The 288,358-nt window shown below is 45.8% G+C and overlaps 3 protein-coding genes across 6 annotated transcripts; 2 read left to right on the top strand and 1 right to left on the bottom strand.

Moving 5' to 3' along the window:
- Positions 1 to 5,441: 5,441 nt before the first annotated feature.
- LOC142317099 (RNA-binding protein 12B-like) lies at positions 5,442 to 32,998 on the bottom strand. The gene is made up of 3 exons (XM_075353087.1): positions 32,904 to 32,998; positions 9,467 to 9,503; positions 5,442 to 8,015 (listed from the first exon to the last, which is right to left on the bottom strand). The coding sequence occupies exon 3, from the start codon at positions 7,989 to 7,991 to the stop codon at positions 5,664 to 5,666; it is 2,328 nt and encodes a 775-aa protein (XP_075209202.1). The 5' UTR covers positions 7,992 to 8,015; positions 9,467 to 9,503; positions 32,904 to 32,998; the 3' UTR covers positions 5,442 to 5,663.
- Positions 32,999 to 33,264: 266 nt separating this feature from the next.
- Positions 33,265 to 107,320, top strand: LOC142317098 (RNA-binding protein 12B-like). 3 transcript variants are annotated; one of them, XM_075353086.1, is made up of 4 exons: positions 33,265 to 33,367; positions 35,908 to 35,959; positions 70,225 to 72,158; positions 106,906 to 107,320. In XM_075353086.1, exon 3 carries the CDS (start codon positions 70,249 to 70,251, stop codon positions 72,136 to 72,138), a length of 1,890 nt encoding a protein of 629 aa, XP_075209201.1. In that variant the 5' UTR covers positions 33,265 to 33,367; positions 35,908 to 35,959; positions 70,225 to 70,248; the 3' UTR covers positions 72,139 to 72,158; positions 106,906 to 107,320. The 3 variants fall into 3 exon arrangements, with proteins under 3 accessions (XP_075209201.1, XP_075209200.1, XP_075209199.1); XM_075353085.1 differs by lacking the exon at positions 106,906 to 107,320 and adding an exon at positions 77,160 to 77,398; XM_075353084.1 differs by lacking the exon at positions 106,906 to 107,320 and having other exon boundaries at positions 70,225 to 73,423.
- Positions 107,321 to 130,603: 23,283 nt separating this feature from the next.
- TMEM67 (transmembrane protein 67) lies at positions 130,604 to 266,228 on the top strand. 2 transcript variants are annotated; one of them, XM_075316255.1, is made up of 28 exons: positions 130,604 to 130,897; positions 143,715 to 143,800; positions 145,908 to 145,998; positions 148,393 to 148,492; positions 168,379 to 168,448; positions 175,535 to 175,609; positions 175,697 to 175,759; positions 181,064 to 181,218; positions 181,321 to 181,429; positions 189,114 to 189,206; positions 198,636 to 198,701; positions 205,183 to 205,339; positions 211,033 to 211,153; positions 225,233 to 225,338; positions 226,356 to 226,412; positions 226,491 to 226,589; positions 232,366 to 232,464; positions 235,575 to 235,661; positions 239,280 to 239,376; positions 239,964 to 240,097; positions 247,802 to 247,942; positions 248,027 to 248,107; positions 252,503 to 252,619; positions 261,315 to 261,431; positions 261,516 to 261,620; positions 264,687 to 264,789; positions 265,755 to 265,897; positions 265,974 to 266,228. In XM_075316255.1, the coding sequence occupies exons 1-28, from the start codon at positions 130,684 to 130,686 to the stop codon at positions 266,052 to 266,054; spliced, it is 2,967 nt and encodes a 988-aa protein (XP_075172370.1). In that variant the 5' UTR covers positions 130,604 to 130,683; the 3' UTR covers positions 266,055 to 266,228. The 2 variants fall into 2 exon arrangements, with proteins under 2 accessions (XP_075172370.1, XP_075172371.1); XM_075316256.1 differs by lacking the exon at positions 232,366 to 232,464.
- Positions 266,229 to 288,358: the final 22,130 nt, after the last annotated feature.

The raw sequence follows: 288,358 nt of genomic DNA, 5'->3' as shown, positions 1-288,358 counted from the left end.
CTTATACGCCAAAATAGTAGTGACAGGTTCTCTTTAAAGCTCCACTCTATGCGGATGGATTCAGTTGGACCACCATACCTGCAGTGGCGACATCATCAGCTTCATGGATTGCTTGGAAGAGGTTGCCGGCTGAGCGCCACAGCATAGTTAACTTCTCCATTTATCTAGAAGCTACTTCTTCATACTCCATGTGAAGATCTAGCACATCTGCTATATTAACAGAGTCTATATATTATATTTCTTGTACTTTTCGGATATATGCTGGACCTTAAGAGAACAAGCAAGGTCATTGCTATTTTACCTGGGATACCAATTACATATACTTATTTTAGTATAACCTATTTATGGTCATATTGTGGTTTTAAAGTAACAGTTGTAAAAGTGACTTTTTTTTTAGGTATATCCTGCTGAGGTACATCTTGCTGTTTAATGCATACTGGAACACTGCTTCCTGCTAATTTTGTTTTCTTGGTACTAGCAGAGATTTTATTCCGGTAGAGTTCTTGCAGTGAACCATTATGGAGATTGCTGGCAGTCCAGGCTGGCAAAAAGTTTTCTTCTATCATATGGAAAGAAATAACTTATACTTGGTACAACACCTTAAATAAATGGAGTGATTGGTGAAGAGAGTCTTAGGAATTATATGTGCACAGTTAAATGTTAAAAGGGAACTTGTCAGCTCCCATATGCGTTCTAACCTAGAAGCAGGGTGATGTGTGGCCTAGCAACCCCTTCCTATACATCCTTGTGTTGTGATATTGTGTAATATAAATGTGTAAAAAAAAACAAAACGTTTTATTACTTACATGTTCCCTATGTAAATGATCAGAGGCTTAAGTCCCCTGGGCGTTGCATCACGCACTGGGCGTTTGCATGCTTTCCATGGTATCACGCTCCTGTGGGCGTGATACTATGGATTTACATGAGCAACGTCACCATACGCTCCTTGAGATCCCGCGCGTGCACACTTGCCATTCCCGCAGCCTTGATATCTGGGTGCTGGCTTGTCGGCTTCAGACGGGCACTGCGCATGCTCAGAAGACCACTGCGGTTCCAACAATGCGCAGAGCGCGTCTAAAGCCGGCAAGTAAAGACCCGAACAACAAGGCTGCGGGAATAGCAAGTGCGCACGATCTCAAGGAGCTGCTGTTGACGTCTCATAAAAATCTATAGCATCACGCCCACAGGGGCGATACCCCGGCATACAAACGCCCACAGGTTGAAGCGACGCCCAGGGGGCCAGAGTCTCTGATCATTTACATAAGGAACATGTAAGTTCTAAAACTTTTTTTTTATACATTCATATTACACAATATATTACAACACAGGGATGGGTAGGAAGGGGTTTCTAAGCCACACATCACCCTGCTTGTCGGTCAGAACACATATGGGACCTGACAGGTTCCTTTTAAAAGCTACTAACATGGGCTGCTGAATGTAATGCATTCTGTTGCTATACTATGACTTAACCAAACCAGATATATTACTGGTTACACCTCCTGTTATATTCTAGGGAGAGGGAAGAAGAGACAAGCAAGAGTGAGAAAACAGGCAGAGACACACAAATTAGACTGAGCTTTCTAACAAGTCTTTTACCTCACTTCAGAGCTGGATTCACATCTACACAGCTCAGTACTGCTGTGTAATGTCCACCACGCTGTCGCTTCTGTTAAATGTTGTAAAAACTGGTAGAAGAGCAGGATTACCTGTGTGCCGTGTATGGGAAACATCAGAGCAGCTAGTGTTATTCCACCACCTCAGAAGCATTTGCAAAATAAGTGAGCTCTCGAAAAGGCATTGGTGAACATCCAGGATTTAAGTCATGTAATTGTCAGAAAGTTATTCATGTACACACCAAGCCTGTTCTGAAAATGTACTTGAAATGATTATCATCTTTTTAAGTTCTTTATTAATAAGACTAGCTCTAAATGTTCAGTCACAGATATTCTACACTTTCATCACTCATAACAGTAAAACACCCCGCATGTGAAGTAAATAGCGCTACATGTTTTGAGTGACTAAGATAATCTAGTGTGTGCTAGCTTCTTACGATAGTCAATTGTGGTCATGTCATGATCTGTTGAATTTTAAGTCATTAGAAATGTTTTCGGTGCCATGGCTTGTCTGAAAATAGATGTTCTCCTGTTCCCCCAGTATAAGGAATACCCACGGCCAGCAGTCATTTCTCCCAAACCACCATACATATCAGTGTGTGCTTGTTCACTATCGAGATTGACGAAGGCCCCTTCTAGAGAGCTTTTTCCTCCAGGCAACTGGCAGCAGAATCTTCCCAACAGAAACTTGAATGCTAAAATTCTGAACGGCCCAATGGTCTCTACCCTTAAATCAACCATCTGTGAAGAATTGGGAAAACTTTTCCACCAATCCATTAGGTTAAGTGGAAACACCAAAACTGGACGGTTTTGACGATTTTCTCTACTATGCATGGTACCCTAAATTGATAATTCTGCAACAATGGCAATTGTCAAGTGGCAGGATTAGCAAAGTATAAAGTAGCCAGACAGTTCTTGACGTAAATGTATCAGAAGGAAAAAAATGAGAAAGTGTAAGGATCTCAGCAACTCTGACAAGGGTCACGTTTTTAAAAGCTAGATGACCAAGTCAAATTACCTCCAAACCGCAGATCCAGTGAAGTGTTCCAGATATGCAATGGTTAGCACCAACCAGGAGTATTCCAAATATGAACCCCCCATAGGGTCATTTGTGGTAAAGGCTCACTGATGTCCACGGGAAAACTATGTTATGTCATCTGGTCCGATCCCACAGAAGGGCAACAGTAGACCACACTGCTGCAAAGGTTAATACTAGAGCCAAATGAAAGATGCCAAAACACACAAGGCAACACAGCTAGTTAGGTATTGAGCTGTGTAGTTCCAGATCTGCCAAATGCCCATGCAGACTCTTGTCCACAGCACTAAACTGCCTACTGTGTGCACATAAGCATAAGAACTGGACCAAGAAGGAATAGCTGGTAGCTTGGAGAATATATCACATGTATACAGCAGTGTGTCTTTTCTTCACTCATTTAGGAGACATAAGGGAACTTGGTGGAGACCGTGGAATGTTGTGGGAGATTTTCTGAGAAACTCCAGATCCTGGCATTCATGGGGATGTTCTTTTCACACCATATCACCTATATATAAATATATACACATAGCTGCAGATCTAGTAACACCCTTAATGAAAGCAGCTTTTGCTAATGACAGTGGTCTCTTTCGGCAGGATAATGCTTCCTTCAAGACTATCTTAAGACATTCCTGAAGAAGTGTTGTAATGTCTAAGCGTTTAAAGTTTTGACTTTACCTCCAGAATTCCTATATCTTAATCCAATTGAGCAACTATGGGCTACAGAGGCAAACCAATGGAAGTCCTACTTCAAGGTGTACAAGAGTGAATGAAGCTGCTGCTTACACCTTGGGTGGCAGAATCCACAGGTTTTCTTCATAAGTAATGTGGAGCCCATGGCGCTGTTGCTCAGCGTTCATCTTTTGGCAAAAGGAGACCCTACTTGACTTCTTCTTGGGAGTCACATCAATATATTCCTCTATTTGTGGCACGGAAATAGTCCAGAGATTAGCCTTTTTGCCATTAAATTTTTTTTTTTTGCCAAAACACTACCAATTAGTATCAAAATCAAAAAAAGAAAAACTGCTACCAAATTATTAGATTCTGGTAGATAAATCTTACACAGCATGTTCCATTTTGTAATGTTTACTATAATTCTGGTCATCCCCAAATCATCTGGATTTAATCACATCTTTATCCATCTGTATTTTCCAATATATTTTGCTTCGGATTGCAAAAAAAAAAAAAAAATTAAAAATCCAAAATTGGTTGCTGGTATACGTTGATGTTACATCTTCATCTACCTATTTTGCATCCAATGTCAGGTTCAGTTCTGTTACCGAACTGCATCGTTAGGACAGTGATGAAACCGGTAAAAATTTCTTAGATCATAATTCTGTGGTCGTCCACCATACTGCCATGTGCTTTACCTAAATGCAGTTACGTGTATTGGCACATCCAAGCTTTGTTAGCCGTGTTTTTCACAGAGAGGACCAAACTACCATTGATGTTATGTTAAACTTGACCATATCCTACGGTATATTCTTGCTTCAAGTTTTATTATAGCCATCTAATCTTTATTTTCCCAAGCAATCAACTTTTAATAGACATGCCTAACAAACCTGCCATTATCCATACAAGATGAATGCAACATCCTGATCCTAAGATCTCAGATCAGCAAATATTCCATCAGGAAAAGTGAATTTAGGAGTTTGTTCTAAACGCACTATTACTCTTGAATCAATAAGATTAGGATAATGATGCTCCATTCTGTGCACTTGACCACCCTAAAAAATGTATTAAAAAAAGGGGCTGCCTTGTTTTTGTGGGGAGGGGGGGAAAGGTATAGGGGGTTCACTGTGGTGCTCACTCCAGGGAGGTGATCTAAAAGGAACAAACATGGTTGAACAAATCAAATCTTTAACCAAACAAAACCCAGATTCAATAAGGGAATGCTGCAGTCTTTATATCTTCCTGAAAAATTATGCCCTGTATCTAAAATGAACGACGTCAACATTTAACGAAAATATGGACCACTATCAAACAAAAAAAAGTTACATTCCACCAGGTTCTCTCCACAATCAGCTGTCATTTCCAGTATTTATACTCTAACATTGCTGTTGATCAGGAAAGTTGGCTTGTATTTCATCTGTAAAACATGAGGCTTTTTCCCCACATACAACTGTATGACAAGCGGCAGATAAATCACAGGGTTTTCAGCAAAGCTCCGTTCTCCAATACTATAATGAGTGGCGCAGGCAGGAAGCCTTCAAACGTGCTAGATTTCACACACATCACATGAAGTTTCCATATTCCGAAATCCACAGTCAAACAATGTAGAATAACAACGAACCGATTGAAACCAAAGGCTGGTAATGTCCTAAATGTATTGAGGGATTAGCTAAAAAACAGAACACTAAGAAAAAAATTTCTGTCACCAATTTGCAATTATCCAAAAAGCACCAGTGTATCAACAAAAAGTTACACAAGTGATCCAAAACACTTAGAAATGAAAGGAAAAAAAAAGCAAGTCTTCAGAACCTGATATGCCTCAAAAAAATACCAAGAACAGTTCAGTGAGTACCCAACTCATGCCAAGTCATGAATGCTCCCGAACTACGGTATATTACAAGCTTCGTAGTATAATCTAAAAACATCAGAAAAAGTTCACGATGTGACCAATTCCTTAAACCTGCAACTGCATTTCTGAGGCGGTAGGGGGGGCCCAGATGATTTATAGATATAAAAAAAAAATCCATGTAGTTGTCTTCAGTCTAGACTATGTCCTAACTTCTAAGACTATTTTTGCATACAATAATGTACTCACTCTTTGCCAAATAAGTTTGCAGACTTGCTTGGTTATAGGACAACATTTTAATCAAAATAAACCATATAGCACAAGAGTAACTGAAGACAAAACGTGGAATGTGTTCCATAACAAAAATTACTTTTAAACGTCTCCTTGTGAGAATATTTGAACCAAACGAAAAAAAAAAAAAAAAATTTAACTACTGTTAAACTTCACATATTTGAGACCGTGGTAAAAAGGAAGTTAAAACCAAGTCCATCTGGTCCTTTCAGATCCTGTCCAAAGACAAAAGAATATTCCGTGGTCCAATGGGTTTGTCAGTTAGCTCCTTCACGGCCATCAATGCTTCTTCGTAACTCTGGGTGCAGACTGAAGCGTGCCCTGTGGTCATTCCTTTTCGATTATATTTTATATCAACAGAACTAGAAATGATGTTATAGCCATAGAAAAAGTCTAAAATTTCATTGATGGTAATCGTGTATGGTAGGTTTTGCATGCGTATTATTGCTCCTGATGGCCTGCCAAAGTTTAGGTCAGTACCCGAAAAGGAATTATCGTAGTTATTGTAATTCATATTTCCGCTGTCAAACCCGTCATAAGACTCACCTCTACCACCAATCTCCATTGGATAAGAACCATGTTGCCTTTCTGGAGAACGTCTAAACTCGTTACGGTCATGGCTTGCCCCCATGTAAGAGTTTTCCTGTACTTCTGGTAGTGGAGCCTTTGCGTAGTCATCTCTATGGCCTTGAGAATGTGACATTGGAGTATCATTGAATGCACCAAATTCTTTCACCTGTTCTGCAGAAATACGTCTTACAAACACTACTGTCCCCAAAAACCGCAAACGATTCAAGCCTTCAGCAAGCGTAGCTTGTTCGTCTGATTGAAACCTAACCACAGCTTCTCCCAAACCAACTCCTTTGTTATCAAAAAGCAAGAAGATATCATCTTCATGCAGAAAAAATCCATCAAAGAAACTTTGTACTTCAGCTTTACTCACGTCGAAGGGAAAATTCCTTAAGTATACACAGCTCTTTAAATTCGATGACTCTCCTCTTGAATATTCCTCATACGGGTTTTGTTGCTTGGGATATTCTTCATACATGTTGCATTGCATGGGGTGTTCCTCATAAGTGCCGCGTTGCTTGGGATGTTCCTCATACGTGCCGCGTTGCTTGGTAGGTTCCTCATACATGCTGCGTTGCTTGGGATGTTCCTCATACCCCCCACGTTGCTTGGGAGGTTCCTCATACATGCCGCGTTGCTTGGGAGGTTCCTCATACCCCCCGCGTGGCTTGGGATGTTCCTCATACGCGCCGCGTTGCTTGGGATGTTCCTCATACGCGCCGCGTTGCTTGGGATGTTCCTCATACGCGCCGCGTTGCTTGGGATGTTCCTCATACGCGCCGCGTGGCTTGGGATGTTCCTCATACGCGCCGCGTGGCTTGGGATGTTCCTCATACGCGCCGCGTGGCTTGGGATGTTCCTCATACGCGCCGCGTGGCTTGGGATGTCGCTCAAATGGGTCATGTAATTTTGGTGGGGTTTGCGTTTCATGAGATTCTATTAACGCCAACATTGCCTTCCTAGCAATAGGCAAAATTAACATTTGTCGACCTTTAAATTCATTTTTACTTAAAGCAAGACATTTTTCATACTGCCTCTCATTTTTCAACATGATGAAGCCTTCTCTTGTCCGATTGTTAAACTTGTCATGCAGGAACTTAATCTGAGAATCTTCCATATCAGGTGCAGAAAAAAAACGCCTAATATCTTCTTTTTGGATACCATATGATAAGTTTTTCAGATGCACATATAACTGTTGATTTTGTGGTGACCTAGATCTCGTTCGGCTCTTGGGTATGGAGTATGCTTCACCAAGATTGCGTACAGCCTTCAACCACTTTGCTTCAGTAGTTTTCGTAACCGATATAAACCTTTCACCCATATATTCATTGTTCAAAAGCACAGCTTCATCTGCATCTTTTGCACTTCTGAACTTCACAAAGGCATTTCCATTCTTAAGACCGTTTGGACGCAAGAGAAAAAGAACTTCAACAACATCTAGGCCTTTAAAAAAGTGAATGATATCTATAGCCGTTACACTGTATGGCAGCCCAATACAATATACAAAAACATTGTTGTTAAAAGAATTTGCTTCCTTTTTGTCATTCTTTTCTACATACGATTGTTTATGTTTTGATACACTGTTGCCTATATTGGAATCATGGTACTTATTCTCAAATTTGCTTTGATTTCCTCCTTTCTTTGCCGTTCGGCTCATATCACCAACAGGTGGTACAGCTGGATGCTTTGGATTTTTGTTAGCTTTGCGGCTCATTTCCAGAGTACTTTGCATTTCAGACTTGCTGCTAAGAAGAAGCTGCACATGCAAGTTCTTAATGACACCTCCAGTCCGACTCATGCCTCGTCTGGCATCTTCATCTGTTGCAAATACGATAAATGCCTCACCATCTTTTCCACCAATAATATGCACTCCTCCATCAGGAATTTGCAAACCAGTAAAGAAATGCCGAATATCAGTCGAACCAGCATTAACAGGGAGCCCCTGTAAGCGGATCACTACAGCCATTTTTAGGGTCTCAAAGATTGTCACCTGAAAACAAAAGTGCACAACAGAAATGGTAAATAAATTGTAAAATAAAATATGCGCACATATAACAGACATCTAATCTGTACAGTCTATAGAAATAGTTATCACGACTATAAGGGTCCTGTTACACGTAGCAACACACCAGCGATCCAACCTGGCAGGGATCGCTGGAATGTGGCTACATGGTCGCTGGTGAGCTGTCAATCAGGCAGATCTCCATAGCAATCAGAGATCAGCCACCAGCGACCCCAGTGTAATGACTGCTCCCTGCACACTCAGAACAGGTGCTCGTTGGTCTCCCGCCGTCAAACACGCCGATGCGCGCTGCACAGGGGGAGACCAACGAGTAAAAAATGGTCCTGATCGTTCTGTCACGATCAGCGACCTCGCAGCAGGGGCCCGCTCACTGCTGCTTTTCACACACAGCGAGATCGCTAGCGAGGTCGCCGATACGTCACAAAACCTGTGACATTTCAGCAATCTCGCTGTGTGTGACGGGGGCTTAAAGGTACCGTCACACATAACGAGATCGCTAGCGAGATCGCAGCTGGGTCATTATTTCTGTGACGCAGTAGCGATCCCGTTAGCGATCTTGTTATGTGTGACACCTACCAGCGATCAGGCCCCTGCTGTGAGATCTCTAGTCCTTGCAGAATGGTCCAGGCCATTTTCTTCAAAGGCGATGTCCTGCTGGCCAGGATACATCGCTGTGTTTGACACTGTGTGACAGAGTCACAGTGACTGCTGAGATCGCTATACAGGTCGCTACTGCGACCTGTATTGTTCCTGCATCGCTGGTAAGGTCTGACTGTGTGACATCTCACCTGCGACCTCCCAGCGACTTACCAGCGATCCCTATCAGATCGCATCGTTTTCGGGATCACTGGTAAGTCGTTGTGTGTGACTGGGCCTTAAGACTCCAGACAACAAACAAAAATGTAAAAAAAGGCAAGATAACCAAATTCAAAAACACTGCACATAATCCAATTAACCGGATTACAGAAAAGGTCAAAGAAGGTTATGGGGAATGCGAACATTAAGGCTTCTTGTTGCCCAAAGGAACCACTAGAAGTCCATTTACACAGGCCAATATGGGGCATTAAACAACCAACCTCCGACTAGCTGCCATCAGCGTTTGTCTAATGGCCTATTTACACAGGCCGACCATGCTTCAGATGCCCACTGAAGGATCTGTAATAGATTGTTCAGTGGATATAGGCTGTCAATCTCAGCATTGCAAGTTTGGTTTACACAGTATGATGCACTGCTGAGAATGATCTTTTGAGCAGCACAAAAGATCATTTCATCTGATGAACAAGTGTTTTGCTTGGACATGGGATGATTGGCTGTTTAGAATTAGGCGTTCCTAGGAATGCTAATATTGCAGTGTTAATGCATTTTAGGATTTACACAATTAGCCTTCAAGTTTGAAATCCATCTCCCAGTCTTCTTACCTGTTTAAATCTTGAGGCTCGGGCTATAGGAATTTCGCTGCAAGAATAAAAATGTAGATAAAGTTTTCAGACATTAAGAAAGAAAAGAAAAAAAAAATACATTACACACGAAAGAGAATTTAGTTGCTATGGATTCTGCATTGTAAATCCACAGCAATTAACAGCACAACCTATGTGGATAGGGTTTTTTAAAGAAAACATCCCAATAAAAAAGAAAAACCTTTGCTGTACAAATTTCCCACAGAAAGTTGGCACTTATAAACCTACCGTTTAAGCTGCATTTACAGTTAGGCCCTGTGCGCACTGGGAAATAACTTTTTCTTAAGAAAAATCCGCACCCTCTGGCAGAATACTGCAACCGCGGCAGTAACGCGGCCACGGTACACCGCGGGTTGGTACATGCGGTCTTTTACCATCATCTATGGCAAAAAACGCAGATACCTGCAGAAAAGAAGTGACATGCTCATTCTTTTTGCTGCAGAATTTCTGCAGCAAAAACCTGTAGGTAAAAAAACAAAAACAAACAAAAAACGCAGTGTGCGCACAGCGTTTTTTTTCCCATAGGGTTGGCTGGGGAAGGACTGCAGAAAGGTCAAACAATTTCTGCAAGAAAAAAAACGCGGCAAATAACGCAGTGTGCGCACAGGGCCTTAGGCCTTGGCTTCACTTGTGAATCACTTCCTATGAGAGAGCATAGGAAGCGATATGCTAAGGACCCTTGACTCAGCCTCTGCTGCAAGCGTGAGCCAAGTGTCACACGACTGATCTGATTGTGCGATCGGATCATAAGTATGGAGAAGAGGGAGAGGGTATACCTTCTCCGCTGCATGCCTAAGCATACATCGCCCTGCACGCTGATGATATCCGAGTGCAGTGCGATGTTTCACATGCACCCATAGACTTGTATGGGTGCTTGTGAGCAGAGATTCGCTGCATGCTGCAGTTCTTGTCTCATGATGATACGGCTTGAGAAAAGAATCGCAAATGGACACTGCGAGTGCCATCCGATATTTTATCAGATTACACTTGTTTGTGTAAAATGCAAGTGGAACCCTCGCTCATTCCACAATAATCTCAGTGTGCGATCACAAAATGAGCAAGAAAAAAAAACTCATTCATTTGGTGAACTTGGGTGCACAACAAACCATCGTTCTCGTTTATCTACCTTTATAAACAGGCTACAAAATAGAAGTGCAAATGGAGCCATAGGCTCTGTGCCGCGGATTTCCAGCGGATTTGCTGCATGTTTCGCTGCAGAAAATGTTCATAACCTTTCTTCAGTGATTCACCAACAAAACCTATGGGAAAAAAAAATGCTGTGCGCACTAGGCGGATTTTGACAGCTACAGGTTTTGCTGCAAGATTCCCTTAGCAAAAAGAATTGCAGGTCACTGGAAAAAACGCACCAAATCCGCACCAAAACGCATGCGGATTTCAGTGCGTTTTTTTTGCGGTTTATTTCTACGGGTGCAGAAATCTTTCAGAGCCTGCGGAATTTTAAGAAAATTCCATTTTCTAGTGCGCACAGGGCCTTATTGTTTGTTAAATGATTGTGACCCGTTTCAGAGATAAAATGCTAAAGAAAAACAATAAAAACACAAAGTATGCACCAGAACTACATGTGCTACAAAAGCACAACATTAAATAATAAAAAGCTGGCGTCAGGGGGCGCACTTTCCCCTATGTGGGCTTCAAACCCGTCATTTATCACCCCATCTCATCAGTTAGAAACAGAAAAACAGCAATGGTTATTTAACTTGGGTTATGTGGGGATTTCAGTTTGTGGACAGAACCCTCTGAGATACATTGTGTTCCAAATTATTATGCAAAAAGAGTTTAGGAGTGAAAAGGTCAGAAATTTTTTGTTTGTCATTTAAACTCATTGCTGGTGATGTGTGTCAGGGCTCTTTATATCACTGAAAGCAATTAGTTTGGCAGGTGAGTCCAAATAAAGGCAAGACTACTTAAGAATTCTGTTCCACATTATTAACCCTCCGTCACATACAATAGGCCTGACAGGCACATCTCTTTTACTTTCATTTCTCCTTCCTCACCAGATTGTGAGGAAATCCCCTCCCTCCAGGTAGTCTCCTGTCTCTAGCAGCTCTGTGAAACCTCATACCACAGTTGGATTGCAGAGCTTCAGGAGGACAGATATAACTGCGCTAATCTCTCAGGCTCATTGTATGTGAACACGTCACACTCAAGGTTGGTATTTTATGTTTTTATTCATCACATGCTCTGCAAGTGTAATTTTTCTGGGGAAACTTCAGCATCTAATTCTGATTGAATATGTGTTTAATAGTACTTAAAAAGGTACCTTAAAATTAAGTTTGTTTCCATAAATTTTCTTTGTAGTTTTTTGACAGAGTCGAACTGGGGACTATTTGGCGGGAGTTTTGAAATGTTTGTATTTCAGAGTTATTAGTTTTATGTTAAGTAAATGGGTTTTTTTTTGCACCTGATTATGTGTAGTCTCTTTTATTACATCCCTATGAAGGTCACTGACCACTTTTAGAGCACTGAAATTGCAAACATTAGATATTATAGATATTTTTCTAGCCTGCGCCTGACAGTCACATTGTATGTGAAATTGTTAGAACCAATATTGTATGTGACGGAGGGTTAAGCAGCCTATATTTTTTGCCAAAATGGGAAAGAAAAAGGATGTGTCGGCTGCTGAGAAGCAACAAATTGTGGAGTATTTAGGTCAAGGCATGACTACAATCAACATTGCCAAGACACTTCATCGCACAATCAAGAAGTATGTAGCCGATTCACAGCACACACGTGTGCGTGCTGATAAGGAAAAATTGAGGACTCTTTCCAACAAGCAATTGCGTCAGGTTAAAAGAGCAGCTGCTAAAATGCCTAGTCATAGCAGCAGACAAGTTTTTGAAGCTGCTGGTGCCTCCAATGTCCCCCGAACAACAAGATGCAGTGTCCTTCAGAGGTTTGCAGCTATGCGTAAGCCATCCTGTCGACCACATCTATCCACTCCACACAAGCAGAGACGGCTCCAGTGGGCCAAACGATACATGAAGACTGACTTCCAAACTGTTTTGTTCACCGATGAGTGCCGTGCAACGCTCGATGGTCCAGTTGGATGGAGTGGAGGATGGCTGGTTAATGGACACCCCATGAAAACACAGCTAAGGCGCCAACAAGGAGGAGGTGGAGTAATGTTTTGGGCTGGAATCATCGGGAGAGAGATTGTCAGCCGCTTTAGGATCCCTGAAGGGGTAAAGATGAACTCCATAATCTATGTGGAGTTTCTAAAAGAGCACTTCCTGCCATGGTTCAGGAGGAGGAACCGTGCATTCCACAGCAAGATCATTTTCATGCATGATAATGCACCGTCTCATGCTGCAAATAACACATCTGCATCTCTGGCTGCTATGGGCATAAAAGAGGACAAACTTATGATGTGGCCACCATCTTCACCTGACCTCAACCCCATTGAGAACCTCTGGAGCATCATCAAAAGGAGTGGTTATGATGGCGGGAGGCAGTTCACATCTAAGCAACAGCTCTGGGAGGGTATTCTGTCCACATGCAAAACAATTGAAGCACAAACCATCCAAAAACTGACAAATTCAATGGACGAGAGAGTTCAGAAGCTTCTTTCAAACAAGGGGTCCTATGTGCAAATGTAACATCACCTAGAATTACGTTTTGACTTGAAAACTGTTTGATTTAATTTTGTAATAAGCTGATAATGCTTATAACGTATTTTTCGCTTTATAAGACGCACCGGATTATAAGACGCACCCCCAAATTTGGTGAAGGAATAGAACATTTTTTTCAATAAATGGGGTCCGTCTTATAATGCCAGTGTCTGTCTAACAAATCATATAGAGTATATGTCCCTCATAGCCCCCCCATCCTAAAATTAGCCCCCTTAATCTGAATATGGCCACCTTATATTGAATATAGCCCCCTATTTGCTGGCACACGTCCCCTGTGGCTGGCACACGCGGCCCCATGCTGCTGCTTTTAGTAAAATAATCTTTCCTTACCTTATCCAGCGCTGTGCTCCCTCGTGTACCCCTCCTTGGGGTTGAGCTCCGGCCTCCTGCATTTCCTGGTTCTCCAGCACTGTGCTCCCTTGTGTACCCCTCCTTGGGGTTGAGCTCCGGCCTCCTGCATTTCCTGGTTCACGGTCCCGGTCATGTGATCGGCACAGCAGTGTGACATCTCTGCGTGCCTGATCACAGCGGCAGGAGGGAGACTGGGCAGACACGCTGGAGGAGGTGAGTAAAGAGTTTATTATTTAACTATGGGCAGCAGCATGGGGGCCACAGCTAACACAGGGGGGGCATGTGCGATCAAAGCTAAGCACAGGCAGATATAATATGCGCCGCTCCCCCAGCCCATCGCCGCGGTGCAGTTTCAGGACCATGGTGATGGACAGCGGCTGTGCATATTATATGAGCCGGTGCAGGAGATCAAACGCTGCCGCCCACAGCTTCACAAGCCTCTACCAACCTCCACCAGACCCCAGCACCGCTCCAGAGCGGCCCCCACCTCCCCTGGACCCTGCAGTATATAATCTGTATATTCGGTTTATAAGACGCAGCCCCTACTTTCCCCCAAAATTTGGGGGAACAAAAGTGCGTCTTATAAAGCGAAAAATACAGTAATTTCACAATTGACCATTTTGTTTTTCAAAATAAAAATAAAAAAGGTTGAAAACTCTGCTGTGCATAATTTGGAACATGCATTTTAAGTGTTTATTATTTTTAAAAATATATCCTTTTTTGTATTGGAAGTTTGATCAAAAACATTTCAATTATACTCAAATAGTAGATGACTGGAAAATAACAATGACTGCAATTCATAAAGTTAATTTAGGAAAATATGAAAAAATATTTTTTGCATAATAATTTGGAACACAGTGTATACTATTCAAGTTCTCTGTTCTACAATATTTTCAAGACTGAGCGCACACAGAGCGAGTAAAATGGAGTGAGTGGAATGCGGGGAAAAGGGGGGCTAAATCGCATTCTAACCGGACCCATGTTACTCAATCGGGAAGCTCCCATGAGTGGGTTTTTTTTCCCCAGCCCTAATCGGACCGAGCAAAGAAATCACAACATGCTTCGGGTGGAATCAGATTAGTTTTCACTCGCACACATACAAGTTTATGGGTGCGAGATAAACATCGCATTGCACTCGCATTACACCGGTGTAATGCGAGTGCAGTGTAAGAATTGAATCAGCTGATAATGGAGGAGATAGGGAGATTAATCCCCCCCCTCCTCTGCAGCGCCTGCCCTGTCTTCTGCGGCTGTGCTGCGATCGCAGGATCACATCACTGTCGCATGACACTTGGCTTACACTTTAGCAGAGTAGGAGCTGAGTGTCATGCGATTCACTCGCATTAATGACCGTGTGGCCCCGACCTTATACTGTTACTACTATGTACTAAGTAGGTTGTAGGGGCAGAGACCCAGATTCCAGTGATATGTCTCTTACTGGACTGCTTGGTGCAGTAATGCTAGAATCCATTTTTTATAGTGCAGATCTGGCAGTGGTCAAAACGCTGAGCCCTGAATAACCTCCCCCCTCATTTGTCAGCAAGCTGACAATCACTGGTGGAGACTGGTTATACAGACCAGTTGCACTGCTTTGTAGAACATCAATCTGCAGTGATAATCTGCTAAAAACACTGATTATATTGAAACTAGTGCAAGCTTTTTATCAAATGACATTCCTGGAATCAGGGTCTCTGCCCTTACATAATACTGCTCTCAAATTAGAAAGCAAAAATCTGCTCTCAGATTCCCTTTAGTTTGTCTGTTTTTTCTGTACTCTATCACGATGTACGTGGAGTATGAACTCCGGAAATTGATGGGGAGGCACCTTAAAGGGGTATTCCCATCTCTAAGATTCTATCCCAATATGTAGTAGGTGGAATTATTATAATAATAATAATAATAATCATAATAAATAAAAAAAAAAAATATCAGCAAATTCCTCCAATTAGAAAGGTAATATAGTTCTCATGATATAGCCATGTCTCATCTCATCTGCACGGCATTGCAGGACCTTAGGTATCCAAGGTTACGACCACTACGACTGTCACAATATGCTTGGTCATTACCATGGATAGAGATTAGCAAACCTATGGATGTTCGGTTCGCAGGCCGCAAACGAGCCAAACCTCTTTGTGACCGGACCTTGCACGATAAGGTTCGGAAACACTGACTGACAGTTTGAGTTTCCGCCCACATACAGCCAGCCATAAGCAGATCACTTCCGAGGGAGAGTGGGCAGGCTTTTTCAAAATTATTTATTTTTTTGTGGCACACTATGTGATCACCCTGTTACACCCAGTTCGAGCCGTTCAAACACTGAAAGCGGCTCGCACATGGCTGAGCACCGAGCGTTCCTGAGCACAGCGTTGCTCGTGCAAGTTAAGTTCACAAGTATAGCATCTGATCCATGAACCCGAGCTCTGTGTTTTTTTAGTTGGTGTTCGGTTCGAAAACTGAACCTCAGGTTCACTCATCTCTAACCATGGATATGTAAGGTCCTGCAATGCCCTGCACAGGAGATAAACGACAGTGAAGTAGAAGAACTATACATTTCTAATTGGAGGAATTTGCTACTATTATTGTACTACACCTACTACATATTGGGATGGGATCTTGGAGATGAGAACAACCCTTTGTGTGTTCAGTCCTCGGCATGGCATTTGTACAGGTAGCCTTCTCTCAGTCGTGTTGTAACATTTCATTCAGAAGTATACAGTACCTACAAGTAGTCTTCAACCCCCTGCAGATTTAACAGGTTTGATAAGATGCAAATAAGTTAGAGCCTGCAAACTTCAAACAAGAGCAGGATTTATTAACAGATGCATAAATCTTACAAACCAACAAGTTATGTTGCTCAGTTAGATTTTAATACATTTTCAACATAAAAGTGTGGGTCAATTATTATTCAACCCCTAGGTTTAATATTTTGTGGAATAACCCTTGTTTGCAATTACAGCTAATAATCGTCTTTTATAAGACCTGATCAGGCCGGCACAGGTCTCTGGAGTTATCTTGGCCCACTCCTCCATGCAGATCTTCTCCAAGTTATCTAGGTTCTTTGGGTGTCTCATGTGGACTTTAATCTTGAGCTCCTTCCACAAGTTTTCAATTGGGTTAAGGTCAGGAGACTGACTAGGCCACTGCAACACCTTGATTTTTTCCCTCTTGAACCAGGCCTTGGTTTTCTTGGCTCTGTGCTTTGGGTCGTCTTGTTGGAAGATGAAATGACGACCCATCTTAAGATCCTTGATGGAGGAGCGGAGGTTCTTGGCCAAAATCTCCAGGTAGGCCGTGCTATCCATCTTCCCATGGATGCGGACTAGATGGCCAAGCCCCTTGGCTGAGAAACAGCCCCACAGCATGATGCTGCCACCACCATGCTTGACTGTAGGGATGGTATTCTTGGGGTCGTATGCAGTGCCATCCAGTCTCCAAACGTCACGTGTGTGGTTGGCACCAAAGATCTTGATCTTGGTCTCATCAGACCAGAGAACCTTGAACCAGTCTGTCTCAGAGTCCTCCAAGTGATCATGAGCAAACTGTAGACGAGCCTTGACATGATGCTTTGAAAGTAAAGGTACCTTACGGGCTCGTCTGGAACGGAGACCATTGCGGTGGAGTACGTTACTTATGGTATTGACTGAAACCAATGTCCCCACTGCCATGAGATCTTCCCGGAGCTCCTTCCTTGTTGTCCTTGGGTTAGCCTTGACTCTTCGGACAAGCCTGGCCTCGGCACGGGTGGAAACTTTCAAAGGCTGTCCAGGCCGTGGAAGGCTAACAGTAGTTCCATAAGCCTTCCACTTCCGGATGATGCTCCCAACAGTGGAGACAGGTAGGTCCAACTCCTTGGAAAAAGTTTTGTAGCCCTTGCCAGCCTTGTGACCCTCCACGATCTTGTCTCTGATGGCCTTGGAATGCTCCTTTGTCTTTCCCATGTTGACCAAGTATGAGTGCTGTTCACAAGTTTGGGGAGGGTCTTAATTAGTCAGAAAAGGCTGGAAAAAGAGATAATTAATCCAAACATGTGAAGCTCATTGTTCTTTGTGCCTGAAATACTTCTTAATACTTTAGGGGAACCAAACAGAATTCTTGTGGTTTGAGGGGTTGAATAATAAATGACCCTCTGAATAAACTTTTCACAATTTAAAAAAAAAAAAAAAAAGAAATAACATTCTTTTTTGCTGCAGTGCATTTCACCCTTCCAGGCTGATCTACAGTCCAAATGTCACAATGCCAAGTTAATTCCGAATGTGTAAACCTGCTAAATCTACAGGAGGTTGAATACTACTTGTAGGCACTGTATAGCCAAAGTCTGCGGAGGTCACACAAAATGAAAGGTCACTGGAAACAACGCTAAGGCTATGTTCATACGTTGCATTTTTTCTGCAGCCAAAACCTGCTCTGTTGGCAGTAAAAAAAAAAAACTAAAAAAAAAAAAATATAAATTGATAAGCTGTTTCTTTCCCAAACCGCAGCAATTTTCCATTTCAGTCGGGAGTGGGGGGATAGTGCGCATGAGATTTCTAAAATTTCAACTTTTGATGGTACTGTAAAAAGCAACTTTTAACCCCTTCACAACCGGCAGATTTTGCGCTTTCCGCGATTCTTCCTAGAGACGTAACTGTTATTTTTCCGTCAATCTTGCCATATGAGGGGCTCGCTTTTTGTGGAACGAGCTGTACTTTTAAAGTAACCATGAGTTTTACCATATACTGGAAAACGGCAAAAAATTCCAAATGTGGAAAAATTGCAAAAAATAAATAAATAAAAAAGGGCGATTGTACTATAGTTTGTGATATTTTATTCACGGTGTTACCTATATGGTAAAACTGATGTGTTGGTGTGATGCCTGAGGTCGGTGCGAGTATAGGTTTAAAAATAAAAACCTGACGTTTGTCAGAAAAAAGCGATTTACGTTTTGCGCCATTTTCCGCGACCCATAGCGTTCTCATTTTTCGGCATCTTTGGATCAGTGATGGCTTATTTTTTGCGTCTCGAGCAGACGTTTTTAACGGTATAATTTTTGCGCAGATGCTACATTTTGGTCGCTTGTTATTGCAATTAGCGCAAAATGTGACGACCAATAAAACCTTAATTTTGGCGTTTGGAATTTTTTTCCTGCTACGCCGTTTACCGATCAGATTAATTGATTCTATATTTTTATAGATCGGGCATTTCTGAAGACGGCGATAAAAAAAAAGTGTAATTTTTTTTTTTTTTAATTTTCAATGGGGCAAAAGGGGGGTGAGTTGAACTTTTATTTATTCAAAACTTTTTTTTTTTTTTACTAGGTCCCCCTTTTTCTTTTCTCCCGATCAGAGCAGCACCACTCAGACCGGGAGAAATGATCACCTCTACAAACAATCAGCACTCGGCTGTTTCTTACAAGATCATGTGAGGACAGATGTCATAACATGACCCTGTGCTACCATGTCACGTCACGTAACTTCTGGTATCGGTCTGCGAGTACGGATCTACCGCTATCACCGTTAATATGGCACGGTCACATCTTGCCAGCGCAATTTAAGGCGTTAAAAGGCACGGTCAGACGATTCCGCTCGTGCCTAGCAGACACACGTCAGCTGTATAAATCAGCTCGCGGGGATTAACACTATGACCGCTAGGACGTAACATTACTGCCCGCAGTTGTTAAGGGGTTAATTTGCATTAAATTCATGAAAAACCACAACAAAAATACAGTGTGAACAATGCCCGAAAGTGAAAACAGCAGAAGCCAGGAATATTGTTGAAGCCCACAGGGAAATCCACACAATCTGCTGCATATTTGCCTGCAATACATACTGTACAGTCGAGGGAGGAGGCTTACATTTAACACTAGAACTACTGAGGTAGTCATTTTGACTACTTTGCACTATGTATTTCTATATAGGTGTCACGAGTCCAGTAGTTCTAGTGTTAAAGCATCACTACAGTGGTAAAACAAATGCTGTGATAGGGCGTTAAGCGAATCGGAGTACAAATCACAACACAAGAAAAAAAATTAAAAAATCAACTACTTGTACTGTGTGCATGTGGATGATCCAAGTAACGGTCAGAAACCCAAAAATAGGCTTGAAGTGACACCGGGACAATGTCTGAAGCCACGTTCCCGGGGCCCATGTGACATGGTCATGACACATGAGCCTTGTGACCAATAATTACCGGCTTCCTTCTCCCCGCCTGTGGTCATTTGAGCAGGAAGCCAGCGCAACACTCACATCTTGCTGAAAATGTCCGAAGGAGGGAAGACAGACATTGGGCGCTGATTAGTCGCGGAGCTCACGTCATAAGAATATCACGTGGGCCCCAGGAACGCGGCTTAAGACATTGCTGGAACCTCAGCCACAATGGAGTTGAGCATAGGCTTATTTTTACAGGAGTGAACAAGGGGAATGAGAGGGCGGTGTCCAAGTAGTGAAAACCCCTTTAAGGAGGATCTGGAATATTACAACAAAATCACCTTATAAAACTCAGTGTGAGCATACCCAAAGGTGCCTTGCCCTCCACTGGCAAAGTTTGCACTCACAGTGCATAGATAAATAATTCTATGAATCACATAAAATTAACAAAATAAAAGCTGAAGTTTAGTTAAGGCCACGTCACACTAAGCAACATCGCTAGCAACATCGCTGCTAAGGAACAACTTTTGTGACGTAGCAGCGATGTTGCTAGTGATGTTGCTGTGTGTGACATCCAGCAACAACCTGGCCCCTGCTGTGAGGTCGTTGGTTGTTGCTGAATGTCCTGGGCCATTTTTTAGTTGTTGCTGTCCCGCTGTGAAGCACACATCGCTGTGTGTGACAGCGACAGAGCAACAACTAAATGTGCAGGCAGCAGGAGCCGGCTTCTGCGGACGCTGGTAACCACAGTAAACATCGGGTAACCAAGAAGCTCTTACCTTGGTTACCCGATATTTACCTTCGTTACCAGCGTCCGCCGCTCTCACACTGTCAGTGCTACCTCCCTGCTCTCTGTACACATAGCCACAGTACACATCGGGTAATTAACCCGATGTGTACTGTGGCTAGGAGTGCAGGGAACAGGGAGCCGGCACTGGCAGTGTGAGAGCGGCGGACGCTGGTAACGAAGGTAAATATCGGGTAACCAAGGGAAGGGCTTCTTAGTTACCCGATGTTTACCGTGGTTACCAGCGTCCGCAGAAGCCGGCTCCTGCTGCCTGCACACGTAGCAGAGTACACATCGGGTAATTAACCCGATGTGTACTGTGGCTAGGTGTGCAGGGAGCCAGCGCTAAGCGTTGTACGCTGGTAACCAAGGTAAATATCGGGTTGGTTACCCGATATTTACCTTAGTTACCAAGCGCAACATCGCTTCCACGCGTCACTGCTGGCTGGTCACTGGTGAGATCTGCCTGTGTGAAAGCTCACCAGCAACCCGTGTAGCGACGCTCAAGCGATCCCTGCCAGGTCAGGTTGCTGGTGGGATCGCTGGAGCGTCGCTTAGTGTGACATCTCACCAGCAACCTCATAGCAACTTACCAGCGATCCCCATCAGGTTGTATCGTTGTTGAGATCTCTGGTAAGGTGTTTAGTGTGAATGGGCCGCTACTCTTTAAAAGGGAACCAGTCAAGTCAGATAGAGAATAACCTGCAGATATTGGATTAACTTCTAGGGTTAAACATTATGAAGGTGCTTGGCCTCAGTACTGAAAGCTCCGCACCTGGGAGAAAAAAAAACGTATTTCTGCCAGGAGACAGTTTTTAGTAACAGGTGTGCAGGAGCGGCTTCTGTCAGCACTCGTGAGTGGCAGTTGTAAGCATGCCCTGGCATTTTTACAGCACTCATTGCAAGGCATCAACGCAGAGCAGGGGCGATCTTAGAGCTGCCACTCAGTGACTAAAGCCTCACCTCTATAACAAACTCAGCGGCATCACGACCGGGTACCTTTATAACAATAACGAGCTTAGTTCAACTCCATATCTGCAGGTTAATAGCATTATTCAACCTCACAAATTCCCTCTAAATGAAACTACCAGGAAAAAGAAAAAGTCCATATGTATACATCAGCTGCAGAAAATCCAGAGTAACGAATCCTTGTCAAGTTATGTGGATTTTGGTACAGGTAAGGGGGTGCGGGGTATGACAAAAAAAACCCCAAACAGAATATGCAAAATAAAAGTCCCTTATGCACTGTTGAGGAATTGCCAACACGAGTATATGGGTTTGGTTTTAACAAGTACCTGCCCCGATTCAATATCAATGACTAGAGCTATTCCAAAAATAGGAAATTAGCCCATTTACAAAACAGGGGATGGCATACTGAGAACTAGGGGGTGGAGGTGGATAATGACTACTAGGGGCCTCAGCCCTGTCTTGAATGGAGCAACTCCATTCACGCACTGACGAAGGCACAAGCCGAAACGTACGTTGAGCAGGAGAAGCTCCCGGCGTACTGCTCTTGGCCAATATTTATGCATGGTATGCTATTTGGTGACAGCGTGATCGTGGGATTTCAACCTGCAGCGGGTGTTTACGATCAGGTTTAATATCCCCTGGGTTAGCCACACTGACTACTATGACTGACATGCACATGTATCCTGTATAGCAGGGTGCATTTAGTCATTGTACTGCAAAGAACAATAATTGAATTAACTCTCTGAGGTGGGGTTGTCCACACTGTGTGCCAGCATTGTGATCAGATGGTAGTCGTTTGATTTAGCGAATACAGATTTGAGTCGCTGTGGTATGTTTTTATACTATAAACAATATGATTGCTAGTTATATAAAGACTGTATATTTTGGCTATCAACAAGCAAACCATAATAGTGACAGGTAGTGCTCTTAAAAAGATGCAGCTTGCACAGGTAACCTGTGTTCACGAACTGCAGCCAAAACTGCACGTTGTCAGAGAGCCTGGAAATGTCACAAAAAATGCTTGTAATTGTAGGTGCGTTTTTGTGACAAATGTTGACAAAAACGCAGGAAGAATGAACATGCTGCATTTTAATTTGTCACAAGCTTTTGACAAAACGCTGACAAATAAAACGCTGACAAATAAACTGCAATGTGCGCACAGCAAACCTGACTTCTCATAGACTTTGCTGGGAAGTCAAATGTCAGAAAGTTCTGACAACAAAACTGCAGCAAAAAAATGCAGAAAAAAAACACAGCGTGCGCATGTAGCCTTATAATAAATTCAATATTGGTCTAGGAGTTCTACATTGGTTAACACTTAAGGAGCTATGTGATATCCCGATTTTGAGAATAACTATAGTACCATATTTTCCGGACTATAACGCGCACTTTTTTTCCCCTCCAAATGTTGGGGGTGTGTCTTATAGTCTGAATGTAGGGCATGGCTGCGGGGAATGAGGGTGGTGCGGGTCATCGGGGGGCATGAGCAGCGACAACCGTGACCACATGGGCCAGCTCATTTCATATGCACGCCCATCATACCGCCCATCATCTCTCCGGCTCTGACAGGAGGGCGGAATGATAGGCGGTGGATGCGCGGCAACTACAGCCTGGAGTGATCGTGTGTGACTATATTCCCTGCCCCCTGTGCATCATCATCAGCGCGGGGTGCAGTGAATCAGTATACTCACCGTCCACGATCCCTGCAGCATCGCTCGTCCTCCTGTCTGTGCCAGCAGCAGCGCCGCTGACCTGTGTGGAGCCGGCCACGATCCCTACAGCATTGCTCGTCCTCCTGTCTGTGCCGGCCGCGACTGTGTGTGGAGACTAGCAGTGCGCACAACGATGACGTCATCGCTGTGCACACGTGTCCACACACAGCCACGGCCGGCAGAGACAGGTGGAGGAGCGATGCTGCATGGAGCGAGGAAAGGGGAGTATAAACGTTTATTTTTTTGTGTGCCACAGGATGCGGCCATATGCCAGGATGGGGTATGTATATAGCAGGATGCCGCCATATGCCAGGATGGGGTATGTATATAGCAGGATGCCGCCATATGCCAGGATGGGGTATGTATATAGCAGGATGCCGCCATATGCCAGGATGGGGTATGTATATAGCAGGATGCCGCCATATGCCAGGATGGGGTATAAAATATATATATATACATACACACACACATATATATATACATATATACACACACATACATATACATATATATATTGTCATTCCACGTCAAGTGATCCAAATATGAATTTTTTTTTAACTGACTTCTGTCAAATTTTTTTAAGAAGTACAATGTTAATTACAAATTAAAAAAAAAGTTTTGAATTTTTATCTTCATCAGTTAATTTTTTTACAGACTTTTAAAGTTTTGAAAAAGCGCAAATTTTGCCTGGTACGGCTTTACATTTATCATCATGTTTCGGGCTAGAAGTAAGATAAAGAGGTGGGAGAGGCATGTTTCTCAGAACGATAATCGGCTTTCATTTGATATGTCACAAGATTATATGTTTCTTTATATTTTGTTTTGGAGAAATCAAATTCAAAATTTTGATGCGCAATTGTGAAAAAAACGTATGTTTTAAAATTGAGAAAAATTGCATGTGTTACTTGCTTATATTTGTACAGGGATTTAACTTGGGACCTATCAGATTTTATTTTTTATTTTTTTTTAATTCTTGAATCCTCTGATTTTATGTTTGAGTTCCTTCCTTTTTCTTTCCAAATTACAGCTTACTGAATAAAACATTTAAATGCAACAATAAAGAAACACAAAAAACAAATACTGTAAGTGCCAGAATAAATACATCTTAATTATCATAACATAACTTTGTCAACATTTTCAACCTGAAAGCATTGAACAAACCAAAAGAAAAAAAAGGTGGTGATATCCTCAAGGGGGATTTTCGAACAGTCTCATCCTAATTATATGTTAAGAACAAGATTAAAAGAACCAATATTTTTAACATCCATTTATAGATGTAACAATTTTTATTATATCACTAAACATGTCATTTATGAATTAAGAAGAATAGTACAGTAGTTACATCCTCATTCTATAATATATGAGCAAATCCAACAATTACCGTATTTTTCGTTTTATAAGGCGCACCGGATTATAAGACGCACCCCAAATTTAGACCTAAAAAAAAAGGTAAAAAAAATGGGGTCAGTCTTTTAATCCGGTGTTGTCTTAGCGGAGGGGGGTAGCAGTGGTGGTGAAGCGGGGTCACAGGAGGCAGAGGTTGAGCTGGCAGCCGCGGCGGGTTAGTAGCGCCAGCCACAGCGGGTCCATGGCGGCAGGCGTGTCAGCATTCGTGGTTGGAGCTGCGGCGGGTCCGTGGTGGGAGCCTTGGCAGGTGACAGGTGGAGCAGGCCAGTGAAGTGTCTCAGTGTGTCCGCGGTCCTGCTTCAAATGATGGTGCCTGGAGCGGCGCATGCGCAGATGGAGTGCTCATCCAAGGGCTCCATTTACGCACGCGCTGACTCCCGTCGCCATCATTTGAAACTGGGACCGCGCACACACTGGGACACCTGCCGCACAGCCGCCCGCCCGCCCTCCGCACACACGCAGAGTGACAGCGAGCAGGCCGCCCTCCGCACACACAGAGAGGCAGCCGGCACAGACGGGCACCCGGCTGCCCGCACGTACAGAGAGGCAGCCAGCACCGACAGGCACCCGGCTGCCTGCACGCAGCCACAGGCACCAGGCCGCACTCGGTCGACGCACAAACAGCACCCCGGTAAGCTGTATTCGGATTTTAAGACGCACCCGATTTTCCTCCCAAATTTTTGGGAGGAAAAGTGCGTCTTATAATGCGAAAAATACGGTACGTTTTTAAACTGCCCTTTTATCAACAATTTGTCCCTTTTAGTGGGTGAAATGTAATCTTGTCCATAAGCGATTACTAGCAATGGCCATTTTCTTTTGTGTCAAAGAGTATGTGCGGCCTGTCATGGTGCTTGGCTCCACCTAAGTTAATATCAGATTTTTGTTAACTTTTAAAAAGTCTGGTTTTCTTGGATACACAAAAGTATAGCGCTGGAACAGAAGGATGCAAAAACGTCAATTCTACTTCTTCATTTTCACAATCTTTGGAGATTACAGTAGCCAGCCACCAGCGCCGATCATATTCACAGGTCACATAACCAGTTATGTCATCCATTGTCAATCTTGTGCCACCTTCTACCACTTCATGGACTTCACTGTCATTGCTGAATGAAAACAATCCTAGTTTTTATTTCTGTTTCACTACATGGAATGAAAGAGTGGTATTGCTGAGTCCCTTTGATGGATTCGGCTTCTCGTTACCGATGTTTTAACAAACTCTCCTCCTCTTCATAGTCCTAGTTTGTACAATACATGAACTGGATGTTAAGAATATTTTTGCACTCCATTTGAAAAGTTGCATGGGTGTTAAGATTTGGTCTAAATATGCCCTCTGCAGGCTGGCTTGAGCTGCAAGGCGATTCACGGTGCGTCCTAAACCATCACATACACCATTGCCATGAGCAGTGGCAAAAAAGTGCCATTCAGCTTCCACTCCAAAATCTTTCTTGTGGTGGCATATGTTTATACGGTTTTTCCTGTTTTTATACTATGCAGAAGAGCCATCCGAGAAGTAGTAGACCTTGCACAAACTTGGTAGGATGTCCGTTTTTATCGGAACAAATGAACAGCTATCATAGTTTTTCAGATAAATAGTGATAAATGCTGTGTTTATTGCAGCAATCAAAAAGTAGTGCAAGCAGTGATTTCCTCACTCTGTTTCAAAAAACACTGTTTCACCCCATTGAAATCAATGGGGGGGTGTTTTTCTGAACGATGATCACTCAGATTAGCGCTGTGTTTGTGTGTGTATTAGCCCTTAATAAGAAAAAGCATTAAACTATTAATATAAATTTACTCAAACTTTAAACACACTGACCAATATTGTAGCACACCAACTCCTTTGATGCCTATGTAGAGAACGGTTTGTGCAAAAGTGAACATCTGGGCATGTCGTCCACATGAAAGCTCTGAAGCTCGGTCTTACTTCCTGACTCTGCGGTGGGCAGATACTTCACATGATTTGATCATGATTTGATGATCTGAATTCAAGATCTTTGAATTAAAGGGGTGGTTCACCCATATTTTTTATTGTCTAGATCGATATTATATTGAGAAACAATGTTTCTCTCAAATACCTTGTGTTGCCAATAGTGCCTGTGAGAGGCGCTATTGCAGACCGCTTCTCCCCGTCCAGTGACGTACCCGTCCAATGCTGCCTCGTCACATCCGTGCAGCCGGCTACATTCTGAGCCCATCTGCTCCCTGCTCCTCCTCCCTCACAGCACGTCTCTTGCTTGCAGCGTTCTGCGAGGAGGGAGGGGGGAGCAGGAGACGCGCTGTGCTAGGAGGGAGGAGCAAATGGGCTGTGACAGCAGTGAAACACCGCTCAGAGTCTGGAGGACTGTAGCCGGCTGCACGGATGTGATGAGGCAGCATTGGACGGGTACGTCACTGGATGGGTACGTCACTGGACGGGGAGCAGCGGTCTGCAATAGCGCCTCTCACAGGCACTATTGACAACACAAGGTATTTGAGAGAAACATTGTTTCTCAATATAATATCGATCTAGACAATAAAAAATATGGGTGAACCACCCCTTTAAACACTGTAATAGTTATATTTTTAAATATGATCCCATCGTGATCCCAACTTGAAATTTGGTACAGATGTAGCCAGGAACATAGCATGCACATGTGCATTTTTTTACATTTTTAAATTAAACGTTTTTTTTTTTTTTCGGAAGTTCGTTTTAAAATCTTGCGTTTGCATGGGTAAAATATTAGCAAAGATACTTTTGTGAAATATCTGGTTGAAAGCCTGTAACGTACTGAGTAGAATGGTGTCTATTTTGTTTCTCTATCTTTTTTCTAGCCTGAGTTATGAACAAAGATGTAAAGGCAGGCAACACCGAAATTCGCACTTTTAACAAACTTTGAAAATCAATTAAAAAAAAAAAATCTAGAATTTTTTCTTCACATTTTGCATTCTCTGACACACTATTACCAAATAAAATCTCAAAATAATTAAAAATAGAGGTAAAAATCATTGGTTCACTTGACATGGAATGAGCCATTACAGTATATGTCAGTGCGTATGTGGGTAGTATATAGTGTATGTCAGTGCGTATGTGGGTAGTATATAGTGTATGTCAATGCGTATGTGGGTAGTATATAGTGTATCTGAGTATGTGGATAGTATATAGTGTATCTGAGTACATAGGTAGCATATAGTGTATGAGTATGTAGGCAGTATATAGTGTATATCAGGATGTATGTAGGTAGTATATAGGGTGTATATGTGTCTGTAGGTAGTATATATAGTGTGTATGTGGGTAGTATATAGAAGATGGCATATAATATGTACAATACAAACTATTATATACAAGTGTGTATATGGTATACAGTAAATGTAATCGTGTATGTACAGTATACATCATGTGTTTCTCTGTAGGAGTATATGAGTGTATGTAGAAAAACTGTATCACAAGAGAACACCACACACCGGGGCAGCAAGGGGAAGGCGAGTATAATTGTAACATTTTTGTTAAAATGTGCGGTGGGGATCATATGTACCAGGATGGGGACATATATACAAGGATGGGGGACAGATTCAAGCATGGAATGGGAAATCTCGGTGAACAAGGCTCTTTCCCTCAGCATCCAGCTTGTCCATGCTTCGATATCAAGGGAAAACTGGATGCTGAGGTGGATGTATAGCAGGGCATAGGAAAGCTGCATGCTGAGGGAAAGATGTGAAGTGAAACAAAGCATGGAAAGCAGGATGCCAAGGACAAGATGGATATCAGAACATACAGTGCTGGCCAAAAGTATTGGCACCCCTGCAATTCTGTTAGATAATACTCCTTTTATTCTTGAAAATGATTGCAATCACAAATTCTTTGGTATCTTCATTTGTCTTCAATGAAAAAAAATAAAAAATAAATTGTCATAAAGCCAAATTGGATATAATTCCACACCAAACAAAAAAGGGGGTGGACAAAAGTATTGGCACTGGTTGAAAAATCATGTGATGCTTCTCTAATTTGTGTAATTAACAGCACCTGTAACTTACCTGTGGCACCTAACAGGTGTTGGCAATAACTACATCACACTTGCAGCCAGTTGACATGGATTAAAGTTGACTCAACCTCTGTCCTGTGTCCTTGTGTGTACCACATTGAGCATGGAGAAAAGAAAGAAAACCAAAGAACTGTCTGAGGACTTGAGAATCCAAATTGTGAGGAAGCATGAGCAATCTCAAGGCTACAAGTCCATCTCCAAAGACCTGAAAGTTCCTGTGTCTACGGTGCATAGTGTCATCAAGAAGTGTAAAGCCCATGGCACTGTGGCTAACCTCCCTAGATGTGGAAGGAAAAGAAAAATTGACGAGAGATTTCAACGCAATTTTGTGCGGATGGTGGATTAAGGACTAACATCCAAACAAGTTCAAGCTGCCCTGCAGTCCGAGGGTACAACAGTGTTAACCCGTACTATCCGTCCATGTCTGAATGAAAAGGGACTGTATGGTAAGATGCCCAGGAAGACCCCACTTCTTACCCAGAGACATAAAAAAGCCAGGCTGGAGTTTGCCAAAACTTACCTGAAAAAAGCCTAAAACGTTTTGGAAGAATGTTCTCTGGTCAGATGAAACAAAAGTAGAGCTTTTTGGGAAAAGCTATCAACATAGTTTACAGGGGAAAAAAAAAAAAAGAAAAAAAAAAAAGAAGAGGCATTCAAAGAAAAGAACACGGTCCCTACAGTCAAACATGGCGGAGGTTCCCTGATGTTTTGGGGTTGCTTTGCTGCCTCTGGCACTGGACTACTTGACCGTGTGCATGGCATTATGAAGTCTGAAGACTACCAACAAATTTTGCAGCATAATGTAGGGCCCAGTGTAAGAAAGCTGGGTCTCCCTCAGAGGTCATGAGTCTTCCAGCAGGACAATGACCCAAAACACACTTCAAAAAGCACTAGAAAATGATTTGAGAGAAAGCACTGGAGACTACTTAAGTGGCCAGCAATGAGTCCAGACCTGAATCCCATAGAACACCTGTGGAGAGATCTGAAAATGGCAGTTTGGAGAAGGCACCCTTCAAATCTCAGGGATCTGGAGCAGTTTGCCAAAGAAGAATGGTCTAAAATTCCAGCAGAGCATTGTAAGAAACTCATTGATGGTTACCGGAAGCGGTTGTTTGCAGTTATTTTGGCTAAAGGTTGTGCAACCAAGTATTAGGCTAAGGGTGCCAATACTTTTGTCTGGCCCATTTTTGGAGTTTTGTGTGAAATGATCAATGATTTGATTTTTGTTTCATTCTCTTTTGCGTTTTTTCATTGAAGACAAATTAAATGAAGATAATACCAAAGAATTTGTGATTGCAATCATTTTCAAGAAGAAACTGAGAAAATTCTTATAGAATTGCAGGGGTGCCAATACTTTTGGCCAGCACTGTAGGAAAGCTGGATGCTGATAGAGGGATTTCAGAGCATTGGAAAGCTTGGTGCTGAGAGAAAGAGCTGAGTGTCTGCGTCATTATCCCGTACCCAATCGATGTAATTATCCCGATCCTCGAGTGCTGGTGTATGGGGGCCCAGGTCCAAATTTTGCACCAGGGCCCACCAAACTCTAGTTATGCCACTGCCTGTATCTAGTAGCATACATAAAGAGATCTTTAGAAAAAGTATGTCTAAAGATCCTTTATGATATGCTAATGAAGCCAGCGACTAGTCTCAAGGTTGTTACTTCCATTGGCTAGTCGGCCCCCTAAAAATGTAAGCACGTCCCTGTGGGTATCCTAACATGCTAATAAACGTGCAGTATGAGAGGTACGGTCGATCTCACCTCTCTCTGCTGTCACTGCATCTGATGCTGGATTTCAGCTCAGTGCGCATGATCAGAAGTCCTGGACTTCCAGTCATGTGTACTATGAAGCCAGGTGTACGTGTCCCGGCTTCACACTAGTGTAGTGAGCATGACCGGAAGTCTGGGGACGTTCGGATTGTGTACACTGAACCTAAAACAAGCAGTGGAAGTAGAGGTGAGGAGCGACCATGCCTCTGATGCTGCACATCAGTAGCAAGTTAGCACGCTGGCAGGGGCATACTTACATGCTAAGGGGGCCAACTAGCCAAGGGAAGTAACGCCCTTGCAACTATTTGCTGGCCTCATTAGCATATTAGAAAGGATCTTTAGAAATACTTTTCTAAAGATCTCTTTATATATGCTAGTAGATACAGGGACAGTTAGTCAGGGAATAGCAACATGGACCCAGAACTGCTCGTGGTTCTGGGTGCATATTGGACCTGTCAGGTTCCCTTTAAAGAGAACCTGTTACCACTTTTTTGGCGTATAAGCTGCGGCCAGCACCACCGGGCTCTTATATACAGCATTTTTACATGCTGTATATAAGAGCCCAGGTCGCTGTGAGAACATAAGCACTTTATAATACTTACCCAACGGTCGCGCGGTAAGCCATAGGGGCGTCTTTGTTGTCCAGTGCCGGCGCCTCCTCTTTCGGCCATCTTCTTCCTCTTTCTGAAGCCTGTGTGCCTGACGCATCTACGTCATACACACTCGCCGGTCACGCGCATGCGCACTACAATACTTTGATCTGCCCTGCTCAGAGCAGATCAAAGTGCGCCTACTCAGGACCTGAATGCCGGCGAGTCTAGATGACATCGGATGCGTCATACACCGTGGCTAGAGAAGGAGAACAAAGATGGCCAAAAGAGGCTGCGCTGGCACCAGAAAACGGAGACGCCCATATGGCCAACCGCGGGAACGTTAGGTATTATAAAGTGTTTATGTACTCACAGCGGCCTGGGCTCTTATATATGTTAGAATGCTGTATCTAAGAGCCTGGTGGTGGTGGCCGCAGCTTATACGACAAAAAAGTGGTGACAGGTTCCCTTTAAATGAAAGGCTCTTGCCTTTTGTCTTATACACACCTGCCACTGTCTTCACCTTCTATGGTCACCGCTGTGGTCAATTGTATAGCGAACCCCAGCACTCAAATATAGACACAAGTGACACTGTCGCTTCACCGTTTAGGCAAAACCTTGAAAAAGGCTCCAGTAACCAAAACGTTGTCTTTTTTGCTCCCCCGTTTGGTGCACTTTTGGCAGAATATTAAAACAAAATAAAAATTTACCTCACTTGTGTCTATATTTGAATACTGGGTACTATATTTACCCCAATAGCACCTACCTATAGTGGTTGAGCCAGGCTTATCCCTTATGCACCACTGTGGACAATGTCCTGTGATTTGTGAACGGCTGGCAGCTCCACTGTTTCATGGAGTGCCAGCGGTAACATAAGTCTATGAGCGCCTCATTCTGGCTCTCATAGACTTGTATTGAGAGCTTTTGATGCAACTCCTGACCAGTTAAAAATTTTGGGCAAAAGATGGCATGATGCTTTTTGAAAAACAAAGCCACCAGTAGGCGTGTACATGACAAGGGGCATACAGTTAAAAGTGCCACTCGAGCACAGAAAAGAAACCCCAACCGCTGGAGTGCGTGCCTAAAGAAAAGCAGACATGGCAACCGCAGGATGAACAGCAGGGCGGGTAAGGCTGCTTTCATACCTCCGGTTTTAGCAGAGTCGGCCAATCCGGCTCTAAAACCTATGCAACGGATGCGGCGACAAAACCGCATCCTTTGCATAAGTTTTTTACATGCGGCCCGTCCGGCTGGATGCATTTTTTGCCGAAGAACGCCGCATGCGGCGTCCATAGGCATGCATTGCAAATTGCGCCGCATCGGCTGGATCCGGCGCGATGCGGGGTTTTTTGCCGGACAAAAAAACGTGCCAGGCAACGTTCCATCCGGCCGCCGCATCGGCTAAATCTGCCACATGCCACAAAAACTGGACGGAACACAAGCCCATGAGGCACAATACGGCACTAATGTAAGTCTATGCAAAAAAAAACACAACCGGCGGCAAAAAAAACCGGTTGGGTTTTTTCTGCAAAGAGCCGGATTGTGCCGCAGAGCAAAAACCAGATGTGTAAAAGCAGCTTTAAGTACACGCATTCATATAATAAGGGTGCGAGCATCACCATGACAACTGCACACGTAGTAGTCGCCGGCTTACGATGGTCACTTCATCAGCATCTCTTAGTGTGCAGGTTTAGGCAAAAAAAAATGAATAAAATCCTACAGAAATGGTAAAATTCGTTGTATTTGGAGCTATATAGCCAGTTCCTACGTGCAAGACAGGAAGGGAGAGAATATTTTATCACTTCCTCCTGCATGCACAACTGAGGGGGGGGTTTCCTCTCATAGTATCACTACAAGTCCCAGCACAAGTCTCCTACAACTACCACACAAGTCCTCAATCACCACAGGCCAGCGCCTCACACAGGAAACAGGCCGCGAAGCGCCCACACACCACCACCCGGGGCCTCAGAGAACCGTTCCCGCCAGTTGAGCCCGTATACACTAATAAATAGCCAGTATTTACCAAATCTCACACCCCAGCAGCGAAAAGACCGACCGCAGGAGAGAAAGTGAAGCGCCTCCAAAATGGCGTCCACACTCCGCAGCTCCGTCCTTGTGGAACGCCTAGAAAAGTGTGGGACTGACGCGCCAGTGACGTCACTCGTCAAGGATTGGCTCTGATTAATGTCGCTGATCAGGTCACAGACATGTTTTTGGTTCCTATAGTTGTTTAAAAGCAGCGGATATCTCTACTCTGCGGACTATAACGATCGTATTTCGGTTTTTTTTTTCTATTTTTTTTGTGTGTAGGGGAATGAAATAGAGACCGAGTTGATTTTTATTTTTCGGGCCTGCGAAACGAGGCAGCGCGCATGCGCAGTTATCAGAGCGCGCAGGCTGCAGCCGCCATTTTCCTCGGACCTCGTTATTAGTCGGAGTGGTTGTTGAAGAGCTGGCGGTGACCGGGCCGGGATTGCGCAGCTCACGGTGAGTGGTCATAGTGTGCGGCGTGTAGCCCTCCCCAGGCACAGCCCTCATTTTCTAGCTTGCCCAATGCCGGAGGCCCTGTGTGCGCAACATACCACAGAGAGCATGCTGAGAGGGATGGTTCACGTTTGGTGGCCTTATATCTCTTTGTGTTTATGAAACACTGTGCACCATTGTCCTGCTGCAGCTTCAGTGTAGGGCTGTATATTGCTGGCTGCGGAGTGTGGTAAAGAGGACCCAGCAGGGTATTACTATATGAGGTAGCCATACTAGCACTAGGCTGCGGAATGCAGGGATACCTTCAGTTATTAGACTGGATCTTTTATTACAGTAATATGTGCAAGTAAAGTACGGAAATGTACAGTTGGTGTGTCCGCCTCACACACCGCGCATACAGCATGGTCTGTGAGGTGATTGGTGGCACAGTAACCTGGAGTTGTCATGGTGATGACCCAGGGTTACCATGGCAGCAGTCAGGTCCCTGTGATTGCATTACAGGGACCCAATCATCAGGGAGAGGTAAGTGATCCCTCTCCCTGCCTCCTGAATGCTGCCATCACATTGATAACAGCATTCAGGGGGTTAAACTGCTGGGAGCGACGCAGGCCTGGTCCTGGCTGTAACATCAGCTGGAGATCTGGTGGCGATTGCATGGGTACAGCGCTTGAACCCTTGCAATTGCCATGACTAAAAAAAAAAAGTGAAATATGCAGATGCAATAAAAAAAACTTGTGGTGTTTCCAACCCCCCCCTCCCCTTGCCAAAACTGTTCTGTGCAGAGAATCTGCATACAAATCTGCTACATGTGTACATACCCTTATAGATGTAAGTGCAGGAAGCAGAAAGACTGTAGGGCTGAGGCCACATGGGGATTAGTGAGTGGTCTCATGACATGCGGCACATGCTCGCAGCACAGCGGGAGCCAAGTGTCATGCGACTGTTGTGCGATCAGACCACAGCTGCGGAGGGGAGGGATTTATTTTCCTATGTTCTCACGCTGCACTCGTGTTACACTGGTGTAATGCGAGAGCAGTGCGATGTTTCTCTCACCCCATAGACTTGAATGGGTGCGAGTGGAAACAGGATTGCATTTGGGCTGAAAAAAAAAAATTGCACAATGGGAGCTGCCCCATAGAGTAATATTGGTCCGAGAGGAATGCAATAATCCCCCCCCCCCCCCGCATTCCACTCGCTCCATATTACTCTCCGTGTGTGCTTACCCTAAAATGCTAAACTTTGCAGTGTTTTTAACCCGTTAAAGACCTTTGACATACCCATACGGCATGGTTGGTAATGGGTTCCCGACCTATGACTTATGGGTACGTCCTGGTGATCGAGTGGACACAGGAGGTATGCTGTGCGATTGCCACTGGGAGCCCAGCTTACATGACAGCTAAACCCAATCTCTCTCAGCCAGGAGTGGTTCCTGCTCTTCCCTAGGCTGTTTAGACCCCTAAATGCTGGGATATTAATAGCAACATTTTGGAAGCTGGGATAGGAAATGCACTCCCTCCCCCGTCTAATTCACGACCCCGCAACGTCATTGTTAGGTTCTGATCGTTGCCATGGCAACCTGAGGTCGTCATGACTACCTCTGGAACAGGCAGCTATGGCAAGCCTGTTAGACCATGCCAGAAGCAGGGTCTAAGAGACTTCTGTCACTGCATCACTAATAGGAGTAATACATTACACCATCAAAGTCCCATATACTGTGTCTTTCCAAAAGTAAAGACACTGTCTTATGTGTTTTTTTTGTTTTTTTGCCCCCCCCCTCCCAAAAAAAAAAAAAAAAGCACTAGGGCTTATTTTTGGATGAGGTCTTAACCTTGGAGAACACAGTGGGAAGGGGGGGGGGTAGATCTATCCCCCCAAAAAAGAAGAAACCCCCACCACTTCCTAGGAGACACATACTTACCAGACCCGGACGTCTGCGTGGCTCCCAGGTCCTCCTGTGATCTCCGGTGGGTGCTGCACGCCGTCCTCACCTGCTGCTGGCTGATGCACACACTGAGGCTTACACAGCAGATTGCGTGCACACACACTCGCATCACATCAGCGCTTCCGGTCGCAGGGAATGATGGGAGGAAGTCAGGTGTGTCTCTGCAGGTCCTGTTGCAGCAGGTCCTTGCGCTCCACTGCACAGCCTCTCAGGATTCTGCTGACGAGAAGAAATCGGTGTTGCTGGATGTGGTGAGTATGTGTGCGAACTGATGTGTGTGTGTGTGTGTGTGTGTGTGTGTGTGTGTGTGTGTGTGATACGACGTGTGCACTGTGTGATTAAAAAAAAAAAAAAAAAAAATCTCAGAGTTCCTGCGAGCATTGCAGAGTTATTGCATAAAGTGACTCTGGTCAGAATAGTAAAATTTGTCCTGGTCATAAAGATATGAGTGCCCCCCTCCTCCTTTTTTTTTTTTTTTTTTTTTTATGTGAAGGGGTGGGGGAATGTTGCTACTTTCTGAGATCCACTTTTTTATTTTATTCGCTTTTATTCCATTGTCTAGCAGTGTCGGTGATTTATTTGTCCTTTTTTATGTTTGCAGGTTCTTGTACAAATATTCTAACTAGCAAAGAGCTGCTGGATATATCGTACAGGTATGGGATTTGTTGACACGTAACCTCCAAAAAGAAATGACCAATTGTTTGTATGTGACATAATAGAAACCTTGATTGTCCTGATTGTGTAAGTGATATGCAGGTGCTCGAGAGAGAAACATGCACAGAACAGGTATCTGTGCTCTAACTAGTCCTTCCTTCTGTGCCTCCATCACATGACCAGGACACTTTTTTTTTTTTTTTTTTTTTTGTCCCCCTTTTATATCCAGTGGAAGTAATTTAGAGATTGTTTCTAGTAAATGACTAAAGGCAGTAAATGATTCTTATAGCAAACAGTTACTTAAAGCACCACTCCAGGCTGCGCTGTACAACGTAAAAAGCACCTTTTATAATGCTCCCCTGGAGGAGGGGGGCTTGCCCAGTCCGATGAGTGTCGCTTCTCTCGGTTTGGCACCGCCTCCATCTTGTGTGATCGGTGATCGCCGTCATTCTGCCCAGCTCCATATGCATGAGTTGTTCTGCGTCATTCACAGAGAGGCCTCCATTTGTGCTCCTGCGCATGCGCCCTTTGATCACCCATGCTGAGAGCAGATCAGTGTACTGTAGTGCACATGTGCAGGCAGTCTTTGACCTTTTCTCACTCCTGCAAGAAAATTTCAAAGGCTTTTGGGAGTGAGGTCTGGAAACAGTACATTACAGGGGGTGAAGACTTGTGCAGTGAGAGAGGGAAGGAAGTACACTGTGAGCTACACTGGGTGGGACATTGTCTTGGAAGGTTAGAGGCAGGTAGAATTAGCGGGTGCTTTAGGGGTGATCTGTATGGGATCCAACTTTCTTTGCACACCAATAGCCTGAAATAAGAGTCTCACCCAAAATGCGGCAGGATCAAGTGCAGCGCATGCTGAGAGTTTTAACGCAGACATTTGTTCTGTGAACAAGAGAAATAAAATAAAGACATCACTTGCCTCAATTAGGGTTGTGTGAAAGTTGCTGAAAAATGTTAGCGGACTATAAGGCTAGTTTCACACTTGCGTTGAACGGTATCCGTTGCATTGCGTTGTGTAACGGATGCGTTGCATATAGTGGCACAACGGATGCTGCAAAACAACGCAATTCGTTTTGATTTTTTTTTTTTTTTTTACAGTTTTACCAGCGGCAGACTATTGTGAACGATCAGCTGATCGCTCCCGGCCGCCGGGTGATCAGCTGATCGCTCCCGGCCGCCGGGTGATCAGCTGATCGCTCCCGGCCGCCGGGTGATCAGCTGATCGCTCCCGGCCGCCGGGTGATCAGCTGATCGCTCCCGGCCGCCGGGTGATCAGCTGATCGCTCCCGGCCGCCGGGTGATCAGCTGATCGCTCCCGGCCGCCGGGTGATCAGCTGATCGCTCCCGGCCGCCGGGTGATCAGCTGATCGCTCCCGGCCGCCGGGTGATCAGCTGATCGCTCCCGGCCGCCGGGTGATCAGCTGATCGCTCCCAGTAGCCGGCCGCCGGGTGATCAGCTGATCGCTCCCTGCCGCCGGCGGCCGGGCGCTCAGCTGAACGTTCGAAGCAACGGAGCGTCGCCCAGCGGAAGCAATGCAGGTCCTTTTGGTACAATCCGTCACCCATACAAGTCTATGGGAAACAGCGGAATCCGTTAACGGATTCCGCTGTTTTCCAAAAGGGCGGATTGTAACGGAAGGAAATTAAACGCAAGTGTGAAAGTACCCTAAAAAAGGGAAGTTTTCAGTATTTCATTTTAAAGGGTTTATCAGAGAAACCTCTCCATTGACGTGCTGTTCAAGTCACCGGATCACTGCAGCTACGGGAATGGCCTGCGCTGGATCCTTGGCGGTGACGGCAGGGAATTAAGGCACATGTTATTTGTATAGAATCTAACCATGGAGGTAAAGTTGTTCTAAGTCTAAAGGAGTCTTTCCTACAAAATGTGGGCTCAAATATGCCAGGGTCCCACAACCTGGATAAAGAGCAGGAACCACAACTTCTGCAGCTGCTCCCACAGTGAATAGGCTGTATTTTTCTCTGTAGTATCCCCGCGCTGCCGCTTACTGTAGTACAGCAGTTCCTGTTTTGGCAAGAACCTATCTTTAGTAATATCACCAGTCTCTTTCTTTCTGCCCACCCTTGTACAATAAGAGCAGTTCCATATTGGTGATAAGTACAGTCATGGCCAAAAGTTTTGAGAATGCTAATTTTTACAAAGTCTACTGCTTAGGTTTTTCTAATGGCAATTTGCATATACTCCAGAATGTCATAAAGAGTGATCAGCTTAACAGCAATTACTTGAAAAGTCAATATTGGCTAAGAAAATGAACTTTAACCCCCAAAACACATTTAAACATCATTGCATTCCTGCCTTAAAAGGAGCAGCTAACATTGTTTTAGTGATTGTTCCATTAACACAGGTGTGGGTGTTGATGAGGACAGGGCTGGTGATCAGTCATGATTAAGTAAGAATGACACCACTGGACACTTTAAAAGGAGGCTGGTGCTTGGTATCATTGTTTCTCATCAGTTAACCATGGTTATCTCTAAAGAAACACGAGCAGCCATCATTGCTCTGCACAAAAATGGCCTAACAGGGAAGAGTATCGCAGCTACAAAGATTGCACCTCAGTCAACAATCTATCGCATCATCAAGAACTTCAATGAGAGAGCTTCCATTGTTGCCAAAAAGGCTCCAGGGCGCCCAAGAAGGACCAGCAAACGCCAGGACCGTATCTTGAAACTGTTTCAGCTGCGGGATCGGACTACCAGCAGTGCCGAGCTAGATCAGCAATGGCAGTAGGCTGGTGTGAGTGCTTCTGCACGCACTGTGAGGCGGAGACTGCTTGAGCAAGGCCTGGTTTCAAGGAGGTTAGGAAAGAAGCCACTTCTCTCCAGAAAAACATCAGGGACCGACTGATATTCTGCAAAAGGTACAGGGAGTGGACTGCTGAGGACTGGGGTAAAGTCATTTTCTCAGATGAATCCCCTTTTCGATTGCTTGGGACATCTGGAAAACAGCTTATTAGGAGAAGAAGAGGTGAGCGCTACCACCAGTCTTGTCTCATGCCAACTGTTAAGCATCCTGAAACGATTCATGTGTGGGGTTGCTTCTCAGCCAAGGGAATCTGCTCACTCACAGTCGTGCCTAAAAACACAGCCACGAATAAAGAATGGTACCAGAATGACCTCCAAGAGCAACTTCTCACAACTGTCCAAGAGCAGTTTGGCGCCCAACAATGCCTTTTCCAGTATGATGGAGCACCTTGCCATAAAGCAAAGGTAATCACTAAATGGCTCATGGAACAAAACATTGAGATTTTGGGTCCGTGGCCTGGAAACTCCCTAGATCTTAATCCCATTGAGAACTTGTGGGCAATCATCAAGAGACGGGTGGACAAACAAAAACCAACAAATTCTGGCAAAATGCAAGCATTGCTTATGCAAGAATGGACAGCTATCCGTCAGGATTTGGTCCAGAAGTTGATTGAGAGCATGCCAGGGAGAATTGCAGAGGTCCTGAAGAAGAAGGGTCAACACTGCAAATATTGACTTGCTGCAATAACTCATTCTAACTGTAAATATAACCTTTTGGTACTCATAATATGATTGCAATTACCGGTATTTCTGTATGTGATGTAAACATCAGACAAACACAATTAAAAACCAGAGGGCAACAGATCATGTGAAAATATAATTTTGGTGTCATTCTCAAAACTTTTGGCCATGACTGTACTCTTAAGAGTTTCCAAACATCATGGTGTATTTAGCCTGTGCTGCTAGATTTGAGACCTGGTTGGGAAATTATTTAAAGGGAACCTGTCACCAGGTTTTTCCCTTACGAGCTGCAGCCACAACCTGTGAGGGTGTAACGACTGAATGCCGGTCATTATGACTATTAAGATACAATGGCACTATGGAAAACCCAGGGACACAAAGATGGTGAATGGTGAATAACAACAGTTTTATTTATAAGTCTCAAGAAAAAAAAATTGACAGAAAAAAACGTTCTCTTACAATGTATGGGCCACAACAGCCCGGAATAAACAATAATAGTTTATGCAACTTGGAGGACTTCACGTGTCGGTCTGTAGGGGAGGAACTGGACTATATTCCCCCACCCATACTGCTTCCTCCCTTATCTATTGATGGGGCTTACCCGGGTGCACTACTACAGATAATGGCATGTGATCCCTCCAAGGATATAATCTTAAAACCGCCTCCTCTTATGTTTACCATTCAATCAGGGTACCTGTCCAACTTCCCATATACAGTGAGAAACAAGTAAATATATGTACATGTACCTCTCTCTATTCAATATTCTGTACCTCACTGCCCCCAGACAGTGTGATGAAACAAAGGTAAAATTGTCAGGTAGTTTTAATCTGTTATCAGCACAACACAGCTTAACTTCTAATAAATTCTGGTTTAGAGCCAACGCCTCAGGATAAACAAGCAAGCACAGCTCCTTGTCAGTGAATAATCTTTCGACGAATAATCTTCCTTCAATGCATCTTTATGCTATCTGTCCCTAAAGCTGGGTTCACACTAAAGCTGGTGTCACACACCGCGACAACGACGTCGCTGCTACGTCACCATTTTCTGTGACGTTGCAGCGACGTCCCGTCGCTGTCTGTGTGTGACATCCAGCAACGACCTGGCCCCTGCTGTGAGGTCGCCAGTCGTTGCTGAATGTCCAGCTTCATTTTTTTGGTCGTCACTCTCCTGCTGTGACACACACATCGCTGTGTGTGACAGCGAGAGAGCGACGAAATGAAGCGAGCAGGAGCCGGCACTGGCAGCTGCGGTAAGCTGTAACCAGCGTAAACATCGGGTAACCAAGGGAAGACCTTTCCCTGGTTACCCGATATTTACCTTCGTTACCAGCCTCCGCTCTTGCTGCCAGTGCCGGCTCCTGCTCTGTACACATGTGGCTGCAGTACGCATCGGGTAATTAACCCGATGTATACTGTAGCATGGAGAGCAAGGAGCCAGCGCTAAGCAGTGTGCGCGGCTCCCTGCTCTCTGCACATGTAGCTGCAGTACACATCGGGTTAATTAACCCGATGTGTACTGTACCTAGGAGAGCAAGGAGCCAGCGCTAAGCGCGGCTCCCTGCTCTCTGCACATGTAGCACAGCGACGTTATGATCGCTGCTTCTGCTGTGTTTGACAGCTAAGCAGCGATCATAACAGCGACTTAAAGGTCTCTGTTACGTCACCGAAAATGGTGACGTAACAGCGACGTCGCTGACGCTTAGTGTGAACCCAGCTTAAGTGACAGCGACAACGACATCGCTGTTACGTCACCATTTTCTGTGACGTAACAGTGACCTTGTAAGTCCCTGTTATGATCGCTGCTTAGCTGTCAAACACAGCGACGCAGCAGCGATCATAACGTCGCTGTGCTACATGTGCAGAGAGCAGGGAGCCGCGCTTAGCGCTGGCTCCTTGCTCTCCTAGGTACAGTACACATCGGGTTAATTAACCCGATGTGTACTGCAGCTACATGTGCAGGGAGCCGCGCACACTGCTTAGCGCTGGCTCCTTGCTCTCCATGCTACAGTATACATCGGGTTAATTACCCGATGTGTACTGCAGCCACATGTGCACAGAGCAGGAGCCGGCACTGGCATCAAGGGCGGAGGCTGGTAACGAAGGTAAATATCGGGTAACCAGGGAAAGGTCTTCCCTTGGTTACCCGATGTTTACGCTGGTTACAGCTTTCCGCCGCTGCCAGACGCTGGCTCCTGCTCCATGCTCGCTTCATTTCGTCGCTCTCTCGCTGTCACACACAGCGATGTGTGTGTCACAGCGGGAGAGTGACGACCAAAAAATGAAGCTGGACATTCAGCAACGACCGGCGACCTCACAGCAGGGGCCAGGTCGTTGCTGGATGTCACACACAGCGACGGGACGTCGCTGCAACGTCACAGAAAATGGTGACTTAGCAGCGACGTCGTTGTCGCTGTGTGTGACACCAGCATAACTGACTATTAGTACACCGATCGGTCTCAGGTCAATTGTTACTCACAGAAGTCTGTCACCCAAGATTGCGTCCGTCTCCCTCAGACTGCTTCTGATTCACTCTTAAGCTGGGTTTACACACTGAGACTTTCTAGCGATCCAACCTGCGATCTCAACCTAGCCGGGATCGCTACAAAGTCTCTGGTGAGCTGTCAAACAGGCAGACCTGGCCAACGACCTAACAGTGATCCGGACCTGCAGAGCGACTAGCTGGTTGTTGGGGACGTGTCAAAAGAGCAGGTGAACTTCACCCGACTTCATTTAATGCCGCGCGGCTGTGTGCCGTGTAAATAAATAAATAATTAAAAAATCCGGCGTGCGGTCCCCCCCTATTTTAATACCAGCCAGATAAAGCCATACGGCTGCAGGCTGGTATTCTCAGGATGGGGAGCCCCACGTTATGGGGAGCCCCCGAGCCTAACAATATCAGCCAGCAGGCGCCCAGAATTGCCGCATACATTGCATGCGACAGTTCTGGGACTGTACCCGGCTCTTCCCGATTTTGCCCTGGTGCGTTGGCAAATCGGGGTAATAAGGAGTTATTGGCAGCCCATAGCTGCCAAGAAGTCCTAGATTAATCATGTCAGGCGTCTCCCCGAGATATCTTCCATGATTAATCTGTAAGTGACAGTAAATAAACACACACCCGAAAAAATCCTTTATTAGAAATAAAAAACACAAACACATTCCCTCATTACCAATTTATTACCCACAACAAAGCCCTCCTTGTCCGGCGTAATCCACGGTCCTCCAGCGTCGCATCCAGCTCTGCTGCATGCAGGTGACAGGAGCAGCAGAAGACACAGCCGCTCCTGTCACCTCCACGCAGCTAATGAAAACAGCCGCGCGATCGGCTGAGCTGTCACTGAGGTTACCTGGATCTAGCGGTGGCCGCGGGTAACCTCAGTGACAGCTCAGCTGATCGCGCTACTCACCGCCGCTCCGGTCAGCTCCACGCAGCAAATGAGGTGAGTAGCGCGATCAGCTGAGCTATCACTGAGGTTACCCGCGGCCACCGCTGGATCCACCGCTGGATCCAGGTAACCTCAGTGACAGCTCAGCCGATCACACGGCTCTCTTCATTAGCTGCGTGGAGGTGACCGGAGCGGCTGTGTCTTCTGCTGCTCCGGTCACCTCCATGCAGCAGAGCTGGATGCGACGCTGGAGGACCGTGGATTACGCCGGACAAGGAGGGCTTTGTTGTGGGTAATAAATTGGTAATGAGGGAATTTGTTAGTGTTTTTTATTTCTAATAAAGGATTTTTTCTGGTGTGTGTTTTTTAACTGTAATTTACAGATTAATCATGGAGGGTGTCTCATAGACGCCTGACATGATTAATCTAGGACTTATTGGCAGCTATGGGCTGCCAATAACTCCTTATTACCCCGATTTGCCAATGCACCAGGGTAAATCGGGAAGAGCCGGGTACAGTCCCAGAACTGTCGCATCTAATGTATGCGGCAATTCTGGGCGTCTGCTGACTGATATTGTTAGGCTGGGGGGCTCCCCATAACGTGGGGCTCCCCATCCTGAGAATACCAGCCTGCAGCCGTATGGCTTTATCTGGCTGGAATTAAAATGGGGGGGGGGGGGACCGCACGCCGGATTTTTTAATTTATTTATTTATTTATTTATTTTATTTCACTGCACAGTATAGACACGCCCACCGGCTGCTGTGATTGGTTGCAGTGACACAGCTGTCACTCAGCGTGTGGGCGTGTCTCACTGCAACCAATCATATTTGCCGGTGGGCGGGGAAAAGCGGGGAATACGAGATTGTTTAATGAGCGGCGGCTTTTTCAAAAAAGGAAAAGCCGCTGGAACAGTGTGAACGCCGTGCAGCGCCGGGGATCGGTGAGTATGAGAGAGGGGGGGACACTTCAGTCACTCGGGGGATTAGCGGTCACCGGTGAATCCTTCACAGGTGACCGCTAATCAGGACGCTACACAGAGCCGCGGAGTCGCTGTAAAGTCCCCTTTACACACTGAGACTTTGCTGCACAGCGGGAAACAAAAGGAACAAAGAATGGTCCTGAACGATTTGTAGCGATCACAACTTCACAGCAGGGGCCGGGTCGCTGATGTGTTTCACACACTGCAATGCCGCTGGGGAGGTCGCTGTAACGCCACAAAGCCGGTGACGTTACAGCGATGTCGTTTGCGATGTTGCAGTGTGTAAAGCCACCTTTTAGATTTTATCCAAGCACTTTCTGGAGAAAAATTCACTCAGATGGCAATAGGAGATCCAAAGAAAAAAAAAAAAACGAATAAGCAGTCCACAAAAGAAAAACAAAAACCAAACAGGCAATCCTATTAATCCAAACACAGGGAAACCACAACCTTCTTCCTCTTGAGCAGTCCCTCAGATCTTGATTGAACTTTTTAAAAGTCTCTCTCTCTCTCTCTACGTTACCAGGAAAACCTAATGTAACCCCTTAAATTTTACATTAACAAACAGTTTATTTTATGTACATTTTCAACCTGTTACAGGGGCACTTGTACAGCACTCCAGAATAGTGTGTGTGTGTCTCTGTAGAGGAGAATATAGTGACTTTGTGCACCTTTTTCCTGGCGGCACCACTTGTCTTCTCACAATAGGCTTTTATCCACCTTAGGTTGATGAAATATGATAGTCACTATTTTATTCTAATTTACAATACATATAATGTACACGTTTTACCAAGTTATCGTTATGTGATTGTTTGGCTTCCTGCTGATAATGCTGTGAGTGCTATCACCAAAGGGTTTCCAGTGGAAGTGGACTGTACATCCCGTGATTTTGTTTTTATGGTTCTGTTCTATCTAAGAGAGCTCAGTACAGTCTTTGTAAAGGTCCATCTACACCGCACAATTATCGTGAGCAAGCGTTCCTAGGAAAGCTTGTTTGACGATAATCCTCCATTATAAAGAGTCTGCCCGATCACCCATCGAATAAGCAAAATGCATTCTTGCGGTGATGTGACCTTTTTTTTTTGGTTTAGAAATCGTTTGTTCAGAGCGCATCCGAAGCGCAGTCTAAGGCCGGTTTCACACATCCGGCTTTTCGCCGGTTTACCGGATCCGGCGCTCTCCCATACAGTGACTACAGTACAGTGACAGCGCAACAAGCGCCGGTCACATGCTGTCATGTGACCGGCGCATGTGACCCGGAAGTTACAGCGCTGTCACTGTACTGTATTGTCTGTACGGGAGAGCGCCGGATCCGGTAAACCGGCGAAAAGCCGGATGTGTGAAACCGGCCTAACTGATCAACAAAAAAAAGTAGCTGATCGTTGGCCATTTCGTTCAGCTGGTTGTCATATGTAACACACTTTGGAGGTATATAGCAGAGGGCTGCATCATGGCTCAGTGAGCTTATCTATATGGACGGGTTCAATGTTTGCATTTATGTAGTCTGTGTTGAGAATGACTGTGTTCGAAGGCTGAGTTCACATGTCCAGTAATCATCCATTAGAACAGATCCAGCAGCAATCTGATGGCAAAAAGATCTCCGCTTAGGAAAAAAAAATATTTTTGCAAGATCCGTTTTTCTTTTTTTTTTTTTTTTTTTTTTTTTTTTTTTTACTATATTTTTATTCAAATTTTTCAATAACATAACACTGGCATAAGCGAATTCAGCATTGTAAATTCAATTCAAAAACATTACATTGTCATGTTTGATCATCCCAAATTCCATACCAGATTTTAAAATCAATAACCGTAACATGGCAAGATAAAGCAAAGGAAAGCAGCGACCCCTTAACCCGTCATTCTTATCATTCCCCCCCCATTGAACCCTTGTGAACATGGTAATGACATACAATAAAGAAGTCCCACTCAAATCGGTTATTTCCCCCTCTCTTTTTAGTCAGCTTTCGGCCTTTCCTCCCCCACCCCCAAGCCATCCAATGTATCCTTCAATTTTTCAGTATGATACCAGACTGTGTCTTTGAAAGGTGACATAATCCTGACTATCTCCTCCCGAGTACAATAGGCCAGTATGAATTTCTTCCATTTGTTAAAGTGCTGTCGTGTTCTATCCGCCCTCCTTTCTGCATCCAATCCTATTTCAAGAAGATGCATGAGCTGACCCAAGATCTCTTCAATCGTGGGGACCCTAGACTCCAACCAATTTTTTAGTATCGCTCTCTTGGCTGCCAGAAGTATCACATGTATAAGTCTGGGTGGGTTAGTCACCTTCCCTTTGGTATCGTTCCCCTCCTCCCAATGGTGAAAAATAGCAAACCCAGATGAGAGCCGAACTTCAAGACCCCACACCTTTTGTATACAACTTTTGATCTGTGACCATAATGGACTCAAATGGGGGCAGGACCACAACCCGTGAAGGAGATCAGTTCCACTACTCTTACACTTAGGGCAATACGTAAGCCTGTCTGGCTTTGTTGCTGATGGAGGGAGATTAAAACCATAAATTGCCTTGTGCATAATTCTAAATTGGGTTTCTCGCCAATTCTCATTTAAAATTGATTTACGAAGAGCATTCCACCCTCCCCTAATTTTTACCCCCATAGACGGGTCCTCAAATTGTTTTTCCCAAGATTTAAATAAACCTTCCGGGTGCTGTCCTGTTAATAGATCACGCATGGCTCCATAAAGAAACAAGATAAATGAAGTTGAGTTCTTTACCAGACAATCAAGAGTTAAATACTACCTCCTGGGTCACATCATGCAACTGAGTCGTCATACTATATCTCACTTGGTCATATTGGATTACTTGGTTAGGCCCCAGGCCATACTGCGCTATAATTTCGTCTCTACTCAACCATCTAGGCCAGGGGTCAGGAACCTTTTTGGCTAAGAGAGCCGTAAACGCCACATATTTTGAAATATAATTCCGCAAGAGCCGTACAATATGTTTAAAGGGCCATTGACAGATCAATCGCTCCAATGTTCACTTAGTACAGCAAGGAATGCTCCTCCCTGCTGTATAAAGCCACAACTGGACTGAAACAATGGTAATTAGCAGTAAAAAAAAATCAAATAAATAACTTGCATTGTGAACTTGCGATGCATGACATCAGTCCAGCAGTCTGGCTTCTTCTTTTTCCTGCGCATGACTGGAAGCTGGCATTCTTCACACCTGATGTTGAGAGAATGCCAGCTTTGAGGCATTCGCAGAAGAAAGAAGCTGGAATATTGGACATGTCACACAACGCATTGTCAGTTATGTCAATTATCTATTTTATTATTTTACAGAGAATTATTGTTTAGGTCCAACGGTGGCTTAGTGCAGCAGAGAGGAACACTCCTTTGTGTACTAAGTGACAAACACACACAACTCTGCTACATACAGACAAACACACACAACTCTGCTACATACAGACAAACACACACAACTCTGCTACAATCAGACACACACACAACTCTGCTACAATCAGACACACACACAACTCTGCTACAATCAGACACACACACAACTCTGCTACAATCAGACACACACACAACTCTGCTACAATCAGACACACACACAACTCTGCTACAATCAGACACACACACAACTCTGCTACAATCAGACACACACACAACTCTGCTACAATCAGACACACACACAACTCTGCTACAATCAGACACACACACAACTCTGCTACAATCAGACACACACACAACTCTGCTACAATCAGACACACACACAACTCTGCTACAATCAGACACACACACAACTCTGCTACAATCAGACACACACACAACTCTGCTACAATCAGACACACACACAACTCTGCTACATACAGACACACACACAACTCTGCTACATACAGACACACACACAACTCTGCTACATACAGACACACACACAACTCTGCTACATACAGACAAGCACACACACAACTCTGCTACATACAGACAAGCACACACACAACTCTGCTACATACAGACAAGCACACACACAACTCTGCTACATACAGACAAGCACACACACAACTCTGCTACATACAGACAAGCACACACACAACTCTGCTACATACAGACAAACACACACACAACTCTGCTACATACAGACAAACACACACACAACTCTGCTACATACAGACAAACACACACACAACTTTGCTACATACAGACAAACACACACACAACTCTGCTACATACAGACAAACACACACACAACTCTGCTACATACAGACAAACACACACACAACTCTGCTACATACAGACAAACACACACACAACTCTGCTACATACAGACAAACACACACACAACTCTGCTACATACAGACAAACACACACACAACTCTGCTACATACAGACAAACACACACACAACTCTGCTACATACAGACAAACACACACACAACTCTGCTACATACAGACAAACACACACACAACTCTGCTACATACAGACAAACACACACACAACTCTGCTGCTCGGCGGGGCCTGCACCCGCGGCTCGGCGAGTACAGCACCCGCGGCATCGGCGGGGCCAGCACCCGCGGCATCGGCGGGGCCAGCACCCGCGGAATCGGCGGGGGGGGGGGGATTGGCAGGGCATACATCTGGGGGGTTAGAAGCAGCTCACCGGGGCCCATAATGGGGAGGCGGGGAGGGCATTTACCCGATTAGGTCACGGTGGAGAGGGGGCCCACACAGCGCCGGACAGAAGCTCGCCTCCTTCATCTGTGGGACTGAGAAGGCGGTAGCTCCGCCCACAGATGAAATTCAAAACAGGATGTCTGCGCGCCTTAAAGTGACGGCGCCGCAGATTGCTGCCGAGGACTGCGGTCCCCGGAACTCGGCCGGGGGCAGCAGAACTATAAAGGCGAGTGGGCCCCGGCCAAGGGACAGGAGAACTGACGAGGCCGAGTGGGCCCCCCCGGCTCTCCAGGGCCCCGGCATTTGCCCGGGTTTGCCGGGTGCTGACGCCGGCCCTGGACGCAGGTGCGTGCTTGCAGACGGCGCGGCTATGCAGGGAGTTATGGGAAATGTAGTCCATGCTCCCTGCCGCTCACCACTGCCGCCAATGCTGATCAGGCCATCAAAGAACTACCAATATCAGCGTGCACCGCGGCCTGATGGAGCGCGGTGCATGCATCCTTCCCATAGACAGGTAGGAGCCCTGTCTGCGAGCCAGATACGGCCATCAAAAGAGCCATATCTGGCTCGCGAGCCATAGGTTCCCGACCCCTGATCTAGGCTCTGAGGTGTGCAAGAGATGAGCAACAGTCCTTATACCCCTCACCTTCCACTCTTCAAACAGCTTATTGCTTGTCCCCTGCACAAACTCTGGATTCCCCCATATAGGCAAGTATTTGGATATTTTATGGGGAAGTTTGTAATTTTTCCTCAACACCTTCCACGCTGCAATCGTGTCTTTAAATAAGGAAGAGTGCTTGATTTTCACTGGGAGATTAGCCTGCCTAGTATGAAGCAATGCCACCAGATCCCAAGGTTGTGCATAGTCTCTCTCAAGCTCCAACGCTGAATAATGCCTAGAGCCTTTAATCCAATCCAATATATATCTAGTCAAACAGGCTATATTGTAACCCCGAATGTTCGGTAAACTCAGACCTCCATGAACCTTAGATGCCATCAGCTTCTTAAGCCCTATACGAGGGCGTTTCCCCCTCCAAATGAAGTGTGAAAAAGCTCTATTTAGCTGGACAATATCTTTATGCTTGAGAAGCAGGGGAAGTGTTTGAAGATGATACATTAATTTTGATATCGACATCATCTTAATTAGGTGGACTCTACCAATTAGGTTCAATGGAAGGTCGTGCCATCTTTTAAGATCTTGCTCTATTTGGCTCAGAAGGGGTGGATAGTTTAGACTATAAAGGGTTGCCGGAACCTTACCTATTTTAACTCCCAAGTATGTGATATATGACTTGGCCACTGTAATTCCTTCAAAAGGGTTCTGCTCCCGTGTTTGAACATTTGTCCCTCCCAGGTATAGGAGCTCGCACTTTGACGCATTAATCTTGAAGCCTGAATACGCTCCAAATCTCGCAAAATTTGTAAAATCTCGGGGACCTGCTGAGCTGGATTCGAAAGGAAAAGCAAAATGTCATCCGCAAAAAAAGCTGACTGAATTTGTCTATTTACAGAAATACCCTGGAAGGTGCTATGTGTAGATAACAATCGTACCAATGGTTCCAGAGCCAGATTAAAAAGTAAAGGGGAAAGGGGGCAACCCTGTCTGGTTCCTTTCAGTAATGGAAAAGGGGCTGACAGATATCCTGGAATGTAAACTTGAGCCTTCGGATTTGTGTTAATTTCTCTAATGTAGGTATAAAATGACCCCGAAAAACGCATTTCATCTAGAACTCTATAAAGCCATGACCACTCAATATTGTCAAATGCTTTCTCGGCATCTATTGTAAGCAAAGCGGGAGATTCTCCTTTCAGAGGCCGAAGGTTAACCCTATCCAGGACAAGAAGAACTTTTCTAATATTTAGTGTCCCTGATCTTTTCTGAATGAAGCCGGCCTGTGCTGGGGAAATCAGTTGGGGAAGAATTATAGCTAGACGATTTGCCATAATCTTTGACATTATCTTCATATCTAGGTTGATAAGTGATATGGGCCTGTACGAACCAGGATCCTTCGGGTCCTTCCCCTGGTTAGGGATCAATCTTATATATGCCCGGTTATTATTTTGGAAAGACGCATTACCGTCTAGTATGCTATTATACAGCTCTAGTAATGTAGGTAAGATCTCTTCCTTTACTGTTTTATAGAATTCTCCCGTAAATCCGTCAGGGCTAGGGGCTTTTTAATTATGCATGGAGTTGATTGTCCCCAATACTTCTTCCCCCGTAATTTTGGCATTCAGAAAAGTGCGATGCTCTTCTGTGAGTCGAGGTAGTGTCACTTTAGATAAAAGATTATCAGGAAATTTGTCTCGCTTTTTCGACGAATAAAGGTTTCTATAATACGTGCCTAAAGTCTCAATTATTGTCTTTGGGTTTTTGTGTATCTCCCCCTTTTTGATTTTTTTATTTGCATGGGTCCCTGAGTTATAATCCTATTTTTCGCTAAGTTGGCCAGTATTTTCCCTGCTTTATTTCCAAAATGATGTAATGTAGCTTCTTGCATTGACCTAGCCATTTGTTCCCGTTTTTCCGCCCATCCATTAAAAGCCCTTTGGGCTATTACCCATCTATCTCTATGGTCCCTATCGGGAGGCTTTTGAAAAGAAGTATATGCTTCCCTCAATTTATGGGAGGTTTCAGTAAATTTAAGTTGAGCCTTTTTCTTCAAATAGGAAACATGTGCTATCGTTCTGCCCCGTAATACTGGCTTCGCCGTGTCCCATAATAACATAGGTGTGTCTTTATGTTGATCATTATGTACCATAAATTCCGTCCACCATTCCTTTAATTTCAAGGAAAAATCTTCGTTATCTTGAAGGAAGGATATCTCCACAGATAGTCCGTTCCTCTGGGATAGATGTTTGCTAGGTCTAGCACCACCGGGGCATGGTCAGAAATCACCAAATCCTGGATAGTAGCTGAGTGGAGCGCACGTACCAGGTTCCCTGAAATAAGAAAGTAGTCAATGCGAGACCAGGAGCTACTAGCATGTGAATAGTGCGTAAATTCCCTATCCTTAGGGTGCAATAGTCTCCACGCATCCCATAAGGTCGTGGCACTTAACAGAGGACGCATAACTTTATCATGGCCGCGCGGTACATTTGGGGGGCCTTTAGCATTTTTCCTGTCCTCTAGCACAGATACCACCGAGTTGAAATCCCCCCCCCAACTATTAGATTAAAATGGGCATGTTCTAAAATTTTGGGCTCAAGTCGTTGAAAGAATGATTTGTTGTTTTCGTTCGGGGCATAAATATTAAAGATATTTTATAAATTCCTCCAGGGATCTCCACTGAGACCATCTGAACCCTACCTTCCGTGTCCGCATATGTTTCCAGGACTTGATGTTGTAATCTCCTACTGACTAATGTAATAACCCCTGCTTTCCTTTTAACTGAAGATGACCCGTAGACTCCTCCAACCCACAATTTCCCCATCCTCTGCATGTCTGAACCTTCCAGATGAGTTTCCTGAAGGAGCTCAATGTCCGGTTTGAGGCGATTAAGGTGGCGTAATATCTTAATTCTTTTTTGGGGGGAACGTAACCCCTTAACATTCCAGGTGACTATTCTCATAAAGCACATGTAATAAATGGAAATCCTGCCTTTCGTTTACCATGTTTTTGCTGCCCTCCCTTGCCAAAAAGAAATTCAACCAATTAGACAATTGAACATAGTGCTCACTTGCGATAACGAGAGTAGTAGTAATAATAACTCTGTGTAAAATCTTTGCTACTTCACTTGAATCCAAAATCCCCAAACATTTCAAACATCCCCCCCCCCCAACTATACCATAATACTCAGACTTCACTTTTTTCTGATCATTTTCCAAGCTCAGTCAACCTTATACTTGTATAGCATTTAACCAATATAAAGGAGTGTCCCACCTACAAAGAAAGAAAAGGAAAAAAAAAAGGTTCTCTTTCCTTTCCTCCTCCTCAGATTTCTTGAACTTTTTCCACTGTGGCTTCTCCAACCTAAATCAAAAACAGGTGTCCCACCTTGAACTTTACACATCCGACATTTCTTTGTCTGAGATTCCCTTAAGTTCCTTGTTTTGTTGTCTCCGGTCCTTCGGGGAAGCTGTAGCGAACTTCACAGAGCTCCCTTTGGTCACTCTCTGGTCCGGTGAGTCGTTGCGCCCTTGTCCTGGAGAATTCCTGAGGTCACGAGGACTGCTGATCCGCTCAATAAAGGCCTCTGCCTCCTTTGGGCTTGAGAAAGAATTGTAGGATCCATCCTGATGTCTGATAATCAACGTTGCCGGGTACTTTAAATGGAAGCGTATATTTCTCTTAAATAAGGCTGAGCATATGTATGAGAATGCCCTCCGCTGCCGTGTGACCTCCGCAGAAAAATCCTCGAAGAGCAAGATGCGCGAGCCTTTCACCTCCAAGGGATGTTTCAATTTCTTGTACGCCTGTAATATTTCCTGTTTATCGGAGAAGTCCAAGTATTTCATTATGACTTGTCTTGGGCGTCTGTTATTTTCACTCTCATCACCTCTCCTTGGCGGACCAATGCGGTGCACCCTTTCCACTTTTCTCCTTCCTGCTACTCCCAGGGTTGTAGGAATAGTTGATTCACACAATGTATGTAGCTCACCAACTGGGTATGTTTCAGGGAGACCGACAATGCGCAAATTGCTCCTTCTGGAGCGGTTCTCCAGATCGTCCACACGGTCCCTCAGGATCAGATTCTCCCTGGCCAGACGCATGACTGTAGTATGGTCAGAGCTGAAGTCCTCCTCTAACGTCGACATTCTGGTTTCCATAGCCGCAACCTGTTCCACCGTCTCAAGTTGGTTCTGTATGGCACTGAGAGCTGTTGCTATTGATGCTTTAATTGTAGCGGAAATGTCAGGTAGCAAACTATTGGCGACTTCATCAGCCAGACGCTTATAATCCATACCCTCCATTGTTTTGAATACATCCGGGGTCCCCGGGGAATCCTCCATCTCCATCTGATGAGTAATTTCAGGTGACCGAGGGACACTTAATTCTGTATGGGAAGTCACAATCTTTTTTTCACACTGTACGCTGGATGTATGAGGATTTTGTGTTTTGGAGCTGCTGCGCAGCAGGTATCTTTCCATCAAATCGTGAATGAAGGGACGTAAGTTTTGAAACTGATTTAGTGTGGGTTGTCAGACAAATCTTGATTCTGCTCCCGCTTTTGTTTGTTCTCACTTTCACCCCTTTCTCCCCCCTGCCAGAGTTATATGAATTCTCACTGTCCTGTAACTTTGCAGGGATGTACGTTTAAACTTCCCTCCTTCAGTTCCCTCACTTTTTCAGGAGCGTCGCACTGAGTCTGTGTATGTCTAGAGATTCAGCCCCTGCTTGTTAAGCACAGGTCTGGACAAGATGGGGGAAGGGCCCAGGGATTCCCTGCTTTTTAACTCCTGCTCTTTGCAGAACTTGTCAGTAGCGTTGTTTGCTGCTGATATCTTATCAGGACTCCAGGAGATTTAGGCCTTGTGCGCACTGGGAAATGGAATTTTCTTGTGAAAATTCCGCATGCTCACAAAGATTACCGCACCCGCGGTAAAAAAACGCGGGAAACCGCACCCGAAAACCGCATGCGGTTTTACCTCGGTATTATTTGCGGTATTGCCGCGGTTTTGCCGCGTGCGGGTTGGGATGTGCTTTATTGCATTCAATGCAATAAAGCACATTGAAGAAAAAAAGTCATTTAATTCTGAGATAGTAGATAGACAGAAAGGATAGATAGAGGACAGATCGCTGCATTTCCCACGGTCGGCAGTGAGTTCACATTACCGGCCGTGGGAAATGACCGGTAATTACCTCTGCTGTCTGCTGCTTTCTTTCAGCGCTGTGTCTGTGACAGTCGCGGCTGGATGGAAGCAGCACAGGACCTGTGGATTACGCCGGAGCTTTGGTGCGGGAGGGGTTAATAAAATGGTGAACGAGGCTTGTTTGTTTTATTTAAAATAAAGGATTTTTCCGTGTGTGTGTTTTATTCACTTTACTTACGGGTTGATCATGTCAGCTGTCACATAGACGCTGCCATGATCAAGCCTGGAGTTACCGGCGGTGGTCCCCCACCATCATTAACCCCTTGTATTGCCTTGCTGCCACTGCTACACGGCGGCAAGAAGAGCCGAGGACACGCCGGTATTGCCGCATAATGCATGTGACCGTGCCGGGGCGGCTGCGGGAGGAGGAGTGAGGCAGGGGACATTATCCCTGCCCCTCTCCCTCCCCAGCCTGAGAATACTGGGCCGCCGCTGTGTGCTTACCTCGGCTGGAAGGTAAATATGCAGCGGAGCCCACGTTCTTTGTTTTCTATATTTCCGTTTTCTTTCTATGTGTGTTCGATGTGTCTGTGTCTGTGTCTGTGGTGTGTCTGTGGTGTGTCTGTGGTGTGTCTGTGGTGTGTCTGTGGTGTGTCTGTGGTGTGTCTGTGGTGTGTCTGTGGTGTGTCTGTGGTGTGTCTGTGGTGTCTGTGGTGTGTCTGTGGTGTGTGTGTGTGTGTGTTTACTCTCTGCTTTGCTTCCTCTTCCTGTAATGACATCACTTCCCTGCAAAACCGCAGACAAGCGATGCACATTACTGGAGGTAAACCGCGAAATGCCGCAGGGAATAACGCAGCAAAACGCAGTGAACCGCACAGAATTTGCTGCCTGCGTTATTCCCTGCGGGATTTCATGATTAACATTGCAGTCAATGGAGTGAAATCCCGCAGCGATGTGCGGAAAAGAAGTGACATGCACTTGTTTTTGCTGCGGGATTCCCGCAGCAAAACATGCAGCTGTCAAATTCCGCCCAGTGCGCACAGGATTTTTTTCTCCATAGGATTTGCTGGTGATTCACTGCAGAGATGTTATGAACATTTTCTGCAGCGAAACATGCAGCAAATCCGCGGCAAAATCCGGTAAGTGCGCACATAGCCTTATTATTCTGCTGCTGGTTAACTGGTTAGTGCTGGGGGAGTGAGTGATCTCTGCAAGGTAAGCCCTCAGCTGTGTCCTGCTCTCTGTGCACAGATCTGATTTTAGTGCAGGGCAGGCTCCAGCGCCATCTTTATCACGCTGCCAGATCTTGAGAGGGAGGGGGAGAGCGAAGTTCACCGCTGCTGTTTCAACTGATTATCTCCACGGCTCTCCATGAGCTTCCCTGCATGCAGCAACGTCACTCACCGGTGGTATGGAGCGCGGGAGGCTGGTGGGTTGTCCGGTATATATGTCAGAGCTGCAGGGAATGACAGAGCTCAGGCGTCCTGTGTCCTACATGATCAGCGCAGGAGCCGGAAGTCCGTTTTTTCTTTTTAACGTTGCAGTCTATGGAAAACTGATCTGGTACCTGCTGTTTTCTCTTCCATTTGAAATTGATCCTCTAAGTACAAATGGATCCTTTACAAATGAAAGAAAAACGGATGGCGAAATAGCAATCGGTTAACAAATCTGTTTTCTATAGGCCAAATTCAATCTTTATTTTTTTTTTTATAGTTTTTTGGTTGGTTGCAGAACTTTTCTTTGTCGCTCCATTGGGAGACCCAGACAATTGGGTGTATAGCTACTGCCTCCGGAGGCCACACAAAGTATTACACTTAAAAGTGTAAGGCCCCTCCCCTTCTGGCTATACACCCTCCCGTGGGATCACGGGCTCCTCAGTTTTCATGCTTTGTGCGAAGGAGGCACACATACACGCATAGCTCCACTGTTTAGTCAGCAGCAGCTGCTGACTATGTCGGATGGAAGAAAAGAGGGCCCTTACTAGGGTCCCCAGCATGCTCCCTTCTCACCCCACTCTTTGTCGGCGGTGCTTGTTAAGGTTGAGGTACCCATTGTGGGTACGGAGGCTGGAGCCCACATGCTGCATCCTTCCCCATCCCCCTTAGGGCTCTGGGTGAAGTGGGATTTTACCGGTCTCCAGGCACTGAGACCGTGCTCCATCCACAGCCCTGGAAAACCTGCTGGAATGGAGCTGAGTATCGTCAGGGACAGGCCCTGCTACGTCAAGGTACTCTGTGTCCCCGTACATATCGCGCGCACACCGCAGCGTTGCTGGGTGTGTTAGTGCGCCGGGGACAACAGCGCTGCGCGCTGGTGCCAGTCCTATCTACAGCTTGGCTGAGAAGGGACATGTATTTGAAACTGCCGCGCGGCCGCCGCTGTCATTTTCGCTGCGGCGCGGCTGGGACTTGTGGTGCGCCGGGGACTTCCGCGCTGGCCGTGCATATATCACGGCCGCGCTTATTACTCGAGTCCCCGGCTTTTGCGGCCTAGTTTCGTTTCGTTCCCGCCCCCAGGCCTGCCAGTCAGGGGAAGGGTGGGACGCTGTGCAGAATGTCAGCACAGAGGGCTGGAGTCTGCTTTGCATACTCCAGCCCTCACACTGGGCACAGTGGGACACCAGTTTCCCGCACTTTTTCTGAGGACGCCCACGGTCCGCCCCTCTTCACAGGACGCCGGCAGCCATTCCTGCGTGCAGTCTGAGCTGGAGAGAGGAGACTGGGAGACCCAGACAAGGGATTCTGGTGCCCACACACCCGCTTTTCAGCGGGCGGTAAGCTGCCCTCAAGGGCTGACCCCCACTGGTGCCGAAGTGTATACTGTATTTTATGCTTGCAGCTTTACATTGCACTGTATGGTCGCTGGAGATTCTCTGCTATATACCCTCCTAGATTACTCAGAGGACACATCAGCATGTCGACCGCAAAAAGCAAAGGTGCCAAGGCACAGGCTTTCTATGCTGCTTGTACCGCATGTGGGGCTGTTCTACCGGCAGGTTCCACTGACCCCCACTGTGTGCAGTGCTCGGCCCCTGTGGCACTTGCTCGGCCGGGGCCTCTGCTGGAGGTGACCCAGGCAGAACCTCCTGTGAATACTGTCCAGGTGACAGGGACGGAGTTTGCAGTCTTTGCTGATAGATTGTCTGTGACTATGACTAAGATTCTTGAAACGTTGCAGTCTAGACCAGTAACTCAGACCATGGGCACTGTTGAATCATTGCTCCCTGGTCCCCCTCAGTCGGAACAGCTCCGGGATCCGGGGGTGTCTCTTGCATCCCAGGGTGATGACTCTGACACGGACGCCAGTCCCAGACAGCCGAAGCGAGCTCGCTATGAGCGGCCTTCGACTTCATCACACTGGTCAGGGTCCCAGCAGGACTCTCTGTATGATGAGGCGGACATAGCTGATCAGGATTCTGATCCTGAGACCGCTCTCAATTTGGATACACCAGATGGTGACGCCATAGTGAATGATCTTATAGCGTCCATCAATAAAATGTTGGACATTTCTCCCCCTGCTCCTCAGGTAGAGGAGACAGCTTCACAGCAGGAGAAATTCCATTTCAGGTATCCCAAGCGTAAATTAAGTGTATTTCTGGACCACTCTGACTTTAGAGACGCAATCCAGAAACATCACGCTTATCCGCATAAGCGTTTTTCCAAGCGGCTCAAGGACACACGTTATCCTTTTCCCCCGGACGTGGTTAAGGGCTGGACCCAGTGTCCCAAGGTGGATCCTCCGATCTCCAGGCTTGCAGCTAGATCCTTAGTTGCAGTGGAAGATGGGGCGGCACTTAAAGATGCCACTGACAGGCAGATGGAGCTCTGGTTGAAATCCATCTATGAAGCTATCGGCGCGTCGTTTGCTCCAGCATTCGCAGCTGTATGGGCACTCCAAGCTATTTCAGCTGGTCTTGCACAGATTGACACGGTCACACGTACATCTGCTCCGCAGGTGGCACCCTTAACCTCTCAAATGTCTGCTTTTGCGTCTTACGCGATTAATGCTGTCCTGGACTCTACGAGCCGTACGGCAGTGGCATCCGCCAACTCCGTCGTTTTACGCAGAGCCTTGTGGTTAAGAGAATGGAAGGCAGATTCTGCTTCCAAAAAGTGTTTAACCAGTTTGCCATTTTCTCGTGACCGACTGTTTGGGGAGCGCTTGGATGAAATCATTAAACACTCCAAGGGTAAAGATTCATCTTTACCTCAACCCAGACAAAATAAACCCCAACAGAGGAGAGGACAGTCGGGGTTTCGGTCCTTTCGAGGCTCAGGCAGGTCCCAATTCTCCTCGTCCAAGAGGACTCAAAAGGATCAGAGGAGCTCAGATTCTTGGCGTACTCAGTCACGCCCAAAAAAGACAGCCGGAAGACCCGCTACCAAGGCGGCTTCCTCATGACTTTCGGCCTCCTCTCCGCATCCTCGGTCGGTGGCAGGCTCTCCCGCTTTGGCGACATTTGGCTGCCACAGGTCACAGACCGTTGGGTGAGAGACATTCTGTCTCACGGGTACAGGATAGAGTTCAGCTCTCGTCCTCCAACTCGCTTTTTCAGAACCACCTCCCGACCGAGCCGAGGCTCTGCGGCTAGCGGTGTCCACTCTAAAAGCGGAAGGAGTGGTGACCCCCGTTCCTCTTCAGGAACAAGGTCACGGTTTTTACTCCAACTTGTTTGTGGTGCCAAAAAAGGACGGGTCATTCCGTCCCGTTCTGGATCTAAAACTGCTCAACAAGCACGTAAAAACCAGGCGGTTCCGGATGGAATCCCTTCGCTCCGTCATCGCCTCAATGTCTCAAGGAGATTTCCTAGCATCTATAGACATCAGGGATGCTTATCTCCACGTGCCGATTGCTCCAGAGCACCAGCGTTTTCTACGCTTTGTTCTAGGAGACGAACACCTTCAGTTCGTAGCTCTGCCTTTCGGGCTGGCGACAGCTCCACGTGTCTTCACCAAAGTCATGGCAGCAGTAGTAGCAGTCCTGCACTCTCAAGGTCACTCTGTGATCCCGTATTTGGACGATCTACTTGTCAAGGCACCCTCTCAAGAGGCATGCCAACACAGCCTGAACGTTGCGCTGGAGACTCTCCAGAGTTTCGGGTGGATCATCAACTTTTCAAAGTCAAATCTGACTCCGACCCAATCGCTAACATACCTTGGCATGGAGTTTCATACTCTCTCAGCGATAGTGAAACTTCCGCTGGACAAACAGCGTTCACTACAGACAGGGGTGCAATCTCTCCTTCAAGGCCAGTCTCACCCCTTGAGATGCCTCATGCACTTCCTAGGGAAGATGGTAGCAGCAATGGAAGCAGTCCCTTTCGCACAGTTTCATCTCCGTCCACTACAATGGGACATTCTCCGCCAATGGGACGGGAAGTCGACGTCCCTCGACAGAGACGTCTCCCTTTCTCAGGCGGCCAAGGAATCTCTTCGGTGGTGGCTTCTTCCCACCGTTTTGTCGAAAGGAAAGTCCTTTCTACCCCCATCCTGGGAGGTAGTCACGACAGACGCGAGTCTATCAGGGTGGGGAGCAGTGTTTCTCCACCACAGGGCTCAAGGGACGTGGACTCAGGAAGAGTCCACCCTTCAGATCAATGTTCTAGAAATCAGAGCAGTGTATCTTGCCCTACAAGCCTTCCAGCAGTGGCTGAGAGGCAAGCAGATCCGAATTCAGTCGGACAACTCTACAGCGGTAGCGTACATCAACCACCAAGGTGGAACACGCAGTCGGCAAGCCTTCCAGGAAGTCCGACGGATTCTGGCGTGGGTGGAAGACACGGCTTCCACCATTTCCGCAGTTCACATCCCAGGCGTGGAAAACTGGGAAGCAGACTTCCTCAGTCGCCAGGGTATGGACGCAGGAGAATGGTCCCTTCACCCGGACGTGTTTCAGGAGATCTGTCGCCGCTGGGGGATGCCGGACGTCGACCTGATGGCGTCACGGCACAACAACAAGGTCCCGGCTTTCATGGCACGGTCTCACGATCACCGAGCTCTGGCGACAGACGCCTTAGTTCAAGATTGGTCGCAATTCCGGCTACCTTATGTGTTCCCACCTCTGGCCTTGTTACCCAGAGTGCTGCGCAAGATCAGGGCCGACTGCCGTCGCGCCATCCTCGTCGCTCCAGACTGGCCGAGGAGATCGTGGTACCCAGATCTGTGGCACCTCACGGTAGGCCAACCATGGGCACTACCAGAACGACCAGACTTGCTATCTCAAGGGCCGTTTTTCCACCTGAATTCTGCGGCCCTGAACCTGACTGTGTGGCAATTGAGTCCTGGATCCTAGCGTCTTCAGGATTATCTCGAAAGGTTATTACCACCATGAGACAGGCTAGAAAACCATCCTCCGCCAAGATCTACCACAGGACGTGGAAGATATTCTTATCTTGGTGCACAGCTCAGGGAGTTTCTCCCTGGCCTTTTGCATTGCCTACTTTTCTTTCCTTCCTGCAATCCGGGTTGGAAAAAGGTTTGTCGCTCAGTTCCCTTAAAGGACAAGTCTCAGCGCTATCTGTATTTTTTCAGACACGCCTAGCACGACTTACTCAGGTACGCACGTTCCTGCAAGGAGTTTGTCATATCGTCCCTCCTTACAAGCGGCCGTTAGAGCCCTGGGATCTGAACAAGGTTCTAATTGCCCTCCAGAAGCCGCCTTTCGAGCCTATGAAGGATGTTTCCCTTTCTCGTCTTTCACAGAAAGTGGCCTTTCTAGTAGCGGTCACGTCTCTTCGGAGAGTGTCCGAGCTAGCGGCGCTGTCATGCAAATCTCCCTTCCTGGTTTTTCACCAGGACAAGGTGGTTCTACGTCCGATTCCTGAGTTTCTCCCTAAGGTGGTATCCCCCTTTCATCTCAATCAGGATATCACATTACCTTCCTTGTGTCCTCATCCAGTTCATCAAGTTGAGAGAGGTTTGCATTTGTTGGATCTGGTCGGAGCACTCAGGATCTACATTTCCCGCACGGCGCCCTTACGCCGCTCGGATGCACTCTTTGTCCTTGTCGCTGGTCAGCGTAAAGGGTCGCAAGCTTCCAAATCCACCCTGGCTCGGTGGATCAAGGAACCAATTCTTGAAGCCTACCGTTCTGCGGGGCTTCCGGTTCCTTCAGGGCTGAAAGCCCATTCTACCAGAGCCGTGGGTGCGTCCTGGGCATTGCGCCACCAGGTTACGGCTCAGCAGGTGTGCCAGGCGGCTACCTGGTCGAGTCTGCACACCTTTACCAAGCATTATCAGGTACATACCTACGCTTCGGCGGACGCCAGCCTAGGTAGACAAGTCCTTCAGGCGGCGGTTGCCCACCTGTAGGACAGGGCTGTTTGACGGCCCTATCACGAGGTATTCTTTTACCCACCCAGGGACTGCTTTTGGACGTCCCAATTGTCTGGGTCTCCCAATGGAGCGACAAAGAAGAAGGGAATTTTGTTTACTTACCGTAAATTCCTTTTCTTCTAGCGCCAATTGGGAGACCCAGCACCCGCCCTGTTTTCTTAGGGATTTTTGTTTTTTTTCGGGTACACATGTTGTTCATGTTGAACGGTTTCAGTTCTCCGATGTTTCTTCGGGTTGAATTTGTCTTTAAACCTGTTATTGGCTTTCCTCCTTCTTGCTTTTGCACTAAAACTGAGGAGCCCGTGATCCCACGGGAGGGTGTATAGCCAGAAGGGGAGGGGCCTTACACTTTTAAGTGTAATACTTTGTGTGGCCTCCGGAGGCAGTAGCTATACACCCAATTGTCTGGGTCTCCCAATTGGAGCTAGAAGAAAAGGAATTTACGGTAAGTAAACAAAATTCCCTTCTTTTGCCATCTGACTGCTGCTTGATCCATTCTATCAGATGATTACTGGACATGTAAACATAGCCTTAGTAAGTACCACTCTGGGTGTGTGTGTGTGGGTGGGTGTGTATAATTAAATATATATATATATATATATATATATATATATATATATATATATATATATATATATATATATATATATATATATATATATATATATATATATATATATATATATATATATATATATATAATATATATATATATATATATATATATATTATATATATATAATCTCTATGTATGTATGTATGTAGATATACAGTTAGGTCCAGAAATATTTGGACAGTGACACAAGTTTTGTTATTTTAGCTGTTTACAAAAACATGTTCAGAAATACAATTATATATATAATATGGGCTGAAAGTGCACACTCCCAGCTGCAATATGAGTTTTCACATCCAAATCGGAGAAAGGGTTTAGGAATCATAGCTCTGTAATGCATAGCCTCCTCTTTTTCAAGGGACCAAAAGTAATTGGACAAGGGACTCTAAGGGCTGCAATTAACTCTGAAGGCGTCTCCCTCGTTAACCTGTAATCAATGAAGTAGTTAAAAGGTCTGGGGTTGATTACAGGTGTGTGGTTTTGCATTTGGAAGCTGTTGCTGTGACCAGACAACATGCGGTCTAAGGAACTCTCAATTGAGGTGAAGCAGAACATCCTGAGGCTGAAAAAAATCCATCAGAGAGATAGCAGACATACTTGGAGTAGCAAAATCAACAGTCGGGTATATTCTGAGAAAAAAGGAATTGACTGGTGAGCTTGGGAACTCAAAAAGGCCTGGGCGTCCACGGATGACAACAGTGGTGGATGATCGCCGCATACTTTCTTTGGTGAAGAAGAACCCGTTCACAACATCAACTGAAGTCCAGAACACTCTCAGTGAAGTAGGTGTATCTGTCTCTAAGTCAACAGTAAAGAGAAGACTCCATGAAAGTAAATACAAAGGGTTCACATCTAGATGCAAACCATTCATCAATTCCAAAAATAGACAGGCCAGAGTTAAATTTGCTGAAAAACACCTCATGAAGCCAGCTCAGTTCTGGAAAAGTATTCTATGGACAGATGAGACAAAGATCAACCTGTACCAGAATGATGGGAAGAAAAAAGTTTGGAGAAGAAAGGGAACGGCACATGATCCAAGGCACACCACATCCTCTGTAAAACATGGTGGAGGCAACGTGATGGCATGGGCATGCATGGCTTTCAATGGCACTGGGTCACTTGTGTTTATTGATGACATAACAGCAGACAAGAGTAGCCGGAAGAATTCTGAAGTGTACCGGGATATACTTTCAGCCCAGATTCAGCCAAATGCCGCAAAGTTGATCGGACGGCGCTTCATAGTACAGATGGCCAATGACCCCAAGCATACAGCCAAAGCTACCCAGGAGTTCATGAGTGCAAAAAAGTGGAACATTCTGCAATGGCCAAGTCAATCACCAGATCTTAACCCAATTGAGCATGCATTTCACTTGCTCAAATCCAGACTTAAGACGGAAAGACCCACAAACAAGCAAGACCTGAAGGCTGCGGCTGTAAAGGCCTGGCAAAGCATTAAGAAGGAGGAAACCCAGCGTTTGGTGATGTCCATGGGTTCCAGACTTAAGGCAGTGATTGCCTCCAAAGGATTCGCAACAAAATATTGAAAATAAAAATATTTTGTTTGGTTTATTTGTCCAATTACTTTTGACCTCCTAAAATGTGGAGTGTTTGTAAAGAAATGTGTACAATTCCTACAATTTCTATCAGATATTTTTGTTCAAACCTTCAAATTAAATGTTACAATCTGCACTTGAATTCTGTTGTAGAGGTTTCATTTCAAATCCAATGTGGTGGCATGCAGAGCCCAACTCGCGAAAATTGTGTCACTGTCCAAATATTTCTGGACCTAACTGTATGTATGTATGTATGTATGTATGTATGTAGATTATTGTGTGTATGTATAATTTTAGTACAGACCAAAAGTTTGGACACACCTTCTCATCTCTAAAACAACTGTTAAGAGGAGACTTTGTGCAGCAGGCCTTCATGGTAAAATAGCTGCTAGGAAACCACTACTAAGGACTGGCAACAAGCAGAAGAGACTTGTTTGGGCTAAAGAACACAAGGAATGGACATTAGACCAGTGGAAATCTGTGCTTTGGTCTGATGAGTCCAAATTTGAGATCTTTTGATCCAACCACAGTGTCTTTGTAGAAAAGGTGAACGGATGGACTCAACATGGCTGGTTCCCACCGTGAAGCATAGAGGAGGTGGTGTGATGGTGTGGGGGTGCTTTGCTGGTGACACTGTTAAGGATTTATTCAAAATTGAAGGCATACAGAACCCGCATGGCTACCACAGCATCTTGCAGCGGCGTGCTATTCCATCCAGTTTGCGTTTAGGTGGACCATTTTATTTTTCAACAGGACAATGACCCCAAACACACCTCCAGGCTGTGTAAGGGCTATTGCACTAAGTAGAGTGATGGGGTGCTATGCCAGATGACCTGGCCTCCACAGTCACCAGACCTGAACCCAATCGAGATGGTTTGGGGTGAGCTGGACCTCAGAGTGAAGCCAACAAGTGCTAAGCATCTCTGGGAACTCCTTCAAGACTGTTGGAAAACCATTTCCGGTGACTACCTCTTGAAGCTCATCAAGAGAATGCCAAGAGTGTGCAAAGTAGTAATGAAAGCAAAAGGTGGCTACTTTGAAGAACCTAGAATATAAGACATATCAGTTGTTTCACACTTTTTTTAAGCCTTTCATTCCACATGCTTTAATTCATAGTTTTGATGCCTTCAATGTGAATCTACAATTTTCAGAGTCCTGAAAATAAAGGAAACTCTTTGAATGAGGTGTGTCCAAACTTTTGGTGTGTGTGTCTATTACATACAGTGCTGGCCAAAAGTATTGGCACCCCTGCAATTCTGTCGGAGAATACGCAGTTTCTTCTTGAAAATGATTGCAATCACATTCTTTGGTATTACTGTTAAGGACGTGACTCAACCGGTCACTCTTTGGATCTGACTGCTGTTTCAAATTATAATGTCATGAGTGCACGCGAGACTAAATAACGGACAACGAGTCAGTTATATCTATCTCCATGACTGGCACTGAGGCAACTGAACTTTATTCTTAGACAAAGCCCCTAGACCGAGAAGTAAGGAGGTGTAAACAAAAGTTTTAGTCCAATCAAGTATCGTAGGTCGGGGCTTCATGACGTATAGAAATTGGCATAGTCTTCTTGTTGATTGGGCAGTCCATGCTTTTAGGAATTCCTTTGTTCATCCTCGGGTGTAGACAGGATGTAGCAGCCATCTTCAGATTACATATACTGATGTATACTGTGTTAGGGAGAATACACTGAATATGCAATATACCTATATACGTATTAGTAAAAAGAAACAAAGACATTCATAAACATGTGTTAGTTTACATCTACTAAACTATATACCTGAGTCTATGAAATGGCTGAATTAAGTATTTTTGGATACTCCATTCTTATCCTCAACACTATCTTCATTTAATTTGTCTTCAAGGAAAAAAATTGTCATAAAGCCAAATTGAATATAATTCCACACCAAACATAAAAAAGGGGGTGGACAAAAGTATTGACACTGTTTGAGAAATCATGTGATGCTTCTCTAATTTGTGTAATTAATAGCACCTGTAACTTACCTGTGGCACCTAACAGGTGTTGGCAATAACTAAATCACACTTGCAGCCAGTTGACATGGATTAAAGTTGACGCAACCTCTGTCCTGTGTCCCTGTGTGTACCATATTGAGCATGGAGAAAAGAAAGACCAAAGAACTGTCTGAGGACTTGAGAATCCAAATTGTGAGGAAGCATGAGCAATCTCAAGGCTACAAGTCCATCTCCAAAGACCTGAAAGTTCCTGTGTCTACGGTGCGCAGTGTCATCAAGAAGTTTAAAGCCCATGGCACCGTGGCTAACCTCCCTAGATGTGGAAGGAAAAGAAAAATTGACGAGAGATTTCAACGCAATTTTGTGCGGATGATGGATAAAGAACCTCAACTAACAACATCCAAACAAGTTCAAGCTGCCCTGCAGTCCGAGGGTACAACAGTGTCAACCCGTACTATCTGTCGGAGTCTGAATGAAAAGGGACTGTATGGTAGGATACCCAGGAAGACCCCACTTCTTACCCCGAGACATAAAAAAGGCCAGGCTGGAGTTTGCCAAAACTTATCTGAGAGAACCTAAAACGTTTTGGAAGAATGTTCTCTGGTCAGATGAGACAAAAGTAGAACTTTTTGGGAAAAGCCGTCAACATAGTTTACAGGAAAAAAGAGGCATTCAAAGAAAAGAACATGGTCCCTACAGTCAAACATGGCGGAGGTTCCCTGATGTTTTGGGGTTGCTTTGCTGCCTCTGGCACTGGACTGTTTGACCGTGTGCATGGCATTATGAAGTCTGAAGACTACCAACAAATTTTGCAGCATAATGTAGAGCTCAGTGTGAGAAAGCTGGGTCTCCCTCAGAGGTCATGGGTCTTCCAGCAGGACAATGACCCAAAACACACTTCAAAAAGCACTAGAAAATGGTTTGAGAGAAAGCACTGGAGACTACTAAAGTGGCCAGCAATGAGTCCAGTCCTGAATCCCATAGAACACCTGTGGAGAGATCTCAAAATGGCAGTTTGGAGAAGGCACCCTTCAAATCTCAGGGACCTGGAGCAGTTTGCCAAAGAAGAATGGTCTAAAATTCCAGCAGAGCATTGTAAGAAACTCATTGATCGTTACCGGAAGCGGTTGTTTGCAGTTATTTTGGCTAAAGGTTGTGTAACCAAGTATTATGCTAAGGGACGGCTTTGCACGTTGCAACATCGCACATGCAATGTCGATGGGGTCAAATCGAAAGTGACGCACATCCGGCGTCACTTTCGACATCGTTGTGTGTAAATTCTAGATGATACGATTAACGAGCGCAAAAGCGTCGTCATCGTATCATCGGTGCAGGCTCCGACTTTTCCATAATTACTCTGCCGCGACAGGTACGATGTAGTTCCTCGTTCCTGCGGCAGCACACATCTGTGTGTTAGGCCGCAGGAGCGAGGAACATCACCTTACCTGCCGCCGGCGGCTATACGGAAGGAAGAAGGTGGGCGGGATGTTTACATCCCGCTCATCGCCGCCGCTATTGGCCTCCTGCCGTGTGTTGTCGCTATGACGCCGCACGACCCGCCCACTTAGGAAGGAGGCGGTTCGCCGGCCAGAGCGACGGTCGCAGGGCAGGTGAGTGCATGTGAAGCTGGCGTAGCGATAATTTTCGCTACGCCAGCTATCACAAGATATCGTACCTGCGACGGGGGCGGGGACTATCTCGTGCGACATCGCAGCATCGGCTTGCGATGTCGCAACGTGCAAAGCCCGCCTTAGAGTGCCAATACTTTTGTCTGGCCCATTTTTGGCGTTGTGTGAAATGAGCAATGATTTGACTTTTGTTTCATTCTCTTGTTTTTTTTCATTGGAAGAAAAATAAATGAAGATAATACCAAAGAATTTGTGATTGCAATCATTTTCAAGAAGAAACGGAGTATTATCTGACAATTGCAGGGTGCCAATACTTTTGGCCAGCGCTGTATGTAAAATTTTCCCCCCTACATAACCTTTTTATTACTCTGAGGGCTTATTTGAAAGGACAAATATGGTAAAATTGCGAGGGGGAGACAAAAAAAAAACACAATTGTATTTTTTTTTTTTGTTTCCCCCCCCCCATTTACAGCTTTCATCTTACAGTAAAGACCTGGTAATATTGTCCGGGTCAGTATATATATATATATATATATATATATATATATATATATATATATATATATATATATATATATATATATATATATATATATATATATATATAAATATAATATAATATAATATAATATAATATAATATAATATAATATAATATAATATAATTTTTTTGCGTCCCAAGCCAATATCATTAAAAAATGACTTTGAGTTAGGATGTTTTAAACTTCTATTTTTAAAAAAAAATTATTTTTTTTTGTGTGTTCCAATATCCCCTAAATATTTTAAAAATACGATCCTGGCATTTTGATCTTTTCTCATTAAGTCGTTTACCATTCTAATTGATTTTATTTTGTACTTTGGACATTTATAAAAGGGAACCAACCAGCAGAGTTTTCCCATATTAGGCAGTGCCATACTGGCGCTAGTATGGTGAGTAAAATCATAACTCCAGTTTCAGATTGGATCTTTGGTTGCAGAAAAAGTTAATTCTCCGGCTCCATTTTATTGAAAACACTGTGGAGAAGGCTGAGCGGCATCAGCGCATGTGCTGATGAAAAGAATAAAAAATAATAAATCTGCCCATGCGCTTATGTCGCTCATAGTCTACACAGTGTCTCCAATTAAATGCGCCAAAGAACGCAGTACACGTATTTTCATGAAGACTTAATCACACTAGCAATGCGCACGTGTAATGACGATACAGCTCAAAATTTAAATTGTAAGAAGGGGCAAGTCAGAAGAACACCAGAGGAGAAATATACATGGAGCACCCGACCCACAAAGGCCTGCCCTGCTGGTCAATCAAAGAAGGCACAAATCTCTGGACATTTTTTTAAAAAAAGTTTTTGTTTAAAAGAACTAACACTGTACAAAGATATATTTTACCTGGACATTTTTATGAAGTTTATTCTATTTTTTTTTTTTTTTTTTTTTTATTCCCCACCATGCCACCAGTATGGTGCGGCCTTTACTTTTATATCTGAAAATCCTGCCCGTTGGTTCCCATTTATTTATTTTTTTTTTTTTTTTTTTTTTTGTTTCTCTTAATTTTTAATTGGGGGGTAATTTTGACTAAAATGTAAAATATATATAAATAAAAAATATGACTCATTATTAATACTTGTATAGTGAAATCAGTCTTCTATAAATGTCGGCCACAGGGGTGGGATTGCTGAGGCGTAGTGTGATGACACAGGGGTCTTAATAAGACCCCTTGCTGTCACAATAACCCATCGGCATCCCACGATAGTGTCATGGGCACACCGTTGAGCAGTTAGAACAGCGCGCTCCCCTGCCGGTGCACTATAAATTCTGTCACAGATTGATAGCAGCATTTACCAGGTTAATAGCTGCAGGAGGAGCTTCGCTCCACTTGCAGCTGTTGGAGGCAGATGAAGGCCAAATAACACAGCCATCAAGTGCCTGGAAAGATGCAGGCTCGGCTTGCAAACCTGCATCCGTGTCAGGGAATCGTATGTCATTAAGGCCCGTTTCACACATCCGTCACACTCCAGTACAGTACAGTGCAGTATTGTACAATGCCATTGCGACAAGCTCCAGTCACATGACGGCATGTGACCGGAGCTTGCCGTGATGCCATTGTACAGTACTGGAGTGTGACGGATCCAGCAATCCTGCAAAATGCCGGATCTGTGAAACTGGCCTAAGAGGTTGATTAACCGAGGCGCCCAAAATGCTGGATGGGGACAATGCAAATCTTTTTGCTCATCTTTGTTTACTTTTTATTGGCTTTATAGCTGGTATCTGCTGTATGCCCTAGCTATTGGTTTTTACATCATCCCTACGCATTGGCCCGTTTACTTGCGTTTTGTATTATTTTGCTTTGGCAATTTTAACACTACATTTACGTTGCAAGATAATCGTGAATGAGCATTGTTTAAAAGGGGGGAAAAAATAAAAAATCACGTTTTGCCATTAGCTTGCAGCGTAAACCATGTAAAAAGCTCATTCATCAGGTGAAATGATCTTTTGCACCGCGGAGAAAGTGGTTGTTCTAGGCGGTGCGTTGTCCTGTGTGAACAGAACTCCAACTGCCAAACTATGGCAGCCTTTGTGCACTGAGCGATCTAGCATAATTGCTCAATGCATATGGTTTGCTTTGGTCTACTGATCGTCGGTGGTTTTAATGCCTGTTTGCGCAGGCTTAGTGTACAGTTATGGTCATTCTATAGCAGAACTCACTATAAACATAGACTAGGATTTGGGAGCCCGTTAATTTTGTTCATGTCTTTCCGGCACACATGCGTGTGCTATGTATGCTACAGTCTGTCTGGGCATCACGTGAACTTTAATTTAGCTTTTATTACTGCTACATATCCATTCTTTTATTGCAGGAAAATTACAGACCTTTTTATATACTTTTTTTTTTCCCTATTTGCAGGTATAACTGCTTTTGACCTGAAAAATGTCGCTAGTCATCCGGCTGCAGGGTCTTCCTGCCGTAGCAGATTCCTTTGATGTTCGGCAGTTCTTTTTTGGATTGAATATTCCCAGAGGTGGTGTGTATATCACTGGTGGAAAATACGGTGAGGCTTATATCGTATTTGCAACGTATGAAGATTCCCGTCGCGCCTTGAGCCTGTCGGGCCATATTCTTAAGGATTCATGTGTCCTCCTAACATACAGCAATGAAGAGGAAATGAGACGTGCATTGGAGGTATTCCAGATAGGTTTAAAGCCATCAACGAGCGCTCCATATAATTCTGAGATTAACGCACGAGGTTATGGCAATGCGTATTTGCCAACGTTTTCATACATATACCTACATGGGATGCCACTCAAAGCCACAAAGGTGGACCTACGAGAGTTTTTCAAGGGGCTCCTTGTGATAGATGTTTTGTTTTTGAAATTCATAAATGGATTAAGGAATGGAAATGCCATTGTCAAGTTTGGAAGAAGCACTGATGCCAGTGAAGGGCTGAAACTTCACCATATGCCCATTTGTGGTTCAGCAGTAACACTCAAGCTTTCCAATGAGGTTGAATGGACGAAAAATGGTGGCGGACACCTTCAAACGAGGCCGCGCTCTCCTCCACGTGTGTCTAGCTATGCAAGACGACGGAGCAGATCCAGATCACCACTCAGAAGACGAAGAACTAGACAAGGATCGCCCTACGTACGTGAATACTATGTCCATCTTATTAATGTAAGCTTCAGTGCTGAGAAGCGAGATATCAAGAAGTTCTTTTATGAACTTGACATGAAAGATTCTCAGATTACCTTCCTGGTTGATAAAGAGGGCAACAGGACAAGAGAAGCTTTCGTCATGTTCACAACAGAAAAAGATTACAGACGAGCATGCAACTTGGACAAGGACGAGTTCAAGGGTCGCACTTTATCCATATTGCCAATTTCCAAGAAGGATATGTCTGTGTTAATTGATCGAATGAAAGTGAGAGTCTCCAAAGATCAGCCCGAGAAGAAGAAAGCGTCTCCAAGTCGTTCTCCTCAAGAACGAAGGTACTTGTATCTGCGAAATTTTGCATTTGATATCGTTAAAAAAGACGTTCAGAAATTTTTTGTGGAAAGTATAAAAAGCGACGACGTCGTCCTGTTAAACGACAGTAAAGGAGTTGGACTTGGTGAAGCGTTGGTAAAATTTCCAAGTGAAAAAGAGGCAGTGAAAGCTGAAAAAAATAACAGGCAAACCTATCTAGGAATTAAAGTGGTTGTAAGCCGCATCAGTGAGGAACAAATGAAGGCATTAAAGCAGGCCAATCAAGCAGATGACACCATGGTTTCTGAAGCAGACGACATCCCTGATTTTACTTCAGATTCAACATTTAATATGGTTACCAGTGTGAATACGCCTTCAGCTCCAGCTCCAACTCCAGCTCCAGCTCCAGTGCAAACCAACGGAGAACCATCCAAGCTGGACTCCACCAGTGAGGTAACTACTGTCGAGTCAGAAACTGTCCCACCTTCAACTAAAGAACTGGAGCCCAAGGAGGAATCTGAGAAAGTGCAGGAGACGGTTGTGGTTGAAAATCCTACAGAGGAGGGTCTGGACGATGCCAATGGTGGCGAAGAGGAAATGCCCTACGAAGGTGAAGAGACCAAGAACGCTGAAGTAACTGTACTGTTCGTTAGGAACCTGCCTCCTTCTGTCACTGTTGATGAGCTCATGGAGTTTTTTCATGACTACAAAGTCACAAAGGACTCTGTGATTCTGAAAAATATTGAGAGAGGCATAGCCACCGTGCGCATGCTAAGTTACTCAGAAGCGGTGTCTGCCATAAATACCCTTAACAAGAAGGAAATGGGCCCTAATAAGGTGTTCCTCAGTTTAATTTGAGTTCTGGTACAGTTCCCGTGGTAAGTGTTTGCCTTTAGTCATATTTGCTAACGATGGGGCTCTTTATCACGTGTTTCAATGTTGTTAATTTTTGTATTTTGAAAATTCCATTAGTTGTACAAAATGTTAAGTAGTAAAATGAAGGGGTCCATTTTTTTTTATTTTTCTTCACTTTTTTTTTTTTGTCATTTTGGTAGGACTTTGCATTAATATAGCTTTTGTGATTCCTAGAGAATGACATGGATAATTTTTCAGTTCCATTTTCAATGCATTGCGTTTTTTTTAATAGGTAGTTTAACGTAGCCTGTGAGCATCGCCCTATAAAACTCACGTATCGCAAGATTTAGTCTAATAAAGCAACGTTTTATGTCTATAAATGCACGTAAGTTGCCGTGTCACCTCATCTTTTATGTGCAAAGTTGTAAATGTTATCTAAAATTAAAAATGGCCTTTTTAGTTTTTTGGGGGTTTTTTTATATATAAAATTTTCCCCTCTTAAGTCATTGTTAGGTTATTAAAGGGAATCTGGCATATCTCCAAATGCTGTTAATTTGCAGATTAATATGTGCCAGGTTGTGGATACAGCCGCCGCTCATGGTCCACACAATCGGAGGCTGCTGGGGGAATAAAGTTAATTTCTTCCCTGTACCCAGGCTTTCATTAGTCACTGCATAGCTTTATAGCACGATTAACCTACAAACTGACCCTATATTTGAGGCTTAATGGAATTTAGGTACATGACAGATTCCCTTTTAACCTTTTAAAACTTGTCTTCAGCACTTTTTGGGAGTTGACAAGCTATAGTACAATGTCCATTCACAGTTGGCTGCCTGCCTTCCCGTTGTCCTGCCTTCAGTAGGACACAAAGATTAACTAAGCGTCACACCCCCCTTCCTCAGTTGTTGGTATGCATGGGGCTAGTGGGTCTTTTTTTTTTTTTTTTTTTACTTTTTAATTTTTTTATTAGACCATTTCAGAAACCTGTAGCTTGCCAAGTATCCAGGAGGTAAACTCTGTCAATCATATGCAGGTTTAGTGTTTTCTTTGGATGCATTTTATAGACTTTACACTCCTGAGCCCCTCGCAAATAATTCTCCATATGTGCAGCACATGTAAGTTTGCAGTGAAGTGATTATTATACTTGTCTGGCAGCTTTTGCTGTGCATAACTAGTATATAGATTCTCTTGTTGAAAATGTTTGAAACTTGAGAATTCTGATGCCTGAGTATTGTCTGAATATTATAGTCCAATATTAAAGCATATCTCCAGTTATCTTGAAAACCAATTTTTATAGTGCACAAGTCTACGTTCTATTTTTGCTGTACACAATGCATAGCAGATGTTGCTTATAAATGGCAGCATGGAGAAGTTTGCTATTTCAGTGCAAAATAATTGTGATTCTGCAAATGGGAGCCTAGGTAAGCCAGCAGTACGTGCAATCTCCTTGTAGCTATCCGTAATCCACAGCATGGACCACAGCAAGTCTGTGCTGCTATTTAAAGTGAAATGTATTGTATTTAGAAAATCTAGTTAGACTCCTGGACAAAAGTTAAAGGGGATATCCACTATTCCAATGGCCCCTTTTTAATCCATATGTGTCTCCCCTTTTAAAATAACACTTTGTACTCGGCTCCGTCGGTGTTGGCACTCTCTCCCAGTGCTCACATTAGTGTTGTCACATGATCCTTGCAACCAATCTGTGGCCTTTCCCCGCCTTCGGACAAATCCCTTAAATTCGAACAAAGTTCTACTATCTCACTGCGTGGATATGCGGTCACCAGAGAGCGAGTGCTGGAACAGGCTGGCAATGTAGGTGAGCAAGTGTTATTTTAAAAGGGGAAAACCTAGAGATTGAAAAGGCGGTGTCCAAGTAGTGGACAACCCTTCCTTTTTTTTTTTTTTTTTTTTTTTGGAAAATTAAATGGCTTGTTTTCTAAAAGGGGGTCAGCATCTCATTTTAGCACTTTCTGTATTGTGAAACTGCATAGCTTGTGCCATATGCTGTCTGCATGGATGGGGATAAGGGCAGAAACTCTTATTACAGTTACTGATGTTGATCGCACAGCTACTGGAACACTTTTGTAATCTGCAAATCAGTGTCCTCTCAGATAGAGACAGTTCCTACTCTAGCTGGTCATGTACTGTACTGGTGCATAATGGGAATAGCAGAAAATTTGAGGAATAAAATACAGAATGAGTGCTAGTAATCTAAATAAAGGCTGAAGGGGCGGGGGTAGACTACTGTAGGGAGAAGAATTCACCACCTATGAGAAGTGCAGTGTGGGGGGAGGGGGTGGCAGGGAGACACAGCCAACCTCCACATGGCGATATGAAAAGCAGTGATTGGCGAAGAGGATTTCTAAGGACACTCTGGATGAAAATTGTGACCTGTTGGTGAATCAGACACTGGTTGGTGCTGCGGAGAACAAGGACACTCTGGATGAAAATTGTGACCTGTTGGTGAATCAGATACTGGTTGGTGCTGCTTAGAACAAACGAGACGAAAGTGAGTTTCTCAAGGATTGTTGGGTGTGTAAGTATCTTGAAAAACTTTGCTTTAAACAATTTGCATCACATAATCGATGAATGTTGCTTTCCATTTTATTTATATGTTCACATCTATCAGCTCTTTTCATACAGCACAGAGAGTAATCGTATAAAGTCAGTGACGTAAAGTACATGGAAATGAAGACACTAGCTTTAATAGAATAGTCTTAAAGGGAATCTGTCACCAGCTTTGGGGCCTATAAGTTGCGGCCACCACCAGTGGGCTCTTATATACAGCATGTTAGAATGTAAAAAAACACTTTATAATACTTGCCTAAACGGTCGGTGCCGGCGCCTCCTCTTTCGGCCATCTTTGTCCTCCTTCTGAAGCTACGATGTCATCCACAATAGCTGGCATTGAGGTTCCACGCATGTGCACTAAATACTTTGATCTGCCCTACTCAGGACAGATCAAAGTGCGCCTGCGCAGGACCCCAGTGTTGGCTTGTGTGGATGACATTGGATGCGTCAGCCACACTATCCTCAGAAGATGGGGGGCAAAGATGGCCGAAAGAGGAGTCGCCAGTACCGGAGAACTGAGACAACCATCCAACCCATCTGCTCCAGATCAACCATTTAGGTAAGTATTATAAAGTGATTTTTACTTCTACACAGTAGCCTGGGCTCCTTTTTTTAATGTATGTGTGTGTGTGTGTGTATGTGTGTGTGTGTGTGTGTGTATGTATGTGTGTGTGTGTGTGTGTATATGTGTGTATGTGTATAATACACACAGCATGTTTAGAATGCTGTATATAAGAGCCCGGTGGTGGTGGCTGCAGCTTATAGGCCCCAAATCTGGTGACAGGTTCCCTTTTTTAAAGAGAAGGGCCACCTTTGCTGCAAAAAAAAAAAAAAAAAGGATTTCAGGATCTGCTCTGAACACTGTTTTATCTATACTCCTTTTCTCCCTCTACTTCCAAGGAGTACTGTATGTTTCCTTTAGTAATAGGCTGCAAACAGCCCTGTAGCCCTTCCTTGTTAATTGACAGCGCTCTCCAAATATTCTTTAGTTTATGGAAAAACTCAACAGCACATCCCAGAAAATTTGTGGCTGAACTTTACTATTGAAGGATTGTTTAGATGTGATAACTACACTGTAGATCCTGGTAATAAAAATCCACATCAAATTAAAGTACTAGCAAACTGTATGAGAAAGTAACCAAATCTAATCCACATGCACATTTGAGGAAGCACTTAAACGGATATTCCCATATCACCCATTTATGGCATGAGGAGCTTAACATTGCTAAACTACATTGCATGGTAGTCCAATATTCACCCCCCCCCCCCCCCTTGCTGTGATTAGCAGCTCACTGTCTATAGATATTCTATATGAAGAGTCTGGTGTGGGTGGGGGCAGCTTTCTCTGTTCTGCTGTATTGCTAAAAACTGTCAAAACCACTACACATAGTAATCTAAGTGATAGATCGTTGGATTCAAGATCTTTGCCTGCATCATTCTTCCAGATAAGACTGCAAAACTTGCTGACAAATTCCCGTTAATTATATTCGTTACTGTGTTTTGTTTTTTTTTGTTTTATTTTTTTATATATCTATATCGTATTACAGCTGAGCCACATTTGTATTAATGGAGCTTAGCTGCAATACTACATGGCTAGATGTGGTTAAAGTTTCTGGAAATTTCCTCAGTTGAAAATCTGTTGCATTAATTTTCTTGGGGATCTTTTTAAGTGAATCGTCTGATGTAAGCAAAGAGATCCAGAATCCAACAATTTATCGCTTAGATTGTGTGCAGCCATTCTAACACCATCTGAATTTTTAGATTTAGTCATGTAGCTCAGGGTTCCCCAACTCCAGTCCTCAAGGCCCACCAACAGTGCATGTTTTCAGGATTTCCTTAGCATTGCACTGCTGTTGGAACCAGCACCTGGGCAGGTAATTACATTAACACCTGTGCAATACTAAGGAAATCCCAAAAACCTGCACTGTTGGTGGGCCTTGAGGACTGGAGTTGGGGACCTCTGACATTGTAGCTGAACCAAAGGAGCTGTCCTCGCCTACACCAGGCTTTCTATAGAGATTGTATATTCCCAGTGAGGTGTCAGAGGAGGGGCCTTGCTGGACTGCACATTGCACCTAGATATAGCAATGATAATCACCAATTGATAAAGCCTTTAGTTTCAGTAAACGGCGAGCCTGATAAGAGAAGCACAGTTGATTTGTGTGTTAACCCCCTACAGCATGCTGGCTTCAGCTTCCATAGCAAAAACCTGCTGACAGATTCCCTTTAAGGCACTAGGTGCATGGGAGTAGTGTTATAGGTCATAATCCCAGCTCCTACAAATGGTGGAATAATAAGCAACATCACCCTATGATTAAACAACTGGGTAGAGATTTGCCTCATGCTAGTTTAGTTCCCAACTGATTGCATAAACTATGAAAATTACTGCCAGGTACCAAGGTCAAAATCCCTGTTACCAGCAAAACACTTCTGATGTATTGGATTTGTCGCAGGACGTCAGGTGGACTCAGAACCTGTAATGGATGTGGTGTGGACCTTGCACGTGACGCTCTACTGCCAGATGTTGCTGATCCAGGATATCAAGTGATTGGGACCATGATCCTAGGCCAACGTGGGATCTTATCCTGTAAAGACATGCAGCAGCCGATCTACTTGCAGCACCGTTTATTTCAATGATTGACTTTTTCTCTTTGAAAATCCATGTATTAAAAATGATTCTCCTTTACCATAAGCAGTTTATTTTTTAGCTTCTGTATTGCTTGTTTGATAAAACATTACTGATTGCACCGTTTTAGTTTTTCTATACACTAATGAGCAAAAGGGTAACAATGGTTTGAACTTTTGACTTTCAGGCTCCATCTCTTACCATCCGCTACAGCTTTGAGTGTGAGACTTGCCTTCATTTTATAGACAATCATCTTGGCTATCTCATACATAACATTGACTTGCAACTATTTAGCATATGATTAGTTATGCAGATTGTCATGTTACTGTTTTGTTCCTGCTGTTAGAAAAATTAATAGAGTATACTACAAATTACAACCTGTTCTCACAATCCCGAATAGCTCAGCGTGTTATTAGGTTCATTTCCAAGTGAACGGTCACTGATTCAACTTAAGGAACAGCCAAGAAAAGGCTCATCCAACTCATCGATATCTGTCTCTGAGCCAAGAAAATTGCCAAACTGCATCATGTGAGGCCATGACAGTTGGACGAATACGAAATTAAGTCCGTTCGTGTACTCAAAAGCCAAGAGGACCAAGGCCAGGCAAAATATTGCAGTCAACAAGTCAGCTCATCACAAGGTCTATCAGTTCTGGCACGACAAACACGGCAGTGGAGGTGGCTCGTATGCTTCATAATGGTGATCCAAAAAGAAGACAGTCCGGCACTAAAACCACATTCACTTTTCATCCGTTTTTAAGTAAACAGTGCAACAAATTGGTCACGACAGAGACCGAAAGAACACCTGTGGTGCAACACTCTCCATAAGAACACATGTAATAACTGGAATAGAAGAAGAAAGGAGGTGGCACTCGCCAAGTAAAAATCTTCAATGTGAAGTCTAGACCCAACAAAGTGAGCGTGAAACGGCCGTCGTCGTCTCTAACGCGCGCCCCCCCCCCCCACATCCCTCTCTTTTTGATGTCTAATTTTAAAGAATAAACGAAGATTTTTAGTTGGCGAGCGCCACCTCCTTTCTTCTTCTATTCTGGCATCATAATGAGATTACAGGCTTCTATGCAATCACCGTGTGATGTATATTACACAAGTCTGGAATGGTGGCCTGAAAAAAAGATGAAAAAGCCTTTACTTCAATATCGGCAAAAGAAGCATCTACTCAAATTTTCAAAAAAGTACTAAAAGTGGACAGATAATTGGAAACGGGTGATTTGTATCATTGAGACAAAAGTTAATAGACTAAGCTCTGATGGGTGCAAATGGGTCTGGAAGAAATAAGGGTAAAAGGGGATTAACTGATTTGAGAAATTAACGGTCAAGTTCAGTGAAGGAATCCTGATTATCTGGTTATTTCACAACCAAAGGCATTAGATACTTGACTAAAATCGATTGTGGTTTCAATGCTGCGCTATATGTGAGTATCCTACAAGTTACTCTGTACGCTTGAGTGCTATGGGTATGAAAATGACAGTGTTCCAGCAGGACAACAATCTGAAACCTACGTCAAGATTGGTGAATAAATCTTTGAATGACAATGAAGTAGAGGTGCTGGATTGGCCTCCACAGCACCCAGACCTCAACCCAATCTTACACTTGTGGGTACAGTTGAAGAAAAAGCTGTATTCATACTCAAGTGAGCCGACCAGTAGGCACCAACACTAGGAACATGTAGAAGAAACCTAGGATCAGATTTCGGTCGAGACATTCTTGAATCTGATCAAGATCATGCCCTGAAGGATTCAAGCAATGTTGAAAGCCAAAGATGGATTTATAAAATATTAACACGTTAATAAAGATGTACATTACATTTAGATTTTTAGGCGCACAGCGAACAAGGCAGTGACCTGACAATCTGCAAAACTAATATGCTAAATAGTTGCAAATCAAATTTATGGATTAGGTAGCCAAGATTCTCATTTTAGTTAGGTAGTCTCATGTTCGAAGCTGTAGTGGATGGTGAGATTTGGAGCCTGAAGGTCAAAAGTTCAAAACATTGTTACCCTTTTTTTTCGTTGGTGTATTTTAAAATTTCTCATGCCAGATTTAATGTAAAAGCCTGCTGTGTACACATGGCTCCTCATTTGTCACAATGATCCTAATTCTTCAGTGTTTTTGCCAAAAATTATCTTTTAAAAACACTTTTTGTGACTTGGCATTTTCACACCAATTTTGCCCTACTCCGCCAAAATGGGCAGAACAGGTGTATGATTCCACTGCTCATCTAATTCTTGACTACCTGCAGAATGCTTTGCCCCAGAAATCTTACCCCAGTCCCAATCTGGTGTACGATTTGTGGCAAGGGCCCAAGGAGGCACACTACTTTTCAGGCGTTCTGGATTTATTAACAGGTGTGTGCTTCTTAATAAATCCGCAGCGTCTGACTCCCATGTCCTCTCATCAAGACTGGAATGAAAATACTCTGATTTTGATGAATTGAGGCTTGAGTCCTTACTCCCTCTACAGGATGTCTGTCAATGAGCCTGGCCAGTGTTTGTGACAGACACAAATGATGCCTGACAACAATGTGGAGGGCAGATGGTACTGCTGTGGGGAACATGCGGAGTTCTAGAAGCAGATTTTGTGTCAAAATCCTGAGACTTCAACGCTGGACCATATGGTTATGCCTCTTGTCAGTTGCTGGTTCTAAGAAGTAATTCAAATGGTTTTCCCAACTTGAGGGGATGCAATACCACCCAAGACTGGAAATCTTCCTCCACCTAGTCCCACTGTGGTTTGTACATAAACTGTGTTTTATTGTGACACCTGCGGGGGATGGATGTTCGTGACTTCAGACACCCTGGTCTCCTGATCACCTGTTATCTAAAGTTGCAGCTCATCTATGAAGATAATGATAAAGATGGCAGGTAAGTGTATCATCATGCGTGGAGATGGTCTTTCTCTTGCTGTGGGTGATGAATGGATGTCTCTGCGCAGTGGAACAAAGGTAAATGTAAATCATGGACCAAATCACATCCTGAGCCAAAAGTTTTAATCCTCCATAAAGTAAGTCTATACGTGTTGTTAAAAAAACATACGAACGTCTTTTTGGTGGCTGTCGTAATAGATTAAAATAAGCGTTGCCAAGCCCAGTAATGGCTTATTTCAATCGAGATATACAGTGGAGCCTCGGTTTACGAGTAACTTGGTGTGCGAGTATTTCTCTATATGAGCAAAGCCTGCTGTAAATTTGTAACTCAGTTTACAAGCATGCTTTGCTGTATGAGCAAAACACTCACTGCACACACTTCTGGTTCCGTACTTTCACCACGCTCTGACCCGCTCTTGCAGTCCGCACAAACTCACACCCCTATATTATGCTCACCTTACCCTCTGTTCCCTCGGCAGCCTCCTGGTTCTAGTAGTCCACAAGTGTGTGTATCCAGTGACCATCGCGACGATGCAGGAGCTTCCGCTGTCAGCGCTTCTCAAAGGCAGCGCGCTGGCCAATCAGAGGCAAGCGGCTCCTGCGTATGACGTCTGCTACTGAAGCGCTGAGTGTGGATGCTCTGGCATCAGTTGGGATGGTTACCAGCTACACATGCGTGCGGACTACAAGAATCAGGAGGCTGCCAAGGAAACTGAGGGTAAGGTGAGCATAATGTGTGTGCGTGTGTAGAATGGCACAATAGGGGACCAGGATGGGACATTGCCCAAGTTGTGGAACGAATTGTCTGAGTTTCAATTATTTCCTATGGGAAACTTTGCTTTGCTAGATGAGTAAACTTGGTTTACAAGCACACTCCCAGAACGGATTGTTCTCGTAAACCAAGGTTCCACTGTATACAGTATGGTTTTTATTTTGTGGGGTTGCTTGTAGAGGGTATGATGGTGTACCAGTTTCAGAACCACTTTTAAGGAGTCACTTGTCATCACTGTCTTTTACTTCGCAATCTAGAACATCTTATTACCCCCTCCACGTAATACTAAGTTCTAAAATCTTCCTGGTATCCTGTAAATAAAAGTTAATGTAATGTCTGAATCACCCTGATCACTACTATGCACCTACACTTCAATGGTTGTGCTAGACTGTAGCTACAGAAATTGGAAAATTTTAGCTGTTTTGTAAGGAGAGCAACTATTTATAAAGCTGCCCATATTACAGTACTGATGGTGGTTGTCCCATGAACTTTGGAAAATGTACACTTATTTTAACTGTATATGAGCAAATGCCATCATTTTACAGTGTAATTCTCACCTCTTTTAGCCTCTTTACTCCTTTTCAGCTTTCACTTTGTTAGTGGACAACAGCCTGATATCTTAGTGGTAGAGATGAGCGAACCTGAAAAGTAAAGTTCAACGTTTGTACCGACCACAGACTTTACAACAAAAAAAAAATCTGTGTTCAATTTTTATTATTTTTTGTTCCTTATGTATGCAGACCACTTGAATTAGCATCGCTGTGCACTACCAAGTGTGAGCCGCTTGCACTGTGGGCAATAACAGCGTGGTCAGATGTGTAATGTGCCCCCCCCCAAAAAAAAACGCCCTCCCCCAGAAGTGATCTGTTTATGGCTAGGTGCATGTGGGCAGAGAACAGAACTGCCCAATTAATGACTTCCATTCGGGGTCTGGGTCCTAAACTGAACTTTATCTAAACAAGAAGAGAGAGTTGTGCTCTGAAATGCTAAAGCATGCAAACATTGAATGCAAGAATATACATAAGCATTACTGCTTAAGGAAATCTAGGAAAAATTAAATATTTAGCATACAAAAATGACCATTTCAATATCTGCCCAGTAGCCACGTCAAGGCATATCTCATTACTGGGAACCTACACTGAATTGAAACCTCTCTGTGGGTTACAAACCTCAATGTGTATGGGCATGTAGGAACCTTCTACTGAAGAATAAAATCACCTGTGGCTAATGGGGTAGGGGTGCACAGTCAGGGAGCATGACTCCATAAGCTAGACAAAAAGACACACTCAAAATGCAGTTCGAATGGGTGCAAAACTGAATGATCTAGAATAACAGAGCCCACACTCTGAAATTCTAAAGCATGCAAACACTGAATACAAGAATATAGATATGCAATTTTTAAGGAAGTCTAGGAAAAATTGAGATATTTAGCATAAAAAATGATTTTAATATCTGCCCAGTAGACACATCAAGGCATATCTTGTTACTGGGAACCTACACTAAACTGTAGCGAGTAATGAGATATTGCTTGACGTGGCTACTGGGCAGATATTTAGCATACAAAAATGGACATTTCAATATCTCAATTTTTCCTGGATTTCCTTAACAGTAATGCATATCTATGTTCTTGCATTCAGTGTTTGCATGTTTAAGCATTTCAGAGTGGAACTGCCTCTTGTCAGTTTTGCACCTGTTCATTTTGGGAGAGCAGTCAGTCTTTTTGTCTAGCTTATGTAGTCATGCCATGTCATGAAGTCCCAGAAATTTGGAGCTCCCCCCTGAAGTCCCGAAAGAGGGTCAAATGACCCTTAGTCCAAACTGAATAGAACTAACTAGAAACTAAATGGCTAAACTCAATGGAAAACAACAACCTCCTGTGGTGCGACAGTAATGGCCTTAATTACAGAACAAAAGACGGTCATTATAGGATGTTGGCTAAAATCCTTGAGGTCATTCGACCTGTCTCTGGGTTCCAAAGGTAGAAATGTTAAATGACCGCTCTCTGGGACTTCTAGTGTTAGTCAATCTGAACCCGCCAAACTGAGCTTCCACAGGTCCACTCATCTCTACTTAGGAGTCCATTATAGTCATCTGCTAACTTATCATTTCCGATGTACTTCAGACCTGGAGAGAAAATGGTCCCTCACACAGCATCAGTGATCCCACTAATAGATATTAGTTATTTTACACTTTTTTTTTTTTTTTTTTTTTTTTTTTTTTTTTATACCTCGTCTATATTTACAGTGGAATTAAATATTCTGCAACCCTATTTAAAATGCCAGAACTTTTTTATTTTTATTTTAAAGTTTCAATTATTCAACTATAACCCTGTATAATTAAATTTATAAAACACAGTATTTGCTTTGAACCAAACATTCCTTTCAAAATTATGGCCAAAAAGTTCAACCTTGGTCTCATCAGACTTATAACACATTTTCCCACATTCTTTTAACAATTGAAGGGAGACAAAAAGTGCAGATGATCCAAGTAAAATGGTGGATCTGAAGGGATCAGGAAGGCTCACCTGCAATAATTGTGAAAGTCCCAACTACTATATAACAGTATACCAATGACTGCTGCAGCCACCTGGAGGAAGACTATAGGTTTAGGTAAAAGAAATTGTTTAAGAACCATGCTGCCAAGGAAGTAAATATAAGTCCAAATAGAAGAATTGTTTTTTTTGGGTTTTTTTTTTTAATTCGTCTGCGTTTCGTATGCGCTTCAGAGAATGTTTTCCTTCAGGACCAATGTGGGGAGGGGTGGGGGGGCGTTGTCCTGAAGAAGGATGTGATTTCTTTGTTCTTCAGGACAAAAAAATCTGAAACGAATCGACGAATACAGATCGCGATTCTTATCTATTTGGACTTTGCGTTACTTCCATGGCAGGGCAGTTATTTAATGTTCTTTTGGGCTGCTTTCACACCTCCGGTTTCTGCAATGCGGCACAATCCGGCACTTTGCAGGAAAATCGCAACCGTTTTTTTTTTTTTTTTTTTGCTGCCGGTTGCGTTTTTTCTGCATATACTTTAATTAGTGCCGCATTGTGCCGCATGGGCTTGCGGTCCATCCGGTTTTTGTCGCATGCGGCAGATTTAGCCGATGCGGCGGCCGGATGGAACGTTGCCTGGCACGTTTTTTCATGCGGCAAAAAAAAACGCATCGCACCGCATTCGGCCGATGCGGCGCATTTTTCAATGCATGCCTATGGCGGCCGGATGTAGCAATAACCGCATCCGGCCGCCGCATGCGGTTTTTGCCACTGCGCATGCTCAGTAGCATGCCGCAAGCGGCAAAAACCGGACTGGCCGCAAAGGAAAAACTTATGCAAAGGATGCGGTGTGTTCACCGCATCCGTTGCATAGCTTGCACAGCCGGATTGAGCCGCAGAGCTCAAGCCGGATGTGTGAAAGCAGCCTTACCTGCACCTATCATCATTTCCACATGCTTTTAGCAGACTGAGGATGTGGCAAAACCATTGCCTGGCTTTGGATGTTTTTCTTTGTAAGAAAAGGCTTCCATCTTGCCACACTACTTCTTAAACCAGACAGAAAAATACAGCAGATTGTCACATGCAAAAAACAACCAGTACTTGCCACAAATTCTTGTAGGTCCTTTAATATTGCTTTAGGCTACCTTCCTGACTAATTTTCTTCTCGTCTTTTGATCAATTTTGAGTGACATCTAGCTCTACGTAATGTTGTACCCAATTTTAAGCCACTTCTTGATGACAATCTTCCATGATGTTCCATGATAGATCTACTGAATTTGGATTTTTAATTATATATATATATATATATATATATATATATATATATATATATATATATATATATATATATATATATATATATATATATATATATATATATATATATATATATATATATATATACACACAACTCTTCACTCACCTAATCACTTTTAACAAGGAGATCCCTTTGCCGTGTTGTTGACCACAGCTTTTGCTGTAAAATTCAACTAAGAAAATGGTACCTGGGAGTATTATTGTTTTGGGAGTGGTACGAGGCAGATGCCACTGTCCTGGGAGTCATACGAGACGGACACTAGGTATCACTCCCAGGACAGTGACTGGGACTGCGGAAGCTAACCCCCAGGACAGGAGACTGACTCTGGTACAGACACAGGTGCAGGCAAGTACAGGCGGGATGGCTGAGGCAGACAGGAAGGCTGGTATGGACAGGTACGGTGGGCATGGCAGGGACAGCTAGGTATGGGAAGGCGGACTCAGGAATAGGTAACTGAACAGGAGCACGGGACCTGACAACTATCTAGCAGACAGATGACTGACTAAGGACTTCGCACAGTCACCTCCTCTAGTGGGAGCCAATGGCTAAGAGGCACCTCCGGGGAATGGCACGCCAGCTCTTCAAGAGCAGGGCAGGTGTGTGCCTGAAACGCGTTCCCGTGGGACCTGGGCTTGCGTGCACAGGTTCCAGGAGGAGTAGAAAACAGGAGCACATGGGGATGACTGTGGGAGTGCGTAGGAGGACACAGCCCTGTCGTGACAGTGAGTTCGCATCCCTGCTGGGGAGAGGCAGGGTTGCGCAGGGACGCCAGCACTACAGTAAGGTTTAATTTTTGCTAGTTGGCATTGATGTATGCTAATGACCCATTAAACAACTGACCTCCTATATACAGTATACACCCATATCCTGTCCACTGCTATTAACTTGAGAATGGCGGCAGCTATAGGCATAGAAGTGGTGTCTAGGTATAGTAAAGTATCCATGCGTTATGCAATGAAACCACCTATCTCGCCACCTGGTGGAAAACAACGGAGTTAGCATTTTTATCTCGAAAACGGAACGAGATAGAGAAAAGTGAATTAAAGTTGTAGGGCATAATCAATTCAATACGAATCGACACCTTGCATACAGAAATGCTATGATTAGAACGTGTAAAACTCACAAGTCTGCGGACGTGAAGCGATTCCTCATGGAGACCTTCCTACAAGTCATTGGGTATGGTGGCTGTGTGGAGTGGCCTCCACGCTCACCTGACCTGACCCCATAGGACTTCTTTCTGTGAGGTCACATCAAACAGCAGGTGTATGCGACCCCCTCCACCAACATTGCAGGACCTACGACGTATCACAGATGTTTGTGCAAACGTGTCATCTACCATATTGCACAATGTGCAGCAAGAGGCAGTATGCTGTCCAGAGTCCAGATGTGCATTGCAGCTGACGGTGGCCACACACACACCCTTCCCATGTCCCATAGCATAAAATGGAGAGTGTCTGTACTTGCTGAAACCTGTGGATTTATGTAGAAAATCCAGATAAAGCCGCAGGTTTTCCACAGCAAAATCCGCAGGTGCGGGCTCCCATGGGCACATAGCCTAAGACTATGTGCACACGTTGTGTTTGTGGTACGGAAAATACGCAGCGTTTTATATTACAAGCAAATCTCATGTACACTTTGCTTATTTTTTTCTTAGCAGGTTCAGATCTGCAGCATGTCAATTCTTGCAGTGTTTTTGCAGCGTATTTCACCCATACTAATGGCTGGGGGAAAATACGGAACAAAAATGCATGTAAAAAACCCCGCATATTTTGTGCAGTCTTTTTGCTAACACATCGGGATTTGTAGCATAATTATCTTCTGCAAATTCTGAACATGTGCACACAGTCTTAGTCGCTGTCCTGTGTCCTCTCCCCACAATTCATTCCTGGTAACTTCATAATGAATTGGGGGTGGGAGAAAACGCTATCTAATAATAATGAATTGTGGGGAGGATGCTATGAGGGCCATATAATGAATTGTGGGGTGGGGAGGACACTGCAGACCATATAATTGAGATGGGCCCCCTGCATAAAACATCAACCCATTCCCCAACTATGTAACGTCACCTGTTCCCCATTCAGCCCCAGCGCGCAACCCCACACAAGTAACCCTAACCCCTTCACACGCAGTTCCCCATCAAGCAGCCCCACAACTGTAACATCATACCCTCCTTCCACAAGTGCGTAACATCACCCCCTTCCTGCATAGCTCCCCAGCACACCGCCCCACACATGAGATCACCCCATCCAGCTCCAAGTATGTAAAATCACTTCCTTCCCTGTACAATCCCCCAATATGCAAAGCCCTTGTAAGAATAACCACTTATCCTGTGCCCCCAAAACACCACTTTACATTAATCACCCTTAGTCCTATGTATAAAGCACCTCACTCCTTGGTGCAGCCCCTCAATCCTCTGTGTGATCTCTCCACAGCCTCGCTCTCTAACCAGCTCACTGCTTATGATGAGGGCAATCTGGCTATGGGCCCCCCAGAGCCTCGAGCTCTGGACATCTGGCGAGATTGTCCTCTTTACTAACCACTAGAGATGAGCGGACTCTCAGATGACCGCGATCGGCGGATCCCTACTAAAGAAAAATTTAAAAATCCGGTACCCATTGAAGGTTATGGGGACCAAAATCCGGTGATTAATACTGGTGGAAGGGATTGGGAGATAGGATCACGCGTGGTGTACTCACTGAGGCTCTGTCAAGGCTATATATACTCCTTCCAGGTCACGCATTTGACATGCCTGCCTCAGGGCCGGGGGGAACCAGGCCAGACTAGTCCGGTGACGTCAGCCGTGACTGGTCCGGTTCAGTGACCCTGGCAGTGTCTTTTGGAGTAACTAAATGGGGTTTTAAATGAAAGAAAATTAAAATATTTTTTGTCAACTACACCACTTGTGTGCGGCCAGGTTATTTGGGGCCGCCGCTTTAGGTTTCTGCTGGGGCTGATGGAGTGATGCAGCCTGGATGGTTAGAGCCCTCTGCAAGCAGGGAGAGGCCCCAGCACAGCACTGCATGATAGGGGTTGTAGTGGGGAAACAGTCTATGTGAGAGCACGCCCTCAGGGAAACAGTCCACATCAATATTGTAGTTTAACTTGCCTTTCTTTACTGTGCTGTGTTGGTATCTGAACCCGCGGGTGCCGGATCCAGGTGTTCTCCGTGCCAGCTGTGACCTGGGTTGGCTGTCTTCAGTGCACACTTGTTGATGGGCTCCCGTGGCCTAGAGCTACTTGGGAACCCCTCTTTCTGTCTTGGTCTTACTGCGGGCAGCCTAGACTATTTAAGGGGTTCAGTTCCCAGTCCCCTCTTTGCTGCTTGTGCTTCAGCCTTTTTGGGTTGGCTATGGACCCTGGAGATCTTCTCGCCCAACAGAGTTAACAGTTGACCATAAAGTGTCCCATTGTCCTAGGGTCTGCACCCCGCCTTGTGCTGAGTCCCGTGAGCCATGGTTCCGAACTTCCACAAGTAACCCACGGTGCCTGGAGTCCCGTTCTGTACTCCAGTTCTCCTTTTACAGCACTCCGTTGTCACTGCAGGTCTTTTCAGTACTTTCCACTTTCTACTACTTTAGGGTAAGTTCACACAGTGCGTTTTTCGCGGCGTTTTTTTGCGTTTTTTGGCCTCAAAACTGCATGACTTTGCTTCCCCAGCAAAGTCTGAGTTTTCAGTTTTGCTGTCCGCACACAATTTTTTTTTTTTTTTTTTTAAGCTGCGTTTTTGAGCTTAAAAAAAAAAAAATGGACATGTCAATTCTTTCCTGCGTTTTCTGCGTTTTCTTTCCCCCCATGCAATGCATTGGAAAAACGCAGAGATCAAAAAAACACAAAATCGCGGTAAAAACGCATACGTTTTTTGCCGTGGGTGCGTTTTTGTGCGGTTTAAGCGACCAAAACCGCACAAACGCAGCGTAAAAAAAAACGCAGCGTGTGCACATAGCCTTAGACTACTACTCCTCTCCTCCTCTCGCCTTCACTTCCTCTGATTTTCTAACAGACTCTCCTGACAGAGACTGCTTCCTTCTTTACCTCATTCTGACACACGACTGCACACCACTTCCTCCCGGGTTTTTCAACTGACCACTCGTCTCTCCCTACAGGCTGGGTTGTACTATCCAATCAGTGCCCTCCCCTTTTTTACCTGTTACTAGGCAGTCTTCCAGGTTGTGGTTGTGTGTGTGGCCTGAAGGTTCTGGTGTGTTTACTCTGGCATGGATATTCCAGGGTTTGGATTTCCACGGGTTACATTTGTGGCACCTGGTACCTCAGGGGTGCTACACATTCACTTCCGGCCTGATAATTGAATATGCACTGCTTTTCCCGACCACCGGTACCTGTGATTGGTTGCAATTAGACACGCCCCCACCCTGAGTGACAGCGTGTGTGATGCTTCCACTCACAGGCACTGTGTGCGTCCTATAGCGTACAGTAAAAATATTGATACCCAGCACAGGCTGCAGCGCCCAGCTATGCCCTTATCTCGGCTGTGTATTAAAAAAAAGCCACATGAGGTTCTTCTATTTTAACCCTAGAACGCCCAACCATAGAAATCTACCATAGAAAACAAGTGACCTAGCAGGCTGCGAGGCCCCAGGTATGCGTTCTAGGGTTAACTATTTAAATAATAACAAAAACCCTGGCGTGCCAATTTTGATACCTAGCCATGATAAAGCCCGACAGCTGGGGCTGGTATTCTTAGACTGGGGAGACCTATAGTTATTAGGCCCCCCCAGTCTAAAAATAGCAACCTGTAGCTGCCCGTGATTGTCGCATCTATTTGATGCGACAAGCTCTGCGCTTTACCCATCTCTTCCCGATTGCCCAGATGCAGTGGCAATCAGGGTAATGAGGGGTTAACTGCGCACAACTGTCATCAAGCCCAAAATAAGTGATAGGAAGCGGTCTATGAGACCACTCGATCACTAATCCTAGAAGTTCAAAAGAAATGCACAAACTCTGAAAAAATCCTTTATTTGGAATAAAATTACAAAATAGCACCCTCTTTCACAACTTTATTAACCCTCAAAACACCCCTGCAGGTCAGGCGTAATCCACACAAGATCCCACAAAAGTCCTGGCTCTGGAACATGTCCGCACACTGTAACTGCCGGTAGAGACTGAGCCGTGATGACACTCAGGTAAGTTGCAGTCACAGCAGAAAGGTTCCCATAGTCCTACTTTCGAGTGAAGTCACCACGGATTGCGGATGGCCAGCACTCCCCTACCGGCACTGTCACTGTTAAAGTGTGTCCCACTCCCTGCCAGCCCTTTAACAGTGACCCTGCCGGCTGGGAAATGCCAAGCAGTTTCTTAGAGACAGCGCACCTTTAGCAAAAATCCACAAATTGCCAAAAACAACCTTGGCATCTTATCAGGGTGTCCCAACGGAGCAGCACTACGATTTCCAGGCCCCAATTCAAAAGTTCAGTTTCTTAAAGAGACCGCACAACTTTAGCAAAAACCCCACTGTAACTGGCCAGCCCGCAACTACCGGCAGCACTGTCACTGTTAAAGTGCTGGCAGGGTGCGGGACACTGCCCTGCACCTTTTAGCAGTGACAGTGCCAGCAGGGGGCTGCGGCCTGCACTCCCCGACCCCTGGCTGGCACTGTCGGTGTTAAAGGTGTGTGGGCACGGCCTTGTACTTTAAGGCTAGGTTCACACACTGCGTTTTTTTGACGCTGCGTTTTTGTGCGTTTTTTGCGGCAAAAAACGCACCCGCGGCAAAAAACGCACGCGTTTTGCCGCGATTTGGTGCGTTTTTTTGCTGCGTTTTTGCTCACTGCGTCTTTATGCATTTTTTATCAGTGAACAAAAAAAGGTATGTCATTTCCTTCAATGTGTTCTTCATTCTCCACTAGTGTATGCAGAAGAGCAGACAGCTGCAGAACTACAAGGCTCAGCATACTCCATCTAATAGTGTATGCAGGAGAGCAGACAGCAGCTGCAGAACTACAAGGCTCAGCATGCTCCATCCAGGACTGTATGCTTGAGGGAGAGTCAGGGGGAGCAGACCTACAAGGCTCAGCATCCTCCATCCAATAGTGTATGCAGGAGAGCAGACAGCAGCTGTCGAACTACAAGGCTCAGCATCCTCCTTCCAGGACTGTATGCAGGATTTCTTTGCCCCCCCCAAACAAAAGAAATGACGTGGGCTTCGCGATATTTTTGTATGCTAGCCGGGTACAGCAGGCAGGTACGGGCTGCCCCCAACCCCCAGCTGCCTATTTGTACCTGGCTGGGAACCAAAATTATAGGGAAGCCCTTTTTTTTTTTTTTAATTATTTCATGAAATAATTGAAAAAAAAAAAACGTGAGGTTCGCCCAATTTTTGAGTCCAGCCGGGTACCACTAGGCAGCTGGGGATTGGAATCCACAGTGCAGGGTGCCCATGCTTTCTGGGCACCCCCGCTGTGAATTGCAGTCCCGCAGCCACCCCAGAAAATGGCGCTTTCATAGAAGCGCCATCTTCTGGCGCTGTATCCAACTCTTCCAGCTGCCCTGATGCCAGGTGGCTCGCTGGGTAATAATGGGGTTAGGGCTAGCTGTATAGCTGGCCCTAAACCCGAAATTCATAGTGTCACGCCAATATTAGACATGGCCACCATGAATTTCTAGTAAAGATAAAAAAAAAAAAACAACACACAGAAAAAATATTTTTATTAGAAATAAAACAACACAATTAGTGACTCCATCTTTATTGAAATAAAGAACCCCCCTCCGCAGTAATCCTGGGTCAAGGGTCCCGCGCCGTCCAATCCGGATCCAATATCATCTGATTGGTTTGCTGGAAGGCAAAGCGATCAGATGATGTGTCAGGTTCTAGGGGCTGAATCACATCACACATCAGCTGATTGTATAAAAGCCGATTATACAATCAGCTGATGCATCGGTGCAAAAAAAAATACTCACTTATGTGCTGATTACCGGCAGCTCCTGGAGCGATGGGGCGGGAGTCTGATCCTGTCCGATCGCTGCAGCAGCTGCCGGTAATCAGGGATGAAGTCTCCTGACGCATCCGCTGATAACCGGGTGGGCGCCGGCGTCAGCCCGAGACTTACGATCAGCTGATGCGTCAGGTGACTGCATCAGGTGATCCATCGCCAGGTCCTGCATCCTGCAGGCATACGTACCCGGGGAGACTGCACGCACCCGGAGCAGCGGTACCGGTAGGAGGATCTGGGAGCGGGCATGGCACCGGGAGTCTGCAGACAGGTGAGTATAACTTTTTTTTTTTTTTTTTTTCTACTGTTCACTTTTGTTTTCGCAGCCGCTTCCACCTCCCGCCCAGACATGGCACCGCACGGCAGCATACATGCCCAGGACAGGAGGTGGAAGCGGCGGTGACGGTACCGGGAGGATTCACGCTTCTGTGTTTTTAATTTACTGACAGAAGGAATCCTCTTCCTGTACACGTCACTTTACTACCCACCTCCTGCGTTTATAGCTGCGTTTTTGGTCTTAGAAACGCACCAAAACATAGCTATTTGCGTTTCTCATTGCGTCTTTCAACATCCCATTGCACTCCATGGATGAAAAGCGCAGTGAAAAACGCGGGAATAATTGACATGCTGCGTTTTTGTGGCACCACAAAAACGCAGCTGAAAAAAAAACGCTGTGTGCAGACAGCAAAAATGAAAACTCAGACTTTGCTGGGGAAGCAAAGTCATGCAGTTTTCTGAGAAAAAAACGCACCCGAAAACTGCGCAAAAACGCCGCGAAAAACGCACTGTGTGAACTTACCCTAAGCCAGAGTGCTTTAGGTCACCAGATGTCACACCGTGGGAACCCAAATATGACCTCCGGTGAACCGAGTGATGTCAGTGTTTCCCAGAGCCTGGAGAGATTAAATGTGTTATTGGTCTCTCCAGGCTCCAGGATGTAACTGAGCCAGGACCCCATGCTTTATCATGGTTGGGTATCCAAATTGGGGGGGGACTGCATGCCGTTTTTTTTTTTTTTAATTTATGTATTTAAATAGTTTAAACAAAAAAAGCATGAGGTTCCTTTTTTCTTTTGATACACCGCCTAGATAAGCAAAGGTCTTGGGTCTGCACCCTGTACGCATATGCTTGATCTGTGCTGGGTGTCATAATATATGGGGACCCAACGCTAATTGCTTCATTCTTATTTTCTTTCTTTCTTTATTTCTCTCCTTTTTTTTATTTTTTGTAATTTCTCGAGTGCTGTATCTGCATCAAACACGCAGAATCCCGGGTTCATCACCCGGGTATCTTTGAAACCACGTGGATCCGGACTTCTACAGTCCGGGTCCGCTCATCACTACTAACCACCCTACTGGGTCCCAGTGCAGTTGCACCGACGACATTTCCGCCAGTGAGCCAACCCATGAAATATGTAGCTACACCATACTTTCTATTAGGCCTCATTGAGAAATCCCATAGACGTGGTTATGGTCTCTGTAGTTCAACTCTGTTTTCTCCTAACTTCCTATGTGCCACACATTCCTAGCGGATGCTGTGACCTCGGGTGTGCACAGTGATCTACTTATGTGCCGTTACCCTGATGTCACACTACACAGCCATAGTCTGACTGGCCGAGCGCTTCCCTCTACAATGTCACCGTGCTGACCAGCGAGTTAGTGGCTCATACAGTGATCTTCTGCCTGTGTGTCACTATGTGCTGACTCAGCGCAATACACAGCAGCGCAGCACATCTGTGAGGAGCTGGGCTCCGGTTTGCATTGTGAATTTCCTGTGAGCCACTGCACTATCGTATGGTGCCGAGCTGCCACACAGGGAGAATCACAGCCCAGAGCAAAAAGGTCTCCTCACAGCAGATGTGTTGAGCTGCTCTCAACATTGGGGTTGCTTGAAATGAGCATTTAATGACAAATGCAGTGCTGTAATTACTTAAAGGGAATCTGTCACATGGGAAAATGCCCTTAATCTGCAGGTAAATAACATTCTGAACCTGCCCAGCACCTGCACATTAAACCCCACTGCTAGGAAGAAAAGGACTTTAATTCCCTCCTCTTCCAGCAGCTTCCGGGTTCAGTCAATGAGGCGGTGCCAGCGTGGGTTCAGTCACCGCTCTGTATATGGGGAGCGGCAGCTGTAACTGCGCACCCCACTGTATTGACTGACAGCCATTCATCATTAGAACCAGCTGTGCGGGGGGCTTGCCTATTGCCAACTCTCCCTCTACATAGAAGTGACAACCCGCACTGGCTCCATGACTGAAACCTGCACACTGCTGGACACTTCAGAACACTAACTTGCAAATTGACCTTATATCTACAGGTTAATAGTGTTGCTCCCTTTAATCATTCAAAATTGTGAACCAGCTGAAGTCTATGGATCCTTGAGGATCACAAGCAGCACTTGGATGGCATAATCAGTGTGCAATCTGCTCATTGCCTGTCATTAAAGGGAACCCGTCAGGTGCAATGTGCACCCAGAACCACGAGCAGTTATGGATGTATATTGCTAATCCCTGCCTAACCGTCCCTGCATCTGGTAGCATAGATAAAGAGATCTTTAGAAAAAGTATTTCTAAAGATCTTTTATTGTATGCTAATGAGCTCGGGGACTAGTCACCCGGGCGTTTCTTCCTTTGCTAGTCTGCCTACTAGCATGTAAGCACACCCTTGTGGGTGTGCTAACATGCTAATGAATGTGCAGCATCAGAGAATGATCTCACTCACCTCTCCGCTGCCATTGCCGCCCAACGCTGGATTGTGGCTCAGTGCGCATGACACCAGAGTTACGGTCATGAAGCCGTGTGTACGCGTCCCAACTTCAAACTGAAGTAGTGCAAATGACCGGAAGTCCGGGAACATGCGCTTTAAACCGAAATCCAGCGTCGGGGAGAGGTAAATGAGAGAATCCTCTGACGCCGCACATTCATTAGCATGTTAGCATGGCCACAGGGGCGTACTAAGTACATGATAATGGGGCCAACTAGCCAAGGGGAACTAAGGGTACCTTCACACTTTAGCGATGCAGCAGCGATCCGACCAGCGATCTGACCTGGTCAGGATCGCTGCTGCATCGCTACATGGTCGCTGGTGAGCTATCAAACAGGCAGATCTCACCAGCGACCAGTGAACAGCCCCCAGCCAGCAGCGACGTGCAAGCGACGCTGCGCTTGCACGGAGCCGCCGTCTGGAAGCTGCGGAGACTGGTAACTAAGGTAAACATCGGGTATGGTTACCCGATGTTTACATTAGTTACCAGTGTGAGCAGGGAGCAGGGAGCCGCGCACACTGAGCGCTGGCTCCTTGCTCTCCTAGCTGCTGTACACATCGGGTTAATTAACCCGATGTGTACAGCAGCTACATGTGCAGAGAGCCGGAGCCGGCAGCACAGGCAGCGTGAGAGCTGCGGAGGCTGGTAACTAAGGTAAATATCGGGTAACCACCTTGGTTACCCGATGTTTATCTTGGATACAGCTTACCTCAGCTGTCAGACGCCGGCTCCTGCTCCCTGCTCGCTTCATTTGTCGCTCTCTTGCTGTCACACACAGCGATCTGTGTGTCACAGCAGGAGAGCGGCTTTGAAGAAAACGAACCAGGGCTGTGTGTAACGAGCAGCGATCTCGCAGCAGGGGCCAGATCGCTGCTCATTGTCACACACAGCGAGATCGCTAATGAGGTCACTGCTGCGTCACAAAAAGCGTGACTCAGCAGCGATCTCGGCAGCGAGCTCGCTGTGTGTGAAGCACCCCTAACACCCAGGCGACTAGTCTCAGAGCTCATTAGTAAATGATAAAAGATCTTTAGAAATACTTTTTCTAAAGATCTCTTTATCTATGCTAGTGTATACAGAGACGGTTAAGCTGGGTTTACACACTGCAACATCTCAAACGACATCGCTGTAACGTCACCGGTTTTGTGACGCAATAGCGATGTTGTTTGCGATGTTGCAGTGTGTGAAACCTATCAGCGACCCGGCCCCTGCTGTGAAGTTGTAATCGTTACAAATCGTTCAGGACCATTCCTAGGTCCTTTGTTTCCCGCTGTGCAGCATGAAGTTTCAGTGTGTGAAGACTTTGCAGAGACTTTGTTAGCAACTTCCCTTTCAAAAGGCTGCTTATCAACGTCCCCAACAACCAGCTAGGTCGCTCTGCAGGTCCGGATCGCTGTTGAGTTGTTGGCCAGGTTTGCCTGTTTGACAGCTCACCAGCGACTCACCAGAGACTTAGGGAGGTCGCTATTGCGTCACCAAACCGGTGACGTTACAGCGATGTCCTTTGCGATGTTGCAGTGTGTAAACCCAGCTTTAGGCAGGGATTAGCAATATGCACTCAGAACTGCTCGTGGCTCTGGCTGCATATTGCACCTGCCAGGTTCCCTTTAACATTATGGATAGAAGAAGCTTTATTAAAAAAAAAAATCCCAATCTGTGAACAATCATTAACACTCTGATGGTAACAACTTCAGTGTTTACGCTACATGGGAACATGACCACTTCAATGAGTTGAAGTGAGGAACTTTTTTGTTTTTGTTGCATACAAGAAAAATGGACGCATTGACCAAAAATGACTGAAAATCAGATCCAGCACATTGATTGAAAAACAGTTCAGTTTTATTTCCCTAGGTGTGAATGATCCCTAACAATGAAAAACCGATCCGATTTTATTTGCACTGAATTTAGAGTTCAATTCCCAGAAATTTTCTTTGACCTGAGCAACAGAACACCATTATCTAACAGTAAAACAAAAACAACAAAGAAGCCTGACTGTCCCATGAGAAGTCAGCCAGAGTACACTCAGATCCTGTAAAAACACAACCCCTAAGGCTGCTTTCACACATCCGGTTTTAGCAGTGCGGCTCAATCCGGCTCAAAAACCTATGCAACAGATGCGGCGAAAAAAACTGATCCGTTGCATACGTTTTTCCATGCGGCCTGTTCGTTTTTCACTGATGCGGCTTGATACTGAGCATGCGCAGTGCAAAAAACCGCATTCGGCGGCCGGATGCGTTTTTTGCCGCAGGACGCCGCATCCGGCGTCCATAGGCTTGCATTGTAAATCGCGCTGGATCTGGCACGATGCGTTTTTTTTCGCCGCAGCAAAAACGTGCCAGGCAACGTTCCATCCGGCCGCCGCATGGGCTAAATATGCCGCATCCGGCAAAAACCGAACACAACGCAAGGCCATGCGACACAATACGGCGCTAATACAAGTCTATGCGGGAAAAAACGCAACCGGCGGCAAAAAAAGGTTGCGTTTTTTCTGCAGAGCGTCGTATTGTGCCGCTCAGCAAAAAAACGGATATGTGAAAGCAGCCTTATGCCAGAGGCTCAGCAGGTTATCTGGCAAGAGCTTTTCACCTCATCCCTCTAAATTATGGCAGCTGTAGAATATTGTGTAAAATAAATAAGCTGCAAGATGAACCAAAAAAATCCATCCATTAACATTTTTTAGGAAAGTGACCGTTTTTGGGTCTGTGTTTTTTGTTCTTTACTATATTTTTACTTTTTATAGCCATCACAGATTCCTAATACATGTATGAGTGATTACACACAGCAGCTAATCTGAGTGCACACAGCGGATGTCTGAAATACTAAGGGCCCGATTCATCAAAGCTTTTCCTCCAGAATTATGGCGTAAAAAGCTTTGAAAAGCCAAACCTTTTTGGTGCAACACGAGGCTGCTGTAAAGTTTTGCATCTTTTGGCGTTCTCACTCTGTTGGCGCTGGACCGCAATGGGGGGCATGGAAATCCCCGTTTGTCAAATTAATTTGCTACTTGACAAATCTCACTCCAGTCCCTGATTGGTGTAAAGATTTATGATGAGAAGCACGCCACATTTCAGAGGCTCCTGATTCATTATAAGGTGTGCACCTCCTAATGAATCAGTATCTGACTCCAGTATGCCCCTTCTGAAAAACACAAGTGTATTACAGATCATCTCAGACTCAAATAGACAGTGCAGCTAAGGTGCAGTTACTCATCATGAGGTCTACCAACATTAAAGAAGCTGTACTGTAGTGTAATTGTTTGAAAACAATTTTCATCTAAACTACAACCCCTGGCAAAAATTATGGAATCACCTGGCTCTCAGGATGTTCATTCAGTTGTTTTTACTTTTGTTTATAAAAAGCAGATCACAGACATGGCACAAAACTAAAGTCATTTCAAATGGCAACTTTCTGGCTTTAAGAAACACTGGAAAAAAAAATCATAACCTAATGTGCTAACCAGTAACTGTTACTTTTCAAAACCAAACAGAGGGGAAAAATATGTAATCGCTCAATTCTGAGGTAAAAATAATGGAATTGCCCTGTAAATTGTCATTCCCAAAACTAACACCTGCATCAAATAAGATCTGCTCGTTAGTCTGTATCTAAAAAGGAGTAATCACACATTGGAGAGCTGTTTCACCAAGTGGAATGACATGAATCATGACTCCAAGACCAGAGATGTCAATTGAAACAAAGGAGAGGATTATCATACTCTTAAAAGAGGGTAAATCACCACGCAATATTGCAAAAAATGTTGGTTCAGTCAGCTGTCTAAAATATGGACCAAATACAAACAACTTGATAAGGTTGTTAAAGGCAAACCTACTGTTAGACCAAGGAAGGCATCAAAGCATCAAGACAGGAAACTTTTAAAGCAATATGTGTCAAACAGGAAATACACAACAAAACAAACAAGGAACGAATGGGAGGAAACTGGAGTCAATGTCTGTGACCGAACTGTAAGAAACCACCTAAAGGAAATGGGATTTACATGCAGAAAAGCTAAACAAAAGCAATCATTAACACCTAAACAGAAAAAAACGAGGTTACAATGGGCTAAGGAAAAGCAATCGTGGACTGTGGATGACAGGATGAAAGTCCTGATCAGTGATGAATTGCCAATCTTCATTGGGCAAGTTGATGATGCTGGAACTTTTGCTTGTTGTTCCAATGAGATTTATAAAGATGACTGCCTGAAGAGAACATGTAAATTTCCACAGTCATTGATGACATGGGGCTGCATGTCAGGTAAAGGTACTGGGGAGATGGCTGTCATTACATCTAATATATAAAGGTGTGTGTGTGTGTGTGTGTGTGTGTGTATGTCTGGGATTGGCATCTGCACCGTTGCAGCTACAGCCATACAATTTTGCACACTCACACGTATGGACCCCGAGAGCGTCATAGGCTATGTTTTGAGGGGAAATTTTAACCCCGCGATTTAGTTATTTGCCAAAAAACCTGCCTCCATTAAAGCGAATGGAGCTGGGAGCCACAGTGCAGCCAGAACTTCAGAAGAATGCGCAGCCACGCCCTTATATGGAATGTTGGCGTGTCACAATGCAGCCAGGGAAAGAGACAGACACACAAAGAGACAGAGACAGAAACAGGGAGACAGACAGGGAAAGAGAGAGAGACAGATATATACAGAGGGGGAGACAGACAGAGAATATACAGAGGGGAAGACAGACAGAGAATGGGAGAGAAACAGACAGTTACTATCCCGGGCGTTAATACATTCAATTTATACATTCTATCCCGGGAATGTTAATACATTCTATTTTGTTAACAACAGTTATTAACCCGGGCGAAGCCGGGTAGTACAGCTAGTCTTCAATAAATGCCCAAGTTTACATTGAAATTTTGGACACTTTTCTTATTTCATCAGTTGAAAGGATGTTTGGAGATGATGAAATCCATTTATCAAGATGATAATGCATCCTGCCATAGAGCAAAAATTGTGAAATAATTCCTTGAAAGAAGACACATAAGGTCAATGACGTGGCCTGCAAATAGTCCAGATCTCAATCCAATTGAAAATCTTTGGTGGAAGTTGAAGAAAATGGTCCATGAGAAGGTTCCAAGTTGCAAAGCTGATCTGCCAACAGCAATCAGAGAAAGTTGGAGCCAGTTTGATGAAGAGTACTGTTTGTCACTCATTAAGTCCATGTCTCAGAGACTGTAAGCTGTTATAAAAGCCAGAGGTGGTGCAACAAAATACTAGTGATGTATTGGAGTGTTCTTTTGTTTGTTTTTCATGATTCCATAATTTTTACCTCGGAATTGAGTGATTCCATAATTTTTCTTCTTGTTTGGTCTTGAAAAGTAACCTGGCTAGCACATTATGTTTCCATTATTTATTTATTTATTTATTTATTTATTTTTAGTGTTTCTTAAAGCCAGAAAGTTGACATTTGAAATGACCTTAGCTTTGTGCCATGTCTGTGATCTGCTTTTTTTTTTTTTTTTAAACGTAAACTGCAGCATCCCTAGGGGTAATAGTATTCCTCAGGGCTCTTCTCCACTTGCGATTTCTATGTGCCAGTGCGATCAGATAGAAAATCGGATCGAACTCGCACCAGTGTTAATCAATGAGGCCGTGTCCTCTTGCTAAATCTTTTACGGCGCGTCTCGTGCTCTCGGTGAAATCGCAGCATGCTGCGATTTCAGAGTTTCAGCTCTCGCACCCTCATGCAATCCTATGGGAGCGAGAAAAAAAAAATCAGAATCCGGGTGACATGCGCATGTCATACAGATGGCATACGCATGTCACACGGATCCTTGACACTTCCATACCGCGTCAGACTGGCTACCGGAGGAATCTCCAGTAACACCAGTCCTGGCCGCGGTTTCATGCACTGAACTCTGGAGCTGTCACCTGAGCTCCAGAGTGCAGCCTGAACAGCGAGCGTTGAATGATTGATTCCCCGGCGATTGCTGTTCAGTTCATTACAGCTGCAGACAGACCGGGCTGATTTCTGGAGCTCAGGTGACGGATCCGGGGTTCAGTGCAGGTAACCGCGGCCAGGCCTGGTATTACTGGAGATTCCTCCGGTAGCCAGTCCTACGCTGCTTGCATAAACACTCACATAGCACTCGCATGTCATACGGATGCTATGTGAGGAAAAATACGCACACCGTACGCAGACCACACGCAGATCATAGACAGGACACTTGACTCACATTTCTAGCCGTGTGTCGCTGTGAATTTTTAAACACAAGTGGAAAAGAGCCCTCAAAGAAAGACTGTACTCCGCCTTGCGACCGTGGAAAGATCCAGACCAGATAAGATAGTGATTTTTTTTTTTTATTGTCGACACGTTTCTGAGAGCAATTTCTCCTTCAGGGCAAGAATATGATTTTTGCCCTAAAGGAAAAATTGCTCTCAGAAACACGTCGACAATAAAAATCACTATCTTATCTTGATCTTTCCACGGTCGCGCAGCGAGGTCCCGTCTGTTTCTTTAAGAAATATTAGACGTTTGAAATTAGTTTGTGACCAGAGCTCTGTAGTAATCTCAGACATTGCATGGTGAAATCTCTTCAACCTGTGGTTCACGCTAGAGACTTGGTCCATACAAACTTTTTCCTGTAAAGTAGCTACCGATTGATTCCTCTAGCACCGTTAGGGTATGTACCCACGATCTGGGTTCACGGTGCTGCGGCCTCTCTCTCTCTGTTCGCCCTGCGGAGAACGCTAGCGACAAACAATTGACATGCTGCAGCTCGCAAAGACACACAGCAGGTCAGTTTTCGCTGCAGGCCATACAAACCCATTCACTGTGCTCATACTGCACAACGCAGCGTTTTGGACACAGCTGAAGCATGCTGCGTCCATAACTCTGTGAACACTGATAATAGGCACGCACCCATTGAGATAAAGGCTTGTACAGGAAAATAGATCCAGTTGGATTTTCTTAAGGGGGGGGGGGGTTCAATGAGTGTTCACAAAAAAGGATATTTTCTTTTATTTTTTTTTTCGTTTTTTATTTGATTTTCTGATTTATAGGACAAACACACATGGATGTTATCAGTGCTGTTCATTTTACTATCTAATGGGTAGTAGAGGTTTGGAAAAATACATGTCACACTGATGGTGAAAATGAACACCCACCCCAAAACTTGACAATTGATCAGTTTATCTTGCGCGCAAATTGAGGACTGGGTAAGGATTAATGAGAACCTGTCACATGCTCAGTGTTTTAAAATTAAGTTTGAACCTCTCTGAGCGCCCCTGACTCTACAGCTGTTTTCCATTTTGCACTGTGTCGCTCCATTGCAAACATATTCGAATTTGTTCATTCTGAAGCGCAGTATGTGAAATCTCTGCTATACAGTCTAAGGGTGGCTTTGCACGTTGCAACACCGCACATGCGATGTCGGTGGGGTCAAATCGAAAGTGACGCACTTCCGGCGTCACTTTCGAGATCGTAGTGTGTAAATGCTAGATGATATGATTAACGAGTACAAAAGCGTCGTTATCGTATCATCGTTGCAGGCTCCGACTTTTTCATAATTATGCTGCAGCGACAGGTACGATGTAGTTCCTCGCTCCTGCGGCTGCACACATCGCTGTGTATAACGCCGCAGGAGCGAGGAACATCAGCTTACCTGCCGCCGGCGGCTATGTGGAAGGAAGGAGGTGGGCGGGATGTTTACATCCTGCTCATCTCCGCCCCTCCGCCGCTATTTGCCGCCTGCCGTGTGACGTCGCTATGACGCCGCACGACCCGCCCACTTAGGAAGGAGGCGGGTCACCGGCCAGAGCGATGGTCGCAGGGCAGGTGAGTGCATGTGAAGCTGGCGTAGCGATAATTTTCGCTACGCCAGCTATCACAAGATATTGTACCTGTGACGGGGGCGGGGACTATCGCGTGCGACATCGCAGCATCGGCTTGCGATGTCGCAACATGCAAAGGCCGCCTAAGGCTTGAGTCACACTTGTGTGTGACACACTGTAGGTTTGAATCACCCGGACTGGAATGTGCAACCTCATAGAAATAGAAGAGCGGGCGGCTGGTCCAAGCGATGCAATCCTCGTAGCAAAGGGACGTTCAAGTGTGACTCCAGCCTTATTAGTGATTTCTTTAGTCTTCCAGGTGAGCGTTCACCCCCTCTCCTAGACGCTGCTAATCACAGCTCAGCAGCAGTAGAGGAACCAGGAAAAATGTGGAGAGAAAACTGCACTGCTGTAAAGGAAGAAAATACACAAATCATCGAGTAATGAAAATGGGTGGTTTATTGCTACACATTTCAAAGTGTATCCTCACTTCTTCATCAGGAAATCCACAAATCCATATTTTTATCCCCCCCCCCCCTCGGTGGATTTCCTGATGAAGTGAGTATATACTGTACTTTGAAACGTGTGGAAATAAACCACCCATGTTTGTTACTCGCTGGTTTGGACTCTTTCTTCCTTTGCAGCAGCGCAGTTTTTTCTCCAGATTTTTATCTGGTTCCTGTACTTCTGCTTCACTCTTTTGGACGCGTGGATCCTGCAGTAGCTGTTCACGATCATTTACTGGTTGTGAGTTGCACAACCACACAAGGTGAGCGACCACCTTTTGTCATCTCTTCTACGTAAATTGGGTGAGACCCTATTGCGCTTTTTATCCACAGCTTTTTTCAGTCACAGCTCTGCAGCTGATCTAGCAGTTTAAGATGCTGCTGAGCTCTGAATGGCAGTGTCTGGGATGGAGGGGTGAAAGCAAATGCCCCCAGACAAGACTCTGTAGAAAGGCCTAGTTAAAGGGAACCAATCAGGATTTTTGTAGAAGCTAAAGCCAGTGCCAAACTGACACTATCAGGCTGATTCCTACATACCTCTTCAGACCATTAAAGAAAAATGTCCTTTAACGCAAGAAGGTTTTTTTGCAAAAATATTAAATGTATTTTATTCAATTCATCTAAACATTTATATAGACACATACACTGTTCTCAATCAATGTGATAAAATAACCCAGAAAAAAGGTTCCCACCCAAATTTCCATGCAATTAATCATTTTATATTATATACCGTATTTTTCGGACCATAAGACGCACTTTTCTTCCCCCAAATGTTGGAGGTGCGTCTTATGGTCTGACTAAAGGGTTGCGGCTGGGAATGAGGGTGCTGCGGTGGAGCGGGCCATTGGGGGCACGAGCAGGCTGTATCAGCCTGCCGTGACCACGTGGGCCCCCTCATTTCATATGCACGCCCATCCTCCCGCCCATCTCTCAGCGCTAAAGCTGTCACTGACAGGTGGGCGGGGTGATGGGCAGGGGGTGCACGGATAATTAACAGCCAGCCGTGATCACCCCTGGCAATACAGCCTGGAGTGATCATGTGCGGCTGTATTCACTGCCCCCCACGCATCATCATCAGCGCGGGGAGCAGTGAATAAGTACGGCATACTCACCGGACACTTCCGTGCAGCACCGCGATCTCCAGTCTGCCGGTCAGCTGATCTGTGTAGAAAGCAGTGAGCACAGCGATGACGTCATCGCTGTGCGCCGCTAGTCACGCAGCTCAGCTGACCGGCAGACTGGAGGAGATCGCATGCTGCACGGAAGTGACCGGTGATGGCTCCACACAGGTAAGCGGTGCTGCTGCCGCCACAGACAGAATGAGGAGCGATGCTGCATGGAGCGAGGAAAGGTGAGTATAAACGTTTTTTGTGTGATACAGGATACATGCTATATAGGAGCACGGGGCCATATAAGAGCACGGGGCCATATAGCAGGATGAGAGTATATTGCAGCATGGGGCCATATAGCAGGATGGGGGTATATAGCAGGATGAGGGCATATTCCAGGATGAGGGTATATAGCTGGATAGGGGTATATAGCAGGATGGCAGTATATAGCAGGATGGGGGGTATATAGCAGGATGAGGGCATATACCAGGATGGGGTACCTTAGCAGAGAATTTGGGGACATTACCCCCATAATAGTGTCAGCAGCAGATCCTCGCCCCATAACAGTGTGTCATGACCACATTTTTTGCTTACATTTTTTTTTTCCTATTTTCCGCCTCTAAAACCAGGGTCCGTCTTATGGTCCGGTGCGTCTTATAGTCTGAAAAATACGGTACATGTTACATACGCAAGACCCAATGGAGATCATACAAATCAAAGGAATACCTTCAAAATATCTTTCCTTAGATGTGAATTAGGTTTTAGGAAACGACACATTAAATACAAGGTTCCATCAAAGATAGAGTTAACTGTGAGAGTAAGAACTGAACCATGCATCCACTACTCTATCTCTCTATGCTAAGGAAAATGAAGTTTACAGGAATCACATCCCTAAATCCGCATGATTAATTTCCAAAGCGTTCTGTACTATCACATACTGTATATCAGGATTTGTGTGTACACCCCAGAAACCATAAAATCAATAAAGTGCATACAGGTAGTCCTCGGGTTACAATGGTCTCGAGTTACATCGTTTTGTGGTTACGACGCTTTATACGACGCTCTAGTCCAGTGCTGTACAGAGGAAAACGAGTCTTCTACACGCCATAACACCCTTCATTATGGCTCCCAAACATAAGCCAGACTCATCTGATACCGGCCCGAGTATCTCCAGCACCTTCTGCAGCTGCCTCCCAAGCTAAGTGTTTGCAGTACTGTACTGTTATTATGGTACAGTACTGTATGAACGTATAGTCCGACTTACATCGATATTCGGTTTACGATGACGCGTAAGAACGGATCAACGTCGTAAGTAGAGGACTACCTGTAATCCACACAAGGTTTGTGGAATGTCAGTAGAGCTCATTACAGGCACTGGGTATCTCTACACAGTAGTATCCAATATGTCCACGAATTAAAGATCCCGATAAGTTTACATGGAATCCCAGCATACATGACAGAACATAGTATCGATATTAGTTACCTGAGGAAGCCGCGAGTGTGAAATGCGCATCGTAGGCATAGGTGCCTCACCTGGAGACTGCAATATTGATTGATGGGTAACTAATATCGATACCATGTTCCTTAGTATAGTTAGACTAGTGTGAGGTCATACCCATGTGACCAGAAGGGGCGGGGCCTCAGCCAACAAAGCTGGATACCAGGTCACATAGGCATGTCCTCACACAGGTCCTTCAACAAAGGGAATCGTTTGTATAATTCTTACCATAGAGAACAGAGAGAAGGAGGAACAGGCAGGGGGGTGGGAATCCATATGAATACCCACCCATATATTTGCTGCGTTGCAAATGCCAATCAAGTAGCTGATGATTTTTTTAAAGTTTACTTTCTTGGATTTGAAAGCCTAAACATCTGAGCTGACAACTAATAGTATGTAGATAAGCAGCCTGATAGTGCCAGTAAAGCACTGGCTTTAGCTTATATACGAAAATCCTGATGATTGGTGCGCTTTAAATTATACTGTATAGCAGATTTCATATTCTGTGCTCCAGAGGGGACTAATGAGTAAAATGAGCGAACCTTTTGGCGGTTCGGTTCACTGGCAGCAAAAAAACCGAACCTCTACGTGACCGAACCTGGCCTGAGGAAGTTTGGAATCAATGATTGGCAGTTTGAGTCTCCGCCCACATACAGCCAGTCATAAGCAGATCACTTCCGAGGGAGGGCGGTCATTTTCAATTTTTTCTTCTTCTTTTTTTTTTTTCTTTTCTTGATGCACACTACACCTGATCACGCTGTTGTTACCCCCAGTGAGCCACCCAAAGGCTGTGCGCACGTAGCGTTTGTCGCTGCAGAAAGAGTCCGTAATGAAAAAAAAAAAGCAGATTCCATGCGCTCTGAGAAGCCCCTCCAATAGACAGTGGGGGATGCATGCAGAGTGCAGGAAAGAAGTGACATGTCACTTCTTAGAACGCACACTTTGGGCAGCAGCCGAAGCGCTGCGCTCTAATACGCCACATGCGCACGTCTCCTGCATAATCTTCATAGATTATGCTGGGGACGCAGGACGCATGCAGTTACGCTGCGGTGCAGATCACAGCGTAACTGCATGCAAATACGCAACGTGCGCACATAGCTAAACACTGCAAGCGGCTTGCACTGGGCTGAGCACCAAGCGTAGCTGAGCACAGCGATGCTCATTCGCGATAAGTTCACAGTTAAAGCATTCGAACTCCGAACCTGAGCCCTGTGTTTTTTTAGTTGGTGTTTGGTTCGAAAACCAAACCTCAGGGTCGCTCATCTCTCTACTAACACGAAAAAAAAAAGCTGCAGAATCAGGTGATCTAAGGGATTTTGCCAAGGCATTTAACTCTATTTTTGAATAAGTGACAGGTCCTCTTTAAAGAAAAGCCTGCAATTCAAAAATTGTTATGTAGCAAGTTGAACTGTTGGAAAGTGACCTGTAAGTGAGCTACTGTAGATTGTGCAATAAGTAAGAAGTGTTCTGTTTTTGTAACTGTTTTCCTGTATTTCCTTTGTTACAGGCACTAAAAATAAGTAAATAACCAGTGACCTGGATCTGTAAGTATTGAACATGGAACGCACAAACCACGAAGGAGAAGTATTTAAGTTTGTGTTTTTCAAGGCAGGCAGGTGGAAACCAAGATATGAGATTGCCACACTAATATCATCAGTGTATGACAACCGTGTATGAGTTAGTATGTCAGGATTTTCCCTTAGGGGAAGGCCGGAATAGTGATGCAGTCTGCGCTATACTTGCTGCTTTGGAAAGATGACAGCCTAAATCTCCTTCAAATATACTATATTTTTGGACTAAAGTATGCACCTCACCTAAGATGCATGCACACAGCAGAGAAAAGGATGTATATTTTTCTTAAGGCCCAGTCACACACAACGACTTACCAGCGATCCCGAAAACGATGCGACCTGATAGGGATCGCTGGTAAGTCGATAGTAAGTGTGATAGTCATAAAGAAAAAAGGTTAATATTAATAGGGGTGCCCAAACTTTTTCATATAACAATTTGGGTTTTTGCAACAGCTATTTCAGTTTCATATATCTAATAACTGATGGCCTGAGTAATATTTCTGGATTGAAATGAGGTTTATTGTACTAACAGAAAATGTGCAATCCGCATTTAAACAAAATTTGACCGGTGCAAAAGTATCGCCACTCTTATCAATTTCTTGATTTGAACACTCCTAACTACTTACTGACTTACTAAAGCACTAAATTGGTTTTGTAACCTCATGGAGCTTTGAACTTCATAGGCAGATGTATCCAATCATGAGAAAAGGTATTTAAGGTGGCCACTTGCAAGTTGTTCTCCTATTTGAATCTCCTATGAAGAGTGGCATCATGGGCTCCTCAAAACAACTCTCAAATGATCTGAAAACAAAGATTATTCAACATAGTTGTTCAGGGGAAGGATACAAAAAGTTGTCTCAGAGATTTAAACTGTGAGTTTCCACTGTGAGGAACATAGTAAGGAAATGGAAGAACACAGGTACAGTTCTTGTTAAGCCCAGAAGTGGCAGGCCAAGAAAAATATCAGAAAGGCAGAGAAGAAAGGTGAGAACAGTCAAGGACAATCTACAGACCACCTCCAAAGACCTGCAGCATCATCTTGCTGCAGATGGTGTCAATGTGCATCGGTCAACAATACAGCGCACTTTGCACAAGGAGAAGCTGTATGGGAGAGTGATGCGAAAGAAGCAATTTCTGCAAGCACGCCACAAACAGAGTCGCATGAGGTATGCAAAAGCACATTTGGACAAGCCAGTTACATTTTGGAAGAAGGTCCTGTGGACTGATGAAACAAAGATTGAGTTGTTTGGTCATACAAAAAGGCGTTCTGCATGGAGGCAAGAAAAGCACTTGCTACCCACAGTAAAATTTGGTGGAGGTTCCATCATGCTTTGGGGCTGTGTGGCTAATGCCGGCATCGGGAATCTTGTTAAAGTTGAGGGTCGCTTGGATTCAACTCAGTATCAGCAGATTCTTCACAATAATGTGCAAGAATCAGTGACGAAGTTGAAGTTACGCAGGGGATGGATATTTCAGCAAGACAATGATCCCAAACACCGCTCCAAATCTACTCAGGCATTCATGCAGAGGAACAATCCCAGACCTGAATATCATTTAACATCTGTGGGATGATTTGAAGCGTGCTGTCCATGCTCGGCAACCATCAATCTTAACTGAACTGGAATTGTTTTGTAAACAGGAATGGTCAAATATACCTTCATCCAGGATCCAGGAACTCATTAAAAGCTAAAGGAAGCGACTAGAGGCTGTGATTTTCTTTTTCGCTCCTAATTGGGAGACCCAGACAATTGGGTGTATAGCTACTGCCTCCGGAGGCCGCACAAAGTACTACACTTAAAAGTGTAAGGCCCCTCCCCTTCTGGCTATACACCCCCCCCGTGGGAGCACGGGTCCCTCAGTTTTTGCTTTGTGCGAAGGAGGTTAGACACGCACGCATAGCTCCACTGTTTAGTCAGCAGCAGCTGCTGACTATGTCGGATGGAAGAAAAGAGGGCCCATACAGGGCCCCCAGCATGCTCCCTTCTCACCCCACTTTCTGTCGGTGGTGCTTGTTAAGGTTGAGGTACCCATTGCGGGTACGGAGGCTGGAGCCCACATGCTGATTCCTTCCCCATCCCCATTAGGGCTCTGGGCGAAGTGGGATTTTACCGGTCTCCAGGCACTGAGACCGTGCTCCATCCGCAGCCCCTGGAGAAGCCGCTGGATATGGAGCTGAGTATCGTCAGGGACATGGCCCTGCTCCGTCAAGGTACTCTGTGTCCCCGTGCATACGCGCGCACACCGCAGCATTGCTGGGTGTGTTAGTGCGCCGGGGACAACAGCGCTGCTGCGCTTGTGCCATTTCCTCACTTCAGCTTAGCTGAGTGGGTAGACTCAGGGAGAACGGTCGCGCCGGCCGCTGGGACTGCGACGCGGCTGGGACTTGTGGTGCGCCGGGGACTTCCGCGCTGACCGTGCATATATCACGGCCGCGCTTATTACTACAGTCCCCGGCTTTTGCGGCCTAGTTCGTTCGTTCCCGCCTCCGCACCTGCCAGTCAGGAGGAGGGCGGGACGCTGTACAGAGCATCAGCGCTGAGGGCTGGAGTCGTTTTTACATACTCCAGCCCTCACACCAGGCACAGTAGGACGCAGTTTCCCGCACTTTGTTTGTGGCACGCCCACGGTCCGCCCCTCTTCACAGAACGCCGGCAGCCATTCCTGCCTGCACGCTGAGCTGCAGAGGGGAGACGGGGAGACCCAGACACGGGATTCTACGGCCTCATACCCGCTGTTCAGCGGGCGGTAAGCAGCCTCAAGGGCTCACCCCCACTTGTGCCGTTTGTATACTGAGTATTTAGTGTTTGCAAATACTTTGCACTGTACAGTCGCTGGTGGTTTTCTGCTATATACCCTCCTAGATTACAAGGAGGCAACAGCATGTCGTCCGCAAAACGCAAGGGTGCCAAGGCACAGACATTATATGCTGCCTGTACCGCATGTGGGGCTGCTCTACCGGCAGGTTCCACTGACCCCCATTGTGTGCAGTGCTCGGCCCCTGTGCAACTTGCACAGCCGGGGCCTCTGCTGGACGTGACCCAGGGTGTACCACCTGTGAATGCTGTCCAGGTGACAGGAACGGAGTTTGCAGCTTTTGCTGACAGATTGTCTATGACCATGTCAAAGATTCTTGAAACATTGCAGTCTAGACCAGTAACTCAGACCATGGACACTGTGGCATCACTGCTCCCTGGTCCCCCTCAGCTGGAACACTTCCAAGCTCCGGGGGTGTCACATGCACCCCAGGGTGACGATTCTGACTCGGACGACAGTCCCAGACAACCTAAGCGGGCTCGTTATGAGGGGCCCTCAACTTCGTCTCACTGGTCAGGATCCCAGCGGGACGAATCTATGGGTGATGAGGCGGATGTAACTGATCAAGATTCTGATCCTGGGACCGCTCTCAATCTGGATACACCGGATGGTGACGCCATAGTGAATGATCTTATAGCGTCCATCAATAGGATGTTAGATATTTCTCCGCCAGATCCTCCTGCGGAGGAGGCAGCTTCACAGCAGGAGAAATTCCATTTCAGATATCCCAAGCGTAAATTAAGCACTTTTCTGGACCACTCTGACTTTAGAGATGCAATCCAGAAACACCACGCTTATCCTGAGAAGCGGTTTTCTAAACGGCTTAAAGATACGCGCTATCCTTTTCCCCCTGACGTGGTCAAGGGTTGGACCCAGTGTCCCAAGGTGGACCCTCCAATCTCCAGGCTTGCAGCTAGATCTTTAGTTGCAGTAGAAGATGGAGCGGCACTTAAAGATGCCACTGACAGGCAGATGGAGCTCTGGCTGAAATCCATCTATGAAGCTATTGGAGCGTCGTTGGCGCCAGCTTTCGCAGCCGTATGGGCACTCCAAGCTATTTCAGCTGGGCTTATACAAGTCGACTCGGTCACACGTACATCTGCCCCGCAGGTGGCACCATTGACCTCTCAAATGTCTGCATTCGCGTCTTACGCGATTAATGCTGTCCTGGACTCTACGAGCCGTACGGCGGTGGCGTCAGCCAACTCCGTGGTTTTGCGCAGAGCCCTGTGGTTGAGAGAATGGAAGGCAGACTCTGCTTCCAAGAAGTGCTTAACCAGTTTGCCTTTTTCTCGTGACCGATTGTTTGGGGAGCGTTTGGATGAAATCATTAAACACTCCAAGGGTAAGGACTCATCCTTACCTCAACACAGACAAAACAAGCCCCAACAAAGGAGGGGTCAGTCTGGTTTTCGGTCCTTTCGAGGCTCAGGCAGGTCCCAATTCTCCTCGTCCAAAAGGACTCAAAAGGATCAGAGAGGCTCAGATTCGTGGCGGACTCAGTCACGCCCAAAAAAGACAGCAGGAAGAACCGTTACCAAGACGGCTTCCTCATGACTTTCAGCCTCCTCTCTCCGCATCCTCGGTCGGTGGCAGGCTCTCCCGCTTTGGCGACATTGGCTGTCACAGGTCAAAGACCGTTGGGTGAGGGACATTCTGTCTCACGGGTACAGGATAGAGTTCAGCTCTCGTCCTCCAACTCGTTTCTTCAGAACTTCCCCACCGCCCGACCGAGCCGATGCTCTGCTGCAGGCGGTGGCCGCTCTAAAGGCGGAAGGAGTGGTGACTTCCGTTCCTCTTCAGGAACAAGGTCACGGTTTTTACTCCAATCTGTTTGTGGTGCCAAAGAAGGACGGGTCCTTTCGGCCCGTCCTGGATCTAAAGTTGCTCAACAAACACGTAAAAACCAGGAGGTTCCGGATGGAATCTCTACGCTCCGTCATAGCCTCAATGTCTCAAGGAGATTTCTTAGCATCAATAGACATCAAAGATGCTTATCTTCACGTGCCGATTGCACCAGAGCATCAGCGTTTTCTACGCTTCGTTATAGAAAGCGAACACCTGCAGTTCGTAGCGTTACCTTTCGGGCTGGCAACAGCCCCTCGGGTCTTCACCGAGGTCATGGCAGCAGTAGTAGCTGTCCTGTACTCGCAGGGTCACTCCGTGATCCCGTATTTGGACGATCTACTTATAAAGGCACCCTCTCAAGAGGCATGCCAACACAGTCTGAACGTGGCACTGAAGACTCTCCAGAGTTTCGGGTGGATTATCAACTTTTCAAGGTCAAATCTAACCCCGACCCAATCACTAACATATCTTGGCATGGAGTTTCATACTCTCTCAGCGATAGTGAAGCTTCCACTGGACAAGCAGTGCTCTCTGCAGACAGGGGTGCAATCTCTCCTGCAGAACCAGTCCCACTCCTTGAGGCGCCTCATGCACTTCCTAGGGAAGATGGTGGCAGCAATGGAAGCAGTCCCTTTCGCACAGTTTCATCTGCGCCCTCTACAATGGGACATTCTCCGCCAATGGGACGGGAACTCGACGTCCCTCGACAGGGATGTCTCCCTCTCTCAGGCAGCCAAGGACTCTCTCCGATGGTGGCTTCTTCCCACCTCATTGTCAAAAGGAAAGTCGTTCCTACCCCCATCCTGGGCGGTGGTCACGACAGATGCGAGCCTATCAGGGTGGGGAGCAGTGTTTCTTCACCACAGGGCTCAGGGTACGTGGACTCAGAGAGAGTCCACCCTTCAGATCAATGTTCTGGAAATCAGCGCAGTCTATCTTGCTCTGCGAGCCTTCCAACAGTGGCTGGAGGGCAAGCAGATCCGGATTCAGTCGGACAATTGCACAGCGGTGGCGTACATCAACCACCAAGGTGGAACACGCAGTCGACAAGCCTTTCAAGAAGTCCGGCGGATTCTGACGTGGGTGGAAAACACAGCATCCACCATATCCGCAGTTCACATCCCAGGCGTGGAAAACTGGGAAGCAGACTTTCTCAGTCGCCAGGGCATGGACGCAGGGGAATGGTCCCTTCACCCGGACGTGTTTCAGGAGATCTGTCGCCGCTGGGGGATGCCGGACGTCGACCTGATGGCGTCACGGCACAACAACAAGGTCCCGGTTTTCATGGCACGGTCTCACGATCACCGAGCTCTGGCGGCAGACGCCTTAGTTCAGGATTGGTCGCAGTTCCGACTACCTTATGTGTTCCCACCTCTGGCATTGTTGCCCAGAGTGCTCCGCAAAATCAGGTCCGATTGCCGTTGCGCCATTCTCGTCGCTCCAGACTGGCCAAGGAGGTCGTGGTGCCCGGATCTGTGGCATCTCACGGTAGGACAACCGTGGGCGCTACCAGGCCGTCCAGACTTGCTGTCTCAAGGGCCGTTTTTCCATCTGAATTCTGCGGCCCTGAGCCTGACTGTGTGGCCATTGAGTCCTGGATCCTAGGGACCTCAGGTTTATCTCATGATGTTGTTGCCACCATGAGACAGGCTAGGAAACCATCCTCCGCCAAGATCTGATAAGGACGTAATTTAGGTTGATGCAATCTAGTCATGCATCCCTCTTAAACTGTCTGCAGTCCAAATTATGAGTCACTTGTGGTAGCATGCATGACCACACTTTCACACACACCAGAGAGACTTACTCGGATATGAATAGAAAGTAAGACTGATTTATTTCCGGAAGTGTTACAAATATATATAACCTTATTGGCTAGGTGCCAAGAATACGTAACACGTCTCCTATTGGATAAAGTAGAACAGCTTATTCTGTGATATACAATTTACTGTAATGTGCTTGGTTCCTCATTTATATTAAGCAATGTCAGCATTATTCACTTGTCACAAGAATAGCCCAGACTGTCTGTCTGAGTCTTATGCCAAGAGATATGTGGGGTACAGTTCAAACAACATCTTAAATCTTGTTCTTTATGGATATCTCCATGTAACTCCTATATACTCATAATAATGATAATCTTGTCCATAACAGATCTACCACAGAACGTGGAAGATATTCTTATCTTGGTGCTCTGCTCAGGGAGTTTCTCCCTGGCCATTTGCATTGCCTGTTTTTCTTTCCTTCCTGCAGTCTGGGTTGGAAAAAGGTTTGTCGCTTAGCTCCCTTAAAGGACAAGTCTCTGCGCTATCCGTATTCTTTCAGAAGCGCCTGGCGCGACTTCCTAAGGTACGCACGTTCCTGCAAGGGGTTTGTCATATCGTTCCCCCTTACAAGCGGCCATTGGAACCCTGGGATCTGAACAAGGTTCTAATTGCTCTCCAGAAGCCACCTTTCGAGCCTATGAAGGAGATTTCCTTTTCTCGGCTTTCACAGAAAGTGGCTTTTCTGGTGGCGGTCACGTCTCTTCGGAGAGTGTCAGAGCTGGCGGCGTTATCTTGCAAATCTCCCTTCCTGGTGTTTCACCAAGACAAGGTAGTACTGCGTCCAATTCCAGAGTTTCTTCCCAAGGTGGTATCTTCCTTTCATCTCAATCAGGATATCACTTTACCATCTTTGTGTCCGCACCCAGTTCACCAATTTGAAAAGGGTTTGCATCTGTTGGACCTGGTGAGAGCACTCAGGATCTACATTTCCCGCACGGCGCCTCTGCGCCGTTCGGATGCACTCTTTATCCTGGTCGCTGGTCAGCATAAAGGGTCGCAAGCTTCCAAATCCACCCTTGCGCGGTGGATCAAGGAACCAATTCTTCACGCCTACCGTTCTGCTGGGCTTCCGACTCCTTCTGGACTGAAGGCCCATTCTACCAGAGCCGTGGGTGCGTCCTGGGCATTACGGCATCAGGCTACGGCTCAGCAGGTGTGCCAGGCGGCTACTTGGTCGAGTCTGCACACTTTTACCAAGCATTATCAGGTGCATACCTACGCTTCGGCGGATGCCAGCCTAGGTAGACAAGTCCTGCAGGCGGCGGTGGCCCTCCTGTAAGAAAGGGCTGCCTGACAGCCCGATCACGAGGTATTCTTTTACCCACCCAGGGACTGCTTTTGGACGTCCCAATTGTCTGGGTCTCCCAATTAGGAGCGAAAAAGAAGGGAATTTTGTTTACTTACCGTAAATTCCTTTTCTTCTAGCTCCAATTGGGAGACCCAGCACCCGCCCTGTTTTTTCTTAGGGTATTTGTGTTTCGGGTGCACATGTTGTTCATGTTGATAAGTTACGTTCTCCGATATTGTTTATCGGATTGAATTTGTTTTTGAAACAGTTATTGGCTTTCCTCCTTCTTGCTTTTGCACTAAAACTGAGGGACCCGTGCTCCCACGGGGGGGTGTATAGCCAGAAGGGGAGGGGCCTTACACTTTTAAGTGTAGTACTTTGTGCGGCCTCCGGAGGCAGTAGCTATACACCCAATTGTCTGGGTCTCCCAATTGGAGCTAGAAGAAAAGGAATTTACGGTAAGTAAACAAAATTCCCTTCTTTGCAAAAGGAGGCGCTACAAAATATTAATGTCACTTTTATGTTGAGGTACCCATACTTTTGCACCGGTCAAATTTTGTTTAAATGCAGATTGTACATTTTCTGTTAGTACAATAAACCTCATTTCAATCCAGAAATATTACTCAGTCCATCAGTTACTAGATATATGAAACTGAAATAGCTGTTGCAAAAACCCAAATTGTTCTAAAAGAAAAAAGGTTAACATTAATAGGGGTGCCCAAACTTTTTCATATGACTGTAAGTGTTGGAAGATTTTTCAGCAGCTGAGGAAGGAAGTGCAGCCTCCTTGTACGACTTTGCAGCTTCCACTCCTGCCCTGCACAAATTATATACACTACAGTTCAAACGTTTGGGGTCACCCAGATAATTTTTGTCTTTTCCATGAAAAATCATACTTTTATTTATCAAATGAATTACATAATGAATACAAATATAGTCCAGACATTGACGAGGTTAGAAATAATGATTCCTTTCTCGCCTTTTCATTGGGGGACACAGACAGTGGGTATTATGGTGTCTCCAGGGAGGCGTGACACTAGATTTGCAAAAGTGTTAGCTCCTCCCCCCACAGCATATACCATAGCTAGGCAGGAAACTAGCACAGTTTTTTCTAGTGTCAGCAGGGAGACTGACATGTCTGGCCTGAGCTCTACCAGGTGCCTCAGGCCAGCTTATTTTATTTTTATTTTTTATTTTGTTTTTCTTATTCATTCTATTTTTGATTTATGGGGCAATACCAGTGTGCCTTGCCACCCTCGTTCCCCCCCCCCCCCGCTTACGGGCAGAGGAAACCTGGCGTGCACAAGCCGTCAGTCTTCCCTCGCGCCCAAGTGGTTGGGTCTGGGTACGCCTCCGGGCTCCCTTGGAAGCACCTCATACCAAGGTAGCTCCAGAGGGCTGAGCAGAGCCGAGGACCTGCTTCAGCCTTGAGCCGAAGATGCGTCCCTGAGATCCCCGCATCAATCACCGACGCCTTCAGACGGAGCCAGGAGCAGGTAGGGAGACGAGTCATCTGTCCCCTGCATCCAAACCGCCGCCTGGAAAGGCGCCGGTGGGGCAATGCAGGCCGTGATCCCGGGTAGCATCATTAATTTAGCCCCTGGCTTCGGCCTGCATTCTAGCAACGCCCCCTCTCACTGCTCTGGAAGCCGCTCCCTCATTCAGGAGCAGCTCCTATCCGATTGGCCGTCACGCTTAGTCCCAGCCCTGAGACAATCGGCCTCCGGGGGCCGTCTGTCCCCTCCATGCTGCCAGGAACACTGGATGCCATTTTCCACGTGGGGAGCAGACTCTGGTGAGATCACCTCCTTGGCTCTGCACTTCTGCAGCACTATATACCACTCTGCTCAGCGGTATATCGCTGTCTCTCTAGCGGTGTGTGCCTGCTGGCTAGCGGTGTATATCAGCTATTAGCGCTATATACTGGCTCTGCCTGCAGGTATATGCCGGCTGTTTGACAGTATATGCCATTTTGCTACGGTATATACCGGCTGTGCATAGCAGTCACTTTATAATACTGCTAGTGGCTCCTCACTCATATAACTCTACCCCTATAGGGCTGTAGGACTCTATTGCTGACATGCGTAACTGCAAGGCTGATAAAGCTTCCCAGGCGTCCTCTACGGACCTGTACTATGCCTGTACCACCTGTGGACGCTCGTTTTCTAATGGCCGAAGCTATCCACTATGCCGGGGCTGCGATTCCCCTTCTACCGTGTCACATCAGACCCCGTTGCTGGACCAGGTTGCCGTGCAGTCTCTGAATTCTGCTCCGGCCACCGGCCAGGCAGCACCCCCGTCTGATGACGTAATGCCTGCATGGGCTCTTCTAATGTCTAAAAGGTTAGATGACCTTGCCGCTCAGATATCCCAGCCGTCCTCAGGCTCCCACAGCCTTCCCCTGGCCCAGCTCCCTCAGAGGAGCCCGCCTGCTTCGTCTGGTCCCTCTTCCCCAGAACGTAAAAAGGCTGTTTCCAAAAGGCGCCATTGCGACCTCTACGCCTCATCCGACTGGGACGATGGTCAGTCTGACCGAGGTTCCGTGACCTTTAGTAGTCCCGATTCTCAAGACTCTGACTCTGATTCAGATGTCCTTTCTGAGTCTAGGCATATAGAAGACACGCTAATTTCGGCTGTCAATCACTCTGTTGATCTCTGATCAGCCTCCTGACCCGACTTCTCAGTCGGCTATCAAGCGGGCCAAGAAGCCTCCTAAATCCTTTGATCAGGATCCGGTTTTTCGGCAAATTATATCTAAACTGTGGGATCACCCTGATAGAAGGTTTAATAAAAAACCCTTCTCTTCATTCGCTTATCCCTTTCCCTCTGAAATGGTTAAGCTCTGGTCAGTACCCCCCCCCCCCCCCCCCCCCGTTGTGGATCCGCCAGTATCCAGACTGCCTAAACACACGGTCATGTCTGTTTCAGACAACGCGTCTCTCAAGGACTCGTCCGACCGCGCAGTTGATGCTGCAGTCAAATCTATTTTCCAGGCTTCGGGCTTCCCTCTTCGCCTCCTGTTTGCCTTAACGTGGGTCGCGAGAGCTATGGGGGTGTGGAGCAAGAACCTATGCAGGATGCTTCGCTCTTGTAATATTCCCCCGGCGGCTTTTGAGATCCTTGATTTGTTCTCTCTAGCCTCTAATTATTTTCTTCACGGCTCCCTAGATGCAGCTAGTTTGTCAGCCCTATCGGCGGCCAATGCGGTCTTTGCCCGCAGAGTCCTTTTGGCTAAAAATATGGAATGCGGACAGTGCCTCCAAGAAATCCCTGTCCACACTCCCCTTCCATGGCCTGCGTCTGTTTGGAGGATCCCTGGACAAACTCATATCTGAGACGACGGGTGGTAAAAGTACTATTCTACCTCCAAAGCGGCCTGTATCCAGGAATTTTAAAAAATCTCCTTGGCGCAGGCAGTCCTTTCGGCCTGCCCCCCAAAAACCATCAGCCCAAGGATCGTCCCAACCCTCAGATCAAGGATCCAGTCTCTCAAGGGGCTCTTCTTGGCGTTCCCACTCCAAGCAACCTAAACCCAAAGGACCTCGCTCTGTACAGGCCCCCTCAGCATGACGCCAGGTATCCCTCAGATCCGACTCCTGTTGGAGGGCGGCTTCTGCTTTTTCGGGATATCTGGCTAGACCACACTCACGATGCTTGGGTTTGAGAAATCGTCACCTCATGTTACAAGATCGATTTCCATTCCCTGCCGGCCAACAGGTTTCTGCGTTCTCGTCTTCCAAAGTCCAAAATGCAAAGCCAGGCCTTATTTTAGGCCTCTTTACAGAAAGCAAATGTTATCATTCCAGTGCCCCTAGAACAGCGCGGCAAAGGTTTCTATTCAAACCTTTTTGTCGTTCCCAAAAAAGATGGCTCTGTCCGCCCTATCTTGGACCTCAAACGGCTGAACAAATTCGTACGGATTCGAACTTTCTGAATGGAATCATTGAGAGCAGTGCTAGCCGCCATGGAACCTGGAGAATTCCTAGCATCCATAGACGTTCAAGATGCTTAGTTACACATTCCCATATGTGTCTCTCATCAACGGTTCCTTTGCTTTGCCGTAGGACACCGTCCTTTCCAATTCAGGGCTCTCCCCTTTGGGCTGGCCACTGCGCCTTGGGCCTTCACAAAGGTCATGGCGGCCGTCATGTCCATTTTACACCCCAAAGGCATCCTGGTCGTTCCCTATTTGGACGACCTTCTTGTCAAAGGGAGCTCTCCAAGTTTACTCAGAAAGCGTGCAGATTTGCCTAGACACGCTGTCAAGGCTAGGGTGGCTTATTAACTTCAACAAGTCATCCCTCATTCCTCATCAGCACATCACCTTTTTAGGTATGCTGATAGACACAGCTCAGTCCCGGGTTTTTTTTTCCAGAGGACAAGAGGTCTTCCCTGATCTGGGCCGCCCAATCCCTCCGTTCTCGCCGTCACACATCCCTTCGGAATGGAATGAGCGTGTTAGGCAAGATGGTGGCGGTCATAGAAGCCGTGTCCTTTGCCCAATTCCATCTGTGCCCTCTGCAACTGGATCTTCTATCCTCCTGGGACAAGAATCCAGCTTCCCTAGACCGGTCAGTCCGCCTATTTCTGTCTGCGCTCAGCTCCCTCGTCTGGTGGACTCAAGCCTCATCCCTATCTCAAGGGAAGTCCTTCCGCCCGGTCCACTGGCAAGTAGTCACGACGGATGCCAGCCTGATAGGCTGGGGGGCGGTGTTTCTCAACCACACTGTTCACGGACGCTGGTCTCTTTCCGAGCGCTCCCTGCACATCAATGTTCTGGAGATCAGAGCCATCTTTTTGGCCCTTCAGAATTTTCAACCCTTACTATTGGGCCTCCCTGTTTGGATCCAGTCAGACAATGCCATGGCCGTGGCTTACATCAACAGTCAGGGAGGAACTCGCAGCATGGCAGCGATGAAAAGTATCCAGGATTCTTCTTTGGGCAGAGATGCACATTCCCATTATTTCAGCTGTCCATATCTGGCAGACAACTGGGCCACAGACTCTCTCAGCAGGCAAGGTCTAGCGGCAGGGGAATGGTCCCTCCATGACTAAGTGTTCCATCAGATCACTCTTCGTTGGGGACTCCCAGATGTGGACCTCATGGCTTCTCGGATGAACGCCAAAATACATCCCTTCATATCCCGGTCGAGAGACCCGCTAGCGCTCGGCTCCGACGCTCTAGTCTTTCCGTGGTCGCAGTTTCGCCTACCCTACATCTTCCCTCCGTTTCCTCTCATTCCGAGAGTAATCAAGAAAATCAAAGCAGAGGGAATCCCGGTGATCCTCGTGGCCCCGGACTGGCCCAGGAGAGCCTGGTACCCAGAGCTTCTCCAACTGCTCGGCGACACTCCCTGGTGTCTTCCCGACCGCCCAGATCTTCTGTCGCAAGGTCCAATATTCCACCAGAATACAGCACAGCTGCATTTGACGGCGTGGCCCTTGAATCCTTGATTCTAGCAGAATCAGGTCTTTCTTCTAAGGTAGTTCATACCATGCTTAATGCTCGGAAGCCCTCCTCCTCCGCAAGTATCTACCACAGGACCTGGAAGACCTATCTTTCCTGGTGTGACCGTCATAATCGGTCGCCCCTTGCCTTTTCAATCCCTAATGTTCTTGCCTTTCTGCAAGACGGTCTGGACTCGGGTCTAGCTCTCAGTACCCTTAAAGGACAAGTTTCTGCCTTGTCAGTATTTTTCCAGAAGCCGCTGGCTTCTCGCCCTCAGGTCCGTACTTTTCTTCAAGGGGTGGCGCATTTGGTCCCTCCTTATCGCCACCCCTTAGATCCCTGGGATCTGAATCTGGTTCTCGGAGCTCTTCAGCTTCCTCCCTTCGAACCTCTGAGAGAAATCTCTCTTCAACGACTGTCCTGGAAGGTTGCCTTTTTAGTCGCCATTACCTCTATCAGGCGAGTGTCCGAACTGGCGGCCCTTTCCTGACGCTCACTTTACCTAATTTTCCATCATGATAAGGTTGTCCTTTGGCTTTCCCCCGCTTTTCTCCCGAAGGTCGTATCTTCTTTCCACTTAAACGAAGACATTGTGTTGCCGTCATTCTGCCCGGTCCCGGTCCACTCTTTTGAAAAAGCCCTTCACACTCTAGATCTCGTCAGGGCACTGCGGATCTACATCTCCAGAACAGCGCCGTTGCGCAAGTCTGATGCCCTCTTCGTCCTCTCACAAGGACACAAAAAGGGCAATCCGGCTTCTAAATCCACGATTTCTCGATGGATTAGGACTGCCATCTGTGAGGCTTGCAAAACACGAGGTGTTGTTCCTCCTCAATCTGTGCGGGCCCACTCTATGCGAGCAGTGGGTGCTTCCTGGGCTATCCGCCATCAGGCTTCAGCGGCCCATCTTTGCAAGGCTGCTACCTGGTCCAGTGTGCACACGTTTACAAAATTCTACAGAGTGCATACACATGCCTCCGCAGATGCTGCTCTTGGAAGACAAGTCCTTCAGGCAGCAGTGGCCCATTTATAAGTGGCCACTGATCGGTTTTTTGACAGTGTTTTGATATGAGTTCACTGCAGTTGCAGTTGTTAGTCAGCTCTTAGTCTGATGTTATACACTGTTAATAGTTCAGCTCCCACCCAGGGACTGCTTTGGGACGTCCCACTGTCTGTGTCCCCCAATGAAAAGGCGAGAAAGGAAATGACATTTTTGTGTACTCACCGTAAAATGTCTTCCTTGGAGCCTTTCATTGGGGGACACAGCTCCCACCCTTGTTTTCGTTGTTCTTCTCCTACTGCTTTTACACTAAACTGAGCTAGTTTCCTGCCTAGCTAGGGTATATGCTGTGGGGGAAGGCGCTAACACTTTTGCAAATCTAGTGTCACGCCTCCCTGGAAACACCATAATACCCACTGTCTGTGTCCCCCAATGAAAGGCTCCAAGGAAGACATTTTACGGTGAGTACACTGTCATTTTTTACTTGAAATAATAATTTTCTCCTTCAAACTCTGCTTTTGTCACCGAATGCTCCTTTGCAGCAATTGCAGCTTTGCAGACCTTTGGCATTCTAGCTGTTAATTTGCGGAGGTAATCTGGAGATATTTCATCCCATGCTTCCAGAAGCCCCTCCTACAAGTTGGATTGGCTTGATGGGCACTTTTTGCGTACCATATGGTCAAGTTGCTCCCACAACAGCTCAATAGGGTTGAGATCTGGTGACTGGGCTGGCCTCTCCATTACAGATAGAATACCAGCTGCCTGCTTCTTCCCTAAATAGTTCATGCATAATTTGGAGGTGTGCTTTGGATCATTGTCCTGTTGTAGAATGAAATTGGCTCCAATCAAGCACTGTCCACAGGGTATGGCATGGTGTTGCAAAATGGAGTGATAGCCTTCCTTATTCAAAATCCCTTTTACCTTGTACAAATCTCCCACTTTACCAGCACCAAAGCAACCCAGACCATCACATTACCTCCACCATGCTTGACCGATGGCGTCAGGCACTCTTCCAGCATCTTTTCAGTTGTTCTGCGTCTCACAAATATATTCTTCTGTGTGATCCACACACCTCTAACTTCGATTTGTCTGTCCATAACACTTTTTTTTCCAATCTTCCTCTGTCCAATGTCTGTGTTCTTTTGCCCATATTAATCTTTTCCTTCTTTTTATTAGCCAGTCTCCGATATGGCTTTTTCTTTGCCACTCTGCCCTGAAGGCCAGCATCCCGGAGTCGCCTCTTCACTGTAGACACTGGCGTTTTGCGGGTTCTATTTAATGAAGCTGCCAGTTGAGAACCTGTGAGGCGTCGATTTCTCAAACTAGAGACTCTAATGTACTTGTCTTGTTGCTCAGTTGTGCAGCGCGGCCTCCCACTTCTCTTTCTACTCTGGTTAGAGCCTATTTGTGCTCTCCTCTGTACGGAGTAGTACACACCGTTGTGGGAAATCTTCAGTTTCTTGGCAATTTCTCACATGGAACATCCTTCATTTCTAAGAAAAAGAATAGACTGTCAAGTTTCACATGAAAGTTTTATTTTTCTGGCCATTTTGAGAGTTTAATGGAACCAACAAATGTAATGCTCCAGTTTCTCAACTAGCTCAAAGGAAGGTCAGTTTTATAGCGTCTCTAATCAGCAAAACTGTTTTCAGCTGTGCTAACATTCTTGCACAAAGGTTTAAGGGAATTCTAAACATCCGTTAGCCTTCTAAGGTTAGCACACACAATGTACCACTAGAACACTGGAGTGGTGGTTGTTGGAAATGGGCCTCTATACACCTATGTAGATATTGCATTCAAAATTAGACGTTTGCAGCTAAAATAGTCATTTACCACATTAACAATGTACAGAGTGTATTTCTGTTTAATTTGTTAGCTTAATTGAAAAAAATGTGCTGTTCTTTGAAAAATAAGGAAATATCTAAGTGACCCTAAACGTTTGAACTCTAGTGTAGATTACTGCATGGCAGATTGCGAAAGCCGTTCCCTTACTGACGCACTCACTTTAGCAAGATTTTTTTCCTTGCTAAAAAGTGCTCCTTACAGTAAAAACATGCATTTGTATATTATTATTATTATTATTTCAGCCAGGTCCACATGCATAGTTGCAAATTTGCAGCATATTTGTTTTTCACAAAATAAAATTACAACATTTTTTAATGTTCTGCAATTCACAACACATCTCTAAAACGTTTTTGAGGGGCTGTGCATTATGTGGCATGAAAAATATACTTCAAATTAGGTGAGGAAGTGGTGGTATAAATTTGATTTCCTGTGATTTAGATAATAACACTTTTTTAAAGGGAACCTCTCAGCAGAAATTGAGCTTTAAACCTAAAAGTTTCCCCTTCTGCAGCTCGTGGGCTGCATTCTAGCAAGGTTCCTATACTTTTTGTGCCCTCTGTAAACCAAATTAAATACTTTATAAAGTTGTACCTTTTTGTCTGCAATTCTTGTAAATTATCCATGGGGGCGGGCCGTGGGGTGTCCGTTACTGTGCCTCCTGCCGATTTTACGCCGTCCCCACAACGCTCTATTTCATACATCAGGACGCCGCCCACTGCGCCCGAGGTCCCGTGCACGCGAGGATCGCTGGTGACGTGGTCGCAGGCACGAGATTATGGGCAGCGCTGTGATTGCATCGCAAGTACCCGCCCATAATCTCGTGGCCACGCTCTCCCCTCTGCCTCCAGCGTTCTGCGCAAGCGCTGGCCAGATGACCCGACGTCACCTCTTTCCCATCCTACCCTGCAGCAGGAAATAGATGGGAGGAGCGGAGCAGGCCACCACAGGTTACGAGGAGACGCGGAGAGGATCTGAGCGACTTACACAGTAAAAAAAAAAAAAACATGTAAACATGTTTGATTTTACTTTTTTTTTTTTTTCTTTTCTTACTGTGTACGTCACGCCGATCCTCTCCTCGTAACATGTGGTGGCCTGCTGCAGGGTAAGATGGGAAAGAGGTGACGTCGGGTCATCTGGCCAGCGCTTGCACAGAACGCTGGACGCAAAGTGGAAAGCGCGGCCACGAGATTCTGGGCAGGCACTTACGATTCAATCACAGCGCCGGCCATAATCTCATGCCTGCGACCACGTCACCAGCGGTCCTCACATGCACGGGACCTCTGGCACAGTGGGCGGTGTTCTGATGTATGAAATGGAGCGTTGGGGGGACGGCGTAATTTGGCAGGAGGGACAGTAACCGACACCACACAGCCCACCCCCATGGATAATTTACAAGAATTGCAGACAAAAAGGTACAACTTTATAAAGTATTTAATTTGGTTTAAAAGGGTGCACAAAAAGTATAGGAACCTTGCTAGAATGCAGCCCACGAGCTGCAGAGGGGGAAACTTGGGTTTAAAGCTCAATTTCTGCTGACCGGTTCCCTTTTAAGAGACTTCTCAATAAATTTATTGCATTGAAAGGGAACTTTGGTGCATTGCAGTATTACAACATACAAGTTAGTAACCTGTGTAATTTTTCTTTCAGGAAATTTTCAGCTTTTCGTTAGATTAGAAAGTTGTAAATAAAGTATTCTTCTAAAACCAAATCTGTTTCATAATTTTTCATTTTTTCAAACTGTTGATATTCTGGTCCTGAGGAAGAGGTTTTATACCTTGAAACGCGTAGACCTATGGAATAAAAAAGTGATTAATTTATCATCATTTCTACTTATTTGGTGGATTGCGTGGGATTAACCCCTTCTTTCCCTTTACTCTGAAGGACTCACTTTCCTATTTTGTCTGTCCTATCATAGCTTGCGTTGGGCTACTTATACTCTCCTTACATCAGCCGCTTTGATGGTTATAGTTCTTGGTGGATGTTTGCTAAGGGCGTCCAGCCTGCAACAACTGGGAGCGTAGGGGGTGGGTATGGCTGCTGTGTTGTAGGCTTTATTTCTATCTTTCTATCTGGGTTTGAGTTAGGTATGTGCATAACAGCCAGAAGAGGTTTTTTTTTTTTCTTCTGCCATCTACACCAACATTGCTCCATGTATGTTTTTTCGTTTTTCTTATAGCTTGTTTCCAGCATAGCGCCATTGTCCTGCACTTCATTCTGCGCTCGAACACTTCAGAGGTGACCCATGTAGGAAAAAAAATGTGTTGCTGCTGATGACAAATCAGTTATATGATACTGCCAGTTCCTTTCTGTTGATGCATTTAGCAGAAGCTAATCTTCTGCCATATGCATCAACGAACAGCATTTGCAGTTTTGCATCCTTGTTCTGTCAGTTCAGCTCTGCAGTGCTCCACTATACAGGCAGAGCAGAGTACAGGACTGTTGATATTTGCTGTGCAGCAGATTAATGATGTAAAAATACATGCAGCTATGCTGATTTAGATGGCAGGAGATAAAATCCTTCAGGTGCTGTTCTATGTAGGAGTCTACAATGCATAGAGAAATTGAGTTTACGCTAAACATAGATAAGCTTTATGATGTTCTAGATATCTGTGGTGGAGGTAGCATAGCAGACCACAATATAGCAGAGCTGGTTTGGGAGCTTGTGCTACTTTAGGCCTCTTTCACACATCTGTGAAAATTACACACGTTTTTCACATACGTGTCGAAGGTGCGTATTGTCCTCCGTGAGCCGTGTTTATGATACACGTGTGTTCTTCGTGATCATGTCCAAGTGCTGCTTTTGTATATCTGACTTTTTACACAGTTTGTATGCATGTATCCCTGATTCTTATTGGTAATAAAAGTAACACCTTACAGACGGGATGATTTGACCCTACCCTCCCTAATTCAGTGTGTGACTGGCCATCCCTCAATCATCAGAGGGTTTATGGGAGTAAATAAATAAAAACATTTGTAATGCTCACAAGGGGTAAGTGGATTCACTGCACAAAAGGCACCGATCACTGACCTGGAGGAGCGTACCTGAACGGCTACAGAGTTCACTAAAGCCACAGGTGGCGGAAATAGGCTAATACGCTGGTAGGTAACAGACAAGGGCAGCCCCAGCGTGGGGAGCTGGCTGCATCATACATGGAGCACGGGGGGGGGCTGCATCATACATGGAGGCCTGGGGTGAATTATAATCTATGGAGGACTAGGGGGCGCAGTATAATATATGGAGAACTATGGGAAATGCATTATAATACATGGAGGACTATAGAGCTGCATTTTAATATGAAGGGTTATGCGGGACCCTTTATACAATATGGAAGGCTATGTGGGGGCCATTATAGTATTTGGAGAACTATATACAAGGGGGGACAAAGATGCAAGCAGGGGCTGGGAATGTTTTGTACTGAGGGAAAAGGGCTCTTTCCCTCAGCACCCAGCTTTCCCATGCTCTGCTATACATCTTTCAGCACCCAACTTTCCCATGCTCTGATATGGGAAAGCTGGGTGCTGAGGGAAAGATGTATAGCAGAGCATCCGTGAAAATTACGCCCGTTTTTCACATACGTGTCAAAGGTGTGTATTGTCCTCCGTGAGCCGTGTTTATGATACACGTGTGTTCTTCGTGATCATGTCCAAGTGCTGCTTTTGTATATCTGACTTTTTACACAGTTTGTATGCATGTATCACTGACTGTTATTGGTAATAAAAGTAACACCTTACACACGGGATGATTTGACCCTACCCTCCCTAATTCAGTGTTTGACAGGCCATTCCTCAATCAGAGGGTTTATGGGAGTAAATAAATAAAAGCATTTGTAATGCTCACAAGGGGTAAGTGGATCCACTGAACAAAAGGCACCGATCACTGACCTGGAGGAGCGTACCTGAACGGCTACAGAGTTCACTAAAGCCACAGGTGGCGGAAATAGGCTAATACGCTGGTAGGTAAAAGACAAGGGCAGCCCCAGCGTGGGGAGCTGGCTGCATCATACATGGAGCACGGGGGGGGGGAGCTGGCTGCATCACACATGGAGCACGGGGGGGGGGGGGGGGCTGGCTGCATCATACATGGAGCACGGGGGGGGGGCTGGCTGCATCATACATGGAGCATGGGGAGCTGGCTGCATCATGCATGGAGCATGGGGGGCTGGCTGCATCATACATGGAGCACGGGGGGGGAGCTGGCTGCATCATACATGGAGCACGGGGGGGGGGCTGGCTGCATCATACATGGAGGCCTGGGGTGAATTATAATATATGGAGGACTATGGGGTGAATTATAATATATGGAGAACTATGGGAAATGCATTATAATACATGGAGGACTATGGAGCTGCATTTTAATATGAAGGGTTATGTGGGACCCTTTATACAATATGGAAGGCTATGTGGGGGCAATTATAGTATTTGGAGAACTATATACAAGGGGGGACAAAGATACAAGCAGGGGCTGGGAATGTTTTGTGCTGAGGGAAAAGGGCTCTTTCCCTCAGCACCCAGCTTTCCCATGCTCTGCTATACATCTTTCAGCACCCAACTTTCCCATGCTCTGATATGGGAAAGCTGGGTGCTGAGGGAAAGATGTATAGCAGAGCATGGGAAAGCTGGGGGCCGAGGACAAGTTGAATATCAGAACATAGGAAAGCTGGGTTCTGATAGAGGGATTGTAGATCATGGGAAATCTGGGTGCTGAGGGTAAGAGCCAAGTGTCAGTGTCATTATCTTGTACCCCGAGTGCTATTGTCCCGTACCCCAAGTGTCGGTGAGGACTGTGGTGCGATCCTGGTACAGCAGGCATAGCAAATTGGTAGGTGGGATACTGGGTGGGGAAGAGGGTGAATATGAATTCACTTAATTAGCCGGCACTCCTGATCTGAGAGTGACCGCATGTATGCCTATGAAGTTGTCACTCTCCGCTCAGGAGAGTTGACGAGAATTGCGATGTGATCCTCAAGCACTAATACAGCAGGCAAATCTAAGACAAATAGAAGTTCTTGTCTTATTTTCGGCAAACACTGTGATAGGAGCAGTAGCTGGTATTGTAGGTTCGGCCGAAACCGGTAGTTGCAGCAGAAGCAGCCGGTGTGGACAACTGGAGAAGCAGTAGGTACAGATAGTTGCAGGAACAGCAGAGTACTTGTGCACTAGAACACAGAAGTGCATCAACAATACAGTGTCATAAAAGCAGCGGAAGCACAAAGGGACCTGAGAATTAGCAATGTTAGGAACACATTGCCCAGGCACCTCCCGTAAGGAGAAGGTGCCTTAAATACCTGATGCCTATGGCCGAGAGGTGCTTTAGAGTTAGGGCGTACTAACGCTTTAAGAAAGAGGTCGTCCCTTTGTTTTTCTCCTCTACTATTTCTGTTCCCATGCTATATAAAAAAAAAAAGAAAAGAAAATTCCTAGAATCTTTTGTGCCAATCTCGTGCAAGATAGGTCAGACTGTTTAGACGTTTCACAAGTTACTGAATTTATTGACCTGTGCATGTTGTACCTTTTTTACATGCAGTTGGGTCTTTGGGCCCTGTCCTACATCATATGTTTGATTTTCGGTTAAATAAAAAATTTAAAAGGGGGGGGGTTGCTTGTGCATGCTCTAAGGCAGAGGTTCCCAACTCCAGTCATCAAGGCACACCAACTGTGCATGTTTTCAGGATTTCCTTAGTATTGCACAAGTGATAATTTAATCACCTGCAAAGGTGCTGAATCCAACACCCATGCAATGCTAAAGAAATCCTGAAAACATGCACTGTTGGTGTGCCTTGAGGACTGGAGTTGGGAACCTCTGCTCTAAGGACCCTACCAGAGGACCTGTGCACAGGCCCCGGGAGCTAGAGATGAAGCAGGTACTACTGAGCGGTCTGGAAGGTGAGTGCCGGCGTCTTCGCCAGGAAAGAGGAAAATGAGAGCGCGGGGATGCTGGTACAGGCGTTACAACATTAGAGAGGAGTGGATCAATTTGCAGGACCCTAGTTCCCCAGCCAAGTCAGTAATCTGTGGGCACCTGATGGAAGCCATCCTGTGCCTGCCTGCCATAAGCTCCGACGTCTCTTCTAATTTGACACACAGCAATAATGACATCCAGCCAGGCTTCATCATCAAGCCCAGCGCAGGGATTACAGCAGGTAAGGGCCGTTTCACAGGGTTCAGTACAGCAGCCACAGAATACCGGCCGCTGGACCCGCGGTCTTGTATATTAATTCGCTCATCACTACAAAATAACGGCGCCTGGGTGCATATTTTACAGAAAGATGTTGTAAAGTTGATTAGCAAAACTAAAAGGATTTCCCACTTTGAAGAAGTGGACCCTAAACCGTAAAATACCTAATAAATAGTTGTTCACTCTCTTCCTTATTCTGAAGCCACGGTGCATGACGCGTCCACGTCATACACGTGCCGGCATTGAAGTCCTGCTCAGGCGCACTACAATACTTTGATCTGCCTTGACCAGAGCAGATCAAAGTGCGCCTGCGCAGGACCTCAATGCCGGCGCGTGTGTATGACGTAGACGCGTCATGCACCGTGGCTTCAGAATAAGGAAGACCAAGATGGCCAAAAGAGGAGGTGCCGGTCCAGGAGAACGGCGCCACCCATCCGACTGTTGTGCACCGGAGCGACCTTCTAGGTGATTATTATAAAGTGTTTATGTTCTACACAGCGGCCTTGGCTCTTATTTACAGCATTCTAACATGCTGTATATAAGAGCCTACTAGTGGTGGCCGCAGCTTATAGGCCCCAAAACTGGTGATAGGTTCCCTTTAATAATATACCTCAGTGCTTTCTTTGATGTCTATTTTTGTGCCAGTCTTATAATTTTTTTAGGTGTTTTTAAGTGTATTCACAACAGGGCACATGACTGCATGATGTTATATACTTGGGATGTTTTATTTTTGTTGTGAAACCTGTGAAAAACAAAATAAATAATAGCCGAATAAGAAACTGGACAAAGAAACCAACTTCAGCATTATTTCATCCCACCACTGTAGACAAACACTGGAACCAGATGAATGGCACACACTACCGCTGGGCCCAGGGAGGGCAAGTACCTGCTGAATTTGTTGTTTTACTGCATTTGGGGTCCACTTCTCCAATAATGAAAAAACCCTTTAAGCATTGCAAATACCTAACTTTTAGGTGAAATCGAGGCTGATTCATGGAAACCAGGGCAAGTACCAATCAGAAACCAGTTCTCATTTTTCAGAGAACGTTTGGAAAATGAAAGCTATAACCTCATTGGTAGCTGTGAAGAATTACCGTATATGCACACAAGTATCCCCCTAGTCTATCAGCAGCTCTGGAGAATTACCGTACATACTCTTAAATGTCCCCCAGTCTATGCCCAACGTCAGACAATTACCGTATATACAGAAATTTCACCCAGTATATCCCTAGTTCCGGAGAAATACCGTATATACACACACAAATGTCCCTCAGCATCCCTAGCTTTGGAGAATTACCGTATTTACACATAAGTGTCTCCAGTGTATCCCCAGCTTTGGAGAGTTACCGTATTTACACATATAAACGTCTCCAGTCTCCATGTGTTCCCTTCTACACTGCTCACAGACTAGCCCCGGCCTGCAGTGTGCGCAGCGCATCCTCCCCCTCCGCTCCGGGGTCGCCGCCTGTTGCATCATGGACGCGGGGAAAAGCCTCCTCTCGGGCTCCCGGTGCGGAGGCCTGAGGCTGCTGCACTGCTTGTATGTGGCTGCGGCATGGCTGCCGTGCTCCGGCCTCGGATACTCCATCCCGCTCCAGCTTCCACAGGACTGTACGGCGCAGCAGTACTACCACTCGGGAAACCTCTCCTGCGTGCACTGCCCGGACACACAGAGGCCCGGCCGGGACGGTACGAACACGCATAAACACTGTGGGGCGAAATCTGTCCCGGGGCTCTTATATATACCCGGTGGGAGGAGGCGGACCAAGCGGCCCATAGCAACCAATCACAGCACTGTTTTTGTATTTACCTGTTTGCTAAAAATGAAAACATGAATTTGATTGGTTGCTATGGGCACGTGCTCCGCCTATTCTGCATTACTGGGGATATAAGAGGTGTCATGTAGCTCCACATGGATGTATCATTGTATATGGCAGCTGTACACCAGTCCTGTGCAGCACGAGGCCGTCATTACAAATTAATACCTTTTATTTGGTTATGTGTGTGTTTATATACAGTTATGGGCAAAAGTGTTGGCATCCTTGAAATTGTTCCACAAAATGATCGCAATTACACGTGTTTTATCATACATGATTATTTCCTGTCTGTGTATTGCAACAACACAAAAAAACTGAGGGGGAAAAAGAAAATTGGACATAATTTCACACAAAACAACAAAAATAGGCCTGACAAAATTGTTGGCGCCCTCACTTTAATATTTGGTTGCACAGCCTATGGAGTCAATAAGAGAAATCAATCGCTTCCTATAACACAAGCTTCTTACTCCTCTCACCTGGAATTCTGGACTCTTCTTTTACAATCTGTTCCAGGTCTCTCATATTAGAAGGCGTCTTCTCTCCCCACAGCGATACACAGGAGTTCAATGGGATTTAGACCAGGACTCATTGCTGCCACATCCGAACTCTCCAGCGCTTTGTTTCTACTCATTTCTAGGGGCTTCTTGAAGTATATTTGGGGACAGTATTCTGCTCGAAGACCCATGACCTAGGACACAAACCCAGCTTTCTCACACTGGGTGCTACATTCACAATTCACATACACGATTCTTTTGGTGATCTTCAGATTTCATGATGCCTTGCAGACAGTCACAGCACCCAGTGCCAGAGGCAGGAAAACAACCCAAAAACATCTTTGGACCTCCACCATATTTGATTGTAGGTGCTGTGTGCTTTTCTTTGTAGGACTCATTCCATTTTTGGTAAACAGTAGAATGATGTGCTTTACCAAAAATCTGTGTCTTGGTCTTATCTGTGCACAAACCACTTTCCCCAAAGGGTTTTGGTTACTCTTGTACTTTTTGGCAAACTGCATCCTAGCTTTCTTATTTCTGTATGTTAGTAGTGGGGTCCTCCTGTGTCTCCTGCCACAGTGTTTAATTTCATTCAAATGATGGATAGTTCACACTGACACAATCACCCTGAGCCCTCAGGGCAGCTTGAATTTTTTTGGAACTTGATTGGGGTTGCTTATCCACCATCCAGACTATCCTGCGTTGATACCTTTCATCAATTTTTCTCAGCCGTCCACATCCAGGGAGATTCACTACACTGCCATAGCTTGTATACTTTTTGATTATGTTGCGCTTCTGTGGACAAAGGAACATTAAAGGGAACCTGTCAGGTCCAATATGCGCCCAGAACCACGAGCAGTTCTGGGTGCATATTGCTAATCCCTGCCTAACCATCCCTGTATACACTAGCATTGATAAAGGGATCTTTAGAAAAAGTATTTCTAAAGATCTTTTACTGTATGCTAATGACCTCGGGGACTAGTCACCCTGGGCATTAGTACCCCAGCCAGTCGGCTCCATTAGCATGATAGCACACCCACAGGGGCCCAGAGGGGCGTACTAACATGGTAATGAATACGCAGTGTCAGAGGATGATCTCACTCACCTCTCCACCGCCATCGCGTCCGATGCTGGATTTCAGCTCAGTGCGCATGACACCGGAGTTTCGGTCATCCACACTATGAAGCCGGGTGTACACGTCCTGGCTTCAAACTTAGAACCTCCGGGATCATGCGCACGGAGCCGAAATCCAGTGTTGGTCGGCGATGGCAGCGGAGAGGTAAGTGAGATCATCCTGTGACGCTGCGCATTCATTATCATGATAGCACACCCACAGGGGCATACTTACTGGCTAATGGAGCCGACTAGCCAGAGAACTAACGCCCTTGAGACTAGTCCCTGTGCTCATTAGCATGCGATAAAAGATCTTTAGTAATACTTTTTCTAAAGATCTCTATCTATGCTACTATATACATGGACGGTTAGGCAGGGATTAGCAATATGCACCCAGAACTGCTCGTGGTTCTGGGTGCATAGGGGACATGACAGGATCCCTTTAAGATCTCTGGAGATGGACTTGTAATCTTGAGATTGTTGATATTTTTCAATAATTTTTGTTCTCAAGTCCTCACAGCTCTCTTCCCTTTCTGTTCTTTATGCTTAGTGTGGCAAACACAGACCCATGCAAAGATTGAGTCAACTTCTCCCCTTTTTTATCTGGTTTCAAGTGTGATTTTCATATTGTCCACAGCTGTTACTTGCCACATAGTGTGAACGAGCATCACATGCTTGAAACAAAGTTGTTTATACACAGGTTTGGAAAGGTGGCAAAACATTTTTACAGCCCATTTTTGGGATTTTGAATGCAATTATGTCCAATTTGCCTTTTTTTCCCTCTTATTTTTTTTTTTTTTTTTTTTTTTGTGTGTGTGTGTTATTCCAATACACACAAAGGAAATAAACATGTGTAACTGCAATAATTTTCTAGGAGAAATACTTTATTTTCTGAAACAATTTCAAGGCTGCCAACCCTTTCGTCCATGACTGTGTGTATAATATATATATACATGTAGCAAGCTTATATTTTTTTTTCCTTTTGCAACAAGTCACCCAGTTATCACCAATTTTCTCTTATTCATTACAAAAGGCTTTCAAACATTAAAACTTTCACAGGCTGAGTACAGACTGAGATGTCTCATTAGACCACGTGTTCATGTGACCGGCTGCTGACATCGCAGTCCGTACATGCTACAGGAAAGATGGATCTGTGAAATCAGCCTAAGGGCCCCTTCACACGTACGTGTTTGGTCCGCTTCCTCACGTGCTGGAGACACACGCACACGTAGACCCATTAAAATCAATGGGTCTGCGCTCACGTGCATGTTTTGCCATGGACTGTGTGTGCGTGTGGAGCATACGTTTGCCCGTGTGCTCCACACATAGACATGTCCGTTTTTTTCCGGCATCACAGGGAGTCACACGGACTCATGTGATCAGTGTGACATGCACCGGAGAAAACACACGTGTCTGTGAAATAAAAAGAATTTCTATACTCACTTTCTCCAGCACTATTGTCTCTGCCGCTGCTGGCACTTGCTTCCGACCCCCGCTCATTATGCTCATGAATATTCACTCCACTGCGGGCTGGAAGAAGCATCAGCAGAGAGTCGGCACGGCGGGAGACCGCAGATTAGCAGCATGGACAGCAACGCCATTGACAGGTAAGCAGAAAGTTCCCGTTCTCTGTGTGTTATCACTGATAACACACAGAGAACACACATGTGCCATAAACACGGCCCACGGAGGGCAATACGCACCTTTGACACGTCCGTGAAAAACATGCGTGAGTTTCACGGGCTTGTGCATGGGGCCTAAGGGTATGTTCACACTACATTTTTTTTGAGTGGGACTACTCTAAAATACCCTAAAGAGCATTTAGGAAATGTTTAACAGCCTCTTCTTATTCATTCCTGTTGAAAAATGACTTTGTTGTTCCAACGTTCAGGATTTTGAACCTTTTTCTTATTCGCTTCAGGTTTTCAAAAACACCAAGAAATTAACAGTAGTGAGCTTTCTTTAGGCTTTTACCATTATGAAGACACTCTATACTTTACAATGGAAGTCAATGGGAAGGCTTCAAAAATGCCTCAATGATTTTTGAGCATTTTCTAAGTGTTTTTAAGGCATTTTCACTTAAAAAGAAGCCAGTGTTTTAATGGGCTGTTCCCATTCAGTAAAAGTTAATCCTGTACTGCAGACTATTATAATGAAAAGTACCGTGCTGTATTCACCCTACCCCGGTCCACCTACAAATCTCCGCATCCGCTCTTGGTGTCTGGTTTTGGTTCTGGTGCAGCCAATCAGTGAGCTCAGTGGCTCCTATGTAGACTGAGGGCCCGCTCAGAGTCACTGAGCTCACTGATTGGCTGTCAACATAATTCAGCTCCGCAGCCAAACACCAGCATTTTGTTAAGTGGTTTCTGTCACAGGGTCGTTCTCCCATATCACACAATCAACAGAGCGAAAGATGGATGAACAATCCAAAGAACATTTATTCCAAGCAAAATCAGACGGTCCATCACCATACAGATGGTAAAATAGTCCAGAAATATGGATATAGTCCCGTATGCGATAAATGTACAGGTTTCTCTGGGGAGCCTCAGTTTCTCCCACAGAGGATAAATCTTCCTGCTTCTCTCTTGAAGTTCTCAGACAGGCTGAATAATCTTGAGGTAAACAGAGAGGTTGGGTGGATTCCAGGCCCCCCTCCCCTAGGGACAGAAACCCGACAGGGGGTGATAAACCTGCAAACAGGACAATGTACACACAAAGCGAGCAAATGGTAACTGAGCTGAGCTAATTAATCTGCAGTCAAGACAAGGAATACACAGAATGAATGGAGCAAGGCTCCTAAAATAGGAACCTACACGAAATGATACACAACCCACAATATCACACCATCACAGTTTCCAGTTTAAAAACCTGTTCTTTTTGAATACCTGAGAAAAAAACACTGTTAACATAGCCTTAATGGTATCTTGGTGAGGGGGCCTTGAATGGTTGAACATTTGCTTCCTCTTTGTGGGACTGTTGAAGACAGCGATCGTCATACTCATCGATTTTCATCAGTCCACAGACAGCAGCCATATTCGTCCACTGCTGCTTTCACACACATTGATTTCAAACCACTGTTTTGTTGAATGTGAGTTTACAGACCCCCTCCCCCCAATTTATCAGTCATCACATATCCAATGGATAGGTAAAAAATAACTCTTTTCAACACAAATAACTCTCATAGGGCATGGACACCTATTAGGCCTCTATCACACATCTGTGCAAAAATCGAAAGTTTTGCATTCTGTGGTGTAGGTGCATATGTGTGTGTTCTGTGTGCTGTTCATATACTAGCCGTATGACATCCACATAGCACACGGACACCATGAACTTGTAGACTTACCTGTCTCCGCCGCTGCTGTCACACTTGCCTCTGGGTCTGTGGATAGTGCAGTGAATGTTCATGAGCATAATGAGCAGGCCGGGAAGTAAGTGTTACAGCAGTGCCGGAGACAGGTAAGTATAAAAATTATTTTTTGTTTTTCTTAAGTGACATGTGTTTTCTCCGGTACGTGTCACACTGATGTCACATGGATCACATCAGTGTGTGGTCCGTGTGACACCCGTGCTGCCAGCAGAAAATAGACATGTAGCAGTGTGGAGCACACAGATACGCGTGTTCTCCACTTTAAAAATCACGGTCCGTGTCAAAACACGGACATGTGCGTAAGCCCACTGATTTAATGGATCTACATGTGTTCTGTCTCCGGTATGTGTGAAAATGGAGATCACACGTACTGGAGACACGGATGTGTGAAGGAGGCCTTAGGCTATGTGCGCACTAGAAATGTGAAGTTTCTCAAGAAAATTTCTTGAGAAACTTCTGCCAGTGAAAGATTTCCGGACCTGCGGAAAAAATCCGCACCAAATCCGCATGCGGTTTTGCCGCGGATTTGCCGCGGATTTGCCGCGGATTTACCGCAGGTTTGTCCCTGCAATAAATAATAAAGATAATCGATAGACAGATAATGGATAGAGGGAAAGATGGATAGATGAATAGATGAATAGATAGATAGAGGGATAGATAGATAAATGAATAGATGAATAGATAGATAGAGGGATAGAGGGATAGATGGATAGATAGAGGGATAGATGGATAGATGGATAGATAGATAGATAGATGAGAAAAACCTATATAATGTTCCACCTCCCTGCATTTTCTAAGCTGGCACCCTTTAGTGACTTTCATGTGGCACTAAAGGGTGCTTAGCCTTGTATTTAGCCATAAAATAAATAAATAATTAAAAAAAAACGACGTGAGGTCCCCCCATTTTTTGTAGCCAGCTAGGGTAAAGCAGACAGCTGCAGCCTGCAGACCACCGCTGGCAGCTTCACCTTGGCTGATAATCCAAAACAGTGGGCACCCCACGCTGTTATTTTAAATTATATAAATAATTTAAAACAAAAAACGTGCGGTCCCCCCCATATTGGATCACCAGCCAAGGTAAAGCGGACAGCTGGGGTCTGATATTCTCAGACTAGGGAGGTCCACTGTTATTGGACACTCCCCAGCCTAAAAATAGCAGGCCGCAGCCGCCCCAGAAGTGGAGCATCCATTAGACGTGCCAATCCTGGCGCTTTGCCCCAGCTCATCCCGCGCCCTGGTGCGTTGGCAAACGGGGTAATATATGGGGTTGATGCCAGATATTATTAAAAAATAGACAACAAAAAGAGTTTTATTTGAAAAAACACTCCCCAAAACATTCCCTCTTTAACCAATTTATTGAAAAGAGCACAATCAATTCCACGTCCGGCGTAATCCAATAAGGGGGGGGGGGCACGGCGATCAATACCATAGTCGCTGTCCCAGTCAATGAAGAACAGAATGTTCCCCATTGGCTGGGAGAGCAATGCAGTGACCTGAGCTAACATCAATAGGTCAGCTCAGGTCACTGCAGGGGATGACGAGCGCTGCCATCAGGAGCATAGATGAGATCATTACCTTCTGTGATCATCTCCTGTACTGCTGACGTCAGCGCTGTCACTGACTTCTATGCCCGCCGCGTTGTCAGAAGTATCGCGAGAGCCCGTGACGTCACCGCTAGTGACAGTCTCGGGCCGCTCGCGAGACGGGCATAGACAGCAGTGACCGCGGTGACGTCAGGAGGCAGGAGATCGTCACAGCAGGTAATGATCTCACCTCCTGACAGCAGCGATCGTCATCCCCGCGGCTCCCAGCACTGCAGGATGTCAGTGTCTGCCTGCGCTGCCGCGTGACAGACTGCTGACACTGCGGGCAGACACTGACACGCTGCAGTGCAGGCAGCCGCGAGGCTGGAGCGGGACACAGACTGCACGGGCACCTGGAGGTCGCACGGAAGTGCTTCTGTGCGGCGTCCAGGGAGTGCGACGTCTGTGTTTACTCTGCTCCGCCTCCTCTTCCTGGCATAATGACATCACTTCCTGCAAAACCGCAGGCAGCGATGAGCATTCCCGCAGGTAATTCGCGGCTATTCCGGGGGTATACCGCACATCATTGCTACCTGCGGAATACCCCCGGAATACCGCAGGTACCTGCGGAAATTAATGGACATGCACATTTTCTCAAGAAAGTTTCTCGAGAAAATTTTCTCAAGAAATTTTCTTGAGAAAAATCCGCACAGTGCGCACAACTATTTTTTTTTCTCATTGAATTTCATGGGAAATGTCTGCACAAAGATTGCAGACATTTCTCAAGAAATTTCCGGGGCAAATCCGCGGGTAAATCCGCAGGTAAAAAGCTCTAGTGCGCACATAGCCTTAGAGACTCTTTGGCCCCAATTCATCAAAGTAATTACACTTGGATGTTTCTGGCATAAATCACATTAGAAAGTCGCAAAATGTTGGTGGAAATTTTCAGACTTTGACATTTTCATGGCAGTTTCGCACAGCTACACCAAAATGATCAGTGCTGGTACGGCGGGGGCATGACGCCACAGCCCATCTAATTTATGGCAAACTGAAGCATTCCTTACTGCAGAAATCTCACTCCTGTCGCTGACTGGAGTAAGATTTGTGGCGAGGCACACACCACTTGCCATATTCTCCTGATTCATTAACATGCATTTGCCCCTTAATAAATCAGGAGCATCTGACTCCAGCATGCTCCCTCATCAAGGTCAGCGTAAAAATCTCTGGTATTGATGAATCGGGGCATTTAGTCCTACTTACCTGTATGCATTTTCAGCTAAAAATTATTTTTGCATTTGGATTTAATTCAAAATTTTGCCTCTTTCAATGGCACCATGTGCAGGCTAGGACATACTAATTGGGCAAATCGCTATGAGGGAACCAGTCAAAAAAAGAGAACAAACTATCTAATGGCCAAATATGATAAAATTAAGGAAGTTTATTGAAAATCATATGACAACAATTGGGTGGAGAAAGACACAACCTGAAACAGTTAAAAAAGTGAAACCCAGACCCGTCGTATCATAAAATATGATAAATTGAATTGGGCGGTGTAGTACTGAAAGTTACCACAAGATGTCTCCAACCCAATAGAGGATGTAATTGTGCACCAGCAACCCCAAGATATCACTGTCTGACACCATTATAATAGCAATGTTGTTAGCATTCATATAGTGTATTTGAGGCAAAAAAGATATTTATATACATATACAGTACAGACCAAACGTTTGGACACATCTGATCATTCAAAGAGTTTTCTTTATTTTCAGGACTCTGAAAATTGTAGATTCACATTGAAGGCATCAAAACTATGAATTAAAACATGTGGAATGAAATACTAAAAAAAGTGTGAAACAACTGAAAATATGTCTTATATTCTAGGTTCTTCAAAGTAGCCACCTTGTGCTTTGATTACAGCTTTGCACACTTTTGGCATTCTCTTGATGAGCTTCAAGAGGTAGTCACCGGAAATGGTTTTCCAACAGTCTTGAAGGAGTTCCCAGAGATGCTTAGCACTTGTTGGCCCTTTTGCCTTTACTCTGCGGTCCAGCTCACCCCAAACCATCTCGATTGGGTTCAGGTCTGGTGACTGTGGAGGCAAGGTCATCTGGCGTAGCACCCCATCACTCTCTTCTTAGTCAAATAGCCCTTACACAGCCTGGAGGTGTGTTTGGGGTTATTGAACTGTTGAAAAATAAAAATTGGTCCAACTAAACGCAAACCGGATGGAATAGCACGCCGCTGCAAGATGCTGTGGTAGCCATGCTGGTTCAGTATAAACACAAACTTGACGCCGGATTACCGGCCAAGAATGAAGTGAATTAATCCAATGTTATTTATGAAATATTATTTTATTGTTAATAAACTCACAAACATATACTTTCAAACAAGAGAGCCACCTGGGGGGCACATGGTTCCAGAGTATCTACATGTCAACTCCATCCTACATATAATGTATCAGCATTAAATCCAAACACAAGATAATTGCATCCAGTATTTATATATAGAAAAATTAATCAGATCCAATTTCAATTTACATTATAACATATGGTGTGTAACCTCATAGTAGTTCCGTATCAGCATATAACCATAGGTAAATGCCCAAGAAAATAACCATTAATTAGTCATCCAGACATACAAAGTTAATCTCTATGGGCATATTACCACCGTAGCCCAATATGTCATCTCCTACTCCCTCTTCCTTGCCCTTATCAGCGCGGTATATGAAATGGACAAATATATGGTCAAATGACCTTTTAATCGTCACTGGTATGCTATGGCAGATCAGACGCACGGCTAAATCGGTTCACCATCTATTAGTATATCCTTCAGCACCTGCTGATTTACATATATGATAAGACACAATCCAGCCGCTGCGTGCGCTGCCTCGCCACCACCTACTGATGATTAGTCCCCGCTGACAATGCAAACAAGAGGGCACTCACTGCCTAAATACACACAGTATAGAGATAGGGCAATATAACGAGGGTATGCATTACAGATAAAGTATTTGGAATACACATTAGGAATTAGTTGTTAGAATGGATACTCACATTGTTAACTGACTCGTCTGGCCATGCGTCCCACCACCCCTGACGTACGTTTCGCCGCTGCTTTATCAAAAGGGGGCGTGTCAGGGTGGGGGAACGTACGTGCTTATATAGTATAAACCAGCCAGGTGATTATGTCATCTTGTAGTTATAACAGCATATACACGTGTGGACTACTTCCGGTATGTAGCGGCGCATAGCACTGATGCCGCTTCCCCCTTGTAAGGGGACTTCCGGACTGCGCGCGCTGACCCGCAAGCGTCATCGCGCTCTAGGTCACATGGTGCGCGCACGTCATGAAGTCCGAGGGGCGGAAAAACAGTGCATGCGCACTACCGGGATGATGTAACACCCTAATCCACCATTACCATGCATTTGATTACACCATGTAGGAGCGCATGCGCGCGCACATAGCACCACATTACATAGTCAGTTTATGTTACACGGAGAAGGATGACCGATGCAGCATCAGTAGCTATCTCCACATATCAGAAACAGCTTTACAATCTACAAATTTATACCTATTCTGAGGCTGCATCAAACCTATTGTAGCCACGTTGCCTTCGTATATAAAAGATACCACCGCGGCTCTTCGAATGATTGGCAATGTACATGTGGATGAGGGAGTGGTTATATAAGCTATATAATATACTATATACTATAAGCTATATAATATACTATATAAGCATGAACGTTCCCCCACCCTGACACGCCCCCTTTTGATAAAGCAGCGGCGAAACGTACGTCAGGGGTGGTGGGACGCATGGCCAGACGAGTCAGTTAACAATGTGAGTATCCATTCTAACAACTAATTCCTAATGTGTATTCCAAATACTTTATCTGTAATGCATACCCTCATTATATTGCCCTATCTCTATACTGTGTGTATTTAGGCAATGAGTGCCCTCTTGTTTGCATTGTCAGCGGGGACTAATCGTCAGTAGGTGGTGGCGAGGCAGCGCACGCAGCGGCTGGATTGTGTCTTATCATATATGTAAATCAGCAGGTGCTGAAGGATATACTAATAGATGGTGAACCGATTTAGCCGTGCGTCTGATCTGCCAAAGCATACCAGTGACGATTAAAAGGTCATTTGACCATATATTTGTCCATTTCATATGCCGCGCTGATAAGGGCAAGGAAGAGGGAGTAGGAGGTGACATATTGGGCTACGGTGGTAATATGCCCATAGAGATTAACCTTGTATGTCTGGATGACTAATGGTTATTTTCTTGGGCATTTACCTATGGTTATATGCTGATACGGAACTACTATGAGGTTACACACCATATGTTATAATGTAAATTGAAATTGGATCTGATTAATTTTTCTATATATAAATACTGGATGCAATTATCTTGTGTTTGGATTTAATGCTGATACATTATATGTAGGATGGAGTTGACATGTAGATACTCTGGAACCATGTGCCCCCCAGGTGGCTCTCTTGTTTGAAAGTATATGTTTGTGAGTTTATTAACAATAAAATAATATTTCATAAATAACATTGGATTAATTCACTTCATTCTTGGCCGGTAATCCGGCATCAAGTTTGTGTTTAGTCAGATTCTATTGAAGTGTATATAAGTAAGTGGACTTTGGTGATTAAATGCTGCTCCTGTATGCCTTCAATTTTGAATAAATCCCCAACAGTGTCACCAGCAAAGCACCCCCACACCATCACAGCTTCTCCTCCATGCTTCACGGTGGGAACCAGCCATGTAGAGTCCATCCGTTCACCTTTTCTACAAAGACACGGTGGTTGGATCCAAAGATCTCAAATTTGGACTCATCAGACCAAAGCAGAGATTTCCACTGGTCTAATGTCCATTCCTTGTGCTATTTAGCCCAAACAAGTCTCTTCTGCTTGTTGCCTGTCCTTAGCAGTGGTTTTCTAGCAGCTATTTTACCATAAAGGCCTGCTGCACAAAGTCTCGTCTTAACAGTTGTTCTAGAGATGTGTCTGCTGCTAGAACTTTGTGTGGCATTGACCTGGTCTCTAATCTGAGCTGCTGTTAACCTGCAATTTCTGAGGTTCGTGACTCGGATAAACTTATCCTCCGCAGCAGAAGTGACTCTTGGTCTTTCTTTCCTGGGGCAGTCCTCATGTGAGCCAGTTTCTTTGTAGCGTTTGATGGTTTTTGCCACTGCACTTGGGGACACTTTCAAAGTTTTCCCAATTTTTCGGACTGACTGACTTTCATTTCTTAAAGTAATGATAGCCACTCGTTTTTCTTTACTTAGCTGCTTTTTTCTTGCCATAATACAAATTCTAACAGTCTATTCAGTAGGACTATTAGCTGTGTATCCACCAGACTTCTGCACAACACAACTGATGGTCCCAACCCCATTTATAAGGCAAGAAATCCTACTTATTAAACCTGACAGGGCACACCTGTGAAGTGAAAACCATTTCCGGTGACTACCTCGTGAAGCTCATCAATAGAATGCCAAGAGTGTGCAAAGCAGTAATCAAAGCAAAAGGTGGCTACTTTGAGAACCTAGAATATAAGACATATTTTTAGTTGTTTCACACTTTTTTGTTAAGCATTTCATGCCACATGTGTTAATTTATAGTTTTGCCTTCAATGTGAATTCAATCCATAGATGCCTTCAATGTGAATCTACAATTTTCAGAGTCATGAAAATAAAGAAAAAGCTTTGAATGACAAGGTGTGTCCAAACTTTTGGTCTGTACTGTATATCTTTTCCTGCCTCAACTATACTATAAGAATGCTAACATAACAACATTGCTATTATAATGGTGTCGGTCAGTGATATCTTGGGGTTGCTGGTGCACAATTACATCCTCTATTGGGTTGGAGACATCATGTGGTAACTTTCAGCACTACACCTCTCAATTCAATTTATCTTATTTTATATATGATACAACGGGTCTGGGTTTCACTTTTTGTTAAATATCCGCTTCATGTTGTCTTTCTCCACCCAATTTTTGTCATATGATTTTCAATAAACTTCCTTAATTTTCACATATTTGGGCATTTGCTCATTTGTTCTCTTTTTTTAACTTTGAGTCAGGTGGATATTTCCAGTAGAGTTTTATATTCAATTTTAATATGAGTATTGCAAAATAAGACATTTTACTTGCCACCATAAAGGCTCATGCTGTTCTCTTCTTCAGGCAGCGCATGTGAGTGTCTCCCAGGATATAAACTTCTTTCCAAGAATGAGAATAGTGTCCATTGCCAGAAGTGTCCTGACAACTTGGTGAGTATTTGACTTACACCTCATTCAGGCATCCACTACTTTTTTTGCTTACTTTAAAAAAAAAAACAACTAACGATTTCATCAGTGTGCTGGATCCAGTTTACATCTATTTTCAGCCTAGTACATTGGAACCAAAGAGCGCATAGAGAGAGGTGTAGTAGGCACCGAGAGAACATACAGACACAATGGTCAAATCTCTTATACCCCCATAACATGTGACAAGTTTAACCCCTTGAACCTGTGAGTAGCTAATACAACCAAAGGGAAAGAGCAGGACTGATATAGGGGAAATTAATACTATTAATGGACACAATGGTCAGACAAAACTCCAACCACCAACAAGCATGCAAGTTGGAACAGCTATGGTTCTCACCCATAATATCTGCACCAGTAATGGTCACCAGTTTATGGTCCCCAACGTGTGTTTCACATATAAATGATGTTGCTTCCTCAGGGGGTTAATCTGCTCCCTTCACCACAGTTCCTTAAAGGGAACCAATCACCAAGATTTTCGTATATGAGCTAAAGCCAGTGCTATACTGGCACTATCAGGCTGAGTCTATACATACCTTTAGTGGTCAGCTCGTATGTACAGCTTTTGAAATCCAAGAAAGTAAAGTTTATAAAATCGCCAGCTTCTTGAGTAACAGCAGCTGAGGATCAGATAATATCTGGGGGGTATTCATAGTTATCCCCTCCCCCTGTTAGAATTAGCATAAGTGTTATGCAAACGATTCACTTTTTCACTAGCAGGACCTGTGTGAGGTCATACCCATGTCACCAGAAGTCACACAGGTCCTGCTAGTGAAAAATTAAATCGATTGTATAATACTTATGCTAATTCTAACAGGGGGAGGGGAAAACTATGAATACCCCCAGCTATTATCTGATCCTCAGCTTCTGTCACTCAAGAAACTGGTGATTTTATAAACTTCTTCACTTTCTTGGATTTCAAAACCTATACAAACTAGCTAACCACTACTGGTATGTAGAGAATCAGCATGATAGTGCCAGTATAGCACTGGCTTTAGGTTATATACAATAATCCTGGTGATTGCTTCCCTTTAAATATATATATGTTACGATAACATGATGGATCGCGATCATGTGATCAGAACATATATATTTAAGGAACTGTAGTGATGGGAGGAGATTATACCCCTGAGGAACATCATTTATATGTGAAAAACACGTTGGGGACCATAAATTGGTGACCATTACTGATGCAGATATTATGGGTGACAATGACCCCAGCATTGGAAGCCGGGAGATCAGGTATGCAGAGGGTAACACAAACAACAGACAGGAGAGGGAAGTCAGGGACCGGGACAGGCAGACGAACATGGAAGGGTCAAAGTCAGAACACAGTAGCAGGGAGGCAGAACAGATCGGGAACACTCACCACAGTCAGTATACAAGCTGCAAGGCAGAAATATCACTGACACTGAGCCATAGGTAGAGAGGCAATATATAGCGTTCTGGGATCCAGAACGAGGCAAGGGAAGTTAACCCCTGACATGACCAGGCCAGAGCTGGGTGTAACCAGCAGCAGGGAAAAGCCGGCCTGGATCATGACCGTAGGTTTAATCACTCCTGTCCCGGCCCTCCCCTGGGATGGGGGAGAGGAGGTATTAGAGCAGGGGTAGGTTAGCGGTCTTGACTTCTTAACCATCAGAATTCGTTCTGGGATAAGGGACAGCTAGGGCCCCTTAGCCGGAGGGCCAGTCTAGGAATCCCGGTCCCCGGTTATCCCCTTATAATTCATGACAATTTAATTCAAATGTGAACGGAACTTGAATTTCTTTGAAACGTAATTGGGGCTGCTTATCCACCATCCAGGACTGGTATTCATCATTTCACATATGGTCTTACAATTTTTTCACTGTGGTTGTTTTCAATAACATGTAGGATTTTAGTCAAACAAACTCCTTGGTTTTCTCTTTGTCTTAATAGAATTTAATGGGTATGTGTTATATCCGTGAGAAACATGAATCTCTGAATGAGGTCTTGGTAACAATGTCAATTTAGGTGAACAAAGATCACATTTCCGATCAGTTCTGCCTTCTATTCTGTTAAACGTATTGTGTGAATTGATGTTCTGTTTCAGGGCGTTACAGCCGATGGGTGGAATTGTATTAAATGTCCTGGTGGATTAACCTCATCTGGAAACTGCCAGTGTTCCTCTAAGAAGATTTTAGGTAATTTTTTTTGTGTTACAAATTGTTGGTCCTATGATTTAAAACCCTTGCATACCTTTTGCATCGTGCTTTTAATTGCATGTATTTTTACTAATAAATACTTTTTGCTAATATGAGTTTCATTACACGTTTGCCTTTGTTTGGTTTCTGCAGCTGAGATTTATTGATATGTAGTACATTTCCAACTGTGAATGCCCTGGGGTGAGACCGAGCATACAAAATGGAGAGGATAGGGGGTTAATGCCGCGCATCAGCCGAAATGAAGATGTATAACGTTGATGATGATAATTCTTTCTTTTATTCCATAGGTCTACGCGTTTCAAGGTGAAAACCTCTTCTTCAGGACCAGAAACATCAACATAAAGCATTTATACTTTATGTTGATGTTTCTGGTCCTGAAGAAGAGGTTTTCACCTTGAAACGCGTAGACCTATGGAATAAAAGAAAGATTTATCATCAACGTTATACATCTTCATTTCGGCTGATGCGTGGCATTAACCCCCTATCCTCTCCGATTTGTATGCACATCCACTTGGGGCTGCAGCAGACACCATTATCTCATGCGTATCAGTGGTTGTGACTGTCACAACCATTTCAGGTGAGTGTACTTTTCCCGATTTACCTCACTGAGCTGTTAGTGTAATACCATCAGCGCTCTTTATTTTCAGATTTATACTGGGGTGAGACCGGACATGGAAAACACCATCAGCTTGTCAAGGTCAATAGTTGAATTAATTTGCCTCAGCACAGGAACATTTAAAAAAGAACAAAAAAACATCCAGTTGTGGAAAGAATTATTATTCCAAGATCTATTGATTAAAATTAACTTTGTTCATGGGGAAAAAACCTCTAAGCCAGATATAATTCATCATAACTCATTAAGTGGTTAACATAGGAAACTGTACTTAGTCTTGTAAATTGTTAATAACTGCCCCCTCCTCCCTTGCTCCCCAAACTGTGTGCTCAAATAAACCCCCGTCCCCCATTACTATAAACCTTCTGTGTCTTCAGCTCCACTGGGGCACTTACCACCAACTCACTCTGCAGCGCCAGCGAGTGATATCAGCAGCGTGATCAGATGACCTGATCACACTGCTGACACCTGCCTGACCTGGAAGTGCCAGTGATTAGGACTTCAATTCTACTCACATCTGAAAGGCGCAAATACAAATGATCGCTAGAAGCCAGCACGCTGCAGCTTCTCTGAGCTTCACCACCGGTGCAACAAAATGCAGGAAAAGAGAGAGATAGGCTGCTATTCGGAGACATCGCATAGCTCATCTGACGTTATCATATGTAGACATTCTGTTACGTCGCCGCCGGAGTCTGCTCCAGCGACTTCTGCTCCGATCGCCAGGCGACACTGTGTTCCTGCCATGGATAGTGCTGGTGATGGAAGAGGAGGCGATGCCAGTGTCACCGGTGGGCGCAGGCTCCGATCATCCACTGGGCTGGGTTATCTTGGGATCTGCAGTACTGCTGGCTGACTGTGGGTGGCATGTGTCTTCCAGCTGAAGTTGCCAGCGTTCAGCTACAGCCAATGGGAAGACACCACACCCTTCTTATTCCCCCTCCTGTCACATGACCACTGCCAGAGATAGTTCTGACTTTCCTGGCTCCTGTTACGTCCTATTCTGTTTGGTTATTCCTGTGTGCTGACTTCTGCATGTTTTCTGACTACCCACCTGCCTACTGTTTCTGTACCTCGCTGCCCGATCCGGATTTGACCTCTGCTACGTTTGCTGACTACGTCATTGCCTGCTGATTCTGTCCCTGTTCCACAATTCCTTGTTTGACCCTGCCTGACTACTACTGTCATCGAACTGCAGCCTTCCACAGGTAGTGATCATCAGAGCCCTGTGAAATTCCAAATCCCTGTATAGGGGTTAAAGGGTTTCAGGGTTCTGGGGGTCCTGCTTGGTGAGTGGCTTCCCTCTAGCCTCCCCATTACAGCCCATCTGAGTCTGTGGATCCAGGCAGGCGTTACACATTCTTTCTCTTATGTACTACATATAATCCAGAAGCCAAACAAAGGAACATTTTTAATTAAACCCAATTAGATTTTTGGATGTTTGTACAAAATCTTTCCACAGGTTTTGTGCCATGACAGCTTTCTCATTGTTGTGAGTTTAACTGTTGGGGTTCTCCTTGCTGTCAGTAACACAAATTAATAAAATTTTGCACGTGCCAAAAGTTAAATGCTTTGCACTTTTACTGGAAAGTTGCTTGTCTAATGCTGCCAATATACAACGTGGTAAAACCAGATCTGATGATAGGACTGATGGGGTGTAAAGCAACTCGGCAGAAAACAGAATAATGGTGTTTATTACTTATTAGGGTTTCAGCCCCTAGACCCTGAGATTTCAGTTTTATCTTCTCATTTATTTAATTTAGTGGAAAGAGTCGTAAATGGGACGTTGCTTCATGAAGCTGAATGTGTGGACTGTGACGGTTCTGAGCCATCTTTTACATGGCCTGATGCTTCTGGATTCTGGTATGTTTTTTGCATGTTTTCTTTATATTATATTGCATGGTTTCTTCTCACTAACTGATTGGGTAGTGTTCATTGCCATTCATTGCACACACGCAACGTTCATGCTACAGGTGTATACAATACAGGCATTACAGGGTTAACACTTTCCTTTTTTCAGACTTTGCATATAATATATTGTAAAGATATATTATAACACCAATCAATACAAAATGTTGGATCTTTCAAATAAATAAAATAACATTTACACTGATGTCTTCATCGCCTCAGATCATCAAGGATGTTCTCATTAACCAAGTTACTGCTCATGATCGCCACATATTAGGTTAGGGCTTCATGCACGTCTTTGCAAAATTGCACAACACCTTTAACTGTATATTGACACAGCGTCTGTTAGATGCCAGCGTACCCATTTCGGGAAATGCTTGTGGGGGTTTTCCTGAAGTGTCATCTATGAAGTTAAATAAGAACATATGCACAGAAAGTTGTCTTGGACAGATGTGACGCTAGTCAGTAATGATATGTTATCCCTATCACGGAAAGTAATGAGGCAGGGTGGTCTAGTGTTCTGAGGTCAGATACTGGGATAGCAGGTTAGGCCACGTCTCACTAAGCGACATCGCTAGCGACATCGCTGCTGAGTTACGGTTTTCGTGACGCAACAGCGATCTTGCTAGCGATGTCGCTTTGTGTGACATCCAGCAACGACCTGGCCCCTGCTTTGAGGTCGCCGGTCGTTGCTGAATGTCCTGGACCATTTTCTTCAAAGGCGATGTCCTGCTGGGCAGGACGCATCGCTATGTTTGACGCTGTGTGACAGGGTCCCAATGACAGCAGAGATCGTTATACAGGTCGCAGTAGCGTTACTGTGTCGTTGGTAATGTGTGACTGTGTGACATCTCACTAGCGACCTTCCAGCAACTTACCAGCGATCCTTATCAGGAAGGATCGTTGTCGGGATCGCTGTTAAGTCGTTGTGTGTGACTGGGCCTTTAAAGATTAAAGGGATAGAAAGTGCCATAGTCAGATAACAATCTAGAGTCAGAATACCTGGATAATAGCGGATAAGGGCAAAAGGAAAGTCAGATAATGCTCAGAGGTCTGGCAACAATAAGCAGAAAACCAAGCACAGATACAGTCATATGAAAAAGTTTGGGCACCCCTATTATAATGTTAACCTTTTTTTCTTTATAACAATTTGGGTTTTTGCAACAGCTATTTCAGTTTCATATATCTAATAACTGATGGACTGAGTAATGTGGAGACACGGGGCTCAGTGGGTGCTCATGTCCGCTGGCCCAGCCGCCTTTAGAAATACAGCGTGGCTCAGGGCTCATCCCAACTGAACTCACGACCTCCTTAACCGTGGGCGGAACACTACTCAGACAACACAGGGTGAGGGAATCACAATATTAAGACTTTATTGGATCCCCAAAATATTAATGGCACATAACCAGCAAAACACATAAATGTAACAGGCAACAGAGTCTTACCCTTCCGCTGGCTCACCAGGGATTTAGAATGTCCATGCCTCAGAGGTTCCAGGGCTATTTTACTCCAATCCAGGAGCACTCCGCTTTTGGCGGGCACCTACAGAGACTGGAATAACGCCAGATTTAAGAAGCTGGCTGAGGTCTGCAAAGTCTGTACCAGGTGACAGGATTGTCCCAACCTGGGTTTCCTTCTTAAGTAGTCTTTGGTTTGAAGTCATGTAGCCAAGTATTCCTCTAGTCGGAGCCAAAGTCCATAGACCGAGTCCACATGGTATCCTGGTCCTGATCACCTAGTCAGCTCCTAAGAGCTTAGACTGGATCATGCGACATCCAACAACCACTGGTGACTTAAAGAAATCCCTTTTATAGCCATAACCTTCCCTTAGGATAAACTGTGCCCTTATCGGATTGGTTGTACAAGGTTGCTTCTCTTATTGGATGAATTTCAAGCTGCATGGATAATGTTCATTTAAATGATGTGGATAGAAAGATGTGGATAGAAAGACTGAGGATATCTACATGTAGTCTGCAAGTCACAGACTAGACAATGGCTACTAAGGTATTTTACATTAGATTAGCAATACACAACTACATTACAATGATTGCTCGGAAGGGTCTGGTCCCAAACAATAGTTTAGCAAACATGAGTTAGCACACAGAAGAACAATACGTCTGGCTAATGTAAGAAATTTTAACCCACGACACACATTGAAAAAGTCTGTGTCGTCACATTCCTCCCCCTTCTTAATTAGCCAGATGGGAAAATTGCTGAATCTTGACGAGGTTTGTTGTTGATGGGCTGGCCAGACATGACAGGCTTCCGATCATCCTTCTTCACCTGTCGGGAAAGCCCATCCGCGTTTCCATGGTTCTTGCCTTGTTCATGGGAGATGCAAAAATTATAGGATTGTAACGCCAGATTCCACCTGAGCAAGCGTCCGTTGTCCCCAGCAGTGCGATTTAGCCAACTCAATGGATTGTGGTCAGTGAGAACTGTAAACTCATTGCCATAGAGGTAGGGCTGCAATTTTTTCAGGGCCCAGACTATGGCCAGGCATTCTTTTTCTATGGTGGCGTAAGCCCTCTCTCGGTCCAACAGTTTCCGGGAGAGGTAAGCTATCGGATGTTCCTCACCATTGTCTCCCACTTGGCTAAGTACAGCTCCTAGTCCTGTGTCCGATGCGTCTGTTTGGACGATGAACCTGCAACGGAAGTCAGGAGCAGTCAGGACGGGGCTTTGGGCTAGCCGGTCTTTCAATTGGAGGAACGCAGTTTCACATTCTGGGGTCCAGATAAGGTTACGGGCATATCTTTTGGTTGTGAGGTCAGTGAGCGGTTTTGCTACGATACTGTAATTGGGGATAAACTTTCGATAATAGTTTGCGGTTCCTAGGAACACACGGACCTGTTTTTGATTGACCGGGCGTGGCCACTGGGTAATGGCTTCTACTTTTGCAGGTTCGGGACGAATGCACCCACTTCCCACCCGATGTCCCAGGTATAGCACTTCGGTCATCCCCATTTGGCATTTGTCAGGTCTGATGGTGAGCTGTGCTTTGGCTACCCTCTGCAGCACCTGGGACACGTGCTGAACATGCTCTTACCATGTGTCGCTAAAGATAGCGATGTCATCCAAATAGGCCTGGGCATACCCCTGACATCCCTCTAGTAAATGGTCTACCATCCTCTGGAAGGTGGCCGGGGCATTTTTCATCCCAAAAGGCATGCTGATAAACTCAAATAGGCCAAAAGGGGTTATGAAGGCCGGTTTTCTCTTGAGCCTCTTTTGTGAGTGGGATCTGCCAGTATCCCTTGCTCAAATCGAGGGTAGATATAAACCAAGACACGGGGCTCAGTGGGTGCTCTCGTCCACTAAAACCCGCCGCCTTTAGAAAGACAGCGTGGCTCAGGGCTCATCCGAACTGAACGCCGGCCTCCTTAACCGTGGGCATAACACTACTCAGACAACACAGGATGAGGGAACCACAATAATTAGACTTTATTGGATCCCCAAACAATTAACGGCACATAACACATAAGCAGCAAAACACACAAATGTAACAGGCAACAGAGTCTCACCCTTCCGCTGGCTCACCAGGGATTTAAAATGTCCATGCCTTACAGGTTCCAAGCTGTCTGAGGTCTGCAAAGTCTGTAGCAGGTGACTGAACTGTCCCAACCTGAGTGTCCTCCTTAGGTAGTCCTGGTTTGATGTTAAAATCCTGGCAGCCGGAGTCGAAATCCCTAGGCTGTGGATATGGTCTCCAACCGGGACCGGAGTCCCTAGATTGAAGCCATAAGATATCCTGATCCTCTAGTCAGCTCCAAAGAGCATAGACTGGATCCATCAACCTTCATCCACCCTGGTGGCTTAAAGAAGTCCCTTTTATAGCCATAACCTTCCCTTAGGATACACTGCGTCCTCATCGATTGGTTGGACAAGATTGCTTCTCCCATTGGATGAATTTCAAGCTGCATGGATAATGTTCATTTAAATGATGTGCATAGAAAGACTCAGTATATCTACATGGAGTCGGCAAGTCACCGACTAGACAATGGCTACTATGGTAATCACATTAGCAATACACACCTACAATACAATGATTACTGGAAACGTCTGTAGAAACAATACGTCTGGCTTTCAGTGGCCAACACAATTACATTGAGTCAACAAGAGTGTTGTAAAAACAATGAGGGACTTCTCCCCCATCTATAGACAATCTATCCTGCTGTCTGGCTGGATTTTAAGAAACTTTAACCCATGAGAGTCCATGTCGTCACACCCCTAACCTATCTAGTAGTTCATCCACCCGGGGCATGGGGTAAGCATCTGTAATCGTGACCTCATTGAGCCATCTATAGTGTACACAGAAACGAGAACTCTTGTCCTTTTTTGGCACCAATATAACACTGGCAGTCCATGGGCTATGGGAGGGAACTCTGATTCCCATATTTAACATGTCATCTACCTTGGCCTTCATCATTGCCAACACAGGAGGTGTTACCCGGTAGGTGGGTTGTCTTAGTGGGGTGGCTGCCCCTGTGTTGACATGATGCTGGACCAGGGGGGTTCTACCAGGCTGACTAGTGAACAGGGATTCATACGTTCCGAATATGTCTGATATCTGTCGCTTCTGTGATGGACAAAGCTGCTCCCCCAGTGATACATCTTTTACCCCCATTTCCCTTTTGGAGTCCACTAATAAGTCTGGGATCTGGTCCAACTCTGGGTCATCTACCTCTGGACAACAAACCTGCTAAATTGGTGACCTCTCGTTCCTCATAAGCTTTTAGCCTGTTGATGTGGTAGGTACGCTCACAAACACCTGCTCGATCCAGGGCCACGGTGTAGTCAGTATTGCCACATTTCTTGGTAATGGTGAATGGACCCGCCCAAATGGCTTGCAGCTTGTTTTTCCGTACCGGTACTAGTACTAGGACCTTCTGTCCACATGCAAATTCTCGGAGTCGGGCAGTGCGGTCGTAATATCGTTTTTGCCTTTCCTGTGCCACTTCTAAATTCCCGTGGGCTAACGCCATGAGGTGCCTCATCCTTTCCCTAAACTTTTGAACATAGTCCAGTATGGGAACCTCTTCTGTGGGGAAGGTGCCCTCCCAACTCTCTCGTACCAGTTCTAGGGGCCCTCGTACTTTTCGTCCGTACAGCAATTCGAAGGGGGAGAACCCAGTGGAGTCCTGCGGCACCTCCCGGTAAGCAAAAAGGAGCTGCTGCAGGTTCTTCTCCCAGTCCCTCCCCTCGGACTCCACATAATGGCTAATGAGCTGTTTGAGCGTTTTGTTGAAGCGCTCACACAATCCATTTGTTTCAGGATGGTAGGGGGTTGTTCGCATGGGGCGGACTCCATGTTTCTCCCACACGGTCTGAATCAGTTCACTTTGGAACTGTGCCCCCTGGTCAGTCAATACTTCCTGTGGAAACCCTACCTGGCTAAAGATGTCCAGTAGAGCTTGAGCAACGTGCTCTGCATCTATGGAGGTTAAGGCAACGGCTTCTGGGTAACGGGTGGCAAAGTCTACCAGGGTGAGGATGAATCTTTTTCCACTGCGGCTGGGGATGGCTAAGGGGCCTACTATCAATGGCAACTCTCTGGAACGGTTCTCCTATCAAGGGCATGGGTTGAAGTGGGGCACGACATGGGGCTCCCCCGATACGCTGACACACTGGGCAAGAGGCTCTGTATTTTTGCACTTCTTGAGTGACCTTTGGCCAGAAAAAACTACGCAGCAGGTGGGCCCGAGTCTTTCTGGTCCCCATGTGCCCAGCCGCAGGAACATCATGAGCTAAACGCAATAGTTGTGGTCGGTATTGCTGGGGAACCACAAGCTGATGTACACTGGTCCAGGGTTTTTCTGGGCAGGATGCGCGCTTCTCCCGATATAAGAGGCCTTTTTCCCATCTATATACCTCCCCCTGATTTCCTTCCCCAGGTTGGGCGGCTGCACTACGGATAAGCTCTAGGGTGGGGTCTGTCAGTTGGGCTTCCCTGAATTCCTTATGATCTATCTCCCCCCCAGTCAATGACCACAATTGTGTCTGATGTACTCACATTTGTTGGCTCTGATGAGGAGGCTGAAGACTGAGGAGGAGGGTTCTCCTCTGATGGGTTGGAAGAAAGACCTGCACCAGGATGGTGTTTGGCTTGGCTGCGGGTGATGGCGGTGACAAACTGGCTGGATAGTCCTTGTCCTAGGTCATTTCCAAAAATAACAGGGGTAGGGAGGCCATCCATGAGCCCCACTTCAACCTCCTCTTGGTCAGTTCCCCAGTCCAACTGCACTCATGCCAGAGGGATGTTCGAGCGCTGGCCCCCAGCAAGGGTGATGGTCACTTGGCGGCCAGGTAAATGATGTTCTGTGGGAAAAATATCTGGGCTGACCAGGGTGATGGAAGATCCAGTGTCCCGAAGTCCCTGAGCCTGTATATCACCGATCTTGACCGAATGGATGTGGGGATGGAGGTTGGCTGGTGTACGGTGTCCAGCCTGCCGTAGGGTGTGGACTGGGTAAACCACTTCCTCAGCTATTGGTGTTTCTCAGGAGTAGCATTCCTCAGGTCTCGTTGGTTCATCTCGGCGTATGTTGACTGGTTGGACTGGCAGACGGGCTCCAGGCATGGGGCCCCGGCTTTGAAGACACTCTTTGGCCATGAGTCCAAGGCGCCCACACTTTTAACAGCGCCGTGGGTTAGACAAGTCACCGGCCCTGTTCGTAAACCTTTGTCTTGTTGGGGCTTCTGTGGGGTAATGAGTTAGTCCAGTACGGGAGTCTGGGGTTCGCTTGGATCCATGGTTGAGGGACCTCCTCAGATCGGTGGGCCTATTGGGCCTCCAGCTGGGTCGGTTGGCTGTAAATTCATCAGCCAATCGCGCTGCTTGCTCTGGGGTTTCGGGCTTCCTGTCAGCTACCCATTCTCGGATTTCCGGGTCCATCTTCTCCTGCAGCTGTTCAAGCACCATCACATCCCGGAGGGCAGCAGCGGAGTGGGCAGCCCGACCATCGAGCCAGCGGTTACAGTGTCGTCGGAGTTGACTGCCAAATTCGACATACGAGACACCCTGGCGAGACATAGTCCGGAACTTAGTGCGATGTATCTCGGGTGTTTTGGTAAAAAGGGCCAACAAAGTGTCCTTAATAATTCCGTAGTCCAAGCAGTCCTGAGGCCCAAGTGATCGGACAGCCTCCTGGGCCCGGACAGGCAAGCTTGTCCACAGGTATTTGAACCACTCAGCTGTGGGCACCTGGTGCATACGCATTAGCACCTCAAAGTTTTGCAAGTGTTCATCTATCTCGGTGCTGGAATCATTAAACACTGGCACGTCCCTGTAGCGGAGATGACTTCCTTGGTGGTGGTCTATCCTGGAGGTAGGTGCTGGTGGTAAGGAAATTGGAACTCCATAAACATATTCCAGAACACAAGCCCTCTCTTCTCTTGAGGATTTAGGCCCCAATGCAGCCAATAACACTGTGGCTTGGGCCATTTTGGACCAAGTTGATTCCCGATTGCCACTAGATCCATGATGTGGCACATAGTTTAAATCCTCTGGGTCAATATCGGTGGGATCCTCCCCGTCCTCTGCATCATTCTGGGCATCCCAATGGACTAATTTGTGCATCAAGTCCGACCGATTGTCAGCGTTCCTGTAGTCAATCTTTTGCATCTGGCACAGATTCTGTAGCATCCATTTACTGCTGCGGTCGTAACTCCTCTCTGGTCCTTGTCCCATGGCTGAGCTGGTGGGGTTGGACATGGCAGCGGCCGAAACCTGAATGCCTCTTCTATGGCCTGCTGGGTATGCTTATGTGCCTCCCTGGTTGTTGAGCCCTGGACGGAGTCCGCGAACACCAGTCCTCTGCAGCTCCCCTGGGTAAACCAGGCTGAGTAGTGTCCCACTGCTGCCACCAATTATGGAGACACGGGGCTCAGTGGGTGCTCATGTCCGCTGGCCCAGCCGCCTTTAGAAATACAGCGTGGCTCAGGGCTCATCCCAACTGAACTCACGACCTCCTTAACCGTGGGCGGAACACTACTCAGACAACACAGGGTGAGGGAATCACAATATTAAGACTTTATTGGATCCCCAAAATATTAATGGCACATAACCAGCAAAACACATAAATGTAACAGGCAACAGAGTCTTACCCTTCCGCTGGCTCACCAGGGATTTAGAATGTCCATGCCTCAGAGGTTCCAGGGCTATTTTACTCCAATCCAGGAGCACTCCGCTTTTGGCGGGCACCTACAGAGACTGGAATAACGCCAGATTTAAGAAGCTGGCTGAGGTCTGCAAAGTCTGTACCAGGTGACAGGATTGTCCCAACCTGGGTTTCCTTCTTAAGTAGTCTTTGGTTTGAAGTCATGTAGCCAAGTATTCCTCTAGTCGGAGCCAAAGTCCATAGACCGAGTCCACATGGTATCCTGGTCCTGATCACCTAGTCAGCTCCTAAGAGCTTAGACTGGATCATGCGACATCCAACAACCACTGGTGACTTAAAGAAATCCCTTTTATAGCCATAACCTTCCCTTAGGATAAACTGTGCCCTTATCGGATTGGTTGTACAAGGTTGCTTCTCTTATTGGATGAATTTCAAGCTGCATGGATAATGTTCATTTAAATGATGTGGATAGAAAGATGTGGATAGAAAGACTGAGGATATCTACATGTAGTCTGCAAGTCACAGACTAGACAATGGCTACTAAGGTATTTTACATTAGATTAGCAATACACAACTACATTACAATGATTGCTCGGAAGGGTCTGGTCCCAAACAATAGTTTAGCAAACATGAGTTAGCACACAGAAGAACAATACGTCTGGCTAATGTAAGAAATTTTAACCCACGACACACATTGAAAAAGTCTGTGTCGTCACATTCCTCCCCCTTCTTAATTAGCCAGATGGGAAAATTGCTGAATCTTGACGAGGTTTGTTGTTGATGGGCTGGCCAGACATGACAGGCTTCCGATCATCCTTCTTCACCTGTCGGGAAAGCCCATCCGCGTTTCCATGGTTCTTGCCTTGTTCATGGGAGATGCAAAAATTATAGGATTGTAACGCCAGACTCCACCTGAGCAAGCGTCCGTTGTCCCCAGCAGTGCGATTTAGCCAACTCAATGGATTGTGGTCAGTGAGAACTGTAAACTCATTGCCATAGAGGTAGGGCTGCAATTTTTTCAGGGCCCAGACTATGGCCAGGCATTCTTTTTCTATGGTGGCGTAAGCCCTCTCTCGGTCCAACAGTTTCCGGGAGAGGTAAGCTATCGGATGTTCCTCACCATTGTCTCCCACTTGGCTAAGTACAGCTCCTAGTCCTGTGTCCGATGCGTCTGTTTGGACGATGAACCTGCAACGGAAGTCAGGAGCAGTCAGGACGGGGCTTTGGGCTAGCCGGTCTTTCAATTGGAGGAACGCAGTTTCACATTCTGGGGTCCAGATAAGGTTACGGGCATATCTTTTGGTTGTGAGGTCAGTGAGCGGTTTTGCTACGATACTGTAATTGGGGATAAACTTTCGATAATAGTTTGCGGTTCCTAGGAACACACGGACCTGTTTTTGATTGACCGGGCGTGGCCACTGGGTAATGGCTTCTACTTTTGCAGGTTCGGGACGAATGCACCCACTTCCCACCCGATGTCCCAGGTATAGCACTTCGGTCATCCCCATTTGGCATTTGTCAGGTCTGATGGTGAGCTGTGCTTTGGCTACCCTCTGCAGCACCTGGGACACGTGCTGAACATGCTCTTACCATGTGTCGCTAAAGATAGCGATGTCATCCAAATAGGCCTGGGCATACCCCTGACATCCCTCTAGTAAATGGTCTACCATCCTCTGGAAGGTGGCCGGGGCATTTTTCATCCCAAAAGGCATGCTGATAAACTCAAATAGGCCAAAAGGGGTTATGAAGGCCGGTTTTCTCTTGAGCCTCTTTTGTGAGTGGGATCTGCCAGTATCCCTTGCTCAAATCGAGGGTAGATATAAACCAAGACACGGGGCTCAGTGGGTGCTCTCGTCCACTAAAACCCGCCGCCTTTAGAAAGACAGCGTGGCTCAGGGCTCATCCGAACTGAACGCCGGCCTCCTTAACCGTGGGCATAACACTACTCAGACAACACAGGATGAGGGAACCACAATAATTAGACTTTATTGGATCCCCAAACAATTAACGGCACATAACACATAAGCAGCAAAACACACAAATGTAACAGGCAACAGAGTCTCACCCTTCCGCTGGCTCACCAGGGATTTAAAATGTCCATGCCTTACAGGTTCCAAGCTGTCTGAGGTCTGCAAAGTCTGTAACAGGTGACTGAACTGTCCCAACCTGAGTGTCCTCCTTAGGTAGTCCTGGTTTGATGTTAAAATCCTGGCAGCCGGAGTCGAAATCCCTAGGCTGTGGATATGGTCTCCAACCGGGACCGGAGTCCCTAGATTGAAGCCATAAGATATCCTGATCCTCTAGTCAGCTCCAAAGAGCATAGACTGGATCCATCAACCTTCATCCACCCTGGTGGCTTAAAGAAGTCCCTTTTATAGCCATAACCTTCCCTTAGGATACACTGCGTCCTCATCGATTGGTTGGACAAGATTGCTTCTCCCATTGGATGAATTTCAAGCTGCATGGATAATGTTCATTTAAATGATGTGCATAGAAAGACTCAGTATATCTACATGGAGTCGGCAAGTCACCGACTAGACAATGGCTACTATGGTAATCACATTAGCAATACACACCTACAATACAATGATTACTGGAAACGTCTGTAGAAACAATACGTCTGGCTTTCAGTGGCCAACACAATTACATTGAGTCAACAAGAGTGTTGTAAAAACAATGAGGGACTTCTCCCCCATCTATAGACAATCTATCCTGCTGTCTGGCTGGATTTTAAGAAACTTTAACCCATGAGAGTCCATGTCGTCACACCCCTAACCTATCTAGTAGTTCATCCACCCGGGGCATGGGGTAAGCATCTGTAATCGTGACCTCATTGAGCCATCTATAGTGTACACAGAAACGAGAACTCTTGTCCTTTTTTGGCACCAATATAACACTGGCAGTCCATGGGCTATGGGAGGGAACTCTGATTCCCATATTTAACATGTCATCTACCTTGGCCTTCATCATTGCCAACACAGGAGGTGTTACCCGGTAGGTGGGTTGTCTTAGTGGGGTGGCTGCCCCTGTGTTGACATGATGCTGGACCAGGGGGGTTCTACCAGGCTGACTAGTGAACAGGGATTCATACGTTCCGAATATGTCTGATATCTGTCGCTTCTGTGATGGACAAAGCTGCTCCCCCAGTGATACATCTTTTACCCCCATTTCCCTTTTGGAGTCCACTAATAAGTCTGGGATCTGGTCCAACTCTGGGTCATCTACCTCTGGACAACAAACCTGCTAAATTGGTGACCTCTCGTTCCTCATAAGCTTTTAGCCTGTTGATGTGGTAGGTACGCTCACAAACACCTGCTCGATCCAGGGCCACGGTGTAGTCAGTATTGCCACATTTCTTGGTAATGGTGAATGGACCCGCCCAAATGGCTTGCAGCTTGTTTTTCCGTACCGGTACTAGTACTAGGACCTTCTGTCCACATGCAAATTCTCGGAGTCGGGCAGTGCGGTCGTAATATCGTTTTTGCCTTTCCTGTGCCACTTCTAAATTCCCGTGGGCTAACGCCATGAGGTGCCTCATCCTTTCCCTAAACTTTTGAACATAGTCCAGTATGGGAACCTCTTCTGTGGGGAAGGTGCCCTCCCAACTCTCTCGTACCAGTTCTAGGGGCCCTCGTACTTTTCGTCCGTACAGCAATTCGAAGGGGGAGAACCCAGTGGAGTCCTGCGGCACCTCCCGGTAAGCAAAAAGGAGCTGCTGCAGGTTCTTCTCCCAGTCCCTCCCCTCGGACTCCACATAATGGCTAATGAGCTGTTTGAGCGTTTTGTTGAAGCGCTCACACAATCCATTTGTTTCAGGATGGTAGGGGGTTGTTCGCATGGGGCGGACTCCATGTTTCTCCCACACGGTCTGAATCAGTTCACTTTGGAACTGTGCCCCCTGGTCAGTCAATACTTCCTGTGGAAACCCTACCTGGCTAAAGATGTCCAGTAGAGCTTGAGCAACGTGCTCTGCATCTATGGAGGTTAAGGCAACGGCTTCTGGGTAACGGGTGGCAAAGTCTACCAGGGTGAGGATGAATCTTTTTCCACTGCGGCTGGGGATGGCTAAGGGGCCTACTATCAATGGCAACTCTCTGGAACGGTTCTCCTATCAAGGGCATGGGTTGAAGTGGGGCACGACATGGGGCTCCCCCGATACGCTGACACACTGGGCAAGAGGCTCTGTATTTTTGCACTTCTTGAGTGACCTTTGGCCAGAAAAAACTACGCAGCAGGTGGGCCCGAGTCTTTCTGGTCCCCATGTGCCCAGCCGCAGGAACATCATGAGCTAAACGCAATAGTTGTGGTCGGTATTGCTGGGGAACCACAAGCTGATGTACACTGGTCCAGGGTTTTTCTGGGCAGGATGCGCGCTTCTCCCGATATAAGAGGCCTTTTTCCCATCTATATACCTCCCCCTGATTTCCTTCCCCAGGTTGGGCGGCTGCACTACGGATAAGCTCTAGGGTGGGGTCTGTCAGTTGGGCTTCCCTGAATTCCTTATGATCTATCTCCCCCCCAGTCAATGACCACAATTGTGTCTGATGTACTCACATTTGTTGGCTCTGATGAGGAGGCTGAAGACTGAGGAGGAGGGTTCTCCTCTGATGGGTTGGAAGAAAGACCTGCACCAGGATGGTGTTTGGCTTGGCTGCGGGTGATGGCGGTGACAAACTGGCTGGATAGTCCTTGTCCTAGGTCATTTCCAAAAATAACAGGGGTAGGGAGGCCATCCATGAGCCCCACTTCAACCTCCTCTTGGTCAGTTCCCCAGTCCAACTGCACTCATGCCAGAGGGATGTTCGAGCGCTGGCCCCCAGCAAGGGTGATGGTCACTTGGCGGCCAGGTAAATGATGTTCTGTGGGAAAAATATCTGGGCTGACCAGGGTGATGGAAGATCCAGTGTCCCGAAGTCCCTGAGCCTGTATATCACCGATCTTGACCGAATGGATGTGGGGATGGAGGTTGGCTGGTGTACGGTGTCCAGCCTGCCGTAGGGTGTGGACTGGGTAAACCACTTCCTCAGCTATTGGTGTTTCTCAGGAGTAGCATTCCTCAGGTCTCGTTGGTTCATCTCGGCGTATGTTGACTGGTTGGACTGGCAGACGGGCTCCAGGCATGGGGCCCCGGCTTTGAAGACACTCTTTGGCCATGAGTCCAAGGCGCCCACACTTTTAACAGCGCCGTGGGTTAGACAAGTCACCGGCCCTGTTGGTAAACCTTTGTCTTGTTGGGGCTTCTGTGGGGTAATGAGTTAGTCCAGTACGGGAGTCTGGGGTTCGCTTGGATCCATGGTTGAGGGACCTCCTCAGATCGGTGGGCCTATTGGGCCTCCAGCTGGGTCGGTTGGCTGTAAATTCATCAGCCAATCGCGCTGCTTGCTCTGGGGTTTCGGGCTTCCTGTCAGCTACCCATTCTCGGATTTCCGGGTCCATCTTCTCCTGCAGCTGTTCAAGCACCATCACATCCCGGAGGGCAGCAGCGGAGTGGGCAGCCCGACCATCGAGCCAGCGGTTACAGTGTCGTCGGAGTTGACTGCCAAATTCGACATACGAGACACCCTGGCGAGACATAGTCCGGAACTTAGTGCGATGTATCTCGGGTGTTTTGGTAAAAAGGGCCAACAAAGTGTCCTTAATAATTCCGTAGTCCAAGCAGTCCTGAGGCCCAAGTGATCGGACAGCCTCCTGGGCCCGGACAGGCAAGCTTGTCCACAGGTATTTGAACCACTCAGCTGTGGGCACCTGGTGCATACGCATTAGCACCTCAAAGTTTTGCAAGTGTTCATCTATCTCGGTGCTGGAATCATTAAACACTGGCACGTCCCTGTAGCGGAGATGACTTCCTTGGTGGTGGTCTATCCTGGAGGTAGGTGCTGGTGGTAAGGAAATTGGAACTCCATAAACATATTCCAGAACACAAGCCCTCTCTTCTCTTGAGGATTTAGGCCCCAATGCAGCCAATAACACTGTGGCTTGGGCCATTTTGGACCAAGTTGATTCCCGATTGCCACTAGATCCATGATGTGGCACATAGTTTAAATCCTCTGGGTCAATATCGGTGGGATCCTCCCCGTCCTCTGCATCATTCTGGGCATCCCAATGGACTAATTTGTGCATCAAGTCCGACCGATTGTCAGCGTTCCTGTAGTCAATCTTTTGCATCTGGCACAGATTCTGTAGCATCCATTTACTGCTGCGGTCGTAACTCCTCTCTGGTCCTTGTCCCATGGCTGAGCTGGTGGGGTTGGACATGGCAGCGGCCGAAACCTGAATGCCTCTTCTATGGCCTGCTGGGTATGCTTATGTGCCTCCCTGGTTGTTGAGCCCTGGACGGAGTCCGCGAACACCAGTCCTCTGCAGCTCCCCTGGGTAAACCAGGCTGAGTAGTGTCCCACTGCTGCCACCAATTATGGAGACACGGGGCTCAGTGGGTGCTCATGTCCGCTGGCCCAGCCGCCTTTAGAAATACAGCGTGGCTCAGGGCTCATCCCAACTGAACTCACGACCTCCTTAACCGTGGGCGGAACACTACTCAGACAACACAGGGTGAGGGAATCACAATATTAAGACTTTATTGGATCCCCAAAATATTAATGGCACATAACCAGCAAAACACATAAATGTAACAGGCAACAGAGTCTTACCCTTCCGCTGGCTCACCAGGGATTTAGAATGTCCATGCCTCAGAGGTTCCAGGGCTATTTTACTCCAATCCAGGAGCACTCCGCTTTTGGCGGGCACCTACAGAGACTGGAATAACGCCAGATTTAAGAAGCTGGCTGAGGTCTGCAAAGTCTGTACCAGGTGACAGGATTGTCCCAACCTGGGTTTCCTTCTTAAGTAGTCTTTGGTTTGAAGTCATGTAGCCAAGTATTCCTCTAGTCGGAGCCAAAGTCCATAGACCGAGTCCACATGGTATCCTGGTCCTGATCACCTAGTCAGCTCCTAAGAGCTTAGACTGGATCATGCGACATCCAACAACCACTGGTGACTTAAAGAAATCCCTTTTATAGCCATAACCTTCCCTTAGGATAAACTGTGCCCTTATCGGATTGGTTGTACAAGGTTGCTTCTCTTATTGGATGAATTTCAAGCTGCATGGATAATGTTCATTTAAATGATGTGGATAGAAAGATGTGGATAGAAAGACTGAGGATATCTACATGTAGTCTGCAAGTCACAGACTAGACAATGGCTACTAAGGTATTTTACATTAGATTAGCAATACACAACTACATTACAATGATTGCTCGGAAGGGTCTGGTCCCAAACAATAGTTTAGCAAACATGAGTTAGCACACAGAAGAACAATACGTCTGGCTAATGTAAGAAATTTTAACCCACGACACACATTGAAAAAGTCTGTGTCGTCACATTCCTCCCCCTTCTTAATTAGCCAGATGGGAAAATTGCTGAATCTTGACGAGGTTTGTTGTTGATGGGCTGGCCAGACATGACAGGCTTCCGATCATCCTTCTTCACCTGTCGGGAAAGCCCATCCGCGTTTCCATGGTTCTTGCCTTGTTCATGGGAGATGGAAAAATTATAGGATTGTAATGCCAGACTCCACCTGAGCAAGCGTCCGTTGTCCCCAGCAGTGCGATTTAGCCAACTCAATGGATTGTGGTCAGTGAGAACTGTAAACTCATTGCCATAGAGGTAGGGCTGCAATTTTTTCAGGGCCCAGACTATGGCCAGGCATTCTTTTTCTATGGTGGCGTAAGCCCTCTCTCGGTCCAACAGTTTCCGGGAGAGGTAAGCTATCGGATGTTCCTCACCATTGTCTCCCACTTGGCTAAGTACAGCTCCTAGTCCTGTGTCCGATGCGTCTGTTTGGACGATGAACCTGCAACGGAAGTCAGGAGCAGTCAGGACGGGGCTTTGGGCTAGCCGGTCTTTCAATTGGAGGAACGCAGTTTCACATTCTGGGGTCCAGATAAGGTTACGGGCATATCTTTTGGTTGTGAGGTCAGTGAGCGGTTTTGCTACGATACTGTAATTGGGGATAAACTTTCGATAATAGTTTGCGGTTCCTAGGAACACACGGACCTGTTTTTGATTGACCGGGCGTGGCCACTGGGTAATGGCTTCTACTTTTGCAGGTTCGGGACGAATGCACCCACTTCCCACCCGATGTCCCAGGTATAGCACTTCGGTCATCCCCATTTGGCATTTGTCAGGTCTGATGGTGAGCTGTGCTTTGGCTACCCTCTGCAGCACCTGGGACACGTGCTGAACATGCTCTTACCATGTGTCGCTAAAGATAGCGATGTCATCCAAATAGGCCTGGGCATACCCCTGACATCCCTCTAGTAAATGGTCTACCATCCTCTGGAAGGTGGCCGGGGCATTTTTCATCCCAAAAGGCATGCTGATAAACTCAAATAGGCCAAAAGGGGTTATGAAGGCCGGTTTTCTCTTGAGCCTCTTTTGTGAGTGGGATCTGCCAGTATCCCTTGCTCAAATCGAGGGTAGATATAAACCAAGACACGGGGCTCAGTGGGTGCTCTCGTCCACTAAAACCCGCCGCCTTTAGAAAGACAGCGTGGCTCAGGGCTCATCCGAATGTAGCCAAGTATTTCTCTAGTCGGAGCCAAAGTCCCTAGACCGAGTCCACAAGGTATCCTGGTCCTGATCCCCTAGTCAGCTCCCAAGAGCTTAGACTGGATCATGCGACATCCAACAACCACTGGTGACTTAAAGAAATCCCTTTTATAGCCATAACCTTCCCTTAGGATAAATTGTGCCCTTATCGGATTGGTTGTACAAGGTTGCTTCTCTTATTGGATGAATTTCAAGCTACATGGGTAATGTTCATTTAAATGATGTGGATAGAAAGACTGAGGATATCTACATGTAGTCTGCAAGTCACAGACTAGACAATGGCTACTAAGGTAATTTACATTAGATTAGCAATATACAACTACATTAAAATGATTGCTCGGAAGGGTCTGGTCCCAAACAATAGTTTAGCAAACATGAGTTAATACACAGAAGAACAATGCGTCTGGCTAATGTAAGAAATTTTAACCCACGACACACATTGAAAAAGTCTGTGTCGTCACAAGTAATATTTCTGGATTGAAATGAGGTTTATTGTACTAACAGAAAATGTGCAATTTGCATTTAAACAAAATTTGACCGGTGCAAAAGTATGGCCACCCTTATCAATTTCTTGATTTGAACACTCCTAACTACTTTTTACTAACTTACTGAAGCACTAAATTGGTTTTGTTACCTCATTGAGCTTTGAACTTTATAGGCAGGTGTATCCAATCATGAGAAAAGGTATTTAAGGTGGCCACTTGCAAGTTGTTCTCCTATTTGAATCTCCTATGAAGAGTGGCATCATGGGCCCCTCAAAACAACTCTCAAATGATCTGAAAACAAAGATTATTCAACATATTGTTCAGGGGAAGGATACAAAAAGTTGTCTCAGAGATTTAAACTGTCAGTTTCCACTGTGAGGAACATAGTAAGGAAATGGAAGAACACATGTACAGTTCTTGTTAAGCCCAGAAGTGTCAGGCCAAGAAAAATATCAGAAAGGCAGAGAAGAAGAATGGTGAGAACAGTCAAGGACAATCCACAGACCACCTCCAAAGACCTGCAGCATCATCTTGCTGCAGATGGTGTCAATGTGCATCGGTCAACAATATAGCGCACGTTGCACAAGGAGAAGCTGTATGGGAGAGTGATGCGAAAGAAGCCGTTTTTGCAAGCACGCCACAAACAGAGTCACCTGAGGTATGCAAAAGCACATTTGGACAAGCCAGTTACATTTTGGAAGAAGGTCCTGTGGACTGATGAAACAAAGATTGAGTTGTTTGGTCATACAAAAAGGCGTTATGCATGGAGGCAAAAAAAACACGGCATTCCAAGAAAAGCACTTGCTACCCCCAGTAAAAGTTGGTGGAGGTTCCATCATGCTTTGGGGCTGTGTGGCCAATGCCGGCACCGGGAATCTTGTTAAAGTTGAGGGTCGCATGGATTCAACTCAGTATCAGCACATTCTTGACAATAATGTGCAAGAATCAGTGACGAAGTTGAAGTTACGCAGGGGATGGATATTTCAGCAAGACAATGATCCAAAACACTGCTCCAAATCTACTCAGGCATTCATGCAGAGGAACAATTACAATGTTCTGGAATGGCCATCCCAGTCCCCAGACCTGAATATCATTGAAAATCTGTGGGATGATTTGAAGCGTGCTGTCCATGCTCGGCGACCATCAAACTTAACTGAACTGGAATTGTTTTGTAAACAGGAATGGTCAAATATACCTTCATCCAGGATCCAGGAACTCATTAAAAGCTACAGGAAGCGACTAGAGGCTGGGATTTGTGCAAAAGGAGGATCTACAAAATATTAATGTCACTTTTATGTTGAGGTACCCATACTTTTGCACCGGTCAAATTTTGTTTAAATGCAGATTGCACATTTTCTGTTAGTACAATAAACCTCATTTCAATCCAGAAATATTACTGAGTCCATCAGTTATTAGATATATGAAACTGAAATAGCTGTTGCAAAAACCCAAATTGTTATAAAGAAAAAAGGTTAACATTAATAGGGGTGCCCAAACTTTTTCATATGACTGTACATTCCTACAAGCACCACATAACCAATTCACGCAACCGCATGTGACCGCATCTTGCCGCGATTCCATAGGAAATGAATGGAGCTGAAACGCATTTGTGACAGATCCGGTTTTGCAGCAAAATACCGCTGTTGTGAGCGCGGCCTAACACTGGCAAGGTTTCAAGATAAACTGCTCAGTTAAGTATCTGGGCAATCACAGGGAAAAGGGAACACTTGCAGAAGCACAAAATCTCCAAGTGTAGGATAGGACAACTGAGCTGTCACTCAAAACACCGACAGCTCAGCCCGCCCCAGCTCCAGGTTGGATGACTGAACTGTTACTCACCCAACTGACAGCGCATCACACCCTGATCACAGAGCGGAGGAATGGTGACAACAGAAAGTTGTTTTACATTGCTCAATAGATGTGAAAAATAATGAACATAATCCACAGCACTTTCCCGGCATCATCCAGGTGGAATCTACCTAAAAAAGACTCTGCGTGTACACATAGCCTAATTTTTCTCTATTTGGAAAATAAATCAAGCGAGACCATTGAAAAAAAAAAATCTCCAAGAGCCTCTATATAGATATGACATGCACAGTTATGGTTTAGGCCATTGAGTTAGGTCCTTCTGTTCTTTTTTACCGTGAGAGTTTTTCGTTTATGCCAAAAAGAAAACAAAACCTTTACCAAAGCTTCTTCTACCCAGTACAATACTAAAAGCGTACAGAACAGGGATTGCAAATGGATGTCACCTGTGTTCTGTCCGACACTATCTGTGATCCATAACTCAGAGTAAAACGGACTTGTATCAGTGATTATTTGCAGACACATGATTAGAGTTCTAAATAGCAGCAACATAGATTACATCAGATAGAACAAGTATCTGTTAATGCCACAGATAGATCACATACATGAAATACATACATCTGAATAAGGCAGTTTAGGCCACATTATTACCAAATTGTTTTCGCTTTTTACTTTTTTATCTGTAAAACAATTATATTCTGCCACAAACATTATAGACAGTAACAGAATAACTTTGGACTTAATTCAGATCTGTATTTCATCCATGTGTTCATTATTTTTGTATTATTGAGATTGATGACATTATGTAATGGTGTCATCCTAGGTGCGAGAGATGTCATGAGACCTTCATCAACAAGACCAACTCGTGCAACTGCAACCAGCCAAATATTTTGGTAAGTAGCTTAAAAACACCTATTGTTAGACTGAGGTCACACTGTGTATTGTGACCTGTGTTTAGGTATAGAAAGAAAAAAACTCTCAAACCTATATGTTAAAAGAGGCTATGACGGCTGCATAACATTGTCATCCTTTATCCACAGACCTCCTATGTTAAAAAATAAAAACTTACTCCTTCATTTTTTTTATTGGATCCTGCTGGGATGGAAAATCATAGTCTAATTCAATATTACAGCCACATGAAAACCAAAAAGACTTGGACCGCTTAGCTTGTAGGCCAGGACTTTCACATATACACAGCACATATATATTAAAAAAAATGTAGATGAATCAGCATTCATAGATCTAATATATAAAGGTGAGTGTTTGTGTGTGTGTGTGTGTGTGTGTGTGTGTGTGTGTATGTATGTGTGTATGTATGTCCACTAAAGGAATCTGCACCATCGCATGTACAATCACAAAATTCTGCACAGCCGCCTCACTTGTCTCAGGGAACGTCATAGACTATGTTTTGAAGGGAAAATTTAACCCTGCACTTTAGTTTTCACCATAAAATCTGCTTACATTAAAATCCATAGAGCTGGGAGCAACAGGTCATTAATAGCAGCTGTGATTGGTTGCTATAGGCAACGAAGGACATTTTTATTATAAGAAGCTTATGTGTGAGGTAATGTGATATCAATGTAGAGACAGAGAAAGCGACAGAGATATAGAGAGAGGCAGACAGGGAGCGAGACAGAGGAGACAGAGAGCAACAGACAGGGAACGTCAGGCAGAGACTGACAGAGAGATGTATAGAGACAGACAGACGTATAGAGAGAGAGGGAGACGTATATAGAAAGAGGGAGACGTATAGAGAGAGGGAGACGTATAGAGAGAGGGAGACGTATAGAGAGAGGGAGACGTATAGAGAGAGGGAGACGTATAGAGAGAGGGAAACGTATAGAGAGAGGGAGACGTATAGAGGGAGGGAGTCTGATAGAGGGAGGGAGTCTGATAGAGGGAGGGAGTCTGATAGAGGGAGGGAGTCTGATAGAGAGGGGGAGTCTGATAGAGAGGGGGAGTCTGATAGAGGGAGGGAGTCTGATAGAGAGGGGGAGTCTGATAGAGAGGGGGAGTCTGATAGAGAGGGGGAGTCTGATAGAGAGGGGGAGTCTGATAGAGGGAGGGAGTCTGATAGAGGGAGGGAGTCTGATAGAGAGAGGGAGTCTGATAGAGGGAGGGAGTCTGATAGAGGGAGGGAGTCTGATAGAGGGAGGGAGACTGATAGAGGGAGGGAGTCTGATAGAGGGAGGGAGACTGATAGAGGGAGGGAGTCTGATAGAGGGAGGGAGACTGATAGAGAGAGACAAACAGAGATGGATAGAGAGACAGAGGTAGAGAGGGAAAGTGGGAGAGAGACAGACATACTTTGTTACTATCCCGGGCAATTTTAGGTATTACAGCTAGTATATAATGAAAGCAATAGTATTTATTTCAAGAAAAAATATATAAAGGGACACAAAAGTGTTAAGTACAGTAGGCAAAAAAACATTAAAAAGGACATGTCAGACATGGGAGTATTTACACATTTTGAACTTTTAAAGGGTCATTCCCATCTCCAAGAGCCTATCTCAATATCTAGTAGGTGTAATAATCATATTAGCAAATACCTCCCATTACAAATGTAGTATAGTTCTCTTGATATAGCCATGTCTCTTACCTCATGTGTAGGGCATTGCAACTTAAGGATCCATTGTTACGACCACTCATTCCAATTCTTGAAACTATTTATTTTAGTATTGTATATCTATATAGGACTCAGAGTTACTGGTGAATTCTTGTAATTATTTTTTTCAATATCTTATATCTATATTGGATTTATTATCAATCTTCTACAGCGCATGCATTATCACTTCTGCTCCAGTTTGCCTGCTCACTTCTATGCTACTATTACGGTATATACAATACAGTTAGGTCCAGAAATATTTGGACAGTGACACAAGTTTTTTGTTATTTTAGCTGTTTACAAAAACATGTTCAGAAATACAATTATATATATAATATGGGCTGAAAGTGCACACTCCCAGCTGCAATATGAGAGTTTTCACATCCAAATCGGAGAAAGGGTTTAGGAATCATAGCTCTGTAATGCATAGCCTCCTCTTTTTCAAGGGACCAAAAGTAATTGGACAAGGGACTCTAAGGGCTGCAATTAACTCTGAAGGCGTCTCCCTCGTCAATCTGTAATCAATGAAGTAGTTAAAAGGTCTGGGGTTGATTACAGGTGTGTGGTTTTGCATTTGGAAGCTGTTGCTGTGACCAGACAACATGCGGTCTAAGGAACTCTCAATTGAGGTGAAGCAGAACATCCTGAGGCTGAAAAAAAAGAAAAAATCCATCAGAGAGATAGCAGACATGCTTGGAGTAGCAAAATCAACAGTCGGGTACATTCTGAGAACAAAGGAATTGACTGGTGAGCTTGGGAACTCAAAAAGGCCTGGGCGTCCACGGATGACAACAGTGGTGGATGATCGCCGCATACTTTCTTTGGTGAAGAAGAACCCGTTCACAACATCAACTGAAGTCCAGAACACTCTCAGTGAAGTAGGTGTATCTGTCTCTAAGTCAACAGTAAAGAGAAGACTCCATGAAAGTAAATACAAAGGGTTCACATCTAGATGCAAACCATTCATCAATTCCAAAAATAGACAGGCCAGAGTTAAATTTGCTGAAAAACACCTCATGAAGCCAGCTCAGTTCTGGAAAAGTATTCTATGGACAGATGAGACCAAGATCAACCTGTACCAGAATGATGGGAAGAAAAAAGTTTGGAGAAGAAAGGGAACGGCACATGATCCAAGGCACACCACATCCTCTGTAGAACATGGTAGAGGCAACGTGATGGCATGGGCATGCATGGCTTTCAATGGCACTGGGTCACTTGTGTTTATTGATGACATAACAGCAGACAAGAGTAGCCGGATGAATTCTGAAGTGTACCGGGATATACTTTCAGCCCAGATTCAGCCAAATGCCGCAAAGTTGATCGGATGGCGCTTCATAGTACAGATGGACAATGACCCCAAGCATACAGCCAAAGCTACCCAGGAGTTCATGAGTGCAAAAAAGTGGAACATTCTGCAATGGCCAAGTCAATCACCAGATCTTAACCCAATTGAGCATGCATTTCACTTGCTCAAATCCAGACTTAAGACGGAAAGACCCACAAACAAGCAAGACCTGAAGTATGCGGCTGTAAAGGCCTGGCAAAGCATTAAGAAGGAGGAAACCCAGCGTTTGGTGATGTTCATGGGTTCCAGACTTAAGGCAGTGATTGCCTCCAAAGGATTCGCAACAAAATATTGAAAATAAAAATATTTTGTTTGGGTTTGGTTTATTTGTCCAATTACTTTTGACCTCCTAAAATGTGGAGTGTTTGTAAAGAAATGTGTACAATTCCTACAATTTCTATCAGATATTTTTGTTCAAACCTTCAAATTAAACGTTACAATCTGCACTTGAATTCTGTTGTAGAGGTTTCATTTCAAATCCAATGTGGTGGCATGCAGAGCCCAACTCGCGAAAATTGTGTCACTGTCCAAATATTTCTGGACCTAACTGTATATGTGCATAATTAATTATTGGAAAAATTCAGTATTTGGATAAAATGTTTGAATAGAATGTGATGGTAAAGCATCTGTAGGCCACTGTCGGTGATACAAACCGTTCGCTAGTAAATTTCAAAGCTACGAATAACACGGAAGTCACGAAAACGGGATTAATTCGGACAGTCTAGAAATCATGATTCTGAAACTTTAGAAAAACTTGCTTGAGAAAATACCAAAAGAGATTTAGAAAGAAGAAAACAATTAATTAATTGAAAAAAGTTTACAGATAATAAAATAATAAATTTTAAAGACATTGTCCATTACTCAGACAACTCCTTCTCAATCTCTATATTTCACCCATGCTAAATAATAACACCTATGTTCCCCCTCCGGTACGGTGCCGCTCCAGCGCTGTCAGCACCTGAACTCCTGGGGCTCACATGACATTGGCTGCAGGGCTCACATGCCATAACAATCATCCGAATGAAGTCAGAGGGCAGTGGTATTCACTCACTTTTTCCGGGTGTCCGTTTCGCCTTAAGGTAATGAGAGTGAAGCAGATGCTGATTGGCTGCAGTGGTCACTTGGCATATCCATGTCAGTCAAGCCCTGGGAGAGAAGGCGCCAACATCGCTGGAATGCCACCCCAACCGGAGGGGAGTACAGGCTGCTATTATTTTACATTGGGAAAATATAGGGATTGAGAAGGGTTTGTACGACTGGTGGACAACCCCTTTAAGTAGCAATTATAGAAATGAAATTGAAAAGTGACTTAAAAGGAATGTATCATCAGAAAAAAAAAAAAAATTAAATACCTGAAAAAATGTAAAGTAATATTATTTTAATGTTTTGTTTAAATATTATTTTCTTTTTTTAAATGAGCAAAATGTAAAAAAAAAAAATTAAAAAGTTTAATATTTTCCACTGTTTCCACTGTTAAACACTAGGGGGAGCAGCTTCTGAAATCCTACAGAAATCCCACTGTAGGAAAAAGCTCACGTTACAGCTTGCAGTAAAGTGGGCGGAGTCTGCTCTCCTGTGTGTGATGTCACGCCTCCCCCTCCTAATCTGAGTGTTTACAAAGGATAACAGAGAATGACATGTAGGGACACAATGCACAGCCATTTTGTTGGTGACCAGAAATGTCTAAAGTGTCACCAAGGACAGCAGGAGTATCACACAGGACAGGATTAGATACACGGCTCTGCAGACAGTATCACACAGGAGAGGATTAGACACACAACTCAGCAGACAGTATCACCCAGGCTAGGATTAGATACACAGCTCAGCAGACAGTATCACCCAGGCTAGGATTAGATACACGGCTCAGCAGACAGTATCACACAGGCTAGGATTAGATACACGGCCGTGCACACAGCATCACCCAGGACAGGATTAGATACACGACCGTGCAGACCGCATCACCCAGGACAGGATTAGATATACGGCCGTGCAGACCGCATCACCCAGGACAGGATTAGATACACGGCCGTGCACACAGCATCACACAGGAGAGGATTAGATACACGGCCGTGCACACAGCATCACACAGGAGAGGATTAGATACACGGCCGTGCACACAGCATCACTTAGGACAGGATTAGATACACAGCTCAGCAGACAGCATCACCCAGGACAGGATTAGATACACAGCTCAGCAGACCGCATCAACCAGGACAGGATTAGATACACGGCCGTGCACACAGCATCACACAGGACAGGATTAGATACACGGCCGTGCACACAGCATCACACAGGAGAGGATTAGATACACGGCCGTGCACACAGCATCACCCAGGACAGGATTAGATACACGGCCGTGCAGACCGCATCACCCAGGACAGGATTAGATACACGGCCGTGCACACAGCATCACACAGGAGAGGATTAGATACACGGCCGTGCACACAGCATCACACAGGACAGGATTAGATACACAGCTCAGCAGACAGCATCACCCAGGACAGGATTAGATACACAGCTCAGCAGACAGTATCACCCAGGACAGGATTAGATACACAGCTCATCAGACAGCATCACCCAGGACAGGATTAGATACTGTCTGATGAGCTGTGTATCTAATCCTGTCCTGGGTGATGCTGTCTGCTGAGCTGTGTATCTAATTCTGTCCTGGGTGATGCTGTCTGCTGAGCTGTGTATCACCCAAGAGAGGATTAGATACACGGCTCAGCAGATAGTATCAAACAGGAGAGGATAATACACAGCCGTGCAGACAGCATCAGCGGCGGTACTCGCATGCAGTGGGGTACGGGCACACACATACACAGCAGCGGTGAGCAGAGCGGTGGCTGGGGAGAGCGGAGGGAGGAAGTGTCATCGGAGACGGTAACGGCGGGGGGAGGGGCGGCGGTAGCAGTAACGGGGGCTGGGGAGAGCGAAGGGATGGGGTGTCAGCGGAGACGGTAACAGCGAGGGGGAGGGGCGGCACTAGCGGGGGCTGAGGAGAGCGAAGGGATGGGGTGTCAGCGGAGACGGGAACGGCGAGGGGCGGCACTAGCGGTAGCAGTAGCGGGGGCTGGGGAGAGCGGAGGGAGGCGGTGTCATCAGTAACGGGGGCAGGGGAGGGGAGGCGGCCTGTACTCACACATCCCGGCGGTTGACAGGGGTGAAGTGGAGCAAACAGCATACGCTGTGAGCTCCACGATGATGGCGCTGAACTCCTCCCTCTGCTGTAATCTGGACAGCCCAGGGGGCGCGTCCAGGTCACAGCATACGCCCACTGTAACGTTAAACATAGGGTCAGATAGCGACCACTATTCTCTATGCACAGGGGCTGCCATTAAAGGAGTGTGTAACTGTCGTTACACACACAGCAAATCCAACATGGCCCCCAGTGCACACAGTAAAATTAGAATAACAGAAAAAGTAAATAAGCTACGATTTTCATTTTGTATTAGAAATACTTGATTTCAGAATCACTATTTTTAATACAAAAATAAAAAAACGCGATACTGTCCCTTTAAAGTGATTTTCCCATGAACACAGTTATATGTGTCCCTGCTATGTGCTGTACAATGGCCGTGTCTGACCGTACAGGGACATGGCCTGATGATACCATAGCTCCTGAGTCCCGAGGAAGCAAAACAGAGTATATAGACATTACAGCAGGAGATTATGGATGATTCTTTTTGTGAGGTAAAACATTTCTTTGCCTGTTTAAACAAGAAAAAAGAAAGAATTTGATCCCATACTGTAATGTCTGTATAAATCTTTACTTTATCCCCGGCCCAGGAGCTGTGGTATGATCAAACCATGTCCCTGTAAAGTCAGACACGGCCATTACACAGTACACAGCAGGGACAAATATATAAGATTATCTCCGCACAGGAACAATTTTTTTAAACCCATCCAATTGTGGAACTTATTAGTATTCCAAGATCTATTGATTAAAATTAACTTTGTTCATGGGAAGGCCCTTTAATGCATATTTTACTCTAATAGGTGCATTAAAATGTACTTTTATTTTCTTAGGCCGGTGGCATATGTTTTAATGGAGCGGATCATATCTTGTCCAGAGTTGTTTCAACTATTCGATTTGGGCAGCTTGTAAGTATTTGTATTTGGCAAAATGGACTTCATATATGATGTGAAGAAAGTGAACCCCAACACATGGTCTTATGTTTGTGTTCTCAGGGAGTATTATTGCGCTCTGAATGGCTTTCCGTTCACTTGCAAGCATCAGCAGCAGCTTGTCTGGTATGGATTTTACTACCTTTGTGTAATATTGCGATTTCTTACATTCTGTGCGATTAATAATATAGTTTACAATATACACTGTGTGCAGAATTATTAGGCAAATTAGTATTTTAATCACATGATAATTTTTATACATATTGTCCTACTCCAAGCTGTATAGGCTTGACCGCCAACTACCAATTAAGTAAATCAGGTGATATGCATCTCTGTAATGAGGAGGGGTGTGGTGTATTGGCATCAAGACCCTATATAAGGTGTGCTTAATTATTAGGAAACTTCCTTTCCTTTGGCAAAATGGGTCAGAAGAGAGATTTGACGGGCTCCAAAAAGTCGAAAATTGTGAGATGTCTTGCAAAGGGATGCAGCAGTCTTGAAATTGCCAAACTTTTGAAGCGTGATCACCGAACAATCAAGCGTTTCATGGCACATAGCCAACAGGGTAGCAAGAAGCGTGTTGGGCAAAAAAGGCGCAAAATAACTGCCCATGAATTGAGGAAAATCAAGCGTGAAGCTGCCAAGATGCCATTTGCTACCAGTTTGGCCATATTTCAGAGCTGCAACGTTACTTGAGTATCAAAAAGCACAAGATGTGCCATACTCCGGGACATGGCCAAGGTAAGGAAGGCTAAAAAACTACCACCTTTGAACAAGAAACATAAAATAAAACGTCAAGACTGGGCCAAGAAATATCTTAAGACTGATTTTTCAAAGGTTTTATGGACTGATGAAATGAGAGTGACTCTTGATGGGCCAGATGGATGGGCCAGAGGCTGGATCAGTAAAGGGCAGAGAGCTCCACTCAGCAGCGGTACAGGAAGAAGTCGGTATTGTTCAAGAAAAGCATGATTTTCATGCAAGAAAATGCTCCATCACATGCATCCACCTACTCCACAGCGTGGCTGGCTAGTATAGGTCTAAAAGATGAAAAAATAACATGGCCCCCTTGTTCACCTGATCTGAATCCCATAGAGAACCTGTGGTCCCTCATAAAATGTGAGATCTACAGGTAGGGAAAACAGGACACCTCTCGGAACAGTGTCTGGCAGGCTGTGGTGGCTGCTGCATGCAATGTTGATCGTAAACAGATTGTAATACTATTGTATGAACTGAGGATTTCGATTGCGTTAGGGCAATGACAACCAGAGACGGGTTCTTGGTGCAAAGAAGTTTTATAATATGCCACCAACAATATATACACAGAAAAGAACATAAACACAATATATACCTGCCAGGTTCGGAGCAAAGGGGAATTCCCGGGACCGTGCACCGGACTTCCCCAGGGAGGCCACCAGGAGCGAACCCCTATACAGGGGCTGCCTGGCGATCACTCCAGAAGGCCTAAATGCGCAGCAGCTGGGACACGAAAGGGCAACAGGTTATAGTCCAAAAATGTCTGTACGGGATGTGGAACGCGGGTCCTAGGGTGGATAGGTACTGGAAGGGACCGGGCACAAACGCCAACCAGAGACAGCAGACAGAGTCCGGGACCAGCGAGGGCACAGCTCGATGAGACCAGGTGGAGTCCAGGGCCGGTGTCAGGTGATTCACCAGGATCCAAAATAACAACCAGGAAATGACAGCAGCAGGGCAGGAGTAGACAGGAAGCAGTATACTCAAGCAACTAGACTAAGCTTAGGGGCGGGCTTTTAAACAGATGAACAGGAAGTAGGGCAATAGAACAGAAAACTCCATGTTAACAAAGGGCAAGATCCTTCAGAAGCAAACTGGAAATCCCGGAATACTGACACAGATCAAGCAACTGACAGAATCTATGAATGGTAGGCTGTTGAGTGTCATCAGAAAGAATATTGGTCACTAATTTTTTGGGGTTTTGTTTTTGCATGTCAGAAATGTTTATGTTTAACAAGTGAGATGGGAATATATTTGGTTTTTAATAAGTTGCCGAATAATTATGCACAGTAATAGTTACCTGCAAAAACAGATATCCTCCTAAGATAGCCAAATATAAAAAAAACCCACTCCAACTTCCAAAAATATTAAGCTTTGATATTTATGAGTCTTTTGGGTTGATTGAGAACATAGTTCTTGATCAATAATAAAAAAAAATCCTCTAAAATACAACTTGCCTAATAATTCTACACACGGTGTAGATGTTGGAGCTTCAACATCCAATCAGCGGCCACTAACCAGTTGCATAGTATGTCATCAGAGCGGGCATCCAATCTAATGGAATATTGATGAGCTGCAACTGATCAGTGGCCGCTGTGATGGGCTGCAGTGGTCATGTGATACAATAATGTCACGTTACCCACAGGGAACGGCAACTCCTACCTCACTGGAACAGTACTACTACCGGAGGTGAGTATACATTTGTTTTTATTTTCTAAAGGACCCTGAATTGATTGGTTCCCTTTAATCAGCAGGATTTTCCCATATAAAGTAAAGACCATGTCAAACTGGTGAAAACAAAAAAAACCATTGACTTTTCAGATTGGATCTTTGGTTACAGAAAAAAACGTTCATAAAAGTCCAGATATTTGTGCATCATTTGATTGACGTGTGCAGTGGTGCAGGGTCGGGTCCTCTGTGTATATTCCTCCTCCGGCGTCCTCCTGGCTTGCCCCTTTTCTTTATTTACATTTCGCTCTGCACCACTGTTGCCAACAGGTGCACATTGCTAGAGTAATGATATCTTAATTAGAATGGCTCCCGGGTCGGCGCATGTGTTTACCATGATCTCATTTTATTGAAGACATTAAGCAAAGGGAGAAAAAAGGAACAGCACTCACCGGTAATTGCTGTGAAGTATTCAGGTTTATTTCATGGTCGGAGGATACATGCTTCGGCGTTACAGGGAGGGAATGAGGATGGTTAGCACAAAAAGACTACGGCCGTTTCGCCCCTGTAGGTGGGGCTTCGACGGGTTTTGGGAGGCAGTTTTTCAGACATATACGAAAATAACTGGAGAGGTGGTGCCACAGTCTCCTCAAATAATATTATTATCCATGCTTCCTGGGTCCTTCAGAGTCCAGAAGGGGGGCCTATTACGGTTTTGTCTAACGGCAGCAAGGGCAGTGATACCCAGAGATTGGCGATCAATGGAGGTTCCGTCCTTGGGGGAGTGGCAGCAGGTATTTGCATATATCCATCATATGGAGGATCTGTCAGCAGAAGCGGAGGGCAATACGGAAAGGTTCCTGAAAATATGGACGCCATGGATATTATATAAGGATACTAATGATTATCGAACCCTTTTTGACAACCGTCACTCCTAGCTCTCCTTCCCTTCCCCTTGGCCCTTCTTGTGCACCCCTCTAATACTACCCTTCTTTTCTTCAGTTCTTACTCTTTCTTAACGGGTAAGACCCGTCGAAGCCCCACCTACAGGGGCGAAACGGCCGTAGTCTTTTTGTGCTAACCATCCTCAGTCCCTCCCTGTAACGCCGAAGCATGTATCCTCCGACCATGAAATAAACCTGAATACTTCACAACAATTACCGGTGAGTGCTGTTCCTTTTTTCTCCCTTTGCTTAATGTCTCATGCTCTGTTGCTTTTGGAACAAGCACCCCGTAGCTGTATTCAGTATAGTCCGACCTGGAAGTTTTCTCTTGTCACAGCAGAGATCAATAGCACCGTGTGTGCTTTCTGCAACTAGCCGCTGGTTGTTTGATGTGGACAGTCCTCAGTGGAAGTAGTGCCCCGCAAATCCTTCTTGTTATTACTGCATTTTATTGAAGACACTGTGGAGAAGACTGAGTGGCATCGGCGCATGCGCAGATTTAATTTATTTTTTTCCATCAGCGCATGCGCCGATGCTGCTCATAGTCTTCTTCACAGTGTCTTCAGTGGCGCCAGAGGTCACAGTATGCACATTTGCTGACTCCTGGGCCATTTTCACAAATCATTACTCTAGCAATGTGCACAGCGCAAAATTTAAATAAAGAAAAGTGCAAGCCAGGAGGAATCATCACAAAGGACCTGACCCACAAAGGCCAGCCCTGCTACACATGTCAATCAAAGAAGGCATTAATTTCTGAGCCTTTATGAATGTTTTTTTCTGCAATCAAAGATCCAACTGAAAAGTGAAGGTATGATTTTATTCAGCATGCTAGTGCCAGTATGGCATTGCCTTTAGTTTATATGGGAAAATCCTGCTGGTTGGTTCCCTTTTTATGGAGAGATTTTTTATTAATGGACAACTCCTTTAAAAGACACAACCTATAAATAGCCTCTAAAGAGATAACAGCTAGTAAGGTACAAGGGGAAATATGTTGCACTACATGGAGTGGGAGAATAGGATATCAATACCTGACAAAACCGGAAGTGCGGTGAAACGCGCGTCGAGTTGGGAGTGGCGCTTGGGGCTGCGGTTATGGATGCACACATAGCTTCAGGAATTGATATATACATATATGCTCACTGGCAATAGAGGTGTTACAAAGTTGTTTTATGTAGATGCACTTACTATGGTGTTCCCAGTGTGAGTTGTAAGGTCTTTGAGGCCAGCACACTATATCTGTATGTTGATTCTAGGTACCTCTTTTTTGATTGATGTACTATACATATTTAGATTGTGATCTGTACAAAGTTTAATAGGATGACTGAATGATTTATTTACTGTTACATCTAAGGGTTGGATTCAATGCTGTATGAATTTGAGCCCAGTTCTCCTTGTATCCATATACAGTACAGTGCAGTCATGATAGTGTGCTAGTCAATACCCCGAAACAGCTGTCTGTGGATGGATACCATGTTTGGCATAGGTGGTCTCCTTGACTGGAGACTGCCCTTCCAGTGGTTGTTCCTTACCGGTGAAAGACCTGGCTAGTTTCCTGCCAGCGTTGAGAAACATGTGATGGTGTCTCTGTGGCATTCTTGTTTTGCATATTTTTCCAGGGGGCCTTGTTCTAGTGTCACTGCGTTGAGAAACACGTGATGGTGTCTCCGCTGTGTTGGATGTTTATCTCCCCGAGGTTAACCATCCTTACCTATGTACTCTATGTAGTGCGACATATTTCCCCTTGTACCTTATTAGTTGTAGTTTATGAATAAAGTATATTAATAATTGTTTGTATTTTGCAGAATATTTAATACATTTTCTATGAATGACTTTCTTGTACACCTGAATTGTTGGTTGTAGGTTCCTTTAAAAGACGGCCTGCTAAGTCTCAGGAGCTGCTAATAAGGGGAGCACAAGCGTTTACCCTGCACACTATCCCTCCACTATTATCTATGAAACTTTACTACTATTAATAAGTGACTAACCTTTAAAGAGTAAACTGTGTAGGAGCACTAAATGAAGTACGTCCCTTTTTTTAATTGTTCTTCTCTTTTTTTTGTAGCAAGACTCCAATCAGACGGCGTGCCAAGCATTAGGGAACATGTGTGTGATGAGCATGCACTCCACAAGCCCCCAGAACGCCGACGCCTGTGCTCTGTTCCGATATATATTCACCAGTACAGCTGCGCTTGGAGTTGTGCACTCCATTTCTTTCTGGTACAAAAGAAAAAAAAATGATATAAACTATACGGCATCATCTCCAACAAGACAAAATGTAGCAGCTGCTCAAATAATTTACATTTTTAATGTGTTTCACAGGAGAACCAATATCCCATGGTTGTATTATGATGACCAGCCAGGGATAGCGGCCCGGGTCCTTACATCGTCTCCTTTTCCAGAAAACTTCAGCTTTAAGATAAATGACCAGGTAAGGAAATCTGACTTTATAACCGACCATACCAGCATGGTTAGAGCAGAAATAGCGGATCAGATTTATTAAAGGGATTATAAAGGCCAATGTTTAGCATATTAGATTGGAAGGGGCTATCTCAACTCCCGGCTATACCACTAGCTCACACTAGGGACGCTTCTTTCATTCTTTGCCAGGCACAGCGCCATCATTTTACAGTGGCTGTGTCTGGAATTACAGCTCTATTATTTTCACTTAAAGTGAACCTGTCAGGTCCCCTGTGCACCCACAGCCACGAGCAGTTCTGGGTGCCTATTGCTAATCCCTGCCTAACTGTTCCACTATCTAGTAGTATACATAAAGAGATCTTTAGAAAAAGTATTTCTAAAAGATCCTTTATGATCTGCTAATGAGCGCAGGGACTAATCACAAGGGCGTTATTTCCCCCGACTAGTCCGCTCTCTTACCATGTTATTCCACCCATAGGGGTGTGCTGACATGCTATTTAATGCCCACTGCGCAGCATTGTTGGCACAGACTCACATACCTGTCTGTTGTCCCTGCCTCAGAAGCCGTGTTTAGGCTCAGTGCACATGATCAGAAGTCCCAGCACTTCCGGCCATGCACACTAGGAAGCCAGGTGTACGCGTCCTTGCTTCAGAGAGGTCTAGTGCGCATGACCGGGGACTTCTGATTATGCGCACTGAGCCTAAACCCGGCGTCTAGGCGGTGACAACAGACAGGCACGTGCGTCTATGCCGATAACGCTAGGCATTCAATAGCATTTTAGCACGCGCCTGTGGGCATGCTAACATGCTGAGAGGGCGGACTAGTCAGGAGAAGTAACGCCCTTGCGACTAGTTCCTGCGCTCATTAGCATATCATAAAGGATCTTTAAAAATACTTTTTCTAAAGATCTCTTTATGTATGCTACTAGATACAGGGACAGTTAAGGGCGCTTTACACGCAGCGGCATCGCTAGCGAAAGCACCCCCCCCCCCGTCGTTTGTGCGTCACGGGCAAATCGCTGCCCATGGCGATCAATATTGATAGGAGGCGTCACACATGCTTACCTTCCTAGCGACGTTGCTGTGGGCGGCGGACAACCTCTTGATAAGGGGGAGGTTCATGCACCGTCACAGTGACGTCACACAGCGGCCCGCCAAAAGAAGCAGAGGGGCGGAGACCAGCCGCATTAACGACACGCCCACCTCTTTGTCGGCAGGCCGCAGGTATGTTGTTGTTAGTCGTTCCTGGGGTGTCACACGTAGCGATGTGTGCTGCCTCGGGAACGACGAACAACCTCTTCCAACAAGCCTACAACCTACAATAGCCCTCAGCCCAGTAGACCACTGCGCAACCAGCTCTGTCCTCACCTATTGTACCATCACCCATTCCCTGTAGACTGTGAGCCCTCGCGGGCAGGGTCCTCTCTCCTCCTATACCAGTCTGTCTTGTACTGTTAATGATTGTTGTACGTATACCCTCTTTCACTTGTAAAGCGCCATGGAATAAATGGCGCTATAATAATAAATAATAATAATAATAATAATAACCTGCTTCCAGCACCAGCAACGATATTTGGGAAATGAACGACGTGTCAACGATCAACGATTAAGTGAGTATTTCTGATCGTTAGTGGTCGCTTGTAGGTGTCACACGCAACGACGTCGCTAACGAGGCCAGATGTGCGTCACGAATTCCGTGACCCCCAACAATATCTCGTTAGCTATGTCGTTCTGTGTGAAGTGGCCTTTAGGCAAGGATTAGCAATATGCACCCAGAACTGCTCGTGGTTCTTGGTGCATAGGGGACCTGACCGGTTCCCTTTAACACTGCGTGCACATCAGCGGTATTCTGCCGCAATGCCGGATCTGTCACAAATGCGGTACAGTTCAATACAGTTAAATGGAATCGCGGCAAGATAAGGTCACATGCGACCCATTCCATTTAACTGTATTGAACTGTACCGCATTTGTGACGGATCCGGCATTGCGGCAGAATACCGCTGATGTGAAGCCCACCTAAGAGCAACTCCCACCTGTGTGTGTGTTCCCTCTATCTCCTCCCTCACACTTCTTTGATTTACAGCTCTGGTTTGAGAATGGCAGAGATATAGGGAAAACAAGCAAGTGGGGAGGTGACTTAAATGTTTGGCTGCACTATGATATCATTCTGGGCTGATGAAACAGTCCCTTTAAAGAAAGGTCATCAATTTTAACCTCTTGATGTCAGAGCCAATTGTTCTTTTTATGTTTCATTTTTCCCTCCTCCTCTTCCAAAAGCCTTTACTTTTCATTACCTAGTTGGTGCCTGCCCCGTATGGAGTTGCTCTTGTGCCCGCTCCGTACACCCGCACCGATGTGTGATATACATGCGCCGTACGTCACGTCAGGGAGAGGTTGCAAATCTCATTAATAGTGTGCAAAAGTTTTGAAGAATAAATTTACAATATTATAAAGTAAAAAGTAAACCTAGTAAATGAATGGCGATAGTAGCAATACTTAGTCACACCACTCGATGTAATGTATTTTTATCCGGCTCGGAAGGGGCAGGACTTGCTCTGCCCAATCTACTTTTGCAGCCAGAGAAGTGGGAGAGAGGTCCGGCTGCACAAAATTGCTTTACAACTAGAGATGGGGAATACAATATTACACAAGATGGGGGATACAATATTACACAAGATTGGGGATACAATATTACACAAGATGGGGGATGCATCATTAGACAAGATGGGCAACGCACTATGAGACAAAATGGGGGATGCAATATTACACAAGTTGGGGGATACTTTATTAGACAAGATGGGGGTTGTATTACTAGAAAAGATGGGGGATGCAATATTATACAAGATGGAGGATGCATTATTAGACAAGATGGGGGATGCACTATGAGACAAGATGGGGGATGCATTATGAGACCAAATGGGGGATACATTATTAGATAATAATGGGGGATGCAATATTACACAAGATAGAGGATGCATTATTAGACAAGATGTGGGATGCACTATGTGACAAGATGGGGGATGCATCATTAGACAAAATGGGGGATGCATTACTAGACAAGATGGGTGATGCATCATTAGACAAGGTGGAGGATACATTATTATTATTATGATTATTATTATTACTATTAATATTTATTTATAAAGCACCATTGGTTCCATGGTGCTGGTCATGAGAAGGGGTTACATGCAGAAAACATTTACAAGTTACAATAGACACACTGGAACAGAGGGAAGAGGACCCTGCCCTTTCAGGCTTACATTCTATAGGATATTGGGGAGGAGACAGTAGGTGGGGTGTTGGTCGGGCGGCAGTTCTGGCACGGTGGTGAGGCGGCATTTCGGGTGGTGGTGAGGCAGCGAGGTCATTGGAGATTATAGACATTTCTGAACAGATGGGTTTTCAAGTTCCGTTTGAAGCTTGCAAGTGTAGCAGATAATCTGATATGTTGGGGCAGTGAATTCCAGAAGACTGGATGCTCGGGGGAAGTTTTGGAGGCGGTTGTATGAGGAGAGAATGAGTCAGGAGGAGAGCAGGAGATCTTGGGAGGACCACAGATTACATTTTGGAGTCTAGCGGGAGATTAGTTCGGAGATATATGGAGGAGACAGATTATGGACGGCTTTGTAGGTCAGTGTTAGTAGTTTGAATCGGATACGGTGGAAGATAGGGAGCTAATGGAGGGATTTGCAGAGGGGAGAAGCGGGGTGGTATTGAGGAGAGAGGTGGATCAGTCGGACAGCAGAGTTAAGGATGGACTGGAGAGGTGTGAGGGTGTTAGCAGGGAGGCCACAGAGGAGGATGTTGCAGTAATCGAGGCGGGAGATTATGAGGGCATGCACTAGCATTTTTGTACAATGAGAATTGAGGAAAGGACGGATTCTGGAAATATTTTTGAGTTGAAGGCGGCAGGAGGTGGTGAGGGATTGGATGTGGGGTATGAAGGACAAGGCAAAGTCAAAGGTCACTCCGAGGCACCGAACTTTGGGTACTGGGGAGAGCATGATGTTATTTATTGTAATAGATAGATCCGGTAGAGAGTGTAGGTGAGATGGAGGAAATATGATTAGTTTGGTTTTGGCCACATTGAGCTTTAGGAAGCGAGAGGAGAAGACGGAAGATCTAGCTGATAGACACTCCGGGATTCTTATGAGACAAGGGTGAATACAGGATATTAATGGGTTACTCCTGGGAGATAAAAAAAATTCTTCCATGATCTGTGCCCTCATAAACTATAAAGATGAGATTCCCAGTGCAGTTCTATTACACAGCTCTACAGCTAGAAAACTGCATGCTGAATATGTGAAAAATGCTAAAAATATTTCCATCATGTCTGGTTTTCTTGCAAAACTTGTGTTTTGGGTAGAGATAAGCGAACCAGTGTTCATACCAAACACAGGCTTTACAAAAAAAAAATAGTTCGGAGTTCGGGTGCTTTACATATGCGGACCACTCACGTGAGCATCGATGTGCTCAGGTACACTCGGTGCTCAGCCCAGTGTGAGCTACTTGCAGTGATGAATGGCTTCTGGGGGGTAACAACAGCATGAGCGGATGTAGTGAGTTCCAAACAAAAAGAACGAGAAAACCCTGTCCTCCGGCCTCCGGAAGTGATCAGTTTATTGCTGGCTGCATGTGAGTGGAGATCCAAACTGCCCAATTAGTGACTTCAATTGGGGTTCAGGTCAAGTCCAGATCCCAAACAAAACTTTTTCTAAAATCCAGCTGCACCCACCGAACTGAACTTCCACGGGTCCGCTCATCTCTAGTTTGGAGTGTACAGCTGTTCAATTTGTAGTGGAACAAAAAACTTTGTGCTTTGTGAGCTATTCCCGAGTTGGAAACTACTTATTGAAACATTACTTCTGATATGAAGATGAGGAGTATAAAAGAAAAAGGAGGAAAGTGAGGGAGAGAGAAGAAGGAGATGGTAAGGAAATGGGGACAGTGGTAGGGATAGTTGGGGGAGGGGATTTAGGAACATCAAAGAGTTAATAATGATCTGCATGATCTGTTGTATTCTATTCAGTTCTTCATAGACGTTGTGATAGGAGTGCGGGAGACAACCAGGCCAAACTAGAACCTGATGAGTGCCATTCAGTAACCCCATCATAACTAGTATTGTGCAGGCACACTGGAATGCACAACAACTGTGTTCAAATGTTACTCTTGCAAAATTCCACAAAGAAGCTGTTATTTCTCCGGACTGTTTTTGTTTAATTTGTGGTGAATACACTCAGAAAATGCAACGAAGAAACTTAAGTGATTTCATCAAGAACGTTTATTTTGTATGGCAGTTGTTGCTGATGAGATTCTATGACAGTGGGAGGAGCTATGAGGAGGGGCTTGAGACAGAGGGAGGGCTTAGAGGCAGAGCTCCACCCCCTCTTGTATCTACATAGAATCTCATCAACACCAACTGCCATATCCTCTTTCGTACAACATATTTTTATTAGATTTTTTTCCAACACAGACATTACAGATAAATACTTCCAATTCATAGGGGGAGGAATAAAGGTAAATGAAGTAACATCTTATTAGAAGAATATTATTGGAGAAAATGGGAGGGGATCGGGGGAGGGGGAAGTATTCCTAACAATGAAAAATAAGACAACTCTTTATGATTTATGAATATAGTACTACATAGCACAGTAAATCACTGATGTACATCTTACTAAATGAGATCAATACGTATCATCTGTGCTCGCATTCCACAACTAAAAGATACGGAGTTTAATACTTAATGTAAAGTAACTGGGGTGATTCATAGGGGCGGTTATAGGGGAACTGAGGAGCTACAGGGAAGAAAACCGGGTAGAACAGGAGACGGTTTATTCTACATTAATTTTTTACTCAATGCCTAACTTATCATTTGTAGTTTCTTCAATCTGTTTACACTGCTGTCCACACTTTATATTTATAACGTGGTCAATTAAATAGGTTGTTCTTGTCGTCAGCCGGCTATGCTTTAAGTGTTCTTGTGAAGTTGCTAATCCAAGGTCCCCATCTGGAGTTGTATTTCCCCATCTGGTTACTTCTCAATTCTAGGATGAACTCATAAAGCAAAGCCATCTCCTCTCTCAATACATCAGCACCAGCTGCCATCTCCTCTCTCTATACATCAGCACCAGCTGCCATCTCCTCTCTATACATCAGCACCAGCTGCCTCCTCCTCTCTCAGTACATCAGCACCAGCTGCCATCTCCTCTCTCTATACATCAGCACCAGCTGCCATCTCCTCTCTATACATCAGCACCAGCTGCCTCCTCCTCTCTCAGTACATCAGCACCAGCTGCCATCTCCTCTCTCTATACATCAGCACCAGCTGCCATCTCTTCTCTCTATACATCAGCACCAGCTGCCATCTCTTCTCTCAGTACATCAGCACCAGCTGCCATCTCCTCTCTCAGTACATCAGCACCAGCTGCCATCTCCTCTCTCTATACATCAGCACCAGCTGCCATCTCTTCTCTCTATACATCAGCACCAGCTGCCATCTCTTCTCTCAGTACATCAGCACCAGCTGCCATCTCCTCTCTCAGTACATCAGCACCAGCTGCCATCTCCTCTCTCTATACATCAGCACCAGCTGCCATCTCCTCTCTCTATACATCAGCACCAGCTGCCATCTCTTCTCTCAGTACATCAGCACCAACTGCCATCTCCTCTCAGTACATCAGCACCAGCTGCCATCTCTTCTCTCAGTACATCAGCACCAGCTGCCTCCTCCTCTCTCAGTACATCAGCACCAGCTGCCATCTCCTCTCTCTATACATCAGCACCAGCTGCCATCTCCTCTCTCTATACATCAGCACCAGCTGCCATCTCTTCTCTCAGTACATCAGCACCAACTGCCATCTCCTCTCAGTACATCAGCACCAGCTGCCATCTCCTCTCTCTCTATACATCAGCACCAGCTGCCATCTCCTCTCAGTACATCAGCACCAGCTGCCATCTCCTCTCTCAGTACATCAGCACCAGCTGCCATTTCCTCTCTCAGTATATCAGCACAAGCTGCCATCTCCTCTCTCAGTACATCAGCACCAGCTGCCATCTCCTCTCAGTACATCAGCACCAACTGCCATATCCTCTCAATACATCAGCACCAGCTGCCATCTCCTCTCAGTACATCAGCACCAGCTGCCATCTCCTCTCTCTATACATCAGCACCAGCTGCCATCTCCTCTCTCTATACATCAGCACCAGCTGCCATCTCCTCTCTCAGTACATCAGCACCAGCTGCCATTTCCTCTCTCAGTACATCAGCACCAGCTGCCATCTCCTCTCTCAGTACATCAGCACCAGCTGCCATCTCCTCTCTCAGTACATCAGCACCAGCTGCCATCTCCTCTCTCAGTACATCAGCACCAGCTGCCATCTCCTCTCTCAGTACATCAGCACCAGCTGCCATCTCCTCTCTCAGTAATGGGAAGGCCCTCACTGAATACAGATTTCACCTCAGAATTGAGAATTTTGATAATGACTGATCAATTCTGTCAGAGAAAGAAACAAATTTGTCTAATAAGATCTATTATTAAGTTGCTTATATTCATGTGTACTATTGATCTATGAAATAAAAATTAAAACGACGGTTACACTTTAAAATAGGCCTTAGGTTTAGTGTGTCTAACATTATAAATTGTGGGTTTTATTTTTTGATGTCACTGATCTGTAAGTTTATTTCTGCCTTCCAGTCACGAAACACAAACATTAAACTTATAGCAGCTCAATATGATGTTCGTGGGAAGTTCGTTGTATGGAGATCAGTAAACGGAGGACTGTTACAGGTAAATGAAGGACACCTAAGAGAAATTATGACAACAGGATCAGTATGTGCTTAGCTTGTATGTAATCTGTAACCATGGCAACATATAAGTCTGCATAGGAGCCGCAGACAAGACTTTTTTTGGTTCATTGTAATATTAAATGGAAAAATAAAAAAATAGTAACTTAGTCTTTAAAGGGGTTGTCCCTATGGACAATATTTGCAAATACCTGCGATTAGAAATGTAGTATAGTTCTCCTGATATATAGTCATGTCCCTTACCTCATGTGCAGGGCTTTGTGGCTGGTTATGACCATGAGCAACTAACTGTCCCTAGATGAGTGGATGTAACCATGGATAGGTAAGCTGGAATACCGTGCACATGACGTAAGAGACATGGCTAACTCTGGAGAACCTTACTACGTTTCTAATTGGAGGTATTTGCTATATTATTACACCTACTACCTATTGGGATAGGCTCTTTGAGATAGTTTCCCTCTAAAGAGGTATTCCCATCAGCAGGTTTTTGTACATTAAGCCAAACACATTTTATGTTAAATCTACGAGGGGTTGCTGATAAGTCTTTGGCTTTATCCAGAAACAAAAAGTGAGAGGATGATGAAACGTTACATTTATTCCACATACCCTCCACTGATGTCAGCACACTTCTTACATGGGTATTCCAAGTTCTGTAAGCCTAGCAAAAAGGATTTCGGTTGTGCCTCAAACCAGGCATCCGTAGCAGCTATGGCATCAGACATGGTGTGAAATTTGGTACCCCTGAGGTGTTTCTTCAGGTTTGTAAACAGATGATAGTCGGAGGGAGGAGCAGGAACAAGATTCCTCTGGACAGCTTGCCGCACCTTTTGGCCTTCAGAGCTGCCTTCAATTGGTCCAAAAGTTCAATGTAATAGCTTGCATTGATGGTGGAACCCATTTGAAGGTAGTCCACTAGCAGCATGCCCTCCTTATCGCAGAACACAGACCCCATCACCTTAATGGCTGATTTTTGCACCCTGAACTTCTTTGGATGAGGAGAACCCCTGTGCCTCCAATCTTTTGACTGCTCCTTGTTTTTAGGGTGATACAAATAAATCCAGGTCTCATCCATCGTGACCAGTCGATCTAGGAAGTTCTTATCAGTCCAGAAACGCTTACAAATGGAGCGGGAAGTTGTCACCCGTATGCTTCTCTGATCTGTTGTCAAACATTTGGGGACCCACTTTGCAGATCGCTCCCTCATGTCCAAATGTTCATGGATAATGACACAAACACGTTCATGGGAAATCCCCATGATGTCTGCTATTGCTTTAGCTGAAATTCGTTTATTCTCCAGTATGAGGTTGTGCACAGCATCGGCGATCTCCGGAACAACAACCACTCTCTGTCGTCCAGGACGTTCCTCATCATTAGTGTGGAAGTGGCCTGTTTTAAATTTGGCAACCCAGTTCTTAACTGTGGAATATGAACATGAATATCCTTCACGGACTTTCCTTACAGAAACAACAATTTTATCCCTCCTCTGCTCTCAGTCGCTGTTACGGGGGGCTGTCTGATAATAACTTAAAGGAGTATCAGACAGTCAGGGTCCACCGTGCAAAGACTCTGCTGCAGACTATGGCAGAGTGCAATACCTCTGTTAACTCACAGAAGGATATAATAAGTAAGTAAAGCAATTCCTCCCTTACTTGGAGGGTGTGTGGAATGATCTCTGTTAATAATCACAGAGACAAAGGCAATGTGTGCGAAATGGCACCTACCTAGGTCCGCTCTTCTAGTGGTGCAAAAGAGACGAACAGCAGCGTAAGCCGCACAAAGCTCCTACCTGCGTTCGCTCCACTAGTGTGCGAGGACACGAACCACTAGATATGGCACCTGCCTAGGTCCGCTCTTCTAGTGGTGCAAAAGAGACGAACAGCAGCGTAAGCCGCACAAAGCTCCTACCTCTGTTCGCTCCCCTAGTGTGCGAGGATACGAACAACTGCCAGACGCAGTATAAGGAACGTTACCCTAGCGGCAACGTCCACCTACGAGTCGAACCACAAGGCCCAGCCAGACCATGTGCCTCAGGCACCTGCCTATGTCCGCTCCCCTAAGAGGTAAGGATACGGACAGCAGCCAAAGCTGTAAGGTATAAGAACGCTACCCTGCCGGTAGCGCTCACCTAGCATAGACAGAGGAATGCCTAGAGGAACGCGCACAGAGCGTCTACTCTTATGCATGAACCAAGAGGACTGAGCGCCATGCGGCGTGTGTCAGGGTCTTATATAGACTCTGTGCCTCATCCAAGATGGAGGACACCAGAGCCAATCCGCTGCCAGAACGACAGGAGTGACGTCATGCTGGCCTATCACCGAGCAAGGCATCACAAGCACATGACCAGCGACCAATCGGCATAGAAGGTGTCAGAGACATGTGACCTCGTGTCAGCGATGATGTCACCCGCACATGTGCAATGGCTCCAAGATAGGACTTAGTCTCCGGCGCTCGTACATGTGCAGTAGCAAGAAATCTGGACATAGTTTCCAGCGCTCGCACATGTGCAGTAGCAAGAAATCTGGACAGAAGGCCACTTTACACACAGAGATATATCTTTGGCAGATCTGTGGTTGCAGTGAAATCATGGACATATTGTTCCATTTGTACACAGCCACAAACCTGGCACTGATTGTCCACAATTTCACTGCAACCACAGATCTGCCGCAGATTTATCTCTGTGTGTAAAGTGGCCTTTAGTCTCCAGCGCTCGCACATGTGCAGTAGCAAGAAATCTGGACATAGTCTCCAGTGCTCACAGCAACCGTAACAGTACCTCCCCCTCAAGGGCCACCCTCCCGGCGACGCAGGTAATCGGCAACTAAGTCGGGAGCATGGACAGCCTCCTCAGGCTCCCAAGAGCGATGTTCCGGGCCGTAACCCTCCCAATCTATCAAGAAGAACCTGCGCCCTCTAACCATCTTAGAACCAACTATGGCTCGTACCTCATAGCTAGAGCGAGAGGAATCAGAGGCAGGAGAGTGCACTTCACGAGCGTGAGGTAAAATTGCCGGCTTTAGCAGTGAAACATGGAATTTGTCATGAATCCTAAGATGGACGGGTAACTTCAATTGGTAGACTACAGGATTTATCTGTCGAAGAACCTCATAAGGACCCAGGAAGCGAGGAGCAAATTTGACAGAGCTCACTCTAAGTCTCACGTGTTTTGCAGAGAGCCACACAAAGTCCCCTGGAGAAAAGACAGGAGCCGGGCGACGAAACCGATCGGACACCGTCTTCATACGGTCCTTAGCTGCTTGGATCGACTCTTGAGTCCGATCCCAAACCTCTCTCGCATTAGTTGCCCAGTCGGCCACAAGAGGAGGAGGTGCAGCAGCGGGAAACGGTACCGGTACCCTAGGGTGTTGCCCATTATTGAGTACGAAGGGTGTCTGCCCAGTGGCCTCAGCCAGCGAATTGTTAAGGGCAAATTCTGCCCAGGGTAGGAGGGAGGACCAGTTATCGTGGTTCTCAGCAACAAAGTGTCGAAGGTATATAATCATAGATTGATTGGTACGTTCAACCAAACCATTGGTCTCCGGATGGTATGCCGAAGAGAGATTCAACTCAATTTGCAGAAGGCTACAAAGATCTCGCCAGAAACGGGAAGTAAATTGCGGGCCTCTATCACAAATGATACGATCTGGCATCCCGTGAAGCCTAAAGACATGCTTGAGGAATAGTTTGGCTAGTACCCTGGAAGATGGGATTCTCGATAACGGTACGAGATGAACCATCCGGGAGAAATGGTCCGTAATGACCCACACAAATCTATGTCCCTGTGAACATGGAAGATCACCCACAAAGTCCATGCCTACCACCTCCCATGGTCTATCTGGCACTGGTAAAGGATGCAAGAGCCCAGCCGGTCTCTGCCGTAATGGACGGTTGCGAGCACACGAGTAGCAGGAACCGACATATCTCTTGACGTGGCTGGTTAAGTGTGGCCACCAATACCACCTCTCCAGTAACTCTCGTGTCCGCCTAATACCAAAATGCCCACCCACCTTTGAGGTGTGGGCCCCTGACAGTACATCATTCTGTCGATCAGGCGGAACAAAGGTCTTGCCCGGTGGGATTTGGTCTAACGTCACAGGGGAGAGCGTATGAAAAACCCTGGAGGGAAGGATAAGACGAGGTTCGTCAATCTCTTCCTGGGTAGAAAGCATAGAGCGAGACAGGGCGTCTGCCTTGTTATTCTTACTCCCAGACAGATAGTTGATGGAGAAGTGAAAGCGGGAGAAAAACAAGGACCAGCGGGCTTGGCGAGGATTCAGACGCTGAGCGGTTTGTAAGTACGTCAGATTCTTATGGTCTGTATAGACCTGGAAAGGATGTTTCGCTCCTTCCAGCAAGTGACGCCACTCCTCCAAGGCTAATCTCAAGGCGAGCAGTTCCCTATCCCCAATGGTATAGTTTCTCTCTGCCGGTGAAAAGGTTTTCGCAAAGAAGAAACACGGCCTTTTTCTACCTGCACCGTTCTTTTGATACAAGACCGCACCAGCACCCACTGAAGAGGCATCAACCTCTAAGAGGAAGGGCTTACTCTCATCGGGTCTTTGAAGAACGGGTGCAGTTGAAAAGTGTCTTTTTACTGCCTCAAAAGCCTGAGATGTCTCAGTAGACCAGGCTTTGGGATTAGCACCTTTCTTAGTCAAGGCCACCAAAGGGGCCACCAAAGTAGAAAAATGGGGTATGAACTGCCTGTAATAATTTATGAATCCTAAGAAGCGTTGCACCGCCTTCAAGGAATGAGGTTCGGACCATTGCAGGACAGCAGAGAGCTTCGCAGGATCCATAGCCAGGCCCTCTTGTGAGATAATGTAACCCAAAAAAGGCAATGAGGACTGCTCGAATACACATTTCTCGAGTTTAGCAAACAATGAGTGCTCCCTTAAACGGGAAAGGACACGAACGACATCCTGACGATGAGTCTCCAGATCAGGAGAAAAAATCAGGATGTCGTCCAGATACACCACTACTGAGGATAACAGTAAATCCCTGAACACATCGTTTACGAAGTCCTGAAATACTGCGGGTGCATTACATAACCCAAAAGGCATGACGAGGTATTCATAGTGACCGTCTCGGGTGTTAAAAGCGGTCTTCCATTCGTCACCCTTTCGAATTCGTACCAAGTTATACGCACCCCGCAGATCCAACTTCGTAAAAACTTGAGCTCCTCTCAGTCTGTCAAAGAGCTCCGAAATTAAAGGTAATGGGTATTTGTTCTTTATTGTGATTGCGTTGAGACCCCTGTAATCTATGCAGGGACGCAAATCACCCTCTTTCTTCCGAACAAAGAAAAACCCAGCTCCTGCGGGAGAGACAGACTTACGAATGAACCCCTTCTCTAAACTCTCTCTTATATAGGTCGACATGGCCTCCGACTCAGGTATCGACAGGGGGTAAACCCTGCCTTTAGGTGGAACCGAACCTGGGATAAGGTCTATGGCACAGTCATACGGCCTATGGGGTGGAAGAACCTCAGCACCCTGTTTGGAGAACACGTCAGCGAAATCCAGATAGGGTGTAGGTATGGGAGAGAGATCAGTAGATGCAACCGCAATGACCTTAGGTGGTAAGGGAAGACATCGGGACTGACATTTCGAACCCCAACTAATAATGCTGTCAGACTCCCAGTCAATGTGAGGAGCATGAGTCCGAAGCCATGGGAGACCCAGAAGTACGTCGTCTATACCCTCAGGCAAAACAAGAAAAGAAATCTCCTCTATGTGACCCTGAGACAGGGAAAGGCGCAAGGGAACTGTCCTCAATGTAATGGAGTCAGACAACATAGTTCCATTAACAACACGGACAGGAATAGGCGCCTCTAACATGATAGAGGGAATATTGTGTCCCTTTACAAATCCTGAGGACACAAAAGTCCCGTCAGCTCCGGAATCCACAAAAGCCATAATAGGCCATGTATTCTCAGATAACGAGAGCTGACCTGGGATACAACACTTAGAGGGTGCAGAAGACGTCTCTAGTAACCCCCCTCTAATGGTTACTAGGCCAGGGAGTTTCCCTGACGACTAGGACACTTGTTGGCATAGTGCCCAGCCTGATGACATACGTAACATATAGGAGGACCAGACTTGCGTAGTCCGGAGAACGTATGACCTAACTCCATAGGAGTGGGAGATGTTTCAGATGCTGAGGAAGATGGTAGTGGACCCTCAACAACTGGAATAGGCCGATGCTTAGGGCGTGAGGAAGAGACCTCGAGTCTACGTTCCTTATGGCGTACATCGATCCTCGTTGCTACTGTGATCAAGTCCTCCAGAGAAGCAGGGACCTCACGAGTAGCAAGAGCATCCTTGACATAGCCTGCCAACCCTCTCCAGAAGATAGGAATCAACACCTTCTCTGGCCAATCTAGTTCTGCCACCAGAGTTCTAAAAGCAATGGCATAAGAACTAGTGGATAACGAACCCTGAGATAGATCTAACAGTCTCAGGGCCGCATCATGGGTAACCTGCGGACCCATGAATACCGCCTTAAGAGCATCAAGAAAGTCTTGATGTCTCAGAGTAACCACATCAGAGCGCTCCCATAGGGGAGTCGCCCATTCTAAGGCTTTGTCCTGAAGTAAGGAGATGATAAAGCCTACTCTGGACCTCTCCGTAGAGAAGCGAGAAGAGTTGACCTCTAGGTGTATCTGACACTGACTAATGAAACCACGACATGATCTGGCATCGCCAGAATATCTGTTTGGCAGAGCAAGTCGAGGATCATGTGCAGATGTCACCATGGTCTGAGGTTTATCCTCTATACTCTTGAGCCGTGACTCAAGTACTTGTATGTAACGGTGTAACTGCTGATATTCTGCCATAACTGCCAGACCCTTGGCTCAGTCCTAATGTTACGGGGGGCTGTCTGATAATAACTTAAAGGAGTATCAGACAGTCAGGGTCCACCGTGCAAAGACTCTGCTGCAGACTATGGCAGAGTGCAATACCTCTGTTAACTCACAGAAGGATATAATAAGTAAGTAAAGCAATTCCTCCCTTACTTGGAGGGTGTGTGGAATGATCTCTGTTAATAATCACAGAGACAAAGGCAATGTGTGCGAAATGGCACCTACCTAGGTCCGCTCTTCTAGTGGTGCAAAAGAGACGAACAGCAGCGTAAGCCGCACAAAGCTCCTACCTGCGTTCGCTCCACTAGTGTGCGAGGACACGAACCACTAGATATGGCACCTGCCTAGGTCCGCTCTTCTAGTGGTGCAAAAGAGACGAACAGCAGCGTAAGCCGCACAAAGCTCCTACCTCTGTTCGCTCCCCTAGTGTGCGAGGATACGAACAACTGCCAGACGCAGTATAAGGAACGTTACCCTAGCGGCAACGTCCACCTACGAGTCGAACCACAAGGCCCAGCCAGACCATGTGCCTCAGGCACCTGCCTATGTCCGCTCCCCTAAGAGGTAAGGATACGGACAGCAGCCAAAGCTGTAAGGTATAAGAACGCTACCCTGCCGGTAGCGCTCACCTAGCATAGACAGAGGAATGCCTAGAGGAACGCGCACAGAGCGTCTACTCTTATGCATGAACCAAGAGGACTGAGCGCCATGCGGCGTGTGTCAGGGTCTTATATAGACTCTGTGCCTCATCCAAGATGGAGGACACCAGAGCCAATCCGCTGCCAGAACGACAGGAGTGATGTCATGCTGGCCTATCACCGAGCAAGGTTTCACAAGCACATGACCAGCGACCAATCGGCATAGAAGGTGTCAGAGACATGTGACCTCGTGTCAGCGATGATGTCACCCGCACATGTGCAATGGCTCCAAGATAGGACTTAGTCTCCGGCGCTCGCACATGTGCAGTAGCAAGAAATCTGGACATAGTCTCCAGCGCTCGCACATGTGCAGTAGCAAGAAATCTGGACATAGTCTCCAGTGCTCGCAGCAACCGTAACAGTCGCTGTGAATATCGCATTAGACCCCGCCATTTTGTTTTCCCTCGCGCGTAGAACACTGGTGCCATAAGTAACAATCACAAAATTTTGAAAACACATAAGAGACGCATAAGGCTTTCATGTGATGTAACATTCGTTACCATAGACACAAAAAAGATCACAAAGTCAAAGACTTATCAGCAGCCCCTCGTATATCATCTTTTTTCTGTAAACCTTGTCTCCTTTTCTAAACTAATCCCTTATCCAATTGTTATGCAAATGAGGCATATGAGTAGGGGGTCGGGCTCTCCCTCCTGTTTCCATCTTTCCCCATCTGTTGCCATCCCAAACTCCCTGATTGACCGGTCAATCTTGTGTAACCTGAATCCGCCATCCGAAAACTCGCTCAGGCGCCGTCACTCATCAGTCTGGTAATCTCCTCAGAACAGTGATGTCGGAGAAAGATGGAAAGAAGATGGAGAGCTGTAAGCGCAGGGCCAAGTCCAAAACAGTGCATAAAATGGATAAGGGATTTGGAGCGGAAGCAAAGAGAAAGGCTATGTGCGCACGTTGCGTTTTTACACGCGTTTCTGCAGCGTTTTTAGCGGTAGCGTTTTTGCGCTAAAACACATGCGTTTTTGTTTTCCAGCAAAGTCTATGGGAAAAGATGAAATCCTGTCTGCACTTTGCTTTTTTTTCTGCAGCGTTTAATTTGCATATTTTGGGTCAAAAACCATGCTGAAAAAGAAGCAGCATGTCAGTTGTTTTTGCCATTTCTGCAGCGTTTCCTTAACATTGCAGTCAATGAGAAATGGCAAAATGCAACCAAAATCAACTTTCCTGCGTTTTTCATGCTTTTTACCTGCTTTTCCACTGCGTTTTTGGCTTCAAAAACGCATGCTATCCTGGCATAAAATTAAAGGGTTATAATGTTCCTTTACACACACACAATAACCGAAACTTTAAATGCTAAAAAATAATAAACTTTACCTATTTTTCTGTTTAAAATGTGCATAACCACTATTAGTTCATTAAAATTGATAATTTTCCATATAGTTTTATTAAAAGTTAATTTTATCCTTTTTTTCTCTTTTTTTCATTCTTTTTGACTATTCCAACTTTATTTCTCAGTGTTTTGATCTACAAAACGCATCTGCAGAAACGCAGGTGAAAACTCAGGTAAAAAGCGCTGAAAACGCACTAAAAACGCGGTAAATACGCATGCGTTTTTAGCGCTAAAAAATGGTCAAAAGCCATTTGGTCAAAAACCAAGGGAAGGAAAACGTGCAGAATAAACTGCAGGTACTCCGACGCAACGTGCGCACATAGCCAAAAGAAAAAAAGTAACATTTTGATCTGACTTGCAGTGACCGAAAATAGATAATGTGTTGCATTATGGTACAAAAACCTCCTGACAGGTTCCCTTTATTATGACATTATAAAAGTATTCTATTTTCTGCTAGGAAAACCAGATATGTGTGTTCATTCTCTTGAATTCTTTGTTTCTTTGCAGCTTTGCCCTGACATTGACAGACGCTTGGACGCTGCATTTCTTTTCGGAACAACGTATGAACAAAACGTAAGAATTGTGTGATACCAAAGTCACCCAGAATGAAAGTTTTGTTAGTGTGATCGCGCATCTGAGAGATTCAAAGCAGAGACGGTGGCAGTCTGCTCCATAGGCTTTTGACATTGTTTTTGATGATCTTAGGTTATTTACTTTGTTCTGCCATCCAGTAACCCAGAAAATGTAAAATTCCGACAGGTAAACTGCAACAAATTGCTAAGATCAGAAATGAGAAACGGAGTAGAAATTCGGATGCCAAATCTAATATATAATTTTTTATATTATATATATATATATATATATATATATATAAATCATAAATTATATATATATATATATATATATATATATATATAAAAATAATATATATATATATATATATATATATATATATTATGATGATCTTCTGATGTGTGATGACAGATGTTAAATGAACGTGATCCTGAGCACACATTACTTCTGTCTGTTGCCTTCTTTATTGTTTCTCTATTGACTGATCATTACAAATCAACAATAATGTTAGAAAAATGATGTGCCTATGCATATAGGTTAATGTGCTTCCAGATATTTAAGGGTTTCTGGGTGTAAATACATTACAAAAGTACCACAATGTGCAACAATAGTAACGAATACTTATTTCTTCATCGTTCCTTATGGGAGACCCAGACCATGGGTGTATAGCTTCTGCCTCCGGAGGACACACAAAGTACTACACTCAAACGTGTAGCTCCTCCCTCCGGGCTATATACACCCCCTGGATGACAATCTATCCAGTTCAATGCTTTGTGTTTCAGGAGGTCACACACACACATGCATTCTCTGATTTTTAATTTTTAAGATTTTTGATTTCAAAGATATGGAAGAAAAGCGGGTCCAGTCTGGACTCCCGGCATGTCCCTTCTCACCCCACTGTGTCGGCGGTGCTGTTAAGGTTGACTTTACAAGGCTGGAGCCTTCACATGCCGCGCTCCTTCACCATCCTCTGAGGCTCTGGCTTGAAGTGGGAGCCATCACGGTCCTCTCTGCTTTGCAGGAGACCGGTCTCCATCCGCAGCCCTGTCAGAATCCTGCCGGACGGAGCGTTTAACCCCCCCCCAGGGACCTGGCCCTGCGTCTCAAAAGCTAAGTATTGAGACGTTTTTCAGGGGTCCCGGGTACATTTATTAAGGGGAGAGTGTGTCTTTTGACTTTGCTGTGAATTCCGGCCGGTTCTCTGGGTTTTTCCTGAGAACCGCGCCGAGGGTGCCTGCTCGTCGGCCGCATGTAAAAATCTAGGCCCCGGCTTCAGTTGCGGCCTAGTTTCGTTTTCAGCTTCCCCTGCATGTCATTCATGCAGGGGAACAGTGTGGCGCCGCCCACAGGCGGTTCAGCAGAGGGGATGTTTCCCTCCCCTGTATCTCTCCTTGGCCCTCCGGTTTCCCGCTCTTGGGCTAATCCCCGCCCCCCCTCCTCACTCCAGCGCCATTTTATCAGCGTTCTCACACTGATCGGCGCTGGCTGCTGCAGCTGCTGCGTCCACTGGGGGTCCGAGCTGTGGAATCCGGAGGGCACACAAAAACCGGTCTGGTAAGCCACAACCTCTGGTTATGGGCTTTATTATACACTCTCAGGGGGTCATTCTACAGGAGTGTATTCTTTACTGCAGAGCCTCCACCTCAGCAGCATGTCTGTCACTAGGAGCAAGTCTGCTAAGCTGTACTCTATATGCACTGCATATCAGCTCATTCTGCCAGAACCGAGCACATATCCACATTGTGATGCCTGCTCTAACATGGTGGTGCCTCAGCCTGGAGCCTCCTCAGGGGTTCCTCCGGCTGCTCCGACCCCGGTGGCTGAACCCCCGGCTTGGGTAGCATCTTTTTCCAGAGCTATTTCCCAGTCTTTTGCCGACTCCATGGGACAGCTGTCCCGGACTCTGCTGACCATGCATCAGCCCCCTTCTCAGGGCGCCTCTGCTGCTCCGAGCTCTGCAGAGCTCTCAGAGCATGTTTTAGGACCCTGTCCTCCTAAACGGAGACGCAGGGACCCTTCTCCTTCCTCGTCCCACGGCTCTGATTCACGAGCTGAGGTGCAGGGCGAGGAGGATACTTTTACTGTGGGCTCAGACGCTACCTCTATGTACCCCATTGACTTATCTGAGGGTGATGCGGATGTTAGTGACTTGATTGCATCCATTAACTGTGTACTGAACCTCAATCCACCAGTGTCAGAGGAACAAGCCTCTCTGGTAGAAATACACTAGTTTACCTCTCCTAAGAGAGTTAGGAGTACGTTTTTTAACCACTCCAGTTTTCAGGCCACTGTTACCAAGCCCAGGGCCTGTCCTGACAAACGCTTTCCAAAGCGTAGTTCTGATGACCGTTTTCCCTTTCCACCAGAGGTGGTTAAGGAGTGGGCTCAGTCCCCAAAGGTAGACCCTCCGGTGTCTAGAATCTCAGCCCGGACAGTCGTATCTGTGGCCAATGGCACCTCTCTTAAGGATCCCACTGACCGCCAGGTTGACCTTCTGGCCAAATCTGTATATGAGGCGGCAGGAGCCTCGTTCTCCCCGTCTTTTGCAGCAGTGTGGGCTCTTAAGGCAGTATCTGCCTCTCTGGCAGAGATACATTCCCTCGCCAGGGACTCTATACCCGAGATGGTTGCCTTAACTTCCCAGGCTTCGGCTTTTTCATCCTACGCCATGTCTGCCATTCTGGAGGCTTGTCACCGCACGGCGGTGGCTTCCGCTAATTCTCTCGCGATCCGCAGGATCTTGTGGCTTCGAGAGTGGAAAGCAGACGCTTCTTCTAAGAAGTACCTTGCTGGGCTCCCCTTTGCTGGGTCCCGGCTGTTCGGTGAACAACTGGATGAAATTATTAAGGAAGCTACTGGCGGGAAGAGTACTTCCTTGCCACAAACTAAAACCAGGAAACCTGTCCAGGGCAGGAACCAGTCGAGGTTTCGTTCCTTTAGTTCCTCTAACTGGTCATCCTCTAAGCCCTCAGCTTCGTCCACTACCTCAGCCAAGGATCGTAAACCCAACTGGCGCGCGAAGCCGCGTCCTCAGAAGAACGGAGGAGCCGCTGCCACTAAGGCAGCCTCCTCTTGACTATCTGGCTGCGCCAGCAACGTCCTTGGTCGGTGGCAGGCTCTCCCACTTTGGTGACGTGTGGTTTCAACACGTCTCCGATCAGTGGGTGCGGGATATTATCTCCCACGGCTACAGGATAGAATTTTCTTCCAGCCCGCCAAACAGATTTTTTCTGTCCATTCCCCCCTGCTCCAAAGCCGCCGCCTTCTCACAGGCCGTGGCATCCTTGCAGGCCAACGGTGTAATTGTTCCGGTTCCCGCCCGGGAACGGTTCAGAGGTTTCTACTCAAACCTCTTCCTAGTCCCCAAGAAGGACGGTTCCTTCCGGCCCATCCTGGATCTCAAGCTTCTCAACAAGCATGTTCAGGTGCGGCGCTTTCGCATGGAATCTCTGAGATCGGTCATTGCCTCAATGACCCAAGGAGATTTTCTAGCATCCATCGACATCAGAGATGCCTATCTGCATGTGCCTATTGCGGTTTCACACCAGCGTTGGCTACGCTTTGCAATCGGAGAGGAACATTTCCAATTCGTGGCTCTCCCCTTCGGGTTAGCCACGGCCCCTTGTGTTTTCACCAAGGTCATGGCAGCAGTGGTTGCGGTCCTGCATCTCCAGGGGTTGGCAGTAATCCCCTACCTGGACGACCTTCTAGTAAAGGCCTCATCCAGTGCAGACTGCCAGCGGAGTGTCTCGCTCACTCTCGCCACGCTTGTTCAATTCGGGTGGCTTGTCAATCTGCCCAAGTCCACTCTGACCCCGACCCAGGAACTTACGTACCTAGGGATGCAATTCGAGACTCTGCCGGCACTTGTGAAGCTGCCCTTAGTCAAACAGCAGTCCCTTCATCTGGCGGTGCGCTCTCTGTTGAAGCCCCGCCGTCATTCCATCAGGCACCTCATGCAGGTGCTGGGTCAGATGGTGGCGTCAATGGAAGCGGTTCCCTTTGCCCAGTTCCATCTGCGTCCCCTGCAGCTGGACATTCTCCGCTGTTGGGACAAGCGGACCTCTTCCTTGCACAGGCTAGTGGCTCTGTCGCCGCAGACCAGGAGCTCTCTTCAGTGGTGGCTTCGGCCCCTCTCTCTGTCACAGGGACGCTCCTTCCTGACTCCGTCCTGGGTGATCCTCACCACGGATGCCAGCCTCTCCGGCTGGGGAGCAGTATTTCTCCAGCACCGAGCACAGGGCACTTGGACTCCGTCCGAATCAGCCCTCTCGATCAATGTGCTGGAAATCAGGGCTGTTCTTCTAGCTCTCGTAGCCTTTCACCACCTGTTGGCGGGCAAGCACATTCGAGTCCAGTCGGACAACGCGACAGCGGTTGCCTACATCAATCACCAGGGCGGGACTCGCAGCCGCCTGGCTATGTTGGAGGTTCAACGAATCCTTCAGTGGACGGAGGACTCCAAGTCCACCATATCCGCAGTCCACATCCCAGGTGTAGAAAACTGGGAGGCCGATTATCTCAGCCGTCAAACCGTGGACAGCGGCGAGTGGGCCCTGCATCCGGCAGTGTTCAGGTCAATCTGCCGCAAGTGGGGCACTCCGGAAGTGGATCTAATGGCATCCCGGCACAACAACAAGGTTCCGGTTTACGTGGCTCGCTCCCACGATCCTCAGGCCTTCGCAGCGGACGCGCTGGTTCAAGATTGGTCCCAGTTCCGTCTGGCCTATGTGTTTCCCCCTCTAGCTCTCTTGCCCAGGGTTCTGCGCAAGATCAGAATGGAGGGCCGTCGGGTCATAATCATTGCTCCGGACTGGCCCAGGCGAGCTTGGTACCCAGATCTGCTCCGTCTGTCCGTAGAAATGCCGTGGCATCTCCCGGACCGCCCAGGCCTTCTCTCTCAAGGTCCGTTTTTCCGCCAGAATTCTGCGGCTCTCAGATTGATGGCGTGGCTCTTGAGTCCTGGATCCTGACGGCTTCAGGCATTCCTTCTGAGGTCATCTCCACTATGACTCAGGCTCGGAAGTCTTCCTCGGCCAAGATTTACCACAGGACTTGGAAGATTTTCCTGTCCTGGTGTCGCTCTTCCGGCCATGCTCCTTGGCCGTTCTCCTTGCCGACCATCCTGTCCTTTCTACAGTCCGGTCTGCAGCTAGGACTGTCCCTCAATTCCCTCAAGGGACAGGTGTCGGCTCTGTCGGTATTATTCCAGCGGCGTATCGCCCGACTGGCTCAGGTGCGCACCTTCATGCAGGGCGCATCTCACATCATTCCTCCTTACCGGCGGCCTTTGGATCCCTGGGATCTTAATCTGGTCCTCACGGCCTTACAGAAACCCCCCTTTGAGCCTCTTAGGGAGGTTCCTTTGTTTAGACTTTCACAGAAAGTGTTTTTTCTAGTAGCCATAACTTCTCTCAGGAGAGTCTCTGATTTGGCTGCGCTCTCTTCGGAGTCACCTTTTTTAGTGTTTCACCAAGACAAGGTGGTTCTCCGTCCGACTCCGGATTTTCTCCCTAAGGTGGTGTCTTCTTTCCACCTTAACCAGGACATTTCATTGCCTTCCCTTTGTCCGGCCCCTGTGCATCGCTTTGAGAAGGCGTTGCATACCTTGGATTTGGTGCGGGCGCTCCGAATCTATGTGCCACGCACCGCCGCTTTTAGGCGGTGCACCTCACTTTTTGTGCTAACCACGGGTCAGCGCAAGGGTCTCTCGGCTTCTAAACCGACCCTAGCTCGTTAGATTAGGTCGGCCATCTCCGATGCCTACCAGTGTTCTCAGGTGCCCCCACCACCAGGGATTAAGGCGCACTCGACCAGAGCTGTCGGTGCCTCCTGGGCTTTCAGGCACCAGGCTACGGCTCAGCAGGTTTGTCAGGCTGCCACTTGGTCTAGTCTGCACACCTTTTCGAAGCACTACCAAGTGCATGCTCATGCTTCGGCAGATGCGAGCTTGGGCAGACGCATCCTTCAGGCGGCTGTCGCCCATTTGTGAAGTTAGGTTTTGCCTACTTCTCAGTTTTGTTTATTTCCCACCCATGGACTGCTTTGAGACGTCCCATGGTCTGGGTCTCCCATAAGGAACGATGAAGAAAAAGAGAATTTTGTTTACTTACTGTAAATTCTTTTTCTTATAGTTCCGACATGGGAGACCCAGCACCCTCCCTGTTGCCTGTTGGCAGTTCTTGTTCCGTGTGTTTCACCGGCTGTTGTTGTAGACAGAGGTTCCGGTTTTTCCGAGTTTTACTCTATCTCTACTTATGGGTGGATGTCCTCCTTCAGCTTTTGCACTGAACTGGTTAGATTGTCATCCAGGGGGTGTATATAGCCCGGAGGGAGGAGCTACACGTTTGAGTGTAGTACTATGTGTGTCCTCCGGAGGCAGAAGCTATACACCCATGGTCTGGGTCTCCCATGTCGGAACTATAAGAAAAAGAATTTACGGTAAGTAAACAAAATTCTCTTTTTCCTCCCTTTTTTACAGTGTGAAATATCTATCTCCAAGCTTCTGCGTGATCATCCTGAACCTGTGTTCTTTGATGTGTATCTGACGTATGGGGGGACAGAGGGGCAGGAGAATATCTGGCCTGTACCTGTATTAAACCGAAACCTGCAGCATAATGACCAATATATCAATTTAGGTGAGTTTTAAGGAACATTTACATATGTTGGATTTACATGGGTGATCCATTATTGCACAACACCTATTTTATAGTTCAACTACGCAGAATAAAATGATCACTATGATCCATTCTTGTACTTGTTTTTTATTATTCATTCCCCTTTTCACATGTAAAGCGCGATGGAATAAATGGCGCTGTGATAATAAATGATAATAATAGTAATAAAAGTCAGCACTGGAATAGTAAAGGCTTCAAACGATCTGCTGATTGGCTGCAGCGGTCACATATTGTTTGTCACACGACCTCCAGGTGACGCAGTGCGGAGAAGAGGGAAATTGTACTGGTTCAGGAAGTTAGTTTATAGTTTTTTGGGTTTTGTTTTTTTTTTGTTGTGTTCTAGACAGCAGCACTACTGAGAAGGGGTTGTCCAGGGTTTAATTTTATAGGAAAATCCGCAACAACAAATATTGGATTTTGTTGCTGATTTAACGGTAGAAAACTGCAGAGAGTGTAAAAATGAAAAATTAAAAATAAACCTCTACTCACCTCTTCTGGCACTTCTATGGGTCCATTGTCAGGTCCCCTACCAGTCTCTGTATGACCCTGTCTACTGGATTGATTCTTTGTCCCACATGACTGTGGCAACCTGAGAATTACATTAAGGCTGCACTCATATGAGCAGATTACATGGTCGAGTGCCATGTGATGTTTTATTGAATAGCAGTACAGTGTGCACCCATACAAGTCTATGGGTACGTGGAAATAATTGGATTGCACTCGGATGACATCAGAGTGCACTCAGATTTCTACGGACTCATAGAATGGAGAAGATGGAGTAATTTTGTTCTCCATCTTCTCCTCACATCCGAGAAAATTGGATCACAATAAGCTGACACTCTGTTCACGCTGTGATCAGAGTTTGATCATTTATATAATCTATCCCATTCTCTCAGAAGAGAGCATTTACACTCGTGTGAGCACATCCTAAAGCCTGCTTTACATGTTACGATTCTGCATACGATATCGTATGCGATCGTAACCACCCCCATCGTATGTGCAGCACGTTCAATTTTGTTGAATGTGCCGCACAAACGATTAACCCCCGTCACACGTACTTACCCGTTCATACGACCTTGATGTGGGCAGCGAACAACCACTTCCTGGAGTGGGAGGGACGTTCGGCGTCACATCGACGTCATGCGGCAGCTGGCCAATAGAAGCGGAGGGGCGGAGCTGAGCGGGACGTAAACATCCCGCCCACCTCCTTCCTTCCGCATTGCTGGCCGGGAGCCGCAGGACGCAGGTAAGATCTGTTCATCGTTCCCGTGATGTCACACACTGCGATGTGTGCTACCCCGGGTACGATGAACAACCTGACGTTCAATTCATGAGGAATGAACGACGTGCGTGCGATGAATGTTTTACCGTTCAATCGCAATCGCACGTACCTGTCACACACTACAATGTACCGGATGTGCGTCACTTACGACGTGACCCCGCCGACACATCGTTAGATATATTGTAGTGTGTAAAGCGGGCTTTACAGTATAGACAACATCATTGCAAGTGCCTGTGCACACGTTGCAGATTTGTCACTTTTTTTTTTTTCTGCTCAGATTTGTCACAAAACCTGAAGGGTTTGTCTATGCCTGCAAAGTGAGTGAATGAGTATCCTGAAGTCTCACACACATAACTTATTTTTGACTTGCAGATTTGGTGCAGTTCTTAAAGGGAATCTGTTACCAGGTTTTTGTTACCTAACCTGAGAGCAGGTATACATTAAAAGACTATTACAGTCCCTAGGGATAACCAATTAACTGAAAGCTCCCGGAGTGGTAAATGATATCAAATGGGATCAATAAATGGTCAACGATAGTATATGGGACCATACATAATAACCAACCAGGATGCCACTAATAGAATGCTCCAAGAAAAAAAACACAAAAAAACAAGCAAAACATACAAAACAAAAAGTGCATCTTTTTCAAGGGAAAAAGACAGTGGTCCTTCTACCATAAAAAAGAAAAACGCAATATAATCAAACACAAATTGTTTCGCAGTGACAATGGTCAGCATGCAATACACAGATTGAATTAATACAATGGACTGGTCTCACCAACTCCAAGAAGAGCCCGGGTGCAGAGCGTTTCCAACCACAAGAGGGTCCATAGCTGGTAATAGATTCAACTGACTCTGAAAACTCCTTAGGAAAACAAACCGCTATACTGCCACCCATAGACTCCCTTACAAGGATGATGCACAACTAGCTATGCTAGACTGGACCCATACTGCTAGGAAGAGCAGTATGGCTCTGTGTTAGCTGGGTTGGAGGACCTTGTGCATAGATAACAAGGTGTCCCCTGAAGAGTCATTATGACGAAACGCGTCGGGACAAATGAAGGATCATTGTAGGAGTCCAGTCTAGTATAGCTAGTTGTGCACCGTCCTTGTAAGGATGGGAGTCTCTGGGTGGCAGTATAGCTGTTTGTATTCCTTTTTTTCACATTTTCACATTCATATATTCTACATTTGTATACTCCTTACATGTCCCAGCTTTTCACTCACAGCCCAAATATCACTTTTTCCTTTTACCTTTTCTTTCTTAAGGCTATGTGCGCACTAGAAATGTGCAGTTTCTCAAGAAAATTTCTTGAGAAACTTCTGGGAGTGAAAGATTTCCGGACCTCCGGAAAAAATCCGCACCAAATCCGCATCCGGATTTTCCCGCGGGTGGTTCCCTGCGGATTTTGCAGGCTGTACTGCCGAAATCCGCAGGGTACCTGCGGAAAAGAATTGACATGCTCATTTTCTCAAGAAATTTTCTCGAGAAATTCTTCTCAAGGAAATTTCTTGAGAAAAATCCACACAGTGCGCACAGCTATTTTTTTTTCTCATAGAATTTGCTGAGAAATGTCTGTATAAAGATTGCAGACATTTCTCAAGAAATTTCCGCGGCAAATCCGCGTGTAAATCCGCGGGTAAAAACGCACTAGTGCGCACAGAGCCTAACACTGCATTACTCACTTTTTCCCTCTAATCACATCAGTAATTCCATATACATATTTTTACACCCATATATCTCACATTTCCATTGTCACTTTTTTTCTTATATGCCCTTTGTTCTCTCTTACTTATCTAAATGTTCCTCTGTTCACAAGATATAGAACTTGTTATTATTGCTTATTTTGAACCTTATATACAACATCTAAATGTAGAAGTATTTTAATTCCTGAGTTGCCCTCGGCCCATGCACTGTTACGGTGCGGATCATTTGTACATATTCACACCTCACTATGCGGACATGCGCACAGGCATGTTACCACCTCGTTGTCTTCCACAGCTGTTGGCAATAGGCATGACAGGCATCAGCCCAAGTCTGTTTTTATGATGGCAACTCGTTGCTTGCGTCCCACGTCCGCCCGCCGGAAAACAAGTGCAACCCAGTTTGGTCACATGACCTGTGTGCCATCACACCCGGCTATCCAGCCACTAACGGGTGGCAATTTTGAAACTCCTCCGCCACGGCACTCATTATGGTCACACATAAAACCATCAGACCGGGCAATCCATCCTCATTTTCACACCGGACCCCCCTTGAGGAAGTTGAACAACGAAACGTATCGGGTGGGCGGTGAGCACAAGGACATACCGTGTTTTTCCAAAAATAAGACACTGTCTTATTTTTTTTGCCCCCCAAAAAAGCACTAGTGCTTATTTTTGGAGGAGGTCTTATTCTTGGAGAAACACGGTTGGGGGTAAGTTTACCCCCCAAAAACACAGACCGCCCCCCCTACTTCCCATACTTACCAGACCCGGATGTCTGCGTGGCTCCCAGGTCCTCCTGTGATCTCCGGTGGATGCTGCACGCCGTCCTCCCCTGCTTCTGGCTTACATGCTGACACACTCACACACAGCAGGTCGCAGACACACACGCACACTCACATCGCAGGTCCTGTTGCAGCAGGTCCTTGTGCTCCACCGCACAGGCACAGCCTCTCAGGATTCTGCCGGCGGGAAGAAACCTGTGTCACTGGATGTGGTGAGTGTGTGTGCGATCCGATGTGTGTGTCATCCGATGTTTGTGTGGGCGATCTGATTATGTATGCAATCTGTGTGTGTGATCCAATGTTTGTGTGTGAGATGATGATCTGATTGTGTGTGTGTGAGCTGATGTGTGCGGGTGTGCGATCACTGCAGGTCCTCTGCTCCACGTCTGGGGAGTATGATTACGGGGTGCCTGTTGTCTATAATGAAGTGTCCTGCAGTTTTCTTTAACTTTTTTAGCTGCATGAACACTTCATTATTGAACCACGACTAGGACTTATTTTCGGGTGAGGGCTTATATTTAAGCTTTGCTCCGAAAATGCTGAAAATCCCTGCTAGGGCTTATTTTTGGGGGAGGTCTTCTTTTTGGAAAAACATGGTAATAGACTTTGGCTCCAGGTAAATTAACTCCTGCCTATCAATCTACTGGTGAGACTATACCTCTATAATTGTGATTATTTCACATTAGGCAGTGGGCTTTTTTTGAATACCATTCCTCTGAATATCTGATACTCGCATTATTATTTTCATACTAACCTGGGAACTTACATTGCAATCAGCACTTTATACAATATTTACTATTAATAATTTATGCCATTTGGCAACCGTTTTTTCAGCTGCTCTATATACATCCTACTTGCTTTTTTCCACTTTGCCATTAGCACTTTATGAGATGGGTTATTATATTTTTTTGTATTTATTTATTGCAGCAGACACTTTATAACTGTTTATATTTAGCATATTTCATTATTTATTGCAGTAAATTTTCCATCATTTATATATGTAAAAATCTTTTAGTGCTGAACTATTCCTCTTCCAATGGTTCTTTATTTATTTTCTGTTTCTGTTGCCCCCTCCTGTGAGCAACCCTGTCTTATTTACATACAAATATCCTTATGTCTGTGAACAGGTATGAGAAATATTTTATTCCAATTGTTTTTTTTTTGTTTTTTTTTCTGAATAAAAAATACATATTTAAAAAAAAAATAAAAATATATAATTGTGTTTTGACCCCCATTAGTTGCTCCTTGCCCTTGCTGCCATAGAGTGGGTCTTTTTTGAAATATTGTCTGAGTGACACCCATATTAGGGATTTTTTTATCATATTCTATTTGAGAGCAGCATAATATAGAGACCGAGACCCTGATTCCAGCAATGTGTCACTTACCGGGCAACTTGCTGCAGTTTTGATGAAATCCCTTTTTTTTCTACAGCAGCCCTATCAGTTATTTTTATCCGATTCTGTAAAACCCCACCCACACCACTGATTGGCAGGTCTACACGGTGCATAAGCAGAAAGCAGCCAATCAGTGGTGGGGGTGTGGTTATACAGAGCTTGTGGATATGGAGAATTTTAGTAATAATCTCCTGACAAAACAGTGATTTTATCAAAATTACAGAACTCAGCCTAGTAAGTGACACATCACTGGAATCAGGGTCTCTGTCTCTGCATTATGCTGCTCTCAGATTAGGTGGCAAAAACCTGGTGAGAGATTACTTTTTAAAATATTCCAGCTTTATTGTTGTTCAAGTCCGCTTCAGAAACACTCCCAAGAAATAGATTCACCTGTGACGAATTTCAAACCGATTGTGTCCCTTAGAAGTAGCACAAGTTCACAATGTGAATCCATCTCTGCTTATCTTCTTTGTTACTTTTATTCTCCAAGGAAACATTAACAATTGGATCCTGACGCGTCGCATATTCTTGGTTGACTCACTAAGTGGAAGAGAAAACGCACTAACCAGTTTGCCCCGTGTAATCCGGATTGCCAGCAAAATAACAATCAGGTAAAAGAATAATGTTTCCTCAATAGAACAACAACAGGTAACTGTAACCTAACAGTGAAAATTGCTGTTTGAAGAATGACGTGAATGCAAAATGTTAGCGGTCATAAGGGCATGTATCTTACTGCTGTCATATATTTAGTAGTTAAGGAAAAGGAAAACTCATCTGTGATAACTGCAATAAAGACCGCAGACGTCAGATCAAATTAGACTGAATGAAGGCTGAAGGCTTCCTGATGGCAGAGGTTGTGGTTAACCTCATAACGACGGCCGTACGACTTAAAGCGGCGGCAAAACAGGGTACTTATTCTGTTCCGCCGCTTTAAAGCGGCGGCCCGAAAAAACCCTGTAGCGCCCCCCAGCGACCGAAAATCTCGGGGGTTTCAGCTACCGGGGGTAGCTGAGACCCCCCAGATTATGAATCGGGGTGTTTTTTTTTGACCCGATCATGTGATCGGCGGTATACACTGTATACCGACGAACACATGAAAAAAAAAGAAATGGCCGGTAAAACTGATTTCTTTTTCATCTGACATGATCAAACATGTCAGATGAGAAGGAAATCTACACCCCTAGTGCCCCCAAAGCCCCCGGTACCGGAGAGTCCCCCCACCACCCCTACCCCCCCTCCGGAGCACTCAAAATGGCGCCGAAGCGCACAGAAAACTGCCGCCGGCGCCGGCTCTGCATTCATTTCCCTCCGATCTGAAATGATCAAACATTTCAGATCGGAGGGAAATGTCTTCCCCCTGACCCCTCCTCCAGTCCACCGGAGCCCTCTGGTCACCGGAGCCCCCTCCGGGTCTCCAGAGACACCCCCCCTCCCCCCTCCGGAGCGTGGAAGATGGCGGCGCGCGGCCGCATTCATTCTGCTCTTTCTGCCGCATGTGACACGTCACATGCGACAGAAAGGTGTCCCCAGGTCCCGATAGGTCACCCCCCGTCACCCCCCACCCCAGCCCCCGGTCATACGTTACCTGTCTGGTGATCCGTCCCGCGATCACGCCGCCTCCTTCTTGAATGCTGGCGGCGCATGCGCAGACAGCGGCTGTCAGCTGGATCCCTGGGACGCTGACGTCGCTGCTGCACAGCCTGCTCCACTGTGGACCGGGGGAGAGTGAGTGCAGTAATCAGCAGTCTCTCCATGTGAGGAGTGTGGTCCTCACATGGAGAGACTGCTGTTCCAGAAAATGGGGGGTACGTTCTGTGAGCGTGCCCCTCATATTCTGGAATGAGGTTACTGCAGGTCACTCTGCCCTAAGTTGGACCGGGGCAGTGTGAGTGCAGTAATTCTCAGATTACTGCACCCACACTGCTCATGGAGAGCTTGCTCTTCCAGAAAATGGGGGATACGTTCCCTGAACGTGCCCCCCATATTCTAGAAGATCCAGAGTCGGCGTGGGACCTCCAAAATGGATTACAGCGACCGGAATTTCTTTATTTTCAATAAATTGGGGAAAGAGGAATGTTTCGGGGAGTTTTTTTTCAAATAAATTTTTTTTTTGTCTTTATTTTTTTCTATTACTTACTGGGTTAGTGATGTCGGGTATCTGTTCAGATGCCGTGACATCACTAACCCCAGGGCTTGATGCCAGGTGACATTACAGCTGGTATCAACCCCATATATTACCCCGTCTGCCACCGCACCAGGGTGCGGGATGAGCTGGGGCGAAGCGCCAGGATTGGCGCATCTAATGGATGCAACACTTCTGGGGCGGCTGCGGCCTGCTATTTTTAGGCTGGGAAGAGTCCAATAACCATGGCTCTTCCCACCCTGAGAATACCAGACCCCAGCTGTCCGCTTCACCTTGGCTGATGATCTAATTTGGGGGGGACCCCACGTTTTTTTTTTTTTAAAAAAACGCCTGGGGAGCCCTCCAAATTGATCACCAGACAAGGTGAAGCTGTCAGCTGTGGTTTGCAGGCTACAGCTGTCTGCTTTACCCTAGCTGGCTATCAAAAATAGGGGGGACCCCACGTCGTTTATTTTAATTATTAATTTTTTGGGGGGCTAAATACAAGGCTAGGCACCCTTTAGTGCCACATGAAAGGCACTAAAGGGCGCCAGCTTAGAATATGCAGGGGGTGGGACGTTATATATGTTTGACATCTATCCATTCATCCATTGTAGCATTTTAGGCTGTGCGCCCATAATCGGGATTTGCAGCGTTTTGGGTGCAGAGTGTGTCCACAGTGGAAGGATTTTTAGAAATCCCATGCCCAATGTGCTTGCCCAATGTGCTTCTTTTCTCCGCAGCATAAACTGACCTGTGGCGCATCTTCCCGAGCCTCAGCATGTCAATTTATGCTGCGGAGATGAGTGTTCTCTGCAGGTAGCATAGAGCTCCACAGCGGCCTGAACCCAAATCGTGGGCATGGGCAGCTGCGTTCTCCCGTGGACAACACTCACATCTCTGCAGGAGGCTGACACTGTGTACTAGACGCCGTGTCGCTGGATCATGGCCACATAGCCTAAAAGTGAGACATTTGTTGCTACAGCAACATTTTTGTGAAGTACCTGTGGATTCAAAATGCTTACTATACTCCTGAATAAAATCCAGTTTCCAAAATGGGGTCACTTGTGGGGGGTTTCTAATGTATAGGTACCCAAGGGGCCCTGCAAATGTGACATGGTGCCCGCAATTTATTTCAACTTTTCCAGAATTCAAATGGTTCTCCTTCCATTCCAAGCCCTCCCATTTATCCAAACAGAGGTTTTTGGCCACATGTGGGGTATCCCTGTGCTCATAAGACATTGGATAACAACCTGTTGGGTCCACGGTTTGTTGTTGTCTCTTGAAAAAGTGAGAAATTTGATGCTGAAGCAACATTTTTGTGAAAAAAATGAAAATTTTCAATATGGCAACCTAAGCTTATCAAATTCTGTGAAGTATTCGTGGATTCAAACTGCTCACTATACACCTAGATAAAAGCCTTGAGGTGTCTTGTTTCCAGAATGGAGTCACTTGTGGGGGACCGCCACTGTTTAGGCACCTCAGGGGCTCTCCAAATGCAACCTGGCGTCCGCTATTGATTCCAGCTAATTTTGCAGTCAAATGGCACTCCTTCCCTTCCGAGCCCTGCCATGCGCCCAAACAGTTGATTTCCACCACATATAAGGTATCGCCAAACTCAGGAGAAATTGCACAATAAATGTTATGCTGAATGTTTTCCTTTTACTCTTGTAAAAAAAAAAGCTACCTGGTTGAAATAACAATTTTGTGGTAAAATTTTATATTTTTTTTTTCATGGCTCAACGTTATAAAATTCTGTGAAGCACCTGGGGGTTCAGGGTACTCACCAAACATCTAGATAAATTCCTTGAGGGGCCTAGTTTCCAAAATGGGGTCACTTGTGCGGGGTTTCTGCTGTTTAGGTACCTTAGGGGTACTCCAAATGTGACATGGTGCCCGCAATCTTTTTCAGCCAAATTTCCTTTCCAAAATTCAAATATTGCTCCTTTCGTTCCAAGCCCTCCCATTTGTCCAAACAAAGGTTTCAGACCACATGTGAGGTATCACCGCGCTCATAAAAAAGTGGTTAACAAACTTTGAGGTCAAATTTTTGGAATTACCTCTTGAAAAAGTGAGAAAATTGATGCTAAAGCAACATTTTTGAGAAAATTATTAAAATTTTCAATATGACAACGTAACGTTAACAAAAAAGAGAATTTTGTTACTTACCGTAAATTCTTTTTCTTATAGTTCCGTCATGGGAGACCCAAACCATGGGTGTATAGCTACTGCCCCCGGAGGACACACAAAGTTACTACACTCAAAAACGTGTAGCTCCTCCCTCCTAGCATATACACCCCCTGCTAGCCAGATCTAGCCAGTTTAGTGCAAAAGCTGAAGGAGGACATCCACCCACAAGAAGAGACAGAGTAAAATCCGGAAGAACCGGAGCCTCTGTCTACAACAATAACAGCCGGTGAAGACACACGGAATAAGAAACCTGCCAATAGGCAATAGGGAGGGTGCTGGGTCTCCCATGACGGAACTATAAGAAAAAGAATTTACGGTAAGTAACAAAATTCTCTTTTTCTTTATCGTTCCTATGGGAGACCCAAACCATGGGACGTTCAAAAGCAGTCCATGGGTGGGAATAAACAGACAACTGAGAAGCAGGCAAACCTAACTTCACAAATGGGCGACAGTCGCCGGAAAAAAGCGTCTGCCCAAGCCCACGTCTGACAAAGCATGAGCATGCCTTGGGTAGTGCTTCGAAAAAGTATGCAGACTAATTCGAGCTGCAGACTGACAGACCTACTGAGCCGTAACCTGGTGCCTGAAAGCCCAAAAAAAAAAAAGGCGCCGACAGGTCTGACGAAATGTGCTCTGATCCCCGGCGGGGAAGGCACTTGAGTACACTTGTAGGTCTCGGAAATGGCCGACCTAAGCCAACGATCAGGGTCGGCTTAGATGCCGAGAGACCGCTACGCTGACGAACAGTCAGCACCAGAGAGGTGCACCGCCTAATAACGGCGGTGCGAGACACATAGATCCGGAGCGCCCGCACCAGATCCAGGATATGCAACGCTTCTTCAAGCGATGAACAGGAGCCGGACAAAAGGAAGGCAGGAAAATTGCCCCGGATAAGGTGGAAGCAGTAACCGCCTTAGGGAAAAAAGTCCGGAGTCGGATGAAGACCACCTTGTCTTGATGCAAAAGACCAAAAAAGGGGGTGACTCCGAGAGAGTGCAGCCAGAACTCTCTGGCGGGAAATAATAGTCACTAGAAAGACTACTTTCTGTGAAAGATAAAACAAAGAAACCTCCCCAAGAGGCGCAAAGGGGGGTTTCCGGGAACCGGGAGGACCGGATTAAGGTCCCAGGTCTCCATAGGCCGCCGGAAAGGCGGAATGATGTGAGATGCGCCCTTAAAGGAGCGCACCGGAGCCAGCCGGACGATACGCCGCTGGCACATACTGACAGAGCCGAGACCTGTCCCTTAATGAGGGATAGTCCTAGCTGTAGACCGGACTGTGGAAGGGACAGGAGGGTCGGCAAGGCCAAAAAGGTCAAAGGACACTTTGGAGCTCGAGTCATAGTGGAGATGACTTCAGGAAGGATATCAGAAGTCGCCAAGATCCAGGACTCAAGAGCTACGCCGTCAATCTGAGAATCCAGAATTCTGACGGGAAAAAACGGACCTCTTGAGAAAAGGTCTGAACGGTCCGGAAGATGCCATGGCAACCCAACGGACAGAAGGAGCAGGTCAGAGTACCAAGCCTGCTTGGGTCAGTCTGGAAGAATGACCCAACGACCCCCTTTACCGATCTTGCGCAGGACTCTGGACAAGAGGTAGAGGGTGAAATTCGTAAAGAGACAAAGCTGGGATCAAACATGAACCAGTGTGTCTACCGCAAAACCTGAGGATTGTGGACCACGGTTGGACAGCTGAAATAGTCTGCCTCGTAGTTTTCACATCTAGGATGTGGACTGCGGATACGGTGGACTAGGAGTCCCTTGTCCACTGAAGAATGTTGAGCCGCCAAGATTGCCAGGCGGCTGAGTGTCCCGCCCTGGAAGCTGATGTAGGAAAACGCTGTCACGTTGTCCGACTGGACTCGAATGTGCCTAGCCGCCCACAGATGGTGAAGGCTTAGAGAGCCAGAAATACAGCTCTGATTTCCAGCACATTGATCCAGAGGGCTGATTCGGACAGAGTCCAAGCGCCCTGCGCTCCACGGTGGAGATATACTGCTCCCAAAGCGGATAGGCTAGCATCCTGGTGAGGATCACCCGGGACGGGCCAGAAAGGAGCGCCCCTGAGACAGAGTGGCCGAAGCCACCACTGAAACGAAGCCACCACCCCGTGGGAGGAGTGAGTTCGCTTGTACAGCGGAAAACATCCAGTCTCAGAGGACGCAGGAAAAACTGGGCAAGGAACCGCTTCCATTGACGCCCTGAGAACCTCTGGTTCGAAGTCAGAGTGGACTTGGACAGACAGACAAGCCACCCGGATGGGTCAGAGTGGCGAGAGTGAGCGAAGCACTCTGCTAAGAGTCAGCACTGGATGAAGCCCCGACAAGAAGGCCGTCCAGGGCAAAAGATCACTGCCAAACCCTAGGGGGGCAGGACCCTAATCACAGCTGCCCCAATGAGAATACTCGAGGGGCCTTGGCTAACCCCAAGGGAAGAGCCACGAATTGGACCACTCCGATTGTCAAAACGTAGTCAACGCTGGTGTGAAACTGCGATTGACTCCTGCCGATAGGCATCTCTGATGCCGATGGCTGCTAGGGAATCTCCTTGGGTTCTTGATTGATCCGGTGAAAAAAACACACGGAACAAAACCAAGACTCAATGTGAAAACGCCACACCTGGCTATGCTTGAAAAGCCAAAGATCCAGGTCGGAAAGCACCGCCCTCTTCGGGGACTAGGAATAGATTTAAGCAAAAATCTCAGAACCGTTCCCAGTCGGGAACCGGTACAAGTACTCCATTGGCCTGCAAGAAATGCCACGGCCTGTGAGAAGTCGGCGGCCTTGGAGCCGGGAGGAGTTGACAGAAAAAATCTGTTTGGCGGGTGGACAGAAGTCCATCCTGTAGCCAAGGGAGATATAATCTCGCCCCCACTGAACGGAGACGTGTTAGAACCCTACGTCGCCAAGTGGAGAGAGCCTGCCACCGACCAGGTTGTTGGCGTGGCTAAATAGCTCGGAGGAAGCTGACTCAGTGACAGCATCTCCTGCGGCCTTCTGAAGACGCAGCTTCGAGCCATTTGGTTCTATGAACCTAGGCTGAGCTAGAGGACGATCAGATGGAGGAACGGAAACCACCGAAACCTCAACTGATTCCTGCCCTGGACAGGTTCCCTGGTTTAGGTTTGTGGCAAGGAAGAACACTCCCCGCCAAGAGCTTCCTTAATTTCACCCAGTTGGTTCCGAGGAAACTGGTCCCACCAAGGGGGAGCCCAGCAGGGAACCTCCATAGAGGCATCTGCCTTCCAATTCTGAAGCCACAGGAGCCTGCGGATAGCGAGGAAGGTAGCCCAGACCACCGCCGTGCGGCGTCCAGCATGGCAGACCTGGCATAGGATGAAAAGACTGAAGTCTGGAAGTTCAGGCAACCGTTTTGGGCATAGAGTCCCTGTGAGAGAATGCATCTCCTCCAGAGAAGCAGAGTAGGTACAAAAAAACCGCACTGCTGTAAAGCTGAGGAGAACGAAGCTCCTGCCGTCCCCATACCGACTTGGCCCAAAGGACAACCGGGCGGACCGCAGAACCTTAAGAGAGGAGCCATCAGCCACTGACATAACGGCCCGGGCTGAGCCACCTGAGGTGAATGAGCCCACTTCTTGACCACCATTGGTGGACAGGGGAAATACAGTCCTCAGAATCACGCTTCATGGGAAGCGACTGTCAGAGCGGACCCTAGGCTAGTCACAGGGGCCTGAAAACTGGAGTGGTTAAGGAACACACGTTGTGTTCACCTAGATAAGGTAACACCGGCGGATTGAGGTCCAGTACAAAATTAATGTACCGTAGGATCCATATAGAGGTGCCGTCAGCCACTGATACAACTATCCGGGCTGAAAGTCTAGACACCGGAGTGGCTACCCTTGGCGAATGAGTACACTCCTTGACCACCTCTGATGGGAGGGGGAGACAGGCAGCAGAACTCCGCTGTGGGGTCTGCAGGATAGGCTGTGGGCTTGGACGCAGCGGGCTGAAAACTGGAGTGGTTAAAGAACACACTCCTCGTCCTGTTAAAGGTATACTGATGCCTTTCTGCCAGCGGGGAATACTCCCCTGATCAGGCGGATGGAGGTCCAGTACAAGAATAATGGACGCAATCCAATCATTCGCATCTGCGTCACCTACGGACGGATCAATGTACATAAAGTAGCGTCCGAGCCCGTGGTAGAGACATCCTCCTCGTCCAGTGAGTCAGCTCGTAATCGGAGCTGCGGGACGGGGAGGACAGGAGACCCTGCGTCTCCCTGTCAGGAGGACGGGGTCTGAGCCCAGAAGGAGAGTCCCTTGTGAGCTTTGCTGAGCGAAGCAGAAAACGCCCAGAAGGGGGCTGCATGCTCAGCAGATGCCGGGACAGCCGACCCCTGGAAATAGGATTCCCACGGGGGTCAGCCACCGAAACCGGAGCAGCTGGAGGGACCATTAATGAGCTCCCAAGCTGAGGGGCCACAGTGGTTATGAGCTCGGTATAGCCGTACGAGACTACCTGCAGTGGATAATAAAAAACAGCCTGCAGTCTCGCTCTGTGAGACATGCTGCAGAGGTGGGGACTCTGTCTAGAATGGCTAGAATACCCAAGACAGGGGTTCAGCCTGGGGAGACTCCCGGCTGAGGCATCTTGACCACCATCCACCACATAAGAACCATTACAGTGTGCCGGTTCAGGCAATATGAGGTTACATGCAGAACATGTAGTGTACAGCCTTGGAGCTTTGCTGCTAGAGTGAGACATGCTGCTGAGGAGGTTCTATGATAAAGAATTAACTCCTTCAGAATGCCCTGAGAGTGAATAAAAGTGCACAACCAGAGGTTGTGACTTATCAGGCCGCTATTATGAGTGCCATCCGAATTCCAAGCCTGGACCCCCAGCCAGATTCACTCCCTCTGCACTGCAGAGCAGCCAGCGCCGACCAGTGTACTAAGACGCTGAGAAAATGGCGCCAGAGTGAGGGGGGGGGCGGGGGTTAACCCAGGAGCGGGAATCGGAGGGCGAAGGAGATGTACAGGGGAGGGAATCATCTCCTCAAAAAGGAGTGTCCTCCCCTGTGCAGAGCGGCCGGCGGGCGGCTCTGCAGTGTCCCCCTGCATGACTGACATGCAGGGGAACGAAACGAAACTAGGCCGCGGCTGAAGCCGGGGCCTAGAGTTATGCATGCGGCCGAGAATCAGGCATCATCGGCGCGGTTCTCAGTAAAAACCGTGGAACCGGCCGGAAACACAGTAAAAAAGCAGCATTATCAAGCAATCACTGTCCCCCCCCAATAAAAGTGCCCCACATTGCAGAAGGACCCTCTGAATAACGTCTCTATACTTAGCTTTGAGACGCAGGGCCCAGTCCCTGGTGGGGTGGGGGTTCAGTGCTCCTTCCAGCAGGGTCCTGCACAAGGGCTGCGGATGGAAGCCGGTCTCCTGCAAGGCAGTGAGAACCGTGTTGGCTCCAACTTCAAGCCAGAGCCCCTAAGGGATGGTGAAGGAGCGCGGCATGAAGGGCTCCTGCCCTGAAGTCAACCTTAACAGCACTGCCGCCAGGGGGGTGAGAAGGGACATGCCGGGAGTCCAGTGGACCCGCTTTTCTTCCAAATCTTTAGAAAAAATGAAAAATCAAAAAAGGATGCATGTGTGTGTGTGATCCTCCTGACACAAAGCAAGAAACTGGCTAGATCTGGCTAGCAGGGGGTGTATATGCTAGGAGGGAGGAGCTACACGTTTTTGAGTGTAGTAACTTTGTGTGTCCTCCGGGGGCAGTAGCTATACACCCATGGTTTGGGTCTCCCATAGGAACGATAAAGAAATCTGTGAAGTACCTGTGGATCTAAAATGCTCACTATACCCCTAGATAGAAGCCTTGAGGGGTCTAGTTTCCAAAATGGTGCCACTTGTGAGGGGTTTCTTCTGTTTAGGTACCTTAGCGGACCTGGAAATGCAACATGGTGCCTGCAATCTATTTCAGCCAAATTTGCTTTCCAAAATTCAAATATTGCTCCTTCTGTTCCGAGCCCTCCCATTTGTCCAAACAGAGGTTTCTGACCACATGTGGGGTATCGGAGCACTCATAAGAAAGTGGGGAACAAGTTTTGGGGTCCATTTTGTTGTGCTATTTCTTCTAAAAGTGAATAAATTTGGGTTAGAGCAACATTTTTAGGTAAAATTTTATTTTTGCTTTTTTTCATTCCACATTGCTTTTGTTCATGTGAAGCACCTGAAGGGTTAATAAACTTCTTGAATGTTGTTTTGAGTACTTTGGGGGGTCCAGTTTTTAGAATGGTGTCACTTTTGGGTATTTTCTGTCATCTAGGCCTATTGAAGTCACTTCAAATCTGATGTGGTCCCTAAAAAAATGGTTTTGTAAATTTTGATGTAAAAATGAGAAATCGCTGATAAACTTTGAACCCCTCTAACTTCCTAACAAAAAAAAATTTTGTTTCCAAAATTGTGCTGATGTAAAGTAGACATGTGGGAAATGTTATTTATTAACTATTTTGTGTCACAGAAATCTCTGGTTTAACGATATAAAAATTCAAAAGTTGAAAATTGCTAAATTTTCAAATTTTTTGCCAATATTCAATTTTTTTCATAAATAAACGCAAAAAATATTGTCCTAAATTTGGTACTAACATGAAGTCCAATATGTGACGAAAAAACAATCTCAGAATCACCGGGATCCGTTGAAGCGTTCCAGAGTTATAACCTCATGAAGTGACACTGGTCAGAATTGCAAAATTTGGTCTGGTCATTAAGGTGAAAATTAGCTCCGTCACTAAAGGGTTAAAAAAGGATTGGGCATATTGAATTTCAGCATGCCCAGTCCTTTCCTTTATGGTAGACAAACTGCTTACAAATGTGTTTATCACTTTTCTCTATAGAATAACATACACCTCTAGCGGACATATCATCTGCACAAGGGCCCAAGAGGTAAGGGGGCCACAACCACCTCCAAAGCAGGCAGTATTAGGCATTATGAGGAGCAATTGGACTGTGATGGGCTCATATATTGTTCTTCGCCCTTTTCTGTCTGAGTGCACTCCCGACTAGGGATGACTGGACTGTAAAAGTCCGGATCCGCGCAGGTTTCTTAGTACCTGTGCACCGATCCCGGGCCCGGAGTACTCTAGGTACTCCGGGTAACTATGCGGATCTGGCCACCCAGGAAATAAAAAAAAAAAAAAAAGAAAGGAAATAGGAATAAAGCAGGCGTGTTATACTTACCAGTCTCCACACATCTGTAATGCTATTTCTGGGGCTGCTCATTAGCCTCATGCATATGCACTGCTTCCCCTGCCCATTGGCAGTCCCGACATCAGTCAGACCAATGCAGTCAGACCGCTCCCCCACCCTATGTGACAGAGTGTCTGACTGTTTGGAATCACAAACGCTGTGTGCACCTCTATAGTGATGTAAAAATAAATTTAAAAAACTGGCGTAGGGTCCCCTCATATTATGATATCAAGCAACAGACTGCAGCCTGCAGCTGCGAACTTATTTTGGCTATGTATCAAAATAAGAGGAACCCCATGCAGCTTTTTAAAAAAAATATTTAAATAAATAATTTGAAAAAGATAATGTGCGGTTTCCCCCCCAATTTTGATACTCAGACATGATAAAGGCGACCGCTGGGGGCTGGTATTCTCAGGCTGTGGAGACCCATGGTTATGACTTCCCGCAGCCTAAATATAGCAGCCTGCAGCCGCTCAGAATTGTTGCATCCATTAGATGTGACAATCCCAGCAGTTTACCCAGCTAATCCCAATTGCCCTGGTGCGGTGGAAATTGGGGTAATATCAGGGGTTAATGAGAGCTCACAGCTGCCACTAAGCCATAGGTTAGTAATGGGAGGCATCTACGAGACCCCCCCATTACTAATCTGTAAGTGAAAAGAAACAAACACAAACGCTGATAAAAAATCCTTTACTTGAAATAAAATACGAAAAAAATCATCCCCTTTCACCCATTTACGAACCGCAAACACCCTGTTCCGATGTAATCCACACAAGGTCCCACGACAATCCCGGCACTACATACATACTGAAGTCACAGCGCGCAGGCACAGAACATTTCTGCACTCTGTGGGCTTCAGGCAGAGACTGACTTAGCCACAACGATGAGCGTGGATTTCACTCATTTCATCTGTGGTCATAGCTGAAGGATCTCACGGTACCTTACGTATGACCACAGGTAAACTGACCTCAGGTGACCTCATTAAACTCAGTGACCTCACCTCAGGAGAAAATTTGCAGCTTATATAGGCTCGCTCACACCCTTTCAAGTCTTTGAATCCATGTAAAGTATCAGAATGCAATCCGATAAACGTAGAGATAGGCAATGGGGACGATGAAGAAATTATTCTCGCCTTCTTCTCCTCACTTGTGCTCTGATTCTATCATGCAAGAGAATCAGATCACAGTATAATGACACTCTGATCACGTTCACAGCAGAGTTTGAGTTGAGTGTCATTAGTATCTCGCACTGGATACTATACGCGCATATGACCCCGGCCTAAGACAGAGCAGCATCACGTCAGGCATCGGAAACACACATTCATGTGTTCAGTCAACGTGGCAGGACACTGAGCAAAGTTGTCTAAGGGAGAAGATAAACACTTTTCTTTAGCTGCCTGAGGAAGAACATTCATCTAAGTCAGCCTGACAGTTTTAGTGCACTGCAGGAAGTATGCCTGTTTCACTCTTCTTAAGATGGCTGCATACTGCTAGATGGCAGCTGCCATCTTTAAAATCCTGGAGATAATGTTACTGGAAAGACAAAAAGGCGTATATAGTGTCTTATTCTTGTAAGATGAATAAGAACAGATCTCAGAATTGCTCCCTTGGAAGGGTTGTGAGGAAGTCACAACCACTTTGAAGGCTTTCAGATAACGGCTGCCACAGCCCCCATAGAAGGGTATCGTGAATGGAGAGATGACTGAGTTAAAACTCTGTGCTACTGTAGCAATGGACCAAGCAGAGGTCTTTGACAGGCTCACTCTTCAGGACTAAAGGGTGCTTTACACGCTGCGACATCGTTAACGATATATCGTCGGGGTCACGTCGTTAGTGACGCACATCCGGCGTCGTTAGCGACATCGCAGCATGTGACACCAAGGAGCGACGATCAACAATTGCAAAAACGTCAAATCATTGATCGTTGACACGTCGCTCCTTTTCATAATATCATTGGCGGTGCATGCCGCTGGTTGTTCGTCGTTCCTGCGGCATCACACATCACTGTGTGTGACACCGCAGGAACGACGAACATCTTCTTACCTGCGTTCACCGGCAATGAGGAAGGAAGAAGGTGGGCGGGCATCTCCTCCCCTCCTCTTCTATTGGACGGCCGTTTTATGACGTTGCTGTGACGCCGAACGCACCTCGTCCTTGAAGGAGGGATTATTCGGTGTCTCCAGCGACGTCGTAGAACAGGTATGTGCGTGTGACGCTGCTGTAACAATGTTCACTACGGCAGCGATCACCACATATCGCAACAACGTCGGAGGCGGGTGCTATCGCTCGCGAAATCGCTAGCAATCGCTAGCGATGTCGCAGCGTGTAAAGCACCCTTTAGATTACAAATTGCACCAAAGTTCTGAAACCTTTAGCTTTGAAAATCCCCCCCATACCATTATGATAAAATAATTCAATAAAATAGTTTAAAATATCGTTAGCGATGTCGCAGCGTGTAAATGGCTCTTTAGACTAAAGGGTCTAACATACATCACATTTATCGTTCAGTAGAAGGTACTCTAATAAGTTTGGCTCATTTTAAAGGGGTTATTATGTAACATTATCACCGTTCTGAAGGGATCCGCACCAGTTATTGGAACAGGGAATCTTTATCTCTGAAGGACTAGTTATATAGCAGTTTCAAACTGGAGCACCAGGTCGGATGTCGACCACCCCTCCATTTATTTACTATGGGGTTTCTGAAAAGAAACAAATGGAACAAAAAAGGATCGGCAGTCTAAATGGAAATGAATGGAGCGGCAGCTGAGTATGCGACCTCTAACTGGGATAAGAGTGCCCCTTTATGTTGATCGGTTGGACCCCCACCAATAAATAAGCTGTCACCTGCCTTGTAGATAGGTGATAACTTATTTTCACCGGACAGCCCCTTTCAGACTGTTCTGTCCACATTTACACTGTGTAAAATACGATTGTTTTAGTAAATTTGTCTGAATGGCTCTCAGTGTAATATTGTCCTGATTTTTGCCACTTCAGAGTTAATTATTAATCCACTGTACATCATTATTAGATGGTTATCTGTATTTCCAGCTTGGAGGGAACAATATACAGGTCTCTTGCGAAAAAGACTTACAGACAAAATATGGAACAGTGTTTTAATCTGTACATAAAACTGATTTTACACATATTAAATTAAATCTATCATCCATAGTATCAGTCTTGTACCCGAAGCTCAGAGAGGAACAATCTACCCCCCACTGATGATTGTTGAATACACCGATGTCCAAGTACAGAACCCAGACAACCAGATTATACAGGTACAGTCCACATAAAAATTGTGCTACAAAATATTTCCTAGAATAACCTGATACCATGTGAATTGTGTTTAGTGTCAAATTTCTGTACCTTCGTATGGAAAGTTAATTAGGTTTTATAAAGCACAATATGCATTAGGATCTATGGGGCACGTGTCCTATTCTTTATGGAGACTATAACATCAGTGTGACCTAATACATGAATCATGTGCACATGCTCGGTGAGACCAAGCCCACAGCTCTCCTGCCATTGTGAATGTTCTGCTCCCATCATACCTTGACAGCGGACATGCTGAGGGTTGTAGTTTTAACTTCTGTAACCTGCTATCACAGAGTATGTCATGACAGGTCAGAGTCCATTAGGCTGGCCCTCATACTTGAGACCCAGTGCTGTCCCTTATCATGAAGGTAGGCTTGATGGTAGCCAGGTCCAAGCCCTCAGCGTGACCCTGACTCCTGGCCTAGCCCTGATCTTACTCTCCCTCTCCCCCAGCCTCGGGGCGGGCCGGAAAACCCAATAACTAAACCCTACAAAAAGACACGGACAAGGGAGAATGGAAACTCGTACACACTGCACTCAAACACACAGGAGAGACCATATGTGTACAGGGGAATAAAGAAAAAGGGAACGAAGTAACGCACAACAGGGGAACATTCCCACCACTCAATACCGCAACAAGGATCACCATCAATAGGTTTACCAACACGACTGCAAAAGCTGAAGCTATAATTGGCACTGAGTAGTGAGATCCAGGTTCTTACATAGGAAGTAGATGACTGATTTGAAATTGGCAACCTGAGCTCCTAGCAGAGTTCCCCAGGTCAGTAGGAATTAACTACTGCATGAGTGAGGAACAGAGCACATTAAACAGACAACGCCCGGCTCTGACTGAACAAGTAGGAGACATCAGGTTGCCTGTCAGGCTCTGCAGTGTGAACAGAGCCTAATGCCACAATGACACCTAATAAGTCTGGACCTGAATACTGCATGACACCTACATTTTGCTTTTCTTGTTTCAGATTTCTTTTTCCGTACAGTATGAAATGAATCAGTCAGATTCTCTCATCCAGGCAGATGTAAGTGATTGTTCCATAGCTTGGTCTGGTGAGTTTCATCCATTAGATGCATTTTATAATTAATCCCTCATTTTACAGGTGGCTTTGGGGGTGCTGGGTGGTCTGGCTGTATTGTGGTCCCTTCTGAAAACCGCAGCTTGGAAAAGGAGAATTGGCAGTCAAGTAATTGACCTACAGGTAATAGGTGCAAAATAGTAAGGTTGGTTTTATAATATAAAATTTCATAAAACGTGTACTGTATGTGTCAGACAACATTTAGACACTTCATCTCTTCTCACTAATACTTGCAATCAAAATTATTAAACCCCCATTATTAGCAAAATGTACAATCTTTCTGCTATATGCAATAATTCAAAAAGATTCCTGATAAATCTTTGCCCGTTCCCCATAGCCTCCAGTTCAATGATATTTTGGGGGTTTGCATACTGCAGCCACCTTCTTTAGTCCACACCAAACATTTTCTACGGGGTTCAGGCGACTGTGAAAGCCATGCCAGAATCTTCTAGGACTTGTTAGTAGGGCTCGCTCACACAAGTGTATAATACGGCTGTCATGGGAGTGTCAGGGTAACTGAAGCCGGGACCTCTGACTAGGGACCCTGCGCTGTCCCTCATCTTAGGCTAAGTTCACATTTCCGTTGATTTGTATCAGTCACATGCGTCGCTTGACGCATGTGACTGATGCGCTATTCGACGCTGTACAACGGATGACTAAGAACAGAATTCTTTGTCGGATTCCGTTGTGTGCGGGGGGCGGAGTTCGGGGGCAGAGCCGAGCGGGGGGCGGGGCCAGTCGCTGAGGATGTCAGTGGAAGTGCTGCGGTCTGCATGGCTGGGGACAGGTGAGTGTATCTGTGAGTGAGTGAGTGTGTGTATGTGCATGTATGTATGTATGTATGTATGTATGTGTGTGCACATGCAAAGTGCGGGAGGGGGCGGAGCCGAGCGGGGGGCGGGGCCAGGCGCTGAGGATGTCAGTGGAAGTGCTGTGGTCTGCATGGCTGGGGACAGGTGAGTGTATCTGTGAGTGAGTGAGTGTGTGTATGTGCATGTATGTATGTATGTATGTATGTATGTATGTGTGTGCACATGCAAAGTGCGGGAGGGGGCGGGGCCGAGCGGGGGGCGGGGCCAGGCGCTGAGGATGTCAGTGGAAGTGCTGCGGTCTGCATGGCTGGGGACAGGTGAGTGTATCTGTGAGTGAGTGAGTGTGTGTATGTGCATGTATGTATGTATGTATGTATGTATGTGTGTACACATGCAAAGTGCGGGAGGGGGCGGAGCCGAGCGGGGGCGGGGCCAGGCGCTGAGGATGTCAGTAGAAGTGCTGCGGTCTGCATGGCTGGGGACAGGTGAGTGTATGTGTGAGTGAGTGTGTGTATGTGCATGCATGTATGTATGTATGTGTGTGTGTGCACATGCAAAGTGCGGGAGGGGGCGGAGCCGAGCAGGGGGCGGGGCCAGACGAGGGTGTCAGTGCTTGTCTGCATGGCTGGGGACAGGTGTGTGTGTGTGTGTGTGTGTGTGTGTGTACATACATGTGCGGAGTGCGGGAGGGGGCGGGGCCGAGCGGGGAAGTGTCGGCCTCCCTGCACACGTAACCAGACTAAATATCGGGTAACAGCAAAGCACCCGATGTTTACCTTGGTTACCCGATATTTACCTTGGTTACGGGCCTACACCGCTTAGCGCTGGCTCCTTGCACCGTAACCAGGGTAAATATCGGGTAACCAACCAAAGCTGGTGACGTGTGCAGGGAGCCAGAGAGCATGCGCAGCGAAATCCGATGGATCTCGCTGCTCAAAAAACGTTACATGCTGCGTTCCCCCCGCCCGGCGGTCAGTCGTTCCACGACTGATCAGTCGGGCGGAGGGTGCAACGCAGCATCATCAGTCACAATCCGCTGCTCATACAAGTCTATGGGAGCAGCGGAATCCGCTAAACGGATTCCGCTGTTTACAAGAGCAGCGGATTGTGACTGATAGATTTTAGCGGAAATGTGAACTTAGCCTTAGAGGTCTGGACCACCACTGTAACCCTAACTCCTGTCCGAACCCTGATCTAACACCCCCTCTCCTCCACCCCAGTAGAGGGCCAGGACCAGAGTAGCAAACACCATAAATTCCACAGACACGGGAAAACACATGGAAAAAATATGCTAACAGGGATATTTCCATACCACACAGGAAAGCACACAACAGATCACCAGGTTCTGGATCAACATGATAAAGACCAGTATCGCTAAAACAAAGCCCGGCTATTTTTGGCGTTGAGAAACCAGATTCAGCACATTATGAGGAGTGAAGGCGGCTGTGAATGGTCATTAGCAGTCTGAGCTCCTAGCAGCAGTTCACAAGCCAGCAGGAATTACCTCCTGCTGGACTGAAGAGCAGTGAACCTAAAACAGCCAACGCCCATGACAGGCTGAACAACTAGAAGACCTCAGGTTTCTTATCAGACTCTGCAGTGTAAACAGAGTCTGCCGCCGCCATTACAGCGAGTGCAAAGCAGAACACTACATGACAACGAGCCCAGTGCAATCCGATGTTTTATCAGATAGGACTTGGTCCATTGTTATTCTATGGGGCAGTGTAGATCTGCAATCTTTTTCTCATGCCAATGGGCACGAGAAAGAGATCAGAGCATGCTGTGAATGCATCCGATTATTGGATGACGCACCCATACAAGTCTATGGGTGCGTCGAAATCATCGGACTGCTGTGATGTCATCCAGGTGCAGTCCAATATATGCTGACAGATGTATGGAGATGATGGAGAAATTAAGTTCTCCATCTACTTCTCACATGTGAGTGAATCGGATCACAATGAATGACACTCGGCTCTTGCTTAGATCAGAGTTTGATCCAAGTTTCATTTGTATAATCAATCTGGTTCTTTTGCATGAGAGAATATGTCTGTGTGACCCCAGCCTTAAAACGAATGGTGGCGAACTCTGAGGTATGTTTGGGATGATAGTCCTATTGGAATGACAAATCATGCCAAGCTTCTATCTTGGCCTCCAGAGTTGGAGAAAGCAAAGGAGCCCCAGAGCATCACCAAGCCCATACCATGCTTCAATGTAGGAATCACAGTGTAATGGCCGTGTCTGACCGTACAGCGACATGGTCTGATCATACCACAGCTCCTGGGCAGGGGAAGAAGCAAAACAGAGTATACAGCTAGAACAGCATGGGATGGTAAATTATTCTTTGTGTGAGGTAATTTGCCGCTTCTTTTTAAACAGTCAGAAAAACCACTAAAAAAAGGGCAAAAAAAAAGCAGCTTCTGCGATCCCATACTGTGTGGTCTGTATACTTTTTTACTTTCTACCCCTGCCCAGGAGATGTGGTATGATCAGACCATGTCCCTGTACAGTCAGACACGGCCATTACACAGCACATAGCTGGGGTACTTACATACACACATGGTCAAAATTTGTTAAAAAAATAAAACTCATGAAATAGGCCTGGACCGAAATGATGGTTCCTTAACTTAATATTTAATTGCACAACCTTTTGAGGCAATCACTGCAATCAAACTATACCTGTAACTGTCAATGAGACGTCTGCACATCTCGACAGGTTTTTTGGCCACTCCTCAAGAGCAAACTGCTCCAGTTGTCTCATGTTTGAAGATTGCCTTTTCCAGGAGGCATGTTTCAGCTCTTTCCAAAGATGCTCAATAGGATTTAGGTCAGGGTTCATAAAAGCCACTTCAAAACTCTTAGCCATTCTTAGGTGTTTTTAGCTGTGTGTTTTGGGTCATTATCCTGTTGCAAGACCCATGACCTGCGACTGAGACCAAGCTTTCTGACACTGGGCAGCACATTTCTCTCTAGAATCCCTTGATAGTCTTGAGATTTCATTGTACCCTGCACAGATTCAAGACACCCTGTGCCAGATGCAGCAAAGCAGCCCCAGAACATTACAGAGCCTTCTCCATGAATCATAATAGGGACAGTCTTCTTTTCTTGATATGATTCATTTTTCCATCTGTGAACATAGAGCTGATGTGCCTTGCCAAAAAGTTCAATTTTTGTCTCATCTGTCCATAGGACATTGTCCCTTTGTGGCTTGTCAACATGTAGTTTGGCAAATTCCAGTATGGCTTTTTTATGATTTTTTTTCAACAATGGTGTCCTCCTTGGTCATCTCCCATGAAGTCCACTTTGGCTCAAACAACGACAGATGGTGCGATCTGACACTGATGTTCCTTGAGCTTGAAGTTCACCTTTAATCTCTTTAGAAGTATTTCTGTGCTCTTTTGTTACCATTCGTATTATCCGTCTCTTTGATTTGTCATCAGTTTTCCTTCTGTGGCCACGTCCAGGGAAGTTGGCTACAGCCCCATGGATCTTAAATTTCTGAATAATATGTGCAACTGTAGTTACAGGAACATCAAGCTGCTTGGAGATGGACTTATGACCTTTACCTTTAACATGCTTGTCTATAATTTTCTTTCTAATCTCCTGAGACAACTTTCCTTTGCTTCCTCTGGTCCATGTTGAGTGTGGTACACACCATGTCACCAAACAGCACAATGAGTATCTGTAGCCATATATACAGGCCCACTGACTGATTACAAGATTTTGGACACCTGTTTTTCTAATTAGTGGACACATGACACACCTTGATTTAACATGTCCCTTTTGTCACATTATTTTCAGGGGTACCATCGTTTCTGTCCAGGCCAATTTCATGAGTTTTATTTATTTTTTTTTTTAATTCTGTGGAAGCAGAAAAGCAATGTTTGACTTTCATTTGTTCAATTTCATAGATCTTTTTTATTTATTATTACTTTTGTCAGATTCATGTTATTTCTGTGACTATTGTTCTTTCAAACAAGGGGTACCAACAATTTTGACCACAGGTGTAAGATTATCTCAGCACAAGAACATTTTTTTTATCACATCCAATAGTGGAACTTATTATTTTTCCAAGATCTATTGAATAAACCTTGTAGTATGTAGGAAAAACCCTTTACTATGCACTTACACTGCATGGCTGATATCTCCCAGGAACAATTGTTCACAAAGATCGTGCACTCTAAGCTGTCAATCATCTGCCAAAAGAGCGAAACGCCCGGTCATCAGGTGGAATGATTTTTTTGGTTTGCCCAGATCATCGTTCTCAACAGCAAAACATTGTGTAAATAAACAGCTAATCTCTTAAAGATTGTCTAGTGCAAATCTAAAGTGTAAAATCCACGTAGGAAAATTGCCGCACAAACCACCCACATGCGTCAGCAAAGGCAATTATCCATGGTATGGACAAGGCTCCTCCACGTAGCTGGCAACGAGGTGCACGTCCAAAGCAGCTTAGCGTACACCGACAAAGTCCAGAATAGAAAAGGGACGGCACTTCATGGACCCGAGGAAGCGTATTCATACGCGAAACGGCCGTTATCAGTGAGGGGACTCCCTGTCTGCTCTGCTCCTGCTGCTTTTAACGCACCCTATCTAAATAAAAGAAATTTGCTGGATCCTGGTGAGTGCCGTCCCTTTTCTATTCTGGACTTTGCAAATCTAAAGTGTGCTCTGCCTGGGTAAATATTTATAATATATGTCCGCCATTCGGCAAAGATGTTGCTCAACTCAACACAGGCTGCGGTAGAATCTTTCAGTTTTTGCCATTCTCACGCTGATGAAAGTGAACAGAGCTGCAAATTGGACAGGTGCATGGCGACGGCAAATTCATGTCAATTGTTAGCATGTATGCCACAAATCTGTGTGTGCCATTTTGCGCCTTGCCTGATTCATTAGGAATCTTAATGATTCAGGATCCTCACCCCCTCTTAGAGACCGGTATGAAGATCGCCCGACTTGTTGAATTGGGACTTTTTACTATACACTGACTTTTGATTTCAGAAACACCTGCAGTCTAAAGCTAAAATCCAGCTATCAGCACATTTTATAATTGTTTCTTTTAGTTCGCTTTGTCCTTTTTAATTCTTTAGACTGCTACTCAGTTCCTGATTTTATATGCTGGGGTTTTGGCCGATGTGTTTTTTGCTGTGACTGTGGGGACCGGACTTTACTGGCTGCTGTTATTCAAAGTAGGTATTATTTTTTTATTTTGGTGTTAGCGTAACAGTGTTTTTATATTGTCACTACCTGGTCGAATAAGCGGAATATTACTATATCTCCAGTGGCATAGTGTAAGATGTATATACTTTTATGTGTAAACTGTTAGGGTGGCTTTACACGTTGCGAAATCGCTTCCGAAATATCGTCGGAGTCACGTCGTTAGTGACGCACATCCAGCGCCGGTAACGACATCGCAACGTGTAAATCCTAGATGCGCAGATAAATGATCGCAAAAGCGTCGAAAATCGGTGATCTGTGTAGTGTCGTTCATTTTCATAATGTCGGGTCAACCGCAGGTACGATGTTGTTTGTCGCTCCTGCAGCAGCACACCGCTGTGTGTAAACCCGCAGGAGCGACAAACATCTCCTTACCTGCGTCCCGATGGCAATGCGGAAGGGAGAAGGTGGGCGGGATGTTATGTCCCGCTCATCTCCGCCCCTCCGCTTCTATTGGCCGGCCAATTAGTGACGTCGCGGTGACGCCGAACGCACCTCCCCCTTGAAGGAGGGATTGTTCGGCAGTCATAGCGACGTCGCCGAGCAGGTATGTGCGTGTGAAGCTGCCATAGCGATAATGTTCGCTACGGCAGCAATCACCACTTATCGCTTGTGCGACAGGAGCGGGTACTATCGCACTCGGCATCGCTAGCCGATGCTAGCGATGTCGCAATGTGTAAAGTACCCCTAAGTGCCACTATACAGTGTGTCCACCCATATCCTGTCCACCGCCATTAACTTGAGAATGGCAGCAGCTATAGGAATAGAAGTGGTGTCTAGGTATAGTAAAGTAGCCATGCGCTACACAATGAAACCACCTATAGCGCCACCTGGTGGAAAACAACGGAGTTGGCATTTTTATCTCGAAAACGGAACGAGATAGAGAAAAAAAGTAAATTAAAAAATTGTAAGGCATCATCAATTCAATACGAATCAACACCTTGCATACAGAAATGCTATGATATGAAACCCATGACCCCCACTAAAACATTGAATGCTGGTCACGCATATGGCGCTCATTTAACTTTGATGCTCAAAGTGGCCATCGTCAGCTGCAATGCACATCTGGACTCTGGACAGCATACTGTATCTTGCTGCACGTTGTGCAATATGGTAGGTGACACGTTTGCACAAGCATCTGTGATATATCGTCGTTGGTCCTGCAATGTTGGTGGAGGGGTCGCATATACCTGCTGTTTGATGTGACCTCACAGAAAGAAGTCCAATGGGGTCAGGTCAGGTGAGGTTGGAGGCCACTCCACACAGCCACCATACCCAATGACTTGTAGGAAGGTCTCAATGAGGTATCGCTTCATGTCCACAGCCTTGTGAGTTTTACATGTTCTAATCATAGCATTTCTGTATGCAAAGTGTCGATTCGTATTGAATTGAAGATGCCCTACAACTTTGTAATTCACTTTTTTTCTCTATCTTGTTCCGTTTTTTTTTAGATAAAAATGCTAACTCCGTTGTTTTCCACCAGGTGGTGCTACTGATGGTTTCATTGCGTAGCGCATGGCTACTTTACTATACCTAGACACCACTTCTATGCCTATAGCTGCCGCCGTTCTCAAGTTAATGGCGGTGGACAGGATATGGGTGGACACACTGTATACTTTGATAATGGACTCAATTCAACTTATCATTGTCTCAGTTTATAAATTCCAAAATTGTATGTAAAATCACACATCATCAGATTAGCTAAACATTGTTACTGCAGTTTCTCAGTGATTTGGCAATTATACCACCCATGTAGCTTTTGTGATACCCCAGCTCTTTTACAGCAATGTAAACTACTCAACCACTTCTTTCATTTTTTTTTTTTTTTTTGAAGACTGATCTGAATGCCCGGCATTTCCAGTCATGCGCAGTAGACCTCCATGAAGCCGAGACACATATACCCAGCTTCATACTGTGCATGACTGGAAGTGCCCGGTATCCAGATCAGCGGTAGCAGTGAATACAGGTACGCATGTCATCACTGGTGATGCTGGGCAATGGGCATTGAATAGCGTGTTAGCACTCCCCTGTGGGCGTACTAAAATGCTAAGAGGGCGGACTAGTCAAGGGATATAACATCCTTGCAACTAGTCGCTGGCCTCATCAGCATATGATAAAGGATCTTTAGAAATACTTTTTCTAAAGATCCCTTTATCTATACTACTAGATAGAGGAGCTGATAGGCCGGAATTAGCAATATGCACCCAGAACTGCTCCTGGCTCTGGCTGTATATTGCACCTGACAGGTTCATATTAAGAACCCCATACACATTAGATAAAGTTGGCCAAACCAATGATCTCCTATTGTATATGGAGGCTATTCATGCTGCTCAGCCTCTCCTTCTCTATACCCTGCTGTCCACTGAATGTAAAGCCTGACAGCTTCCCCATAAATGTATACACCCAAGCTATTTTTCTCAGGTTTCAGCTGCTGCCATAGAAGTCATGAAACGTCTATCTTCCCTTTATGGAAAATGCATTTATATAGTAGTAGCATGGTGGCTCAGTGGTCAATGCCTGGGTCCTGGGTTCAAATCTCACCAAGGACGACATCTGCAAGGAGGTTTGTATGTTCTTCCCGTGTTTGTGAGGGTTTCCTTCAGGTTCCCCAGTTTCCTCCCACACTCCAAAGACATACTGATAGGGAATGTAGATTGTGAGCCCCAATGGGGACAGTGCTGATGATCTGAAATTAATAGCATTATGTAAGTGAGTAAAATAAATAGGGAGAGATGGCTGTAAGTTGTTAACAGCTATCTTATGCATATGGACCCCTTAGATGAGAGACAAATAGTCCATGGCGAGATACAGTAAGCATACATTATGGGCAGCCTTGCTCATGGCATGGGCTATGCTGCCTGTCCCTATGCTCAGGGTGGCTGTATATTATGAAATGCAAACAGAATATAGGAACAAGATAATTAGATATTTTGTTTAAACTTCTGTTGATTTCTACTTTTAAGTCTTGAAAATGGAATACTCCCTATATCTTGAAGTGAGACATGTGCAGGATTAAGTGCTAGTCTCATTTTCACTATAAATGCTACTAATCGAGTTGTAACCTGGTTGTGTGTCTTTCCAGGGCCAGCAGCACGTCTCTGTCTTCTTACCTCTGCCGGATGATGAAAAAAACTTCATAACTCACGTATCATGTGCATTTACTCTGAAGGTATGTAATGTAAACATCTCTACTCCTCAGTGTTACCATATGGCCATTTAGCGGACATTGGAGATGCTGTAAAATCATGTCTGCAAAGTAGTGATATAGTCAAGATTCCACTTTTCTTTTATTGATGGAGGATTTGAAAGGGTAATTGGATATCGGAATGGTGACGGCCGGCTCCACCACTGACCCCCTGCGCTGGCATCTGAATGAAGCCTTAGGGTACTTTCACACTTGCGTTCAGCGGAGTCCGTCACTATGGAGAATAGCGCAGTCCGTTAACGCACTGCGCTATTCTCCATAGACTTGTATGGATGACGCACTGTAACGCAAGTGTCAGCGTTGCATCCGCCGGACGACGCAGCGTCGTTATTTTGCGCAGCATGTAACGTTTTTTTGAGCAGCGGAATCCTTTGGATTTCACTGCGCATGCTCTCTCTGGCTCCCTGCACCCGTAACCAGGGTACACATCGGGTAACCAATGAACCCTGGTTACATGTGCCGGGAGCCCGACACTTCCCCGCTCGGCTCCGCCCCCTCCCACACTCCGTATGTATACACACACACAATCGCACACACACACACATACACACACAATAGTACACACACACACACACTCTCTCACACTCACTCACCTGTCCCCCAGCGATGCATTCCCCGCGGCACTGACGTCCTCAGCCATGGCCCTGCTCGGCTCCACCCACTTCGCACTCCGCCCCCCGCTCCCGCCCCCCGCACACATTGTCGGCGACCGAACGATCAGCTGATCACCCGGCGGCCGGCTACTGTGAGTGATCAGCTGATCACCCGGCGGCCGGCTACTGTGAGTGATCAGCTGATCACCCGGCGGCCAGCTTCTGTGAGTGATCAGCTGATCACCCGGCGGCCGGCTTCTGTGAGTGATCAGCTGATCACCCGGCGGCCGGCTACTGTGAGTGATCAGCTGATCACCCGGCGGCCGGCTACTGTGAGTGATCAGCTGATCACCCGGCGGCCGGCTACTGTGAGTGATCAGCTGATCGTTTACAATAGTCTGCCGATGGTAAAACTGTAAAAAACCCAAAACGGATTGCGTTGTTTTGCAGCATCCGTTGTGCCACTATATGCAACACATCCGATGCATCCGTCACACAACGCAATGCAACGGATACCGTTCAACGCAAGTGTGAAAGTAGCCTTAGAGCAATTGGTGTGAGTGGTATACGCTGTGCGGCACCATTATACTCCTCAGAGCGGTCCACAGGCTGAGAAAGGACGGTTCTACGTTGTTCCTCTAAGATGGCATAAAACTACAGGAAAGTGCAGGTTTAATACCCCGTCCTGAGATGATTATTTTCCATGGCTGACAGATCAATATTTTACTGCCTTGTAAATGTGCGCCATCATTTGGCATCCAATTGGGGTTTCCATATGCAGCAACGTCTCCAAGTGAGCAGTGTCAGCTTTAGAGGAATCATGGATAATTTTATTGTATTTTTGCACCACATATGCAAGAAAACTATGAAGATGCGACAGTGTGTCTCCTCATTATGTAAACAGATGCCGCAGCTTGTCCATACAGATGACTGTACCAGGTACTGTGTATGTTCTCAATCTCTAAAAGGGACTCTGTCAGCACAGAATGATTATTCACACCAAGTACAGGTGCTCGTGCATCATGGCGGGGCCAAGCATTTAAATACACCTTCCCACCTGCTGGATTTCTATCTATCTCCTCCCTTCTCTGGCTCTATGAAGCCAGAGCTGTCAATGACAGACGAGTGAAGGGTGGAGATTGAGGGGAAAACAAGAGTTAAGGCCGCTTTACACGCTGCAACATTGCTAGTGATGTCGCTAGCGATCGCACCCGCCTCCGTCGTTTGTGCGTCACGGGCAAATTGCTGCCCGTGGCGAACAATATCGCTAGGACGCGTCAAGCAGACTTACCTTCCTAGCGACGTCGCTGTGGGCGGCAAACAACCTCTTTTTTTAAAGGGGTGGTTCATGCGGCGTCACAGTGACATCACACAGCGAGCCACCAATAGAAGCGGAGGGGCGGAGAGCAGCCACATTCACATCACTCCCACTTCGTTGCCGGAGGACGCAGGAAAGCTGTTGTTCGTCATTCCCGGGGTGTCACACGTAGCGATGTGTGCTGCCTCAGGAACGACGAACAACCTGCGTCCAAAATGAGCAACGATATTTGGGAAAGGAATGACGTGTCAACAACCAACGATTTGGTGAGTATTTCTAATTGTTAGTGGTCGCTCGTAGGTGTCACACGCAACGACGTCGCTAACGAGGCCAGATGTGCGTCACGAATTCTGTGACTCCAATGATATCTCGTTAGCGATGTCGTTGCGTGTAAAGCAGCCTTTAGGAATTAGCCCCGCCATGATGCACGAGTGCATGTACTTGATGTGAACAGTCATCCTTTGCTGATAGATTCCTTTTAAAGGGACTCTATCCATAGGTTTTTCTACCTCATATGAGAGCAATGTGATGTAGGCAAAGAGATTCTGAGTCTATTGATGTATTACTTAGATTACTGGGTGCAACCATTCCTACACAATGTACATTTTTAGCTTTAGTCATGTAACAGAGTCCAGAGAGCTTTCCCGTCCACACCAGTCTCTCTATAGAGCTTGTATATTGATTGAGAGGTGTCAATCAGAGGATAGGGACTGCTGGACAACATGTCATGAGCCAGCGAGTCACAACAATGATAAGGCTCCTGCTCCTAACACAAACATAGCAGATAAACAAAAGATTGGACATTGGCAACACAGGCATGCCTGAACTGTCTATGTTAACCCTTGCAGCATGCTACCTTCAGCTTATATGGTAAAAATCTGGTGACAGAGTCTCTTTAAATAGGACTAAAGGGGGCTTTACACGCTACGATATCGTTAATGTTTTGTCGTCGGGGTCAAGTTGTTAGTGACGCACATCCGGCGTCATTAACGATATCGCAGCATGTGACACTGACCAGCGACCTTAAGCGACCTCAAAAATGGTGAAAATCGTTCACCATGGAGAGGTCGTCCCAAACTCAAAAATCGGTAAGGTGGTTCATCGCTCATGCGGCAGCACACATCGCTATGTGTGACACCGCGGGAGCGAGGAACGTCTCCTTACCTGCCGCCGGCCACAATGCGGAAGGAAGGAGGTGGGCGGGATGTTACATCCTGCTCATCTCCGCCCCTCCGCTTTGATTGGCCGGCCGCTTAGTGACGTTGCGGTGACGTCGCTGTGATGCCGAACGTCCCTCCCCCTTGAGGGAGGGATTGTTCGTGAGTCACAGCGACGACACCGACCAGGTAAGTATGTGTGACGCTGCCGTAGCAATAATGTTCGCTACGGCAGCGATCACAAACATTCGCATGCGCGACGGGGGTGGGTACTTACACGCTCGCTATCGCTACAAATTGCTAGCGATATCACTACTGTGTAAAGCCCCCTTTAGTCATCTGCAGTACCAGGCACAGCCGCCAACATGGAAAAGCTGTTGTGCCCGTAAAAACAATGAAAGGCCAGCTGATGATTCCCCTGCTCATCCGTGCATCAGTGATATCAGAACTCACTTTACTGATCACTTAGTTTCTTACATTCCAATATTACCGTTTGACACCTTTTTATGTTCAGGGACTACAGTTCCTGCACACCCTCCTCTCACAGATGTCCATACATATATTCTTCATAGACTGGGAGCGACCAAAGAACAAACCACTAAAAACTGAAGGTAAGTACCAGAGACTTTAAACAGATCCAAGTCATATGTTTCTAGCATAAATAAGATAGTGCTGCACTTGGCTCTCTTTGTTAGTGCCTTAAGGCCCCGTACAGATTAGGCTAAATTTGGTGTAATTTCCAATATCGGCAGGATAGGCCGTCAGTCTGATGTGTATGGGGACTCCTGACTCTTCACCAGTAGATGATGTCAGAGGAGAAAAGGGTCCGGTGTGGTGAAACAGCAGCAAGAATAGTCTGGCTCTGGTTCTTTTATAGAGGACATAGGAGCGCTCGGCGGAGCATTCTTGTGTTTTTGGGAATCCGGACAGAGAACAATCGTTCGACCAACAGTTATACAATGTGTATGGGGGCTTTAGACCTTGAATATAGCATCAGTGTGCGAGCTGGTCAGCCACTACATGCAAACATGAAACCTTTTTCCTCCATTCTTATGATCATGGGGGTCCCGACGCTTCGTATGTTATCTTCCTTTCTGTGGATAGGTAATAACTTGTAATCACGGTACAATATGGGAAGGTGGTAAATGCTAGGACTTTCTGGGTAATGGACAGAGTTTTTATTTTAATATCTTGGCAGGTGGTGGAAAAAGTAGCGCATCTCCAGTGAGCATCTGGAGGACGTACTTCATAGCGAATGAATGGAATGAAATCCAGACTGTGCGCAAGATCAACCCTCTATTTCAAGTTCTTGCCGTGCTCTTCTGTCTTGAGGTATATGTATATATATTATGCTCCCTTTTATAAAGAACCTACAAAAGGGGGACCTGGCCCAAACCAAAAGAATGAACAACAGAATGAACTATATACATAATATATATATATATATATATATATATATATATATATATATATATATATATAAGAGAGATAATATATATATATAAATATAGTGTGTGTGTGTGTGTGTGTGTGTGTGTGTAAATATAGATACAGTGCCTATAAGTAGTATTCAACCCCCTGCAGATTTAGCAGGTTTGATAAGATGCAAATAAGTTAGAGCCTGCAAACTTCAAACAAGAGCAGGATTTATTAACAGATGCATAAATCTTACAAACCAACAAGTTATGTTGCTCAGTTAAATTTTAATAAATTTTCAACGTAAAAGTGTGGGTCAATTATTATTCAACCCCTAGGTTTAATATTTTGTGGAATAACCCTTGTTTGCAATTACAGCTAATAATCGTCTTTTATAAGACCTGATCAGGCCGGCACAGGTCTCTGGAGTTATCTTGGCCCACTCCTCCATGCAGATCTTCTCCAAGTTATCTAGGTTCTTTGGGTGTCTCATGTGGACTTTAATCTTGAGCTCCTTCCACAAGTTTTCAATTGGGTTAAGGTCAGGAGACTGACTAGGCCACTGCAACACCTTGATTTTTTCCCTCTTGAACCAGGCCTTGGTTTTCTTGGCTGTGTGCTTTGGGTCGTTGTCTTGTTGGAGATGAAATGATGACCCATCTTAAGATCCTTGATGGAGGAGCAGAGGTTCTTGGCCAAAATCTCCAGGTAGGCCGTGCTATCCATCTTCCCATGGATGCGGACCAGATGGCCAGGCCCCTTGGCTGAGAAACAGCCCCACAGCATGATGCTGCCACCACCATGCTTGACTGTAGGGATGGTATTCTTGGGATCGTATGCAGTGCCATCTGGTCTCCAAACGTCACGTGTGTGGTTGGCACCAAAGATCTCGATCTTGGTCTCATCAGACCAGAGAACCTTGAACCAGTCTGTCTCAGAGTCCTCCAAGTGATCATGAGCAAACTGTAGATGAGCCTTGACATGACGCTTTGAAAGTAAAGGTACCTTACGGGCTCGTCTGGAACGGAGACCATTGCGGTGGAGTACGTTACTTATGGTATTGACTGAAACCAATGTCCCCACTGCCATGAGAACTTCCTGGAGCTCCTTCCTTGTTGTCCTTAGGTTAGCCTTGGCTCTTCGGACAAGCCTGGCCTCGGCACGGGTGGAAACTTTCAAAGGCTGTCCAGGCCGTGGAAGGCTAACAGTAGTTCCATAAGCCTTCCACTTCCAGATGATGCTCCCAACAGTGGAGACAGGTAGGTCCAACTCCTTGGAAAGGGTTTTGTACCCCTTGCCAGCCTTGTAAGGCTGCTTTCACACATCCGGCTTTTGCAATGCGGCACAATCCGGCACTTTGCAGGAAAACCGCAACCGTTTTTTTTTGCTGCCGGTTGCGTTTTTCCTGCATAGACTTTAATTAGTGCCGCATTGTGCCGCATGGGCTTGCGTTCGGTCCGGTTTTTGCCGCATGCGGCAGATTTAGCCGATGCGGCGGCCGGATGGAACGTGCCCTGGCACGTTTTTTGCTCCGGCAAAAAAAACGCATCGCGCCGCATCCGGCCGATGCGGCGCTTTTCCCAATGCATCCCTATGGATGCCGGATGCGGCGCGATGCGGCAAAAACCGCATCCGGCCGCCGCATGCGGTTTTTGCCACTGCGCATGCTCAGTAGCATGCCGCAAGCGGCAAAAACCGGACCGGCCGCATGTAAAAAACTTATGCAAAGGATGCGGTGTTTTCACCGCATCCGTTGCATAGGCTTCACAGCCGGATTGAGCCGCACAGCTCAAACCGGATGTGTGAAAGCAGCCTGACCCTCCACGATCTTGTCTCTGATGGCCTTGGAATGCTCCTTTGTCTTTCACATGTTGACCAAGTATGAGTGCTGTTCACAAGTTTGGGGAGGGTCTTAATTAGTCAGAAAAGGCTGGAAAAAGAGATACCGTATTTTTCGCTTTATAAGACGCACTTTTGTTCCCCCAAATTTTGGGGGAAAGTAGGGGGTGCGTCTTATAATCCGAATATACGGGGGGGGGGGGTGTATATATATATATATACACACACTACAGAGTCCAGGGGAGGTGCGGGCAGCTCTGGAGCTCTGCTGGGGGACTTATGAAAGCTGGGAGCAGAAGCCTTTAATCTCCTGCACCCGCTCATATAATATGCACAGCTGCTGTCCACCACCATGGTGCTGAAAGTGCACCGCGGCGATAGGCTGGGGCAGCAGTGTATATTATATCTGCCTGCCCCTTCTTTGATTGCACATGCCCCCTCCCCCGTGTTAGCTATGGCCCCCATGCTGCTGCAAACAGTAAAATAATAAACTTTTTACTCACCTCCTCCAGCGTGTCTGCCCGGCCTCCCTCCTGCTGCTATGATAAGGCACAAGAGATTTCACTCTGCCGTGCCGATCACATGACCGGCCGAGAACCAGGAAATGCAGGAGGCCGGAGATCAACCCCGAGGAGGGGGACACAGACAGGACAATGCTGGAGAAGGTAAGGAAAGTTTATTTTCCTAAAAGCAGCAGCATGGGGCGATATATAACACAGGGAGCTGTGTGCCAGCAATAGTGGGCCATGTGCCAGCAATAGTGGGCCATGTGCCGCTACATGGGGCCGTGTGCCGCCACATGGGGCCGTGTGCCGCCACATGGGGCCATGTGCCAGCAATAGTGGGCCGTGTGCCGCCACATGGGGCCGTGTGCCGCCACATGGGGCCGTGTGCCGCCACATGGGGCCGGGTGCCGCCACATGGGGCCATGTGCCAGCAATAGTGGGCTGTGTGCAGCCACATGGGGCCATGTGCCGCCACATGGGGCCATGTGCCAGCAATAGTGGGCTGTGTGCAGCCACATGGGGCCGTGTGCCGCCACATGGGGCCGTGTGCCGCCACATGGGGCCATGTGCCAGCAATAGTGGGCTGTGTGCAGCCACATGGGGCCGTGTGCCGCCACATGGGGCCGTGTGCCGCCACATGGGGCCGTGTGCAGCCACATGGGGCCGTGTGCCGCCACATGGGGCCGTGTGCCGCCACATGGGGCCGTGTGCCGCCACATGGGGCCGTGTGCAGCCACATGGGGCCGTGTGCAGCCACATGGGGCCATGTGCCAGCAATAGTGGGCCATGTGCCGCCACATGGGGCCGTGTGCCGCCACATGGGGCCGTGTGCCGCCACATGGGGCCATGTGCCAGCAATAGTGGGCCGTGTGCAGCCACATGGGGCCGTGTGCAGCTACATGGGGCCGTGTGCAGCCACATGGGGCCGTGTGCAGCCACATGGGGCCGTGTGCCGCCACAGTGGGCCGTGTGCCGCCACAGTGGGCCGTGTGCCGCCACAGTGGGCCGTGTGCCGCCACAGTGGGCCGTGTGCCAGCCACAGTGGGCTGTGTGCCAGCCATAGAGGATGTGTGCCAGGCATAGGGGACATGTGGCATCACTGGGCCATATCCAGATTCAGAGGGCTAATTTTAGGATGGGGGGGGCTATGAGGGACATATACCCTATATGATTTGTCAGACGGACACTGGCATTATAAGACGGACCCCATTTATTAAAAAATTCTCTATTCCTTCACCAAATTTGGGGGTGCGTCTTATAATCAGGTGCGTCTTATAAAGCGAAAAATACGGTAATTAATCCAAACATGTGAAGCTCATTGTTCTTTGTGCCTGAAATACTTCTTAATACTTTAGGGGAACCAAACAGAATTCTGGTGGTTTGAGGGGTTGAATAATAAATGACCCTCTGAATAAACTTTTCACAATTTAAAAAAAAAAAAAAAAAAAAAAGAAATAACATTCTTTTTTGCTGCAGTGCATTTCACACTTCCAGGCTGATCTACAGTCCAAATGTCACAATGCCAAGTTAATTCCAAATGTGTAAACCTGCTAAATCTGCAGGGGGTTGAATACTACTTGTAGGCACTGTGTGTGTATATATATATATATATATATATATATATATATATATATATATATATATATATATATATATATATATAAATATATGTATATATATATTAGCACAGATATACAGATTTCGTAAACTATGCACAAGTCTCATGGATGCGTTCTTGTCCTTCCTGTGCTTACCCTGTTAGTGGCAGTGTCATGTAAAGCATTGATAACCTATGGTGAGCATACATGTTAGATATTGTCTGAAGCCCCATTGATTGGCTATTACTATGCTGAGACCTCTAGTCGTTCTGGAGGTAAGTAATACCAGATCTAGTAGCTTAATACTCACATAAATATGCACGTCTGGAGCCCCCAGTAATCAATCCTAGTAAAAACTGCACAATGTTCTCATTAAATGGTAGCTAGTGTTTTGATGCTATGGTGTCACGCTAAGTATGGGGAAGTACCAAGCGAACGTCAAAAGGGAAGGGAAACCCTGTGTCGAGGAAAGGGGGTGATGGTGACCCCTTACCAAACCTTCTGCTGGTCCCTGGGGTCCGTCACCACCCTAGATAGGCTCTGCACCTGTGCGCCGAGCAGGATACCTGACCCTAGGTATCCCTAGTGCTGGAAAAGGTGGGATGAGCTTATCGTCAACCCCACTGAACGCTAAAGAAGACACAAGGAAGACACACAGGGGAAAAGTGCATGAACTACCTATCCATAGATGACTCAGGTAGAAGTTCAGCAAAGTTTCAGCAATGATACCACAGCTAAGTACAAGCCACCTGCTTGCAACCAGAGCTTGAAAGAACTGAATGATATCACCAGCACAAATCCAGGGAAGATGGGAATATTTAAGCACAAGGGGAATACTGATAATCAGCATCTGGACGAAAGGAGAGCTTTCCTGGGTCCTAAAGAAGAAGAGATGAAAACCCAGGAAAGCTATCTAGTACAATGAATACTAACAGTAGGAACAATAGAAAGTCAGGGATCTTTTACGCAGACAAACGTTGTGACCTTCTATTGCCAGAAACCACATGACTGTCTGTCACCCATCAAAAATTTTAATTGCTTGGGGTACAGATACTGAAATATTCCTGGATCTCTAACATAAAGGAGCATAAGTGCTCAGCTGAGTGTCCTGCCCCTTCTTTTCTGTTCGGCTTTACTTATAGAGCGGAGTGAGCAGTGTAAGGATTTTTAGAAAGTCCAAGGTAATGTGAGCAGAGCCAAACAGAAAAAATGATGCATGGCATCCCCCTCTACCAACAACCACATTTTAGCAATTAGTGGGGGTCTCAGCACCTTCCACCCACTAATCAAAATTTCTGACATGTCTGAAGTTTGTCAAAATGATATGTAGAATTTATCGATCTTATGCTGTAGGAAGTACAGAATGTCTTATAAGGCCCGGAAAGAACTGTGAAGGCCTTTGAGCATTTGCTCCTTTTGCTTTCTCTAAACCTGCCCTGAATGCCTCTATTTCACTTTTTATACAGGACCTATTCGTTAAATTATATGACTTTTCTCAAATAGAATTCATTAGCAATTCAGATGATTTATCTGAGTATTATGTACCGCCAAGTGCTTGGCAGCCGAGCCGCTCGGATCCGGACCTTCAGTGGGTGGCTCGAGGGTCTCCGGACCCAGGGGTCCTGCGGTCACGTCAATCCAAAAGGGGTTTGCGGTTTGGGGACGTAGCTGTACGGCCGGAGCCGTGTTAAGTTCATGACGCCACCCACGGGATGTGGTGAAGGTGGACACCACCGCTGCAGTTACGGGGCACCTTGGGGAGATGTTGCTCAGCAAGTTGTTAACCCCTCCGTGGGCAGGGATGGTGGCCCCGCGACCGGTTGGGGGTGTTTTGCGGTGCAGGGAGATGGGCGGCCGGAGGGCACTGATGTACTAACTATTAGTAAACACATGAGTCTCTGGTAAACCAAGGTGATGGAGGTCGGTGCCCGCAGCCGGCTGCAGTCTGGTCCCTTACCTGGTTGGTGGTCTCTGTCTTTCTCCTGCACCTGTTTGTGATGGTGGACTACCTGCGCTTGCAACTTCAGGAGTTCGCTCCTGGCTTGTGGTTGCCTGAGGAGCCCTTTTGCCCGCAGACGCTGGCCCGTGGGATATCTGTGCCGTGGTGGTGGCTTTCTATCCCCCTCGTTGGGCTGTTGCCTTCAGTCGGGACTTTGGGTGGGACAGGACCTCTAGTCCTGGCCGCAATCAGTTAATTAGCTAGCCCCCAGTAGCTTCTGGACCTAGCTTCAGGGTCTGAGTACCCCCCTTTGTGCTCCGGTTTCCAAGTCGGTTCCCCGGGTCGGTACCGGCGGAGCACTACCCTGTCCCGGTCCACCACGGTTTCACCGAGCCATCTTCCCGGCTCCTGCAGACGGAGACCACCGTCTGCCTCCTAGCCAGCAGTACCAGGGCTCCTACCCTGGCACCGGTTCAATTTGGGTCCTTCCTCTGCTAGAGCTGCACACAGCTCCAGCCCACACACCTCTCCACTTGACCCTCTAGACTTGAACTCTAGAACAGAACTCAACTTTCCCGCCTCAGGCTGTCTGAGACTCTTTAGTGGGCGTCTTCCAACCGCCTGGTTCCGCCCCCTGGTGTGTCCATCAAGCACTGAGGGAGGTGACTAGGGTTTTATGTGTTTGGCTGCTGTCACCTGTTAGGGAACGGTGTAGTGCGGGGCCCTATCTGCGACTACCTGGCCCGGCCAGGGCGTCACAATTACACCAATGCATATGTTACTTATCACTTTACCAGAGGGAGCCCAAAATTGGCTTCTTCTCTGGCACGTACAAACTGTGAGGGGCTGATGGTACCTGGTTCTATTTAGCATCTGAATGGTAAAGTGGCCTCTTGTGCTCTGATCTGGGAGGATTTGGCCTGTTTTGTAATTTGTTCATAGAATATAATAAGAGATTGGATTCGCCTATTTTGCTCATAAATTAGTCAAAAGTAAACATCCAATCGCAAATTGGCCAAAAATGTATCTGCTCTCCAATCAAGAGCCTAAACTAAAGATTGTTATTTATAAGTTATATAATATGATGTCCCTTTGTTTAATGCTACATAGAGGAAAAAGGGGAGGAATCACTTACTGTATATGCAAAGAAACAGTTTGACGCTTCATTCTGCACAGAAGCACACTGCCACCGTTCACTGTCATGATTGCAGTTGCTGTTTCTAACCTTCTTCACCTCCTGCTGTTCCATAACACACAGGAATCCATCTTACATCTCTTATCTAGCTATATTCAGAATGAAGATAACAACACCATCCCTGTGTATGAAGACAACTGCATCTCTCCTGTGTTTCCGTGCTACGCATTCCCAGTCTTTCCCCGACACAGTGGCATCTCCCAGCTGTGAAGCAGGAAGTCTCACACTGCTTCCAAATAGGGAGACAGCAAAGAGCCCCAATTTCAGCCTTTCTTTCTAATAGCCAGAGCTGTTATCAATCAATTTGAGAAGATATTTTTTTATTTTTCGTGAGTTATATGTTTTGGAGAAAGTTTTTACTTTTTTGGTCTCCTACATAATGATGTTATTCTGGAGGTAATAGGTCATCATAAGCATATTTGCTATATCCGTCCTTTATTAATTAGCCACTACTGTGACCCACAGTGGACAACAATTAGCCCTAATAGGGCGAGGTACTGTATGTGTATAGTAATAGCTATATAATCACGTGATGCCTTTCAGATTGTTGGCTTTGAAAACCTCGCGTTGCGTGATTCTTCCTCCAGTTTGTCCAGAGATGTACAGGATTATAAAGCTCCGTGGAGCCGTATTTTGCGATATGGCGTGACTACCGCCTTGTGGCTTTCTATCGGTGGTTTACAGGTATGAGCTGTTACTAAATGAACTTTTTACCTTCATAAAATAAGATATTTGTACCTTATACATTAAACTATTTTGTATTTTCAGCTTGTCTTCCACTCTGGAATTTATGAGCGATTTGTGGAAGATAAAATCCGACAGTTTGTGGATTTATGTTCCATGAGTAATGTAAGTTACTGGGGGCTAAACATTACACTATTTTTATGGCCATATTTACAGTATTCAATAACTTATCAGAAATTTTGATTCTCCTTTTTTCTGCTTCTTCATTTAAAGTAGTAACAGTAGAGTTGTGCAAGTGAACAATTTCTTGAACTTTTTGGCTGAATTCTTAATATATGTGTTAACATTAGACATCGGTCACATCACTACTATGATCTATATTCAAAGTATACGCCATACATCACTATACTATACTTTTTTTTCTCTAAACTATTTTGAAAGATGCAGTCAACATGGCTTTTTAATTCAATGAGATTCAACTAAACACATATCCTATGGTGACCAATTGTGTACATTGGATAGCATGCTGCACCAAAGGTACTGCCCTGAACATGGTAATAGAGCTTTACCTGCTAATAGATATTATTTAATCCTTTTTTGCTCTATAACATATATATTCGTCATGGAGTGTGTGTAGCGAGCCTATTCCATACAGGGCCAATGCCAGCAGTGTGATAAAGCCAGCATTAGCCTGTAATTGCAGCACTTAAAAGGAATCTGTCAGCAGATTTTTGCTATTTCACCTGAGAGCGGCATGATGTTTGCAAACAGACCCTGAATCCAACGATGTATGACTTAGATTACTGGCTTTAGCGCTTCTGACACAATAAGAGTTTTTAGATTTAGCAGTGCTGCAGAGGTGAGAAAGCTAATCCCACGCACACCAGGCTCTGTATGTACAATGTCTATAGACTTAATCACAGGAGAGGGACTGTCGGATTACCAAACCCGAGGCAGTGTAGTCCAAGCAATGATAAGGTCCTGGTGCTAAAATCTTTGTAAGTACACAACAACAGGTATCTTAACAAGGGACACATTGCTGAAATCTGTGTTTTAACCCCTACAGCATGTTGTCTGCAGATTACATAGCAAAAACCTGCTGACAGGTGACCTTTAAAGGGAATTTATCATCAGAAAATGACATCTTGCTTAAATCAGTTTATTGTGTTGCATATATTTTTTTTTAATTGGCAATATGTTGTGGGGGGGGGGTCTTTATTTTTCATATAACCCTTTGTATTAAAAAAAACAAAAAACACAATTTTAAATCTTACAATCTTAGCACTGGCCATTGGAGCTTTTTTCCTGTCTTGTCAGGAAGCGTTTTCAGCAAGCTCCTTAACATCAGAGGCAGGATTATCCTATGTGCGTACATTGCCTTTTTTTTGTGACTACAAAGATGCAGCGTTTTTGTGCAGTTTTGGCCGCTAAAAAACGCACCCGCAGTAAAAAAACGCATAAAAAAGCATGCATTTTTGCGCGTTTTACAGCGGTTTTTTGCCGCGTTTTTGTTGCGTTTTTTCCAATGCATTGCATGGGTGAAAAACGCTGGCAAAAATGCAGAAAGAGTTGACATGTTAAATCTTTGTGGTCACCACAAAAAACGCACCTAAAACAAAACTGCACTGTGCGGACAGCAAAAATGAAAGCTCATAGACTTTGCTGGGGAAGCAAAGTCATGCAGTTTTAAGACCAAAAACACATCCGAGAAACGCCGCGAAAAACGCCCCGTGCGCACATAGCCTTACAGTGACAGGTAACATCTCTACACACAGCTGATAACACAGGATCCACCAATCACAGCTTACCCTGGTTCCCCTCCTTTCCCTATGCACACGCTCATTAGATGCTTCAATACAAAACATAATATCTGAGTCTATTGCTGCTGATGTCCATATCGATTTCCTAGAAGAACAAGAAGTATGAGTCTATACTATCTCCTATGGCTTGTGTAAAGTATACGAGATTTCTACTTTTTTTTTACTTCAGATCATCATATGAAAAATTATGAACACCCCCCCCCCCAAAAAAAAATGTTTTAAAAATTTATCTCACAGAAACCTGATTTAAACAATAAGTAATTTTCTGATTACACATTCCCATCACCCCCTTCTGAATTATACGGTCCTCTACTTTCCATTGTTGGGCGCACCGCATGTTCTGCCCTCTTCACTATAGGAAGTCTTGTAGATGCGGCGCGTGGAAGCGGAAAGAAGAGGACCGGATGGCAAGAAGCGGGGTAGCGGAGAGGGGATTTATTTATTTATTTATTTATTTATGTATTTTTAACCAACACTCACCTGTCTGGCCGCCCCACTGCTCGTCATCTGCGAGCGCTAGCCTAGACGCGCCTGGTAGCCTGGCCTATAGTGGAGAGGCCGGAGATGCGGCATGTGACAACGACGTTCGTATTTACAGAAGTCAGATGTTCGTATTCAGGACTGCCTGTAATTGTACTGACCTGAAGGCATGTTGCCAGGTCATTTTTAGAACACAATGAACACCATAAAACAAAACAAAAACAAACATATCACCCCATTGGGAAATATTTCCCTTTTTTTCAGTTCATTATGTGGTAAAGTGAATTTTGTCTTTAAAAAACACAACTTTTCCTGCAAAAAACAACCCTTCTTATGGCTATGTTAAAAGAAAAATAAAGTTGTGGTTTTATCAAGAACAGGAGGAAATGAAATCTAAACAACGAAAATTGGCTTAAGACGTTAATGGTGATTTATTATTTATTAAATGGGACCTGACAAGATGACAGCACCGACCTGTTGAGCAGGATGCTTACGGTTCACAGTGATTGTCCTTTGTCTTCTGGCAGATTCTGGTGTCACAGAGAGAAATAACTTTAAATACTGTATTAAAAAGTTTTGAGAAGTGTCTAGCAAAGGGAACGTGGCCATCTGGAGTTGTAACCAGCAATCGCTGGCACCATTATTTGGGCACCTAATGTTGTTCTAAAATAAACCTGCCACAAGTTGGCACAGGAAAGACTATAGTGTAACATATCTACCATAACAGTTGTTATTAACCATTGTAAGGCTGGTTTCACACATGCCCTGAACATTCTTGCATTGGAAGATTGGGCACGACTGCCGGGTGTTCCACCCTTTGCTAACTGCTTCATATATGCCAATGAGGACGATTACTCAGGTCAGGAGACTGGGTCTTTTGATGTGAGAACAATCCATGTTTCTCAGATGTGTGAAATCGGCTTTAGCCTAACGTTACTATTCCACTTGCTCTATGTCCGGCTTAAAGGGAACCTGTCAGCAGATTTGGAAACCTGTCAGCTGCGGCCACCACCAGTGGCTCTTATATACCGCATTCTAACATGCTGTATATAAGAGCCCAGGCCGCTGTGTAGAACATAAAAAACACTTTATAATATTTACCTAAACGGTCGCTGCGGTAGAGTTGGGTCATATGGGTGTCTCCGTTCTCCGGTGCCGACACCTCCTCTTCTGGCCATCTTCGTCCTCCTTTTGAAGCCTGTGTGCATGACGCGTCCTATGTCATACACACTCACCGGTCCCACCCAGGCGCACTACAACACTTTGATCTGCCCTGAGCAGTGCGCCTACGCAGGACCGCAATGCTGGCGAGTGTGGATGACGTAGGATACGTCACGCACCCAGGCTTCAGAAGAGGACAACAAAGATGGCCAAAAGAGGAGGCGCCAGCAATGGAGAATGGAGAATGGAGACACCCATATGACCCAACTCCACCGCAGTGACCGTTTAGGTAAGTATTATAAAGTGTTTTTTATGTTCTACACAGCGGCCTGGGCTCTTATATAAAGCATTCTAACATGCTGTATATAAAAGAGCTCAGTGGTCGGGGCCGCAGCTTATAGGCCCCAAAACTGGTGACAGGTTCCCTTTAAACGGCCATTTCCCACATTACGGTTAAAGGAGTTTCTGGTTTCTAAAAACATTTTTTTCCCCTCCTGGCTGAAGTTTGTTTTAAAGAAAAATAAACAGTGCTTTACTCACTATTGCAAGGTCTAGCGCTTAGTCTCTGCCTCTGTTCTCCATGTCTGTTATTTTCTGCAGCGCTGACTGTCACATTAAAAGCACTGCGGCCAATCAATGAGTTAAGCTGCTCTATCCGAATTGACAACCTCATGTGCAGGGCATTGCAGCTTAGGTATCCATGGTTACAAACATGAGCAACTAACTCTGGATGTAACTATGGTTACCTAAGCTGCAATGCCCTGCACATGAGGTAAGAGACATGGCTATATCAGAAGAACTATACTAAATTTTTAATTGGAGATATTTCTAATATTATTATTATTATTATTATTATTATTATTATTATTATTATTATTACACCTACTACATATATGGATAGGATGGGACTAACTCTTCAACTATCATAAAATATTTGGAAAAGGAGAATAAATTCACTGAAGATTAATTCTTGAATTATAGATTTTTTTTTTTATTACACATATAATTGTAAATTCAACTGTAATTAGAGGTACACTGTAATTGAGATGCATCTGACCTTGCAAACTCAGTAACTCCAAAACAAGTTTCAATTTTTCAGATTTCAGTCTTCATACTGTCACACAGATGCTATGGATACTACATCCACGGCCGCTCAGTGCACGGACACTCGGATACAAACATGGAGGAGATGAATATGAATTTAAAGAGAGAAGCAGTAAGTTTTCTGAATTATTTGTGCTTGAGCCATAGGGCAGAAAAAAAAATCCTTTCTAATAGGAGATAAGCCTCTACCAGAGGTGCCAGGAGGCAGATTCCTGCCCTCTGCCCATCGAGAACAAATACAAGATCCAAACATCCATGTTTGTATCTTCGATGAAGGTCCGATTTTTGTGATTCCCACCTGATCCAAAGATCAGACCCTACTACATCTAGTTGACCAAGGCACTGCTGTGAAGTGAAGGTACCACAGGGCTGAATCAGCAATGTGACCCCTTCTTTTTGAGAGCTGATGAGGGCCGAAATGTCCAAATCCCGTGACCATAAACTTATAACATATCCCGGCGTAATGCCATAACTTTATGAAATACCCCTTTAAGATATAAGGAATACAAAAAAAATATGTAAATATTCAAATCGCCCTCATATTCACCCAACAAAAATGAAGAAATGTAAAATAACAAAGAAACAACAAATACTCAAGAAGCAAACGTATCTGCTAGTGTCCACATCCATAAAAATCCAAACTATCAAAATGTAGCATTAATTTACCCCATTGGAATATGTATTTTAATAAACAAACAATTCCTAAAATGTTCAATTTTATTTGAAATACTTAAAAAATACACAATAAGTGAATTTATAAAGCAAAAACACTCTATAAAAAAGGAACCGGAAGGACTGATAGAGGTGAGATAAGCAAGGGTGTGATGATATGCTTAAGAGGGCCATGATATTACCCCAAACGTCTCACTGTACCTTGTCATGGAGGTCGGCACCCTAATCCTAATAAAGTGCAAATGGCACCCCCGCTCACTGAAGACTCTCCCTCATAGACCCTAATGAGTCCCTAAACTGAGTCCTACCAACACCAATGTTATCTACAAATACTAAGTATGACCAAGGGTACAAATGACGACGATCAAAAAGTGATAATACATATATCAACTAGCAACATACTATGCTGAATCCTGATAGATCCAGCATAAAAAAAACATCCAAACCAGTAGGGCAACTGGTGTGCACCAAAGTACCCAGCAGGGATGAAAATGGGAACCCCCAATCAAAGGGTAGCAAAACATGAGCTAAGGGCCAGAGTATAAACAAAATGAAAAGCCATAAACAACTTCCCTTATAGATGTAATCATCCAAAAAATGGTCTCAATGCGTTTCTCCTGTGTTTCAGGTTCATCAAGCGACCTGGCTGGGGTATAGATGTCTCTAGATGGTGTGGATACATCTACACCATCTGTCGCGGGCGGAGAGGGGACGCTGCGCTCTCCCACTGCTCGGGTCCGGCTGCTGCTGCTCGGTGGTGGCTCGAGCGGTGGGCCGGATCCCGGGGACTCGAGTGGCGCTCCTCACCCGTGAGTGAAAGGGGGTAGTTTGGTTTAGGGATATTGTCCGTGACGCCACCCACGGTTGTGGTGAGATTGTGACACCACCGCTGCTCTGGACGGGGATCCCGGGTGCGATGACAGGGAGCAGCTTGGATGTTGGTTCTTCCCTCCGTGGGTAGGGGGGTTGGTGGTCCCGGGGCCCGGTGAGGGGTATGGATGGATGGCAGGCGGGTTACGGGGCTTGGTGAGGTGCAGGGTCGCGGGGGCAGCGCGGTGCCGCACGGCACGGTGGTACTCACTCAGCCAATGATGAATGCAAAGTTTCCGGTAAAACAAACGGCTGGATGGACGGGTCCCACAGACGGCTGCGGTGTTTCTCCTCCCGGCAGGTTGATGGTGACTGCCTTTCCCTGCACCTGTGTAGTGTGTACGGTTCCAATGGGTTCCCACCGGTAACCCGCTCCCCAGCTTGGATGGGTGCTGAAGGAGCCCCTTTTGCCCGCAGGCTCTGGTCCTGGGAACTGTAGCCTTGGCGGTGACTGTGTTTCCCTTTTCGGTTTGAGCTGTCGCCTTCAATCGGGTCTTGACTGCTGGGAAACCCCAGAGGTTCCCTTCGCTAACTGATTTGACAAATTTAACGGCGACTCCTAGCCTTGTCAGGGTCCGTAAGTCCTGCCGGATGGTGCTGGCTTCTCTTTGTTCACCGGTCCGGTACCGCCGGGCCACCGCCCGTCCACGGTCCTTACGGCCCACTCCAATCAGCCTCTCCTGCAGACGGTCGCCACCGTCTGCCAACCTTGCTGTTCCGTCCGGGCCACACACCCGGACGCCGTCAGACTGCTCAGCTACCACTTCACTTCACTCCTCCAAGTAATCTGATCTTAAAACTGACTCCTTTTCCCGCCTCCAGGACTGTGAACTCCTCGGTGGGCGGGACCAACCGCCTGGCCCACCCCCTGGTGTGGACATCAGCCCCTGGAGGAAGGCAACAAGGATTTTGTGTTTGGCTTCGGTGTGCCTAACCGGGGTGTGGGGTGTGTTGATGTAGTACCTGTGACGTCCTGGCTTGTTCAGGGCGCCACACATCTATATGCCCTCTTGGGCATATCATCACACCCTTGCTTATCTCATCTCTATCAGTCCTTCCGGTTCCTTTTTTATAGTGTTTTTTTCTTTATACATTCACTTATTGTGTGTTTTTTAAGTATTACAAATAAAATTGTACATTTTAGGAATTTTTTGTTTGTTGAAATATAATTTTGGATTCCTCCCTTATCCCAATTTGTTAGCCCGATCGGAACATGGCATAACAAGGAAAAAAAACAAATTACAGAATTGCGGTTCTTAGGTACAAAATTTTGCTAAAAAAAAGGCAATAAGAAACCATCAAAATGTCATATCTATCCCTAAATAGTATCTATAAAACCGTCAGCTCGCCACGCAAAAAAACAAGCCCTAACACAGCTCAATAAATAAAAGAAATGTCACAGCACTCAGAAAATGATGGCACAAACCAAATTGAAATTTATTTATTTTTTTTTGCAATTTCAGAATTTTTTATTTTACCACTTAAAAAGTCTATGCAAGTTTGGTATTGCTGTAATTTTACTGACCTGGAGAATTATGTTATTTTTAGCACACAATGAACGCTGTAGAAACAAAACCCCAAAAAATGTATATTAGAATTGCAGATTTTTTTCCATTTTATCCCTCCTGGGACTTTGTTCCTGTTTTTTTTCAGGTCATGATAAATTATATAGTGTCATTCGAGATAACAACTTGTCCCTTGCAAAGAAAGTCATTAAATGGCTGCTTCGACAGAAAAATAAAAAAAAGTTACCGTATTTTTCGGACCATAAGACGCACTTTTTTTCCCCCAAATGTTGGGGCACTGACAGGTGGGCGGGAGGACGAGCGGGGACGAGCCGGTCCGCATGATCACCCCTGGCAATTACAGCCTGGAGTGATCATGTGCGGCTGTATTCACTGCTCCCCGTGCGTCATCATCAGCGCGGGGGGCAGTGAATCAGTACACTCACCCGTCCCCGTGTGTGGAGCCGTCCCCCTGCAGCATGCGATGTCTTCCTGTCTGTGCCGGTCAGCTGATCTGTGCTGATCAGCTGAACGGCACAGACAGGAAGACATCGCGATGCAGCAAGGGAACGGCTCCCACACACAGATCAGTGGCGCAGAGATGAAGATGATCGGTGCTGCAGGGAGTGAGGTAGAGGTGAGTATAAACGTTTATTTTTTTTCTCTGTGCTATAGGATACAGTCCATATACCAGGATGGTATATGAGCATGATGGGGGCATATAGCAGGATGGGAGTATATGAGCTGGATGGATGGGGGGTATATGAACAGGATGGGGGTATATGAACAGGATGGGAGTATATGAACAGGATGGGAGTATATGAGCAGGATGGATGGGGGGTATATGAACAGGATAGGGGGTATATGAACAGGATGGATGGGTGAAAATTAGCAGGATGGATGGGGATATATCAATAGGATGGGGGTATATGAACAGGATGGGGGTTATATGAACAGGATGGGGGGTATATGAACAGGATGGGGGGTATATGAACAGGATGGGGGTATATGAACAGGATGGGAGTATATGAACAGGATGGGAGTATATGAGCAGGATGGATGGGGGAATATGAGCAGGATGGATGGGGGTATATCAATATGATGGGGGTATATGAACAGGATGGGGGTATATGAACAGGATGGGGGTATATGAGCAGGATGGGGTATATGAACAGGATGGGGGTATATGAGCAGGATGGGAGTTTATAGCAGGATCATATACAAGGCAGGAGGATCATTACCAGGATGGGGTACCTTAGTAGAGAATTTGGGGACATTACCCCCATAACAGTGTCAGCAGCAGATCCTCGCCCCATAACAGTGTGTCAAAACCACATTTTTTTGCTTAAAGTTTTATTTTCCTCCTCTAAAACCAGGGTGCGTCTTATAGTCCGGTGCGTCTTATAGTCCGAAAAATACGGTATGCCCCTCTGAAGATTGGGAAGAGAAAAAACAAAAAAGAAATTTTTCTAAGTGGACTAAAAAGCTGCACACTGCCAGAAATGTTAGCTAAAAAGTAATTACTGGATTTTTTGGACTATAAGACGCACCCAGATTTGGACAACAGAAAACAGGGGAAAAAAATATTAAAACTATTCATGTGATATAAAGATGTGGAGGGGTAATGTTGTTGGTCTACTGCAGAGTTGAGCGATGTTCAAGTCGAACGGTTCGCCAATTTCATGTTTGAGTGATTTTGGGGGGTGTTCGAGTCGTTCGACGAACTCAAACGATTTGCTTAAAGTTCGGCAGTTCGAGTTACGTTCGAGAATGATTCGATCACCAAAAACGTGGCTTTTCACAGTAAGTATGTGCACACGTTGCTGTCTGCATGCGTCCTGCGTCCCCAGCACAATCCCTCTCTCTTTCCTACTCACCGATCACGGGCGCCTCGCTGCACGGCTGTCACAAATCTCCGGCGGCTTTTCCTCTTTTGAAAATGGCTGCCGCTTCATTATTCAATCAGATATTCCGTGCTTTCCCCGCCCACCGGTGCCCATGATTGGTTGCAGTCAGACACGCCCCCACAATGAGTGACAGCTGTCTCACTGCAACCAATCACAGCCGCTGGCGGGCGGGTCTATATCGTACAGTAAAATAAAGAAATAAATAATTAAAAAAAAATGCGGTTCCCCCCAATTTTGATACCAGCCAGGATAAAGCCACACGGCTGGAGGCTGGTATTGTCAGGATGGGGAGCCCACCACCCTAACAATATCAGCAGGCAGCCGCCTGGAGTTGCCGCATCCATTAGATGCGGCAGTCCCGGGACTCTACCCAGCTCATCCCGAATTGCCCTGGTGCGGTGGCAATCGGGGTAATAACGGGGTTAATCATGACAAGCGTCTCCCCGAGACACCTTCCATGATTAAACTGTAAGTGAAAGTAAATAAACACAATGAAAAATCCTTTATTTGGAATAAAAGACAAAAAAAAACCTCATTTACCTCTTTATTAGTCCCCAAACAATAATCCAGGTCCGAAGTAATCCACACTACACTGTCAGCTCTGATACATGAAGATGACAGGAAGCCCCGTAGAACACAAGCGCTCTGTGTCCTCTCCACGCAGCACCTGAAGTGAGCCACGCTGTCAGCGAGGACTTCACTCTGCAATGCAGAGGTCAAGATAACCAAATCTTCCTATGTTTCTCATTAGAGGCAGTGGCTCAGTGGTTAGAGCTACTGCCTAGGAAGCATTAGTTCACGAGTTCAAGTCCCGGCCGCCCTGGTAAAGAATTTAATTTATTTTTAATTTTAAATTATAATTATTATTTATTTATAATTATAATTTAATTTAATCATGCACTGAGGGGAGGAGCCGGACATCAGCTGTGAGCCGCGGGACACAACTCTAAAATCGGAGCAGTTCACTGAATGAGGCTGCATTGCTCTCTCCTCTCTCTCTCTCTTGTTCTCTCTTTTTCTATTTCTCTCTCTCTTGTTCTCTCTCTTTCTCTTTCTATTTTTCTCTCTTTCTCTCTTTCTTTCTCTCTCTCTTTCTCTCTCTTTCTCTCTCTTTCTCTCTCTCTCTTCTCTGCCTCTCTCTCTCTTCTCTCTCAGACCTGGCGATGATCAGCTGATGCGGTCACCTGGTGGCATCAGCTGATGCGGTCACCTGGTGGCATCAGCTGACACTGAAAGTCGAGCGGTGAGGCCAGCTTTTTACCGCCTGGCCGGCTAAACTATCAGCTGTTCCTGTCGGACAGGAGTCTGCACAGAAGTGTGTAGCTTGTTGTTTTTTTTGTTTTTTTTTTGCACTGATGCATCATCTGATTGTATAAAAGCCGTTTATACAATCAGCTGCTGTGTCATGTGATTCAGGCCCTTGAACCTGACACATAATCTGATCGCTTTGCTTTCCAACAAACCGATCAGATGATATTGGATCCGGATTGGACGGCGCGGGACCCTTGACCCAGGATTACTGCGGAGGGGGGTTCTTTATTTCAATAAAGATGGAGTCACTAATTGTGTTGTGTTTTATTTCTAATAAAAATATTTTTCTATGTGTTGTGTTTTTTTTTTATCTGTACTAGAAATTCATGGTGGCCATGTCTAATATTGGCGTGACACCATGAATTTCGGGCTTAGGGCCAGTTGATAATATACAGCTAGCTCTAACCCCATTATTACCCAGCTTTCTATGAAAGCGCCATTTTCTGGGGTGGCTGCAAACTGCAATTCGCAGCAGGGGTGGCCAGAAAGCTTGGGCACCCTGCTCTGAGGATTCTAATCCCCAGCTGCCTAGTTGTACCTGGCTGGACACAAAAATTGGGCGAAGCCCACGTCATTTTTTTTTTTTTAAATTATTTCATGAAATTCATTTAAAAAAAAAAAGGGCTTCCCTATATTTTTGGTTCCCAGCCGGGTACAAATAGGCAGCTGGGGGTTGGGGGCAGCCCGTAGCTGCCTGCTGTACCTGGCTAGCATACAAAAACATGGCGAAGCCCACGTAATTTTTTGGGGGGGCAAAAAACTCCTGCATACAGTCCTGGATGGAGTATGCTGAGCCTTGTAGTTCTGCAGCTGCTGTCTGCTGTCTATCTGTATGGAGGAGAGCAGACAGCAGCTGCAGAACTACAAGGCTCAGCATGCTCAATTCACTAGTGTATGCAGGAGAGCAGACAGCAGCTGCAGAACTACAAGGCTCAGCATGCGCCATTCACTAGTGTATGCAGGAGAGCAGACAGCAGCTGCAGAACTACAAGGCTCAGCATACTCCATCCAGGACTGTATGCAGGAGTTTTTTGCCCCCCCAAAAAATGATGTGGGCTTCGCCATATTTTTGTATGCTAGCCAGGTACAGCAGGCAAGCACGGCTGCCCCAACCCCCAGCTGCCTATTTGTACCCGGCTGTGAACTAAAAAAATAGGGAAGCCCTTTTTTTAATTATTTCATGAATTTCATGAAATAATTAAAAAAAAATAATCGACATGGGCTTTGCCCCATTTTTGTGTCCAGCCAGGTACAACTCGGCAGCTGGGGATTGGAATTCTCAGCACAGGTTGGCCCGAGCTTTCTGGGCCCCTCTGCTGCGAATTGCAGTCCGCAGCCACCCCAGAAAATGGTGCTTTCATAGAAGCGCCATCATCTGGCGCTGTATCCCACTCCTCCAGCAGCCCTGAAGCCGGGTGGCTTGCTGGGTAATAATGGGTTAATACTAGCTTTGTTTTACTAGCTAGTATTAAGCCAGAGATTCTTAATGTCAGGCAAGTTTGACCCGGCCATTAAGAATCTCCAATAAAGGGTTAAAAAAAAAGACACCACACAGAGAAAAAATACTTTAATAGAAATAAATACACAGACACACTTAGAGACTCCATGTTTATTACTCCCTCTTCTTTCTCCTTCAACCCATGCAGCTCTGCTACATCACACAGCATTGCGGTGGAAGGAATCCTATATATGGATTCTATATGTTGCACAGACAGAGAATGTAATCCACTAGATCAGCTTGTGTCTGGGAGACTGAGACTCTTCTAAGTGTAAATCCACGTATTATATACGTGTGACCGTTATATTTTTTTTCAGCCTTTGCTCCACAGATCCATTGTATTAATCCTCATGTGGCTGTCAGCTTTCCCTAACTGCTAGGAAGCTCTGCTCAGTACCTCCTGCTCAGCATTAATGACACAGATGGAGAGAGAACTGTGCAGCCATTTACTTATCTCAGTGATAGCAGTACAGCGGTTATTAATGCTCTTCCCTGTGATTTAGGGAGGCAGTCTGGGAGGTCTCACACCGCTGACCCTACTGACTGCGGACTATACGACGCACATACATTTTAGCAAGACGTTATCTTGATAAAAAGTGTATCTTATAGTCAGAAAAATACGGCAATATAAACTCACTCATTTTGTCCTTCAGTATTCCCCCATCTTCTCCACTGGTCTTCCATTACTTTGGATGCCGCAATGAGGTCCCATATAGCCCATAGGACTGCTATAGTAGATCACAGGCCTGAGCTGTATATGGCACCAGGAGTATATATACACTGCTTTAAAATACCCTAATTTAATATGCAAATAAATAGATACACAGCAATAAAGAATGAGGGGTATATATAGATGGACTAAAGTAAATGGACAAGCACTATACATTTCTGTATACGGCCCCAGACTGCTGAGACCAGGTATATAGAAGACCACCGGGTAGGGTCGGGAATACAGTGCTGCAGTGGTGGGGATTAAATGGGTGAATAATGTTTTCTTTAACATATGTCCGTTAATTAAAAACTTTTTTTACTTCTCTATTGTAGGAGAATATGTGCAGCCAAAGAGGACTACAGCCAAACACTGATATTCAGACATTTCAGATTTCTATTTCCAGCCGGACCAGGGGACAGTTTGATCGGATCCATGATAATTTTATAAAGGTTATTATGATAAAACCTTTTTGCAATGCAGTCTTGTCTTGCAACAAAACATTTTATTCTTTTTGCCTTTCTTTTAATTTTCAGAATCATGGACCCTCTCGGTTTTTACACAGTTTTGCAACAGTTTCAGAACAGAGCACAAAAGCCTATAACACCATGAATAAGTTCCTGAGTTCCTTTATTGATCATGTATGTATCATGTCCTGGTAGTTAAACATTGAGAAGGTTTATAGGAGTCAGAATGTTATTCTTGAGTTTATATAAGATTTGGGTAACAAAACACAATTCCAGAAAGGGTCACTCTTTATCTAAAAAGCTTTGCTAATATGAAAATTTCTATGAAAAAAACCCCAAAACCTTTAAAATTTACCTATTTTTATTATGTATTAAAAACTTTCATTAAAGGGAACCTGTCACCAGATTTGGCGACTATAAGCTGCGGCCACTATCAGCGAGCTCTTATATACAGTGGAATTTTGGTTAACGAGAACAATCCGTTCTGGGAGTGTGCTTGTTAACCAAGTTACTTGTCTAGCAAAGCAAGATTTCCCATAGGAAATCATTGCAATGCAGACAATTCGTTCCACAACTTGTTAAATGTCCCATCCTGGTCCCCTATTGTGCCATTCCACACACACACACCATCGCGACGAGGGAGGAACTTCTGCTGTCAGAGCGTTGACGTCAAAGGCAGGAGCCGCTTGCCTCTGATTCAGCGCGCTGCCTTTGAGTAGCGGCTGACAGCGGAAGCTCCTCCCTCATTGCGATGGTTACCGATACACATCCTGTAGCGGCGAACTACAAGAACCGTTAGGCCGGAGATGGAACGGAAGGTAAGGTGAGCATAATATTGTACGTGTTTGTGCGGACTGTAAGAGCGGGTTAGAGCGCGGTGGATGTACGGAACCAGAAGTGTGTGCGGTGAGTATTTTGCTCGTACGGCAAAGCTTACTCGTAAAGTGAGTTACAAATTTACAGAAAGCTTTGCTCATTAAACGGAATACTCGCTAACTGGGTTACTCATTAACTGAGGTTCCACTGTATAGCATTCTAGAATACTGTATATAAGAGCCCAGGTCGCTCTGTATAACGTAAAAAACACTTTAATAATTCTCAGCTAGGGGGTGGTCCGGTCCAATGGTTGTCGCTGCTCTCCGGTCTGGCGCCTCCACTCTGCAGCGATCGCCTTCCTTCTTCTGATGCCCGTGTGCATGACGCGCCCTACGTCATGCACACTAGCCGGCATTGAGGTTCTGTGCAGGTGCACTTTGCTCTACCCAAAGTAATGTAGTGCGCATGCGAGAGCGGTCTTTAACCTTTCATGGTGCCCGCCATTATAGTACATTGATCTGCCCTCAGCAGGGCAGATTAAAGTGCACCTGCGCAAGATTGCAATGCCGGCCTGGGCTGGGTAGAAGGAGGATGGAGATCGTAGCAGAGAGAAGGCGCCGGACCGGAGAGAGGAGGCGGCGGACTGGAGAGCAGTGCCACCCATCGGACAGGACCGCCCCCTAAGTGAGTATAATAAAAGTGTTTTTTACGTTATACAGCGCGGCCTAGACTCTTATATACTGTATTCTGAAATGCTGTATATAAGAGCTCACTGGTGATGGCCGCAGCTTATAGTTGCCAAATCTGGTGAAAAGTTCCCTTTAATCCTTTTCCCTGGTACCAAAAACATTGTATTAAATACTGCCTATGATCAAACAAGGGATATATAACTTCTTTGCATCACACAGGCCAGTCCTTGATTGATATCAGTCATTCAAAGAGTGGGGTATAAGAACAATATGATATGGTAAGTGGTCTATTGGGAAGGGATAAAAAGATGCCGGATTTTTGACAACCCAGATATTCTCTTTGAAGCACTCGCTTTTTGGGAAATTTCAGACCAACCACTCCCAGCTCTTCCTAAAACTGCCTAAACTTCCAAGGTGCAGCACCTGTTCATTAACTTCTTTGGAAACCGTCCAGACGGAATCTGCAAACAAGGCTCACAGGACCCCCATTTTTATGATAATTAAGGGCCCTAGAGATGGGACCTACATCTATCAGCACTTTTGGAATTTTCAATTGATAGGCCATACATTTTTATTAATATTATCCAGGTATTTTCAATGGCTTTTAAAGTATCTGTCGGGCTTGGATAAACCTGTCTTGGGCCATGTACACATGTGCAGTGTTTGGTGAACTTTTTATCTCAGTATTTGTATTCAAAAATAGGAGTGGGACAGTCCAAGGAAAAGTATAATAGAAACACGGGTACCACTTCTGTATTTATCATCTACTCCTGGTTTTGGCTACAAATACTGAGGTAAATAACTCACCAAATACTCAACGTGTGCACGTGGCCTTCATGCAGATCTGACTACTAGCAGGTGGTTGTTTGAAACACGCATGGCAGACACCATATAATATATGATCTTGGAATTGGTAGGGGTTAGCCTCTCTTGCTGAAAATACATACACCATTAAAAAAAATCCCATTGCTTTTAGTGGTTTCGCCAGTCCCCCAAAGCCAAGGGTCATAATTGATGCAACTCTTGGATTTGGTTAAAATGGGGATCTCTCATGGAAGAACTCATACTGTAGTACTGTGAGAGGGTGTATAAGAAGGGGTCGTCTAATGCAGCATTTCGCTCTGTGACATCCCCAATATTGTTACTCTAGCCTTTATAATCAAGTATGACGTAAAAACATAGAGCATTTTCCTCAGTAATTGTGCCCAAAACCTTGTTTGGCCGACAGCTTTCCCTTCATTTAGAGAAACGCTCAGCTTAGCCAAGCATCCATATGTTCACAATGGGACGAGTATTATAAGTCGCTACCAGGTACCTCTGGGGACAGATTATCTTTATCTTCCCTGGGAATAAAAGGATCAATATTAAAATTTAACAGGCATTTGTATCAGCCCTCTATTCATTCTTTATAGGACTGCCGTAAATAGCCGAGCGCTGTATTAAGCTGTCCCATAGAAAATAAATAGTATGGCCATCGTTCCCTACATATGGAGCATTTCAGTGCTCCGTTCTTGGGATCGGTAATAACTTTTTTTATTATATGAGAAGAACCCTGTAAATAATGTGTAAAAAGTGCAGTAACATTATTTACCTAGATGAGTCCGTTGTGAGGAGTCAGACGTCTCTGCTGCCTTATAACCAACAGATGAATTGTTATTACAAATGATAATTATCTAAAGTAGAAAAAAAACCCTAAAGAATAGGTCTGATTGGTTTCTCTTTGTTGGGCTTACAGGCTTTTAAAGACATGGATTACTTTGTGAAAGACAAGCTACTTCTGGAACGAATACTCAGTATGGAGTTCATGGAGCCAATGGACAGAAGCATATTTTACAGTGGTAACGACTTTTATTCATTGTAGAGATTGGATGAGGCTGGGGAGAAACCACCTAAGTGCAGCCGCCTCCTCCACCTGGGAAGGGAGCATTTACATCAAGATGATGACGCCTCTCGCAAACGTGATAGATGATGTTAGGGGAAAGAAGGATCCTGTTTGTTGGATTTCTAGTGGACGCTCATTTTTTGTTCCCTGGAGATAGGCCAGACACTGCGGACTCTACCAGCTCGGTAGCCTCAAAGGGATTGTCCACTACTTGAGCAATCTCTTTTCATTCCCTTTGTTTGGCCCCATTAAAATAAAAAAGGTGATACTCCCCTCCAGTGGCAGCACTGTTACATTGGTGTGGACACTCTCGCGTTCACGGGGCTTACATAAGGTTGTTACGTCATGCGAGCCCTGTGGCCAATCACCCCCAGCTTCTCTCTCCTTGACTTCCCCTCGAAAATAAGCACCATCATTGCTGGATTGGCGCCGGCACCAGAGGGGAGTATAAACTTTTTTAGTTTAATGGGGCCAAACATGGAGAATGAAAAGGTGTTCTCATAATTATGGACAACCCCTTTAACAAGCATCTGATTATTGCTACCACTATTATATGGGCACTATGGATTGTAGTATTTAATGGACACTAGGTGTGGTATATACAGAATGTTCACTATTTCTTTTTCTATCATATGAGCACTATGACTGGCTCTGTGTGGATGGCATTATATAGAAAATGATATAGCTTGGAGGATTATAATAATACCACTATGAGTTGTCATAGCACGTGGAATTATATTGATGCTTCAAGGACATTTTTCTAGGTTTGCTTCGTGGTTAGTTTGTTTAGGACCGTTGTAAACCGTTGAGTTAGTACTAGTGTACGTCCTATACTTAATATAAAAACTGGACAATTCTTGGCATTTTACTTACCTAAAGATATAATTTTCCATTTTTTTTCCATTTTGGTGTCATCCATAGATGAGACTCACTCCTTCAGTGACGTCCTTTTCTACGGTCATGAATCGACACTCCTCATCTTTGATACTCTCGTCTTCTGTGTTGTTGATATCATGTCTCAAAACTTTGTTCTGGCTGCAATTATCACCTATCTGCAACAAGAAGTAAGTCTACTTTTTACTAAAAATATAAAATTCTACATTTTCTTTTTACTTTTATGCTGTTTTTTTTACCCCTCAGTGTTTCCGGCGTATTCGTGCTGCTGTAGGACAAAAGAATTTGGCCTCCAAAACCCTTATAGATGAAAGATTCTTGATTTAGGAAAGATCAAGGAATCCCAGTAGTTGAAGTCTCAGCACCGTTGGCTGTAACCATTCTTATAAGTATTACTTTTAAATTAGAGATAAAAATATTTTTTTTAATGGACTGAAGTGTTTTATATTTATGTGCCTTTTGGGCATGTTCTTGTAAATATCAAATAAACCATTTTTGTACCATGTGTGTATTACTGAAAGGGAGTACTTTATTGTTTTTATTCTAGCATCCACATAAAAGGATCAATTCTTAACTACTCGATCCTTCTATTCTTCGACATCTGTCTGGGAAGAAATGGGAAGCCTCCATACAATTTGGTAGTCAGACGGTCCCACCAAAAATTGGCGGGTTCGGTCAACCATAATCTATTGTGAATGAGGGCTTTGAGACATTTAGGCTCTGATTTATTAAGACTGGTGATTTGTACACTAGTTTTGAGGGGTGTGCAGGTATATGATGCCCTAAGTTCATTAAGAACACATGCCACTTAATGAATTTGGCGCATTTTATCAGTGGAGTAACCTTTCTGGTGTAAGAAACTCCACCAGTTTTGAAGAATTTGATGAGCGGGTGTAGTGTTCTCCCTACACAGGTCCTACCATTCTGGCGGAGCTGCCCAAAAACTCGTGCAAAAATGTTGCAACTTTTGTCATTTTTACAAAACTTCACATTACTGCAAAATGTTACAACTATTCAAAGTGTCCCACTTTTGTAATTAATCCTTTTGACCAATTCTTGGACCATCAAACATCCATAAGGATATTAATGCTGAAAAGACCCTTTCTGATCAATAAAATGTGGTTACAACCCACAATTCACTAGCAACCAGGGATCCTTTCCCTCATACAGATCTAAAAGCTAAATCTAATTTTTATCTTACCAAAAGCAGAGGAAACCATGTTGACACTTTTTGTCATCTAGTTTTTTGGCAGTGGCTATACGTATAATTCTTCTTCGGAAGAGAATCCGCTTTTCTTTACATGGGTTCTTTAAGGAGGGAGGACTCTTCTGTCAGAAAGACAGACCCCCTTGTTAATCTGGCTACTCCTTGGGAGGGTTTTACCAGACCAGGGACTGTGAATAGTCTAATCTTTAGATATTTTTGAATCTAACAACTAGATCGAAGCTCTTTGCAGGCATCATCCTTTCACTCTTGAGGCATTCATTCAACACTGGATGCACTGAAAATGCCCTTTCTTTCAGAGGAAAATAAAACAGCTTCTATTTTTTTTGGCTTATAGTCAATGACTTTGATTCAACTGCCCTCTTGACACCTTTAATAAGTGAGTAGGCAGATATAGGTCATCCATAGGATGACGTGAAAGACAATACTTGGGGAGAGAGCTCCCTGTAATGTTTTCTTGGCACTTTATTTGCAGAAATCCTGAAAGGTCCCTGATAGCTGACCTTCGAGGCAGCTGGGGAATGATACAGCTTCTGATGGAAGGGCGCCAACTAAGGTGTCCCCCAGGAGGAAGGTACATCCTGAACGTAGTCACAAGGTAATGGCTGGTTGCAGGCAGCGAAAAGCCTGTGCCTTGATTTCCTTTTCTGGGGAGCCAGCATCTAGAAGGAAAAAGGATATGATTACCTAGTGACCCAGTGTGACCATAATGCTCCTTGGGGGCATCGATACCTCTGCATACAGATAGAAGGGCTGCCTGGCATGAGCGTTATGAACCAGGGCCAGTGTCACTTTAAAAAAGGCACGAGAATGACGTCACTGGCCGTGGAAGAACAGCCGAGCTAGAGCGCGCATGCGCAGGATCAGAACACTAAGTACCTTCCTCCCACATGTGGCGTAAATCCCCCACAATGCCTGGCATGCCACCACCCCCCTCCAATATATGTGGCTGCATGGAAACATGCAAAGAACATGGAGAGAGAGCATTTAATGTGTGCTAAGCAGCCAAAGGTGGCTGGGCAGCCAGGATACAGACTTACGTGATGCAGTAGGCAGTTATACATTGGGCTTAAAGAGAACCTGTCAGCTGATACTTGCAGACCAGACCGTGGGTAGCATGCATCAGTCATTGGCTGCATGGTAATTTTTCCTCTATCCGTGTATTTTACCACTGAATGAATAACTGTAAATCCTTCTCCCTTTTAATATATGCACCTTACACTTTAATAAGTTATTTGATTGCACGTTGCAAAATATAATTTGGCGTAATGACTCAATTTCGTTCTGAATTTAAAATGGTCATAGCCAAGTATGTTTAATGCTGAAACACTTCGGTGTTTCAGAGAAAAATATACTTTTAATAGCTGTTGATATTGACTAGTCTGTTATCCGGCGACTTCACCCCGACCGCTGACAGTGACTGACAGATCTCTTTCTATACGCACATATAGGCATTGATTTGTCAGTCACTGTCAGCAGGCAGAGAGAAGCCACTGGAGAAACGCCTGTATGACTAGTCAATAGTTCGGCTCAGTACCCGGTAGCTATTAAAAGTATGTTTTCTTTAAAATAACGCAGCGTTTCAGAATTAAACATACATGCTGTGATCGCACAGCAAGTGACTGATACATTCTGAACACACCATGGGCAGCATGTATCGACTGACAAGTTTCCTTTAACAGGTCACTCACCATGACTGAGGGAGAGATATCATTTACAGTGCCTACAAGTAGTCTTCAACCCCCTGCAGATTTAGCAGGTTTACACATTCGGAATTAACTTGGCATTGTGACATTTGGACTGTAGATCAGCCTGGAAGTGTGAAATGCACTGCAGCCAAAAAGAATGTTATTTCTTTTTTTATTTTTTTTTTTAAATTGTGAAAAGTTTATTCAGAGAGTCATTTATTATTCAACCCCTCAAACCATCAGAATTCTGTTTGGTTCCCCTAAAGTATTAAGAAGTATTTCAGGCACAAAGAACAATGAGCTTCACATGTTTGGATTAATTATCTCTTTTTCCAGCCTTTTCTGACTAATTAAGACCCTCCGCAAACTTGTGAACAGCACTCATACATGGTCAACATGGGAAAGACAAAGGAGCATTCCAAGGCCATCAGAGACAAGATCGTGGAGGGTCACAAGGCTGGCAAGGGGTACAAAACCCTTTCCAAGGAGTTGGGCCTACCTGTCTCCACTGTTGGGAGCATCATCCGGAAGTGGAAGGCTTATGGAACTACTGTTAGCCTTCCACGGCCTGGACAGCCTTTGAAAGTTTCCTCCCGTGCCGAGGCTAGGCTTGTCCGAAGAATCAAGGCTAACCCAAGGACAACAAGGAAGGAGCTCCGGGAAGATCTCATGGCAGTGGGGACATTGGTTTCAGTCAATACCATAAGTAACGTACTCCACCGCAATGGTCTCCGTTCCAGACAAGCCCGTAAGGTACCTTTACTTTCAAAGCGTCATGTCAAGGCTCGTCTACAGTTTGCTCATGATCACTTGGAGGACTCTGAGACAGACTGGTTCAAGGTTCTCTGGTCTGATGAGACCAAGATCGAGATCTTTGGTGCCAACCACACACGTGACGTTTGGAGACTGGATGGCACTGCATACGACCTCAAGAATACCATCCCTACAGTCAAGCATGGTGGTGGCAGCATCATGCTTTGGTGCTGTTTCTCAGCCAAGGGGCCTGGCCACCTTCGTTACCAGCGTCCGCTGCGCTCACACTGCCAGTGCCGGCTCCCTGCTCCCTGCACACATAGCCAGACTACACATCAGGTAATTAACCTGATGTGTACTGTGGCTAGGAGTGCAGGGAACAGGGAGCCGGCACTAGCAGTGTGAGAGCGGCGGACGCTGGTAACGAAGGTAAATATCGGGTAACCAAGGTAAGGGCTTCTTGGTTACCCGATATTTACTGTGGTTACCAGCGTCCGCAGAAGCCGGCTCCCTGCCGCCTGCACACATAGCAGAGTACACATCGGGTAATTAACCCGATGTGTACTGTGGCTAGGTGTGCAGGGAGCCAGTGCTAAGCGGTGTGCGCTGGTAATCAAGGTAAATATTGGGTTGGTTACCCGATATTTACCTTAGTTACCAAGCGCAGCATGCTTCCACGCGTCGCTGCTGGCTGGGGACTGGTCACTGGTTGCTGGTGAGATCTGCCTGTGTGACAGCTCACCAGCAACCCATGTAGCGACACTCCAGCGATCCCTGCCAGGTCAGGTTGCTGGTGGGATCGCTGGAGCGTCGCTTAAGGTACCGTCACACTAAGCAACATCGCTAGCAACATCGCTGCTGAGGCACACCTTGCTAGCGATGTTGCTGTGTGTGACATCCAGCAACAACCTGGCCCCTGCTGTGAGGTCGTTGGTTGTTGCTGAATGTCCTGGACCATTTTTTAGTTGTTGCTATTCCGCTGTGAAGCGCACATCGCTGTGTGTGACAGCGACAGAGCAACAACTAAATATGCAGGCAGCAGGGAGCCGGCTTCTGGGGACGCTGGTAACCACGGTAAACATCGGGTAACCAAGAAGCCCTTACCTTGGTTACCCAATATTTACCTTCGTTTCTAGCGTCCGCCGCTCTCAGCTGTCAGTGCCGGCTTCCTGCTCTCTGCACACGTAGCTGGAGTACACATCGGGTAATTAACCCAATGTGTACTGTGGCTAGGTGTGCAGGGAGCCAGCGCTAAGCGGTGTGCGCTCGTAACCAAGGTCAATATCTGGTTCGTTACCCGATATTTGCCTTAAGGCCCCTTTACACACTGAGACTTTCAGCGATCCCACCAGCGATCCCAACCTGGCCGGAATCGCTACAAAGTCTCTGGTGAGTCTCTGGTGAGCTGTCAAACAAGCAAACCTGGCCAACGACGCAACAGCGGTCCGGACCTGCAGAACGACCTAGCTAGTCAAACACTGGAAACGAGTGATGTGTCACAATATCTGTCAATCACTATTCTCTGTCAGTCGATCTCTCCCTCTCGGTCTCTATTCTCTCTCTGTCGGTCCGTCACTATCTCTGTCCCTCTCTCACAGTCTGTCGGTCATTTTCCCCTCCTCTCTCATACTCACCGATCCCCGGCGCGGCGCTGCACGGCATTCACACTGCTGCGGCGGCTTTTACTATTTTGAAAAAGCCGGCCGCTCATTAAACAATTTCGTATTCCCTACTTTCCCCGCCCACAGGCGCCTATGATTGGTTGCAGTGAGACACGCCCCCACGCTGAGTGACAGGTGTCTCACTGCACTGCACCCAATCACAGCAGCCGGTGGGCGTGTCACTATGGAGTATAGAAATAAATAATTAATTAAAAAAAACGGCGTGGGGTTCCCCCCAAATTTAATTCCAGCCAGATAAAGCCATACGGCTGAAGGCTGGAATTCTCAGGATGGGGAGCGCCACGTTATGGGGAGCCCCCCAGCCTAACAATATCAGTCAGCAGCCGCCCAGAATTGACGCATACATTATAGGCGACAGTTCTGGGACTGTACCCGGCTCTTCCCATTTACCCTGGTGCGTTGACAAATCGGGGTAATAAGGAGTTATTGGCAGCCCATAGCTGCCAATAAGTCCTAGATTAATCATGTCAGGCGTCTCCCCGAGATACCTTCCATGATTAATCTGTAAATTACAGTAAATAAACACACACACCCGAAAAAATCCTTTATTAGAAATAAAAAACACAAACAAATTCCCTCATCACTAATTTAATCAGCCCCAAAAAGCCCTCCTTGTCCGGCGTAATCCACGGACCTCCAGCGTCGCTTCCAGCTCAGCTGCATGGAGGTGACAGGAGCAGCAGAAGACACCGCCGCTCCTGTCACCTCCACGCAGCTAATGAAGACAGCCGTGCGATCGTCTGAGCTGTTACTGAGGTTACCCACTGTCACTGGATCCAGCGGTGGATGCAGCGGTGGATGCAGCGGTGGCCGCGGGTAACCTCAGTGACAGCTCAGCTGATCGCGCTACTCACCTCAGTTGCTGCCTGGAGCTGACCGGAGCGGCGGTGAGTAGCGCAATCAGCTGAGCTGTCACTGAGGTTACCCGCGGCCACCGCTGCATCTACCGCTGGATCCAGTGACAGCGGGTAACCTCAGTGACAGCTCAGCCGATCGCACGGCTGTCTTTATTAGCTGCGTGGAGGTGACAGGAGCGGCGGTGTCTTCTGCTGCTCCTGTCACCTCCATGCAGCTGAGCTGGAAGCGACGCTGGAGGTCCGTGGATTACGCCGGACAAGGAGGGCTTTTTGGGGCTGATTAAATTGGTGATGAGGGAATTTGTTTGTGTTTTTTATTTCTAATAAAGGATTTTTTCGGGTGTGTGTGTTTATTTACTGTAATTTACAGATTAATCATGGAAGGTATCTCGGGGAGACGCCTGACATGATTAATCTAGGATTTATTGGCAGCTATGGGTTGCCAATAACTCCTTATTACCCCGATTTGCCAACGCACCAGGGCAAATCGGGAAGAGGCGGGTACAGTCCCAGAACTGTCGCATATAATGTATGCGGCAATTCTGGGCGGCTGCTGACTGATATTGTTAGGCTGGGGGGCTCCCCATAACGTGGCGCTCCCCATCCTGAGAATACCAGCCTTCAGCCGTATGGCTTTATCTGGCTGGTAATAAATTTGGGGGAACCGCACGCCGTTTTTTTTAATTATTTATTTATTTCTATACTCCATAGTGACACGCCCACCGGCTGCTGTGATTGGGTGCAGTGAGACACCTGTCACTCAGCGTGGGGGCGTGTCTCACTGCAACCAATCATAGGCGCCTGTAGGCGGGGAAAGTAGGGAATACGAAATTGTTTAATGAGCGGCCGGCTTTTTCAAAATAGTAAAAGCCGCCGCAGCAGTGTGAATGCCGTGCAGCGCCGCGCCGGGGATCGGTGAGTATGAGAGAGGAGGGGAAAATGACCGACAGACTGTGAGAGAGGGACAGAGATAGTGACGGACCGACAGAGAGAGAATAGAGACCGAGAGGGAGAGACCGACTGACAGAGAATAGTGATTGACAGATATTGTGACACATCACTCGTTTCCAGTGTTTTAAGTCCCCTTTACACACTGAGACTTTGCAGCACAGCGGGAAACAAAGGACCAAAGAATGGTCCTGAACGATTTGTAGCGATCAGCAACTTCACAGCAGGGGCCAGGTCGCTGATGGGTTTCACACACTGCAATGTCGCTGGGGAGGTCGCTATTACGTCACAAAACCGGTGACGTTACAGCGATGTCGTTTGCGATGTTGCTGTGTGTAAAGCCACCTTTTAGACCTGCAATTATCAAGGTTGACTCTCCAGTCCTGCAAGAAGAAAGAAAATTGTGTGGGATCTCTTTACTTCCTTCATTGTAGAAGAAGATATGGGATTGTCTACTTAATTGATGATTGTGTTTATTGCTCATTATCCAATTATCTGTTCAAGCTAAAGCTGGGTTCACACTAAGCGACAGCGACAACGACGTCGCTGTTACGTCACCAATTTCTGTGACGTTGCAGCGACGTCCCGTCGCTGTCGCTGTGTGTGACATCCAGCAACGACCTGGCCCCTGCTGTGAGGTCGCTGGTCGTTGCTGAATGTCCAGCTTCATTTTTTGGTCGTCACTCTCCCGCTGTGACACACACATCGCTGTGTGTGACAGCGAGAGAGCGACGAAATGAAGCGAGCAGGAGCCGGCGTCTGGCAGCTGCGGTCATCTGTAACCAGCGTAAACATCGGGTAACCAAGGGAAGACCTTTCCCTGGTTACCCGATATTTACCTTCGTTACCAGCCTCCGCCCTTGCTGCCAGTGCCGGCTCCTGCTCTGTGCACATGTGGCTGCAGTACACATCGGGTAATTAACCCGATGTATACTGTAGCAAGGAGAGCAGGGAGCCAGCGCTAAGCAGTGTGCGCGGCTCCCTGCTCTCTGCACTGTGACATGTAGCTGCAGTACACATCGGGTTAATTAACCCGATGTGTACTGTACCTAGGAGAGCAAGGAGCCAGCGCTAAGCGCGGCTCCCTGCTCTCTGCACATGTAGCACAGCGACGTTATGATCGCTGCTGCGTCGCTGTGTTTGACAGCTAAGCAGCGATCATAACAGCGACTTACAAGGTCGCTGCTACGTCACAGAAATTGGTGACGTAACAGCGACGTCGTTGTCGCTGTCGCTTAGTGTGAACCCAGCTTTAGGATAAAGTATTACTCCATTGTGTGCTGCCCAGGATGACCAGGAAAAATATATACACTGGAAATCAAAATTAGAGAACAATGTATGATCACTTGCTTTTTTCAGAAATAATGTAATCTACATTGATCAACATTTGAAGGCGTTTTTTTTGTAATGGGTACACCATGCCACTACAAAGTTTATCAACATAAAATCTTTATTTTGCCCAAAACGTGATGATCATAATTAACAGCAATGACTGTAGCACAAAGAAAAATTATAAGTACATTTTCTGAAGGTAACAACAGTCACCAATGAGTAGGATGGGTACAGGCCTTTGCTTTGAATGACTTCAGCAAATCTGCGGCCACAGGACATCACTAGTCTCTCACACTGCTCTGGTGTGATTTTGGTCCACTCTTCTTCCAGTCTCTTCCACAGTTCTGTGACTGTTGTGGGTTGCTTAGACATAACTTTGTCACCAGAGATTCTTCAGAGGTTTTCTATTGGGTTTAGATCAGGACTTTGGGCTGGTCTTTTCATTGTTTCATTGTTTTCTGTTTCAAGGAACTGCTTTACCCGTTTTGCTGTGTGACAGGGGCATTGTCCTGCATGAAAATTGCTGGCTGATTGAATGATGAACACAAGTAAGGAATCATGTGTTGTTGAAGAAGGTTCTGATACACACTTGTATTTACTCTGCCATGTAGCTGTATGAGAGGTCCAACTCCTGCTACAGAAAACATTTCCCAAACCATGACACTTCCTCCACCACCTTTCTGACTTCTTAACACACTTTGGGTTCAGTCTCTCCCCAGTTTGTCGACCAACATAATGTTTCCCTTCAGACCCAAATAAATTAAACTTACTTTCATCACTAAAATGAGCTGTGGACCAATTCTCCTCTGTCTTCACAACATACTCCTCACAAGAGGTGAGTCTACCCTTTCGATTATTTCTGCTTTTCATTCCAAGTGCTCTTAAACGTCGTGACACTGTATGAAGAGGCAGATCATTATTCAGTGCAAACTGGTGAGCAATTCCTGCTGCAGTGTGGATATGATTACCTATGGAGAGTCTCCTCATTATCCGGTCTTCTCTTGCATTTGTCTTTCGAGGGCGACCAGTCTTCTTGGGGGACTTAAAAAATTGATGCAATATTCTCGAAATCACAAACTTGGAACCACCATCTTCTCTTGCTAGGTGATAGGGTCACCCTTTTGACCTTCATCTGGACAACCTGCTGCCGGAGGGTTTCAGTCACTTTTGAATGGCACACCATTTTTGCAAGATCAATATAAACTGGAAAGTTAGGCTGCCAGTTAAATAGGGCTTGTCAGATAATTAAGGAAATTAGCACCAGGTGCAAGATTTACACCAATAACTTGTAGGTATCTGAAAGTGTTCTCCAATTTTGATCAAGGTTCTTTTTTATTTATCTCATTTACATTTTTATTATGTGCTTTACAATAAATTCAATTTATAAAATAAGCTTAAAATACTGTGAGTCTACTCATGTTAGGGTATAATCACATAGGACTACACAATGACCTTAACATTTCGGAAACTGTGTGTTGTTCTCTAATTTTGATATCCAGTGTACATGTATATATATATATTTAATGTTTTCCTGCTCAAGTCCCTTTAACATCTTTTAAATGGACCATGGACAGCAAGATCTGTTAATCTTGGAAAATATGCAAAAGTGAGGAGTGGTTTGTTCCTGTCTTTCATAATTTGTCTCCTGTGACAAAGTGATTGTGAATGATACACAGGAATGTCCCAGGCCTCCTCCCCTGTAAACCACTTTCACATTTTACATATGCACTGGATATTTAATGTGACAGGTTTTGCAGCTCGATAATGGACTTGATGACATTAAATAATGAACAAGCTCATCTCTTTTATGCTGGGTCATGCACCATCTTATCCTGTTTTTGTTAGGGAAACAAATATATCTAATTGCTCATCGCAACATATTAGAAATCTGGAACTTTCATAAAAGTCAAGATTTGCTGAGACAGCATTCACATGTTTAGATGGCGTAATCCAAGTGGATAATGTGGTATAAGAACAAACATAGTTACAGCACAACCCTGCTGCGTAATATGGTGTGTGTGTGTGTGTATATATATATATATATATATATATATATATATATATTTATTTATAATAGCGATAACATTCCCTCCGCTTAAAAATATAAGGGCTGAGAAATATCAGAGAGCATAGAAATAGGGTCGCAAGAAATAGGTGTAATGTGCAGTATCCTTATTTTTGTGAGAGTACACTTCCCATTTTTTTATCTGAAGCCTAAACAAATTATATGGACCTGAAATAAAAATTTATACAGCAAGATCTGCAGATTAAAAATAATGAAAAATAAGGAAGGATTGCACTGGTGATAATTCAAAACTTACTTTGTAATTTTCATTTGTGGAGTGGTGCAGTAAAGTTTGAATTTAGTTCCACCCTACCATGGAAGGGTTGACATACCATCGTCCCCAAGAAGAAAGGGGGCCCACATCCACCTCCAAAACAGGTGCACATGTGCATTTTGACGAGCTATTGGTATTCAAAGGGCCCATATACTGTTCTTGTGTAAGGTGGTGGACCGGTAGTCGTGTTCCTCCGTGAAGATACCAACTGCACTAGTGTAAACTGTCATGCATCTTTGTGAACAATGTATTGTAATGTGATGTAATGTGCTATTTCCATGTATAGTGAGAATGTATGGTATAAGATATGTTCAGGGAAATGCATAGTGGTAGGATGTAATGTATAATATGTGTTGATAGGTATAAAGTAATATAATGTAAGATGTAGCAGGTATATAGAACTGTTTCACAGGAATGTTATGCAGGGAAATAAAAAACATAGGATTGTTATGTAGGATATATAATAAGTATAGTATGTTTGTTAAGGAAGTTCTGTCCAACAACTGACTGTAGGGCAAGAATTAGTAAAGTGTTGGGGCTACCCCACAATGGGAGGAGCTAGTCCCTAGAGTAAGTGACTGTTTCCTGCACAGACAGGGCCATGCTGGTGACTAGTACTGACATGCTAGTCAGACAGCTCATCAAGGCCATATACACTGGGAGACTTATGGCAACTGCAGAGTAGAGACAAACGCTAGATAGCGTGAGTCCTTGGTCTGACTGAAGCATCGGGCGGTAACAACTGGTGGGCTAGAAACTTGATCTCGGACAAGTGGCTCTACACTAAAGGATCCCGAGTACGGATTAATGGCAGAGTACGGATTAATGGCCAGGCCCCTTATCTGTAAAGGTATGGGGTCATCAGTTTTGTTGTGTGACGCAGTTTGAATTTCCCAAGCGGGGCTCTTAATGAAAACTGTGAGTTTAAGACTGTTAGCTGGCACTATGGCAAACTGTCTAACCCCCTCTCCGACGGTGATCGATCCGACCCCCTGGAGCCCCTGCTATATGTGGGTGGGTGGGAGACATGGGCCAGCTGAGTTGGAAGGTGATCATCAGAGACTGTGCTGTCCGGCTGAGCTGGGTTGTGTGGAGCTCACAGGTCCAGAAAGATCGGAACAGCGCAGTGGGGACTAGAGCTGTGGAACTGAAACTGTGCTTAAGTTATGTGTCCGCTATCTCACATGCAAATTTGTGACTAAAGAACTGTAGAAACTGTTAAGTAAAGAACTGTTGTTTGAAGAGAACTGTTGGTCTCCGTGTCAGTCTGCATTGCGGTTTGGTCCTGGCCTGCCAAAGGCAACTGTGACATGCGGCCTGCTGGGAAGTATGGTCAATCCCTTGTATGTGACTACCGCCCCACAATATATTACACTGGCATGGGGTACTTTTCTGTCACAGTTTTGCAATATTCCAATTTTTCTACTCTAAAAACACATTCAACATGCTTCCCTAAATCTGCACATATTTCATATCTATGGTGACCGGTGAGACTTCTACTCACAAGTACATAGCTCCTGGTTATTGTGGGGAAAGAAAAGCTGCCGTAAGAAAAACATCACAACAATGAAACAAAGAAATGGGGCCCAATTTGTCATTTGCTGTGTTTTGTTTCTTTTTTTTAAGTTACGTTTTTTGCGGTATTTGTTGAGGTTTTGTTCCAAATTATTATTTTTTATTTGTTTGCACAAAAAAAAAGTTCATTTTTGTCTTTAGCATGTTTTGCGACTTTTTAGGTCAAAAAGTTGCATGTTCCACTAAAATGATGAATCAGTCTAAAACAACAGATAAAGAAAATAATCATTACTGCTATTATAATCCATAATTTGCTTAACATGTTATATTACTCGTTATACGCCAACTATATATCAACTTTTTAAAATGATGTTTCATTTGAGCTAAATTAAATCAAGGCAAAAAGTCTGCATAAAATGTTCTATAGATTAGATGTATTCACAGAAACAAGACACATGGAGGTTTCCTGCACCAGAATAATCTTTTACAATTAATAAATGTTTATGTTTTAATTAAAATGTTATGTTTTGGGGGTTTTTTTGGGGGGGGGTGTTGCCTTTTATACCATATCTTTAGCTATTTTAACATTATTCTAAATAACATATCCTTTTTCTTCAAATCACCTGTGCTGTGAAGAAATAGGTGAGCACATTTAAAAAAGGCGCAAATGAAAAAAAAGATACGGTGCAAATGAAAAACTTGCAAAAAACACACAAAGCAAAATAGATAAAAAGAAATGCAAGTGCAATAATGAAATGATGGTTTGATTTGTGCCTTTTTTTGTTTAGTTTATGGTGCTTTTTTAGCCGGTATTTTAGCTGCGCTTTATTCTATTTTTTTAATTATTTGCATCAGTTTTACAGCCTATATGATGTGTTTTAAATTTTCATATTCCAAAAGTATCAGCATCAACCACATAGAGCAAAAAACGAGTTGCATTTTTTGCAGTGTTTTTTTTTTCTCACTGATTGCATTCTGAGTGAAAATAACGCTGAAAAATGGTGAAAGAATTGACATGCTGCAGATTTCAAAACTGTTGCCGCTCTCACATTCATGCGTGTGCATGAGATTTGTAAAATCTCATAGTCTTTGCTTGTACCGTAAAAAAAACAGCTTTTATTTTGCATAAAAAAACTACGAAAAAAAACCTAAAACGCTGCATAAGAACATAGCCTAATAATGGATTTTAACTTAAATGTATAAGAAGCCCTAAAACTTTAATATATTTTTGGAAAATGCTTTCCTACACCTCCATAAATCCATTGAAAAATGCATAGGTGAGATGGACTTTTAGTTTCAGGTATGATCTCCCTCCTTAGCTTCTTAGTTATATAATCACTGCTATGTATGAATTTCAAGGAGCATAATCATAACTAAAGGCCACTTTACACGCTGCGATATCGTGACCAATATCGCTAGCGTGCGCACGCGCCCCCATCGGTTGTGCGACACGGGCAAATCGCTGCCCGTGGCGCACAACATCGCGCGGACCCATCACACTACTTACCTGCCTAGCGACGTCGTGACTGGCGAACCGCCTCCTTTCTAAGGGGGGCGGTTCGTTTAGCGTCACAGCAACGTCACAGCAGCGTCACCGAACCGCCGCCCAATAGACGCGGAGGGGCAGAGATGAGCGGCCGGAACATCCCGCCCACATCCTTCCTTCCTCATTGCGGGCGGCCACCGGTAAGATGAGGTTCCTCATTCCTGCGGTGTCACACATAGCGATGTGTGCTGCCGCAGGAGCGATGAACTACTTCGTACACCGAGTACCAGCGATATTCGAGAATAGGGGGGCATGTCACCGATGAGCGATTTTGACAGTTTTTGCGACGATTCAAAATCGCTCATAGGTGTCCCACGCAAAGACATCGCTAAAGCGACCGGATGTGCGTCACAAATTCCGTGACCCCAACGAGATCGCTTGAGCTATGTCGCAGCGTTTAAAGCAGCCTTTAGACTATGTGCGCACATTGCGTTCTGCCGTGACAAATTTTCTGCAGCGTTTTGTCACTGCATATAGACCCAGACCCCCAGTGCCGGTAACAACAAGAACCCAGGCAATCACAGTTTCCCCAACATTCCCCCATACAATGGTACCCAGCTAGGGTGGGACCAATGGATGGCTGCATAGAGGTGGAGCCACTCCAGTCCACTAGTTGACCAGGTGGGAGGGGCAGACTGTGGAGAGTTGTCAGTTGAGTAGTGACTGTGGCAGTGTGAAGGTGGAAGAAAAGTTACACTCTGACTTGGGTTGACGGTGACCTGGTACCCAGGAGAGGTGGTTGCCGGTGGAGTACTCCTGGAACTACGCACCAACGGGGTACAGGACCCTAGGACAGGAAAGAGCTTCACGCCGACCTCTTAACACCTGCAAAGCTAAGGGGACCATCAAGGACCTTGCTGACCCTAAAGAATCCGAAGACTCAGTAGCAAAGGGAGAACCGGGGACAGGACCAGATACTCCAACCCCACAGGGTTCACGCTACCGTTAGGCGGACAGAAGTGGACAAACCACAGACCGGTAACCTCCAGTGTTCCATATCACAGGGACCCACTTACCAGAGACAGGTGCAGGAGAAGAAGGTACCAGAGAACCAGACTGGCACTGGCACGAAGGGGACCTGGAGGTGAAACCAGCCGCCCTCGGGCAACCAGTTAACATTCCAAAGTGAGTAAACCAGTTGCACTGAATACCTGTCTGGACTCCTTCTTCTGACGCTCACCGCACCATACACCCGCTGGGGCAATACCCTACTTGTGGAGGGACTACCATACTAGCTGCAATAGCACCATCCACAGTAGAGACATTCTGCAGCGGCGGCTCCCTACATATAGCCGCAACACCGCAAGTGGCATCACGAAGAAATTCTATTCACCAATCCCCTGTAAATATACCCATTACAAAAATGGCCCAGGGCACGGAACCGCGTAACAGCCACCATCGTGACATTCCCAAGCCGTACACTGCCCGGAACCGAGTACCCCATATTCCTGGGTGCGACATTATCACAACATGATTTCCATAAGCCAGTGTCATAGTCAGCTTCTGGAAATCATGCGCATGCGCGCAGTTCATTTCAGCATCATCAGTGTGCCTCAGAAGCTGTCTCCCGGCTTCATATTACGGCTTCATGAATGGAAAATATCTACTGAACTTCTGATCATGCGCTGCTGAAATGAGCCTTGCACATGCACAAGATTTCCAGGAGTTGTAGTGATACCGGCTCATGGAAATCATGTCATCACGTCCACAGGAAAGATTGCCGACTTATTGGGGGAAACTACACCCCTTCAACTAGTCACAAGCCTAATTTGCATATGAAAAATGGAGGTAATAAATGCTTTTTTTACACATTGATTTTAGAGAACGATGCTGGTTAGGAAGGGAATTTTGCAGTGCAAATGTGAATGCTTGGCTTGGATGTCAATGTTAGAGAAAAAAAGCACATGAAAAAATATTTAAAAAAAAAAAAACACCCCCCATCTCTAGCCATCATTCACCAATTTATTAAAAAAAAAAATAAGCCATTAAAAGGAACTTGTCAAGTGCAATGTGCACCCAGAATCACGAGCAGTTCTGGGTGCATATTTCTAGTCCCTGCCTAACTGTCCCTGTATACACTAGCATAGATAAAGAGATCTTTAGAAAAAGTATTTCTAAAGATCTTTTCCTGTATACTAATGAGCCAGGGCACTAGCTCCAAGGGTGTTGCTTCCCTTGCTAGTTGGCCCCATTAGCATGTTAGTAAGTCCCTGTGGGCCCCTGTGGGGGTGCTATCATGCTAATGAATACGCACTGATAACAGAGAGAGGTAGAAAAGGGCTTTTGTTCACCGCGCCAATGATCACTGATGAAATTGTAGGATTAATTGAACTTTATTTTGCACCAGTCTACGCGTTTCTGGAGGCTCAGCTCCCTTCCTCAGGACCGACAGGCACAAGAAACATCAAATCTGCTGGGGTAGAGGCAGACAAAACATGACACAGTATGACGTCAAAGACCCACCTCCTTCAAGAAAGAAAACGGCGGGAAACTATACATTTCAATCTGATGTGACGCAATACACTGAAATTCGTGAATAATAAAACATGTCCACCAGGACCGCTCTACTATAAATTAAAGTCATAGAAAAAAATAATAAAATCTATTATGACAAAGACGTGTGTGCATTGAAAGTGTAAAAAATATATATATGTATAAATATATATATACATGTGTATAAGGGGATTTGAATCAAGTGTGCAGAATGAGTCTAGAACTCACATCTGCAAACAGTTATCTCTCTGTTATCAGCCGCCTGGGGTACTGCTGCCGTGATCTGGATTTTACGTGCCTTTCCAGGAGTTGTGACTTTCACAATTCCATTTGGTGAGTAGGACAGCTCATTGTGTTCACCCCGTGTATTTTGGGGTAAGACCCTATTGCGCTTATCTTTCCACAACTTTTTTATCTAATGAATACGCACTGTCAGAGGATGATCTCACTCACCTCTCCGCCGCCATCGCCGCTTGACGCTGGATTTTGGCAGCTAGTTTTGGCGGAGTTAGGGTCATGCGCACTACTTCAGTTTAAAGCCAGGACACTTACACCCAGCTTCATAGTGTGCATGACCAAAACTCCGGGGTCATGCACATGTAACGGGGTGCCAGAGGTGCCTCCGGCCTTGTAGTCGTGGCCCTTGCTGTCAGGCTTACCCCTGGTTCCGCCGTCACTTTGGGGACAGGAGATGTTGTGGTGGGGCAGAGTGTGGTGGTGCAGTTGTCGGACGTCGTACAAACAGTCTTCAGGCAAGATGTAGTGAAAACAAAAGACATTTTTTATTCTTGCACTCTCCTTCACAATCCGGCAGTTGTAGATGACACTTCTTGGAGCTGGGGGACAACCTGTCCTAACGTACCCTCCCGTGGGGATGTGCCCTGGTTAATCTGCTTCGCCGGGCTCCCACTTCGGTTACACACACACCGGACCCACAAAGGTAGCTTCACTCTCTGAGGTTCCGTTCACTCCCGTTCTCTCCGGCGCCCCCTATGGATTCAGCTCCCACACTCTGCCCCTTGATGTTTACTCTCTCACGTCCCGGATCCAACTGCCTCTCACACTCACACACTTCTCCTCCCTCCCCCTGGTTTCTGCCGGCTCCTCCTTCCACTGTGGTGACAGCCGTCCCACCCGGCCACTAGGGGTACCCAACCACAATGCACATATACAAATAAAACATTTTTATTAACAACATTTCCGGGCTAACTATGCTCCCTTTGTAGGGGGTATGCTCACCCACTACATACCTCCCCTCTTAAAACCCGAGACTCCCGGCAAGGCTCCACTAAAAATCACATCTTTTAAAACTAAGCAAAACATGTTCAATCAACTGCGAACCTGTCCACAGGAGGGTGCCCGAAAAAGGGTGCACCAGTCCAGCGCCCGGAGTTCCTCCTGGAAGCTCCCGGTCTTGGTTGTGCCCGGAGGCTTGGCAGCGCTCCCGGTCTTTAGGTGGTGAACGGCAGGAACACAAAAGCTTCTTCTTATCAGCGACGCGGAGGAGCCCCTGGCTCAGTTCAGCAGCAGACTCTCTCCGGGCTCAATCACTTGAACGTTGCTAAACTGTAACTTCAAACTATACCGGTCTTCAAATAAGCCGGTCAGGATGCTTTACTCCGGGTGCAAAGCCCGCTTCCACTCAGCTCTCTGAGCCTTGACGTAGTCTGACAAAGACTGTCCGGGCTGTCGGCGCAGCCTCTGAAAGGGCTCGTAGGCAACGGCGGGCTTCGGTGCCGTGGTCTCCTCAGTCCCCGACAGGGGTGATGGGGTCGCTACCCGAGGCGGCTGAGGTACATCCAGGACGATTACCGGATGGGTGTTAATGTTCTGACTAATGGCCAGCACCGCCGGGGTTCCCTTCTCCGAGTCGGTGGTCGGTCCGGGCATCACTTCCGGAGCTACGGCTAAGGTGCGTCTTGGATGGGAGGATTCAGCTAGCACCGGTCTTGGCTGCGACCGCCGCCGGCTTTGGTGTTCCTCCCACTCCAATTCCTGCTGCCATTGAGCAGCTTCTTGTGAGGTGGGCATTCGGGTCACACTAACGGCGAAGAGGCCTCGGCATCCCACCTCTGGTATGAACCGGACTTTTTCCCCCGGATAAAGCGTGTGTAGGCGCTGAGGTAAGCCTTCGACGTCTAGATGTACTCGATTATAGAAATAATCATCGCCGGTTGTCTCCTCTCGGATGAAGCCGTAGCCCTCTTGCTGGTTGAATTTCACCACGATTCCCGTGGTGAACTGTAGCTCAAGCTCTTCACCCCGGGGACCGGCCATTATCTCCCGGGCCACAGTCTCAGCGAGCAGTCTCTCCTGTACGGGGTCCGGTTCAGGGGACGGAGACTTTCTTTGAGGTAGGGGAGACGGCTGCACCGGGTCCCAGAAGAAGCCCCAGCTATCCCTTTCCAGCTTCCGGGTAGGTGAGTCTTCCGGGGCTTGTACGGGCACAGGTGTCGACGGTCCCACCACGACGGGCGGGGGTGTCTCCAGGTCTGGGTGAGGGATTCCCAGGGGCCGATTCCCCGACGGCAGCGGAGTGGTATATGTCGCCCGGACCTCTGTCGTGGTTCCTCCGGTCACGGCGTCCCACGTGGTGATCCAGGTTACTTTGGACGGGCGCCCTTGTCCTCCGGGTACAGCCGGTATCTCGTAAGGTAACACATCCGCAGCTGCAGCCGCAGACTGCTTGGGACGTCCTCGGCCCAGGTGGGTGAGTGCCATCGCGGTCTTCATCTCTTGTTGCTGCCTGGAGGTATCCATCTCGGTAACGCTCTGTAGCTCTGGCAATGGCGGCGAGGTCAGTGGAGAAGCTGGAGGAAGTGGAGGCGGGCCTACTTTTCCCGCTCTTGGGTATACTCCACCCCCAGTCTCACACATCATATCGACCCCTCCGCGGCGGTTCTTCTTTTTCTTCAAAACACCGCCCACTTCACATGTCTTCCTTCGTGCCCTGGGACCGGCACCTCCCCTCTTTGGGCGGAGTACTCCGAACTTCTTTTTCGGCACCGGCCAGCCCCAGGCTCTTCTTTTGGCGCCAACTTTTTGCGCGCTTTCTGCATCTTCACAGACGACGGCCATCTTGCCGCCATCTTGTGCCCGGTCCAACGCTGCAGGCACTGCTTCTTCTTCCCACCAAGGGATCGGGACTCTTCTCCAATAGTCCGGATCTTGGGCCCTAGGCACCACTTGGTCTCCTTCTTCTTGGAGCGGGTCCCCTTGCATAAGATCCGGATCCTGCCGACTACTCCACATGTAACGGGGTGCCAGAGGTGCCTCCGACCTTGTAGTCGTGGCCCTTGCTGTCAGGTTTACCCCTGGTTCCGCCGTCACTTTGGGGACAGGAGATGTTGTGGTGGGGCAGAGTGTGGTGGTGCAGTTGTCGGACGTCGTACAAACAGTCTTTAGGCAAGATGTAGTGAAAACAAAAGACATTTTTTATTCTTGCACTCTCCTTCACAATCCGGCAGTTGTAGATGACACTTCTTGGAGCTGGGGGACAACCTGTCCTAACGTACCCTCCCGTGGGGATGTGCCCTGGTTAATCTGCTTCGCCGGGCTCCCACTTCGGTTACACACACACCGGACCCACACCGGTAGCTTCACTCTCTGAGGTTCCGTTCACTCCCGTTCTCTCCGGCGCCCCCTATGGATTCAGCTCCCACACTCTGCCCCTTGATGTTTACTCTCTCACGTCCCGGATCCAACTGCCTCTCACACTCACACACTTCTCCTCCCTCCCCCTGGTTTCTGCCGGCTCCTCCTTCCACTGTGGTGACAGCCGTCCCACCCGGCCACTAGGGGTACCCAACCACAATGCACATATACAAATAAAACATTTTTATTAACAACATTTCCGGGCTAACTATGCTCCCTTTGTAGGGGGTCTGCTCACCCACTACACACACTGAGCCGAAATCCCCGGATTTCGTTGGACATCATTGGATGCGATGGCGGCGGACAGGTGGGATCATCCTGTGACGCTGTGGATTCATTAGCATGTTAGTATGCCCCTGTGGGCATGCTAACATGCTAATGGGGGTGACTGGCCAGGGACTTAACGCCGAGGGGACTAGTCCCTGCACCCATTAGCATATGGTAAAAGATCTTTAGAAATACTTTTTCTAAAGATCCCTTTATCTATGCTAGTGTATACAGGGACAGTTAGGCAGGGATTAGCAATATGCACTCAGAACTGCTCGTGATTCTCGGTGCATATTGTACCTGACAGGTTCCCTTTAAGATCTGAAGTAATCCAACGAATCCAATGTAGTCCACAAAAGCAAACCTGACAGACATAAAAACCGAGACTTAAAGAAATAAAGACATGACACAGTCCCTCCCTTATTCACCAATTTGTTCTCAAAAGAAATACACAACTCCGGCATAATCCACATGGAGGTTCCCGACTCAGAGCCAGGCAAAATGCCAGAATTGGCTCATCTAATGGATGCGCCACTTCTGGGGTGGCTGTGAGCTGCTATTTTTAGGCTGGGAAGGGCAAAAAAAACCATGGGCCTTCCCACCCTAATAATACAAGTGCTCAGCTGTCTGCTGTACCTTGCCTGGTTTTGAAAAATGGGGGGACCACACGTTGTTTTTTAAATTATTTATGTAAACAATTAAAAAAAAAAGTGTGAAATCCCTTCTCTTTTTGATAACCAGCCAAGGTACAGCAGACGACTGAGGGCTGGTACTATTTAGGTGGGAGGGACCATGGTAATTTTTCACTTAATGATTTATGTATTTGGCTAAATAACTGTACAAATTATGTAGCTAGCTATCTGTCATTCCTCTAGTTTTAATGAAGAAAAAACAAAGAGCCAGCACTAAATGTGCACTTCAGCACTAAAAATTCTAAACTGTGCTTATTATAAAAATTTTGAGATTTTTGGCAAAAAATTGCAATTTCTTGAGCTGCCTCGCCACGTCACGGCAAATCTCATTTGGGGCAGTCCTACACTAAAATATTTTTATAAAATGTGCCATACGGCCTCACATATGAATAGTAGAACTGCTCTTAGCAGCACTCACCTGGTCTATTTTAATCCCGTACCCATGACTGAGTCATGGCTGTGGGCGGGACAGGTCCAAGCAAATGCTGCATGAAGTAAATAGCCTGTGGACAAGGCCTGATGACAATGTGAACAGTCACCAACCGCCGAAATCTAGACAGGTGGAATACATCCCAAATTGGGGTGCATAGCAAGGTGGAGGTCAGCCACCGACCAATTCAATGAAGAAAAAACAAAAAGCCAGCACTAAATGTGCACTTCAGCACTAAAAATTCTAAACTGTACTTATTATAAAAATTTTGAGATTTTTGGCAAAAAATTGCAATTTCTTGAGCTGCCTCGCCACGTCCTCTAGTTTTGCACGTTTTACACATAAAAAAATCATTAATTTCAGTGTCATCAGGTTTTTTCCGGTACGGGTCACACAATACTATGCCAATGTCACACAGAAAAATAAAAATGTTATGGCTCTTGAAAGAATTGGTGGAAAAAAACTGAAAGCAGTGAGGAAGAGGTTAATGTAGACCTTTTGAAATCTTTACTATGGGGACACTGCTCTATTTTCATGTCTCTCCTGCTGCAATCACCTCTTTGCCTCCTTTTCACACATTGATTTCTGTTCAGAATGAATATCAATTGATGATATAAGAAATCGAGATGGATATTGTCGTATAGTGCTTGGAAAAACGATCACTTTTTGCAAGGTATGGCGTATCAAAATGTGCAGCTGTTTTAGAGTTATTTACACTTTTTCTTTTGTTTACAGCTCATTGCCTAGGAGACCGACCACTGCTGCTGTCTAGCTTGTATACAATGAGCAGAAGGAATTAGGAGGTAACATTAGACGGGATCAAGGATCACAGCTTCAAAATTGTGTTTATAGGCACAACAACTTGTAAGCACTGCGCATGATCTAACAGCAGTGGTTGGTTTCCAAGTCAATGAGAAGTAAGGCTAGTTTCACACTTGCGTTGGACGGCTTCCGTAGCATTGCGTTGTGTGACGGATGCAACGAATGCGTTGCATATAGTGGCACAACGGATGCTACGGATCATACAAAAGAACGGAAAGCTTTTTTTATTTTTATTTATTTTTTTCTTCTTTACAGTTTTACGGCAGCAGACTATTGTGAACGATCAGCTGATCACTCTCAATAGCCGGCGGCCGGTCGCTCAGTGAGCGCTGTCACTTGCCGGCGGCCGGGCATGCCGGCGGGCGGGCACTCAGCTGAACGTTCGGCC

Source organism: Anomaloglossus baeobatrachus, chromosome 6 (genome assembly GCF_048569485.1).
Source record: "Anomaloglossus baeobatrachus isolate aAnoBae1 chromosome 6, aAnoBae1.hap1, whole genome shotgun sequence".
Classification (NCBI taxonomy): Eukaryota; Metazoa; Chordata; class Amphibia; order Anura; family Aromobatidae; genus Anomaloglossus; species Anomaloglossus baeobatrachus.
Note: the sequence above shows the minus strand (reverse complement) of the source record. Positions and strands in the feature narration are given on the sequence as shown.

Excerpts from the sequence above, each read along its gene's own strand:
- LOC142317098 (XM_075353086.1), top strand. The coding sequence starts at position 70,249 with ATGTCGCTAGTCATCCGGCTGCAGGGTCTTCCTGCCGTAGCAGATTCC.
- TMEM67 (XM_075316255.1), top strand. The coding sequence starts at position 130,684 with ATGGACGCGGGGAAAAGCCTCCTCTCGGGCTCCCGGTGCGGAGGCCTG. Across the intron at positions 226,590-232,365 it reads GTCAAGTAATTGACCTACAG|ACTGCTACTCAGTTCCTGAT; the intron begins GTAATAGGTGCA and ends TTAATTCTTTAG. Across the intron at positions 261,621-264,686 it reads TGAGTTCCTTTATTGATCAT|GCTTTTAAAGACATGGATTA; the intron begins GTATGTATCATG and ends TTGGGCTTACAG.
- LOC142317099 (XM_075353087.1), bottom strand. The coding sequence starts at position 7,991 with ATGGCTGTAGTGATCCGCTTACAGGGGCTCCCTGTTAATGCTGGTTCG.